The 224012-nt window shown below is 39.1% G+C and overlaps 9 protein-coding genes and 1 pseudogene across 19 annotated transcripts; 7 read left to right on the top strand and 3 right to left on the bottom strand.

Annotated features, from left to right (window-relative positions):
- Positions 1-13015: 13015 nt before the first annotated feature.
- Positions 13016-20870, top strand: CCNB1 (cyclin B1). Its single transcript, XM_045809860.2, has 9 exons — positions 13016-13189; positions 13810-13980; positions 14082-14228; positions 16487-16669; positions 17892-18050; positions 18471-18707; positions 18987-19127; positions 19682-19792; positions 20639-20870. The coding sequence occupies exons 1-9, from the start codon at positions 13169-13171 to the stop codon at positions 20744-20746; spliced, it is 1278 nt and encodes a 425-aa protein (XP_045665816.1). The 5' UTR covers positions 13016-13168; the 3' UTR covers positions 20747-20870.
- A 5251-nt stretch (positions 20871-26121) lies between these two features.
- Positions 26122-51020, top strand: CENPH (centromere protein H). Its single transcript, XM_045809847.2, has 9 exons — positions 26122-26367; positions 33703-33758; positions 40946-40994; positions 41385-41459; positions 43362-43418; positions 45635-45698; positions 46042-46093; positions 47771-47934; positions 50274-51020. The coding sequence occupies exons 1-9, from the start codon at positions 26234-26236 to the stop codon at positions 50364-50366; spliced, it is 744 nt and encodes a 247-aa protein (XP_045665803.1). The 5' UTR covers positions 26122-26233; the 3' UTR covers positions 50367-51020.
- Positions 51021-57822: 6802 nt separating this feature from the next.
- On the top strand, positions 57823-69821 carry KGD4 (alpha-ketoglutarate dehydrogenase subunit 4). The gene is made up of 4 exons (XM_045809843.2): positions 57823-57974; positions 67406-67469; positions 68839-69023; positions 69552-69821. Exons 1-4 carry the CDS (start codon positions 57933-57935, stop codon positions 69567-69569), a joined length of 309 nt encoding a protein of 102 aa, XP_045665799.1. The 5' UTR covers positions 57823-57932; the 3' UTR covers positions 69570-69821.
- A 4466-nt stretch (positions 69822-74287) lies between these two features.
- On the top strand, positions 74288-122583 carry CDK7 (cyclin dependent kinase 7). Of its 5 annotated transcripts, none has more exons than XM_045809812.2 (12): positions 74288-74472; positions 74825-74884; positions 80884-80917; positions 81800-81867; positions 83285-83353; positions 85501-85611; positions 86629-86747; positions 88017-88116; positions 92481-92567; positions 97020-97169; positions 99785-99932; positions 122440-122583. In XM_045809812.2, exons 1-12 carry the CDS (start codon positions 74407-74409, stop codon positions 122502-122504), a joined length of 1077 nt encoding a protein of 358 aa, XP_045665768.1. In that variant the 5' UTR covers positions 74288-74406; the 3' UTR covers positions 122505-122583. The 5 variants fall into 5 exon arrangements, with proteins under 5 accessions (XP_045665768.1, XP_045665771.1, XP_045665770.1 ...); XM_045809815.2 differs by lacking the exon at positions 122440-122583 and adding an exon at positions 120412-122276; XM_045809814.2 differs by lacking the exon at positions 122440-122583 and adding an exon at positions 104619-114720.
- On the top strand, positions 92577-96983 carry LOC148110073 (ATP synthase F(0) complex subunit g, mitochondrial pseudogene; annotated as a pseudogene).
- CCDC125 (coiled-coil domain containing 125) lies at positions 98309-122866 on the bottom strand. The gene is made up of 11 exons (XM_045809809.2): positions 122557-122866; positions 119985-120043; positions 118717-118803; positions 117842-117919; positions 117048-117133; positions 112039-112121; positions 110490-110605; positions 109650-109757; positions 108333-108507; positions 104862-104992; positions 98309-103765 (listed from the first exon to the last, which is right to left on the bottom strand). The coding sequence occupies exons 1-11, from the start codon at positions 122864-122866 to the stop codon at positions 103457-103459; spliced, it is 1542 nt and encodes a 513-aa protein (XP_045665765.2). The 3' UTR covers positions 98309-103456.
- Positions 122867-140791: 17925 nt separating this feature from the next.
- Positions 140792-153744, bottom strand: AK6 (adenylate kinase 6). The gene is made up of 5 exons (XM_045809806.2): positions 153613-153744; positions 152591-152683; positions 144460-144518; positions 144035-144180; positions 140792-141327 (listed from the first exon to the last, which is right to left on the bottom strand). Exons 1-5 carry the CDS (start codon positions 153638-153640, stop codon positions 141135-141137), a joined length of 519 nt encoding a protein of 172 aa, XP_045665762.1. The 5' UTR covers positions 153641-153744; the 3' UTR covers positions 140792-141134.
- Positions 150804-153659, bottom strand: TAF9 (TATA-box binding protein associated factor 9). The gene is made up of 3 exons (XM_087862099.1): positions 153613-153659; positions 152591-152683; positions 150804-151843 (listed from the first exon to the last, which is right to left on the bottom strand). The coding sequence occupies exon 3, from the start codon at positions 151824-151826 to the stop codon at positions 151029-151031; it is 798 nt and encodes a 265-aa protein (XP_087718225.1). The 5' UTR covers positions 151827-151843; positions 152591-152683; positions 153613-153659; the 3' UTR covers positions 150804-151028.
- RAD17 (RAD17 checkpoint clamp loader component) lies at positions 153504-184303 on the top strand. 3 transcript variants are annotated; one of them, XM_087862097.1, is made up of 18 exons: positions 153996-154090; positions 154405-154441; positions 155310-155413; positions 158725-158979; positions 159476-159559; positions 163446-163602; positions 164288-164424; positions 164908-164960; positions 165041-165166; positions 165266-165335; positions 169002-169113; positions 171620-171805; positions 173674-173759; positions 173879-174025; positions 178538-178687; positions 180100-180220; positions 181331-181388; positions 183518-184303. In XM_087862097.1, the coding sequence occupies exons 3-18, from the start codon at positions 155372-155374 to the stop codon at positions 183783-183785; spliced, it is 2052 nt and encodes a 683-aa protein (XP_087718223.1). In that variant the 5' UTR covers positions 153996-154090; positions 154405-154441; positions 155310-155371; the 3' UTR covers positions 183786-184303. The 3 variants fall into 3 exon arrangements, with proteins under 3 accessions (XP_087718224.1, XP_045665757.2, XP_087718223.1); XM_087862098.1 differs by lacking the exons at positions 153996-154090; positions 154405-154441 and adding an exon at positions 153504-153614; XM_045809801.2 differs by lacking the exon at positions 154405-154441 and having other exon boundaries at positions 153934-154090.
- Positions 184304-184580: 277 nt separating this feature from the next.
- MARVELD2 (MARVEL domain containing 2) lies at positions 184581-208627 on the top strand. Of its 5 annotated transcripts, none has more exons than XM_045809834.2 (8): positions 184581-184684; positions 187753-188070; positions 188491-189654; positions 191761-191796; positions 199959-200107; positions 200563-200734; positions 204004-204054; positions 204667-208627. In XM_045809834.2, exons 3-8 carry the CDS (start codon positions 188506-188508, stop codon positions 204787-204789), a joined length of 1680 nt encoding a protein of 559 aa, XP_045665790.1. In that variant the 5' UTR covers positions 184581-184684; positions 187753-188070; positions 188491-188505; the 3' UTR covers positions 204790-208627. The 5 variants fall into 5 exon arrangements, with proteins under 5 accessions (XP_045665790.1, XP_045665796.1, XP_045665797.1 ...); XM_045809837.2 differs by lacking the exon at positions 184581-184684 and adding an exon at positions 184750-184876; XM_045809840.2 differs by lacking the exon at positions 187753-188070 and having other exon boundaries at positions 184612-184684.
- The last annotated feature ends 15385 nt before the right edge of the window (positions 208628-224012 follow it).

Raw genomic sequence — 224012 nt, 5'->3', positions numbered from 1 at the left:
TTTTCTTCTCTGCTATTTTTGTTGAGGTACATTTAGGTGCACAATGAAATGAATTTTAAGCGCTCAGTTCAGTGAAGTGAGGATATGGAGCTACTGGAACTCAGTGCAAGTGGGAGAATGAAATGATACAACCACTTCGGAGAACTGTTTGCGTTTCTTTGAAAGTTTTAAACATACATCTACCCTGTGACCCAGCAATTCTCCTCCTAGGTATTTACCCAGGTTTACCCAAGAAATGGAAAGGTGTGTCCACGGGAAGACTTGTACAAGAATGTACATAATCATGATAACCAAAAACCAGAAACAACCCAAATATCCATTAAAAGAAGTAGTGCATTTATAATGGAACACTACTCAGCAGTTTAAAAAAAATTACTGTTTCAAAAATACAGGTAAATCTCAAAAACATTATGTCAAGTGAAAGCAGCCCGACTCAAAAGAGTTCATACGTTATGATTACATGTACATGAAATCCAAGAACAAAGACCATACTGATAAAACACAGAAAATGGTTGGTATTTTCTATTGCTGTCGTAACAAATTACCACAAACTTAGGTGCTTAACACTAATTGTCTCACAGTCTGTGCGTCAGCAGTCTAATATGGGTGTCACTGGGCTAAAATCAAGGTGCTGCAGGACTGTGTTTATTACTTTTTTTTTTAAGATTTTATTTATTTACTTGACAGAGAGACAGCCAGCGAGAGAGGGAACACAAGCAGGGGGAGTGGCTGAGGAAGAAGCAGGCTCCCAGCGGAGGAGCCCGATATAGGGCTTGATCCCAGAACTCTGGGATCACACCCTGAGCTGAAGGCAGATGCTTATCGACTGTGCTACCCGGGCACCCCAGAACTGTGTTTATTCCTGGAAGCTCTAGGGAAGAATCAATTTCCTTGCTCATTCAGGTGGTTGGCCCAATTCAGTGTTTGTGGTTGTAGGACTGAAGTCCCTGTTTCTTTGTTCATGTTCCCAGCTTCTAGAGGCCACCTATATTCCTTGGCTTCCTCCATCTTCACAGCCAGCAACAGTGGGTCATGTGCTCCTCACTCCTCAGATCTCTCCTGTTTCTTTCCCCACTGTTGCATCTTCTCCTGACCTACCTTTCTGACCTCCTCTTCTACTTTTAAGGATGCATGGAGTTACACCAGGCCCATCCAGGTAATCCAAAATAATCTATCTCAAGGTCTTCAAAGTCCCTTTGCCGTGTAACATATTCAAAGGTATGTTCATATGCTCAGGTTGTAGGCATTCTGGCAAGGACATCTTGAGGGGGAGTAGCTCATTATTCTGCCTACTAATGGGGAGACAGTTCCCCAAGGGACATCTTTTTGAAGTGATGGGAATGTTCTTTATCTACATCCAGCATAGGTGTATATAATTGTCAAAATCTTGTAGCTTATAATTTACTTCTATATTATTGCATTTTCTTTTTTAAGTGTTCTTATCATTTGTTAGTGATTATTTAGAAGCTACTATATGCTAGGCACCATATAAGCAGATTACATGATCATCTCATGCATTTTTTTCTCCTAGTACTCTGGCATTACGATGTACTAAGCTTGCACTAACTGCTGTAGTTCAATAATGCAGTATGATGGAGCAGATTTTTTCAGGTACATATTGTTCCACTTTATTGCTATTTTCCATTTGAATTTAAAGACCAAGGAGGTTTTTCCCTGCAACAAAGTATAATACATAGATCTGTCAATATTAATATTCACATATTTAGGGAAAACCTAATAAAGAAAATAATAAAATACAATTGTTTATGGTTTTTTAAGCATTCAATAAGTTCATTCATACTCAACAAGAATTTACTGAAATCCTTTATACCAAGACACTCCTATAGGGCTAAAGTCATCAATGAAACAAAGTCCTGCCCTAATGGAGGAGACAGACTAATATGTGAAAAACAGTTTGTGATAAATACTGAAGAAAAGCAAATTATTAACCCCTTACCATGTATCAGATGGGCAACGTCCTAAGCAATAAATATGTAATTATCCCATTTTATTAATGAGGAAACTAAGGCGGAAAAAGGTTAATTAGGGGTACCTAGGAGGTTCAGTCGGTTAAGCCTTCTGCTCGGGTCATGATCCTGGAATCCTGGGATCGAGTCCCGAGTCGGGCTCCCTGCTCAATAGGCAGCCTGCTTCTCCCTCTACTCTTCCCCGCCCCACCTCCATTTGTGTCCTTTCTCACTTGCTCACTCAAGTAAATAAATAAAAATCTTAAAAAAAAAGGAAAAGAAAAAATTAATTTGCCCCAAATCTTACGCCTGCTAAGTGGTCAATTTAACTTTCCAAACCAGGTACTCTGTTTTCAAGACTGACGCTCAACTGAAACAGAATACAAGGAGAGAGAGTAACAGGATGCTAGAGATTGGCCAGAGAGGATCTCTATGGAAGAAGACTTAAGAACCTGTTTTAAGTAAGGAGGTAAACAGTATCTAGTGTCCTAGACCGTCTTCTACCAGTATCCACTCTTATAGACAGAGCATCAAATGCAAAGGCATCTGAAGCAGGAGGTGCTTAACATGCTAGAAGAATAGCAAGAAAACCAGGGTGAGGGCAAAATCAGGCGGTGGTGTGAGGACATGGAAAACCTGGGGAGGGCTTTGAGGAAGGGACTGGAGCTGATAGCTTTCAAAAGGATCAAGGTAGCGGAGTGACAGTGCAATCTAGGTGAGAGTTAAAAGGCTTTTGCCAAAGTCCAAGTGAGTGAGAGAGGATGGTGACTTGGATGATGTAACGTGTTCATTGCTTCTTATTTATAAGTTTGCTGTTTAAGGGGAAAAAAATCAGACACAAACCCTTTCTTCAATACACTTATTACAGTGGAGAAGATAGGATGAAAAAAACTATCATTCAAGATTTGGAGAGATGTGGTGCCCTGAGGGAGTGGCAAGTTTCAGATTACAGAAGTTTCTTCTAGCTGAAGGGAAAAGGGTGTAGCTTCACGGAGGAGGTGGCATTGGACAGACTGATAGGACTGGTGGAAATAAGATGGCAAGGGCCTTAATTCCACCAGAGTGAACTGGGTAAACCCATTAGTAGTTTAGTTTTACATAATTGTGGCTTTTGAATATGGATTTAATTAAGAGCAGGGCGCTCGGGGTACTTGAATACCAGGTTACCATAGACCTATTATAGATCATCGTCTGGGGGTTAATTGTCCAGCCCTGTGAAAAACATTAGCTAAATTGCCCTGGCATACTTTTCAAGTGGGGTGTTCCATTTTGAAGTTGCTTAGATTTTCCATAGGAGCAAGATAGGAATGCCTAATCTGGAAGACTGCAGGTTGATACAGGGGCTAGACACTGGCCAAGGAACCAGGCTTTCCGCCATAGCTGTGATCTAAGGGCCAGGCACTTGTTCTCTGACATAAAATGACCGTGTTTGGATGCAGTGAATAGAAGATGATCCCTTTCAGGGGCGCCTGGGTGGCACAACGGTTAGGCGTCTGCCTTCGGCTCAGGGCGTGATCCCGGCGTTATGGGATCGAGCCCCACATCAGGCTCCTCCGCTATGAGCCTGCTTCTTCCTCTCCCACTCCCCCTGCTGTGTTCCCTCTCTCACTGGCTGTCTCTATCTCTGTCGAATAAATAAATAAAATCTTAAAAAAAAAAAAAAAAGAAGATGATCCCTTTCAGTCCTGTGAAATCAAGGCAGTAGTCCTAAATTAATGTATGGAAACTGTTCTGTTAAAGGCACCTACCTATTTAGACGAGAGGCCTTAATGGCCTAGTATGTAAAGCAGGGTGGATGACACAAGAAGGTCTGATACGGCCTCTGTCTTTACAGGAAAGCAATAGTCACTGAGCATATAAAAATGTAAAAGAGAATGAGGAGATACATACCGGGAGAAATGAATGAAATAATACTGTGGGTTCAGAAGAGGAAGAACACTCTCCCAGGAACATTAGGGAAACCGTTACAGAGGAGAGGGCACACATTGTTAATAATCAGGAGAAATCAGTGGAATTAGCTATGATTTTGAGCTTGACCTGTCCTCATCCCGACCACGTGACAAATAGGCTTACACTGAGCTTTAGCTTCCTCGGGAGCATCACAGAGTTTTTGGAGGACCCGTGACCTTTCACCTACTCCCACTTCTGACTCCACCAAACGGCTGATTGTCAGGTACAGCTGGGCACCATGCCAAGACAAATTGTGCTGTAAAGCTTCTGCTCCGTACCCCATGTTACTCAGGCTGCGCAGCCTTCTAGACAACTCACTCGGCAAAGACTGACTACTGTGTACCGTATGTCCGATACACAGGGAGTGGACTGCCGAAGAGAATCCTTACTTCACTTTCCAGGACGAGCAAGAGCCCGCTCACTCTCCATCGCCCCTCTTTTGCCCTTCCTCTTCTTCATTCCCTTTTATCTGCTTCGGTGTTCTTGTCATCACTTAGCACACAGGCTGTGTGTTATTACAATCCTTGTTACCACGATCCTCGTTACTACAAGGATTAAAGTTAGGCTTTCGGGCATCTGGCTGGCTCAGAGAAGGGAGTGACTCTCACCTCAGGGTCACAAGTTCGAGCCCCACAGTGGGTGTAGAGTTTACTAAAAAAATAATAATAAACCAAAAATAAAAGCTAGGGGTGCCTGGGTGGCTCAGTCAGTTAAGCGTCTTCTTTTGGCTCAGGTCATGATCTCAGGGTCCTGGGATCGAGCCCCGCATCCGGCTCCCTGCTCAGCAGAGAGCCTGCTTCTTCCTCTCCCACTCCCCCTGCTTGTGCTCTCTCTCTCTGTTAAATAAATAAATTTTTTAAATTAAAAATAAAAATTAACTAATAAAAAATAAATTAGGGTTTGTAACTGAAGATTTCTCAATGAGTGGGATAATTGTGAAATATTTCACCTCAGGGCATAGCTTATTCCCAGAGCAGCAGCTGAAACAAAACAAAAACCACCACCACTACAACAACAACCAAGTTCCCTTGAGGCGTCTGGGTGGCTCAGGAGGTTAAACATCTGCTTTTGGCTCAGGTCCTGATTCCAGGGTCCTGGGATCAAGACCCACATTGGGCTCCCAGCTCAGCAGTGAGTCTGTTTCTCCCTCTTACTCTGCCCCTCTGCTTGTTCTCTCACTCTCTCAAATAAGTAAAACCTTAAAAAAAACAAAAACAAAGTTCCCTTGGTGGACCACTACGGTTGATCTCTACAAAAAGAGCCTCAGTGCTGAGAAGTGTTTTACAAGAGAACCAGTTCAAGAAAAATTTAAATACGTTATAGCCACATTCTAAATACAACAAAAACAATTTATCACTACCTTCTCATGTACCAATTCTTTAATACTCTTACCTCTGTAAACAAATTCGCATGTTCCCCACACCCATCCACATACACACAGTAGGGTGGGAGCAGAAGCAGAGATATCTTGAAGCTTCTTGCTCTCACAATACAGCATTCTGTTATTTTTTTTTTTCTGTAAAGATTGAAAGATTCTTAAAGTTCAAAGAGAGAAAAGCACAAGATATAGATAGGCATCCTCCTTTGCTTGAGACCTGAAATCAGCCATGCCTGAAGCTAGGTACTCCCTGGATTTTCCACTTTAGAGAGCCAATAGCTTCCCTTTGTTATATAAGCCAGTTGCGGTTGGGTTCTTATCACCTGCAACAAAAAGTCCTTGTAATAGAATTTTGATGCAAATGCACTCTTGGTCTTTTAAACCAAAGTCCCCCATCCCTCCCCCCACCCCTGCCCATGACAGATGAAAAAGGGAAGAAAAGAGGCTAAAGAAAGAAATCTTATCCAGTACAATCATATTGTAATACTTTATCTTCATATCTGCAAGAACGTGTACCTTAACAGCAGATATCCCTAGAATCTAGCTCAGTGTATAAAACACAGTTAAAGCTAAAAAAAAAAAAGTATTTTTGGTTGAACAAACTCGATTTATTCATATTTTGAAAAAAAAGATTTAAAGATTCTTTTAAAATCCTTGTCCTCTTGGGGTGCCTGGGTGGCTCAATCAGTTAAGTGTCTGATTCTTGGTTTCACGTCAGGTCATGCTCAGCAGACAGTATGCTTCCCTCTCTTCCCCTGCTTGTGCTTGCGCTCTCTCTCTCTCTCTCTCTCTCTCTCTCTCTCTCGCTCTCTCAAATAAATAAATCTTTTTTTTTAAATAATAAAACTTTTTAAAAGTCTTTGTAGGGGCGCCTGGATGGCTCAGTCAGTTAAGCATCTGACTTTGGCTCAGGTCATGATCTCAGGGTCCTGGGATGGAGCCTGACATGGGGCTTCCTGCTCAGCGGGGAGCCTGCTTCTCCCTCTCCCTCTGTCCCTCCTCCCACTCCTGCTTTCTCTCTCTTTCTGTCTCTCAAATAAATAAACAGAATCTTAAAAAAAAAAATCTTTGTACTCTTATATATGCACACCATATTCTTAAAGGATACCCAAGAACCTTTTAATACATTCTCCTCCATGGAGTAGTACTTACTCTACTGTATAACCTCCTTAACTGTTGTCACATGTAGCATCTAAAACCTTAAAAAAAAAAAAAACTTAAAAAAAACAAAGGCAAAACTGCTATCAACAATTCAAGGGACAGTGGTGAAGTGTTAACATATACGCCAGCTCTAGGGCATCTGGCTGCCTCAGTCGGTGAAGCGTGGACTCTCCATCTCAGGGTGGTGAGTTCAAACCCCATGTTAGGCATGGAGCCTACTTAAAAAAAAAAAAAAAAAAGAGTATACCGTAGCTCTACTACTGGAACAATGTCCCACTGAAGAAGTTACTTCATGATGTTTCTACGTATCCTCAGTGTCTTTTTCACTCCTATTTCCAGCTCTATCTTGTTGTGAAGATCCCCCATTTTCAGTCAACACAACCACTCCTTGTCTTTAATTTAATCTTTCAGTTAGAAATGTGCATGTTTTTATTTATTTTTAAAGGAGATAGACTTTATTGAATACATCCCAAGGGAGCAGTGGGCAGGACCGCAGAGGAGAGGCTGTCTGCTATGCATGGTGGGTTTTTTTATTCTAAAATTATAATATTTAAAATTTCAGGGGCACCTGGGTGGCTCAGTCGGTTAAGTGTCTGCCTTCAGCTCACGTCATGATCTCGGGGTCCTAGGATCGAGCCTCACATCAGGTTCCCCGCTCATCGGGGAGTCTGCTTCTCCCTCTGCTCCTCCTCCCCCTACTCATGGTTGCTCTCTCTCTCTCAGATAGATAGATAGATCTTAAAAAAAAAAATTTCAAACACACACAAAATGGAAAGAACAGTATAATCATCCCCTCTATATCCTCTGTGCATTATCTAGATCTAACCATTATTAAAGCAAATATGGCAAATTTTAGCTGCATTTGTATATATATAAACACCCTAGAGTAAGCTTACATTTATAATCATATTACTATGATAGTAAATTTATTAATATTTATTATACCTGGGTAAATTAACAAGAATTCATTAATATCATTTTTATCTAATCAAGTTTCAAATTTTCCCAATCATTCCAAAATTCATCCCCAAATTTCTCTTTTATACTCTTTTGTCCCAATTAAGATTTAATCAAGATGTATGTTCTGTTATACATGGTTTTAAAAAGCTAACTTGTTCTTTAAAATTTAAAACAGGGGTGCCTGGGTGGCTCAGTCGTTAAGAGTCTGCCTTCGGCTCAGGTCATGATCCCAGGGTCCTGGGATCGAGCCCCGCATCGGGCTCCCTGCTTAGTGGAAAGGCTGCTTCTCTCTCTCCCACTCCCCCTGCTGATGTTCCCTCTCTCGCTGTGTCTCTCTCTGTCCAATAAATAAATAAAATCTTAAAAAAATAAAATAAAATAAAATAAAATTTAAAACAAAATCAGCACACCCTTGTCCCCCATTCCTACTCTCTAAAAGGAACCATGTTCTATTATTAACTGTGCAATTTTTCATTGACAATCATAATTTTGATAATGTCCTTATAATACCATTTTTGGGATATACGGTTTTGTTTTTTAAAGATTTATTTGAGAGAGAGAGAGAGAGAGCACAATGTGGGGGTGGGGCGAGCAGAGGGAAAAGCAGAGTCCCTGCTTAGCGGGGAACCTGAATCGGTTGGGCTCTATCTCAGGACCCCGAGATCATGACCTGAGCAGAAGGCAGCTGGTTAAGCCACCCAGGTGCCCCGAGATATAGTTTTAAAAATTGCCCACTAGCTCCTTGCAATGGAAGATGTGGGTTTAATACCACCACCGGCACACATGCGCACTCATAGACATCCCTCTCTCTCTTTCCCCACCTTTCCAATATAGTTGAATCATAGTTTCCGATTAAGTCAATATTCAGTGTTCCCATTCTTATGACTATGATTTACCACAGTGCCCTATGTACCGTATTATGACTACATTTCCATCTTTTAACAACTTCTAGCTTGCTCCAGAGTTAATATTACCTTGTTTATTTTTCATTTGCCTAGTTTTTTTCTGTACCTATCACTAATTTATCTCCTATCAGAAGTGTAAATCTCTGCTCAGTACATTAAAAAACATCAGGTAATATATCAGTTTCATTTTTTTGCTTGGAGATGTCCAAGTTAGAGCCCACTGTTCTTGTTGTTCAACTCCACCATGCCCTGATTGCTCTCTAGGCCTAATGGAAGATTTTGTTTATTTATTTTTTTTGAGAGAGAGAGAGAAAGAGACAGTGCACCTGCACTCAAGCGGGGGGAGGAGCAGAGGGGGAGAGCGAGAGGATCCTAAGCAGACTCCCAACTGAGCTTGGAGCCTGATGGGGGGCTCCATCCCACAGCCCCCAGATCATGACCTGAGTAGAAATAAAAAATCCAATGCTGAAGCGACAGAGCCATCCAGGCACCCCTAGGCCTACTGGGAAGAGCCAGCCTGGGATCCTATAAGTCTTGGGAATTTCTTTTTGCCTTTCTGCTGTGTTGGAACTACTGTATTTTAGATCCCACATCTAACTCTTTTTTTTTTTTTTTAAGATTTTATTTATTTATTTGACAGAGATATAGCCAGCCAGCGAGAGAGGGAACACAAGCAGGGGCAGTGGGAGAGGAAGAAGCAGGCTCATAGCGGAGGAGCCTGATGTGGGGCTCGATCCCATAACGCCGGGATCACGCCCCGAGCAGAAGGCAGACGCTTAACGACTGCACCACCCAGGCGCCCCACATCTAACTCTTTTTATTTTCATCCTTGTTTTGGAAGACTACACACCAATAATTTCTTAAAATATTGAATAGAAGTTCAGGGTCAGGGAATGCCTGGTTAGCTCAGTCCTTTAAGCGTCTCTCTCCCGCTCAGGTCATGATCCCAGGGTCCTGGGCTCCTTGCTCAGCAGGGAGCCTGCTTCTCCCTCAGCCTGCTGCTCCCCCTGCTTGTGTTCTCTCTCTCACAGATAAATAAATAAAACCTTAAAAAAATAGAAGTTTGGGGTCAGTGTGCAAGCATGTCAAGTAGTGAGCGTTGCTTTCCGGTGAACCAAACATTTCTTTGGATACCCTAACCATCAGTATTTTTGAGACTTTTCTCTGGGGCTGGTCCGTTCCCAGAGAAGCATGCCCTTATCTTATTTTGGAGGGTGTAAGTTAAGCTACCTGCTTTCAGGGGACCGCACTAGTGGAAGAAAGGAACTGAAGGACTCGCCATTTGGTATCGAAGAATTTTACTTCCTCCTCTCTCAGCTTCCCTGGTGTCTGAATCCAGAGTTCCTTTGGTTCGGCATCCCTGAACAGAAACCTCCAGTCATCAGCTGGGACCAGAAAGAGGCTGCACTCTCACTACACTCAGATGTGCAGGAGAGAAGAACAAATTCTGTTTTCAGCTCCACCTACACCACCAATTTTATAAGCTCCTGGCACCTCCAATTCCTGAAATGTGCTGGAGTCTAAAGCCAGAATCAGTTTGCTTCTTGGTTTTCCATTGCCAGTCTAGATTTCAACTTTCTTGGGCTGTCTGCTTCTTCTATCACCACTTTTTGATTGACTTTCCTGCTTCCAAAATGTTGTCTTTAGTGTCTCCTCACCTATCCTTGAGAGTTACAAATTTTTTAAAAATTCCTTTACTGTCTTTAGGGAGAAACAGAGACAATATGTATATTTAGTCTGTCATGGTAAACCACTGCTCCCTCAGTAAAACATCTCTTTTCTGAGACACCACTGTTTGATCTCCTACCTCTCTGATCTTATTGCCCAATTTTCTTAACTGGCTTCTCCCATTTAAATATGGAGAGCCCCAGGGCTTGCTCCTGGCATGTAGGCTTCTTTACATTCCTTCTCTAGATGATCTCCTCTGTGTCTGGATTTAAATACCATCAACAGCCATCTAGCTCCCACCCTGAGCCTGCCTCCCGGACCTCTCCTCCTGCCTATCTCTGAGCATTCCCAATATAGCAGAATTCTTAATCTCCTGCCCATAACCTGCTACCCACTAAAAGCTGCTCATCTCTAAGTCTTTCTGTTTCAGCTACTCAGGCCAAAGCCTGAGAGTTATCCTTGATTCCATTTTCTCTCGTTCCCAAGTATGCAAGCCATCAAGACCCAGTAAATCTACGTCCAGAATTTATCCAGAAGACTTTCCTTTCTGTCAAGCGCTACTAGTACCATCCAAGCCATCTTCTTTTGCCTAGCCAGCTATGATGGCCTCCTCACGGCTCCTCTTGCTGTTCTTCTCCTTCCTCCTTATTCCTCCTCCTCCTCCCCACCTTTGCACATTCTCTCCACAGTAACCAAGGTCATCTTTTTGAAAGATGGATAATGCCACGTCTTGGCTTGAAACCCTCCAAAGGCTTCCAACGCACTTACATAACCCAGACTCAAATCCCTTGAGTCCTTCATAAGGGCTTGTATAATTTTATTCTTTCCAATTTCTTCAATCTCACTTCTACTCTGTCCCCTAAACTCTAGCCATACTGGCTTTTCTGAACATGACAAACTCATTCTTATCACGGGGTTTTCACAGGCTATTTCCTCTATCGGGAATGTTCTCTTTCTTGTCATTTAAGCCTCAGCTTAACCTAGGAGTTACATCACCTTCTCAGACTGCCCCTAACCACCAAGTCTATGGTAGCTACCAAGTTATTCTCTACATCACTTCTTTTCATTCTCTGCCTAGACCTTAGTAGTAGCTGGCTTTTTTTTTTTTTTTTTTTACTTTACTTACTTGTTTACCTGTTTTGTTTCTCTTTTCTCTTACTGCAATGTAAGATTTGTGAAAGTGGGGATCTTCTCTGTTTTGTTCAGAACTATATTCCTAGCACTTAGAACATAGCCCGGTATCGAGTTAGCCCTATTAACTTGGCCAGAGGAGAGAACATTGAGTTCATTGACTTCACATTGAGTAGTTCACTGAGGAGAGAGTCACACAAGTTTTTGCTCTGTTATGTTTTTTTTAAGATTTTTTAATGTATTTATTTGACAGAGAGTGAGAACAAGCAGGGGGAGCAGCAGTGGGAGAGGGAAAAGCAGGCTCACCACTGAGCAGAGAGCCTGACGCGGGTCCTGGGATCATGACCCGAGCCAAAGGCAGATGCTTCACCAACTGGGCCACCCAGGCGCCCCAAGTTTTTAAGTATCATGAAGAAAGGAGGTGATCTGTGAAATGCTAATTAAGGGTCAAAAACTAGGATACTGAATAGAAACAAATTTATAGGTATGTACATAGTTGGCAAGATTTCTCAAGTTTGGCACATCCAGATTATTGACATTTTGGGCTGGATAACTAGTTGTGTGTACTTGGGAGGGTGGGAGCTATCCTATGCATTGTAGGAAAAGCTGTGGGAACTATTCCAGATTAAAGAAAGCTAAACGTAACATCTGGTCCTAGACTGCATCCCGTCCTGAAGGAGGGAAAATACTATAAGGAACCTTATTAGATCAACTGACAAAACTGGAATAGAAACTAGACTGCATGAAATATTGTAATAATGTAAACTTAAGAAGTTAATAACTATTGCAGTTATGTAGGGGAATAGACCTTTTTCTTAGGAAATATGCACCAAAGAATTAAGGGATCAAGGGCCATAAATATATATAACTTACCCTCCAATGTTTCAGGAAGAAAATTTTTACATACAGTTAGACATAGATCTATTTACAGAAAGAGAGAAGTAAATGATAAAGCAAATAAGGTAATATGTTAAGGATACTTGAATCTGGGCAAAAGGTATACATGTGTTCCTTGTAATATTTTTGTTTGCAATTTCCCTAAGTTTGAAATTATTTTCAAATAAAAAGCTAAAATAAAAGATTGGCTTTGGGAAGCAATTCGATTAAAGTACTCTGGCGGATTAAGAAGGAGACAATATTCTTTTTTTTTTTTTTTAAAGATTTTATTTTTATTTATTTGAAGAGAGAGAGACAGCCAGCAAGAGAGGGAACACAAGCAGGGGGAGTGGGAGAGGAAGAAGCAGGCTCCCAGCAGAAGAGCCTGATGTGGGGCTCGATCCCATAACGCCGGGATCACGCCCTGAGCCGAAGGCAGACGCTTAACGACTGCGCCACCTAGGCGCCCCAGGAGACAATATTCTTAAGAGACAATTAGTGGAAACATCAGGGATCCAAAAAATAACCGAAGTTTATTTCCCATGTTACTCATTTGTGACTCTGGGAAAGTCACTCAAAGCCTCTCTGAGCTTCGGTTCCTTCACCCAGAAGGCTGCGGGAATAATCAAATGAAAGAATGTATATTCAAGCCTTTCCTGCTACATGCCACAGCAAAGAGGAAAGTGTGTAACAATAAGCGGGGCTAGAGCCATAACTGCTTCTCAGGTTCCCAAACTCAGGCTGCTGCACTGTCACTCTTCGTTGGGACACCCGCCGTCCCCCAGGCTAGCTCCCGCGGCGCACAAGCTCTCCCCCGCAGGTGGGCCGCGCACCGCCGGCTCGCCTCTGCAGGTGGCAGCACAGCTGCCGCAGAGCCAAGGGCTGGCCCCGCCCGCTCTCGAAAGTCTCCGCGGGGTCGCCCAGGAAACGCATTCTCGGAGGAACGGGCAGCAGCCAATGGGAAGGGAGCGAGTGCCACGAACAGACCAATAAGGAGGGAGCAGTGCGGGGTTTAAACCTGAGGCCGGGCCCGGCTCCTCCCGGCGTGCTGCGGAGGAACGGAGGAACGGAGGAACGGCTGTTGATCTGTGGTGGGTCCAGGTCCCCGGCTCGTTGGTGGCTCCCGTGCTCCGCTTCTCCGCACTGAGCTGCTGCCTGGTGAAGAGGAAGCCATGGCGCTCCGGGTCACCAGGGTGAGCTGCTGCGGACGGTGAACAAACGCGGCCTTCCTCGCTCGCTGCGTGTCCTCTCGTCCTCTGTCCCCTGCCGGAGGCCCCCCCACCCCCGTGGACTGGGGCAGCGATGTGGGGAGGAAGATGGGGGGGGGAATCGGTGGGCCTCTGGCACGGTGGGGGCGTTTGGGGGCCCAACGGAGAAAGGAAGAGAACCGGGCAGTCCTTGGATGAATGTTTGGCGCGAGGGGGGAGGGCGGTGGAGGGTCGACAGGAAACCTCTTTTACAGTGGGGTGGAGGGCGCCTGAGTGAGCTCGCACCAAGTGCGGAACCCCCTTCCCGGAGAGAAGGTGCCTGCCCTTGGAGGCTTTTCCGATTTCCTTTCAAATGTAAATTAGGAATAGTTCAGAGGCGCCGGGGACGAAACGGGCAGGCCCTCGAGAGGTGAGTGAAGAGGTTCTGGGAAGAAATGGACTTGTCACAGCCGAAGCGTAGATCCTGGAACCCCGGTGTCCCTTGGGAACCCATTTTTTACAGCCGGCTTTTCTTCGGAGAGCCTATCTCTTGCCCCACTTTCACTGACCCTGGACTGACTCTAACCTGGGTGGGCCGGCTCTCAAAGTGGTCTTGTTTCCTTCAGAACACAAAAGTCAATGTGGAGAATAAGGCGAAGATCAGTATGGCAGGCGCGAAGCGCGTGCCTCTGGCCACTGCCACGGCCTCCAAGCCCGGGCTGAGGCCAAGAACAGCTCTCGGGGACATTGGTAACAAAGTCAGCGAACAACCACAGGCCAAACTGCCTCAGAAAAAGGTAACTACCTTCCTCACCCAACTGCTCTGTCTATAAGAGTGCACCCTACAGCTGTGACCCCCGACGCAGAAACCTCTCATTTTCGTCCTTTTCATCCACAGGAAGCAAAACCTTTGGTTCCTGGAAAAGTTCTTGCCAAAAAAATACCTAAACCTCTGGAAAAGGCACCCGAGCCTGTGCCTGAGCCAGAACCAGAGCCAGAACCTGAGCCCGTGAAAGAAGAAAAACTTTCGCCTGAGCCTATTTTGGTAAACTTACTGTGCCTTTCTCCATCCAGTCCCTTGGATGTTTCTTTCCCTCATTTTATAATACATGGAATAGCACTTGAACAAGTAGTGATACTAGTAACATTTATAGAGTACTTAGCAGGAGGTAGTCCCCGCTTCGCACTTTTAAGTGCTTTTAACTGGCATAATCCTCACATGGACTCTCTTACCTGTGTTATTACCTCTACCTTTTATACTTCTCTAATGGCTTAGTGAAGTATTAAGTAATTTTTCTAGAGTCACACATCTAATCAGTAGCACCTGTGGATGTAAACCCAGGCTTCAGAACCTGGGCTCTTCATCATTTTGTTACAGAATTTATTGACTGAAACAGATTATCTTGAATCCTTTTACTCCCTAGTGTGGCCACTGAATAATTAATAAGCCTGTAACATTGGAATAGATAAAGGTGTAAAGCAGAAAGAAAATGTAGCTTTTCAGAGAGTAGATGAGTTAACAGCCTCAAAAACTAAAACTAAGAACTTATTAAATATCAGTTATGTAAATGTATCCACTTCTGTGAAGGGGAAACAGGGCGCCTAGAAGGGGCTCCTTTGCTGAAATTAAAATGAACTGCATTTAATGAAGCTCTAAGTTTTAAATGACCTGACTTCAGCTCAGGTCATGATCTCAGGGTCCTGGGATTGAGTCCTGAGTCTCGCTCCCTGCTCAGCGAGGAGCCTGCTCCTTTCCCTCTGCTGCTCTCCCTCTGTGTGTGCTCTCTCACTCTTGCTCTTTCTCTCAAGTAAATAAATAAGGTCTTAAAAAAAATAGAGTAAAACGTAGTTAAGGAGCATCTCTACTTGCTAGATAGGATGATGCCCACTTCATTAATCACTTAAGGAAGACAATTACATCTTTAAATTAAGAAACAAATAAGAGTTAAAACCAGTTGAGAAAATGATCTGTAAAGTCATTCGGCCCAGCTCCTTCTACCTAAGAGTAGGAGATTTGAGGCTATTGCTTAAGTATTGACATTCTGGACAGAACACATGAAACCTGGAGCATGCACCATCTCTTAATTGGCCATACTGAACTACATGAGTTTTCCTTGAAAGTCCCATACTAATTCTTGACTTTGCTCTCCTTCCTACTAAAAAAAGGCCTTTCCTACTCTCTTGTTCTTTTAGATAGTAACCTTTTCTTTCTTTCTTTCTTTCTTTTTTTTAAGATTTTATTTATTTATTTGACAGAGAGAGACAGCCAGCGAGAGAGGGAACACAAGCAGGGGGAGTGGGAGAGGAAGAATCAGGCTCCTAGCAGAGGAGCCTGATGTGGGGCTCGATCCCAGAACGCTGGGATCACGCCCTGAGCCAAAGGCAGACGCTTAACGACTGAGCCACCCAGGCGCCCCAGATAGTAAACTTTCATCCTTCAAAGCAGCTCAAGTATCAACTCCTGAAACTTTGCCTAACTTACCCATACCCTTGTTCGTAGCATCAGTCTCATTTCATTTACTTCTCTCTTCTAAATTCGAAGCCCTTTGAGGACACTATAAAGGCAGTGTCTAGCACAGAGCTTGACTAGAAGAAAATGCCAATAAATGTTTGAACAAAGGGATAACTGGAGCTTGAAGGAAATGGCTAATAATAATAATGAACTAGGGATGCCTGGGTGGTTAAGTGTATGCTTTCAGCTCAGTAATGATCCTGGGGTCCTGGGATCGAGCCCCACGTCGGGCTCCTTGCTCAGCGGGAAGCCTGCTTCTCCCTCTGCCTGCCGCTACCCCTGCCTGTGCTCTCTTTCTCTCTCTCTCTGACAAAAATATCTTTAAAAATAATAATAATAACGAACTTTGTTAATCCTTAGTAGTCAGGACAGAACTTGTGTTTTCTGGGGCAGTGAGAAGCAGTCTATGTTTTGATATAAAGACTAAAGACTGTCATTTGTTTGGATTGACTTCACATGACTTGATAAACAGATTGTTTACTCATTTCCTTTGGAGGAAAGTCTAGAATGTGATTTTGTTTGCATTTTCTGTGTTTTACCCATTGGTGCTTAGATTCTGCTAACTTAAAATCTGCTCAGTCTGTTTTGGCTTTTCACTTTTTGTATTAATCACGTCCTAAGGAGAAATTGAATAAATTTGAAAAGAAGATACTTTTCCTTTAAGGAAATGAATTATGAATTATATGTCTATTTACCAGCTGGTTTATTGAGTTAGTACCAATTATTGGCCCTTCATTCCCAGATTGTATGCTCCTCGTTGCTATTATTTCAAAAGGTCTTTCTGTTTCAAGGTTGATACTCCCTCTCCAAGCCCAATGGAAACATCTGGATGTGCCCCTGCAGAAGAATATCTGTGTCAGGCATTCTCTGATGTAATTCTTGCAGTGAATGATGTGGATGCAGAAGATGGAGCTGATCCAAACCTTTGTAGTGAATATGTGAAAGATATTTATGCTTATCTGAGACAACTTGAGGTCTGTATACCTTTTAGAATCTTTGCTTTTTTTAAACTGCATTTAGCTTTATTAAAGACATTTTCCATTGACAGTTTACAATAATTCAAGCAGGATGTGAGCAGTATTTGTTAGCAGTAGATTGCACTTTCAAATTCTCATTCACGGAGTACTGAAGGTCAAAAGTCACTAACCAAACCAAGGACATCTACAGTTGCCATTTTGAACAGGTAAAGTTCAAAGTGACAGTGATGATACCATAACTCTAACGAATGTCCATAGGTTGTCCATCACAGTTAGGAGTTGGTAAGTCCCAGACTCTGAGTTTGAGGATTGGAGGCAGGAGATAGATGGTAATGGAGAATATGCTGTAAAATTATAACCACCAGCAACACAAGGCATTTTGGGTCATTGTGGCTGACGTGCATGTGATACCAGGGAGATTGTTCTTTGTGTCCAAGAGGAGTACACTCAAAAAAAAGGTTTTGGTTTTCTTTCATTTCATATCACTTCTGAAACTTTCTATTTAGTGGCATTTGTCCTCCCCCCCCCCAAAACAAGGAAGCGTTCTTTCTGCTAATAAGCTGTACACTACCAAATTTGCCCAATTGTTTGTTAATAAAGCATTCTCTTCTTTCGGGATCTTCTTTGGGCATCCATTTTCTATAGGATTGTCCTAGAGGAACTTCCTTGCCAGGACTAGCCTTCCACTTCAGGTTTTTTCTCCCTTCTTTTTAATAAAATTATAGCTTTGGCCGAGTGGGTTTAGCAAGCGTATGTGCTGGTCCTTGATGGTTCGTTCTTTTTCTCTATGGTATTTTGGGGGTTTAAATCCTAGAACAGGAGAGTGGGTAGCACACAGGTTCCAAATGATCTGGAAAGTGGCTGCTGCTAGTTTTCTCTACTTCATACAGCTTAGGTTCTGGGTTTAGAGTCTTAAGTGAAAAGATCTGAGATGATGGCATTTGTCTGGGATGAGGTAGGTACAGAGTATGGGCCAGTAGCAGTGATGGTAGGTTAAACATAATGAGATCTGTGCATAATGAAAAACCTGTCAAACTGTCCTATTGAATGTTTGCTTTCTTTCTCAGACAGAGCTATATGTAGTGACTGTATGAGTTATTAAGTTGAAGTCTGTTAGAGATTCTGAACTCTCCGTTACTATTCTGTGGTGACTAATACTTGTGGACAGAAATGTCACATGGAGTCTTGCTTCTAAAGGATAATCAGCATTCTTTTGCAGGAAGAGCAAGCAGTCAGACCAAAATACCTACTGGGTCGTGAAGTCACTGGAAACATGAGAGCCATCCTTATTGACTGGCTAGTACAGGTTCAAATGAAATTCAGGTTACTGCAGGAGACCATGTACATGACTGTTTCCATTATTGATCGGTTCATGCAGGTGAGCATAATTCAGTAATTGAGGGTTCTCGCTTCCAGGGTGCTAGCAGAGTCATAAGAAACAGACTTTTTCAGGGGCACCTGGGTGGCTCAGTCTATAAGGCATCTGCCTTTGGCTCAGGTCATGATCTCAGGGTTTTGGGATCAAGCCCCGCATCGGCTCCCTGCTCAGTGGGCAGTCTGCTTCTCCTTCTCCCTCTAACCCTCCCCCCTGCTCGTGCTTTCTCTTTCTTCTCTCAAATAAATAAAATCTTAAACGAAAAAAAGAAACAGACTTTTTCAGCTAACATCTGTCTTGGAGTAGTGTCATTAACTTAAGCTTTTGCTGTGAGAGTGTTTTTCCCATGTCCCCGTCATAGCTCTGTTGTCTCCTTTTTCAAGTACGTATTAGTTGTTCATCACGTTGAAATTCCCATTGCAGAACAACTGTGTGCCCAAGAAGATGCTGCAGCTGGTTGGTGTCACTGCCATGTTTATTGCAAGCAAATATGAAGAAATGTACCCCCCAGAAATTGGTGACTTTGCCTTTGTGACTGACAACACTTACACTAAGCACCAAATCAGACAGATGGAAATGAAGATTCTAAGATCTTTAAATTTTGGTCTGGGCCGCCCTCTACCCCTGCATTTCCTTCGGAGAGCATCTAAGATTGGAGAGGTACAGATCTCTTTGGTCACTTTTAGTATGGTACATGATGAAATACTGCTATAGTCAAGCAGATTTAATTCAGCTGACATAAATCCACATGAGGAAGACATAAAGATGTTCTTTATTTCCAATCAGACTGTATATTAATATTGTCATTAAGGCCTTCCATAGGCAGTTGCATTTGAGAGTTAATAGACAAACATTTGTAATTATAGTTACGGGCATACTGCTTATTGCCAATACAGAATTCTCTGACAGACGTTGAGAGACCTGTGGGTTTTGTTTCAGGTTGATGTAGAGCAACATACTTTGGCCAAATACCTGATGGAACTAACTATGTTGGACTATGATATGGTGCACTTTCCTCCTTCTCAGATTGCAGCAGGAGCTTTTTGCTTAGCACTGAAAATTCTCGATAATGGTGAATGGGTAAGCTCTGTCCCATAGACTTAGGTTACCCTAAGCTTTTAAATTGTAGGTGATGTTTGCATGAATACTGGACTTTTTACATTAAAGGACAATTCTAATGGTTTCTAAAAATATAGCGTCTGCTGAGAGAATGATTAAAAATGAGGTGTTTGCTATGTGTTCATAGGATAACTCCCACTTCATTCCCTGATTTCATCTTCTATGTAGATGAAGCCACTCAGATCAAGTGACATGCTAGAAGTTCATTCATACTCATTGATTCACCCAATATTTCTCCTATGTGCCATGTCCTAGCCTAGGCCCTAGGAGTAAAACTATGTGTGAGAATGTTGGTGTCAAAGAATTTGAGCACACGTGTATAATAGATTTAAGTACAGGATCCTAGAGAAGCATGAAAAAAGTGTCTGGGGAAGAAGGCATTTTAAGTCTGTCTTAAATTTTAGTTATAATCAGTCCTATGGAATCTCTCCCTACTCTACTCTTGGCTAACATACAAAAATGTTATGAAAACCATTGTTGGTGAACATTTCTAACATTAACTTTTGTTGCCACAGACACCAACTCTACAGCATTATCTCTCATACACTGAAGAATCCCTTCTAAATGTTATGCAACACCTGGCTAAGAATATAGTCATGGTGAATCGTGGGCTTACAAAACACATGGTAAGTCATGGGTACTGTAAGATGTTGCTGGGAATGTTGGGGGGTGGTGCAGAGTGAAAATAGTTAAGATTTCATGTCTGCAAATGCATGGCTTATTTTTCCTTTTTAAAAAAAATTTTTTTTTTAAGAGAGAGATGGGAGGAGGTGCGTACAGAAGGAGAGAAAAGTTGGGGTGCCTGGGTGGCTCAGTTGTTAAGTGTCTGCCTTCCGCTCAGGTCATGATCCCGGGGTCCTGGGATCGAGCCCCTCATCGGGCTCCCTGCTAGGCGGGAAGCCTGCTTCTCCCTCTCCCGCTCCCCCTGCTTGCGTTCCCTTTCTCGCTGTCTCTATCAAATAAATAAAATCTTTTTAAAAAAATTTTTTTAAAAAAATTTAAAAAGGAGAGAAAAGTTTTTTGTTTCTTTATTTAAATTCAATTAACATATATTGTATTATTAGTTTCAGAGTTCAGTGATTCATCAGTTGCATATAACACCCAGGGCTCATTACATCACGTGCCCTTCTTAATACCCACCTCCCCTCCAACAACCGTCAGTTTGTTTCCTAGAATTCAGAGTCTCTTAGAGTTTGTCTCCTTCTCTGATTTCGTCTATTTTATGTGGGAGAGAGAATCTTATGCAGGCTCCACGCCCAGTGTGTATCCTGGTGCAGGGCTTGATCTCACTATCCTAAGATCATAACCTGAACTGAAATCAAGAGTTACATGCTTAACCAACAGAGCCACCTAGGTACCCCAATGCATAGCTTATTTTTTAAGTATTTGATGTTTTAAGTGAATATCTGTACCGTTGGATCTTATAATGTTTTCTTCTTTGCCTCATTAACTCCCATGCTTTTCTCTTCCAGACTATCAAGAACAAGTATGCCACATCTAAGCATGCTAAGATCAGCACTCTGGCACAGCTAAATTCTGCACTAGTTCAAGATTTAGCCAAGGCTGTGGCAAAGGTGTGACTTGTAAACATGAGTTGGAGTACTATAATAACTGCAAATAACATTGGCACCATGTGCCATCTGTACATATTATATGTTACCTTTACTTACTTTTAATAAAGTTTGTGGTCCTTTTTACTTCTTATACCTTAACTCATTTGAATGTTGCTATTTTCCTACTGGGGATAACCTAAAAGTTGTGTTAAAGGTATGATGGGGAGTATAAAAAGTGCTTTCAGTTTATTGGGACCCATCTTACATATATAATCGTTACTTGTGTGGTTCTTGTTTTATGTATTTGGCTTTCGCTTTCTTAATATGGATTACTGTGGTCATGAAAGCAGTTAAAGCCCTCCTGTAGGGCATACTTCAGGTAAGCCCAATCGCCTTGGAGAATATGCAGCCTCTGCTTAGAAGTCTGCCACTTCACCCTTAGGACCACGCCCCTCCCCCCATTTTTGTTTCTGTTTCTTCTGGTGGTTGCTGCCATAACCATAATTCTAAGTAGTTTTTAATTCTACCACTATTTCTTAAATTATCGACTTTAGCTAGTATCATTTTTTTCGCTAGCAAAAATAAGAACTTTATATTTTAAACCTACTCTTTCATTGTTTATTGATCAAATAAAATTGGATCCTCAAACATACAAAAGTATCTAAAAATTTACTCATCCCCTTTCGTACAGCTCAATCCCATCCATCTGAAGGTACCAACAGTTTGGGATAGATCCTTTGATGTCTCTTCTATAAACAGACATGCATATAAATTGTTACAGGGATTTCTAAGAAATGGGATCATTCTGTAGATAAGCAATTCCTTTTAACATGTATAGGCCTTGCCTGTGTTTGGACATTGCATTTCATATTACGGATATACTAGAGTGTATTCAACCATTTTGCTATTGACCTTCACATTGCTTTTCCTCTTTGCTCCTACAGACAAATGTCTTTATTATCATTAAATAACATGCTTTCCTTTCTGTACACTGGGTTCTCCAGATTATGTATGTACTAAGTTTTGGCAGGTACTGCCAGATGACTTTCTCAGTGTCATCAGCAGTATACAAAAGTACTGGATTTCTCTGTGTCCTTGCCAGAATTGAAGGTAATGATTCTCCAATTCCTGTGAATTTGGCAAAAAATAGTCTTGTTTGCTGTTGTAATTTATAAGTTTGATGGCTAGTTGAATAAATTTTTGTTGACTACTTCTCAATATGTAAGGTTTACCGATTTTGTCATTTGCCTTTTGACCGTTTATGCTCTTTTGCATGCAGACACTGCTAAGTTTTTGTATTGTTGAATCTACTTTTTTTTTTCCTGTAGTTGCTTTTGGATTTTCAGTCCTAAGGTCAACTCCATCCCCAAACCATAAACATCTTCTAAAATTCTAAAATTTACCCATTATATTTATAGTCCCTCAAACTTTTTGTTTATGGGATAAAGTAGGACTCTGACAGATGGGTGCCCATTAATGCCCATACCACATGATCAAAATTATCCTTGTCAACCAGAATTGAAACATTAATGCCCATCTATCATTTCCTGATCTACTTATTTCTACTTGTTTTTTTCCTGTGATAAACACTATAACAACCATTACATTATCTAATAAGATGAAGCTAGACTACTTTTAAGATATTTGGGGGCAATTTCAAACATAACTTTTATAAAGTTATGTCCAGTTACAGAAAAGCTTCTTTGAGGTTTTGAGTAGACCTGTCTTCCCATCCAGAAGCATTTTTCTCCAAGACTTGTTGCATGCCCTCCAATAAAAAGAATCCTAATGAATAATGAATTTTAATTATATAATTGCTGCACTTTTCTTGTCAAGCTTATTGCTGAGTTTGTGGCTTTTTGTCACTATTGAGAATGGGATCGATTTCCCACCTATCTTTTTATTTTCTAGTTGTAGTTTTCTTATCCAGCTTACTAAATTTTTTTTACTCAGTTTGTTTTTAATGCCATAGAAAACCTTAAACCTAGGCCTTAAATCTAAAAATTTTATTTTTCAATGTTTATGGAATTTATTGTATTAGAATTTCAAACATAATCATAATAGACTAATCCCTGTCTTGTCTTTGGATTAGACATCTCAAGTATTTTTATCGTTTAATGTTTTTGTTGTTAGGCTTTAAGTAGTCTTTATATTTTAGGTATTTTTCTGTTTCTGTTTCGAGTTGTTAATTGACAAGGCTGTGGAAATTCATTTATATTTTCAGCTTATGATGTTATTATGGTTATTAATGTGGCATAATATTCCACATTAGAGGTTTATTAAAGTGGAATGAATTCTTGCTCATGTTACACAGATTTGTTTCTCCTAGAAAATTTAGATCTCATTTGGAAAATTGGCCCAGTTTTGTTGTTGGTGTGGTTTTCTAGTTTTTCTTGTATTTTACCAGCTTTAAGAGGGATTAAAGAGGTTTTCATTTTTATATCACATACTTTGAAATCCTTATTCATTTAAAACTAGCTTAATTAAATTTACAATCATTTGGCCTGGATCTGCTTAAAATGGTATGTTTTCCATTGTCGTTTGTGGTGTTTTTGAGGAATTATCCACCCCCTCTCTTAATAGGAAATAATCTATTCTCGGGGTGCCTGGGTGACTCGGTTAAGCATCTGCCTTCGGCTCAGGTCATGATCTCAGGGACCTGGGATCAAGCCCCATATTAGGCTCCCTGTTAAGCTGGGAGCCTGCTTCTCCCTCTCCCTCTGCCCCTCCCCTGCTTTGCTATCAAATAAAATCTTAAAAAAAAAAAAGGAAATAATCTATTCTAGATTTTTAAAATTATAGCTGTGTATATAGATGTATCTTGTTTCTTGTTCCTGATATTAAATATTTTTATTTTCTAACCAGGCTTGTGTGGAGGGTTTTTTTTTTTTTTAAGATTTTATATTTATTTGACAGAGATAGCCAGCAAGAGAGGGAACACAAGCAGGGGGAGTGGGAGAGGAAGAAGCAGGCTCCCAGCAGAGGAGCCCGATGTGGGACTCGATCCCACAAAGCCGGGATCATGCCCTGAGCCAAAGGCAGACGCCTAACGACTGTGCTACCCAGGCGCCCCTGTTTTTTGTTTTTGGTTGTTTTTTTGTTGTTGTTTTCTGGTATTTTGAAAGAATCCGTTTTGGTGTTACATTTCTACCACATTTATTTTGTAGTTTTAGCTTTTACATTATTCTCACCATCTTTTTCTTTTGTTATTTTCTAGTTTAAATTAAATACTCAATGTATTTTGGTGATAAAAGCATTTATACATTTTCTTTGAGATAGCTTGTTTCTGAAGCCCTCCTTTATATCTATTTCTGGTTGTTATAATTTCATTTGTGGTTCTTCTTGATCTGGAGATTATTTAACTGCTTATTTTCTAAGTAGTCGGTTTCTTTTTAAGTTTTTTGTCAAACATCTTCAAGTTGGTGATTTTTAATTTTGTTGAAAATGGGGGTCTTTAAAAAAGCCTTTTGGAAACTTAATGTTTTCTCTGTAGATAAGTATTTGAATGACTTCTTTAAATATTCCAAAGATATAAAAAAGGATTTTTTTCCTGTAGGGGACAAAGTTCTAGGTACTTTTGTAGGCAAATATTAAGTTACAGGTGTAAAGAAAGAAAAGTATGTGTGTCGGGAACGTATATACATGTGTATGCATCTATTTTTCTTTTTCAGTCATTTCAAAGTAAATTTTAGATTTCAAGATAATGTCACCTTACATATTTCATCACGCATCTCCTAAGAATTCATTTTCCTAAATAACCATAATCTTTATCACGTTAAGACAATTAACAACTCTGTATGTAATATGCGGTGCATATTCAAATTTCCTCAATTGCTTCAAAGATGTTTTACAAATTTTTTCCAATCCAGGTTCCAATAAAAATTAATTTGTTTCCCATATACAATAGTTGTCCTGCATCATTACCTCACTGGGAGTCACATGATGGTAGTTACCCAACTGTATTATCCCTTCTATATTATTGGACATTCTCTAAAGAATAGCTCCACATGTACATATTCCCTTTTTGTTTTACTCTGGAATTTTTTTTTTAATCAGTTATAATCCATTACCACAGTGGTTCTCAAAGTGTCATCCCCATCCAGCATCATGAACATCACCTGGGCATTTGTTAGAAATGAAAATCAGAATCAAAACTTGGGAGAGGCTCCTGGCAATTTAAAAAAATATATTTTAAATTCCAATAAAATTAACATACAGTGTTTCGGGTGTACAACATAGTGATCCAACGGTTCTCTACATTATTCTGTGCTCATTATATTAAGTGTGTTCTTAATCCCCTTCACCAATTTCACCCATCCTCCCACCCACCTAGCAGTCGGTTTTAATTAGTCCTTCCCATGATTCTGATTCCTGCTGAGATGAACTGCTGTATTGTCTTTGTCCCAGATTTGGTCTGGAACACCAAATAGGCAACTGCTTAAAAGGATGAGATTGATGTGAGATATTGGAAGACATCCAGGGTAAACTTAACAGTTAACATTGCGCTTTTGTGTAAAATAAAAAATAAAGGAAACCATGAGAGTATGAGGGTAGGAGTGGCGAACATCCGTGCGTTTTGAATCGAAATTATACCGGGAGCTGTTACGTTGATAATGAAGAAGAAAGGAGAGCGCGAACTGTGTGACCAAGTATAACTCAAGGGAAACGTTATTGTAGGGGAATGCTCTGCTCTCTTGTTCAAAGAGGTCTGCATTCCTGTGCTCTTGCTACAGAGCTGGAGCGACAGCCCTTAACGAAAGACTACAATCAGGGATTTATTTACATGTCCTGCAATTTCTCCATTACCCGCTCACGGCCCAACTGAAAAGCTTAACTGTAACCTAATAGGTCGACAAGCTAACACTTCGGGGCACAGAACTCTGTTATGAGTGCGAATCTTACTGATAGTGAAATTTCACGCTGCCAAGTCTGGACTTGCCTCGTAAGGGCTTCAGGTATCCCTGAACTTCGTCAAACGAGGGGTGTCTGGACGTTATAAGCTCTGACCCAAAGTCTACTTAAACAAAACAACGCTCCATTGTATTCCTTTCTTAGCCTGCCGGGCACACCCATTTTCCAAAGCTGCGAAGGTTAACGGAGTGCCGAGATGGGCCAAAAACACCGCTGTCCCAAAGATTCCCCGGTCCCAGTGCCAAGGATGAATGACCACATGTGTCGGGGTTTTCCCTTCCAGGGTTCCAGGCTGTTCCCGGGAGCCGGTGTGTGTCCGAAACGGCTGTAGCCGAACCCCTAACCCAGCACTCGACTAAGCTGACGCTTAAAGTTCAACTGTCTCCTACCAGCGGTCTCATACTCATCTCCAGGATAGGAGGGACCAGGAGTAACCACGGCAACCAGAGAACGGGACGGAAGGGGTGGGGCTGTAGGGCGGAAGGGGCGGGACGAAGCGCGGCCGTTCTCTGGCCCTTTCCCGGCGTCAGTTTAGTGGCGGGAAAGTCGGGTCCTGAGGCTGCATCTTTCGGTCACGGGAGATTCTTCTTCGCGGCAGTCTGAATGGAGAAGCAACCCGGAAAGCAAGCGGCCACCGAGCCTGCGGACTCCGGAGCGGGAGGCGGGGAAGGCGGGCCATCACAGGTCGCTGGCGCCCAGGAAGCGCCTCCAGAGGACCGCTTGACCCTGCTGCTCAGGTTGTTCCCTCCGGCCGGCGTAGCCGGATCCAAGCGGGCGTTGTGGCCGAGAGCCCCGCCCTTCGCTGTCAGGGTCCCGAAGCCTTCGAATTCTGGTTTGGTCGCTTAATGGCTGCGTAACTGCGTCATTCAGTTAAGCTTCTTAAGCCTCTTGCTTCATCTTCGAAAAAGAGGAGGGTTACACCCTAGTAGAGTTGCAGTGGGGGTTAAATGTGATACTTGGAGGCAGGTGTTCATAGCACAGTGCTTCGGGCCCTTCGGGCCTTCCGAGCTGTAATTTACCCCCCTTTTCTCATCCACTCATGCCCTGCGGCCCCGGTATTCAAACGGGTTGTGAGGTGCATCTACATAAAAAAAAGTCCTGCCTCTTTGTGTTATGGTTACGACCCTTTCAATCCAGAAGCTTCATTTGTTATATTTCCTACCAAGCGGGTGATGTTTATACTTTTCCACTGAGCCTGGTGTGGCTTTTGATATGGCCCCTCAGGCTAAGAATAGTTTTTCTGTCTTTAAGTGGTTGGGACAAAGCTAATTCGTGGAGGAATATTTAATAACACGTGAAAATTATACGAAGTTCAAATTTCAGGCCGTTAAGGAAAGGTTTATTGGAACACACTTTCCCGCTATCGGGTCTGAGTTGAGTAGCTACACTAGAGACCGTATGACTCAGAAAGCCTAAAATACTTGTTTGGTCCCTTTATAGGAGAAAAAATAACAACAAAAACTATCCTATAGGGGATTTTTTTCTCCCTCCCCAAAGAATTCTAACTATTGTAGCTTTACCATTACTTTGAAAGGTCTTGGCTAATAAGCCGCACAGTGTCACTCTAAAAATTCCCTCCTACCTACAACATAAACTTCTAAAATATTAAAGATATAGGATTACCTTTTTTATCTCAGCTAAAAGGGAACTGTTCTTACAGTGTGTGTGTGTGTTTTAAATATTTTATTTATTTATTTATTTGACAGAGAGACAGCCAGCGAGAGAGGGAATACAAGCAGGGGGAGTGGGAGAGGAAGAAGCAGGCTCCCAGCAGAGGAGCCTGATGTGGCGCTTGATCCCAGAATGCTGGGATCAAGCCCTGAGCCGAAGGCAGACGCTTAACGACTGCGTCACCTAGGCGATCCCTTACAGTGTGTTTTAAAACGCTAGCCCAACTTCTTAACCTGTAAGAAATTCTTTTCTTTTGGAATTTCAAGGAATTTTAAGAAACTTAAACCATGGAGGTTTAAAAATCTTTCTAATGTCACTTTAGCTACTGATATAGGTCTCAAAATCTCAGAGCAGTTTCAGAATTATGAAACTACCATGTAAATGTACAACATCTTGTAAGAATAACTTAATAATTAGGGGCACCTGGGTGGCACAGCGGTTAAGCGCCTGCCTTCGGCTCAGGGCGTGATCCCGGCGTTATGGGATCGAGCCCCACATCAGGCTCCTCCGCTATGAGCCTGCTTCTTCCTCTCCCACTTCCCCTGCTTGTGTTCCCTCTCTCGCTGGCTGTCTCTATCTCTGTCAAATAAATAAATAAAATCTTAAAAAAAAAAAAAAGAATAACTTAATAATTAGTGTTTTACCCATAGCTTTTCTACTTACGTATGATTTTCAGTTAAGTACAATCCTAGGACAACTAAGAAACTATGTGAATTATCTATCCAAGAATTAGTATATTTGTTATTTTTCTATCTATCCTAGGAATGTTACAAACTGTTCTTAAATTTGTTAACAATGTTTGCAGTTTTCACCATTTTGATGTGTTTCTTCTTTGTGTAGCCCATATTTCTTGAGTGTGGCATATTAAATTTAGAAATCAGAATTTTAACTTTTCCTCATAGTTGCTATTTTTCCACTGGAGTACATTTTGCATCTTCCTCTGAAGCTTCCCTTTATTTAAAAAGATTTTATTTTTAAGCAATTTCTACACCCAATGTGAGGCTCCAACTCAGAACCGGAACTGAGCTAGTCAGGGAACTGAGCTAGCCAGGCGCCCCATAAGATTTGAGCATAGTTGACACAATGTTACATTAGTTTCAGGTGTACAACTTAAAAAGTTTGGGGGCACCTGCGTGGCTCAGTCAGTTAAGCATCTGTCTTCGTCTGAGGTCATGATCCCAGGGTCCTGGTTTCGAACCCCACATCAGGCTCCCTGCTCAGTGAGGAGCCTGCTTTTTCCTCTCCCTCTGCTGCTCCTCCTGCTTGTGCACTCTCTCTCTCTCAAATAAGTAAATAAAAAATTTTTAATAAAATCCATATGTCTCTTTTTGTGCCAGTACCATACTGTTTTGATCTCTACAGCTTTGTAGTATATCTTGAAATATGGAAACGTGATAGTTCCAGGTTCATTCTTCATTCTCAGGATTGCTTTGGCTATTTGGGATCTTCTGTGGTTCCATAAAAATTTTATTTTATTTTATTTTATTTTATTTTATTTTATTTTATTTTATTTTATTTTATAAAATTGTATTTATTTATTAGAGCATGAGAGAGTACAAGTGAGGAGGGAGGTGGGAGACAGGGAGAGGGAGAAGCAGACTCTCCACTGAGTAGGGAGCCCAATGCAGGGCTCCATGCCAGGACCCTGGGATCATGATCTGAGCCAAAGGCAGATGCTTAACTAACTGAGCCACCCAGGCACCCACCCCCCCCAATTCAAATATTAGTATGATTGTTGTAGTTTAGTGGAAAATAGTGTTGGTATTTTGGTAGGAATTGTTTTGAAACTGTAAATTGCTTCGGGTAATATGGACATTTTGGCAATACTTTTTTAATACATGAACATGGAATATCTTTCCATTTGTTTGTGTCATCTTCAGTTTCTTTCATCAGTGTCTTACAGTTTTCAGAGTACAGATTTTTCAACTCTTTGGTCAAGTTTATTCCTAGGTATTTTATTCTTTTTGGTGCAGTTGTAAATGGTGTTGTTTTCAAAATTTCTCTTTCTGTGACTTTTTTGTTAGTATATGGAAATGTTACTGACTTCTGTGTATTAATTTTGTATACTGACACTGGTGAATTCAATTATTCCAGTACGTTTTTTGATTGAGTCTTCAGGATTTTCTCTGTATAGTATCATGCTGTCTGCAGATAGTGACAGTTTAACTTCCCTACCAATATGGATGCCTCTTATCTCTTTTTCTTGTCTGATTGCTGTGGAAAGGACTTTCAGTACTATATTGAATAAAAGTGGTGAGGGTGGGGGTGCTTGGGTGGCTCAGTTGGTTAAGCATCAAGCTCTTGCTTTAAGGCTCAGGTCATGATGTCAGGGTCATGATTTTGAGCCTTCTGTCAGGCTCCACACTGAGTGCCGAGTCGGCTTGAGATTCTCTCTCCCTCCATCTGCCCCTCCAGCTCGTGCTTGTTCTTTCTCTCTCTCTCTCTCTTTTTTTTTTTTTTTTTTTAAGATTTTATTTATTTATTTGACAGAGAGACAGCCAGCGAGAGAGGAACACAGGCAGGGAAGTGGGAGAGGAAGAAGCAGGTTCCCAGCAGAGGAGCCTGATGTGGGGCTCGATCCCAGGACCCTGGGATCACGTTCTGAGCCGAAGGCAGACACTTAATGAATGAGCCACCCAGGAGCCCCTCTCTTTCTCTCTCTCAATTAATTAAGAGAGTTTTTATTGTGAATGAATGTTGAATCTTGTTAAATGCTTTTTTTGCTGCTGTTGAGATGATTGCATGATTTTCGTCCTTTGTTTTATAGATGTGATGTATGATGTTGATTGATTAGCGAATATTGAACTACCCTTGCAGCCCCAGAATAAATCCCGTCCGATCATGGTGAATGATTTTTTTAATGTGTTGTTGTATGTGGTTTGCTGATATTTTGTTGAGGATTTTTGCATCTATGTTCACAAGGTATATATTGGCCTGTAATTTTCTTTTTTTGTTGTGTCTTTGTCTGGTTTTGGTATCTGGGTAATGCTGGCCTCATAGAATATTTGGAAGTTTTCCTTTCTCTTCTGTTTTTTTTTTTTTTAATTGGAATACTTTGAGAATAGGTATTAACTTTTCTTTAAATGTTTGGCAGAATTCATCTGTGAATCCAGTTAGTCCTGGCATTTTTGAGATTTATTTATTTATTTATTTATTTTTAAAGATTTATTTATTTGAGAACAAGAGAGAGCATGAGTGGGAGGGGCAGATGCACAGCGAGAGGGAGAGAGAATCTCATGCTGGCTCCACACTGAGCGCAGAGCCTGACATCGGGGTTGACCTCACAACCCTGAGATCCAAAATGTCCAGCTCCACTGGAGCTGGAACCAAGAGTTGGACACTTAACCAACTCACAACCCAGGCAGCTCTTTTTGGTAGTTTTTGGATCACCAATTCAATTTTCTTATCGTAATTGGTCTATTAAGACTTTTTTCTTTCTGGTTCAGTTTTGTAAGATTGTGTGTTTCAAGGAATTAGCTATTTCTTTTAGGCTGTCCAGTTTGTTGGCATATAATTTTTCATAGCATGCACCTATAATCCTTTGTATTTCTGTGGTGTCAGTTGTTACTCCTCTCACTTCTGATTTTATTTATTTGGGTCCTTTCTCTTTTTTTCTTGATGAGTCTGGCTCAGGGTTTATCAATTTTGTGTATCTTCTCAAAGAACCAGTTCTTGGTTTCATTGATATTTTTTCCTTTTTTTTCTTTCTTTTTTCAGTCCATATGTTATTTATTTCTACTCTGATCTGTATTATTTCCTTTCTTCTATTCACCTTGCATTTTGTTCTTCTTTTTGTAGTTCCTTTTAGGTGTAAGGTTAGATCTATTATGGAGTATGTTACACGTGCGCTTGAAAATGGATGTTTATTCTGTTGTTTTTGGTTGGAATGTTCTGTGTATGTTGTTATGTCCATCTAGTCCAATGTGTCATTCAAAAACATTGTTTCCTTGTTGATTATCTGTGTGGATGATCTATCCATCGATGTAAGTGTATTGTTAAAGTCCCCCTACTATTATTATATTGCCATCAGTTTCTCTTGTTTCGTCTGTTAACAGTGGCTTTATGTACTTAAGTGCTCCAGTATTGGGTGTGTAGATATTTACAATTGTTATATTCTCTTGTTGGATTGATTACTTTCTCATTATGTAATGCCCTTCTTTGTCTCTTGTTATGGTCTTTAAAGTCTCTTTTGTCTGATAAAATTATTGCTACCTAGGCTTTTTTTTGGGTGGGTGGGGGCTTCCATTTTCATGGTGGGACGTTTTTCCATCCCTTCACTTTCAGTCTGTGTGGGTCTTTATGTCTGAAATGAGTCTCTCATAGGCAGCATATAGATGGGTCTTGTTTTTTATCCATTCTGCTATTCTGTGTCTTTTGATAGGAGCATTTAGGCCATTTACATTTAAAGTAATTATTGATAAGTGTGTACTTACTGCCATTTTTAAAATTTATTTTCTGGTTGTGTTTGTAGTTCTTCTACAAAACACCTTTCTTGCTCTCTTCTTCTCTTGCTCTCTTTGTGATCGGTGAATATAGTGTTTTCTTTGACTTCGTTCTCTCTATTTTTTGCATATTTCTCATAGGTTTTCCGTTTGTGGTTACCATGAGGTTCATATATAACATCCAGATAAATAGCAGTCCATATTACTTCTTTGGTCACCTAAGTTCAAACACATTCTAAAAAAAGCAAAACAAAAACAGTAAAAGAAAAAAGTCTCTCTTTTTCCCCTTCTCTTCCCTTTTTACTGACTTCTCCATAGTTTATTTTTATGTTGTTATATTTTACAACTTTTTATTCATCATTTTCTTATGTCTTATTTGGTCATTTCTTTTCCACTTAAAGAAGTCCCTTTAGCATTTTTTATAACACTGGTTTAGTGGTGATAACTTCTTTATCTTTTGTTTGTCTAAGAAATTATCTCTCCTCAAATCTGAATACCTTGCAGGTACTTGGTTGTAGTTTTTTCCTTTCAGCACTTTGAATATATCATGCCACTTCTTTCTGGCCTGCAAATTTTCTCCTGAAAAATGAGCTGGTAGCTTCATGTTTTCCCTTGTAGGTACTTTTTGTTTTTCTCTTGCTGCTTTCAAAATTTATCTTTATTTTATTTTTAACATTTGACATTTTAATTTTTATGTGCCATGGCCCGGAACTCCTTGGGTTCATCTGGTTTGGAACTCTCTGTGATTCTTGGACTTGGATATCTGTTTTCTTCCCTAGTTTAGGAAAGTTTTCAGTTATTTCTTCACATAACTTTTCTACACTTTTCTGTTCTTCTCCTGGAATCCCAATAATGTAAATGTTTTCTTGATATTGTCCAAAAGATTTCTTAATCTATTTGTATTTTTGAACCATTTTTCTCTTTGTGCTCTTCTGCTTGTATGCTTTCCATTACCCTCTCTTCCAGATCACTGATATATTCTTCTGATCCTTTAATACACTCTTGGTTTCCTGCAGTATGGTTTTTTTTTTTTTCAGTTATTGCATTCTTCAACTCTGATTGGTTTCTTTTAATATTTTCTGTCTTGTTATTGAAGGTCTCACTGAGTTCTTCCGCTCTTTTCTCCAGCCCAGTGAGTATCTTTACGAGCATTACTTTAAATTCCTTTTCAGGCTTATTATTTATTTCTATTTCATTTAGTTCTTTTTCTTTTTTTTTTTTTTCCTTGTTCTTTCTTTTGGAGCATATTCCTCTGTCTCGCCCATTTTGCTTGAGTTTTTGTTTGTTTCTATAGAAGGTAAACATTGAGCTTCTCCTAAACTTGAAGGGGTGATCTTGGTATGGTGTCCCCTGTGCAGACTGTGTGTGGTTGGTGACTTTAGCTGGCTGACTGGAGCTGTGGCTGTAAATGCCAGTTAATCTTTTAAACTGTGGCATGTCTCCTCCCATCTCTCTTCCTGTTCTCTTTTTCTTCTATCTTTGTTTATTCAGTAGCTGTTCAGTCAGCCCTTAGTTTTTTAGGAGGAATTGTTCAATCAATAGATGTAATTTCGTGTGTTTGGTGGAGGAGGACATAGTTTTTCCTACAACCCCATCTTCAACTGGAAGTCTCTTTACACACACTTTAAATCATTCAGGCCAAACTAGAAGACTTATTGCTGAGTTTACTTACACTCGTTTTATTGCATAAACTTCTGAAAAATGTGAGTTGGTTTATAATGTAGTAATGAGTAAAACCTCTATAAATATATGACTTTCTGGGATACCTGGCTGGCTCAGTCAGTAGAGCATGCAACTCTTGATCTCAGGGTTTTGAGTTTGGGCCCCATGTTGTGGGTAGAGTTTACTTAATTTAAAAAAAAGTATATTTGTGTGTGTGTGTGTGTGTGTGTGTGTGTGTGTGTGTGTATATATATATATACATATATATATGACTTTCTCTTCTCTTTATGCTTTCAGGCTGAGAGCACAGACAAAACAACAACTCTTGGAATATAAATCAATGGTTGATGCAAGTAAGTATTTTTATTTTCAAATAAGATTTTGTGAGCTTGGTGATGAACAATATTCTAGAGAAAAGAAAATAGGGAATGGGAGTGTCAGCATAATGTGGTACTATACTATATAAAAAGGCAAAAAACACGATTGCCCTGTCCCTCAGGAACTTGTTAGGAATTCAGGAAATAGATTAAAACAAAACAAAACAAAAAAACAAACTAAGAATGCAAGACAGTTAAGTTCTGTTGATCAGAGAATTGGGAAATTTCTGTGGGAAGGAATCATAGGACTTGATCATAAACAGCTTGGAGATTAAATTAGTGGATCAGATGATTGTTAAGCAAGTGACCTAAAATCTATACTTCAAGAAACACTGGAAGATAGGAAGGAGAGGCAGAAGGGAGATTAGCTTACAGATATGAATGATAATTTCGATTTTAAACACTGAAAAAATTTACATTTTCTTAAAAGATTTTATTTTTTTGAGGGTCACCTGGGTGACTCAGTTGGTTAAAGGTCTGCCTTCGGCTCACGTCATGATCCCAGAATGCTGGGATTGAGCCCTGCATCAGGCTCCCTGATCAGTGGGAGTCTCCTTCTCCCTCTCCTCCCCACTTGTGCTATCTCTCACTATCTCTGTCTCTCTCTCTCAAATAAATAAATAAAATCTTAAAAAAAAAAAAAAGATTTGGGATGGCTGGGTGCCTCAGTCGGTTAAGCATCTGCCTTAAGCTTGGGTCATGATCCCAGACCTGGAATTGAGCCCCAAGTCGGGCTCCTTGCTCAGTGGGGAGTGTGCCTCTGCCTCTCCCTTTGCCACTCCCCCAGCTCATGCTCTCTCTCACTCCCTCTCTCTCTCAGATAAGTAAATAAAAAATCTTCAAAAAAAATTATTTGAGAGAGAGAGAGAGACAGAGAAAGCACAAGCAGGGGGAGGTGGAGGGATAGAGGGAGAGGGACAAGCAGACACCCCACTGATCAAGGAGCCCGATGCAGGGCTCAGTCCAGGACCCCGGGATCATAACCTGAGCCGAAAGCAGACGCTTAACAGACTTAGCCACCCAGTCTCCCCTGAAAAACTGTAAATATCTTTTTTTTTTTTTTAAGATTTTATTTATTTATTTGAGAGAGAGAGCATGAGAGGGGAGAGGGTCAGAGGGAGAAGCAGACTCCCCACGGAGCGGGGAGCCCGATGTGGGACTCAATCCTGGGACTCCGGGATCATGACCTGAGCCAAAGGCAGTTGCTTAACTAACTGAGCCACCCGGGCACCCCTGTAAATTTATCTTTTAAAATCTAGAAGTCTTCAGGAGCAAGAGAGTACTAAAATAATGGTTTAGCTCTCCTAAAGTAATAACCATTATTGCAACCTAATTTGTAAGTCTTTGGGTCTCAAAGATAGGTTTTGGTGAGTCTTTCTTTCTCTGTGAAATAGGCTTAAAGAATAAAACCAAGGAGCACCTGGGTGGCTCAGTCTTTAAGCATCTGCCTTTGGCCCAGGGCGTGATCCCAGGGTCCTGGGATCGAGCCCCGCATCAGGCTCCCTGCTCCACTGGAAGCCTGCTTCTTCCTCTCCCACTCCCCCTGCTTATGTTCCCTCTCTCGCTGGCTGTCTCTCTCTCTCTGTCAAATAAATAAATAAAATCTTTAAAAAAAAAAAAAAGAATAAAACCAAACAATACTTCACGTTGAATCAAGAATTGTGGAAAACCTGAGGGGCCACATAGATGACTTAGTCACTTCACCTGAATACATGTTTAACTTAGGAACTTTTCAGACTCTGCTCAGATTCTTTTATAAGGCTGTAGATCCAAAGGCAGTTCCCATGTGTTGCCCATCTGATATTCCAGGCTTTCTAAAGTCTTACGCAAAACAAGAACAACAAAAAAATAGGACTATGATATGAGCCGCCTGGCCTCTTTTCTGCTTAGTATAACTAGTAATTTGTGAAACTGGGATATGAACCAGGTCTTCTTGCCTCCAAAGCCATGACCGTCCATTATATCAATAACGCTTCCATCAAAAATGATCAGTATAGGGGCACCTGGGTGGCTCAGTCGGTTGAGCCTCTGCCTTCGGCTCAGGTCATGATCCCAGATTGCTAGGATCGAGCCCCACATCAGGCTCTCTGCTCAGCGGGGAGCCTGCTTCTCCTTCTCCCTTTGCCCCTCCTCCTGGTTGTGTTCTCTCTCTCTTCTCTCAAATAAATAAATTAAAATTTAAAAAAATGAATGGCAGGTCACCGTCCTTCTCCTGGTGGAATAAATGATCTCTTTGTTTCAAGCCCATGCTCCTTATATTAAACTAGTGATGTTTACCTCATAGATGGGACGTAGGATATGGCTAAATTCTTTTGCTGGCATGAGAGCCCACATAATAAAAAAGGATAATGTATCTTCTTAGAGGACAGGATGTTGGGGGAAAGCTATTCAGAATTTGGACCTTTGAGAAATTACCTCTACATTTTCCTGCATTCATTCAAATCATTTTTAAGTATTCAGTATGTCCCCACTAGGGACATGTAACTAGGCGTGGAGACATAGTGTTGAAGGAGGCGGAATTTGCCCTGGTGGAGCTTAATTTCTATGTAGCAAAACGGGTAAGGAAAGAAGCATTGCAAGATAACTGTGAAGTACGGGAAGTGTGATGAAGGAAATAATGGTGTGATAAGGAGGGGCTACTTCAGATACTGTGATCAAAGATGGTGTCTTTGAGAAGGTGACATGAGAGTAAAATCCAAGTGTTATGAAATAGTCCACCTTATAGAGTCCTTGTTTTCCGACTATATATAATTCCTCTTTTAAGGGATTGTGACATCTGAAAACTTGAGTAGGCTTAATAGTGCACGCTGTAGAGTTTCTACAACTAAAGGAGATTACTGCTTTAGGGCATGAAATGAGGTTGTAGTCTTTGAAAAAAGATATTTATCTAAAATCAATTATTTTACCATTAAAAGAATATGTTACTTTATTGCTTGATGGATTTTTTTTTAAATAGTAAGTGCATCCCTTTTCAGAGTACAATTTGTTGAGTTTTGACAAATGTATGTATCAGTGTAACAACCACCACAATCAAGACATAGAATACGTCTGTTATACCTCCCCTATTCTACTTCACAGTCCCTGCACTTACCCCAGCACGCACCATTGTAATCTGTTTTTACAGATTTGCCTTCTAGAGTTGGGCTGTCCAGTGTCGTAGCCATTAGCTACATGTGGCCTTAAAGTTAAATTAATTAAAATTAAATTTAAAATTCAGTTCTTTAGTTGCACTAGTTACATATCAAATGCTCAGTAGCCACATGTGTCTAGTGACTAGCCGTTTGGACAGCAGAGATATTGAAAATTTCTACCAAATTTCTCTTGGACAGCACTGTTCTAGAATTTGATGTAAACAGCATTATATATGTATTTGTGTGTATCTGACAACTTTCTTTTAATGGAGATTTAATTCATATAAAATTCATTTTAAAATGTACAGTTAAGTAGGTTTTAGTATATTCACAGTATTGTGTAATCATCACCAATTTCCAATTCCAGAACATTTCCATCACCCTAAAGAGAAACCTAGTACCTGTTAGTAGTCACTCCCAGTATGTCTGGCTGCTTTTGCACAGCATAATTTTATGATTCATCCATGTTGTTTGTTTGAGTAATTTTTTCTCTTTTATTGTAGAGTATATTTCACGATGGCTATACCACATTTTGTTTATCCATTCACCTGTTGATGGCCATTTGAATTGTTTGCAGTTTTTGCCCATTATGAATAAAGCTGCAATGGACATTTGTCATTTCTTTGTGTCTTTTTCTGTACACTTCTTTTCATTTCTCTTGGTTAAATACCTAAAAGTGAGATTGTGTGCTCATGTGGTAATGATACGTTTAACATTTTTTCTTTTTAATATGCCCAGTGTGGAGCCCAGAACAGGACTTGAACTCACGACCCTGAGATCAAGACCTGAGTTGAAATCAACAGTCGGACGCCCAACCGACTGAGCCATCCAGGTACCCCTATATGTTTAACTTTTTAAGAAACTGCCCAGACATCTAAAATGTTTACACTGGGGCGCCTGGGTGGCTCAGTTGGTTAAGCGTCTACCTTGGGCTCAGGTCATGATCTCAAAGTCCTGGGATCGAGGCCCACGTCGGGCTCCCTGCTCAGCAGGGCATCTGCTTCTGCCTCTCCCTCTGCTCCTCCCCCGTTTGTGCACATTCTTTCTCTGTCTCTCCCTCTCTCTCTCAAATAAATAAATGAATAAATAATCTTAAAAAAAAAGTAAAATGGTTACACCATTATGGTACGTTCTTCCTAGAAGCATGAGATTTCCATTTACTCGCCATGTTCTTTAAAATTTGATACTGTCACCCTTATTAAATTTTAGCTATTCTAGTAAGTATGTAGTGGTATCTCATGTGGTTTTTAGTTTACATTTCCCTGGTAACTAATGATGTTGAGTATCTTTTCATGTGCTTATTGGCAATTAATATATCTACATTTATGAAGGAGATCTGTAAATATACTTTAATGAAGTGTTAAAATCTTTGCCTATTTTTTAATTGGATTGTTAGTCTTAGAGAATTTGAGTTCTTTGTTTATATATATAGTTATTTTTTTCAGATATCTATATGTAGTTACAGATATATATAAATAAATAGATAGATAGATAGATAGATAGATAGATAGATAGATAGATAGATGTAGGTATCTATCTATGTATAGATATGTAGGTATCTGTGTATCTACTTATATGTTCAGCAGGTATTTTCTCCCAGTTTTTTGCTTGCCTTTTTTTTTTTTTTTTAAGATCTTTCTATTTTTAAGTAATCTCTACATGCAGCATGGGGCTCGAAGTCACCACCCTGATATCAAGAATCTCATGCTGCACTGACTGGGCCAGCCAGGTGCCCAACTTGCCTTTGTTTTTTAACTGTCTTTTGAGGAACCGAAGGCATTCATTTGATGAACTGATTTTTATCAATTTTTTTTTTCTTTTGTGGTATGTGATTTTAAGTCCTCTCTAAGAAATCTGTGACCGCTCCAAGGTCACAAAGATTTTCTCCTTTGTTTTGTTCTACAAGGTTTAGGGTTTTAGGTTTAACATTCATTTCTGTGATCCTTTTTGAGTTAGTTTTTGTGTATGGTGTGAGCTAAGGATCAAGGTTCATTTTTCCCCCTATGGAAATCTAATTTTTCTTGCACTCTGTATTCGTAACTTTCCTTTCTCCATTGTATATGTGTGGGTCTATTTCTGGGCTTTTTGCTCTCTTCCCTTGAGGTATTTGTCTATGCTTATAATAGTGCCACACTATCTTGATTACTGTAGCTTTATAGTAAATCTTCATATCAACTCCTGTAAGTCTTGCAGTTTTGTACTTTATCAGAATTGTTTTGACTGTTCTAGGTCCTTTGGGCTTTTATATGCATTTTAAAATCAGCCTGTTAATTTCTACAGAAAAAAAAAAGGGTCTGAGAATTTTGATTGGGATTCAGTTGGGATCTATAGATCAATATGGGGAAAATTGTTGTAATAGCCATATTGATTCTTGTAATACCTATACATGATAGATCTTTTCAGTATTTGAATGTATTCAGTGTAGAGGTCATATGCATATCTTGTTAAATTTATCCTGAAATATTTCATGTTTTTGAAAGAAATTGTATTTTGTAATTTTACTTTTTAATTTCCAATTGTTTTTTTCTTTTTTCTTTTTTTTTAATTTATTTTTGTGAGAGAGAGAGAGCTCGAGCGCATGAGTGGGGGAGCCCAGAGGGAGAAACAGACTCCTCACTGAGCAGGGAGCCCTATGTGGAACTTGATCCCAGGACCCTGGGATCATGATCTGAGCTGAAGACAGACGCTTAATGGACTGAGCCCCCGAGACACCCCTGATTGTTTTTTTCTAACATATAGGCATATGGGTGATCTTTTTGACATTGCTCTTGTTAATATTTTAATCCTTTTTTATTTTCCATTATTCTCAAGCTGTTCTGTCCAGTATGGTAGCAACTAGCTCCATATGACAATTGAACACTTGAAATGTGGTTAGTCCTTGAGAGGGACTATAAATGCAAAATACAGAAGAAAAGATTATAAAATATTTATTTAGTAATTTTAGATTAATTATATGTTGAAATGATAATATTTTAGACCTATTGGGTTAAAATAAGTTACACTGAAATATTTTCACTTGCTTTATAATATGAAAACTAAAAATTAAAAATTAAATTTTTGGTTTACATTTATTGCTTACATTATATTTCTGTTGGACTGCACTCTTCTTTTTTTTTTTTATCTTTTTTTTTTTTAATGATTTTTTTATTATATTATGTTAGTCACCATACAGTACATCCCCGGTTTCTGATGTAAGGCTCGATGATTCATTAGTTGTGTATAACACCCAGTGCAATACGTGCCCTCCTTACTACCCATCACCGGTCTATCCCATTCCTCCACCCCCCTCCCCTCTGAGGCCCTCAGTTTGTTTCTCATAGTCCATAGTCTCTCATGTTTCATTCCCCCTTCTGATTACCCCCCCTTTCTTTATCCCTTTCTTCCCCTACCGATCATTCTAGTTCTTATGTTCCATAGATGAGAGAAATCATATAATTGTCTTTCTCTGCTTGACTTATTTCACTTAGCATTATCTCCTCCAGTGCCGTCCATGTTGTAGCAAATGTTGAGACCTCGTTCTTTCTGATAGCTGAGTAATATTCCATTGTATATATGGACCACAACTTCTTTTTTTTTTTTTTTTTTTAAAGATTTTATTTATTTATTTGACAGAGATAGAGACAGCCAGCGAGAGAGGGAACACAAGCAGGGGAGTGGGAGAGGAAGAAGCAGGCTCATAGCGGAGGAGCCTGATGTGGGGCTCGATCCCGGAACGCCGGGATCACGCCCTGAGCCAAAGGCAGACACTTAACCGCTGTGCCACCCAGGCGCCCCTGGACCACAACTTCTTAATCCAGTCATCTGTTGAAGGGCATCTCGGCTCCTTCCACGATTTAGCTATTGTGGACATTGCTGCTATGAACATTGGGGTGCATATGGCCCTTCTCTTCACTACGTCTGTATCTTTGGGGTAAACACCCAGTAGTGCAATGGCTGGATCATAGGGTAGCTCAATTTTTAACTTTTTAAGGGACCTCCAAGGACCGCACTCTTCTAAACTGTTACTAACTTCAAAAAATTTTTTATTTGCAGATGAAGAAAAAACTCCAGAACAAATCATGCAAGATAAGCAAATTGAAGCGTATGTCATATTTTTAAATTTTGCGTTTTTTACTAAGATTTGATATTATTACACATCTTACACCACTATCTTGCTTTTTCCTTTTCTTTATTTTTCCAAGTAATTTTTCATGCGTGTACTAAGAATATTTGATATGGGAGATGGACTTAACATGTACCTGAGTGGTCACATTAGCACTTTTGGCATTCCCGTTCACGAGATAATTAGTTGAGTCTCTCAGAGGCATCTGTTTACCAAGTCTACAAATGCATCAGTGTGGGGAACCTGTAGAATAATTTTATCTACATAGGATCATTTTACTTTTTTCAAAGGTTTACTTTATATATTTTTTGATGTTCAATGAGTTTTTTTGATATAGCTGAAATTTTTTTGTTTATACTTCTTTGATAGTAAAATTGAAGACCTGGAAAATGAAATTGAAGAGGTGAAAATTGCTTTTGAAATGAAAAAGCTTGCATTAGACAGGTAATTATTACATTCTTTGTGAACTGAATGCAAAATGGGTGTGATTTGTGGTGGAGGGAATACTTTAATTAGTCTAATTGATTAATCACGTGATACCATTAGATAACGGTTACACAAATTTTGAGCCCTGAGAGAAAAGTTACATCATTCATTAATACCTTCATTTGAAGTAGTTACGTAAGATTGACTTAATAAGCAAATATCAAAGAAATAGAAGGGTGAGCTTAAATCCAGTGTTTCAAAGGATTACATGGATTCGATTACGACAGTAACTATTAATCAAGTAAAAGAATTGTCATCAAGTTTAAATATATATAGATATATTTTTTAAAGATTTTATTTTTAAGTAAAACACCAACATGGGGCTTGAACTCACAATCCCAAGATCAGGAGTTTCATGCTCTATTGACTGAGCCAGCCAGGTGCCCCTAAATATATTTTTATTTTTTCTTTTTTTTTTTTCTTTTTTTTTTTTTTTCTTTTTAAAGATTTTATTTATTTATTTGACAGAGATAGAGACAGCCAGTGAGAGAGGGAACATAAGCAGAGGGAGTGGGAGAGGAAGAAGCAGGCTCATAGTGGAGGAGCCTGATGTGGGGCTCGATCCCATAACGCCGGGATCACGCCCTGAGCCGAAGGCAGACGCTTAACCGCTGTGCCACCCAGGCGCCCCCCTAAATATATTTTTAATATAGGTTTTATATCCGTATTTTAAAATTCATTGAACAAATATTTGAATGGTTACTATGTCTTAAGCTTTGTAGGTGTTGGTATACAGTTGTTAATAAGACAAACGTGATCTCTTATAGACCTGTGATCTGAATTAGTAATCTCAATTAAGTGAATGACTTTTAAAATTATTTCCTTGCGTTTCTGGCCTTCCCAGATGAATTTCTTATACATTTAATTGAAAAGTAGTTAAAATCCTCTTAATTGCTTCTAATAGTGAACATTTTTCCATATTCTCATAAGCTGGCTTGGTACATAGATTATATGTACTTTTTATTAATTCATTTTAAGTAAGCTCTTTGCCCTACATGGGGTTTGAACTCATGACTCTGAGATCAATGTTGCATGCTACACGGACTGAGCCAGCCAAGTGCCCTAAATAATAGATATGTATATTTTTTAGATTTTATTTATTTATTCGACAGAGATAGAGACAGCCAGCGAGAGAGGGAACACAAGCAGGGGGAGTGGGAGAGGAAGAAGCAGGCTCATAGCGGAGGAGTCTGATGCGGGGCTCGATCCCATAACGCGGGGATCGATCCCATAACGCGGGGATCACGCCCTGAGCCGAAGGCAGACGCTTAACTGCTGTGCCACCCAGGCGCCCCCTTAAATATTTTTTAAGATGACTTGAGAGCTATTAAAATATCTCATTTTAATGAATTGAATTTTTTTGTGTGATGGAAAGGAAGAAATGACTTTAATATTGCTAAATTGATTGCCTTTTCATTATTACTTATTAGCTACTTGGATTTAAAAGTAATTTATGCAGTTTGTTTATATGTACGCGTATTTTAAGTGTACGTTCAGGTATGGCTTTGTATTCCCCAGCTCCATGTCAGGCCTTTGCTGATCTCTGTAGTGCCTTAATGCTTCATCCTGGCCCTGCACCAGAGTGGATGGCTTGGAGAGCAAAGCCCAGGCTGATTTCAGGTCTCATCGGTCCTTCAGCTGCAACCACGTGGAGCAGCCCTTTCTATCTTTTTATTTTCCATTTCTGTGACTTATTTATCAAAGTATTTCCCATACAATAGTGTTTATAAACCTACTTATGGTTTAGGTTACATTTAAAGAAAAATCAATCTTTAAGTTGTATATATACGTTTTTTCTTTTAAATGTGCCACAAATGTTATCCATGTTTTATAATGCCAGCTTTTTTCCTTGCGCCGTAGGATGCAACTTTCAACTGCACTGAAAAAAAACCTAGAGAAAACTAACCCCAAGACTAGGTATGTTTGTTTTTTTTCTATTTTCTTTTTTTCTGAATTCGTTAAGGCTGAGAGTAAGAAGGGAGATCTGCATAATGACTTTAGTTTTCTGAATTTTTGTTAATTAGCTGTCAGTGCCAAACCACCTTTATCTGGGAAATAAGGAAAGTGACAGAATTTTTGTGGGCATTATAATTTTTACAGTCCTACTGACATTTTGTCTGGATTGCAACAATGGAGATTTTTTAGCCAGACAGCCTGAAAACTTTGAAGGAAGATTTCGAAAGTTTACTTTTGTTCTGTATTTACTGAAAAACAGAGATAGAGCTATCTCATTTATCCAGTAACCCGGGAATTGGTTATTGAGATAGGAATGAGACAGGAAGTTTATGCCTCATTTTTCACCCTCAGAAATGAGCTTGTATATGTTAAGCTCTTTGCCAAGGAATATAAAATTAAAACTTTGGCGGTCAAGGTTTTCTATAATCTGGTCCTTTGTGTCTGGCCTCAGGGAACTTACCTATGCTCATATCTCTCAAAGCTCTAAAAAATCCTGTGATAAAATATCCCCTACCATTAGCACCAGAAATGTGTTAAGATGTATCTGGGCACTTCCCCTCTCTGGGTGTCTTAGTTCAGACTGATCATGTACTCTCCCCATATTCCATTTAACTCCAGGATTATATAAATCCTAAAGTACGAATTTGGGCCCTCTAACGATTGCTCCTCCATAAAAGGTGAGCCTTAAACATTCTTGAGTTAGAGAAGTACAGGACAAATTGACCCCCAGAGAGGACAGAAAGACCAAATGGGCTGAGGTAGTGCCTTTAGCAAGTTCTAAAGTTTACAAACCAGTATAGCTGTAACTAGTAGAAAATGAGTTTAGCTTTCCCAGATCTATGCAAAGATTCACATTTTCAGCCTCCTCAGCAAACTCCTTCTGCATGCAGTGTTTCTCATGCCTGGTTGATATCAGAATAATTAGTATTATCACAGTGATCACATTGTTGGTCCCTTCCCAAACCTATTGACTCAATCTCTGAGTCCAAATGGGCATGTAGGGGGTCATGTGATGATCCACATTAAACATCCTCCCAAAGGATTGTGGCACTTGGAAGTATAAGAACTAGGCTTATTTTATACTCTTTGGCTCTAGCTATTGCAAACTAGATAATCTAGGTAATTACTTCATGTCCTTTAAGATTCAAGAGTTTCCCTTGTTCTACTCTGTGCACAACTCTTTCATAACTGGTTGTAATGAAACCATACTATAGTTGTGGTTTCATTTTTCTCTTTCAGCAGATTCTTTCCTCTTGGTGTTTTACTTTGCTTTATATTCCTGGTGCCTGAACAGGTCTTAGCATGTAGTAGGTACTCAGAAATATTTGTTGAAGACATGAAGGTAAGAAGCAGCTTGAATATTCATTGAAACTATTCTCTATGATGCTATATAATGGTGAATACATGTCTATACATTTGTCAAACCCATAGAATGTACACCACCAGGAGTGAACCCTAATATAAATTATGGGCTTTGGATGATAATGATATGTTAAATGTAGATTCATCATTTTGATGAATGGACCTTTCTGATGGGGGATGTTGATAGTTGAGGAGGCCATGTGTGTGGGTTTACCTTCCATTCAATTTTGCTATGAACCTAAAACTGGTCTCAAAAATAAAGTTTATTTTTTTAAAAAGCAACTTATTAGCATGTTATTAGGGCTTTTTCTCCAAAATAGATTTTTAGAAATGTTCCTACATGCTTAAATTTCATATTTTTTATTGTCTATGATTACAAATTTTTCTAGGGAAATGCATCTCTAATTTTTTAAATTTATATTTTGCATCTAATTTAAAAATTTTTTTATTTATTTGAGAGAGAGAGAGCACAAGTGCAGTGGGGAGGCCCAGAGGGAGAGAGAATCTTAAGCAGACTCTGTGCTGAGTGCAGAGCACGGCATAGGGCTCAATCTCCCGACCCTGAGATCATACCTGAGCTGAAACCAAGTACAACACTTAACTGACTGCTCCACCCAGGTGCCCCTGCATCTTTAATTTTAAACAGAAATTTAGTTTACATCAAACGTTTCCAGTTTTATTTTGTTAAAAGATAACTTTCTATTGAAGTATAAGGAAATTTCATAAAAGGAAATACATAGTAATTGATTTATTCATTAATGATATTTATTATTTTTAATTCAAGGTTAATGAATCATTTTTTTATTCCTTTTCAGTGTCCTCATGGATAACATGAAACATGTATTAAAGCTAAACAAATTAATAATGAAATCACACCAGGTAACTGCACATTGGGCTGCTTATATATTCTCATGATTTCAGTAACTTTTTACTGGCAACTGTATTGTGTATGGTTATATGGGATTATCCAAAGGTTACTGGTATGAATGGAATTCACTGTTCTTAAGTTTTCTTTTTCTCATAACTCAGTTGTTTCTGACTATTGTGACTAATTATTTACTTAAAATTTAAGCTACTATCCTTTTTCTTTTTTGGTATGGAAATAAAGGGATTGAAAACTGGAGGTTTGGAAAACATGGGCTAATAGATAAAATTCAGTGGAGTAAGTGTTATTGGTTTGTTCTGAGGTAATATGCCTTAATCTTTTTATTTTTAATAACAGGAATCTTGGGATTTGGAGGAAAAACTGCTTGATGTTAGAAAGAAGAGGTTACGTACGTGGAACAGTTATTTTGTTTTTGTTTTTTGTAGAAAACATTTTCACTTACTGTGGATATTTATAAGACCAGTTATCTCAGCCATTGAGAAATTTATTAATTTTCAGATTTTCTTAAAATTTTGCACTTGGCATTTTTAAAAGTAGTATGTAAAATGTATTTCACTTGATTAATTTTTGTTGTTTTAGAACTTTAAATCACTAAATTAATACATTCTCAGGGAGAAAAAAATCAACTGACACAGAAAAGTACAATGTGAAAGCCATACCTCCTTCCTGTGTGACCACAGTTAGGCATATATCATTCAAGTAATTATTCCATATCCCTATAAACATATATACATGATTTTAAGTTATCATTTGATACATATTCTATAGCTTTTTAACTTAATGAACATGAAGTAGCTTTTTGCATTGAAATTATTGATTTTTTTTAAAGTAATACACATTTTTGGTAGAATTTGGAAACAGAAAAGTATACTTAGGGAAAGTAAAATTTTTAAATTTACTATTGCGATAATCACTCTTTGGTGCTTTTATTCTTTTAAGATTTTTGTTTTATTTATTTGAGAGAGAGTGCACGCGAGAGAGAGTACAAGGGTGTGAGGGGCAGAGGGAGAAACAGGCTCTTCACTGAGCAGGGAGCCCAATGTGGGGTTCGATCCCGGGACTCCAGGTTCATAACCTGAGCCAAAGGCAACTGTCTAACCGACTGAGCCACCCAGGCGCCTCCTTTTTTTTTTTTTTTAAAGATTTTATTTTATTTATTTGAGGGGAAGAAGGAGACAGCACAAGCAGGGGAAGGGGCAGAGGAAGAGGGTGGGAGAGAATCTCAAGCAGACTCCATGCTGAGTCCAGAGCCACGCATAGGGTTTGATCTCAGGACCCTGAGAAATTGAGTCAGAGCCTTACCTGACTGAGCCTCCCAGGGGCCCCTTCAGTGCTTATTTCTTATCTAATAAAATTGGCTTCATTTTATTCTATGTTGTAAACTGCCTTTTTCATTTAATAGTATAGGCATGATTTATTATTTTAACATACTACACAGATTTGCCTGTTTGTAAGTAATCTCAGGGTCAGAAGTAGTTCTGGTCATCTGATCTAATCACCCTTCGGATGTTTAATGTTTTTCCATCGCATTCCAACCTATTTTTGATCCATTAATATCAAGGAACCAAGCTCCTGGGACACACCCATTTATGTTTTCAAAGAGTTTAATTCTTAAAACATTTCAGGAACTATAGGAAATGGTTGATGATGTGTTTATCCCTGGAGAAGAGAATCTCTTCATTGAAAATTTATCTTGTTGATATGTCATTTTTGTAAATAAAGGAGGAAAAGGTATTTCCTTACATATATCTTCTACTTTTCTTTTAGCAACTCTGACTAAGTCCTCTTTAACATGATGTCACTTCAAACATAAGTAGACAGCTGTCATTATCATATGTACATACCCTGAACATTTCATGCAGGACATTGCTAAGGATAAAGTTAAAATACTGGTATTTTTCACAAAGAAAGTCATTTTCAGATCAAAATAGAACTGCAACTTAAAATGATGCTTATGAAATATTTTCTCTTAACTGATAGTCAGGAACTGTTCTGCTTCACAGTTTTTCCAGATTCTTGTTTGTAGGAGTTATTAAATATAGTATTTTTTTTTGTAACCTAATAGAATTAAAACAAGCTTCAGAGAGTAAGCTTTTAGAAATACAGACTGAAAAGAACAAACAGAAAGATGATTTGGTCGATATGGAGAATTCAGACAAGATAAAGTCCATACAACAAAACCTGCAGATGGAGATACAAATTACTACAGTTATTCAACATGTGTTCCAGGTAACATTTATATAAGGAAAGTATAGGTAAAGAACTTTTTAAAAAATGATTGGTTCTGTTACTTTCAGATTTGCTTTGTTAGTCTTTGATCCTGAAAAAAATCATGAATTCAATACTAAATATTAGTCTGTTTACATATATTTGGAATTTATGTCTGTTTAATGTTTAAGGCTTTGACTCTTCATTATGGTTAGATCTTAGGCATTTATAAGTGGACTGATTTTAGCAGCCTTGTGAAGACAGACAAGTATAATGGTGGAAAGCATTAGAACTTAAACTTGGGAGGTGGGGAAGAACATGGATGGGGGTGATGGGGATGTAGAATTACTATCCATACTGCAACTTAATACTTGCAAACCTTGAGGAAATTATTTAAGTTTTCTAAACGTCAATTTCCTTGTTTAGAAAGAGAGGTTATAAAACCTAAAGAAGATAATTCCTGTTAATCTGTTTAGCATAATGTCTGGTCCAAGTAGATTCTCAATAAATGTTGGTAGTTATTAGCATATTATCTCTTAAATTTTATATGTTCCTTTATTCTGGAGGGTTTTCATTACTCTTTTTTTTTTTTTCCTTTTTTTTTCTTTTCTTTACTCTTTTGAATTATAAAATGTCTCCAACTGTTGAGATGAAATACTTAAATTACCAGATTTCAATTAGGAAGATACACAGTTAAAACTGCCCACTATATGTAAAGCAAATATTTATTATATGTAAAGCTTATCCTTGTAGAATATGAGTTCTTATATCTGACCATAAGAAATTATTCCTCGGGTCTCTTTTTAAGATTGATTGATTGATTGATTGATTGAAGAGACAGAGAATGCAGGCAGCCGGGAGGGAGAAGTAGGGGGAAAGAATCTCAAGCAGACTCCACACTGAGCACAGAGCCATCATGGGCTCAATCTCATGATGCTGAGATCATGACCTGAGACAAAACCAAGAATCAGACGCTCAACCACCCAGGCGCCCCTCTTCATCAGGTCTTAATCCTACCTTTTAGTAGCAGCGGTTGTTACTCTGTTAGCAGTAAGGAAGTCCCTTAGACTAACCTCCAGTGGAGGATTGCATCATAAGTACAGGATCCTACTAATTTTCTTTGGCACACGTTCCTTCCTACTGCTTTGAGACTTCTATTATTTTGTCTTTCTTAGCTTTTATTCATATCCTCTTAGTGTTAATTTTGATTTAATGAAATCATTGCTTTGTTAAGCAGAACATAGCTTTGGCTGCATTAGAAGTTCCTGCCCCTAATGGGTTCAGTCATGTTTGAATGCTTACTTCCCTTTGCCTTTGTAAATTTTTAATTGGATTTATATGCACCAGCCCTATAGCAAGAATGTACCCTGTGTAGGCCAAATTTTTAAATATTTTTATACATAACAATATAACGCTTAAATTCTAAAATCTCTTTGAACAGAATTTGAATTAGTAACTTGGTATCATTGAGCCATAGTTTTTCTTTTTAAAAAAATAAGGGATCACAGTTTATGCTTAAACTGTTTTTCACTGTAGAAGTGCAAAATGACTGAACCACAGCTACAGTCTTTTTCCTTTAATCTAGAATACCATTGCAAACATCCCTAATAGGTAAAAGTGTCTCCAAAAACTGATGAAGCCAAAAAAATTGTTGTAAACATTGTAAATATTCCATAGCATTATGGGGATCAAAGCTGAACCCTAACTGAAAGTGGAAATGAGGATACAAGAATGTATTTTTTCTTTTTTGGGGGTAGATTTTATTTATTTATTTATTTATTTATTCATTCATTCATTTAAGAGAGAGAGAGTGAATGAGCATGCATAAGTAGGAGGAGGGGTAGAGGGGGAGGGGGAGAGAAGCAGCAAACTCTTCCCTGAGAAGGTGGAGCAGGGGAGGGCTTGATCTCAATACTGTGAGATCAGGACCTGAGCCAAAACGAAGAGTCCGACCCCTAACTGGCTGAGCCACCCAGGCATCCAAAGAATGTATTTTTTATAGAGTAGATGCCCATACCTAGTTTGGTAAATATTTGATAAGATTAGTGAAAGAGGGGGGCACCTGGGTGGCTCAGTCAGTTAAGCGTCTGCCTTTAGCTCAGGTCATGATCCTGGGGTCCTGGGATTGAGTCCACCCTACACAGGACTCCCTGCTCAGTGGGGAGCCTGCATCTCCCTCTCCCTCTGTTCCTCCCCCTTACTTGTACTTGCCCTCTCTCTCTCTCTCTTGCTTTCTTTCTCAAATAAATAAATAAAATCTTTTTTAAAAAAGCATTAATGAAAGGATTTTTAAAAATCTTGTTAAATTTTTAAACGTACTGTAACTTTAATGTAAAATTTTTTTCCTTTTTTTATTACAGAACCTCATTTTAGGAAGTAAAGCCAATTGGGCAGAGGATTCCGCCTTTAAGGAAACTGTTCTACAGCTTGAGAAGAATCTCACCATGATCTAATAAGAATTCTGTTCCGTTATTTTTTGTTTAAATCTATGATATATCAAGTAAAATTTTTATTTAGTGTTTTTGGAACTAATATTGCAACGTTTTTGTAGCTTAACACTGTAACATGGAATTTGTTCTTTCAAATATGTTAATTAAAGTGGCATTCTCTAAAAGAATCTGAAAGTCTTAACCTTGCAAGTGTCCCAAAAGACATCTAATCTCGATTTCCACTGAATGTGGACATTTTTTCTACAACATTCCTGGCAGTCCCAACTCTCATTTGGAATACCTCTTTTTTTCTTTTTCTTTTTCTCTTTTCTTTCTTTTTTCTTTTCTTTCTTTTGTCGCCTTTTTTTTCTTTTTTTTGGTAGTTTCAAGTTTTTATTTAAATTCCAGCTAGTTAACATACAGTGTAGTATTAATTTCAGGAGTAGAATTTAGTGATTCATCACTTACATCTGACACCCCAGTGCTAATCACAAGTGTCCTCCTTAATAACAGTCAACCATTTAACCCATCCCTCCACGCCCCATTATTTGGAATACTTTTGTACATTTGTCAGTCAACTAAAATATTAGAAAAATAGAAAAGGGTATCCACATATTGATGTTTTTTCAACCAGCAGTTGTATTTTATTGAAATAAATCTCATTTTAATTTTATCTCACCACAGATTTTTTTTTTTGCCTTTTTTTTTTTTATAATACAGAGATATAATTGACATGGTATTGTATAAGTTGAAGTTCTACAATGGGTTGATTTGACCACCATGGCATTAGCTCACATCTCCATCATGTCACATAATTATTTCTTTTTTGTGGTGAGAACCTTTAAGATCTTAGCAACTTTGAAGTATATAAAAGAGTATTGTTTTTTTTTTTTTATTTTTTGTTTTAAAGACTTTATTTATTTATTTGACAGAGAGAGAGAGAGAACAAGCAGAGGGAATGGCAAACAGAGGGAGAGGGAGAAGGAGAAGCAGGCTCCCTGCTGAGCAAGGAGCCCAATTTGGGGCTTGATCCCAGGACCCTGGGATCATGACCTGGGTTGAAGGCAGTCGATTAACCGACTGAGCCACCCAGGCACCCCTATAATAGAGTATTGTTAACTATAGTCGCAATGCTATGCATTCGATCTCCAAAAACTTACTCATCTTCTAACTGCATTTTTGTTCTCTGTGACCAACATCTCCCCAAGTCCCGCACACCCCATCCGCATCTTTATTTATTTTCCCATCCATATCCTTATTTTTTCTAAAACATTTTATTTATTTATTTGACAGAGCACAAGGAGGGGGAGTGGCAGGCAGAGGGAGAGGCAGGCTCCCTGTCGAGCAAGGACCCCAGTGTGGGACTCCATCCCACGACCCCAGGATCATGACCTAAGCCAAAAGCAGAAGCTTAACCGACTGAGCTACCCAAGCATCCCCCATCCACATCTTTAAACAGAAACCCAAATAACGCACCTCAACCTTGAAAACCAAAAAAGAGAAAGCATATCCGAAATGTTAATGCTTGTGGTTATTGTAGAGTAATTGTGACTTTTTTTATTTTGTATTTCTATATCACATATTACTTTTATAAGTTAAAACATAAAAAGAGTAAATGTTACTGTCTTATTAAAAAATAGAACTTGCTGGGGTGCCTGGCTGGCTCAGTTGGTAGAGCATAGGACTCTTGATCTCGGGATTGTGAGTTCAAGCCCCGTGGTGGATATACAGATTACTAAAAATATATAAACTTAAAAACCAGAACTATCTTTTATAGTGTCCCATCCCCTTTTAGAGAAAGCGCTAATTTGAGTTATTAGTTTGGAGCTATTGATCATTTTTATAGACGATGTGTTTTCAACATTCTTTTTCTAAAGATTTTATTGATTTATTTGAGAGAGAATGAGTGGGGGGAGGGGCAATGGGACAAGCAGACTCAGCAGGAGCTTGACAGGGGCTTGATCTCAGGACCCTGAGATCATAACCCAAGCTTAACTGACTGAGCCACCCAGGTGCCCCTCAACATTTTTTTAAGAAGTACTTTAAACTTGAAAAGATGCACTGCTGTGGATAATAGCATTTGAAATCTGTTCTTTATTTTATTTATTTATTTATTTTTAAAAGATTTTATTTATTCATTTGACAGAGAGACAGCCAAGCGAGAGAGGGAACACAAGCAGGGGGAGTGAGAAAGGAAGAGCAGGCTCCCAGCAGAGCATGGAGTGCGATGCGGAGCTCGATCCCTAGACCCTGGGATCACACCCTGAGCTGAAGGCAGATGGTTAATGACTGAGCCACCCAGGCGCCCCTGAGATCTGTTCTTTAGATCAGTAACAGAAATACAGAGATTAGTCTAAATTTGAATCCTAAATACTTTTCTTCGAAATATTTATAGTCTTCATTAGCTTTGATAAATTCTTTTGTGTAGTTTTATTCTTTGCCATAGTGTATTCTTAGAAATTATCTATACAAATTATTGTAAAACAAGTTATATATATATATATTGTTTTTTAAAAATATTTGTTCTATAGAGAGAGTGTGCGTGCAAGCAGGGGGAGGGGCAGAGGGAGAGAATCCCTCAAGCGGACTCCCTGCTGGGTACAGAGCTCAAAGCAAGACTCTATGCCCCCCGCACCCATGGGATCATGACCAGAGCCGAAACAGAGCTGGAAGTTAAGCTGAGCCACCCAGGCACCCCAACAAGTTATATTTTTCTTATAGAAAAGCATTATTCTAGAAAATACCTTGCTGATGTAAAGATTCAGCATCATCTAAAAATCTTTTTGCATTTTCCTGGGATTTTCTTATCCTTTCTATTTCCTTCTAAAGCCCAAATCTGAGACAGAAATTTCATTAGTTTTTCCTCCTGAATAACAACTCCCTGGCTTATAACATTTATATCTCTCTTGGATCCATAGTTTGGCTGATCATTGGAGGACCTGAGGAGCATCCATTGTCTGAAACATTCTCATGGTTTATGTGGTGAAGTCAAATTACACAAGCACATTTAAAGTTTCTACTTGGAAAAGGTGTACATTATTTCCACCAAGGCTCCATTCACCAAGCCAAACATCACTGGGACAGGAAAGTATACTTCTCCCACAGTACGGGAGTACTAGGTCTCAGAATGGGGGAAAGAAAATGGGTATCTACTGAATCGAATATCCCCTACAGTATGCAGTGTTGGTCTTAAATATTAACTTCCCTTTTATACATAAAAGATACACCCTTCCCCAAGGAAAGTAAGTTAACTGTCATCCAATCATTACAGTTCCAAAGTTCAGGATCTCATGGTAGTCTTTCACATCAGGTCCAGATGTGGCTCTTCATGATCAGGAGCTTAATGAGCTGAGAAGATGAAATTCTGTTGCTTCACATAGCCAGCATTCAATAGTGGACAAGGTTAGCAATTCTGAAATACTGCTTGGCAAATGACAGGAGGTGCCCCCCTTCCGAGGGAGAGGGAACACCTTTTGCTTATGTTCTTGTGCTGCTCACTGGAGGAGGTTCCTCAGTGATTAAGTTCCCTCTTTACATTAATAACCTTGGCCATATCTGAAGAGTATGTCCTGAGCAGCTTTCTCAACTGGGGTCACAAATACCACTTTGTATCTCAGTTGGTCTTAAATTCTGGGCTGTGGTGCTTTTGTTAGTATATATTTTAAATGCGGTTGGTGGTGGTGATCACAGTTGCTTTGGTTGGTTGGTTCATCTATATCAGAAGTCAGCAAACTATGGCTTATCAGCTGGCTGTTTTTGTAAAAGTTTTATGGGAACAAAGCCAATGCCCATAAATTTACGCATTATCTATGGCTGCTTTCCCTCTACACTAGCATATTTGAGTTGAACTGAGTAGCTGTAAGAGATTATATGCACTGGCACCCTATTTTTCTTACAGTCACTGACTTAAACCAGTTGACTTGTAGAAAGTTTTCTGTTATGATTTGTCTGATTGCTTCCTAGTAGCTTATATAGCTTGTTTCATGTCTGTATTCCTTTAAACTAGAAGTTAGATCTGCTTTAACTGTTTCAATTATTTTTGTAGTTTCAAATTAAAAAAAATTTTTTTTAAAGATTTTATTTATTTGACAGAGAGAGCAGAAGTGAGAGGAGTGGCAGGCAGAGTGAGAGGGAGAAGCAGGCTTCCCCTGTGCAAGGAGCGCGATGCAGAGCTCGAGTCCGTGGCCCTGAGATCATGACCTGAGCCGAAGACCACTGCATAACTGAGCCACCCAGGTGCCCCAGGAGTTTCAAATTTTTTATCAAGAAAATTCACAGGTTGTACTAGGTACTTTATTATTTATTTATTATTTATTTTTAAAGGTTTTATTTATTTATTTGTCAGAGAAAGCACAAGCAAGAGGAGTGGCAGGCACAGCGAGAGGGAGAAGCAGGCTCCCTGCTGAGCAAGGAGCCTGATGTGGGACTCGATCCCAGTACTCCAGGATCATAACCTGAACCAAAGGCAGATGCTTAACTGACTGAGCTGCCCGGGTGCCCCTTTCCTCGGTACTTTATATTGTATCACATCAGGAGGCTGTCATGAATGGGGAGTTTTGCCTAAAGGTCTACAGCCAATGTCAGAACAGGGAACATGGAACAAGAAAGGAGTCAAAGGCCAGGTAGATAGAGACATCTAAGAATATAGAATACAAGAAGTAGAATCACATGGTGTGCTCCAGGTCCATGAAAATTTAGCCAAATAATAGTATTGAGGATGTAGACAGAAATCACAGGACCTGAGTGGGGTCGGTAATCAAATGATCTGATGACATATCTGATGGTGACTGATAGAAACTGAGAGACAGTGGGAAAAGGATATGATTTGGCGGTTGAGACAATTTGCTGCTTCCCTATTAACTACTTTTATCATCTTCATCTTAGATAGAATTAATTTATAAGAGAGCTGGATGAGAATTCTGTGGAGTATGAATATCAGCACTTAGAAATGAATCCACAAGTAAAGAAAAGTCATATTTTCCTGGCTGACTCCCCCAAATAATCCATACCAATATGACCAGTAATTTGCACTGCATTTGACATTTTCTGAAATTTATCATCAGGTATTCCCAAGAAACTTTGTATTTGAGGACTTGGAAAGTTTGGTTTTTTTCTTTTCTTTTTTTTTTAAGATTTTACTTATTTTAGAGAGGGAGACCGTGCAAGCGGGAGTTGGTGGGGAGGGAGAGGGACAAGCAGACTCTGCACTGAGCATGGAGCCAGATGTGGGGCTTGATCTCACAATGCCAAGATCATGACCTGAGTGAAATCAAAAGTCCAAAGGTTAACTGAGTGAACCACCCAGGTTCCCCTAGAAAGTTTATTTTTTAATAAAAATCTCTAAATCATGGGACTTCTTTATCCATACTCACTTCTTAAAGATAGTCATAAAGGAAAATGAAAAACATCTATTTAGAAAAGTAACCAAGATACTCTATGTCTTTTAAATGACCTTAGAATGAGAATCTAGGGCATACCTGGGTGGCTCAGTCGGTTAGGCATCTGCCTTCAGCTCAGGTCCTGATCTAGGCTGAGCCCCACATAGGGCTCCCTGCTGATCAGGGAGCCTGCATCTCCCTCTTGCTCTTCCTGCCACTCCCTCTGCTTGTGCTCTCTCTCTGTCAAAGAAAAAAAAATCTTTTTAAAAAACAGAATGACAATCTAATATTGTAGATATTCACATAGAAACTTGCTGTTTCTCTGTGTGTAAATGAAAAATTTTTGTACTAGAAATCTAAGGTTCTGCTGCTTTTGAGCTTTTTTTTCCTAGCTGTATTGAGGTCATTGACAAATAAAATTGTAAGATATTTAAAGTGTACAACTTCATTTGGTGTAAGTATACATTGTGAAGAGATTCCCATGCTTGAGTTAACATATCACCTCACATATTTGCCTTTTGTGTGTGTGTGAGAATATTTAATTTCTCAGCCAATTTCAGTTATATGATACAGCGTTATCAACCATAGTCACCACTTTTGAGCTTTAAGAATACATTATCTGGTTTCAGCAATGGTGACTTAAAACAAATTTTTTTTTTTAAATTTCTTTCTTTTTTTTTTTTTTAAGATTTTATTTATTTATTTGATAGAGAGAGAGACAGCCAGTGAGAGAGGGAACACAGGCAGAGGGAGCAGGAGAGGAAGAAGCAGGCTCCCAGCGGATGAGCCTGATGTGGGGTTCGATCCCAGGACTCCGGGATCACGCCCTGAGCCAAAGGCAGACGCTTAACGGTTGAGCCACCAAGGCGCCCCTAAAACAATTTTTTTAATAGACTTTTTTTTTAGAGCAGTTTTAGGTTCACAGCAAAATTGCAGAAAATACAGAGTTCCCATATATTTACTGCTTCTACACATTCACAGCCTCCCCCACTAACACCATTCCCTCCTAACATGGTATATTTGTTACAATTGAACCTATATTAATATGTCATTATTACCCAAAGGTGGTACATTCTATGGATTTTGACATGTATAATGACACATATCTAACATTATAGTATCGTATAGAATAGTTGCACTGTCCTAAAAACCATTACGCTCTGCCTTTTTGTCCTGGCAATCACTGATCTTGTTACTGTCTCCATAATTTTGCCTTTTCCATAATGTTATATAGTTGGAGTCATTCAGTATGCAAGTTTTTCAAATACCATCCTTTACTCCTACCAATGATATGTTTGAGTGCCTCTGTCCCTACAACCTCCCCAGGATGTGTTATGCAAATTAGGTATGTTGACCAGTTGGGTGGGTGAAAATAGTGTTTCAGTGTAATTTAAATTTTATTAGAAGGGCCCCATTTGGGGGCACTGTAACATATTTCTAAGAAACTTCCCAGATTTAGAAGCCACCGATCTAGATCATCAAAATAAGTGTATCACTGAAAACAACTTATGGTTACATTACTTACAAAATTATGTTAAGCGGCTGCAACATATCGTGTATTAAAAATTATGACAACATAAACAATATTTGCCACAGAATTTAATATAATTTGGGGGGAAATGGAAGCATTATGGAAGCGTTATGTTTCAAAAAGAAAAACAAACTTGAGTTCTCTCATACTTGAAGCAGACAGCAGTTTAATATCAGGACTAATGGTAGACCCTATCAAGTGATGACAATAAGTTAGGGAATAAAAGGGACAATAAGACTGGAATTGACCACTCCGTGAGCCTGCCACTAACTCTCGTTTTAACGAGATCGTTCGTTTTAGGAAGCCACATGACTTTGTATTACTTACTTGGTTTCAGGTTGAATTTTGGACTCTACTTAAATTAGAAACTGGCTATGTGGAGAGGAAATGGCCCTAATCTACTCGTAGGCTGATGTACAAAACAAACCCAACACCACATACCTTCGTCTGCAAAACTGAACAATGGGAAGCACGTGGGGCAGTTCCTAGGCGGGAAGTGGGGCGGGGCGGGGCGGGGTCAGGCACAGAGGGTGGGTTAGCTCCGCAGTGGAGGAGGATCCGCCGGATCGCCCGCTCGTCCCTCCTCCGTGACGCTACAGGGAGGGCCCGCCCCCAGCTGCCCAGGAGTCCAGTTATCTCTGCGCCTAGCGAGCGCCCCGGAAGCTGCCCCAGCCAGGGGTCATGATGGGCAGCAAGATGGCGTCTGCCAGCAGGGTCGTTCAGGTAAGGAAATTCGGTCGTTTTTTCGGACCGGGGGCGGTAGGGATGTTGCTGATTATAGCAAAGGCGCTGGGGAGACAAGGCGGTGGCGGAGGCTGCGCGGTCACCGCGGCCTTGGATAGCGTCAGCGACGCGGCCCGGGGGTATGTGTGAGAATTGGACCTCGAGCCTATTGGGTCGGGCAGTGAGCCGGGATTATAGCTGAGGGTTCAAGCCAGCCTGCAGGACTGCACGTAGGCAGCTGCGCGGTCCCCGGACGGTACTCTGCCAGGATCTCCGTAGCCCTCTTAGGAGTCGGCGGGCTAGGCTGCCCTGGCAATAGTCTGGCCAATCGACGTTTAGCGTTGTCTGTGGTGTCCTGGATCAGCCAATCGTAAGGAAGGCGGTAACGGTGAGTGGAAGGAAGCGAACCTTGTATCTGACCCAGTGTCCCTTCAAGGTCTTGGGAATGGCCGTAGAACTGGCCCTGCGAGCTGCGTCCTCACCCCGGGCCTGTTCTCCCCCACCAGTCCAAGCGTCTAGTTACTGGCTGGATGGGGGGAATTGAAGGGGGAAAAAGATACTATTTAAGTTTATCTGTAATGTCTTATATTACAGATGTTCGTTTCCCAAGCCTTTTGTTGTTGGTTTCCCAAGCTTTTTTTCCTTTGAGTTTAGATTGGTAGCTAGAGGAACTTTGTTAATCCATTACACATCAATTACGAACTTCCGATAGCTTTTGTATTTGCTTCTCCAGCTGTGATCATTAAATAGGAGAGGTAAAGTTGGTATATAAAGGGACACAACCTCCACATTTGTGGTTGTTTTACACAATCTGTTTTCAACTCTCAAAGTATATTATTGTATGAATTTCGACTCTGGTATGAGAAGTGCATTTACCTTTACACAAATACACCTCTTGAAAAGACTTCCTAAGGTTGTTTCAGTTTGAAAGATAATCCTAGATCCCAGCCTTCGGTGCCATTGCAAGGAATGATCCCACTATTCATTCAGTGGGTACATATTGAGCATTAACTAATTAAAGATTCTGTGAGGACAAGGAGAACCTCTAACAAAGGACTGGTGTCCATATGTATAACCATACATATCCATAATATATAGCTCATCTTAAAAATGGCTTAACAAGTTGAAACTGCACAGAAGAACATACAGAAATGAGCGATAAGCATGTAAAAAGATGTTCTACTTCATTACTTGCCAGGAAAATACAAATTAAAGCCAGAAAGTACTACTGCATCTACCAAAGTTATAAAAATTTTAAAAACTGGCAATACTGAGAGATAACAGTGTGAAGCCCCTGAAACCCTCATTCGTTGCTGGTAGGAGTATAATTCGTATATCTACTTTGCAAATCTGTTTTGTCAGTCTCTACTAGTTAAACATACCTACCCTGTGACCTAGCAATTTTACTCATAGGTTTATGCCCAAGAGAAATGGGTGCACATTTCTACAAAAAGACATTTAAAAATGTCCAAATGCCAAGCATATATATATTGGATATATTTGGGCTGATGTAAGCAAAAAGATGATAATTTATCATTTACAAAATTATTTTGACTGCATGAGACATGGAAAGAAGGTGGGTAGTTGTATTAATTCAGGGTTTGAGATTTACAAGTGAGGTGAAGATACACCTCCAAGAAGAAAGTTGAGAGTGCTGGTAGTAGAATATTGAATGGTCCCTGGATTCTAGGCTAAATAAGAAAGGAGGTAAAGTCAGGGTGGAACCAGTTGACTGGAAAAAGGAATAATCAAGGAAATGAATGGTTTGGTGAAGCTTATAGTGGGAAGTAACAGAGAAGAGTTATACGTTAAAAGGTGTAGTTGAGGTTAGATTTTAGGTTAACATTTTAGGGACAATACAGCTTTGAACTCAGTGAAGAATTAAAAACTCTTCCGAAGTAAATACTGAAGTAGAAGGAATATCAACGTAAATAGGCAACTCAGAAGTTTTGTTAAAGGAAATAGTGCATGAAAAGAGGAAAATTTTTAAAAATCACAGAATAATGAAGGAAAAGATTAGAAGGATTCAGATAAAGTCATAGAAATAGATAAAAACAGGAAGATACAACTTTTGTATAATATAATAAGTAGTCTCTGAAAAAGTAAAAGCAAATAGAACAAGTCTCAAAACCTGTAAATTAATAAAACTTGCCTGATGTAAAAGAAGATTTAAACCTATACTTGAGAGAATTAACCAACTGTGGTTGACTAATGGGTATATTCTAGTAGAATCTTGATATTCCTTTTTTAAGATTTATTTATTTGAGAGAGAGAGTGCACATGCATGCAAGTATTCAGATGGAGGGAGGGGGGCAGAGAGAGAGGGAGACAAGCAGACTCACCACCGAGTGGGGAGCCTGTCGCAGGCAGGGCTGAATCCCAGGATCCTGAGGTCATGACTTGAGATGAAACCAAGAGTCGGATGCCCAACTGACAGCCACCCAGAGGCCCCTAGAATCTTTAGATTTTAAAGGAGAAAAAAAAATTTGGGTGATCCAGGCTACAAGACCAAGCACTTAAAAGAGAACGAAAGTTACCAGAGTTTCAACAATAATAGTTCATAACGGAGGACATATGGATAACATATTTAAGGTAGTTAAGGATGGAAAATGTGAACCAGAGATGTATCTAGCTACATTGACCTTCGAGTTTTAAAGTCCACAAATTCTTCTACACCTTCAATAACTCGGAATATGGTTCCCTGGAGCCCTTCCTACTAGATCTCTCAGAGAATGAAAGACAACTAAGGAATACTTAGTTGCACTTGGAGTTGTTTCCACATAGGAAATGGATATGAACATTGAATGTATGTGACTGTAAGAACTAAGACTAAATAATGGAGATACGGGTGAAAGACTTGTTGGTAATACTATTGTTCTGACAGTATAGCTCTAATTCAACTTTTAAAATGGAGAAATAAGGGGAAGAGTATACAAAAGGTAGAATACACTTGCTACTGCCCCTGGTTATTAACTGGTAGTAAAAGATGGGAAGAAAAGCAGAGAAGAGATCACTGTCACCTGCTTTCATTCTTTCTCATAATAATGAACCAATGGGTAATATCTCAGAAAGTGGCCATTAAAGGTATTATGTAAAGGTATAATGTAAATATAAATACAGAAAGGTATAATTTATAAATCTTTCCAAATTAAAAAAAAATCCCACAAATGAAAGCAAAGAAAAGGTAATATGACAAAGGAATTTATATTTAAATAATCACAAAATGATACAACAAAACATACCAAACTTGTGAGTTTTATCTGTAAATGTAAATGGTCTAAATCACCTTTAGAAAATCATTCTCAAATTGGCTAACAAATGCCTGTCCGGTGTTGTGCTATATATGAGGCATACCTAAAGCTAAGAGACTTAGAAAGGTAAAAATTAAAATTAAAAATTAAAAGCTATTTAATTGATATGTGACAAAGGAGCAAACACAATAAATGGAGAAAAGATAGTCTTTTCACTAAATGTTGTGGAACAACTGGATATCCACTTGGAAAAAAATGAATCTAGACACAGATCTTATACGCTTCACAAAAATTGACTCAAAATGGATCATAGAATTGTATGTAAAATGCAAAACTATAAAATTCCTAGAAAATAACATAAGAAAAAATCTAGATGAGCTTGGGTTTGGCTGTGACTTTATTTTTTATTTATTTTTTCTGAAGATTTTATTTATTTATTTTGACAGAGAGGGAGAATGTGAGCACAAACAGGGAGGGGCAGAGCCAGAGGGAGAAGCAGGTTCCCTCTGAGCAGGGATCCCGATGCAGGACTCGATCCCAGGACCCTGAGATCATGACCTGAGCCGAAGGCAGATGCCCAACCAACTGAGCCACCCAGGCATCCCTGGCTGTGACTTAGATACAACACCAAAGCCATGATACATGAAAGAAATAATTGATAAGCTGGATGTCATTCAAATTAAAAATCTTCTTGTCTGCAAAAGACAGTTAAGAGAATGAGATGACAGGCCACAGACTGGGAGAAAATATTTGCAAAAAACATCTAATAAAGGACCGTTATCCAAATTATACAAAGAACTCTTAAAACTTAGCAATAAGAAATCAACCTGATTTAAAAATGGGCAGAGTGCCTGGGTGGCTCATTCCCTTAAGTGTCTGGCTCTTGATCTCAGCTCAGTACTTGGATAGGGTCCTGAGTTTGAGTTTGGGGCCTGCACTGGGCTGTGGAGCCTACTTAAAAACAACAACAACAACAACAAAATAGCTAAGACCTGAACAGACTCGTCATCAAAAAAGACAGATCACAGGCATATGAAAAGATGTTCAATATCTTATGTCATCATGGATTTGCAAATTAAGACTACAATGAAATACCACTTCATACCTATTAGAGTGGCCGAAATCCAGAAGAACATTGATACCACCAAATGCTGGCAAAGACGTGGAGCATTAGGCACTCTCATTCACTCCTGGTGAGAATGCAATGGTACAGCCACTTTGAAAGGCAGTTTGGCAGTTTCTTTAAAAACTTGATATACTTTTACTTTATGATCGAACAGTTGCCCTTTGCTATTTACCCAAATGAGTTGAAAACTTACATCTACATAGAAACCTGCACATGGATATTTATAGAGGCTTTATTCATAATTGTCAAAATTTGGAAGCAACCAAGATATCCTTTAGTAGTAGGTGAATAGATATATAAACTGTGGTACATCTCGACAATGGAATATTATCCAACACTAGAAAGGAATTTGCTATCAAGCCATGAAAAGACATGGAGAAAACTTATATGCATGTTACTAAGTGAAAGAAACCGAACTGAAAAGACTACTTATTGTATGATTCCAAATATGTGACATTCTGGAAAAGACAGAACTGTGGAGACAGTAAAAAGATCAGTGGTTTCCAGGGGTTAGTGGGGGAGGAAGTGATAAATTGTAAATGGATCTGATATCTTAATGTAAAAAATGAAGCCAAAATTGCAAAGAATTATACATGCACAAATGAGTGCATATAAAACTGATAAAATCTAAATAAGCTATATGGACTGTATCAATGTCAGTTTCTGATTTTGATATTGTGCTATAGTTACATAAGATATTACTGTAGTAGGAAACTGAATGAAAGTACCTGGAATTTCCATGTACATTTTTTACAACTTCCTATGACTTCATAATTATTTCAAAATTGAAAATTAGGGGTGCCTGGGTGGCTCAGCTGTTAAGCATCAGCCTTCAGCTCAGGTCCTGGGATCGAGCCCTGCATCAGGCTCCCTGCTTGGTGGGAGGCCTGCTTCTCCCTCTCACACTCCCCTTGCTTGTGTTCCCTCTCTCGCTGTCTTTCTCTGTCAAATAAATAAATAAAATCTTTAAAAAAAATTGAAAATTAAAAGAAACAAAGCCATGCAATACCAAATGAAAATAAGACTTTCTTTATAACCTGGGAACAGTGAAAACTTTCCCAACTATGCTTTAAAATTAAAATACAGTAAGGGGAAAAAACTGATAATTTGGGCTGTACTAGAAAGAAAAACACCTTTACTCATCCAAAAAAGTAAAAAGCATTCGACTAAAAACACTAGGTGAAAAATTTGCAAAGGGTTAATAACCATACTATATAAAGAACTTGTAAGCATAGAAAAATAGGCAAGAACTGTGAACATACTCTTCACAGGTGAAGAAATGAAAATGGCTCTTAACCATATGAAAAGTTGGACAGCCTCACAATAAGTGAAAATTAAAACTACATGGAGATAACATTTTTCCTCATTTAAATTTTATTTAAAATGTACAAGTTAGAGAACATAAGTCTGTTGGGAAGGCTGTGTGTAAGCAGGTATTTATCGGTCGCTCTAGGAACCAATATGGGAATGTAAAACAGTATAACCTCTGTGAAAGAAAATCTAGCAATATCTCTCAAAATTAGTTTTTTATCTTTTGACCCAGCAATCCCTTTCCTAGGAATCTATCCCACAGATATACTGGCACAGATAAGAATAGTATGAGAATATTTACTGTATGCATTATTTATAATAAAGACGGGAAACAACCCGAATGTCCATTAATGGGACAGGCTGAATAAACTCATGGCATTTATCATGAATTTATACTGACCCCTTAGGTTCCAGTCTGAACACCACAGCATTCTTCCTTCTCTTCCCCCCATCCCACACTTGTATTTTCTTTCTCTCACAGGCAAATCCCTGGGTCCCCCAAACATCAGTATAAATGTATGTACTCATTTGCTCAGTCCTACAGTAGATACAAAATGGTGTCAAAATTGCTGTATTTATACAACTACAAACACCAAACTACTAAGTAAGAAGTTTGAAATTTCTTTGTATTTCTTATTATTGCCTTTAGACTGAAGTATAGTCTAAGCACTATGAAAGTTATTTGGATCAGCTCTTTTTTATTCCCTTAGTTATGTTACCCAACTAATATACAGTTAGAGTTGATTCTTTGTGTTTACATTTTGTTTAAAAAAATTTTTTTGAGAGAGGAAAATTTGAGCATAAGCTAAGTATTAGATGATATTAAAGAATTATTTTTTGCTTGTTAGTTGTGGTAAAACGTATCGGGATTGTGGTTTCACAAAAATCTTTTTCTGTTAGAGATACGTATGGAAGGTATTAACAGGTAAGAGGAGATGGTTGGGATTTGTTTAATGGGGGAAGGGGTGATGAAATAAGATTATATTACTGTTGAAATTGTATAATGTGTTTGTCAGGGTTTATTTTATTTTTTGCTTATTAGGGTTTATTATAGTACTCTCTTTACTCTTATGTATTTAGAAAAATTTGTTTTAAGGGGACATCAGGGGCACGTGGGTGGCTCAGTCAATTAAGCATCTGACTTTAGCTTAGGTCGTGATCTCAGGGTCCTGGATCAAGCCCTGCATCTGGCTCCCTGTTCAGCAGGGAGTCTGCTTGTCTCTCTCCCTCTCCCCCTGTTCATTCTCTTTCTCTCTCCCTCTCTCAAATAAATAAAATCTTTTAAAAGGGGGGTGGACATGAAACTGGAAATTTAATCTATAAGAGCATATTACATCATGTTTTTAAGTGTGCAAAAGTAATGTTGAAATGGATTCTGTGTACGTATGGTTGTCTGAGTGTGTGTATACATATTCACATGCCTGTATAGATAGTCCTAACTTAAAAATGGTCTCTATTCACTCACTTGGCAAATGTTTCCTGTGCATTTACTACGTACCAGGCACTACTGCAGCAGTGCTAATTCTCTGACACTGCCTTTTCAGGAGCTTAGCTGTCATATAATCATTGGCACATTGATCTGTCCTCTGCACAATATTCTTAAAATGTTCAGGATGCTGTGGAAACACAAAGGACGAGTTTTAGAATCAGACTTTGAAATCCAGAAAGCTTTTTAGAGGGGAGTGATACATGATTGTTTTAAAAGATAAACTGGGTAGCTCAGTCTGTTAGGTGTCTGCTTCCAGCTCAGGTCATGATACGAGGCTCTTGGGATCTAGCCCTGCTACGGGCATCTTGCTCAGTGGGGAGTCTGCTGCTTCCTTTCCCTCTGCCCCTCTCCATGCTCGAGGTCTCTCTCTCGCCCCCCTTTGCTCTCTGTCAAATAAATAAAATTAAAAAAAAAAAAAAGAAGAAGAAGATAAACAGTTGAAAGCAGAGGCATGGAAATGGGACGGGACTGAGGATAGATTTCCTGGCAGAGAACACAAGCTCTAGATGGAAAGGCATGAAAATGGCATGATGAATAGGGAGCAGGAAAGTACTTGAGAATACCTGGAATAATAGGTGTCTAAGGCAGTGGTGGAGAATGAGGCTTGAGAGGTAAGGAGATGCCAGGTCAGGATGGGCCTTGTGAATGACAAATGTGAGTTTGAAGTTTATCTTGAAAGCTGTTGAACATTTTTAAAACTTTTAAATGGGGTATTTAGAGTGGATGGATAGAACATTCTTTCAAGAAGCTTGGCTATGAAAAGGGAAAAACAATCACTAGAGGGAGAATTGGCTTTTTAAAAATCTTTATTTAAGTATAGTTGACACACAATGTTTAATTATTAGAGTTTTGTTTTTTAACATAAAGACGTGTGTGCCCTTATGCTGAGGGAGGCAACTCTATTCCAGCATTTTCTCACAGTAGCACAATTATTGTGGTGTTTTCAGGCCAGTCCCATCAAGCCTATTTACTTCTGTAACCCTATAAAATATATAATATATAGTACATATATACAAATATTTTGCCGATCAACACACATCTCAATATCATTAGTTACAGAGCAACTCAGAGATTACTTTAGATGCAAATAGTACTGTTCATTAGAGCTTTGCATTGTGTATTCAGAAAATTCATATTGAAAGGTCCATTTAAGTTCCTCTATAGCATTATCTGGAATTTTAGGGATAAAACATTAATACTCTGCAAATACCTGTTATAAAAACAATATCATAAAAGTAAATATTTCTGTGGGTATATCCCTCAGACCAAAAGTGCAAACAAATGTTTTAATCTGTTTTATGTGGGTTTGGGGATTATAGATGGTGTTTTCTTATTTGTGCTTTTTTCCATTTCTTCCAAATTTTTTACACAGAACATGTATTACTTTTATAGTCAGAAAAAATATTCTTTTTTTTTCTTTTAAAAATTTTATTTATTTGTCAGAGAGAGAGCCCACACAAGTATGGGGAGCAGGGGGCAGAGGAAGCAGCAGGCAAGGAACTGAGCAAGGATTCCGATTCAGAGCTTGATTCCTGGACCCTGGGACCATGACCTGAAGGCAGACACTTAACTGACTGAGCCACCTAGGTGTCCCAGAAAAAGTATTTTTTTTTTTTAAGATTTTATTTATTTGACAGAGATAGAGACAGCCAGCGAGAGAGGGAACACAAGCAGTGGGAGTGGGAGAGGAAGAAGCAGGCTCATAGCGGAGGAGCCCAATGTGGGGCTCGATCCCAGAACACCGGGATCACGCCCTGAGCCGAAGGCAGACGCCTAACGACTGCGCCACCCAGGCGCCCCAAGAAAAAGTATTTTCTTAATGACCTAATTTTCAGTATGCTTTTTACCCTGTTTTACACTGCTAGATATTGACCTAGTAGGAAAACAACACTCAATATAAGTCAGGAAACTTCGAATTCTTGCCAGGCAGCAGGGCAATATATGTCATGCAACATAAAATCTGTGTCATGTTTTTCATAGGGTTGTTTTTGAGGTCAGTTGGTAGTATACTAAAATGTCTTATAATGTGTAAAGTCCAAAGTTATTTTGAAGAGCAGAAAAGATAAACAAATTAATAATTCATAGACCAGCTTTCCTGGTTGGAGAATAGGAAAACAGTAAGATTTAAAGTTGCTGTCAAATACTAAGCTAGTTTATTTTAACAAAGGTATCTATGAAGCTCAGTAGGTTGTTTCTTTTATAGTTAATTTTAGTGCTTCATCTTTTTTTCCATGTTATTTTATTTTTCCTATAGGTAGTCAAGCCACATACTCCATTAATAAGGTTCCCTGACAGAAGAGACAATCCTAAACCTAATGGTAAGTTGTACTTCAGATTTTTTTAAAAGATGATATGTACAGGCATATTTATATAGGAATACTCTATTATAGGCATTGTTTCTCATTTTAAAATCAGCAGAACCATTGTAGCTCAGATCACAATGCTCTGCTAGGTTTCGTGCAAGTAGAAATTAACCTCTTATTACCTCCATTTAAGACGGTGGTGACTCAACAGCACATGTCTCTGAATTCTTAATGGTATTGAGTTTATATAGGGAAATTTTTGTTCTTTCCTTTCCTCTGTCCTTTAGAAGACTCTCCCATGCTTACATTGGAGAGATTATGAGGTACAGTAGCCATTCCTGTATTTTTCTCCCAGTTGACCTTCTTTTCTTTCATTCACTTATTTATTCATATTCACTCAATAGTTAAAGACTGCCTTAGCCCTGGGCAATCATTGCCTATAAAGTAACTGAAGATTCTGAACAAGTCCTGTTTTCCTCTTGCCCCTCCTTTTTACCAGATCCTTTGTCCCTGGTTTTTTTTTTTTTTTTTAATTCCAGTATAGTTAACTTACAGTGTCTAATACAGTGATTCAATATTTTTATATATCACTCAGTGATCATTATGATTGTCCCTGTTTTTATTATAAGATCTTTGATCTTTAATTTAGGGAGAAGTTTAACAAGTTTTATAGGGATATATATATATATATATATTAAGGTTTTATTTATTTATTTGACAGAGAGAGACAGCACAAGCAGGGGGGTGGGAGAGGGAGAAACAGACTCCCCACTGAGCAGAGAGCCCAATGCAGGGCTCCTTCCCAGGACCCTGGGATCATGACCTGAGCCAAAGGCAATTGCTTAACTGACAGCCATCCAGGTGCCCCTTATAGGGATATTTTTAACTGTCATTGCCACCATTTAACAAAACTTACGTCATGTAGATGATCCATATGGTTTGAACTCCACTATCTAGAAATTTTATTTTTTTAACTTTTTTTTTTTTTAAGATTTTATTTATTTATTTGAGAGAGTATGGGGGGGGAGGGCGAGGGAGAAGCAGAATCCCCACCGAGCAGGAAGACTGATGTGGGGCTCAATCCCAGGACCCTGAGATCATGACCTGATCTTAAGGTCCATGCTTAACCCACTGAGCCACCCAGGCGCCCTGAAATTTTATTATTTTACAAACTTGTTTGATTTAGTAAGTCATTCACTTAAAGCTACAATTAAAAAGAACCTTATGAAATTAACTATAGGTACCAAACTATGTTACTCAGTAACACTTCTTAGAATTATACTTAGCATTTGAATAATGACTTGCTTACTCGATAATAGATAACTCAAAGTAGTATTTTAAGATACCTGAACAATTTATTTCTCTAATTACATTTTTTTTTCAGTATCAGAAGTTTTGAGATCAGCAGGACTACCGTCTCACTCTTCAGTTTCACAGCATTCTAAGGGAAGTAAATCACCAGATTTGCTGATGCATCAGGGTCCACCAGACACTGCAGACATCATAAAAACATTACCTCAGAAATACAGAAGGAAACTTGTATCTCAAGAAGAAATTGAATTTATCCAAGTATGTCACTGTTCTTTATCTTAGCTCTGTGTAAAACACATGAACATTTTTGGCTTTTGGAATTTCATAGGCCGATATACTTGCTCTTTTCATCATCTTGTCATGGTGGGTCAATAGCTAAGACCAAGATAGTCAGGTAGGCCAGGACTATTAGAAATAAACCATATACAAGCCCTCAGTAAAAGTACATGAAGGAATATATGTGTGGAAGTATAAAATGGGAAGTAGCAATAGCTATAACTGCATGAAAAAAGCTCGGTAGAGTCCTTGGTAATTTTTCAGTGTGAAGGGCTGCTGAAACCAAGACATTTGAGGACCACCAATCAGGGTCAACCTTGAGTCCTTTCCAGATCAGAAATTGTTTATAACAATGATAGGAGTGCCTAAGAGGAATGAAAAACTGAGATAGTTTTTTTAAACAGCTAAGGATCATTTGCTTAAAATGGGGTAAGTTTGTATAGTGGCCATGAAAACATTTCTTCTGTAAATTTAACACCTAATCTTTTTGCTTTGTTTTTTCCTTTTCAGCGTGGAGGTCCGGAATAAACACTGACAGTGTGACTGCTGTTTGTCATCAGAAAAAGAATAGTCTTTACAATAAAGGACTTCCAAAATGGCACATGAGAAATTATATAGTAAACAACTTGAATAAATACTCTGCAAAAAAAAAAAAAAAAAGAAAAAAAAAGAAAATTTAGATGGACAATTATATCTCCTAATATATGTATCTTGGTCAGCTTCTCCACAAGCTTACCTAATTGTTTATATGCTTATTAAAGTATAAATTTTTAAATGTTAGCCTATTAATTTACTCTCAATTATCAAGTATTACGAGTGTTGAGCTATTAAAAGTACACAATATCTAGTAAACTGTCACAGGTTTCCCATTATATCACTTTTGTTTCAGTTTCTTTTTAGACATGGAAAGATTCATCAGACAGAACTGCTGCTTTTGAGAAGTGATTTTCCTGAAATTGGATGAGGATCAGTGAAAGAGTGACTCCATTATTTTTCTTAGTTTTCTTAACACTTCTTCATTCACAAAGTTACTGGAGTATAACTAGTTTAAAAAGCATATCCTACACTAAATGATAAAAATATAGTCAAGGTAAAACAGGTGACTTTGTGGTATTAAAACTGGGAGTTAGTACAAAAGATAATTTGTAACCTATATTCAGAAGCAAATGCCAGAGTTTAAAATGGAAAATAAGAGATCAAAATGAATATAACCTAGGAATAGATGTTTGATTAGAAATTGCAAGTTACTGTGTTATTAGGGGTATTAAGAAAGTCTTATTCTTTGATTTATTTTACTGTTTTGAGTGTCATCATGTGTGCAAATTCTGAAAACCACTAACTTTCTCAAACTTAATGTCTGAGGGTCTCATAAAATCAACCTAAATATTTACCTTATTAAGGCAATTTATGAAACTTTAATAGGGTCTTACAGTGCCAAGGGTATGTATTATTGTGAAAGGAAAGCCTCACAAATCTAAATAAATCATCTTCCATACCTTGAATGATTTCTAGAATATGCTTTAAAGAAGTCATCCCTAATAGTAAGAATAGCTCTTGGGCATTAGACAGAGTCAAATTGTTGTTAAGGATTGCTCATTGCCTGTGGACTAAGCTTTGCCTTTGTTGTTGTTGTTGTTGTTGTTGTTGTTGCTATTCCATAGTTGATTTGCTTCTCTTATAAATTCTCTGTTGTGGCCTAGTATAAATGTTGCCCAAGTAGGATATGAGATAGGTGTTTGGTACTAGCAATAAGCTGTTCTGGTGACTCAAAAACAATGTGATTCATGATTTTTGTTATCATTTTAAAAACTTACTTGGAAAATATTCTTAAAAGTTAGCACTAGTCTCTTTTTTTCTAATTTTTTCATTTCAGTAAAAGAAAGCCAAGGTCAATTTTTTTCTTTCCAAAACAGAGTGAGTTCAGGTAATGAAGGGTGACTAATGTGATACTGTGGGCCAGCAGTCAGAAGCCCCGTACTAGAATCGTCTGAAGGCCATCTTTACTACAGGTCCTACCATGAATGTCACAATGAAAAAATTGATCACTTTTACAGAATTTGTGAGCACAAGTATGGCAAAAAGGCATGTTCACTGGGAATTGGTGTCATAGGATAAGCTCCCAAAGAGGATGGTATAGAAGGAATTCTGGCTTAGTTTTATATAAACAGCCTGTATTTTCATGTAGGAGATAAGCACTTAAATATATATATAGCCATCCACAAATTGCTGAATATGTTCAAGTTTCAGTTTTCCTCCCTAATACTATGCAATATGATAAGCAGGATCCATTCGTGTATTGTGTATTACTTTGTAGCAAATCAAAACGTAATGACTGAAAACCCAAAATGTAGCTAAAAACAACAGTAACCACTTGATAGCTCATTGTTTCTCTGGATCTGGAATTCTGGAGCAGCTTGGCTGGGCAGTTCTGTTCCCTGTCTTTCAGGAGGTTGTAATCAGATGCCAGCTGGGGCTGCCATTAGTGAAGGCTTGCCTGGAGCTAGATGTGGCTCACTCCTGTGACTGGCAAGTTGATGCTGGCTGTCGGCAGGAGTCCCCATTTCCTTCCCCCAAGGCCTCTTCACAGGGCTACCTGATTGAATTCTTGACATGATGGCTGACTTCCCCCAGAGCAAATGATGTAAGCATACAAGGCAGAAGGAGCAATGCCTTTTATGATCTACTTAGAAGCTACATGTACTCAATTCTGCCATATTCTACAGGTCACCCAGAACAGTCTGTTTCACTGTGGGAATAGATTACACAAGTGCATTGATAATAGAAGGAAAGATTCATTGGGGTCATCTTGAAAGCTGGCTATTGCTAATATGTGCAAGTGCTTTGTAAACTGGACAGTGCAATACAGATGCTGAATGGCATTTTATACATACAGTGACCTAATGAACCCACGATATCACCTACATAACTGCCTTTTTTTTTTTTTACCATGCTTAAAATGTCCCCAAATAGGAATTTACGTCGCAGCATAGCATAATGCAGTGATTATCAATTCATATGCCATGATACACTTTGGAACCTCCAGCCTCACAAGTGCACCATCACATCTAGCTCACTACTTAGCTTATTTCTACTACAAGTGAGGTTAGATTACTGTTAAAGTGATGACTTTCAGAAAACTTTGACTTAAGTTCTATGGTGCCATGTATCATTAGGTATATTTTGATACAAGAGATAAATGGTAAAGATGGTGTTTTGGGTAATGTATGAGAATTTTATCTGTGAATGTATCAGAACTCAATAAAACCCTAAGTGACAGGGGCACCTGGGTGGCTCAGTCGTTAAGCATCTGCCTTCGGCTCAGGGCGTGATCCCAGAGTCCTGGGATGGAGCCCCACATCAGGCTCCTCCGCTGGGAGCCTGCTTCTTCCTCTCCCACTTCCCCTGCCTGTGTTCCCTCTGTTGCTGGCTGTCTCTCTCTCTGTCAAATAAATAAATAAAAATCTTTAAAAAATAAAAATAAAGTTTTAAGAAAAAAAAAAAAAAAACCCCAAGTGACAAAGAGCTGGAAGGTGACCAGTAATAGTTACGTGATAGCTAACTGAACACTGTCAGACACTTTTCTAAGGGTTTTGGAAATGCAAAACATTTAAGCCTTGCAGTAACCCAATGAGTAGTCCTATTACAAATGAGGTAACTAGGAACAAAAAGGTTAAATATTCTGCCCAAGTAATAAATATAGTGACTGAGCACTTGTGAGGCCAGTATTCAAATGCAAGTAGTCTAGACCCAGAGCAAGAGCTCAACCCTAACTCTGTATTACCTTGACTAAATTATGAACCTTAGTATTTTTTTTTAATTTTATTTATTTATTTGACAGAGACAGCCAGCGAAGAGAGGGAACACAAGCAGGGGGAGTGGGAGAGGAAGAAGCAGGCTCCCAGCAGAGGAGCCCGACATGGGGCTCGATCCCAGATCCCAGAACGTCGGGATCATGCCCTGAGCCAAAGGCAGACGCTTAACAACTGAGCCACTCAGGCGCCCCGAACCTTAGTATTTTGCTTCCTTCTTCAACACCTCTGAAAATGAATATTCTCAACTCTTAAAACATCAAATGCTTCAGCTCAAAACCTTGGAATTACCAGTTTTTTCCTCCACAACCCACAGTCTGTCAGCAAATCCAATGGCTAAAAGCCAAATTGATAAAATCTTAGCCATCTTAACTGCAATAATTCTTTCACCGGCCTTGCTTTTTTTTTTGTTGTTGTTGTTCTTTAAGTTCATATTGTGGTTTCTCAAAACAGCCATAGTGAACTTTCTGAAACATTAAGTCAGATCATACCACTTGCAGAAAATTGCAGTGGCTTTTTTTTTTTTTCCAGTGGCTTTTCACTGACGTCTTTTAACACCCTGTTTTAAACTGCAAGCCCTGCTATGTCCCTCTCCCTGCTTTATTATTTCTGTAGCACTTAACAGTATGAATCATAACATATTTTATCTCCTTCCATTGGAAAGCATGGATCTTTGTTTCCCTGCTGATTTCTCAGTCTGCAAAAGAGCTTGTCACATAGTAAGCGCTCAATACACATTCGGTGAATAAGTGAATTAATGTGTTTAACGTGTTGATTTGCATGAAAACTTAGAATCAAGATTGAGTACTGCTCACAATGAACACTTAATTGAGCACTTACTATGTGTAAACTTTCTGGGTGTTTCATTTAGTCTTCACAACCAGTTATGATGTAGCCTATTATTACCATTTTACAGAATAGAAAACTGATGACCAGAAGTCTGTTACACGGCCCGAAATCCTTCAGCTGACTTGGATTTTGTTTCCCCTGAGTACTTCACAAAGGACTGAATTCAGAAATTAGCCTCTCGACCAGCCCTTAAGAACTGGGCTCTCTTCTAAGTAACCTGAGCTTGCAACTCTAAGCGTCCATAGCAACCGTGGCGACGCACGCCCTTGAGCAAGAACCAGAAAGCGGGATCAGGGATAAGGTCAAGCCTTCCACACACATACACACCTATTAAATCCAGAACTCAGAACATCATATCAGAACGCTGATCTGTCCCCGGTAGTGAAGGGAATATCTAAGTTAAAACGGTAACAGGGCGACACAGTCACCTGCGAAAACACTCCGCTACCGGCACCAACAGGCTGCGGCGTGACAGGGCGGGGACCGCGCAGAAAAGGAACCAACCCTGTCTCGCGCAGCTTCCGTAGGGCGGGCTCTAGCCGGACTTATTTAGCAGCACCCCTGCCCAAACCGGAAGTGTGGGCGGAGCCAATAAAGCGTCGGCTCCCACTCAACGGAAGTGGCTGTTGGAGGCTTTAAGGTAGCTTTAAATTCCTGGTGTCTCGGAAACCTGCCCCTTTCAGTTGGAGTCGAGTTTCGTGCGACGGATGGCGGTGGACGTGAAGTCGCGAGCAAAGCGTTATGAAAAACTGGACTTCCTCGGGGAGGGACAGGTGAGGCTCTCGGGCGGGATTCGGAGGGCTCTGAGAAGGAGAACGCCCAGCCCCCTCACACCCTCACAGATTTTCTGGTGGAATTCAGAGGGCTGACCTGGCGACTCCTTTTTGGGCGAGGCTGCCCAAAAGCACCTGCTAACCCCTGTGTGTACCCCCGAGGGGAGCTTCTAAGCGGCCCCGTCCTTGAAGGATAGACTGGAACGGGAAGTGGCCTGCCTCACCACGTTCCACGCCGCCCCGAATCCGCTCCAAGAACCCCGGGGTCTTTGCTTCTCCAAATCTAAAAAAGTAAAAAGGCAAGCACAAACAAGTTCCCACGAACTTAGGTTATTTCTGTTTTCCTCTCTAGTTTGCCACGGTTTACAAGGCCAGAGACAAGAACACCAACCAAATTGTCGCCATTAAGAAAGTGAGTTACCGTCTGTTATTTTTCCTTGAGTCTCTGAAGATGTCTGTATGTATGAGCTGATGCGTGGGCTTTTTTACGACTCTTGACCGTGCTCTGCTAATGAGATGTTTCTGTCATTTTCGGAGAAAACAGATTTTATTAGTGTCTTGTGTTCCAGGATGGAACTCAGGTTGAGCTAGTTTTGTCGTTGTTGTTCCATTAATTGGAATTGAAATGAAGAGGAAGCTATGTGTTACGTTTACTTTATAAACTCAGACGTAGGCAAGGGGAACAAGTACCCATCTGTTGGGTCCTCAGAACTATTTAATGCGTGATCTTACCAGGTCACGGTTTCTGCCACATCTGCATCCGTCGTGTGTATCTCTATTTTCTGTGTACAGATTGTCCTTGAAAGGCTTTCGTGAGCATTAACATTGATGTGCGTTTTTAAAAAATGATTTTAGTAGCTTTTTTCCTTGGCATTCATTCAAGAAACTTGGGTCATATGTAGCTAATTTTCTACATGTCGGGCACTTTCACTTACATTCTTTTCATTTAGCCCTCAAAATAGCCATGTGAAGTAGGGAAAGTATCCCTATTTTATACTTGAGATGCCTAAGACTAAGAGAGATTGAGTAACTTGTCAAAATGACACGGATACTAGTTGCTAGCACTAGGATTTAAATCCAGGTGTTCTGCCGCCGGGTTGCTTGTTCTTTGCTATGCTACTGAAATGAGTAATCCTCTCAAAAAGAGGTTTTTGTCACATCTCAAGGTCTGATGGTGGGGTAGGTGACTTCCACCTCCTTATTTTATTTATGTATTTATTTATTACAGATTTTATTTATTTATCAGAAAGAGAGAGTAGGGGGAGTGGCAGGCAGAGGGAGAAGCAAGCTCCCCGCTGAGCAGGGAGGCCCACGTGGGGCTGGATCCCAGGACCCTGGGGTCATGACCTGAGCTGAAGGCAGATGCTTAACCAAGTGAGCCACCCAGGCGTCCTCACCTCCTTATTGTTCCTGTTGTTATTTGAATCTATTTCTCCTTCAAAATTCCTAACTCCTTTGAAGCCTAGTCCCCTGATTGATTTACTCCCGACTCCCTGTCACCCTCGCCACAATTATTCCTGCTGTTGTTATCTTTTTACTTTTTCTGATTTCTCTCATTTCCGACTTAAATTCTGTAATCCAGCACTGTAGCTACTCCTGTGTAAAAAGCCTTATCTCTTCTGACCCTTTCTAAAGTTATCTTTCTGATTCTACCCGTGGTTCAGTATATTCTAGCCGCACTGACTTTTCTGTCCCTTGAACACATTAAATTCAGTGCATTCCCAGGATCATTGAATTTGCCTGCTAGTATATTTTTCCTCTAAAACTTGTCAAGTTTTAGATCTCACTCGAATGTCTCCCCCACATAGAGGCCTTCACTGGTCACTCTAGTTAAAATAGGTGTTCCTCCCTATCTCCCTAGTGTTCCTTGCCATATTTCTCTTATTCAAATGTTATGAAAATAACATTTATCAAAATCTGAAATCCTTTTATCGATGAGCTTATTGTCCATTTACTTCCACTCAAATTATACTTAGGATGGTGTCCAGTACATTTGTAGACATTCATTAAAAATGTATTAACCTAAAAAAAGAAGTATTAACCTGATAACAATCGTTCATTGTTGGCATACTGAGTTATGTAGTTGTTTGAAAGTCCTAGTGGGGTTTGTTTTGTTTGGGGGTGGTTTTGCTTGTTTTTAACGTAAGTTAGGATTTAGAATCCATCCTCTTTCTCTCTCTCTCTCTCTCTCTTTTTTTTCCTTTTTAAGATTTTTATTTATTTATTTGAGAGTGGGGAGAGGGGTGAGGAAGCAGCAGATTCCCCGCTGATTAGGAAGCCCTACTCTGGCCCATTCCCACTACCCAGAGATCTTGACCTGAGCCCAAGGCAGACCCTTAACCGACTGAGCCACGCAGGTGTCCCTCCTGTTTCTCTTCGATAGACTTTTATCCCTTGAAGGTTACTCACAATGGAATCTTCTTTTACATTTAATTTTTATTTCAAATAATGCATCTTTGTGGTTTTAAAAATCAGTTAAAAGGCCCAGGCTTTTTAAGGTGCTTGGTTCCTCTAGCCCTGTTTTTCACTCCTTAGAGCAATCGCTTACAACTCTTATAGTTTTCCTCTGGCATTTACTTCTATTTCATTAAATAATGTGCTTGCTCCTACCTCGTTTTAGACATTATCTAGTCTTTCTGCTATAAAGTTTTACGCTTGTTCATTTACTAACATTTATGTTTAATTTTACAAAAAATGAATATTCTGTGTTCTTTCACCTATTGTATCTTGGACTTTTAAAGTATGTTTAGAGGTAAGTGGAATATTTTATTTCTTTTGAAATTTATAAAAAAATTAAATATCATTGATCTCTACCTCATCTTTTTAAAAAGATCATACTCAATTTATGTTTCTTCCATTTATTTAACCAATCCTCTATTGGGCCTTTTAGATTATTTCTCTTGCTGGCTGGCTGGCTGGCTGACTGCCAGCCCGCCTGCCAGCCCATCCCCCAGCCCACTCCCCCACCCCTCCATATGTAAATATTCTTTTTCAGTTTTTCAGAATCAACATTATTTCTGAAATCTTCTACATGGATACATGTAGATGTGGTTTATTTATGGTTATTGGTGATTAGATTCCATCATATAACTACACTAAAATTTGCACACTTAGTCTATTTTGTTATTTTTTATGTTTTCCTTTAATTTAGCCCTACAGCCATGACTATTCATGTGAGTTTCTTTAGAGAATATATCCATTTTTGAAACCAACTGTGAATTGTTGTTTTAGGAAATATACAGCATCAGCCTCACCACATATTGTCAGATTGCTCTTCAAAGTGGTTGGACTAATTTAACCTCCATCCACATTCTTACCATGTTTGTATTGTCAGATTTTACAACATTTGTCCCTTACCTGGATCAAAGTTGGTTTATGATTGTTTCAACTAATAGTTCTCTGAATACCAGTTAGATTGATCATCTTTTCTTAGATTTATTGGCTTTTAAGACTTTCTCCTACCAGTTTTTCTGTTAGGGTGCTTAAATTTTTTTCTTCCTATTGGTTAGTGGAATTCTTTATTATATTCTGGACATTGATCCTTTGTCAGAACTTTGCACGGCAGGTATCCTCTCCCCGTCTTTGGCTAGACTTTTAGTTTATATATGGTATCTTCTGGGGTGTAGAAATTTATAATTCTGTTCTGGTTTGGTTTATCCATTTTTTTCCTTTATGGGTTTCCTTTTTGTCTGCTTGCCTACCTCCAGTTTATTAAGGATTCTGTTTTCTAAAAATTTTGAATTATTGCTGTTCACATTTAGGTCTTTATTCCATCTGGAATTAATTTTTCTATTTTGTGTAATATGGAGATCCAGTATTTTTTTCCTTGCTGTCCCAGCATTATTGTTAGTCTGTCCTTTTCCTGGTGAGTTGTAATGCCAAGTTCTGCGTTTAGTTGTAATGCCAAGTTCCAGTATACACTTGGATCCATCGCTGGGCACACTGTTTTTGTCCATTGATTGATTTTTTTTTTCCATCTCTGCTCAGATACTATAGTGTATTTAATTACTACTGTCTTTCAAAAGCCTTGAAATCTGATAAGTTAAGCATACCTGTTTTTCTTCAAAATTATCTCAGCTACTTTATCTGCCAGTTGGGAAATTTCAAACAATCAGGGGAATTTGGTATGAACTAAGTTTTACATACTGCTATGGCATGATTATTAATTTTATTAAGTATGAAAATGGCATTTTGAATATGTAAGAAAATGTTCTTTTAGAGATGCCTACTTAAGTACATGGGGATGAAATGACATGAAATCTGAGGTTTGTTATAAAACATTTTAGCCAGCAGAAAAGGGAGGATGAATAATGAAGTTAAGTGTGGCAAAATATTGATAGTTGTTTAATCTGGGTGATGAAGTAGATGGCTTCGTGAAACTAATGTATTTTTATTGTGTTTACAAAATGTAAAAATTTTAAAAATTGTTCTTAGCACCTTACTTTTCCATGTGAAGTTTAGAATTGATTTGTCACTGTTCTTTAAAAAATGCTGTTGAGCTTTAGATTTGGTTGCATTGAACTTAAAGAAAATCGACATATTTATGATTACTGAGTCTTGCTATCCATGAATGTGTTGTTTATTCTCATTTTTAAGGATGTTTTAATATTGTTTTATTATTTAGTTTTGGAAAGCTTTGCACATCTTTTGTTAGATTTATTGCTGAATGCCTTATATTTTTTGGTGCTATACTAGTTTACCTTTAAGTAAAAAGTTGTGTTTATAGTATGTAGCTGGGGGATATGTATGTATTATATCTTTTAATCTATTTTTTTTATTTTACCTTTTATTTTACCTTTAAGTAAAAAGTTGTGTTTATAGTATGTAGCTGGGGGATATGTATGTATTATATCTTTTAATCTATTTTTTTTATTTTAATTCCAGCATAAAGTGTTACATCAATTTCAGGTGTACAGTACATTGATTCAGCAATTCTATACATAAGTCAGTGCTCATCATGATGTGTAGTCTTAATCCCCTTCACCTGTTTTCCCCATCCCCCCACCCACCTCCCCTCTGATAGCCATCTCTTCTCTATAGTTAACCGTTTCTTGGTTTGTCTCTTTTTTCTGTTAGTTTTGTTTCTTAAATTCCACATATGAATGAAATCATATGGTATTTGTCTTTCTCTTCACTTAGTGTTATACCCTCTAGATCCATCCATGTTGCAAATGTAAAGATTTTGTTCTTTTTTGTGGCTGAATAATATTCCTGTGTGTGTGTGTGTGTGTGTGTGTGTGTGTACATACACCACATACACCACATCTTTATCCATTTATCTACTGATGGACATTTGGTTGATTTCATAGTTTGGCTATTGTAAATAATGCTGCAATAAACATAGGTTGTATATATCTTTTTGAATTACTGTTTTTGTATTCTTTGGGTATATACCCAGTAGGGGAATTACTGGATCATATGGAAATTTTATTTTTAATTTTTTGAGGAACCTCCATACTGTTTCCCCCCTGGCTGCACCAGTTTGCATTTAGTTGGGAGATTTTATTTTTATTTATTTATTTTTTTAGAATTTATTTATTTATTTGACAGAGAGACAGCCAGTGAGAGAGGGAACACAAGCAGGGGGAGTGGGAGAGGAAGAAGCAGGCTTCCAGCGGAGCAGGGAGCCCGATGTGGGGCTCGATCCCAGGACCCTGGGATCATGCCCTGTGCCAAAGGCAGACACCTAATGACTGAGCTACCCAGGCGCCCAGAGCTGGGCGATATTTTTAAAGGTAGACTAGCTGTTTTTCCAGAAGTAATTGGTTTTTTGTTTTTTAGGGTTTTGTTTTGTTTTGTTTTTTGTATTTTTTATTACATGTAGTCATCGTATAAAGCAGTGAGTAAGAGACTGGTGTAAGCCTGAACCTATTAATGCAATTTGCTGGGCTTTTTTTGTTTTGTTTTGTTATGTGTATTAATAGTAACAACAGTTTAACCATATTTTGTACCCATCATAATCTGTAATTTTGCTTTTTGGATAATGTGTTCCCTAAGAACGTGTCATTGGGTATATTAAACATGTTATTTTATGTTTATGTCATATATTTCCTCCCAAGTAGGCTAACTTGAAGTGATTTTTTTTGTTGTTTATTAGTCAGTATGCCCTCAAGTTACTTTTCCACATTTAGTCTTGAAAAGGTAAAGAAGACATTTATTTTCTAAATTCCATTACTTGAATGTGATTCAAAAACTTAGGGGGCAAGGAATGATAGGTGCTTAGTCCTTTCTTATATTGTTAATTTTGTCTTTCAAATTCATGATTTCCACTCCCTTTTTGTTTACTGGCTACATATAAGTTGCTACGTGTTTTTGCTGTGTCTAAGTTTCTGAAGTGTTTATATGTTATGCAAAAAGTCTAAATAATTTAACACATTTTTAATGTGTTTGGGTTTTTTTCCCCCCTACCAGATAAAACTTGGACATAGATCAGAAGCTAAGGATGGTGAGTATTCAATATAATCTGACAGAACAGGAAAAGCTTTTATTCTCATTAAGGGAGTTAGCAAAGTATTAGAGTTATTGCAGGGTGCTAGAAAAGTAAACTCAGGATAGAGACAGGATATTTGTAGATTCACCATTCGGATGTTAAGAGTCCTATAATTCATCTAAGTCATCTGAGTAAATGTAAGGCAACAAGGTCATTAGTGGCTTGTCTTGCTGTCTTCATTACCCTTTAAGGTATTGTTGCAAACAGTTGTTTATTCTTTTTCTAAGATTCTAATTACTTTGAAAATTCAGGATACAACTTCATGGAAGTACAGAAAGCTCATACTGAAATAGATGAATGGAAGAAAACACGTTTTTACCCTTCCTCCATAGGTTTGTGCGTTAGTATCCTAAGTCTTGTTTAGTCATCAAGAACTAGTTTTTATAAAAAGGACCCATCTTCTATTTAACAGATAGTACCAGATCTTAATTTTAATTTTGAGTTCTATCCTTTGTATTGGGAAAGACATTGTATTAGCACTATTTTGCAATTAGCATCAAGAATCTGTTCCTAATATTCATAATGCAAGAAAGAGGAGGCTATTGACTTACTGCTTTAATGTTACACACTATTACATTGTTATTCCAGCAGTCTTCTCAAGTGATACAGTACGAAGTGAATACTTTTTTTCACCATTTATTATAGTCATTGTTAAGCCGTTTTAAAAATAAGGTAATATAAAAGAAAACCAGATGTCAAAAAAAATTGTCAAAATAACCCTTATTTTTCTGTAGAATATTCACTGCTATTTCTTGAAAGATTAACCTATGGCAAAAAATATGTTTGTAAGATTTGAGATGTCAGAATTTTCACATTTTGCTTTGCCTTTTCATATAGGTATAAATAGAACAGCCTTAAGAGAGATAAAATTATTACAGGAGCTAAGTCATCCAAATATAATTGGTGTGAGTATGATCTAAGTTGTTTTTGGGATTTGGGACCCTGTCATTTCTGAATGTGGTAGATGTTGATTGAAGGCTCAGCAAGATGAATTGTTTTAGGTGAACCTTGCAAAAAAGCTTTAAAGTTTATCAGGCTAATATGTATTTTCTATTCTAATTGATTCTTTAGGCAGTGTCTTTATTTTTGTTTTTATTATTTTTTATGATTTTGTTTATTTATTTTGACAGAGAGGGAGAGAGTGCACACAAGCAGGGGGAGGGGCAGAGGCAGAGGGAGAAGCAGAGTCACCGCTGAGCAGAAGGCCTGATGTGGGCCTCCATCCCGGGATCCTGCGGTCATGACCTGAGCCGAAGGCAGACGCTTAACCAACTGAGCCACCAAGATGTCCCTAGGCAGTGTCTTTAAAACTATTACAACTGATGAAATAAATTCAATATTGGCATATGGCCTCATTTTGTCAAAAATCATTTTGAAGCCCAGAGAGCCCTAGCATGCATAAGACCTTGAGTAAGCTCCCCTACAACTTGGTACCATAATTCCACTTCAAAGGGTTGTGGTAAGACTGCTTAATTGATTGAATGCATGTAAAGTACCTGGAAATAGAGCCTGGCACAGAGGGTGCATACAATGAATGATAGCTGCTACTGCTGTTTATAAGATTTTCTTAAATACAGAGCCTGGAATTGGAGACTGAGGTGAGGTTTTCATTAATTTATTTCTTATTTATAACTCTCAGATTTTTGGAGGTGAGCTTAAGTATTTAGTGACTTTTTATTTTTTTTATTTTTATTTTTTTAAAGATTTATTACAATTTGACAGAGAGAGACAGCCAGCGAGAGAGGGAGCACAAGCAGGGGGAGTGGGAGAGGAAGAAGCAGGCTCCCAGCGGAGGAGCCCGATGTGGGGCTCGATCCCATAACGCCAGGATCACGCCCTGAGCCAAAGGCAGACGCTTAACCGCTGTGCCACCCAGGCGCCCCTATTTAGTGACTTTTTAAATATAGTAAAGTTTAGGTGCACCTAGGTGGCTCAGTGCGTTAGGTGTCTGACTTTGGCTCAGGTCATGATCTTTTGAATCCTGGGATTGAGACCGCATTGGGCTCTCCGCTCAGCAGGGAGTCAGTTTCTCCCTCTCCCTCTGCCCCTCCCCCTGCTTGTGCCATTGTGTTCTCTGTCTGTCTCTCTCAAATAAATAAAATCTTTAAAAAAATAAAGTTTAGTATTTTAGGGCCTCAAATTACTAATTCCTAGCAAGAAAAAGGATAAATGTCAAATTTAATAAGATAATTCAAATTTAGCAGGGAATTATCGGCAGTCCACGTGCCTGTTTAAATTTTTAAAAATTACTTTAGTTGGTATAATATTTTCCAGTATTTTACAGAAAATCATATTTTTATTTATTTTTTAATTTTTTTGCAGCTCCTTGATGCTTTTGGACATAAATCTAATATTAGTCTTGTCTTTGATTTTATGGAAACTGATCTGGAGGTAAGATTAAGATTGCTAGAGGACTTTCTTTTCTCTTTTTATCAAAAGAGAACCCAAATCTTTATTTCCTACTTTTGAAGATGCTGTTAGTCAAAGGAATGTTTAATTTTGTTGAAATGTGAATGTACTCCTATGTGAAGGAGCTTCTGAATCATTTAGCCATATTCCCAGTGTTAGATACAGAGATTTGGATTTCAGAGCATTTCTATCTATCAAATTCCCTATACCTTATTGACATTATTTTTAGAGAAATTAGTATCAGGCCTTTGAGAATTTAGAGTTCGTTTTCCATGTTATCATAGAATATCCTCCATTTGAAAGCCAAGTTTTTAATTTTATTTTTGAGAAAATAAGATCTAATGCTTTTCCTTAATGTTAATCGAATCTCAGAAACTGACAATCCAAGGATATTGAACAATTGAAATTCTCAAACACTGCTGGTGAGAATACAAAATGGTGTAGCTAGTTTGGAAAATAGTTTGGCAGTTTCTTAAACAGTTAAATTCACAGCTAAAGAATGATCTGGCAATACCACTGCTAGGTATTTATCTAATAGAAACCAAAATATGTCTACACAGAAATCAGTTGGTAAACAGATATTCAGCTTTATTCATTATTACCTAAACTGGAAACAATCCAAATACCTTTCATTTACTGAATATATAAATAAACTGTGGTATAGCTGTAAAATGGAATACTGTTTGGGGATAAAAAGAAATGAACTGCTCATACATAAAACAGTATAGAGGAATCTCCAGTATATTGTGCTGAATGAAAGAACTCAGGCTCAAAAGGCTATATATTGTAAGATTCCATTTACATTATGTTCTGGAAAAGGCAAAACTAAAGAAACAGATCAGGTCAGTGGTGGCCAGGAGTGGGAGTGGAATGAAGTATTGTGTATAGAGGGGCCTGAGGCGATTGGGGTGGGGGTGGGAGTTAAAGAACTCTGTCTTGATTATGGTAGTGGTTACACAACTGGATGTCTTTGTTAAAACTCATGGTACTGTGCACTGAAAAGGGCATATTTTCCCTAAATCTGATTTCTTTCTTCCTTTCCTTCTTTCTTTCTTTCTTTCTTTCTTTCTTTCTTTCTTTCTTTCTTTCTTCCTTCCTTCCTTCCTTCCTTCCTTCCTTCCTTCCTTCCTTCCTTCCTTCTCTTTCTTTCTTTCTTTCTTTCTTTCTTTCTTTCTTTCTTTCTTTCTGTAAATGGGATTGTTCTCTTAATTTCTCTTACTGTTACTTCATTATTAGTATATAGAAATACAACAGATTTCTGTATATTGAGTTTGTATCTTGCATCCTTACTGAATTCATTGATGAGTTCTAGTAGTTTTTTGGTGGAGTCTTTAGGGTTTTCTATATATAATACCGCATTGTCCGCAGATAGTGAAAGTTCTTGCCAATTTGGATACCTTTTATCTAAATCTGATTTCTTAAAAAAAGAAAATGGGAACTTTTAGCTAATGTAACTTACAAGTTTAGGAATAAACTGGCTTTAAACACAGCTCTCAAATAATGCCATGAGAACTCAGTCTTGCACTTTAACTCAGCTCTAATTTCTTCTTTGTTGCCTTCGTTCATGGGCATAATTTCTCAGTATAGTGGCTCAGGCACCTCAGGTTATATCCTTTTAAGAGTATAATAATCTGTAAGGAAAGAAGGTGCTTTGTTCCCTTTGATTCTAGGAGAAGTACTTGCCTGTTTGATTAGCTTGGCTTGGATCACATGTCCATCCCTAAACCAATCTTCTGGACGGCAGGCTTCAGTGTGGTAGTTGGCTTGGCTATGCGTGGGTCATGTGTCTACCTCTAGAGCCCACAAGTAGTGGTCAGTCCTGTTTTAACCAGGTGGTTTCCCAAAGGAATGCTGAATGCTATTAACAGAAGGGGTTGTACATCCTGGGCAAGCAAAACAACAGATGTTCACTATGTTAATGCCTTTTAAACAAAGAAGTAGGAGAGAAAGCACGAGCAGAGATACTTTCCCTAACCACATAACTGGAAATTCTGACAGTGCTTCCTAAGGAGAGTTAGGCAGTGTTTCTTGAGATTTTCCTGTATGATGGATAAATTCATTTCATGTCCGTGTGTGATTTTATATGGTGTGAATTTGGAATAATTGTATATTATGTACTGGATTTACAGGTTATAATAAAGGATAATAGTCTTGTGCTGACACCATCACATATCAAAGCCTACATGTTGATGACTCTTCAAGGGTTAGAATATTTACATCAACATTGGATTCTACATAGGGTAAGGTTTTTAACCAAGTATGATTGAGTCTTTAAGTTTTAGTCAAGTTTTATATTGTCAGTTATTACATAAATGGTCTAAATATGTATATTGTTAAATTAAAAATAGAGCCGGGCCATTTTTTCCCACCTTCCTCTGGGTGTTCCCTTCAGTTGTTCCACCAGGTGGTGACATGAAGACTCTAAAATACTATGTGAAATTTAGAAATGGAAGAGACCCAGTTCTTCATTTTTTTCATAGGTGAAGAGCTAAGTTGTTACATCACCTGACCAAGGTTGTATATATTTTTTCAAGGTCAGTAGCTGGTAACTGACAGAGTATTAGAATCTATGTCTTTTAGCTTGAAGAATACTAAAATATTTTTAGAAAAACTATATTTCTAGTAACTCTAAAATTCTATGAAGTAATGAAATAAAGTTTTTCAAATGGTCGAGTCAGTGTTAGAAACATTCAACTATTGAAACAAGGCTGATAATCTCAATAGGTAGATGTTCTCTGTTTGGCACTCTATTTAGATAAATAGCTAAGAATATATAATTTATAGTCAGTAATTCTCATACCTTAAACTTGGAATCCCTTTTAGGTTATTGCTAATATCTTTTTAGTATAGATTTTGAGGAATATGTTCCTCATCCTCTCTAAATGCATAGTATTTTTATTTACTGAAGTTCATATGTATTACTGTTATTAAATAAATAGTGACTCTTTATTGAGTTCCTAATAATTACAGTAGGCTCTTTACAGAAGATGCTAAATTTAATCCTCACAGCAACCCTATGAAGTAGTAAATTGAAGCTCAGTGACCCAAGGTCCTAATCCAAGGTCTCACTAATTAATAAACCAATCTTATTTTGCTTTGGTAAGATTTTACATCAATGAAAAAAGTACTGATTATTGTTCAAATTTAGGGTTTTATCCTGTTTTTTACGAAGTTTAAAGTTAAGCCAACTGAATGTATCACTATGGTATTCTCTCCTACCTGCTTACTTGTTTATTTTTAAAACCTCCATGATACAGGATCTAAAACCAAACAACTTGTTGCTAGATGAAAATGGAGTTCTAAAATTGGCAGATTTTGGCCTGGCCAAATCATTTGGGAGCCCCAATAGAGCTTATACACATCAGGTTGTAACCAGGTAAGAATCACTTTAAAAACTGAAAGTTTATATTGTGCAGGTTTAGTTGGTTTTTAAATTTTTTTTAAGATTTTATTTGTTAGAGAGAGAGAGAGAGACAGAGCATGAGCAGGGGGGAGGAGGCAGAGGGAGAGGGAGATGCAGACTCCCTGCTGAGCAGGGAGCTCAATGTGGGGCTCGATCCCAAGACCTTGAGATCATGACCTGAGCTGAAGGCAGCCATTTAACTGATTGAGCCACCCAGGTATCCCTGTTTGTTTTTTTTAAAGTAAGCTCTATGTAGCCTAATGGGGGGCTTTAACTTAGGACCCTGAGATCAAGAGTCACATGCTGTACCAACTGAGCCAGCCAGACACCCCCTGAAAGGATTTAAAAGGAAGAAAATAGGAATTGGAGACAGTAAGAACAGACAGATTTCAAGATAACCGAGAATGTGCAGGTAGCTGTAAGAGGAAGTTGGGCCTGAAGAAGTTTTTCTTTTTTGTTACTTTGTTTTTTAGCTTATTTTTTAAGGCTGAAGAAATTATGGTATGTTTGAATGTTAGTGGGAAAAATCTAGTGAAGAAGAAAACATTGATGTAGGAGAAAGAAAATTTCAGTATCTTTGAAAATAGGCAAGAGAGCATGGTACTTGGTGCCCCAAGTTGACATATTGGCATTAAAACAGTCCAGAACAGTTCATCTGTAGTTACAGATTGGAAAGGCAGATTGTGTGAATACAAATAACTATAGGTGAGTCCATGGAAATTTTTTTTCTTTTTCCTTTCTTTCTTTCTTTCTTTTTTTTTTTTCTTTCATTACTTGAATTTTTTTCAGTGAAGTTGGAAGTAAGGTCATTGGCTTAGAGGAAGGATGGTGTTGAGAGTTTCAGGAGAGAGAAGATGTTAGTCGTCTAACACTGGGAGAGTAAATAGACCAAGCACGTGTATAATTTCCAGTATGGAACTGCTTGTTTTTTTAAGATTATTTATTTATTTAATCGTGAGAGAGAGAAGCAGAGGGGAAAGCAGGCTCCCCACTCAGCAGGGAGCCCGAAGCTGAACTCAATCCTAGGACCCTGGGATCATTACCCAAGCCAAAGGCAGATGCTTAACTGACTGAGCCACCCAGGCGTCCTGGAACTGCTTGGTTTTATAGCCAGTTTTTCTTGAGTTAATATATCTGTAAAAGTTAATTTCATCAGTGGGATGATGTTTGCTAAGGAGTTTTCTCCAAGAAATACTTCAGTAATTCCATTTTAAAATTTCATTATTTCTTTTTGTTCTTCAGGTGGTATCGGGCCCCCGAGTTACTCTTTGGAGCTAGAATGTATGGCGTAGGTGTGGACATGTGGGCTGTTGGCTGTATATTAGCAGAGCTGCTTCTAAGGGTAAGTCTAGGATTGATGTATACGCTGCAATATTGTAATAGCTGTTTGTTTGTATAACTTGTATAAGAATTATCTTCCCATAGATAATTCTCAGAGAGGAGCACCATTCTTCCAAAAAAAGCCAACAAACAGACCATTTAAAAAAAAAAAAAGCCACCTCATACAGTGCAACCTTTTTGTTAATGTTGATGTGAGATGAGAAGACTTCTCATTGAGGACAATAAAGATTTTATTACAGATCATTTCTATAATCTGAAATATAACTATAATAAAACTCATCAAGCTGTAATATTGTAACATCTCTGCTGCAACTAAAAGTGTTAGGATGCACTTTTGTAGTCCTGGGACTTTTTTTCTTTGGGGCTATTAAAAATTACACTTTAGGAGATGTGTAAAATGGGCCACTACAGCTGCACTCTCAGCAGAGTGTGTGTAAGATTGTTTTAGTTCTGTTCAAACTAAGCAGATGTGGTGGTCCTGTAGCATTTCTCTGGACTCAAACTATTTTAAAATAAAACATCGTCTTGCTACCCTCACTGGAGAGAAAGATGGTGCATTAGAAACTTTTCTTGAGCTATAAAGTTTAGTTTAGCCTTTCTTTTTTTTTTTTTTTTTTTAAGATTTTTTATTTATTTATTCGACAGAGATAGAGACAGCCTGCGAGAGAGGGAACACAGGGGGAGTGGGAGAGGAAGAAGCAGTCTCATGGCGGAGGAGCCTGATGTGAGGCTCGATCCCAGAACACTGGGATCACGCCCTGAGCCGAAGGCAGACGCTTAACCGCTGTGCCACCCAGGCGCCCCTAGTTTAGCCTTTCTGAATGATGAAGGCAAAGGAATATTGGGGAATCCTTCTGAAGCTGAGAGTTTTTTCCTCCCTACTTTCTGGTTTCCAACCCCTACTCTTTTCCTCATGTGATATGTATTTGAAGAAATGTGAACCCTGGACACAAAAATACAGCTTTTTAGTTCTTGAACCCAGAAACTAGCTTCTGTATGCCACAAAGAAAAATTACCTTCTCAAACACTTTTTTTAGTTTGGTGTGAGTTCTATGCATCATTTGGAGAAGCTCGCTCCTCTGGGTGCTTGCAAAAGAGACATTCACACATTTTAGATTTGAAGATGAATAGTAATCTGTGTGCTAGTGATGGGTCCTGTGGATCGGCTGGCATGACAGTTCCGCTACTCACAAAAACAGAGTTCGCATTTGAGAATCTGTCAGCTCCCCAAAACACAGTTCATTCATTACCAAGGTAAAACCATAGCCCCTAATGTTAAGATTTATCATTCCATAGATAAAGTAAGTGGAGAGAGACAGAAATTAAGAATGAGCAGGTTAGAGGGGCACCTTAGTGTCTCAGTCAGTTAAGTGTCTTGATTTTGGCTCAGGTCATTATCTCAAGGTTGTGTGGAGCTGCTTGGGATTCTCTCTCTCCCTCTACCCCTCCCCACCCTTACCCCACTGGTCGGTTGGTCTTTCTTTCTTTCTATGTTTTATTTGAGAGAGAGAGAGTACTCAAAGAGTAGGAGCAGGGGTGAGGGGCAGAGGGAGAGGGAGATGCAGACTCCCTGCTGAGCAGGAAGCCTGATGTGGGACTTGATCCCAGGACTCTAGGATCATGACCTGAGTTGAAGGCAGATGCTTAACCGACTGACCCATCCAGGCACCCAAGTAATAATTAAAGATTTTTGAAATGGCAGGGCAAAAACTCCCCCCCCCACGCTTATAAATTATCTCAAAAAAGATGTATAAATGCCATCTTTGAAACTAGGAGTTGTCCATAATACTATGCCAGAAAATATAAAACCAGAAATGAAGGCAGCTTAAATTTTACAGAAAAAGATGCCAACTAGAGGCAGTTTTGGGTTGGCAGACAGAATCCTAAAGTTGCTTAGTTATTGAGAAGCACCTGTGGTCATTGATGACAATGTTGAGGTATAGGACTAAAAACTGGGGTTGATTAAAAAAAAATTATATATGTGCGATTAATACCAGGGTCCCTCTACACAGCCAGCACTTCCCTTTGTCCGACTATACTTCCACCTAATTTATACCTCCACTAGAGACAGGTTCTGTAAAGAAATTGAAACATAAATTTCCAGACAGCCATCCTTAGACACAGGGGAGGATGTGGGTGAGTTGCTAGGGTGAAAACATGTAAGTTACATCAAAGTCCGTATACTGAAAGTAAAACCTTCAATTTAGTTCCCTGCTCACTTCCCAGAACCCTGGTAGCTTTTGTAATAAGCTGTAGTAACTCTTTAACCCAGGCAAAAGATTAGAGGACCCTTTACTGGAAGAACTGAATGACCCCAGAGAAGGGACCCACAGATAACTGGCATTAAACTCCCCACCCAATCTTTCTAGAGAAAGCCGATGAGTTCTAATCATTGTTTTTAGTACCTTACCCTTGAATATGAATGGTTAGTCAGTGATTACCATATAGTTATCACAGATTTCCAGATATTTAATGAAGGCTTGCAGCATGTGGGAATTATCAGGTAATTGGTAGGATCATTAGGTATTGGACACCTGGGTGGCTCAGTTGGTTAAGCGTCTGCCTTCGACTCAGGTCGTGATCCCAGGGTCCTGGGATCAATTTCTTCATGGGTTCCTTGTCATTTGGGAGCTTGCTTTTCCCTCTGCCTGCTGCTCCCCCTGCTTGTGCCCTCTCTCTCTCTCTTCCTCTCTCTGAAATAAATAAATCTTAAAAAAAAAAAAAGATATTTGATGAAAGCATTCATAGGAAAGACTGACTAAAAAAGAAACTTGGGTGGGGGGGGCCTGGGTGGGTCAGTTGATTAAGTGTCTGCCTTTGACTCAGGTTGTGATCCCAGGGTCCTGGGATCAAGTCCCGCTTGGGCTCCCTACTCAGCGGGCCATCTGCTTCTTCTTCTCCCTCTGCCCCTCTCCCTGCTTATGCTCTCTCTCTCACTTGCTCACTCTCAAATAAATAAAATCCTTTAAAAAATAATTAAGAAAAATAAAAAAGAAACGGGAAAAAGACAGGTAGCAGAAGAAGATTAACCCTCCACCTCCACCACACCTTCAGAGAACTAAGAGTGTACTGCATCTGTAAAGCAAGAATGTGATGCTCCATTACTAAAGGAACAGTCAAAGAATAAGGGGTACTTGAAAATTTTCACATAGGGCAACTGAAAGCAAATAGAAACAGTGGAAGGATTGGAAAAGTAAGCTAAAGAATTCTTTCATCAAGTAAGACCAAAAAATAAAACTAGCACATTGATCCAGGATCGATCCTAGAATGTAACAAAAAAGAAAAAAGAAAATGTAGGATAGGAAATTCACAAGAAAATAGCCTAACATTGGTGGATGTGAATTGACTTAAAGTGCCAAAAAGACTGCACAGTGGAATGAAAAAAGACCATGCCAAGGCATATTGTGAAATTTCAGAGTATCAGAGTATAAGAAAAATACTTTATGGGGCCCCTGGGTGGCACAGCGGTTAAGCGTCTGCCTTCGGCTCAGGGCTTGATCCCAGTGTTGTGGGATCGAGCCCCGCATCAGGCTCCTCCGCTATGAGCCTGCTTCTTCCTCTCCCACTCCCCCTGCTTGTGTTCCCTCTCTCACTGGCTGTCTCTATCTCTGTCAAATGAATAAATAAAATCTTAAAAAAAAAAAAAAAGAAAGAAAAATACTTTATTTTCACAGAGAGGAAAAACAGAGAGCGCTTACATAGGAGCCATAATGAAGGATTAGGGAAAAGAATGGCATCAGACTTCTCAACAGCAGCACTGAAATCTGGAATACAATAGAAAACATTGTGAGGGAAAATAATTTCCAACCTAGAGTTTTGTGCCCATTTGTTTTTTTTTTTTTTTAAAGATTTTATTTATGAAGATGAAAACATCTTCTGGCAGATGCCCCTTTAGTTGTACTACCAGCATTCCCCACGTCCACCCTAGGGGAGAGCAAGAACTGTCTTGTTCACTTCTTTTTTTTTTTTTTTTTTTAAAGTATGCTCCTCGCCCAGTGTGGAGCCCAATGGGTGCTTGAACTCTCAACCCTGAGATCAAGACCTGAGCTGAGATCAAGAGTTGGACACTCAGCTGACTGAGCCACCCAAGTATTCTTGTCCTGTTGCCTTCTTTAAATGCCTAGGGTTTAATTAATTAATGCAGTACCTATCACATGGTGTTTATTAAAGATCTGTGGAGTGAATTAAGTGGGAAGCATGGTGCTCTTTATTTGGTTAGCACTGATAGGGTCTAGTGCCACATCTAGTATACCTCAGACTATGTTTTGATTTTTGTTACAGTTCAGTTTTTTTAGTAAATTTATAGTATTGTATGTATAACTATTATGAACCACCTTGAAATATCCGCATCTCACTCTCTTTCAGGTTCCTTTTTTGCCAGGAGATTCAGACCTTGATCAACTAACAAGAATATTTGAAACTTTGGGCACACCAACTGAGGAACAGTGGCCTGTAAGCCTTCATACATGTTCTTTGAAATTTGATTAGGATTCTTTATGTTGCTGTAATGTAGGTATTACTTTAAGAAATGTATTCATTGTCTTAATTTACTAGTAGTATATACTCTGAAAAATTTATATGAAATAGAAAGTTAAAATTGTGGTATACTGTCCAGCCTCATTTGTACATGTTGCCCTTTCTCCATCCCAGTAATTCCCATCCCAGGGTTAATCACTGTCAGTTTGGTGGAAAGTCTTGCTATGAGGATATATAAACAAGCGCATAAACGTAGCGTTGCATTTTCTGTCTTTTCTTTAATAGAAATGGTATCATACCATGTAATTTTTTTGCAGCTAACTTGCTCTTTTTATTTAATATTTATTACTGATCTTTTTAACAGCTGCATGATACTTCATTCGATGGGTATTTCATGTTTATCAGCATCTTGGTGGATTTAGGGTGTACTTATAGAATTTTCACCAACAGTTAAGCTGTCTCAGTACCATGAATATTTTTAACCTGTGACATTGTCTGAAAAAAAGAAATTTTAAATCTTGGGTAAAATTTACACCAATTTAAGTTGCTAAATTTTATGTATTATAGTTCAGTAAGATGAACTCACTTGTTTGTTCTTAAAGATTTTATTTATTTGAGAGACAGAGCACAAGCAGGGGGTAGAGGGCTGGGGGTAGGGACAGAGAGAGAGGGAGAAGCAGATTCCTTGCTGTGCAGAGAGCCCTATGCGGGACTCAATCCCAGGATCCTGAGATCATGACCTGAGCCAAAGGCAGACACTTAACTGAGCCACCCACGCACACCTCACTTGTTTATTCTTAAATTAAAATAGTAAACTTTAGATTTTCCTTCCTAATACAACCCCATCTCCTGAGAATAAATACTGGAAAAGAGAAATTTTAATCAGACTCTACCTTCTGATTGAAACTGTGGTAAAATTATCTGAAGCTGAAATTAAGTGTAAGAAGTTTCTTTTGTGCTATTACTTCAACTTTCTAATTGAAAGTTTGCTATATATGCGAATTGTAAAACATGCCTTCATGGCTATCATTTATTAAATGCATTCTGTGCCATTAATGAGAGGCTTTTCATAAATCATATTTTATTCTCCCAGCAATCCTTTGAAGTAAATACTGTTAGTCCCAGTTTATACATGAGACAACTGAGATTTAGTGAGGTTAAGTAACTTACTTAAGGCCACACAGCATCAGAGCTAGGACTGCAGTGTGGATCTGCTGACTCCATAGGCATGTTTATGATATTATTCTGTACTTTTCTCTTGGACATGATTTTCTTTCTTTTTTTTTTTTTAAGATTTTATTTATTTATGTGACAGAGAGACAGCCAGCGAGAGAGGGAACACAGCAGGGGAGTGGGAGAGGAAGAAGCAGGCTCCCAGCGGAGGAGCCCGATGTGGGGCTCGATCCCAGGACCCTGGGATCACGCCCCGAGCGGAAGGCAGATGCTCAACAACTGCGCTACCCAGGCGCCCCGGACATGATTTTCTGAATAGCAATTGCTTAGTGATGTTTTCATGGATTTTTTAAAATTAAACTTCTTTTGAGATTATTGTAGGTTTATGTGCAGTTTTAAGAAATAATTGAGATATTCCTTGAAACTTTTACCCAGCTTCCTGCAAAGTTAGTACAGTATCACAACCAGCGTGCTAACGTTGACAGGATTAATACAGAGAGGGGCGCCTGTGTGGTTCAGTCGGTTAAGTGTCTGCCTTTGGCTCAGGTCATGACCCCAGGGTCCTGGGACCAAGTCAAGTGTCGGGCCCCCTCCTCTGTAGGGAGTCTGCTTCTCCCTCTGCAGCTCTCCCTGCTTGTGTGCTCACTCGCTCTCTTTCTCTCTGTCAAATAAGTAAATAAAAAATATATATAAAAAAAGGATTAGTACACAGGACATCACCAGAAAGATCTCTTATGTTGCCCTTGCCCTTTTATAGCCACACCTACTTTCCTTCCACTTCCTCTCCTTTCTGAATCCCTGGCAATTACGAATCTGTTCATTTCTGTAACTTTGTCATTTCAAGAATATTATAAATAGAATCACATACTATCTAACCTTGTGGGATTGACTTTTTCACACTCAGCATAATTCTCTGAAGATTCATCCAGGTTGTATATATCACTAATTTGTTCCTTTTTATTGCTGGGTGGTATGAATGTACCAGAGTGTGTTTAGCCATTCACTGATTGAAGGACATCTTCGTTGTTTCCATTTTGGGGCTTTTACAAATAAAGCTCCTATAAACTTTCATGTATAGTTTTTTTTGGGAAAAGAATAAGCCTTTATTTCGGTGGGAAAATGCCCAGAACAGTCCTGAGTCCTTTGGTAGTTGTGTAGTTAATTTAAGACACTGCCGGTCTGTTTTCCAGCTGGCTGTACCATTTTATATTCTTACCACCCATATATGAGTAATCCATTTTCTCTGCATCATCTCTAGCATTTTGTGTTGTCACTTTTTTATTTTTAAGCATTGTGATGGTTGTGTAGTGACAGTTCATTGTTAATTTTAATTTTCACTTCCCTAATAACTGATGGTATTGAATGCCTTTTCTTGTGCTTACTGGCCATCTATATATCTTTAGTTAAAATCTCTTCATGTCTTTTTCCCATTTTTTATAAATGCATTTTATTTTATTGTTTTTTTTAAGTAATCTCTATACCCAACATGGGGCTCGGACTTATCACCCTGAGATCAAGAGTCACATTGTCTACTGACTGAGCCAGCCAGGTGCCCTCCTCATTTTGTAATTGGATTTTTTGGATTTTAATTTTGATAAAGTCTATTTTATCAGCTTTTCCATAGGTCAGTTTTTCCAGGGTCTTTTTTTTTCTTTTTCTTTTTTTTTTTTTTTTGGCCTATGTCCAATTACTTTAGCACCATTTGTTGAAAAGACTGTCTTTCCATTGAACTGCTTTGCACTATTGTCAGATCATTTGGTCAGATTCAGTGGCCATCCAGGGCACTGGACTTTCCATCTTGAAACCATGGCCCGGTTTGTTCGTAATCTTGTGGAGAAGGCCTGGTACTGTGAACCCTGCTGTGACTCACTTCAAAACCTTGATTGGCCACATTTTGGCACTATGGCAAGGTTGAGCTGGTTCCTCTAACCCCTGCTGAGATTCTTATACCTATTCAGAGCTTGAAAAAAATAGTCAAGACTGCTCAAACTGGTAGTGTCAAATACCTCACAGTTAAGGAAGCTCTGCTGAATGTTTTAGTGGCCACTTAGGTGTGGATGTGGTTTTATGTCCATGAGATCATAGACAAGTGAAGCATCATTGGCTATAATGTTTGGAGACCAATCTCCCTCCCCCCCCAGACTTATTTATTTATTTATTTATTTATTTATTTATTTATTTATTTAAGAGAGAGATAAAAAGGGAACGGGGAGGGACAGAGGGAGGAGGAGAAAAGTAGGCTCCCTGCTGAGTGTGGAGCCCAACGAAGTAGGGCTTTGTCTCATGATCCTGAGATCATGACCTGAGTGGAAATCAAGAGTCAGATGCTTAACCTACTGAGCCATCCAGGCGCCCCACCGGTACCACAGTCTTAATTAAAGTAGCTACATATGAAGTCTTGAAATCAGGTAGACTGATTCTTCCACTTTTGTTGCTTTTCAAAGTTGTTTTAGCTGATGTAATTCCTTTGCCTTTCAGTATACATTTTAGAATAATCTGTATAATAATTTTGTCAGAATTTTGGTAAGAATTGCATTACAGAGTTGAATCTTCAAATCCTTGAACAAGACAGGTTTCACCCTTTATTTAGAGCTTTGATTTATTTCACATAGTTGTGTAGAATTTTTTTTTAAGATTTTATTTTTAAGTAATCTCTACACCCAATGTGGGGCTCACACTTAGAACCCTGAGATCAAGAGTTGCACACTCCACTGACTAAACCAGCCACGTGCCCTAGCTGTGTAGCTTTTAGGGTATGTGTCCTACACGTTTTATTAGATTTTCACTTTTTTTTTTTTTTTTTTTTAGAGAGAGGGAAGGAGAGAAAGAGCGTGTGTGTGTAGGGGAAGGGGCAGGGGGAGAGAGAGAAAGAGAGAATCGTAAATGGGCTCTACTCCCAGTGAGGAACCTGATGCAGGGCTTGAGCTCATGACCCTGAGATCATGACCTGAGCCAAAATAAATAGTTGGATGCTTAACCAACTGGACTACCCAGGTGCCCCTATTTTTTTTTCTTTTGAGTTATTCTGAATGGCATTTTTAATTTCAGTATCCACATGTTTGTTATAGTATATAGAACCACAGTTGATTTTTGTGTGTTTTTCCTATACCATGTAACCTTGTTCTGCTCAGTAGTTGTAGGAGTTTTAAAATAGATTTCTTGGAATTTTCTATATAGATCATTACATCCTCCATTTGACAATTTTAGTTCTTCATTCTTTCAATCCTTAAGTTTGAATTATAAATATTTTTACAGGACATGTGTAGTCTTCCGGATTTCGTGACATTTAAGAGTTTTCCTGGAATCCCGTTACAACACATCTTCATTGCAGCAGGAGACGACTTGCTAGATCTCATACAAGGCTTATTCTTATTTAACCCATGCACTCGAATTACAGCAACACAGGTATTTTAGCATATCTTTCTTATATTAGGAAATATGAGGATAATCTTAATTCCGGCATAGATAAAATAAAAGTAGAATTTCTTAAGATTTTCTGCCATTCTTTAACTACCGTAAAGATGTGTTTTTGTTTTAAGGAATAACAAATTTTATCTTGTCCCTAAGCTACAAGCTGTTCAGACTTGTATTAAATTACATCATGCACATAGAACAATAGGAGAATTTACTTTTGTTAACATATAAATACATATTTATTAGTTTACCTAGAGAAGAAAAAATAAGGGTTCTGTACGTGTTAAGATAATGATATTTCAATTAGGTTTGTGCTAAGCCTAATGCCAAAAGTGTTTTGGTTTTTTCCCCATGATATACTGCCCCAGTATGCATGCTGATCGTTGTCATAGTCAGTGATGAAGAAAATAATATAGTTCTTCTTTTCTTTTTTAAAGATTTTATTTTTAGGTAATCTCTACACCCAACATGGGGCTTGAACTCAAAACCCCAAGATCAGGGGCGCCTGGGTAGTGCAGTCGTTAGGCGGCTGCCTTTGGCTCAGGGCGTGATCCTGGCGTTCCGGGATCGAGTCCCACATCGGGCGCCTCCGCTGGGAGCCTGCTTCTTCCTCTCCCACTCCCCTGCTGTGTTCCCTCTCTCGCTGGCTGTCTCTCTGTCACATAAATAAATAAAATTAAAAAAAAAAAAAAAAAAAACCCAAGATCAAGAGCTGCATACTCTTCTGACTGAATGAGCCAGGCACCCCAAAAATAGTATAGTTTTGTTTTGTTTTTTTGTTTTAAGATTTTATTTATTTATTTGACAGAGAGAGGGCACAAGCAGGCAGAACCGTAGACAGAGGGAGAGGGAGAAGCAGGCTCCCTGCTGAGCAGAGAGCCCAACGTGCAGCCCGATCCCAGGACCTGAGCTGAAGGCAGACGTTCAACCAGACTGAGCAACCTAGCCGCCCCATGTAGTTCTTAATACAACTTATGCTTACAAGGGATTGAAAGATACTCTAAATAGAACAAACATTGATACTGACCCTTGTTTAAGGGAAATAAGAATCAAACAAAAAAACTAGGAAGACCAAGAATATCTGCTCTTAGAAGGGAGAAATGTTACCAAACAAAAAAATAAAATCCCTGTAGACTGGGGGGGAAAGTTTATTTTCTTTGTTTTAAAAGCAAGCACAAAACAAAGAGTGGCACAAACAGGGAAATGCAGGAATGTATCACAGTACAATGATTTGGCTTCATAAAGTAAGACCCTGATTAAAATGAAATGTCACAAGTCTTCATATCTAACAAACCGTGTTAATGTACAATATACCAAGGATACAAAGTGGATTTTTTTCACTTATTACAGACTACCAAGTCATTGTCTGATGCATTTATTTCTATAGGCCATATCTTTTTAGCAGTACATGATGCTACATTAATACATACATGCTAGATTACTTTACCATTAGAATTACTTTTCTAATTCAAACAAGTACCTCAGTGTTACCTTTCCACCCATACACATATACTTACTACCTCCATTATAAGAAGCTTGAGATGTCAGATTATCTAGAAAGTTGTTTTCATTTTTTTTTTCATTTTTTCATTTTTTTCATTTTTTTTCATTAATAGTGAAACTCAAAATTTGTAGAAAAATACTAGTTGTGACAACTTATGTGGGTTGTATTTTGATAGAATGCATTTTCTTAAAATGTGTTCTAGCTCATGGATATCTGTCTTAAAGTTGGAATGAGATCATCTTTCTTAGATCTCTGATGGCTCAGAATTAGCTTAATTTACTTATGGAACTGCTTTATTCAGAAGAAATACTGTAAAAATTCAACTCTTTTGAAGTGAGGAATCTCTAAATCATTACTGCAAATAATAGAATGTGGGAGGAAATGCTTGAAAAGTTTATATGGACTTCTTTATATTCCTGAAAGCATTATCCAAAAGGAATATTGTGGCTATTGAACAGTACTGTGATGCAAATAAATTATGAATTTGACAAGTTTGTCATTTTTTGGCGTTTGGAACCAAAGTAAAGGAAATATCATATCATAGAACATTGAGCAGGTAGTATATAGAAATAACCTTGTGCAATTCCTTCCAAGTAAAATTTTTAATAATTTGCAGTGGATTGTTGGATTTTAACACATTGTTTCCAACCATTTGCATCTTTTAAAAAACTCTAAAGAATTTATATTTACATAGTTTGGAATTTGAATACGTACAGATGTCGTGACAAACTTTGAAGTTCTTTTTAAGCATGTTTCTCTCTTTACGGGTTGAACTATAGAGTCCCTAACGTATAGAGAGCCAAATTATACAGTATCTTAATAAGGATATTTCATATTTAGTATAGACTGTTTAACTGTAGAAAAGTTAGAAGGTAGTGTCTTTTTCTTATGGTAGTGGAATTATCAGCCAATATTAAGCTGTTAACATATTTATTTGTAGTAATTTGCTCATCTGAGTTTTTGAAATTAATTTCATTTTGGAAGTGGGGTATTCACATAGTGTGTTTAATATTCCCAACAATTCTGGAGATTAGATTTTCTTAAACACAGTTCAGATACTCACTTAAAACTCTACTTTCCTTGGTATCTTTCCTTTTTCAAGGCTTTGAAAACTAAGTATTTCAGTAATCGGCCAGGGCCAACACCTGGATGTCAGCTGCCAAGACCAAACTGTCCATTGGAAACTTTAAAGGAGCAGTCAAATCCAGCTGTAGCAACAAAACGGAAGAGAACACAGGCCTTGGAACAAGGTAAAACTTTCATTTTCATAAAAAATGAAATGAATTCAGAAAACTCCAAGTACTTAATATATAGCTAGTGACTGAGGGGCAGCTAAGAAATACTTATTGTGAGCTGTTCCGGAACTGTGGTAGAGAATGTGGTATTTTAGCAATCTTTATTTCCATTGAAAATAATTAAATGAAGCTTTTTAAAAGGATATGGGCACTTTTGAGTATACTTCAGAGTTGCGAGAACTTACCAATAAGTACCTTATGTGCTTCATAAATTTTTACTGCTAGACTGTATGCTGAATGTTTAATAAGTTTTATTAGCAAATCAAAGCAAGTGAAATGAATGTAGTTGGAATGCAATGACTGGTTAGAATTGCCATAAGATTAAATGTGAACAACCTCATTTTTTTTTCACCTAGGAGGATTACCCAAGAAGCTAATTTTTTAGTTACAGAGATCACTGGACAGTATTTTACTACTGAAGGAAATAGTCAAAAAGGCAAATAATGGAAAAATAGTAAACGTTAAGTAAATGCTGTAGAAGGAATTTGTAAATATTCCACACATGTAAAATATGTAAAACTGGATTATTTTTATTAAATGTGTTTTAAAACAAACTTAATTCTGATTTTTCTGATGAGAGTGCAAAAGTAAGATTAAGTTCAATTCTCTGAAATGTAGAATTGAAAATGCATTAAGGAAACCTTAATAAAAATAATCATCAGTTACTTGAGTGATCTGGCCCACATAGCATCACAGATTTGTAGTAGCAGGGATAGTATTCAAAAATAGAAGCAGTAGTAGTAATGTAGCACATACCTACTACCTAGAGTTAACAAATGTTAATATACTAAATAGGAAAAGAAAAAGAAAAAATTACAAATGATATTGAGGTCCCTTTAATATGCCATTCCATTCTTTTCCTTTTCACTTTCCTGAAAGGAGAGTGACTCTCAGGAAATGAGTATGTCCTTCCATGATTTTATACTGCTATTTTATAAAAATACATGCAGTAAAACACTGTATTATTTTGGGTCTCAGTATTTTATGAGTGATAGACAGTACATCTCATATTATAATTCTTTATACTCAAAACTTTTAAAATTCTTTCCATGTTAATACATATAAATCTAGTTTATTTAACATCCATTTAATATATAAAAATATATATTATGTATATAACACTACATACTCATGCTTTATGGACTATTTTTCTTGTGCTGCATAAAAATTACCATAAATATAGAAGCTTAAAGTAATACACATTTATTAGCTCACAGTTCTGTAAGCCAGATGTCTGACCTGGCCCAGCTGTGGTTTTTGCACAGGTCAGAATCAAGGTGTCAGTTGAACTGGGCTCTTATCTGAGTTTCTAGGGAAGAATTGGCTTCTAAGCTCACTTATTTCATGTAATTTTAATGCACATGCTTCCTGTCCTTGTTAGCTGTCAGCCAGGGGCCTTTCCCAGCTTCTTAAGACAGTCCACATGCCTTGTCACATGGTATTCTCTACCTATAAGCCAACAGCTGTGCTTAGAATCTGTTTGGTTTCCTTGTCTGCTACCAAGAGAGAAAACTCTGCTTTCTTTAAAAAGACAAAATAGACTATATCAAGATTCAAAACTTGCATGTATCAAGGAATGATAAGCACAGAGTGAAAAGAATGGGAGAAATTATTTGCAACAATAAAAAAATTCTGTTAAACAATGGGCAAAGGACTTGAATAGACATTTCACCAAAGATGATGTAGAAACGGCCAATAAGCACATTTGAAAAGATGTTCAGCGTCACTTATCATTAGGGAAATGCAAGTCAAAACCACAATGGGATATCACTTCATACCTGTTAGGATTTCTGCTATAAAAAACAAAAACAAAAATAAAACAAAACAAAAAACCAGAAAATAACAAGTGTTGGTGAGGATGTGGAGAAATTGGGACCCTTATTATTGGTTGGAATGTAAAATGGTGTCACTGCTATGGAAAACTGTGGACTTTCCTTAAAAATTTCAAAAGAGCATTTCCATATGATCTAGCAGTTTCACTTCTGAGTATATACTCCCCAGGATTGAATGCAGGGTCTCAGATATACACAGTCATCAACACTGTATGAAAGGATCTATTTCATGTCATCATTTCTAGCACTCACATAATCTTTGTGATCTTGGCTAATTTGACATCTCATTCTAATTACATTTTTAAAATTTCTACTGTGGTTGAATAGTTCCTCACATTTACTAACCATATATAATCCCTCTTGCCTACTGTTGATTTAGATTGTCAGTTGGAGTGTTTCAGATTTTATCAATTTATATGAATTTGCGTTTTATATATATACACATGTATTATACACACACACATTGAAAAGAACCTTTTTTTTTTTTTTTTCACTTCCAGTTTTGGTATTGTTGAACATTACCAAATCTTTCCCTTTCTTACCTTTTATTTCATATTAAATCATTACATGTATTAAATCTGTGTATGGTCTTTATCCTGTTCCATTGACCTACTGGTACCACATTGTTTTAAATAATGTAGCTTTATGTTACTATCATGATAATGCATTTTTAATATCTGGTAACAGGAGTTCCTCATCGTTACTCCTTTTTTCAAAATTTGCCAAGTTTCCATCTTTTATTAATATTTATTAATTCCAACTAAATGGTGTTGCTTTAACACAACAATAAATGGTTTATACTTTTTGTTGTTACCTCATCTGTTTAAGTAGTATTTAACATAGTCAAGCCATGTATGTATCTTTTTTACTAGAGATCATAACTAGGTAAAAGTTTTACTAAAATTTCTGATAATTCATTTCCTTTGACATAACTGTGATATAAGTAATATAGCAACATTCCCAGAAGGTATTAAAGATCTTTACTATGTAACATCTATAGAAAGAAAGAAAAAATTAAATGGCTTAAAATTCAGCATCAAAACCAGGAAGTTAAATCAGAATGGTGTGAGTGCTAGAATTCTGTGTAGGTCTGGCTACAAAGTGTCACCACACCACCAACAAAAGAAGCTATAAAGGTAACTAACTGTTTTGAATATACTTCTGCCAAAACCCCACCGTAATAACTTTCTAATTGAAGTTAAGGAAATTATTAAACTTTTTGTGGCAAATGAAAAATCCTGAAAAATACAATAAAACAAGATATATGTATTCAAAAAATTCAGTCACTCTGAGACATTGTTACTTCTTAGAGCGTTAATATAAATTGTTACTTAAGCCAGTTAAAGATCCCTTTAGTCAATCTAGTAGTTAAATAACTTTTTTTTTTCCTCAAAAAACACTTTTTTGTTGTTTTAAAGATGTTGGCAAATACTGAAAATTTCACAAGGCATTATAATGTAATTTATGAAATATGTCAACACAATACTAACACATTTCTTATAGAAAATGTTTGAGTATTTAAGCTGCTTTCTAAAACTTAGACCCAGAAAATATACAACTTCTGAAGATGCAGCAACATTTGTAGAGTCCTTTTTTAAAGTCTCTTGATAGAAACAGCTCTTGGTTCTGATTTCAGCTGGTTTATTTTCAAAACATGGTATTTGATGGCAAAGAACAGGATCTTCTGAGAGCTCTTGTGCAGCTTTGATCTCTGTGAAGGTGCTGGATTGAACAAACGCAGCCCGCAGAATTTAAAATTTGAACACTTGAATATACAGAATCATGCAGTTCAGGGAATTCTGAAGATTTCCCCCAGAGATTTTTTGATGGAAAATTGTCTTTCATGGGACTTTTTCCCTTGTTCTCATTTGAGGTGGTGTCTTTCTCTTCCAGTGCCCGAGCAAGCATGTAACTAACTTTTCTTTGATGAGCCAGAGCTTCTTCCTTATCATTCAACTGGACATATAAAAATTAAAATTATACCAGTTAGTGGTACCTGGGTGGCTCATTTAAGCATCTGAGTCTTGGTTTCAGCTTGGGTCCTGATCTCAGGGTCATGAGATCAAGCCAAGCCCACACTCAGGGTTCATCAGGGAGTCTGCTGGAGATTCTCTTTCCCTCTGCCCCTCCCCCAACTTGTGCATGTGCTCTCTGTCTCAAATAAATAAATACTTTTTTTTAAGATTAAATAGAAATTCAAGATTAAATAGAAATTTAAGATTAAATAGAAATATACCAGTTAGTCAATAAATCACAGACTATAGAGCTATAGTCAGAAGAATTTTTCTCAAAATGTTCTATCTTCAGTCTGGCAAGTCAGTCAATGTAAATAATTAGGTTACCAGTGATTCCCAAATAATACGCTACACATTACTGAGGATTTTTTTTTAAAAGGACGAACAGATAGCATTCCTTCTGCTGAAACTCTTGTAGGTCATTTGAAAAAAGAAAGGGGAAAAACATATACATGGTGTGTGTGTATATATGTGTATATATTAACATGTACTTACCTCTGCAAGAGAATGTTGAAGTTACTTCTATGTGAAATTGTTTTTATATATTTATATGAGAATAAATAACTTGAACACTTCTATAGATAAGTGTATTCATATAGCATGAGTCTTTTAGTTGTATATGAAATGGAGATAATAGGACTGATTTTCAGGGTTGTAGCGATGATTAAAGGATATAATTTGTGAGAAAGTTGCCTTGTACACCTTAAAAATTCCTGAATGGCATGGAATTGTATGCATACGTGCAGATAACAGAGGTGCCTGCAGTTAATTACAGGGGAGCCCCCTCTTTTCAGAGGTGAAGCTTTAAACTTGTACAGGAAGAACATGGATGGGAGAAGTGGGAAGAGCATGCAGGGAATTTAAGGAGATGAAGATCAAAACTGGAGGATGGTACCACAGCTGGGAAAAGGGCATAAAAAGGCAAGTATAGAGTGCTAAAGAATTAAATTAAAAAAGAAAAAAAGAGTTGAATTAATAGGAAGCAGAAAGATTAACTTAACCACAACCTCTAACAAAAGGAAAGCAAAGATACTAACCAACTCTGTTAGCATCTTAAAGACTTCCTGAGGGTTATTCTGGTCATCAGTCTTCTTAGAACTGTTTTCTGAAGGGAGCATCCCCAGCAGTTTCTGCCCTAAGGTCTTCTTATTTCCGTGTGATGGTAATCCTAAAATTGAACATGCAAATCCACCTGAGACATAAAAAGACACTCACTAATGGAGTTCCAGGAATAGAGGTAAGTATGAGCCAGGATAATTCATTCATAAGTCAGTCAGAAGGTGGTTCTCTTCAGGAGACCTCTAGTGAGTCAGGCACCACAGTGTAGTGGGAGGAGAACACAGACTGTAGAGCCAGGATGGCAAACGGAGGTTGAGAGGGCCACAGTGTAAGGACCCGGAGCAATGCCCTGCCTGCCGCTCTATCTCACTGTACAGCTGCTGCTCAGGACAGCATGCAGCCCACATTATCAGCAGCCTTCCAGAGGAGGCAGCAATCCAGTTTTGTATGTGAAATCTCCCAGTGTTAAATGTCAGCCACTTACCCCTGTTATTTGAGGATACTGTACACACCCAACAAAACATGGCTTCTGTTTTAGAGCAGAAGGACCTGGACTTGAATCCTCCTTTAACCACTTACTAAATGACCTTGGACAAGGTCTCTGAGTTTTATTTCCTTACCTCTAGAATAAGAATAATAGTACTTGTGCCTCAGGATTGCTGTGCCATTAAATAATAGAGCAGAGGGGGATGCTGGGAGAAGGGAGTGGGCAGTTAGTGTTTGATGGGTAAAATTTCTGTTGGGGAAGATGAAAAAGTCGTAGAGATGAGTGGTTGTGATCGTTAAAAAGCAATGTGAATGTAGTTAGTTAATATTTAAAAATGGTTAAAGTGGTAAATTTTATGTATATGTTTTATCACAATTAAAAAATAACATAGCATAGTTGTGAAAACTAGCCCAGGTACTGACATAATGTTTAAGAGTCCACATCCTGAAATGTGTACACTGATGATGTTCTTCATAGAAAGAATGCAGTTTTATAGCAGAAGGTACAAAAATTGCGGATTTATACAAAGAAAACATCAAGAATGCCTTTGGAATGCTCTGCAAATGGTCTAATGGAAAACAGAACATATAAGAGACATTTTCCTTTACACACTCAATCCTGATAAACCACAGTGACTGGAGCTCACTCATGACCTCTTCCTCCAGCAACTGTGGCAAAAGGAGAAAGCCAGACAAGTTGATGTGCTCATCAGCTGTGATGAGTGGATGAATGTCTATTTGCAGTCTAAAAAAAAGAAATATGCTTATAACCTATCTCAGAACTCGTCTAAGCTGCATATCAATGACAAAAGTTGATGCCTTCTTAACGTGTTAACCACATATAAGAAAATGACGTGTGACAGTCATCCTGTACCTCTTCAGATTATTGAAATACATGAGTAAAATCAATCAGTCTCGTCACTAAAAAACACAAAAAGCTTCTGACACTTGCATGGACTTGTAAAGACCTTTCCGAGATGAATCAGTTATTTTAAATTCTGCTTCCAGTCTTAATGGAAAACAGATCAGGAGCTATGCCTATCAAATCATATTTTTTATGGAAAAATTCTTGAGATTCCTCATTAGCCAAGAAAGGCAGGAGTTCTGGAATATGAAGTGAATACATACTCAAGTGCTGCATGTATATGAATCTACCTCTTAGGGAAAACCCAGCTTTTTCTACTTACCACTACCCTTGTGGCCAACTTCCATGCATACTCGGGGGGTCTTCTATGCCAGGTGGCAGAATGTGGCAGGCTTTCATAAGATGAACCATGCCTTTCCCTTCCTTTTCTTTCTCCCCTAACTCTTCTCCTTACCTTCCATCAAAACAAGCAGTTAAGATCAGATTTCCAAAGGGATCTGCCTTCAGTTTACATCACAGAACACCAAGGCTGTCCTCAAATACAGTATCTTTGAAAATTCAGCAATCCAGCTCCTATCAGGGACTAATTTAGAAGAGGTGCCTGAAGATCACCTACACATTTGCTGTCCTTGGTAGATACTCTTAAGATTTTTCATCGATGCCTAAAAGCCGAAGTATATGGACTGTGTTTGCTTATTTCCCTGGCAGATTCATCTACCTTGAGCTGGACATTAAGGTTATACCTTCAGGTTTTACCAAGGGATTATTACAAATAATAGCCATATAAATATTGATTTTGCATTTATCATAAATGATTGTTAAGGACATATTAGTCAGCTCAGTGATTTCTTTTGTAAGTCTCATGTCCGAAAACTCTTTTAGAAATTAATTTCAGGACAGTGTGGAATGCCTCTTTAAGAATGAATGTTGAGAAATAGGTTTTTCTGTGTTGCCCTTACTTCTCCCTGATGAAAAGTCTAAATACGTAACTCTTATGATCTGCTTCTGTTTACTTTCATACTTCTTGTTTACTGCTTCTATTTTTATTTCTGTAAGCTTAGCACTTTTTACCATTTCAGCAAAGAGATAGGTAAAGTTTAATGAAGCTAAAATTTCACAACGCTTAACCTGTATGCTATTAGGAATATGTACTATTGAAAAAAAATATTTAAAACAAAATAGGTATCTATTATTAAAAGTTTCCTTTTTAATATAAGATTCTTATTACCCAAATTCATCTGAAAATGAGAGATACTGGAATTAGGATTATGGATTTTGACATATTAAAAATATTTAGAAATAGAGTCATCTCAGAATTATAATATAAAAACATTTAACCTTATAAACTTCACTGTAATCTTTCTTGACTAATAAAAGATGTCAGATTGGAGTTTACTTGGAATTTTAAATTGAAGCACTAGGAGCTGCACTGAATAATACTGCTAAATAAAAACTGATACCATTTAGAGAAACTAACGTTTCTAAAAAATACCAGCTACTTTGACTATATTGGATTATCTACTTCAACTATAATTTTATTCTTTGATGCCATTTTTATATATTTTGTTTTCACTAGTACAACAGTACTAAAAAATGGCGATGAACTTTGATAGGTTTGTGAACCAAAACCTAAACCTTAACTTGTTTCATTTTTATGAGTATTAATATTTCCAACTTAAGATTTTTCCTCTAGCCCTCAATATGTCTTCAGAATCACACATTTCAACAAAGTTTAATTAGATACATTTAATGTTGGGTTTCACTATTTTCATTACTACTTCCCAGGCAGTTTCCCTTTAATCATCTGGCAGTCTTACAAAGTTTTCCCATGAAACATGGTCTTGTTTAAATGAGGTAGATGAGGAGTAAAAAAGAGATTCTGTTATTTTAAGGTTTTGGTGATCCTGTTACCTCATCTGCATAGGTAACATCCAGTGACCCCATTCTTCCACACAGTTACTAAATTCTGTAATAAATCACAACTATCTTGCGATATTTCACTTATATTCTCCATTGCATTAACTGCTTAATCAACTTTGACTATAACCAAAAACAACTAAAATTATACCTGATTATTGCCATTATAATTCATATTTACCATCCTCTTTAAGGTGCTTCCAATTTATCCATTTTGTTGCTTTTTTATACATTTTATCCATTTGTGTCAATCTTAGTGCCTGTTCATTTTTCCTCATTAATTGTTGCTCAAATGCAATTCTGAATGCATCTGCCATTATGTAAGCTTCTTCTTTACTCTTCTGCAAAAGTCCCAACTAGTTTTGAAAGAAAGTTTGAGAGGTGTCAGAGGCAAAACATAACAATTCTTGCTTGAATGCTGAATTAGATTAGCAGATGTAGTCTCCCTGCCTGCATGGGTCTAGTGTCCTTCTGATCTATTCCATCTGCTTAAACTAATTAGTACTTGTAATTCCCCTCTATAGTAGCTGCCTGCTCTGAACTAAATTACCAAAAGTTTCCCCCGAGGTGCCTGACCATTCCTTGTTAATCTATTTCTTGGACCTCACCACATTACCCTAGACAGGCCCTGGTGTGTCCTGCCCAAAGAGTAAGAAAGGAGGATGCCAGAGGCTGCATTTCAATTCTGCCTTGGTCCGTTCCAGACAATATCACTGAAAATAATTACGAGTATCATCTTTTACATACCCACCATAGCTGACCCTGACTCTGATCTGTGTAATCTTATGCTTTTCTTAATGAATTGCTAATGTTTAACTGTTATTTTTCCTATATCTGAAGGTTTAAAATTCCATATTTCAATAAAGGTAAAATATTTTAAAAATTATGGTCCATGTTCTGTATTTGTTATTAAAACTAATGATAATGGCAAAAGTCGTTTGATTAAATGCTAGGCACCTGCATGGCACTGTGCTAAACATTGTCTGCTTCCTCTATATCGTCACAACAACCCAATAACTAGTTCTTACTCTCTGATATACGTGTCTAAACCCACACAGCTAGAAAATAATAGAGCTAAAATCAAACTTAGGTCTGGCTGGTACAAAGGTTTCTTCTACTGTACCTTGCTGTTTTTCTAATAAGCTTCATGTTTATCTCCCCATTTATCAGAGTTGTGGAACCTATTGATTTTAAGCATGAGTGTGTAATATAGTAATTTTTAGGGCCATTTATAGAGAAAAGAAATACAAATTTAGGAAATATTAACTACAGACTTGGGCAAACAACTGCATGTTGCCACCATATCGTGCCAAGTACTATTTATATTTTGGAACCATGTAAATAAAATCCAGTTTATAAGTTAATTCTGTCACATAAAACTAAGAATAAGTTCCATAGCCAGTGACTACTAGAATGAAGCTAATTATTGCAGATATTTTCCTTTATTCTATCACTAGAGAAACCAAACCAACGCTTTAGTGTTTCGATAATACAATACCTCCTGTTTGAGCTTAAGAAGCATTTTGCGAGCAGATGCCGCCATTTTGGCACAGGCACAGGGACTCCCTCCAGGGCCATGGCAAAGGCAAGCTCCAAGGACAGCAAGCTTTAAATCCAAAAGTATTATTCCCATTACTAAGTGTCATACTGCCTAACTGCACACAAACATACACATTTCTATTCAAGCATCTAATTCAAAGAAACTGGAAAGGAAAACAAAAACAGTAGAAAGCTGAGACGATTTCAGGATCCAAGTGGAAATTACAAATGAAGAAACAATGTTATTACTTGGAACAAAACCTTAAAGGAATTCTACCTTACTTCTTTTCCTTCTCCAAAACCTGTAAGTGGGCACCCCTGGCAACACCTTGACCTAATGAAGTAAATATTAACACCCATCGTGTGTTATTTCTTGTGACTGAGCTTGGTCCTGCTGCCCAGCATTTACTCCTACCACTTCCCACCAGGGAGGGGTGCATGCTCAGAGATGATGAATGACTTAGACTACGTCAGGAGAATAATCATCCTTCCACTTCTAAAAAATACCTGTCATGTAACGTGAGGCACAGCTAACACAGCTTCTGCTAAAACTGTAAAATTAAGAAAGAAAAGGGGCAGGAGGTAGCCAGCGCATCTTCTAGTGTCCAAGAATGTAACGCATGGAATGGTATGGTGCCAGTAAGGCTGAAGAACTGCCCTGAGGAAACCGATGGGCCTCTCTTACCCTCACTCTCAAACTGCTAAATACAGTGCTATTCTAGAACATGGAACAGATGGTGATGGGGAAAAGGAAAGTAGAAAATATCCTCTTGTTCAACTTCCATACTTGCTTACCTACCTCAAGACCTGAAACCTCTGTAAAACCACTTTTATCGTGGCGCACGTTTTCCAGAGCCACCATCTGCTGTTTGACATCAAGCATGGCAAGGGCCTCCAAATACTGTTGATTTAAAACTAGGAAGGGCCAAAGAAGAGAATGTTAGTTATGAAATTTAACTCTGGCCTCACCTAATCGAGTTACACCAACATCATACACTCACTTCTTATAAGCAATGCATATACACAGACATTGCCTACTACATCTGGCCGCATCCAGAAAATCTGATAGAAGGGTAGGTATCAAGTGAGATAATTCATATGTAACACTAGATTAAATATTACTATTTTTAACGTTGAAGTATCTTAATTTTGCAACCAAAGTCTGGTCTTCACTTGCTCAAGGAAAATTTCCAGGATTTTCAAAGAACATACAACTGCAAATTATTTGCACTTGCTGGATAGTAAGACAAACAGATGATGAGATCTCATATATTAACGTCAAATGTACCAGTTCTACAAACTCAGACTCATGTAAAGAGTTTTCACAAGAGGCTCTCAACCAAACGTTTAGAACAAGAAGGGTCCTGCTATCTACCGAGCAGAAAATAGTAACTTACCCTCTCGTTGCAGGGTGAGGTGGTAGAGGGGTAGGAGATGTGGCTATAGGTAGCTTCTGTCCTGAACTAACCTAACACAGGAGAAATCTCCCATCTGCTTGAATCACTGGTATTGAGAAACACCATTTTCTGTGTGTACTTCTCACCCAGGGACTCTGCCACAGTTCACCTACTAAACTCAAGAAGGTGCCCCTCTCACGCCCATGACCTGATTTAGAACTTTGTCCCCTTCAAGCCACTACTTTAAAACCGTTTATGCTAAGAAGGAAGAACAACATCTCTTAAAATTTTATAAAAAGTTGATGCCATTTTAATATTCTTAAAACACCTTACCATTTTATTAAATTTTGTCATAAGGTGGCTCATTACTTATGGGTATATGTATACATATATGTAAATTTCAAGTTTTTAATGAGTCATTGTCTTGAAAAATTAAGAATATTAATCCTAGCAACAAAGTCACAGAAGATATTTTTGAGAGAAAATAATGTTGAATAATTACACAGTTACATACTTTTCCTACTAGTGTTCCAATAAAACATATACCTACTAAGGTTCCTCAACACCAGGTGCTCTACAATTTTGTTTTACACTGAGTATAAAAACTAAAGGATAAAGGGAGAATGGGGAGAGATACTTTATGGGTATAGGGTTTTATTTTGGAGTGATGAAAATCTTTTGGAACTAGATAGTTGCACACATTGTGGGTGTTAATGAATTATTTACTTGTGAATGGTTAGGTTAATTTTGTTAATTGAATTTCACCTAAAATTTTTTTAAATTGCAAAAACCTTAAAAGATGCAAATCTTCTATTATCCTTAAAGTATATTACTTCGAAATTATAGCACTTTGTCTATCAATATGTATGTTCTTAACGTAGGACACTGTTTAAAAATGATCTTGTAACATAATATTTTTAAAGAATTGTCAAAATACCACTTTTCACTTACGTGCATTTTCCGACTTGAGCATTTTAATTTCTTCTGTTTTTACATTCAAAGTTTCTTGGAGGACTGCATTTTCACAGTTTAGCCTGGAAAAAAGTACCCTCCAAATAACTAAAACATTAACACTTCATGGTTGAATGAGAATATTTTTATCCCATAATTAGAACACAAAATGCCAAATAAAATATTTCCTACTTCAAAACAGTCTAGAACATGTATGTGACACAAAACAAAAACAATTTAAAAGAATGTGGTAAGGTTTTGAACATACTCAATTCTTCTGCATATTTAGCTGAGAAAGGAGCAGAAGTATCTCAAATTAAAAAATAAAACATAAAATAATAAAAAGTAGGAGGGGTGCCTGGCTGGCTCAGTGGGTACAGCATGTGACTCTTGATCTCAGGGTCATGAGTTCAAGCCCAATATTGGTGTGGAGCCTACTTAAAATAAATAATAGAGGTGCCTAGGTGGTTCAGTGGGTTAAGCATCCGTCTGGCTCTTCATTTCAGCTCAGGTCAGGATCCTCAGGGTTGTGAGATCAAACCCCATGTCAGGCTCCACACTGGGTATGGAGCCTGCTTAAGATTCTCTGTCTCTCTCTCCCTTTAATTCATTAATTAAAATTAAAATATAAAAGAATCAGGGGCACCTGGGTGGCTCAGTCAGTTAAGCATCTGACTTCATTCAGGTCGTGATCTCAGGGTCCTGGGACGGAGCCCTGAGTTGGGCTCTGCACTTAGTGGGGACTCTGCTTTTCCCTCTATCCCTCCCCCTGCTTGTGCACACACACACACACTCTCTCTCTCTCTCAAATCAAATCTTAAAAAAATAATAAAATATGGGGCACCTGGGTGGCTCAGTCGGTTGAGTGCCTGCCTTTGGCTCAGGTCATGATCTTAGAGTCCTGGGATTGAGCCCTGCATCGGGCTCCCTGCTCAGCGGGGAGCCTGCTTCTCCCTCTCCCTCTGCCCCTGCTCATCATGCTCTCTCTTGGTCTCAAATAAATGTTTTTAAAAAATAAAAATTAAAAAAAAAATGAGAATGAGAAATATCTTGAAGGCATCCAAATATTCATTCTCCTTACTAAAGTTTTAATCATCTTAAACACCACCTATAAGCTTAGGCCACCTTCAAAAACTTGCATAAAAAGATACATAGTTTATAATTGCAAAATACTGGAAACAATCTGAGTGCCTATCTAGGAGAACGGTTGAGTACACTATGGCACATCCACACAACCAGTGGGTTCCAGGATATATTGTTAATAGAAAAACAGTTCAAAAGACTGTCTGCAGTCAACTGTTCTTTGGTGTAAGAAAGAAGGAGAAATAAGAGAACAGACATATATGCCCATTTGTGCAAAAGGAAACAAAGGATAAATCAGAAAATAGACTGGTTATGGGGTAGGTACACGGGGAGAATGACATTTCTGAGTATACCTCTCAGAATAGGTCTGACTTTTGGAAGCATGTCAATGTTTTACAAAGTCAAAAATAAACAAGATGAGTAAGTAAATCAACAAGGATAGTGGAAAAAACCTAAGGTAGACTATAGATAGACACAGATGAACTGAAATGAACAGTATAACCATACTGAAAAGAAAAACAAGTTTTAATTTTTTAAAAAGATTTATTTATTTGAAAGAGAGCAAGTAAGCACAGGGGTGGATCGGGGCAGAGGGAGAGGGAGAGAAAAACTCAAGCAGACTCCTTGGTGAGCACGGAGCCTGATGCAGGGCTTGCTCTCAGCACCCTGAGATCGTGACCTGAGCCGAAACCAAGAGTCAGATGCTCAACTGACTGTGTCACCCAGGCGCCCCAAGAAACTAAACAAGTTTTGAACACAGTGTATTGACTGGATCCCCTCAGGCTAGAAACAAAACTATAAACAAATATTGAACTCTAGTTTAGTGGGTTTGATTTTGCAGTGGTGTATATTAGCAATTCTAAAGCTACTTTCTGCATATTGTATGGCAGAATGAATAAGTAAACACTGGGTAAAAGGAGCCAGGTTTCTCCCTGTGGAAGTTACAGATGTGGAAAGGGGCAAGGCTAAAATTAACCCTGTGGTAATGGTCTGCAACTGGAGACGGGTATGAACTCAAGAGTTTTGAAAAGAGAGAAAGAGGTTTATGTATGTGTCAGTGTGTGTGTGTGTATTTCCAGCTCTGTCCTCAGAGAAGACCTTGTAGCAATGACTTCCAGTAGCACTGGGCACACCTAGCACTAAGATCTTGATTTCTAAACACCATTCCCCACTAAAAGGAACCAGGGATCCCTGAAGAAATGCTTAATATTTTAAGCATAATGGCCTAGAGTACCTTGTACCAGAAAGCAAGAAGTGCTCAAACAATAATAGGGAGGTGTCAGAAAGCCACAGGAGCCAGCTTAAAGGGGCTCCCATTGACCAAAGTTGGAAATTTTTTAAAAAGATTTATTTATTTTTCTTTTAGAGGGAGAGTGAGCGAAAGCACATGCACACCCTGGGGAGGAGGAAGGGGCAGAAGGAGAGGGAGAGAGAGAATCTCAAGCAGACTGGCCACTGAGTGCAGAGCCTGATGCAGGACTCAATCTGACAACCCTGAGATCATGACCTGAGCCGAAACCAAGAGTCAGACGCTCAACCAACTGTACCACCCAGGTACCCCCCCCTTTTCTGAGGGAGAGTCTTTTTTTTTTTTTTTAAGATTTTATTTATTTATTTGACAGAGAGAGTAGAAGCAGGGGGAGCGGCAGAGGGATAGGGAGGAGGAGACTTCACACCGAGCAGAGAGCCTGGCGCAAGGCTTGACCTCAGGACCCAGGGATCATGACCCGAGCCAAAGGCAGACACTTAACTGAGCCACCCAGGCGCCCCGAGGGAGAGAGTCTTAAGCCCACTCTGCACTGAGCACGGAGCTGGACACAGGGCTCAATCTCATGATCCTGAGATCATGACCTGAGCCAAAACTAAATGAGTCAGATGTTTAAACCACCAGGCGCTCCCAAAATTGGAAAATTTTAAGCAACAGAAGAAATTATGATAGTAATGGCTTTTAACCAGTTGAATAATGCAAGAATTCATGAATCCATTTTGGTATAAACAAATAAGGTAGAAAAAAACCTCTTTATTACAGTAAAATGCCAGCAAATAAATGCAGAAAGAGTAACAGAATTAGCAAATTACCATTTGGCAACCATCACAGTAATGACTGCTTAAGGCAGATAATCTATGGATGTAAAAACTAGTGGGTGAAAATCGGATAAATCACATAATCTCAAAACATCTCCCCAGAAGATGCTTATTAATCACAAGGGGAAAAAATAGTGACTATGTTGACTTTATAGTGGAGAGTGAGGGCACACACCCCACCTTAACCAAGTCGTCAAGCTTCACAGGCTAGTAATGGGACAAATCAATATAGGCCTCCTCATATGAGGCGCTAAGAACACAACATTGCTTCAGTGGTAATACTGCCAAATTGCATAACCCGAATTAAATTCAGAAACATGAGACGTGGCCAATGTGGGATACTACACGACTGGCCTGTCCTCAAAAAATGTTAAGGACGAAAAAACACTGAATAACTGTTTCAGATTTTTTTCCCCCTGCCCCTCACTTCAGCCTCCTTCCCTCCTAAGTGTTTTGGATTAAAGGGGACTAAAGTTTAGATGGGACAAGCAAACTCAATGCATGATTCTGAACTGGCTCCCAAAACACAGGAATTTTTTTCTTCTCTTTTGCTAAAGGGATATTATTACTAGAATAATTAGCAAATCTAAATAAAAGAGTATTAGATTAATGTCTTAATTTTGATAATTTTACTATGGTTATAAAAGTCCCTTTTTATAAACACAGAGTGAAATATTTAGAGTAATGAGGCCTTATATGCAATTTAGTCTTAAATGGCTCAGATATCTATATATATTTAACTACAAAGAAAGAGACAGAATGATAAAGCAAATGTGGTAAAGAGTTCTACTTTGGAGAATCTTGGAGAAAGATATACAGGAATTCTTTGTATTCTCACAAGTTTTCTATATGTGTTCAGTTATATTAAAAGTTGGTAATAAATTAGAAGTTAAGTACTAAAGCCATCTATAACACCCGATATCAAATCCGTTCTCGATTGACTTTATAAGATGTGTTATAATTTAAAGTTACTAAGTAAATTCACATTAGTAAAAATTGCCCAAAAGATTTTGTTTGAAAAACGAATGCCAGTGGTAAAATAACTTGGAAAACATGGCTCTTACACTACTTTTTGTTTAAAAAAAAATTTTTTTTTTTTTAGGGATGCCTGGGTGGCTCAGTCGGTTAAGCATCTGCTTTTGGCTCAGGTCATGATACCGGGGTCCTAGGATCAAACCCCACATCAGGCTCCTTGCTCAGCAGGGAGCTTGCTTCTCCCTCTGCCTGCCACTCCCCCTGCTTGTGCGCTCTCTCTCTTTCTGACAAATAAATAAATAAAATATTCTTAAAAAAATTATTTGACAGAAAGAGAGCACAAGCACGGGGAGCGGGAGAAGGAGAAGCAGGCTCCCCATTGAGCAGGAGATCAGGACCCCGGCATCATGACCTGAGCTGAAGGCAGATGATTAACTGACAGAGCCACCCAAGCACCCTCTTACGCTGCTTTTAAAATATAGTTTATAGGGGCTCCTGGCTGGCTCATTTGGTAATGCATGCGACTCTTGATCTTGGGGTTGTGCATTCAAACCCCATTGTGGGCATAAAGCCTACTTAAAAAATAAATAAAATATGAAACTGGTGTAAGTGGATAAGCAGTAAGAATTTCATAATATTCACAGCCCACAGAATGCCTAAGCTATATTTGAATTATATACACTTATGGGGCACCTGGCTGGCTCAGTTGGAAGAGCATCTGACTCTTGATCTCAGGGTCATGAGTTCAAATCCCATGTTGGGAGTAGAGATTACTCAAATAAATATTAAAAATAATAAAAATACAGATAAATTATACACACATTAAAGATTTCCAAAGAAAAACCACAGAATAAGAATATACAAACCTGTCATATTTTTGGGTCCATGATTCCTCTATATTTTTAAATCTATTCTGATCAAACTCTATTTCCCACTGCAAGGCATTTATTTCCTATAGAAAGAAAATAGCACTTTTCATGGAAAATTACTACAAATAAATCACTTCAGGACATTGTGGGTAGCTGAAATAAATTTTTAATCACTTAAAAGGAATAGGTTAAAGAGAAACTAATTATTATTCAAAAAGAGTCTGTGACACTTGTAAACACATATAACATGCCTTTTTAGCACTCAAAAGCTTTCCCACAGCTTCCTTACTATAAGAAACAGCATCACATTTTGCTGCTCAGAACCTAGATTTCTCATTGCCCCCACCCCCAAACCATACAGACCCACAAGCCTGGGAGTTTGAGGCCAGGACACTGCCACCAAGGAATGCTACAACAGGCACAGGAACAAGACCTTCCGAGGTGATTCCTAACTACTGTTTTAGTGATGAAGAGATGGTCAGAAAGAGGCAGGCTCTGCCAGGCAAGCAGAGAAAGAAAAAGGAAAAAGAAGAAAACTAGAAAGTGTCAACTTGGCAAGTGTCAACTTTACTACCTTAAAATGAGGAAATAAAGGAAATCTTAATTCTTTGCCTGTGTAACAATATGTTTTGGATTGTAAGTTCCAAAAGGGAAGAGTCTGTATTAAATAGAAGCACAACTAAAAGAGGGTGTGCACAAATGACATACCCATCAGTATGGTGACTCTTAAAGGAAATTCTATTTGAAAGCTTAGTGGACTGAACAAGTCTACACTAAAAAGTGGCAAATACCTTCTCCAAGGATCTCTTTTGTTCCATAGTCTTTTGAAGCATCATTTGGGTGTGACTTGTGGCTTTGCCAAATATTGCCTAAGAAAAACAAGAATCATAGGAGTATGAATTAAATTTCTCATTACTCCTATATGCATAGTAAGGTTCACATTTTTATTTTAAGACAACAGAAAACCAGAGAATTTCCATAGAGACTGCCTTTTATGGAGAATTTGATAGTTCACATGTCAAAAGATCTTGGTTTGACTCTCCTGGTGAATATGAGAATGAAGGAATGAACTTTCCACACAAAGACTGGTACATGAACAAATAAAGCATTCATAAGAGCCCAAAAGAGGAAACAGTGTAAGTGCCCATCAAATGGTGAATGGATAAACAAAATATGGTATATCCATACAGTAGAAGATTAGGCAATAAAAAGGAAGAAAGTACTGACACATGCCACACCATGCATGAGCCTTAAAAACATGTTAATTAAAGGAATCCAGACACATATTATATCTTTCCATTTACATGAAATAGAAAAGACAAATCCAAAAGACAGTAAGGAAATTAATGGTTGTCCAGGGTTGGGGATGGGAATGAGGAATGACTGCTGATGGGTTAGAGCTTCATTTTGGGGAATATTGAGAATATTCTAAAATTAGATCGTGGTCATGGTGATGCAACTCTAATGTTAGCAAAAATAAATTGTGTACTGAAAACAAGTGAAAGCCATGGCATATAAGTTTTACCTCAATAAAACTGTTCTAAAAATCTGCACCTCAAAAAAAAAAAAACTATATTAAGCACTGATGCTTTTGTTTTAAAAGATAAAACCATACTACCAGAGATTGGAATGTGTAAGTGACCATAGTTTAAAAATAGCTTCTTACCATGCTTTGAAGAATTTTCAGTGCTTCCTCTTTACCTTCAAGTTGTCTTTGAGATGCCTCCAGTTCAGTTTTTAAAATTTCTACCTCCTGAGGGGAGAAGTAACATTAGTCTACATATCTGTAAGATATGCAGCCCCCAAAATGATCAGCTTCCTAAGTGGCCCAGGCGGCCTTTAGATTGAAACTCTTACTGTCAGGTACCCATTGTTACTAAAAGCCCAGATCTTTTGCTTTTACCCTTCTAGACCACACGGCTAATAATCTGAAAATAATCTTTAGAGCACCTAAAATAAGCACGTGATCATCCACAGAGCTACAGCAGCTATTATCAGTTGAATTATGTCCTTCCCACCAAGTAAAGATATGTCCAAATCCTAACTCCTGGTAGTAAGAATGTGACCTTACTTGGAGACAGGGTCTTTGCAGATGATAATCAGATTAAGGTGACGTCATACTGGATTAGGGTAGGCCTCAATTCAGTGACCACTGTCCTAAGACAAGGGAAATGTGGGCACAGACACAAAGGGGAGAAGGCCATGTGACAACAGAGGCAGAGACTAGAGTGATGCCGCTGTAAGCCAAGGAAAGCCAAGACTGTCAGGGGCAAACTCCAGAAGCTAGGAAGAGGCAAAGAAGGATTCTCCTCGACCTTCCAGAGGGAACATGGCCAACTGACATCTTGATTTCAGATTTCTAGCCTCCAGAACTGGGAGAGAATAAATCTCTATAGTTTTAAGCCACCTGTTAGTGGTGCTTGGCGACAGCAGCCCTAGAAAACGAATACGGTAGCTTGGTGGCTTTTACCAAAAGAGTTAGAAATACACATTATGATGGGCTTCCTGTTTCCCAAAAGGTAGGGACCCTGCATGGATACTCCTACTCCCAGCAGGCTGGACTCAGAGCACCTGGGAAACCTGCTGGTCTTCTGACTTCAAAGATGTTTAATTAAGTCAGTTTATTTCAAGCCACACACAGGAAAGACAGATGGAGGGAAGTTTGTAACTCTTTTCTCCAGGAGCAGATCAGAGAAGTTGTGAAAGATTCTGGGTGAAAGGCGAGCTGGAGGGCGTGTTTGCATACATAGCTTTCTTGAGAGATGAGAAAGATAAGAAACAGAGGAGGCCAGTTTTGAAAGTTATGAGCTTTACACTGTGGCTCACTGAGAGTATCTGGAAAGCCAGTATTGCCTTCCACACAATTTTAGTATTACTTAAAATACCAGTGGGCTGTGTTCACATGAGAATTTTTATATTAGCCAGAGTACTTACCTCTAAAGTATCATGAAGACGTTGCTTTAATTCTACATTTGACAATTCTGAATTAGAATCTATTAGGGGAAAAAAAAAACAAAACAAATATGTTTTTTTTTTAACTAGTTGAATTTAGGACATCTATTTACAAAATATCAAATACAATTTTTTGTCAAGAGGAAAGAACTGTAATAAACCAAAAAATGATAAAAATAAGTAGCTTAAAACATTGCACAAATGAAAAGACACATACTTTTGAATAAAAAATACTCTTTACAAAAGGACTCTAATAAAACTGTTAATAAATTGGTTAATTACTACATGCAAAACAGTATTTAAAAACATGAATGTTGGTGAGTGAAATAAATTTTGGTGTTTGGCTTAAGTTTGATCAATATAGTATATGAATACCTAAGAAATAACCTGAATTTAATTTCTTTCCAAGGAGAATGACTAGAAGTCTCCTGTAACTTCAATTATTCTCTCCTTAATGTGATCATTTGAGACATTAAACTGAGCTTCCCAGGAGCTTCATTTTCATTGTGGTCTCACTGGCAATAGAAAAACATGAAAGTGGTAAATCACAAGCAAGAAGATTAAGAAGAAGTAAAAGGAAGAAAAGATTTTTAGAAAGAGTATTTTGAGGGACATTAAAAAACTTCTCAAAGCAATTTTTTCGTTGCTGTTCTGAACTTTCAGTATGACAGTATCCAAGGCAAAAACTCAATCTTGTTTTTACTCTGATGGCATAAGGCTCCAAGGAGAGACAAGTGACATTGGGTTGGCAATGACGAGTTCTGTTGTAGTAATACTTGTGGTAGGCAGAATAATGGCCCTAAAGATGATCCCATCTTAATCCCCAGAACCTGTGAATATATGGCAAAAGGGACTCTGTTGGTGTGATGAAATTAAGGACTAGGAGATTATCCTAGATTATCCAGGTGACCTCATTGTACTCACAAAGGGTCCTTATAAATGAAAAAGGGAGGCAGGAAAGTCAGAGTCAGGGTGAAACAGCATGAGAAAGACTTGACCAGCCATTGCTGGCTTTGAAGATGGAGGAAGGTGGCCATGAGCCAAGGACTGCAGGTGGGCTCTAGAAGCTGGAAAAGGCACAGGAATGGATTCTCCTAGGGTCTCCAAAGGAACACAGCCCTGCCGACACCTTGATTTTAGCCCAGTAAAACCTGTTTTGGATTTCTGACCTGCAGAACTGTAAGATAATAAATTTGTGTTATCTTAAGGTATTAAATTTATGGTAATTTGGAAATTATCTATTAGTGACAAGAGACCAAGACAATATCCTTATGTAGGATCAGGCTAACTTGAGATGAAAGTCCATAACCCAACAAGACAGGAGCTCATACTTTTCCTGTTACATCTTGTTAATATCTCAGTGGTTTCCTCATGTTCTTATAAAGGCGTTTTAGCATCATGTGCGGTTTTCAACATCTTGCTTGCAAAACAGAACCCAACCTCTATGTGTGATAAGGAACTGAAAGAAAAATATATAAATAATCCCATCCTAATTTCAAGAAGGATTTTGAAAGATGGGGGATAAGATCCTCATCTGCAGCATGTTTTTTGTAAATCTAAAAACCATGTTTCTTAAATTATTCTCATGTTGTTCTAATTTGTGTTAGTTCCATGTGGGTGGGGAAGTTTTACCACATAGATTATAAAAGATTCAGCCAGACAAAAGCTGTGCCACTGAGTAGGCATGGAGTCACCCCTGGGTTCGCAACCATTTTGGAGTTGTAACATTCTATCACAACGTGATTCTGAATTTTATTCTTTCCTTAATATATGGCATAATTTATGTTTTTGTTCTGATAAGATGAATTTTTTGAGGGGCACCTGGTTGGCTCAGTTGGTGGAGCGTGCAACTGTTGATCTCCAGGTTGCGCTACCCACATCCGGTGAATTTTTAGGGGGAAGATTTCATGACCGGAAATCTTAGAGTAACCGGAAGCATACATGTTTTGTGTGGAACACACCTTCCCTAGATAAGTCCCAGGCTTGGACGTCGTTTCATTCTGGTGCTCAAAAGCCACCTCCTTAGATGGGTACCCCGACCCTTGCCCAAAAGCGCATGCGCCAACCCCTCCAAATACTCACTGTCGCTGCACTTACTACTGCCTGATGTTACACAGCTGTTGGCTGGTCGATTAATTTTTTCTCTCCTCTACTAGAATGTGAACTGCATGACATGGAGACTATTTTGTTCACTAATGTTCCCAGAGCCTAAAACAGCCCCTGGCACCTAATAGGTACCCAATAAATACTTGAATTAAAAAAAAAAAAAAAAAAGATGAAGCATACTGCTAAGTCACACACACACAAAAGCGAGGTAGGTAGTCACTGATATCACTAACATATCTGCATTAATGCAGAATAACTACTACATTCCACCATTTGTACAATACCTGGAAATAGAAAAACGGGTTACTTCTGTTCTGTCACCAATCCCTAGAGCTGAATAAAGATGAATTTCCAAAATCAACTCTTGTGACCTGTTGTCTGGTGTTGGAAGAGTGAAAACATTGATGAAATTCATAGGAGAGAAGGAGAGAGCCCTCGGCATTCTTACCACTGCTACTTTGTCGTCCATAGTGGGAAGTTCTGGACTCTTCAGGGTGGGTATCTTGCAAGCTCTTATGCCTGGAGTACTGACAAATGGCAGCACTTCTTTCTTCCCCCTTTCCTGGAAATGGGGGAGGGCTAAAGTTCTTGCCATCAGATCTTTTCCTCGACGTCGATAGGTGTGAAACTTGCGCTTCATAAATACCGCCGGGCCTTCTTCCGAGGCCATACCCTAAGTCTCCTTCTGCCATGTCATCGTCCTCCGTTTCCCAGGTCTGCACCTCTGCCTCACTCGGCGGCCTCACCACCCTGCTCATCAGCCAGATGCTTATTTAACATAAGGAAAAACAGGTTATCTGTGATTAAGAGAAACAGGAGTTTAAAAACCATCAGTATAATAAAGTTGGGTTTTGCGGGGAGAAAAGTTTCTTTCTCTATTATACAGGCGCGACTATGCCAGCAAGGCCTCAGCACACAAACAGCCCTTGCAATCCAATTCAAGTTATTTAGCATTTAAGGACTTTAGGTAGGAAAAGATCCAACCTCATTTCAAAGATTGCAGTGAATTGTAAGGAAGCAGGAAAACCTTTTTACTGAATCTAATCTCCTCATGAGGATAAAGCAGATCAGCTTTTTCTAGGGAAAAGAGAAGGGTATGGTTTTCACAAGCCGAGGAGCTATACAGAATTCAGGAAGTCTCTGAAAACCGGGACTCGCAGTCACCGCGGAGACCACCCTGCATCGTGGCCCTTCATGCACTTCGGGGGCTCGGCGCTCTTACAGCCTGTCCTCCAGCTCTACTTGGTTCATCTTCTGTTTCTACGGAGACACAGTTCGCCTGGGAAGCTCTTCCCCAGACAGTTGCTCAACTGGTTCTTCACCTCCTTTGGGTCTTTCCTTCAGTGGCACCTCCGTGATTGACACCGGGTCTAAAATTATTGCCAACTCCTCCTCCTCCCACTTCCCTGTTTTATTTTTGCCCCTTCGCACTTACGACCTTCTAACATACCCCTCCCGATTTTACTGATTTTCCAATCACGTCCCTGAAAGGGGGAGGGCAGTACAAGAGTGGGAGCCTAGGAAGGTAGGAGTTGGCTCTGACCTGCCTGTGATGCCTCTCACAAGTAGGGCAACCTGAAACTTTCCCTCTGCTGGAGCCCAGATCTGCTCCCGATGGCCCTAAGTGGAAAGTCAGCTCTGTAAGAATAGAGAAGTCCGTCTGTTCGGATCATCGCTGCATTCCCAAGGCCTAAGACAGTATCTGGGACATCACCGGTGCCCAAGAAATACTCCTTAAATAAGTGCATGGAGGAAGGAATGAACAAATCGAAATACTCGCTTGTCCGGCAGAAAAACAGTCACCTCAGCAAGGCTCCACCCTGCATACTGTGGAGCTACGTGCCTGCCCTTCTTCCCAGAAGAAAGCATTCCAGATAGAAACGCCTGACAGTGCCCATCGCTGAGTCCTCCCCACGGGCAGACCACTGAGCACGGCAGGCACCTACCTGGTGGCTGGAGAGCACTTTCACTGCTCGGCCTTGTTCCCCTTGCACACAGTACAGCAGAGAAGGACTTGCACCACTACGCATTTCAAAACCGCTGTCAGGATGTAGTTGTGTAGAAACATCTCATCCTTTTCTCAAGACTCAGTTAAAAAAAAAAAATACATCTGACACCTTTTCTAAATATCCCGTTTAAATAATGGCTTACCAGGACTTTAAAAAATAATTAAATCTAAGTCTTGCATTTCTTCGTGAGATGTTTCTCTTATTCTTCCACTACTAAAACCACACATGAGGCGCCTGAGTGGCTCTGTCGGTTAAGCGTCTGCCTTGTGGTCATGGTCCTGTGGTCCTGGGACTGAGCCCCGCATTGGGCTCCCTGCTTAGTGGGGAGTCTGCTTCTCCCTCTCTCTCTCTCTCTGTGTTCTCTCTCAAATAAATAAAATCTTTAAAAAAGAAAAAAAGAAACCCACACATAAATGCCAGATAAATCTGATCATGTTTGAAGGGGTTTCTGTTGTTTTTAGGATCAAAGTACTATATATATATATTTTTTTTTTTTTTAAGATTTTATTTTATTTGAGAGACAGAGAGTGAGCTCACAAGCAGGGGGAGCAGCAGGCAGAGGGAAAAGCAGACTCCCCACCGAGCAGGGAGCCCGACCCAGGACCCCAAGATCATGACCTGAGCCAAAGGCAGACGCCTAGGGGACTGAGCCACCCAGGCGCCCCAGTACCATATATTTTCAATATTTGAAAGCAAAGGCCCTTAAAGATTTGAAAAGATAACATCATAAGAGAAGGTACATGGATGGAAAGACGCTCAACATCATTAGTTGTCAGGGAATTGTAGATTTAAACTACAATGAGATTCTGTTACATACCACTGTCAATTCTCAGTGTTGCTGCACGTGTAGACATACACAGTTGGTAGGGGTATGAAATGGTACAAACACTGTGGAAAAGTTTGACAGTTTCTTTTAAGCAGATGACCAGCAATTGCATTTTTGATATTTACCCAAGGGAAATGAAAACGTTCATACAAAGATGTGTGCATGAATGGTCATAGCATTTACTCAGATTGGCCCCAAACTGGAAACAACCCAGATGTCCATCAGCAGAAAAACAAACTGTGGTAAGTCCATATGACAGAATATATTCAGCAATAAATAATGTATTTCTAATATATGTAACAATGTGGATGAATCTTAGAGACATTAGGCAAACAGAGGAAGCACATACTATGTGAAATCCTGGCCAAACTAAGACACGTGACAGACAAGCAATCTGGTTGCCTAGGGTGAAGGCTGCCTTCAGAGAGCATGAAGGAACTGTCTGGTGGGGACAGAAAAGTCTTCTATCTTGACACACAAAATCTAGAGTGACTAGATTTTGACAAAACTCATCATCCTTACAATGGTGCATTTTATTGTATGTAAAATATCTTAATCATGTCCAAAAAAATTTTTTTTAACAAACAAAAAAGGGACCTTTAACTGGATTAGGAGACAAGAGGAGAAATGTGTTAATCAGCTGTGCCCTCCTACATAAGCATATTAAACTAGAAGCTTTAAATCAGCACCAGTTGTTTTTCAGTGATGTAGCTGCTTATCTTCTGTGGGCTAGGCACTATTTAAGTGTTTACTTAGATTAGTCTATTTAATCCTCACTTTGCAAGACAATACTGTTATTGTTTAAGACTAGACAACTGGACTTAATTAAGCGCAGAGAGGTTAAGTAACATAGCTAAGGAGATAGAACCGGATTCTGAAATCTGATCCCTAATGTCAGAGACACTGTGACACTCTTAGCCACCGCTTTCTGTCATTTGAAGAATGTGAATGAAATTAACATCAGAATAAACCACGTGTCTGTTATTTATAACATCAAGCAGAACTGAAAGTAAGTCATTTTTTACCCAAATTTTTACAAAATCATCTTGGCTCCTTTACAAGTTGATTTCCGAAATAAGTAAGTTTGTCTATTTTTACTTGTCAAGATAGACAGGAAATTATTTACTGAATCAAAGAATAATCCCTAAGAAGCTCTTTTACCTCTACCACAAATTCCTGCCTATAAATGCAGTCTCACACCTCTGTTAAGGAGGGTGTGATCAAGACTAGGCAGCCGGCAGTGGAGAAAATGGAATTGGTCAACACAAAAGAAAAAAGTAGCAAGAGGAAAGAGTAAGCAATCGCGGAATTAGCTAAGACTATTTTTTTAATGTGCGACATAAATGCAGGTATCATGGTTCTGTCTTTCCGGTGTTCACAGTTGAACATAATAAACTTTCCCATGATCCAGTACTCTACCGTTTTTAAAAATGTAACTTTGGGAACTGCTGGTTGTGTACTGTCCCACTTCTTATATACTAATATTCATGTATAATACAGTCAAACTAAACGACTTTTAGAACACATGCCTTCTAAGAAAGGGAAAATGTTTGAAGTTACTAATGTTCCAGTCAGACAGTTTTAAATGTATTCAGTGTTGAAAACCAGGGAGGCAGCAGGATGTGTGACAGAGAAGGCCCTGACTCAGGAGGTCTGAGTTCAAATTTCACTCCACCACTTGCTGCTCTGTGATCTTGGGCAAGTCCTTTAACTTCTCAGAGCATGTTTTCCAATCTCCAAAATGGGTTTAAGCATTACTACTTTATAGGGTTATTTTGGGTACCATCTATGTATTTGAAATCAATGTTTATTGAATTACAATTTGAGTATCAGTTTCTTTGTTAAATGGAGGATTGGAGAAGATGATTTTTTGATTTTGTTTTGTTGTTTTTTCCCCTAAGATTATTTATTTGACAGAGAGAGAGAGAGAGACAGCGAGAGAGGGAACACAAGCAGGGGGAGTGGGAGAGGGAAAAGCAGGCTTCCCGCTGAGCAGGGAGCCGGATGCGGGACTCGATCCCAGGACCGTGGGACCATGACCTGAGCTGAAGGCAGAAACTTAATGACTGAGCCACCCAGGCGCTCCAGATTTTTTGGTTCTTTAAGGCTCTAAAATTCTGGTTCTATATCAGTGTTTCCCAAAGTGTGCCCCGTGGAACACTAGTTCTATGGACCATTAGGTATTACTGGGAATAAAAGCGTTCTTCCCTTCTTTATTTTTCTGTGCTAGTACAAGCTATACATGACTTCCCCAAAATTACACAGGTAGTAGCAGAACCAGAAGCCATATCTCTGGCTCCTGGCCCAGTGTTCTGGTCACTTGAGAAAGGCCATAGGATGAGCAGATTACAATGAGCAATCTTCCTACCTCTGCACTAAAGCAACTCTCTGAAAAGTGACCACTGGTTTCCTAATTGCTAAATCCAAGATCTGTCTTGCTCCTCAGCCTCTTCCACCTGTGCAGAAGCTGTGACACTACTGCTTTGCCATGCGCAAGCCCCCAGTTGACCTTAGCCCCTCAAGCCCACAGGAATGACTGACTGCCTCACGTCTGCCTGCTCAGGCTCCTTTTCCTCTTTCCGTCCCTGCTGCGTACATTTGGCTTCCACTGTTAAACACAATTACATACACACTTCCAGCTGGATATCCTGCCAGCAATTCAGACACAGCTGTTTAAAAAAGAAATCAATGCCGTCCCGCCCTACCCTAGATCTATCTCATCCTGAGCCCTCTATTTCTGCATATGTATCATTCATGCTCCAAAACACCCAGATCCAAAACTTTGGAAGTTCTCTTTTCCTTGATCCCTTCAGTTACCAGGTCCTCTAGGCCCATAAAATCTCCCCAAACCGTATCCTTCTTTGAATATTAACTTTGCAGCCCTGGCTGAATTTATTACCTCTCCTGGGCTAAACCACTAGTTCCCTAGTTGTTCTAGTCCAAGCCATCCTATACAATGCTGCTCCAAGCACAGATCCAGTGATGACCCTCCCTTACCCTAAGATGTTCTATGGCTCCCACGGCATGTATAATTAAAGGAAGTGTCACCCTGTTATCTACAATGAGACTCCAGTTTTTACTTCCCATTTCGGCTGTCACTGCTTCCTGGACAGGCTCTGTGCTTCCATTAAGAAGGGCTGCACCTGCACCCAGGCCTCCTCTGTGCAGTCACCTTCAAGCCTCTGCTGCTGCTCTTCTCCAGCCCAGGAATGCTCTCTTCCCTCAAGTCCCCATCAGCTCGTGACAGCCACTCCCTCCAGTAGCCCTCCTGACAATCCTGAGTCAGACGGGATTTCTCCTGCCTCTGAGCTTCCTAGCTCTGTACTGTACATTTTTATTTTATTTAAGATTTATTTAGAGAGCGAGCGACTGGGAGGAGGGGCAGAGGGAGAGAATCTTCAAGCAGACTCCCGCTGAGTGTGGAGCCCAATGCAGGGCTCGATCTCATGATCCATGAGATCATGACCTGAACAGAAACCAAGAGTCTGATGCTTAGCCGACTGAGCCACCAGGCACCCCATTTAAAAAAAAAATTTTTTTTTTAAGTTTTTATTTAAGTAAACTCTGTACCCAACCTGGGGCTTGAACTCACGACCCCAAGATGCATAGTCTCATGTTCCGACCGAGCGAGCCAGGCATCGCTGCGCCTTTTTAATGGTCCTTCCTGACATTTTTACTGCACATGCCCCTTATGCAAGCAGTATCCAAAGACGTGTGATAGAACTGAAAGAAAAAAGACTCCTGCCCAGAAAACTTGGACTAGAAGCATCCACACCCACTAGCCTGACAACTCTTGCCGTAGCAAACAGTTTGGTCAAACAGACACCTAATTCCTGTCAGGCTCGGCGAAGAGGAACTAACGTGGGCCCTCCCTGGTGAACAGTGGCCTGCTACACCACGATCTGGCATTGTTTTTCAACTTTTTGTGAAAATAATTTTAGGTTTACATTATGTTGCAAAGATCGTGCAGAGAGTTCCCGTATACCCTTTGATGAGACTCCTCTGTTAATTTAGGGTACATTTATCAAAATTAAGTTAATATTGATACATGCCATTAACTAAATCACAAACTTTATTAGGATTTCCCAGTTTTTCTACCGATGTCCTTTTTCTGTTGCAGGACACTACACCGCATTTAATGCGCCGTAGTTTTAAGGCTCAACACTAACAGGAAAATAAAGGGGGAGGGAGGAAGCAGAAACAGAATCTTTCAATCTATTCCTCATTATTTCAACATGAGGCGGCCATTAAACTAGCATTTAGGGGGAAAGCAGCCGGTGTGCCGGCTTGTCCACAACCTGCCGAGTTTCCACGAATCCGCGCAGCCCCGGCCCGGGGTCCTCCCCCCTGGCCGTTCCTACCAGCCGGGACTGGCCCCGCACCCCCGGGGCGTCTGTTGCGGGGACCGGATCCCAGACTCCGATCCCGCGCGCAGGACCCCCACCGCCCTCGCGTCCCACCCAGCGCGCTCACCTGGCGCCGAGCCTCCGCACCGCGCGCGCCGCCGCCCTCCAACCACGTGACCATGCGCACCGCCCAGACCGGAAGGAGGGGAGAGGCCGCCCTCGCCCCCAGCGCCGCGTGGGACGGCTCTGCCGCCGGTCTGATCCCGCCCGCCAGCTCTGTCCGGCTGTAGAGCCCACGATTTGCCCACTACGAGTGACCGAATTAGACATGGTAGCGCGAGGCTTAGAAACAGAACAAGGCCGTGTTTGCATCAATAAAGGTAAAATGAGATGGTTGAAGCATGAAGTGTCTAGGGGTCCCGTGAGGGGAGGCTGGATCCGAGGTGCAGGTCCGTGATGCCGGTGGAGCGGGAAAACAGGCTTTCCGTGCTAAGAGATGAGGAGGGCTTTGCAGGCGAGACGAACTGCCGGGGCAAAGGCTTGGGAAGGAGCAGGAGGGGGCAGAGCGCTGCTGCTGGGAGTTATTGCCGTGGATTTCCGGAGACGGGCCCTAGCTCCCTGTAGCCCCACCAGGACGTGCCAAGTCAGTAGCGTCATTACCTGGGTGAAATGGTTTTGATAATATTTCCTAATATCCGACGTCCTTGAAGTAACTGAAGGGACTTCATGGTGGTCCAGCAACTTGGCGGGATCTGAAGATTACTCTGGATTAGAAACAAGCTAATGAACCCTTTCTTCACAGTAACAGACTTCTTTTATTCTTCCTCTTCTCCAGATCCAGCCCACATTTCCCTTAACCACCCAGTTCCCCAAGGAAACATAACCTGTACATATGGAAAACCAGACTTAGAACAAGATCAATTATAGAACAAGATCAATGCTGTCTGCATGTTAAATGCTCAGGGGATTTAAGATTATCATAAGAGATTAATATTTTATAACTTTAAAGTCGGTTTGCCTGCTATCTAGCATATTCAATGGCTTTGCAAACCCAAAATAGTTTTTCTTGAAACTTTGACCTATTTAAAATAGCCTTCTTTACCCTAAAAGTATTTCAAAACTTTACCCTTAGAAAAACTTTACCTTTGTTTTCTTTGTAGACTTCTCCAGAAAGCAGAACTTTGAATGCATGCATATAAAACTTTTACTTAAAAAAGACAGGAGTCCGGATGCCTGGGTGGCTCAGTCGATTAAGAATCTGCCTTCAGCTCAGGTCACGATCCCAGGGTCCTGGGATGGAGCCCCACCTCAGGCTCCCTGCTCAGTGGGGAGCCTTCTTCTCCCTCTCCCGCTCCCACTGCTTGTGCTCACTCTTTCTCTGTCAAATAAATAAAATCTTTAAAATAACTAAATAAAAAGACATGAGTCTAAAGTTGGTTTTCATCACTGTGTGCAATCCTGCTAAACTATTGCATAACAAATGTGTGCTGAATGCCTTTAAAAACTTGTATCTACCAATTTGAGTACATTTCAGATCTGATGTGTATTATTTAACAGCTTTATTTAGCTGTTATCCACATAGCCTACAATTTAAAGTATACAACTCAATGATTTTTAGTAATTTAGAGTTGTGTAATCATCAGCACAACCAATTATTTTTATTTTTATTTTTTTTAAGATTTAATTTATTTATTTGTCAGAGAGAGCACAAGCCGGGGGAGCAGCAGGCAGAGGGAGAATCAGGCTGAGCAAGGAGCCCGATGTGGGGCTCAATCCTAGGACCCCGGGACCATGACCAGAGCTCGAGGCAGATACTTCACTGACTGAGCCACCCGGGCGTCCCAATTTATTTTATTTCTTTATTTAAGATTTTGTGTATTTGAGAGAGCTCCAGCAGGGAAGAGGGAGGAGGGACAAGCAGACTCCCCGCTGAGCAGGAAGCCTGTCTGGGGCCTTGATCTCATAACCCTGAGATCATGACCCAAGCTGAAGTCAGATGCTTAACTGATAGCCACCCAGGTACAACCAATTTTAGAATATTTTCAACACTCCAGAAAGAAACCCCTTATCCATTAGTAATCACTTGTCATTTTCCTTCAACTGCCCTAGCCCTGGAAAAACCACTATTCTACTATCTGTCTCTAAGTATTTGCCTGTTCTGGACATTTCTTATAAATGGAATCATACAATATAGTCTTTTGTGACTGGCTTCTTTCACTTAGCATTACGTTTTCAAGGTTAACCTTGAAACTGTAGCATGTATCAGTACTTCATTTTTTTTATGGCCAAATGATACTCAGTTTTATGGATGTTTTACTTTTATTTACCTAGTCATCTGTTGATGGACATTGGGTTTTTTCCAGTTTAGGGCTATTATGAATCATGCTGCTGTGAACATTCATCAGTAAGTTTTTGTGTGGACAGATGGGTGTTTTTATTTCCCTTGGGTATATTCCTAGGAGTGGAATTGCTGGGCTATGTAATACTTTATGATGAACATTTTGAGGAACTACCAAAAGGTTTTTGAAGGCAGTTGCACCATTTCACGTGAACACTAGCTATTTGTGAGGGTTCCAATTTCTCCACATCCTCACCCACACTTGTTATTTTCTTCTTTTTTTTTTTAATTAGTTTTTTTTTTTTAAAAGATTTTATTTATTTATTCGACAGAGATAGAGACAGCCAGCAAGAGAGGGAACACAAGCAGGGGGAGTGGGAGAGGAAGAAGCAGGCTCATAGCAGAAGAGCCTGATGTGGGGCTCGATCCCAGATCGCCGGGATCACGCCCTGAGCCGAAGGCAGACGCTTAACCGCTCTGCCACCCGGGCGCCCCCACACTTGTTATTTTCTGGGGGTTTTTTGTTTGTTTTTAATAATTGCTATCTTAATGGGTGTGAAGTGGTATCTCATGGTGGTTTTAATTTGCATTTCCCTAATGACTAATGATGTTGTGCCTCTATTCATGTGTTTACTGGCCATTTATATATTTTCTTTGAAGAAATGTCTGTTTAAATCTGTCCATGTTTCAGTTGGGTTATATATCTTTTTAAGATTGAATTGTGAGAATTATTTATATGTTTTGGATGCTGGACCCTTATCAGATTTATGATTTTGCAAATATTTTCTACCATTCTGTGAAATATCTTTTCACTTTCTTGATGGTGTCTTTTTTTTTTTTTTTAAACATAAACTTTATGCCCAACATGGGGCTTGAACTCATGACTCTGAGATCAGGAGTCACATGCTCTACGGACTAAGCCAGCCAGATGTCCCTGATGGTGTAATTTTTTTTTTTAAAGACTTTATTTTTTAGGGGCGCCTGGGTGGCACAGCGGTTAAGCGTCTGCCTTCGGCTCAGGGCGTGATCCCGGCGATCTGGGATCGAGCCCCACATCAGGCTTTTCCGCTATGAGCCTGTTTCTTCCTCTCCCACTCCCCCTGCTTGTGTTCCCTCTCTCGCTGGCTGTCTCTGTCGAATAACTAAATAAAATCTTTAAAAAAAAAAAAAAGACTTTATTTTTTAGAGCAGTTTTTCATTCACAGTACAATAGAGGAAGGTACAAAGATTCCCTATATGCTTCCTGCACACACATGGACAGCCTCCCCCATTATCAACATCTCTTACAAAAGTGGTAAGTTAGTTGTAATTGATGAAGCTACACAGAGATTTGAGGGTGCTTTTTGAAGCACACAATTTTAAAAATTTTGATGAAGTCCCATTTGTTTTTTCTTTTGTTACTTCTTCTTTCGTTATTTTATCTAATTGTATAGCCCAAGGTCAAAGGTTTACTCCTGTTTTCTTTTTATTGTTTTAGCTGTTACATTTAGGTCTATGATTCTTAAGAGTTAATTTTCATGTATGTGGAAGAAAGGGATCCATCTTCATTCTTTTGTGTGTAGTTTTCCAGGTGTGCCAGCACCATTTGTGAAGAGGATTGTTCTTTCTGCCTTCAGTTGTCTTAGCAACCATGTAGAAGAAAATCAACTGGCCATAAATGTGAGGATTTATTTCTGGTCTTTCAGTTATACTCTATTGATCCTTCAGATCTCAGGCTACACTGTGTGGCGTGTATATATATGTTGCAGATCTTGATTAGACTCTCTTGATTACTGTCACTTTGTAGTAAGTTTGAAAATCAGCAAATGTCACTCCTCCAACTTTGTTTTGACAGTTCTGAGTCCCTTGAATTTCTGTACGATTTTGAGGATCAGCTTATCAATTTCTGCAAAGAAACCAGCAAGGATTGTGATATAGATTGGGTTAAATCTGTAGGTCAACGGGAAAGTATTACTATCTTAACAGTAAGTCTTCTGATCCATGAACATGGGCTGTCTTTCCATTTACTTATGTCTTCTTAATTTCTTAATTTTTGTTTTTTTAAGATTTTATTTATTTATTTTTAAAGATTTTATTTATTTATTTGACAGAGAGCACAAGCAGTGGGGAGTGGTAGGCAGAGGGAGAGGGTGAAGTAGGCTTCCTGAGGAACAGAGAGCCCCATGCAGGGCTCAATCACAGGACCCTGGGATCATGACCTGAGTGAAGGCAGACACTTAACCAACTGAGCCATCCAGATGCCCCTGTCATTTCTCTTAAATAGACATAGTTAGTTTTTATGTATTAATCTTGAATCTTGCTGATTTGTTTAGTACTGTAATAGTTTTTTAAAATGTAGATTCCAGGGGTGCCTGGGTGGCACAATCAGTTAAGTGTCCACCTCTTGATTTCAGCTCAGGTCATGATCTCAGGGTCATGAGATGGAGCCCTGAGTTGAGCGCTGTGCTCAGTGTGGGGTCTGCTTGAGAGTCTCTCTACCTCTCCCTCTGCCCTTCCCACTCTTGCTCGTGTGCTCTCTCTCTCTCTAAAATAAAGAAATAAATCTTTTAAAATAAATAAATAATAAAAAGTAGTTTTCTTGGTATTTTCTATATATAAAATTACATCATCTGCAAATAAAGATAGTTTACCTTCTTTCCCAATTCACATGCTATTTATTTCATTTTCTTGCCTAATTTATTTGGCTAGAATCTCCATTACAATGTTTAATTTTAATGGAAGTGGCAAGAGTGGACATCCTTGTCTTATTCCTGATCTTAGAAGGAACACATTCAGTCTTTCACCATTTAGTAGGGTGTTAGCTGTGGGTTTTTTATAGATTTCCTTCATCAAGTTAAAAAAGTTCCCTTCAGTTTAGCTGTTATATCAAGAAAGGATGTTGGATATTTTTTCTGTCCAAGTTTTTTATTTAAATTCCAGTTAACATTCAGTGTAATACTAGTTTCAGGGATGTTGGATTTTATGAAATCCTTTTTCTGCATCTACTTTTGTGATCATGTAGTTTTGTCCTTTATTCTGTTGACATGTGTTATATTAATAGGATTTTTTGCATCTGCTTTTATGAAAAGTATTGGTCAGTAGTTTTCTATGCTTGTGATTCTTTTTTTTTTAAATTTTTTATTATGTTAGTCACCATACAGTACGTCATTAGTTTTGAATGTAATGTTCCATGATTCATTGTTTGCATATAACACCCAGTGCTCCATGCAATATGTGCCCTCCCTAATACCCATTACCGTATGCTTGTGATTCTTTGGTTGTGTATCAGGGTAATACTGGCCTCATACCCTCCTCTTCTACTTATTAAAAAAGTCTGTGAAGAATTGCTATTAACTCTTGTTTAAATATTTAATAAAATTCACCAATGAGGCCTTTCTGGGCCTGGGCTTTTGTATGGGGAAAATTAGAAAACTACTAATTCATTTTCTTTACTTGTTAAAGGTGTGTTCATATTTTCTGTTTCTTATTGAGTAAGTTTCAGTACTTGCAAAGTTCTAGGAATTTGCTCATTTCATCCGATTTATTTTGTTGGCATATAGCTGTTCATAGTAGTCTTTTATAATCTGATTTGTTAGATCAGTAGTAATATTGCCTCTTTCATTCTTGATTGTAGTAATTTGAGTCTTCTCTTTTTTTCTTGGTCAATCTAGATAAAGGTATGCTAATTTTGTTGATATTTTATATCAAGTTTTTTGTTTTCTTATTGTTTTGAGAGTACCTTGTATATTTTTGAAACACATCTGTTTCATATATTTGTTTTACATTTCTCCCAATCTGTGGCTTCTGCTTTTCTTAACAGTGTCTTTTTTTTAAGTAGGCTCCACACCTAGTGTGGGGCTCGAACTCATGCCCCTGAAATCAAGAGTCGCATGCTCTACAAACTGAGCCAACCATGCGTCCCTTAATAGTGTCTTTTGAAGAGAGGAAGAGCTTTAAATTTTGATGAAGTCAAATTTATTGATTCTTTTTTCTTTGGCTTATGTTTTTTTGTGTTCTGTCAGAGAAATCTTTGCCTAATCAAAGAGCACTAAAATTTTCTACTTCGTTTTCATCTAGAAGTTTTATATATTTTAGGTTTTACACTTAGGTCTCTAAGTTTGAGGTTCACTTTTTTTAAAAATTTATTTTTTAAGACTTTATGTGTGTGTGAGAGAGAGAGAGAAAGGAAGGGAGATCACGAGTGAGGGGGAAGGGGCAGGGGGAGAGGAAGAAGCAGACTCCCACTGATCAGGGAGCCTGATGTGGGGCTCGATGCAGGCGACTATCCCATGGCCCCAGGATCATAACCTGAGCCAAAGAGAGACACTTAACCAACTGAGCTGCCCAGGTGCCCCTTAAAGTTTATTTTAAGTAATCTCTACATCCAGTGTGGGGCTGGAACTCACAACCTCAAGATCAAGAGTCTCATGCTCCATCAACTGAGCCAGCCATTGCTCTGAGGTTCACTTTTTTTTTTTTAAGATTTTATTTATATGAGAGAGAGAGAGAATGAGCAATAGGGAGGGGCAGAGGGAGAGAGAGAGAGAGAGAGAAGCAGGCTCCCCGCTGATCAGGAAACCTGATGCTGGACTCGATCCCGGATCCCAGACCCGGAGATCCTGACCTGAGCCGAAGGCAGATGCTTAACCGACCGACCCACCCAGGCTCCCCTGAGGTTTACTTTTTGATATGTGTGTCCATCATTTGTTAAAAAATTATTTTCCCCATTGATTTGCCTTTTGCACCTCCATAAAAATTGCCTGTATTGGCATGGGTTTCTTTCTCGACTCTTTGTTCTGTTCCATTGATCTGTGTCCATCCTTTCAGTATGCCACATTGTCTTTAGTCTTTAATAGCAAACCTTGAAATCAGGTACAGTAGGGGTTTTTTTACTTTGTTCTTCTGTTTCAGCATTGTTTGGCTACTCCAGTTCCTGTATGTCTCCATATACATTCTAGAATCAGCTTTTGTGTGGATTCTCTTTGGAATTTCTACATAATCTTGCTAACTGAGAATAATTTATTTTTTTCTTTCAGCTCAGTATGTCTTTATTTTCTTGCTTAATGCACTGGTGAGGACCCCCAGATGACCAAAGGACCAATTGGCTTTTTATTCACTAACCTTGTAATTTTATGAATCCTCCCTTCCATAAAAATAAACCCCTTAGACAGTAAACCTCTGAATGGATTTCAGGGGTCTGTGAGTCTTTGAAAAACATAAAAAACATTTTATAGTAATATATATATCTGTCTTCCTTGGAGGAAGTGTGTTCATAGCTTATATCAGACTGTCAAAGGGATTTATGTCATCAAAAGGGTTGAGGAACTAAATTTTAAATAAAAGCCTAGGTATATATAAATAATTTTCACGACATCGTTTTTCACACATATAGCATTTGAAGTTACTAAGCACCGTAATTTATTTATTTATTTATTTGTTTATTTTTCCCTTGAACTCTCCCCACTCCATAGGAAATGATAAATGCTTCTTGGCAGTTTTGACCCCTATCACTTTTTGTTAAAAACCAATAAATTTAAATGTTGGTCAGGGATTGGTGGTAAGACATGCAGAAGAAATATAGATGAAGTATAGATAAAGCCAAACCCCTTTCTCAAAGCCCGCACAGGAATATGTATACCAATGAGGGCGGGCAAAAGGGAAACAGTCAGTGGTTATGCATACATCTAAGCTTATTAAGGCACTCATAAGGAACTGAATAAATCTTATTAAGAAGTCTCATTTATAGAAATACAAAATGATTAAACATTTGGTACACTTTTCATCTCCTTAGGTTTTGTTTTTTTTTAAGTTTTTATTTATTTATCTCTGAGAGAGGGATTGAGGGCACATAAGTGGAAGGGAGGGGCAGAGGCAGAGGGAGAAGCAGACTCGCCACTGGGCAGGGAGCCTGATGTGGGCCTCCATCACAGGACCCTGAGATCATGACCTGAGCTGAAGGTAGGAACTTAACTGACTGAGCCACCCAGGCGCCCCTCTCCTTAAGTTTTTCTTAAATTAGTCTATTTAATCAAAAAGTTAATTAGGTTTGAACAAAACCAAAACAGTAAATGGGGCTATTTCTAAGACCTTCTTCAAATAACTGTAAGATGTTAAAGAATTGTCAGTAGTTTCACATGAAAACCTAGGACTGAAATTAGTGAGTATATTTACAAAAATTCCCAAAAGGTGTATAGCTCCATATTAGACTCCCTATTAGATCACAGTCTCCCTTCTGTTGAAGGAAAACCTCTATGATGAGTAAATTTTAGTGTTAAGATAGTTAGCAATCATTTGATAATTTAGTGAATCCCAGTAATGAAAAGAATACTTTTTTTTTTTTAAGATTTTATTTATTCGTCAGAGAGAGAGAGCACAAGCAGCTGCAGGTAGAGGGAGAAGCAGGCTCCCTGCTGAGCAAGGAGTCCAATGTGGGACTGGATCCCAGGACCCTGGGATCACGGACCTGAGCTGAAGGCAGACTCTCAACGGACTGAGCCAGCCAGGCTTCTGGATACTGTCTTTTCAAAACAGCCAATTGTATTATTAAAAATAGTAACAAACACATATATGGTGCCTAGTATGTGTCAAACACCATTCAATCCTTACAATAGCCCTATGAATTATCCTCATTTTATATGATTTGACCCCAGGTAATACTGGATAGCACCTTTGTAATATTATCTTAGTCTAAGTAATCTTCTCTGCCTCCATACCCATTCTTCAAACCCCTGCATCCTACATCATTTTCTGATATTCGTCCTTTTCTGCTATTCTGTCCTTTAATGATATTCATAGTAGGAAAAGAGTTTTCTCTTTTATTCTCTGATTATGTTAAGATTTCCAGTAGGGCACCTGCCACAATCTACCTGATGTGTCTAAAGGGTCCATTTGTGTGTATATCTTCCTTGTATAGTAGGTTACGATCGTCTGGAGGTCAAGAACTTACCTTGGGGGGGCACCTGGGTGGCTCAGACGGTTAAGCGTCTGCCTTCGGCTCAGTCATGATCCCAGGGTCCTGGGACCAAGCCCCACATTGGGCTCCCTACACGGCGGGGAGCCTGCTTCTCCCTCGCCTGTGCCCCCCCCTTCTCTCTGACAATAAATAAATCTTTTTAAAAAAAGAACTTAACTTGGGAGGCATTCCCCACGTTATTTTGTGGAGTCTTGCACATATATAATAATCTATGGTTATTAAAATGAATCTACTAAATGTTATGGTTGCATACAGTTTATCCAAGAATTTACTTTACAGGTAAACTTGCTCATGTGCAAAGTTCCACCTACGTTAAGCAGCATAACTTAATGGGTTAGAGCTTGCTAAATAGAATCCTGACTCTTGATACTTCCTAGCTGTGATCTTCGCTAAGTCAATTAATTCTGTGCCCTGGTTCCATCACCTGTAACGGAAATAATTGTAATACCTACCTCCGATGGTATCATGTGGATTGAGAAAGTTCATTTTTGAAATATGTTTAAAAGAGTGCTTGGCATATAGTAATATACATGTTATTCTTTCTTACCATTCTTGGCAACATTGTAATAGTAAAAAGCTGGAAACCACCTAAATGTCCATCAGTAAGAGGCTGATTAAATCAATCACAGCACCTCCTAAATGGACTTCTGTTCAAATGTTAAAAACATAGGGATCCAGGGGCACCTGGCTGGCTCAGTTGGAAGAGCGTGGGACTCTTAATCTCAGGGTCGTGAGTCTGAGCCCTACACTGGGTGTAGAGATTACTTAAATAAATAAAACTTAAAAAAAAAATTAGAGACCAAAAGAAGATGTAGGAATGACTAATAGGCATATGAAAAGAAGCCCAGGGTACATGGGTGGTTCAGTCAGTTAAGCTTCTAACTTTTCAGATTTTGCCTCAGGTCATGATCTCAGGGTTGTGAGATCCAGCTCAGCATTGGGCTTTGCTGGGCACGGAGCCTGCTTGGGATTCTCTCTCCCCCTCTCCCTCTGCCCTTGCACCCCCCCCCATACCCCAAAATGAACCAAAATGAAGACTACTGAAGACCAAAATGAAATATGACTATTTCACCCACAGGATGGCTATTAGATAAACAGTAGCCAGTGTTGGCAAGGATGTGGAGAAATTAGATCCCTATTACATAGATGGTGGGAATGTAAAGTAACGCAACCACTTTGCAAAAAGAGTTTGGTATTTCCTCAAAAAGTTAAACTCAGTGCAAAATGACCCAGCAATTTCCCTGTATACCCAAGAGAATTGAAAACCTACATTCACAGAAAAACCTGTACACAAATGTTCATGGCATAATTCATAATACCCAGAATGGATACAACCCAATTGTGCAACTGATGGAATGCATAAACAAAACACGGTACCTACAGCGGAATATTATTTGATTTTAAAAAGGAGTGAGGTGCTGGTACCGGCTACAACATGGATAACCTTTAAAATAAGAGAAGCCGGACAAAAAAGACCATATATTATATGATTCCATTTATATGAAATGCCCAGAATATGCAAATCCATATGGACAAAGTAAATGAGTGATTCCAAGGAGCTGGGAGAAGGGAAAAATGAGAAGTGACTGCTAATAGTACAGGACTTCTTTTGGGTGGGGTGATACAAATGTTACGTGTGGAATTAGTGACAGTTGATGTGTGATGGTTGCACATTCTTGTATAAGAAAAGCCAGTCAATTGTGCACTTTTAAATGGTGAATTTTATCTTTTTTTATAATAATTTTTTATTATGTTATGTTAGTCACCATACAGTATATCCTTAGTTTTTGATGTAGTGTTCCATGATTCATTATTTGCGTGTAACACCCAGTGTAAATGGTGAATTTTATCTTAATTTGAAAGAATAGGGAGGTCTGTATGTTCTGAGATGATACACTCTCCAAAATATATTAAATGAAAAAAAAAAATACAGAATAGCATACATGGCATGCTACCACATGCTTAAAGAAACTAACGTACACACACACTTCGAAGGCATAAAATCTCTTGAAAAGAGAAAGAGGAAGCCAGTAACATTACTTCTTAAAGGGAGGGATCTGGGTGGCTGAAGAATGGGGGCAGCCTGGAAGGGAAACCTACCTTTCCAGGATACTACTCTTTTGTACCTTTTGATTTTTATACAGAGTATAAGTATTACCACTTAGTCATGTGTTTTTTTTAATTTAAGGAAAGAAATAAAAATGAAAAACTCTGATGTTTTATCCTTAGTCTTAAGTTTTATTTTCAGGGATCATCTTCATTTTCTTTTGTAATCAGCTTAGAAGATAGCCACCCATTTGGTCAGATTTATTCTTTAGCAGTTGAAGCATTTAAGATGACAATTTTTACTCTAAATCCTTAATGATTTTATATACACTGTACTTGAGAATGTTTTGCTTTCTCATGGAGAAAAAAAGCCCAAACATAAACGTTTAGCCTATCCATCTACTAGTCCTGCAGCACAATCTTAATAAAAAAAGTTTTACTGATAACTGGACAATTTATCATTATGGCAGGAATATAACGAGTGGTTGTAAAGTGGCCAGTCTTGTAAGTCAGGAGCTATGATCCTTGATCCACTGCTCAATCCACTTCAGTATCTGATTGATATTATCCTCTAGATCTTCTGGTTTATTGCTGGGCAGTTGATGTACTATTTCTTCCTTGTAGGATGCTAATGCTTCTTCATAAAGAACTTGAAAAATTTCACACTGAATATTGTCTTTTAGTTTCTTTTCATTATAACCCCTGGAAGGCAATGAAAAGATAAGAAAACAAAAAGCAAACTGAATGACAGTAACTGGAATTTTAGAAACATACTAGAAACTGGACACTTTTAAATACGTGAAAAATCACGCAAAAATACTTCTTGTAGTCTGTTTACCTCGAGAAAATAATCCTGGCACCTGTAAATATGAGAGACTTTTTTGACAAGAGGGTTAAACTAAGGTCCAGTGTTTAGGTTTATCTTAACTCCCCACAATTTGTCACCCGCTCAATTAGCAAACATAGCTACCTACCTCAAGCCAGATATTGAGCTATGAGATAAATAAGTCTATAGCTGTGGTCCTAGATTTCAAAAGAATTAGAGGAACTAAGATATAGATAAAATAACTAGGTGGCATATAAAAATGAAATACTCATGGGGGGTGCCTGCCTGGCTCAGTCGGGGGAGTACGTGACTCTTGATCTTGGGGTTGTAAATTCGAGCCCCACATTGGATGCAGCAATTACTTAAAAGCAAGATCTTTAAAAAAAAAAATGGAATACTTACGATAGGAATACTATATAGTAATTGGGTACTTGATCATACAGATCTATCTATGCTTTCCCAATTCCAAAGACATTTAAACAAATTAACATAATCTTTAGGCAGATATGTAAATTAGCCAACTAATTAGCTAATGAAAAAGATAAAGAAAATATTCAAATTCAAATTAGTTCAACCTTGTAACAAGATTAAATTGAACTACTTAAAGGTGATTAGCTTTATTAAAACATAACCAACAAAATGGGAGAAAATTTTTGCACAGCATGTATCGGATAAGAGATATCCATCTGAAATACACAACTCCTATAACTTAATTAAAAAGAAAGAACCCAATAAAAAATTGGGCAAAGGATCTGAAGAGCTCTTTCTCCCAAGAAGACATACAAATGGACAGTAAGCACATGAAAAAATACTAAACGTCATTAGTGATCAAGGAAATGCAAATCAAAATGAGATACTACTTCATATCCACTGGGATGGCTACGATCAAAAAGACAGATAAACCATTGTCTGCAAGGATGTGGAAATACTAGAGCCTTCGTACTTTGCTCTTGGGAAAGTAAATTGGTGCAACCACTTTTGGAAAACAGTCCAAGTTCCTCAAAAGGCTAAACATGTGTTACCATATCACCCAGCAGTCCCATTCTTAAATTCCATATCCGAGATAAATGAACACATCATGTCCACACAAAACCACAGGCACGGATGTTCACAGCAGTATTATTTACAATTGTCCAAAATGGAAACAACCCAAACATCTATAATCTGATAAATGGATAAATATGGTATATCCACAACACAGACGAACCCTGAAACGTTATGCTAAATAAAAGGAGCCGCAAAAGACCCTATACTGTAAGATTTCATTTATATAAAACATCCAGAATAGCCAGATCCACAGAGACAGAAGGTAAATTACCAGTTGCTGGGGACTGGGGGACTGGGGGTGTATGGGGAGTGCTGCTAATGGGTATGGGTTTTTTGGGAGGAGGGGGACAATAAGCATTTTCTAAAATTGCTTTTAGTAATGGATGCGTAATTCTGTGAATATACTAAAAACCATTGAATTGTATACTTTAAATGGATGAACTATATGTATATGAACTTATCTCAATAAAGCTGTTTTTTAAAACAAAAAAAAGACTAGCTGTCTCATAGTTTTTCAGACCTTAGTCAGTCTTTGGCTATTTACATAAAACAGTAATTTTTTTTAAGATTTTATTTTTAAGTAATCTCTACACCCAAACTGGGTGCTTGAACTTACAACCCCAAGATCAAGAATCACATGCTCTACTGACTGAGCCAGCCAGGGGCCCCAAAACAGTAATTTTTAATAAAAAATTTAAATTGCCTTGTTTGAGAAAAGGAATGTGTACCATATGGTCTCTCTTACTTCTCATTTAAAATACTTTTAATGGCTTTTCACTGCCAAAAGAAAGATAATTAAAGTTTTAGGTCCAGCTCCAACTTTCCCTGTATGTTTGCTACTATACTCGTTGGTGCAAGGATTTTGCAAGTATCCCATGCAGTGATGGTTAGGCAGCTGACTACTGACAGACCTTCAAATTCTAAACCTGAACTTAGGGACAAACTTTTGGAGCTTTCCTTCTGAGATTGCCTTGTATATCCCTCTAGAACTTCCATCTTTCCCAACTTGAACCAAAAGACAGTGGAAAAATGTTTCCCATAAAAATTTCTCTTTTTTGATCATTCTGGATTAAGTCTGATACTCTCTTGGAGGGACCAACTCAGATATATTTTAAATGTGGTGAAATGTTGATTTATCATGTCCGTTTTTCATAAACTCTCCCATTCATGTTGTGGGGATAATGTGAGAGGGTATGTTCATTCAGTAGTCAGAGGATGTTACTGGCTTGACTGTTTCCCGGCAGGGTTTTACATTAAGGAAAGAGCATGACTAAACAGGGTTGCTGTATAGTATATTTTACTGGATCAAACTCTAAGTTGCAGTATTCATTTACTCAGTTATAAACTACTGTGTTTTACACATGCGTCTTTTTCTCTTGGATTCAGAACGTTGGTACCATACAGACTTGGTGTATAACGAGAGACCAAGATCACATTTTCAAACAGAATCCTTATCATGGTAGTACTGGCCAATTTCAAGAATCTGAATAAAGGTTTATATCATACCTTAAGAACTCAGTGTTTTTCCTTTCTTACCTTGTTTCAAGTCTTTTGTACAATACACTGTTATCTGCTTGCAGCACAAAAACTATATGAAACCAGCGTTCAGGGAAGAAATCACAACCATGGTAATCAACAATAACTCCGCCTTCGCTCATTTGGTTTTCTAATTCATCAACTACCTGTGAGAAAGGGAAAAAAAGAATGCTCCTTAAAAAAAAAAAACGAGGTCAACTTTCCTACTAAATTTTAAGAAGTATACTTTATAAGGGCACATGGGTGTCTCGGTTAAGTGTCCAATTTTTGATTTTGGCTCAGGTCGTGATCTCAGGGTTGTGAGATCAAGCCCCATTGTCAGGATCCATGCTGGACATGGATTCTCTCTCCCTCTCCCTCCGCTTGTGGTCTCTCTCTCTCTCTTTAAAAACAAAGTATACTTTATAAAAAAAAATTGTACTTACTCTGTCTTCATCTAAAATGGGGCAGTCATACTCTTCATCATAGCCATCATATAACTGCCCTAAAAGAGATTTACGTTGGCTTATTAAAGTAGTATTTTCTAGGTAACTTTCAGTAGTCTTCAATTAATTTTAGACTTTAGGAAAGGAAATATATCATCAATTACTCTTAGAGATCAAAGAGGGCACTAACAGTGAATATCACATGGACACCAAATGTAAAGAGCAATACCGATAAATTAGAATTTTATCTAGGGGGAAGCTTGGATAGCAATCTATCTGATACCAATTTTAGCGATCGAAATTGAAACCAGCTAAAAAGAATGAATAATTTCAGAATTTGTGGGGCTGTTAGAAAAGGGCTGTTACTTTATTTTTGTTGAGCTACTGCTTGGTGGGAAGAGGGGAAACACGGATACAAACACACACATTAACAGCAGATTAAGTATCACATTTATAAGGCGAAGGAGGTGGAACTTAGTAAAGGCAACAACAGATTCTCTTTTCTAAAAACGAGCCCTCGGTCACAGAGGTGACATCTTCATGGGCACTGGGGAAGAAGAGTCAGAACCCAAGTGTTCCTGAACAGTATTGTTACTTCTAGATTTCCAGTATCCCCCAAAACCCACAGGTTAAATAAACATCTTACTTCAGGAAGCAAAACAAGAACGATGGGCAGTAGAAGGCAGATTTAAACCTCACATTAGAATTTTCCAACAAATCAAAACTGGCTTTCAAAGGAATTCTTGCTTTAGAAGGTGAGACACGGGAGCACCTGGGTGACTTGGTCAGTTAAGCATCTGCCTTCAGCTCAGATCATGATCCCAGGGTCCTGGGATCCACCCCGCCTCAAGCTCCCTGAGCTCCCAGGCTCCCTGTTCGTTCCTCTCCTTCTGTCCCTCCCCTCCACCCCTACGCATGCTCATGCTCTCTCTCTCAAATAAATTAATTAAAGAAAAAAAAAGGTGAGACATAATACCACCCTCCCTTGAATCTCTAAGAGATATGTAATAAGGCAGGATTAGACCGTCCTTTTAGCCATCTCTAAGAGCATGCTATAGTCTTCGCACATCTTTCCCTTGGATATTTTGGCAGAGGTTAGGGACTCCTGGGTGGCTCAGTTGGTTAAGTGTCCGACTTTTGATCTCTGCTCAGGTCATGATCTCAGGGTTGTGAGCCCCAAGACGATGGGCTCCATGCTCAGCAGGGAGTCAGCTCGAGAGTCTCCTCTTTGCTCCTACCCCCTGCTCACACATGCATGCAGGCTTTCTCTAAAATAAATAAAATCTTAAATATTTTGGCAAAGATTGAAATTAGGTTAAAATGATCATGAGTTCTGGGGCGCCTGGGTGGCACAGCTGTTAAGCGTCTGCCTTCGGCTCAGGGCGTGATCCCGGTGTTATGGGATCGAGCCCCACATCAGGCTCTTCTGCTATGAGCCTGCTTCTTCCTCTCCCACTCCCCCTGCTTGTGTTCCCTCTCTCGCTGGCTGTCTCTATCTCTGTCAAATAAATAAATAAAATCTTAAAAAAAAAAATGAGCATGAGTTCTTAAGTAACAAAAGGTTAGTCGATGAGGGAGGCACAGAGCAGTTGCAACTCTGTCCTGTCTGGAGGTATATGGCCTGATGCTGGGCACAAGAGCCACCTCTCAAGCACCTTAGTGTGGCCTTTGCTTCTCTGGATTACTGCTCAACCAGCAGAAACTCTAGCTAAAAAAATTAAACTGTCTTGATAGTGGGAAAACTGGTTAACAATTTAGAAAATAATCTAAATCCTTTATACCACAAACTAGGTAGATTAAAGAGCTAATTTTTTAATTCTAAAGAAAACTAGTGGAAGATTTAATCTATAAAGGAATGATTCATTTGAGTTTGTGAAGGAATACAATGACTAAAACACATAAAATGTTAAATCTCAAAAAAAAAGTTAAATCTCTGTTCAATGAAAAATAATGTACCCAGAAAAATAACAGACTGGGAGAAATTCTTGTAGTAGGACAGAGGACTGAAATGTAGATTATATAATGACCTTCAAAATAAAGATAAAAATAAGTAGCTTAACAAATAAGAGTTCAGACAAGATGGAAAGATAGTAAACATACCATGAACAAATGGACTTTCCCAGCTATTAAAGAGATGCAAAGTAAAATGAGCCTTTTTATGCCTGATGCATTAATTATATACACATAGTACATTGAAAATTATCTAAAAAATAATTTTAAAAAGAAAATGTGCCAATTCACAGATTTCCTCTACCATTTACTTCTAACCTGAAAAAATTTGAAGTGAAAATGATTTAAAAAGTTTAACAATAGGGAAATACTTAAATCTCAGTTTCCTAATTTGATGAAATATAATTAAAGGAAATATTAAGGTAGTATTATGTAGTGTAGACTAGGTTGCACATGATAACTGCTTACAAAACACAAAGGGTAAAACATAAAAAGCAGAATTCAAAGTTGTCTGCAACAGGGCTGAAGATTTAGGAGAAAAACAAAACATGGAAATAGGATTTGGAGTACTTTTTCTGTGTGTTATTTTTACAATGCAACAAAATCTAATACCTACTGCTGATTCTGTACTGTGTTGGAATCTGAAGTAGATACATACTGATGTTCCTTCATATTTTAAACCCTTGACTCTTGAGACTAGTGAAATCATTAAAAATATATGCTGTCAAAAATAAAGACAACTACTGTAATATTAGAATTAAAGTATACTGCAATGCTGAAATGCAGGATTTCTTAAATCATGTTAATGTGGTTGAATAGTGTAATCCAAGCTTTCAAACGTTCATTTAAAAAAAAATTTATCAAATACCATGTACAGGTGTCTGTAGGAATAATAAGGATTTAATAGTGAGAAAAATGACCGGGAAGGCAAACATAGTCTTTCCCTCAAAGAGTTTACAATAAAATGAGAGAGGACGGACAAGTAACCTGGAAATTATACTAAGACTTTGTTATGATTCATGGTGTTATAAGAACAAAAGTATGGACACCGTTTATGTTAGGGACATAAACGTGGGATATTAGGGGAGGCTTCCTGGAGGAAGTGACTTTTAAGGGGAGATTTTTTTTTTTTTTTAAAGATTTTATTTATTTATTTGACAGAGACAGCCAGCGAGAGAGGGAACACAAGCAGGGGGAGTGGGAGAGGAAGAAGCAGGCTCATAACGGAGGAGCCTGATGTGGGACTCGATCCCAGAACGCTGGGATCACGCCCTGAGCTGAAGGCAGACGCTTAACCGCTGTGCCACCCAGGTGCCCCTAAGGGGAGATTTAAAGCAGTAACTGGAGGGAAAAAGGTAGGGAAGCCTATTTTCAACAGAGAAAAAAGATATTCAAAGACAGAATTAGGAGAGGAGGACTCAAGGGAGGGAAAGTCTCTTAGACTAGTTGGAAAATAGATGATAAAGGGTCAGGTAAATTGAGGCCAGATCAAAAAGTAAAGGTTGCAGAATCAGACTTTATCCCAAGGCAAAGTAAAATCATGAAAGCATTTTAATCATGAAATGACATGATTACAAATATTTAAAAATAATTTTGGTTTCTCTGTAGAGAATGAGTTGAAAGGAAGCAAATCTAGAAACAAGGACACCAGATCAAGGTTACTGCAGAATTTTAGATCACTATTATAACCTGTACCATAGGGAATGGAGAAATGGATTCTAAACTTCATTTCAAATTTCCCAAAAAAGGGAGAAACGTATGCTACTTTAGAAAGTTTCAGTTGTAAGTCAAATTTAGAGTTGTATACGTATAGGGTCCTAATCCAGAAGAGAAGAAAAGGCTTGAATAAACTACCAAACCCTTAGAAAATTAATTTTCTCAACAACGTTTTATGATTTAAAGATAGGTTAGTTGGAGAAGAAAAATTGATTGTGGGGCCAGTTTAATGCTAAGTTCTTACCTCAAAAGATCTTTCCAGCTGTTAACTACAAAATCATTACGTTTTCTTTAACTGCCATCCTAGAATTTATACACTCACATGAAAGCTGTTATTTAATAATATTGGGATGCTATCTATTTTGATGCTGTTGCCAATACTTAAAACATTTCAGATTTCTTACTTTATAAAAATTTTTAAAAGATTTTATTTTTTTGAGAGAGAGCAAGAGTGAGAGCCCATGAGCGGGGAGGGGAGAGGGGCAGGAGAGGGAGAAGCAGACTCTCCGCTGAGCAGGGAGCCCAATAAGGGGCTCAATCCCAGGACCCTCAGCTGGAACTGTGATCCTGGCTTCTCCCTCTGCCCCTCCTCTCCCCATGCACTCTCCCTCTTAAATAAATAAAATCTTTTAAAAAAGTATATGGTGGGAGGGAGAGAATCACAGGCAGACTGTGACAGCAGTGCTGGAGGGGCCAATGGAGAGGTTAGTTTCAAAGCCTTCCAGTGGAGGGAACAAACGGGATCAAGAGGTTAGAGCCAGGATTGCAAACTTTTTCTGTAAAAGGCCAGACAGTAAATACTTAAGGCTTTGTGGGCTAGTCTTAAGCTGGAGTGGTTCCTATAAAAAACAGCAGCAGCTTGCCAACTCCTAGGTTAGAAAAAGATCAAGATTTTAAGTGTTGAGGGCTCAGCTGTGCTTTACAAGTTTCCAATGGATCCTATGTTAATATAATACTTTGTCTAGACCTGTGGGAATCCTGGGGTTTATGAACAGAGGCTGAAGACTGATAAACTTGTGGCAGGAAAATTAAGGGTGCTGGTAAGTGTAAGTAAGTGATTGCATATGGGAAAGGATATCAAGTGAGGAAGAATCGGGAGACTGGAAATAAGAGTAAGAAAAGCATTCTTAGCCACACCATATTTAGGACTCCCAATAATTTTATTAAACTTAATTCCCCACCTAATTTTTCCTGCCTTGGTTCCAAATGGCCTAAGAATGATCTCTTACATTCAACAGGATTACTAGAATAGCAATAAACTCCATTTAGACATATTTATTTAAAACCAGGGTGGCTTTTTTTGTTGTTTCTTTATACCAGGGTTTCTCTATCTCAAATACTACTGACATTTTGAGCTTGGTAATTCTTTTATAGGAGTGGAGGGCTATTCTGTGATTTGTGGGATGTTCAATAGAATCCCTGGCCTCCACCCCACTCTTGACTATCAAGTCTCCAGAAATTCCCAAATGTCCCCTGAAGGGCAAAATCACACTTGAGAACCACTGCTTTATAGATGGTTACATGGTTTCCCTTAAAATATATCACTATTCAAGAAAAATTAGGACAGGTGTCTCAGTTTATCTTCTAGTTAAGATTTTCAGATATATTCAAATGGCATCTGGGAAAAAAAACCAATCTGGTACAGTATGAAAAACCTTATAAAGAACCTCATCTGGGGCCCCCGAGTGGCTCAGTCGGTTAAGCATCTGCCTTTGGCTCAGGTGACAAGCCCAGGGTCCTGCAATCTAGCCCCGCCCCATTCAGCTCCCTGCTCAGCAGGGGGCCTGCTTCTCCCAGTCCCTCTGCCCCTCCCCCAGCTTTGTGTGTGCACTCGCTCTCAAATGGATAATCTTTAAAAAAAATACAGAGGATGTTTGGGAGTATACACGGTGAGGTGTACATACGCTGGCTAAGATAATTGAGTACAAGTATGAAAGGAACCAAATGTCTAGTGTTACTGTTCCTCGCAGTACTCTCCATGATAGATTATATAGCAACTGCATTAAGTTTAGAAATGTTAAATTCATTGGGTAAGATAAAATGGAAGATTGAAATTGACAACTGTATGTGACTCTGAAATCACTCATCAGAGACTGTAAAGTTCAACAGGAAAAAGAAGAAAATCAGATTTTATATAGGTGTAAAATGGGAGACTGACAAGCCGTGTAAAACAGCAACAAATACCCAAGTTTTATTAACTATATTTAAATACCAGACCTGGATTAAAAATATGAGCATGATACTGACTTATAGTATCAAAAATATGACAAGGCTAAGATGTGCAAAATTGACCTGCAAAAAGGGATAATGGAAAAAAAAATTTTTTTTAAGTTTTATGTGGGGACATACTGGGAGACACACCAAGGGTCCTTAAACATAACCAAAGAGATAGAAAAATAGGACCCAGGAAGAAGCTGAGTAACTGAAGAAGAGAAATCCAAACAGTTGAAGTGGACTCTCCAAAAGAGACATGGTTATACTTGAACAATCTTAGAAAATGGGACCGTAAGAGTGACTTATACACCACAGATCATACTGTAATCTAAACATCTGAAGACACTAGAAGTACTACTCTAGTGTTTATGAACAGACCACAACTTCAAGTTGTCATCACTGCTATTCCTGTTGGTGAGAAAACTGCTTCTAAAAACATAACTGCCAAAGTACCAACGATCAAATCGATGAACAACAATTTTATTTTTTACACTTAAAGGCTGATGAATAACCATTACTAACCCTATGAAAGAAAACCCAACATCTCAATCGGAAAGGATAACCATATTTACTTATTAAATACCATTTAAGTTTTCTACAACACAACGTGAAAATACCCAGCATGCATGTTTAATCTCAGTACAATGGATTCAAGACCAAGTATACATGTTACAAGCATCAAGGCTAGGTTACAAATTATCATAGTCATCATCGTCATCATCATCGTCATCATCATCATCTTCTCGTTTTCTTTTCAACGCATTTGATGATTCATTGGCAGTATTTTGTGATGACACCATGTTAGTGGTAATAAGAATGTTTTTGGACCCAATTAATGATGGATTAATCAGAACATTCTGAACTGTGGATGTTGCAGGAATTGATGCTTTTACAGTTGGGGACTGTGAAGTGGGCATCTGTACTGTAAACCTTTGCCCTGTGAGAGACATTGGAGTCCCTACTTTAGTTGACACAGACATGGTTTGTGGGGTTGGTGTACCAAGTGTGGGAGTACTTGGTCTGCTAGTAACTGAACCAACACTTAACCGTGGAACTGTTATTCTTCCCGCAGAAGTAGATGCCTTTTTTTGTAAAGACTTAAGTCTATAGTTTGGAGCAGTCAAGCAGTATCTATCAGGTGGCAACCTGGGGCCTGAATATGGCTTGATTAATGGCAAAGGCGTTTGATTTCTTTGCCTTGCAATATCTAATAAAAAATCTCTTGGGGGAGGAGAGGTAAAAGACTGATCAGCACGACACTGGATGGCCAATCGCACATCATCTGCATCAACAGTAGCTTTCTTAGCATGGCTGGAATAAATTTTTGCATCATCTAGAATTGTGGTCACATATCGGAAGGCAAACTCCAACATCTGATTTATAACTCTTGGTTCATATTCTGTAATCCCCATATCCTTCAGGATTTGTGCCATCATCTGTGCATCTTTCGGCATGCTCTTGGGAGAAGCCATCTTGCCAGACTCCATGATATCCGATGATCAGACTTTAGATCATTTGAAAAAAATACGTACATTAGATCAAATCTGAAATAGTTACTTTAGTAGCAACTGTCAGGAACTTCAAAAGTTTTAAATACTGTTAAATTTTTGAAAATATATTTAGAACTCTTAAATGTTAAATCTTTTTAATTTTAGTGAGGCACACTTAAAAGTTCCCTTTAAATTTATTCAATTTCTATCCTGTACAAATCATTATAGAATATAAAAAAATGAAGACACAAATAAGGGAGTGATAAAAGACTGGGAGAGAACAAGGTAAAATAAAAACATCACTTTAGAATAACGTGCAGTTGTGAGCAGGCATGCAACTATCAAACGAAGCTAAGAAGAAACCATAGAACAATCATGTCCTACTGACTGAGATCAAAATAATCTGTCCTTCCAATGAGATCTATACTCACCATCTCCACAGATATGCTTAGTACCATCCAAACCTTTGTGTTGGCCCATCTCAAAAATATTCTCCCTAAGTCCCATCTCTTCATGGAAGCCTTCCCAATTATTACCATTCAGAAGAACTGGCCAACAAAGTGGGGCAGGATGGAGTAGACTGGTCAAAACAACCAAGACATCGTACTACACCCGTATTACTTTCTCTTTCTACGGGTTACCAACAGAGCATAAATTCCTTAATAGCACTCTGTCTCTCCTTTTTGTACCCTCTCACAAGTATAGTACTAACATTCCATTATCTATTTTTTTTTTTAAACCAACGCCAATGTATCCCTTACCTTCTCGAGCTAAATCACCCACATTAATGTATTTCAGTCCTGATCTTGATGCAAGTTCTTTGCCTAGCGTGGTTTTTCCAACCCCTGGTGTACCTGTAAGACAAGCCACAGATACTTGTTAAGACTTTAGCCACCTATCTACCCCTCTTAAAGTTTTTAACAACTGAAATATGTCCTAATTAGCAATTCTCTGTGAATTCATATACACTATAACCTGATCAAAACTACTCAAAGCCTGTTGCATAACAGAATCTCAGCAAGTGTATCTGATCCATCAGGAGTGGGGCTTGGGGGATTCTGATACCAATTCGCAGACTGCCTGCCACCATAAAAGATACTCCCAGAATAACACTAGCTATCTCAAATTGCCATCATTTATTTGCTTTAATTTTTAAAAAATTAAGAAATTATTTGTGGAAAAAATTTAACCAGTGTGAAAGACCGCTATCACCCCGGGAACTGTACTATACAATAAAAAAGCTTCTGATGCTAATTCAACAAACGTACACAGCAAGTTAATCACCCTAAGCCATAAATATTCGAACCCTTTTACCCAAATGTGATCGTCAGATACAAAGGAAAATGAAATACGGCTCAGGAAGGCCTAAGGACAAGACGTCCAGCATTAAAAGATTACTAAGGGTCAGATAGTGACTCACATTATCTGGCCAAAACTCCAAAGACTACCCTGCCAAATAAAACATCAACAGAATTTTACAAACAAAAACCAGACTCCAAAAGATTAGGCAGTTTGCCAGAAAGGGGATTTGAACCGGTGTCCCTCTCTCCACCTCACCGAGCAGCCTCGGGCCAACAGAATCAACATTCCCCGCCCCCCACCCCGCCTCCCGCAACGGTCGGAGGAACCGATCTCGAGGCCCCGACAACTGCCACTTCGCAGGGCCCTCCACTAGCCTCGAAACAGAACACCGAACGGCACCCCTTCGGGTGCCCGACGCCCCACGGCACTCGACGGCCTTGGCCTGCCCCGCCGCCCAGAGCCTCCCCGCCGCGCGCCTGACCGGTGAGCAGGATGTTCGGAAGCAACATGGTCCTCAGCGCGCTGGCTCCGCGTTTAGGCCCACGCGCTGCACGCACAACAGGGAGGAGCCGGAAGGGGCGAGCTGCGGCTAGCGCCAGTGGCCCCGGGGGCTTGGAGGCCTTGCACGGCGCTCGCGGCCCGTCTCCACCGGTAGTCACCGAGCACGGGTTACCTGACCTTCTATGGCACGCTTTCAGGCCGAGTCGAAAGCAGGGGCATAGGTCGGGTCGCGCTTCGGGTCAGGCAATGCGGTAGATGCCTAAGCCACTGGCGCCGTTGGCGGTCGCCCTTCTGCCTGTGTCGCGGAAGCGCCGACCGGTCTAGAAGGTCCCCGAGAGGCGGGACCTCCGAGAGGCTCGGCGCTGAGCCCGGGTCGGGCCGGTTGCTTGCCCTTCTGCTGGAGCAGAGCCTGGCTCCTCCGCTCCTCTCCGCCCACGAGGGGATGCAGCTCCCGGAAAGTAAGGCCGCCGCGGCTGCGGCTTTGCTCTCTGTATGTTCTAGAGACGCGAACCCATCTTTGCCTTCACGTCTCCCCAAGCTCTCTTCGCTCCTCCTCCCGACCTGCCCATCCCATTTGGGGATGGAGGGTGGGGGTGCAAAATTCTGGCCTGGAGTCGGGACGTGAGAGCTTCTCTCGGCCCTCCGCTGATGAGTAGCATTACGTTGGACGAATGTCTGGGCTTGCGATCCCCAGTGCGGTGTGTGAGGGCGGGTGGTGGGTAGGCTAGAAATATTCTTGAAGGTCTGTTTTACCTCTGACGTCTCATTTCAGGAACGGGACATCATCTGGGACAGTTACCTTTTTTAAAGTAGGTGATTGTCAGTCTCGTTTTTAAAGAGCGACTCGAGTCCCGACCTTAAAAACAGTCTGCGTCTTTTATTTCGACCTGCCAACTGTATTTACTCAATAAGTGCTTTTTCCACTCATGTATCTCTTTGAATCTCCAAAGCAAAAACCTCCTTAATCGTGAACAATTTGTGTATGTACAATTTATTTTTTCGCGTATGGAAGCGTTTACACGTTGTATGCCGTAGGTGCGTCCAAACCTTAAAGTCCATTACACCTTCCAATTTATAAGTTTGCAGACCTTAAAAAACTTTGCTTCGAGCTCACTTCAAACTGGTGAATTCACTAGATTATGTAAACATTGAAGAATTATTAAAGTCGGAAAACTGTTGCCCCCAAATTTCCTAATATGTTCAGGTACAGAAAACAGTTACAAAGAATACATACAGTTAGATTTAAAGTGTTTTTCCAAAGTAAGTGAAAGTCTGAATTTGTTACATGGTGAGTTTTTTTGAAATTTTGTGGGGGGAAAAAAAACCCCTGGAACTGTGATTTAAAATGAGGGAAATTTTAACTTTCAGCATAAAAGCTGCACAAATAGAATTGTCTGATTTTCTTACTGACAAAATGTCGAATATGTGTTTTTTTCCTGTTTTCTCTAGTACGTTATTGAGTTCATATGAAAGACTGTTTATACCACCATGTGGATTATTTGACACAGTTATAGTAAAAGTAAACTTTATTTTAGCATTTTGACTTCACCTATGTTTACTATGTCCTCTCATTAGTTCTTGAGCCTTTATCATACTGTGGATTATATCGGTTTATATTACTATACTTACATTTTATAGTTTCTCCTAATTTGAGATTTTTTCCTTTTGTTTCCTTAGGTGAATTATACTTTAATGTACTACAGGTTGTATACTACGGATGGGAACTATTAAAGTTTATAATGTCAAAAACTTCTCTTAGACCAAAGGTATCTTCCACAAAGGTATGATACACTAAAATGGCCATGTAATAATTGCCCAAAAAAGAAAGATTATTTTTTGTTTGTTCTTAATGACTTGTTATTGCCATCAAAGTAACAATGTCCAGGATCTGTTGTAATTGGTGGTCTAAAAACTGTAAAGATTTGAGTGAAATGACTAAAAGCACAACCTTAATTTTTAAAAAAATGTTTGCAATTCCAGTCAGAAAGAAAGGCTGAAAACTCTTGAATGAAAGATCAATGGAAGAGGGGCGCCTGGGTGGCACAGCAGTTAAGCGTCTGCCTTCGGCTCAGGGCATGATCCCGGCGTTATGGGATCGAGCCCCACATCAGGCTCCTCCGCTGTGAGCCTGCTTCTTCCTCTCCCACTCCCCCTGCTTGTGTTCCCTCTCTCGCTGGCTGTCTCTATCTCTGTCGAATAAATTAAAAAAAAAAAAAAAAAGAAAAGAAAGATCAATGGAAGAAAGAGACATATAGGAATCGTAGTTAGTGTTAACGCATAACAACAAGGGACACCAGTCGTTCAGTTGGTTGAGCATCTGACTCTTGGTTTCGGCTCAGGTCATGATCTCAGGGTTATGGGATCAGCTCCGTGGCAGACTCCGCACTCAGTGCGGGGTCTGTTTGGGATTCTTTCCCTTTCTCTCCCTCCTCCTCTGCCCCTCTCCTTGCTATGTCTCTCTCTCTCAAACAAATAAATAAAAGCTTAAAAAAACAGATAAATAAAAATAAAGCTTAACCACAAGCGCTGCCTCTTAAAAATCATACGTTTTCGTGTGCCGCTTCTCAGCAAGGCTAGTGGTAGAGTAGGATGGGGGTCAGTCAGTATCATGCTCATTCACTGGGTAGTTATTTTCTTACTGGTGGGTCTTACTTTTCTCTGATCTTAAGTAAATTATTAAACTTTGCTGTTTCTCTCTTTTTTTCTTAGTAAATCGGAGTCCACATTTATGTAAGAAATAAAATTATAGAATGTGTAAGTAACTTGCAGATCAGAATTGCAAGATCAGATTTGCTATCAAAAGGTTTACTATAACATGATATTTTTACATACTCTTTTTTTTAAGATTTATTTATTTATTTTGAGAGAGAGAGCCTGTGTGAGCTGGGGGGAGGGGCAGAAGGAGAGGGAGTCTTTTTTTTTTTTTTTTTTTAAGATTTTATTTATTTATTTGACAGAGATAACGACAGCCAGCGAGAGAGGGAACACAAGCAGGAGGAGTGGGAGAGGAAGAAGCAGGCTCATAGCAGAGGAGCCCGATGTGGGGCTCGATCCCACAATGCCAGGATCACACCCTGAGCCGAAGGCAGACGCTTAACCGCTGTGCCACCCAGGTGCCCCCAGGAGAGGGAGTCTTAAACAGACTCTGTGCTGAGTGTGGAGCCCAACTCGGGGCTCAATCTCATGACCCTGAGATCACAACCTGAGCCGAAAGCGAGAGTCAGAGCTCAACTGACAGAGGCACCCAGGTGCCCCTACATACTCTTGTTTGTTTTTTAGATTTTATTTATTTAGTTGAGAGAGACGATGAGTGAGGGGAGAGGCAGACTTCCCTGCTGAGCAGGGAGCCTTATGTGGGGCTCAATCCCAGGACCCTGGGATCATGACCTGAGCCTAAGGCAGATGTTTAACTGACTGAGCCACCCAGGTGCCCCTAAACTCTTAAAAAAAGAAGAGAAGAGCCAAAATTGTAATAACTATTGACAGTCTTTTGAAGAAAGGGAAATGAATTTTTTGGCTATGACAAATTTTTTCCTATAGGTCTTCATTTCTTTACTCATTGAAGATAATATTCCTAACCTTCTGTCCTGAAAGGGGGAGCGAAGGGTGGCTTTCATTCCTGAAATAGTTCTTTTTTTTTTTTTTTAAAGATTTTATTTATTTATTTGACAGATATAGAGACAGCCAGCGAGAGAGGGAACACAAGCAGGGGGGAGTGGGAGAGGAAGAAGCAGGCTCACAGCGGAGGAGCCTGATGTGGGGCTCGATCCCATAACGCCGGGATCACGCCCTGAGCCGAAGGCAGACGCTTAACCGCTGTGCCACCCAGGCGCCCTCCTGAAATAGTTCTAAATCCCAACTTGCTTTTCCTTAGCATTGTCTAATAAATGGTTCACAACTATGGCTGAGTATATTCTTCAAGGAAAATACAATCTTGGTTCCCCCGAATTAGCCAGCCAAGGAATTTCAAAAGCCACATACTAAGTTTGGTTTTTCTAGATTTATACTGTAGGAATGTTAAGAAAATTCATCTTAAAAATTTTAGTTACTAAAAAAACCTTTTTAATACTCATAAGTATTTTTGGATTTAAATTGCTTAATTCATCATCTTTATCTGTGTATACTTACAAAGTATTCTAAAGAAAGGGTAATGATGGAGGGAAATGTAAAGAGATCAGCAGTTTCTATAGACCAGAAGAACATGAAGTAGAACTCACTGATTTTGCTGCTCTATTATCCCAGTTCTGTTTTCTTAGACAAATCTGAGAAACAGATCATCCTCCCTGGAAAGCCTGCCTCCCTTTTATGAAAATACTATTTGCTTTATGGGATGAAGAGAAATAAAATCGAGCCATAATTACAAATTATTCATAGCATCAGGATTCTTAGGCTGTATCATCTCAAAGTCTTAAAGCTGATAGGGATTATGTGGATGCTTGCAATGGTTCTTAGTTGTGAATGAATTCAAGGCAGAAGTTTTACTCTTTTTACGGTTATATATGGTTAAAATAATATTTTATTTCTTTATTTTGCTTTTTTGGTACATAATTTTAATATTCGTGTTTCAGTCCTACAAATGAGCTTAAGAAAAATCAGACTGTTCTGTACTAGGAAGATTTTAATTAGTGAAAAGAATTAAATTTGTATTCTATATTCCTTTATATGGCATTTGTCATTACCCTGGTCAAGTGGACAAGTATGCATATGTACCTACCATGAAGTAAAAAAGTAACTAATACGTACAGTGCCAGTTTTATTTAAAGAACTAATTTGTGAGGTTTTGATTTAAAATGTTGCAGATAGGGACGCCTGGGTGGCTCAGTCGGTTTAGCATCTGCCTTCGGCTCAGGTCATGATCTCAGGGTCCTGGGATGGAGTCCCACATCCAGCTCCTTGCTCGCCAGGGAGCCTGCTTCTCTCTCTGCCTGCCGCTTCCCCTGCTTGTGCTCTCTCTCTCTCTAAAAAATAAATAAAATCTTTAAAAAGATAAAAATAAAATGTTAAAGATAGGTGAATATTTTGTAGAATAGTGCACTTATATAGGGTATAGATGTAGATAATGTAATATTTGTATGATTTCCTTTTTTTTCAGGTAACAGACTGGGTAGACCCATCGTTTGATGATTTTTCAGAGAATACAGGCATCTCTGTTACTGCCACATCATTAGGTGTGAATAACTCAAGTCACAGAAGGAAAAATGTGCCTTCCAGATTAGAAAGTAGCAGATTTCCAGCTAGAAAAAGAGAAAAGCCATCTTCCTTAGAAAAGATTTATGGTCTAGAAAATTCAAAAGAGTATCTGTCTGAAAATGAACCATGGGTGGATAAATACAAGCCAGAAACTCAGGTACTAAAAAGGATGCAAACAAGTGTACATAATTTAATTTAAGGAAGGAGTGGAATGTATATTTTCAGATTATTACTCATATGAATCTTTCTGAATTAGAAAAAAACAGTAATTCCTAGTTTTTTTATGTTCATGGCTCAGCATTTCTCATGTTATTCTGAAATTGTACCATTGGTTATTTGTCATAGATTTAATTTAATCCCAACATAGAATTGCTCTGTTTTATTTTTTTCTTAAATGTAATATCCCTTCCCAAAATGTATTTCAGGATTTAAAAAAATTATGTAATTATGTAATCCCAAATTCTCATACAGTGGTGTCAGCGTTAAGAACAGAATTTTTCAATACAAGAAATGAAGTGTAATAGCAATTTTTAATTCTCATATCATGTTGTTTGCTAGTTTTTTCATTAAAAATGCTTAATTTAGATTAATGTGTGCTGCTGTACCAAAAATCCTTGAGTTAAAATGTTTTATTTTAAACTTGACATTTTTAGCATGAACTTGCTGTGCATAAAAAGAAAATTGAAGAAGTCGAAACCTGGTTAAAAGCTAAAACCTTAGAAAGGCAACCAAAACAGGTAATTCAATTAGAAATGTGTTTTAAAATATATAACATCTAATGTTTCTCTGATTTATAGTTGATTGTAAGAAGTTAAACTTTTTTTTAAGATTATATATTTATTTGACAGAGAGAGAGAGAGCAAGCCCTCACACAAGCAGGGAGAGCAGCAGACAGAGGGAGGGGGGAGAGGGAGAAGCAGGCTCCCCACGGAGCAGGCAGCCTGATGTGGGGCTAGATCCCAGGACCCTGGGGTCATGACCTGAGCCAAAGGCAGACATTTAACCAACTGAGCCACCCAGGCTCCCAGAAGTTAAACTTTTATGATGATTTTGTTAAGTCCAGATCACCTACAATAAAAAAGTCTCTGATTTACTACTACAGACTTCACTAAAAGATTCAGAGATTTTGAGTTTTCTCCTTTACTTGTACTTCTTTCCCCACTTACATCTTATCATTGTCATAAAGTATAATAAATCAGTTAGGGTGCTAGTATATTTAGCACATCAGATTATCTCCTGCTGAAGCAAGCAGGCAAATTACGTATTAGTTTTTGTACTAAATAAAGCCTAAAACAGTCGTCATTCATTTTAAGGCTGATGTTTTTTGTTTCACTTCCTACTTCTGTAATTACTTTTAGCCTCCAAACTAGAATATTCTTTCTCTCTCTTTTTAAACTTTATTTTGAGATTCTTCAAACATAAAGGAAAGTAGAATAATAAATGAATACTCTTATGTCTATTATATACCCATCATTTTCCCTCTTAAGTATTTTAAAGTATATGAAGTATTTTCAATTATGAATATGTGACATTTCGGTCAGACTTCTGGAAATATCAGTATCCCTCTTTTTTTTTTTTAATAAAGCACTTTCCTAATTAACTATATATACCATTATGCTGTATAACAAAATTAATTCCATAATGTTATCTAATGCTCGTTTCATATTCACATTTCTCTATTTGTCTACAAAGTGTCATTTATAGTGGATTTGTTATATCCAGGATCTAATCAAGGACTACACATTGCATTTGATTGTTACACCTCTTAGGTCTTTTAAAATCTAGAACGGTCCTCTTTTACCCTCTCTTTTTCTCTAAGACATTGACTTACTGAAGAGGCCAGGCCAGGTGACTTGTAGAACTCTCACATTCTAGATTTGTCAGGTTGTTTCCTCGTCATGATGACTAACTTATTCTTCTATCTTGCATTTCCTATGGCCTGGAAGTGTGAGTCAGGGGTTTGATAGATTCAAGTTGAACATTTTTGAAGAATACTTTTTAGGTCATGGTATATGTTTTATATTGCACCATATCAGAAAATGTTTGATTCTCCTGCTGTCTTTCATGTTAAGTTTGATCACTTAATGAAGGAAATAATAGTCAAAAATCTTTTTTTTTTAATTTTATTCATTTATTTGAGAGAGTTAATGAGAGAGAGCCTGAGCCGGGCGGGAAGAGGGAGAAGCAAACTCCCTGCTGAAAAGGGAGCCCGACTAGGGGCTCAATCCCAGGACCCTGGAATCATGACCTCAGCCAAAGGCAGACACTTAACCGATTGAATAGATTTAATAGAAATCTTCATTATGAAGTAGATTTCCCTTGCAACTGCCACATAATCTCTGGGGAGATAATTTCACAATGTTAAATGTCTAGTTCCCCAGCAGTCTTTCACGTAAGTGCTTTAGTGTCCATTTTCAGTCTTTGTCTGAATCAGTTATTATGTTAAGATTTTGAAATGGTGATTTTTTTTTTCAAGATTTTATTTATTGGGACACCTGGGTGGCTCAGTTGGTTAGGGGTCTTGGGATCGAGTCCTGCATCAGGCTCCTTGCTCAGCGGGGAATCTCCTTCTCCCTCTGCCTGCCTCTCCCCCTGCTTGTGTGCTCTCTCTCTCTCCGTCTGACAAATAAATAAAATCTTTTAAAAAATAAAAATAAAAGCTTCTTCCAAGAAGTTGGACTCTCACCAATCATATACTCTTTATTATATAAAAGTTCAGTGATGTTAGTAATTATAAGACATTTTTATTCAAAACAATTTTTGATAACTTGTAGATTTTTCTGTGGGCAAGCCAAAATTATTTTTTCTCAAATTTACTGTAAGTACTTAAAATACATGCTGAATTTAATTTTTCACGGCAATATCTTCAAAATATGGTAAAACTGTTACAGTATGATGGAAATGTAATGTACAGCATAGGAGATATAGTCAATAATATTGCAGTAACTTTATATGGTGACAGATGAGATAGCTAGACTTATAATCATTTTGTAAGATAAAAATATTAAATCACTATGATGTACATTTGAAACTATTAGGATGCTATATGCCATTTATACTTCAATTCAAAAAAACTATTATAATGTAGACAATGGGAACATTAACAAAAGTCTTCATGTTTTAGTGTTCTGATAGACTATCTCCCACTTCTCTTATGGGAAGCAAAACTTTTGCTATGTGGCTCTACTCACTGTGTCCAAAAACAAGACACTTAACTCATATTAGAACTGTACGTGGGTGCCCATGCTTCATCTTCCTCTTCTTTTTTTTTAAAAGTAATCTGCTTGGAAGTAGTCAGTTCTTGTTATTTACATTAGGTATGTCCTGTAAAGTTACTGGAAACAATAAGCAAATAGTGAAATCATAGTTCCTAAGAGAAATAAGGAGTTAGGTTGCTACAAAACAGTCTTCCCCTGGTCATATTTACATCACCTCATCAATATACAACCTTGTTTTCTATTTGTTTTTGTTCAAAGATACCATATTTAATATATATTATTGAATCATTAAATTCATGGCTGATATCACCATAACTCATATACTCATACATTTTAAAAAGTAGGACTGCTTATCTTCTGGAGCCACGTACAAGGGCCCTTATTTATATTAGTTAATAAAGATAAAACAGTTGAGCAGGATTATAGCCCACCAGGGAATGTAGGAAATCATCTTCCCCTGATATTTTTTTTTTAGCTTTAACTTCTTTTTTTTTTTTTTTAAGATTTTATTTATTTATGTGACAGAGAGACAGCCAGCGAGAGAGGGAACACAGCAGGGGGAGAGGGAGAGGAAGAAGCAGGCTCCCAGCCGAGGAGCCCGATGTGGGACTCGATTCCGGAACGCCAGGATCACGCCCTGAGCCGAAGGCAGACGCTTAACGACTGCGCTACCCAGGCGCCCCTAGCTTTAACTTCTTTATCAGATTTATTATATAAGGAGATATTATTGTGACCTACAACCTATCGTCTCTCTTTGAAGTTCTGTCTCTGGAAAATATGTTTCTTAATATACATTTCTTAAAGATTCTGATATCCTAACTAACATCTTCTCATGAGAATATTATACTTGTTTATTACTAAAGCATTTTTGAATTCAGGTAACCTCTAAAAATACTTGTTTCAGACATTACCTCCTTAATCTAGCTGAAGTTTAGTTGTTTTAAGTTGGCTACTGAGTATGGGCGCCTGGGTGGCTCAGTTGGTTAAGCGTCTGCCTTCGGCTCAGGTCATGATCCTGGGGTCCAGGGATTGAGCCCGGCAATGGGCTCCCTGCTCAGCGGGGAGCCTGCTTCTCCCTCTCCTCCCCTGCTTGTGCTCTCTCTTTCTATGTCAGGTGAATAAAATCTTAAAAAAAAAAAAAAATTTGGCTACTAAGTCCTTAAGAGGGACATAATGCAAGAATTGAAGAACTATCAGAAGTTATGCTAAAGTTTAGGAAATATGATTATCCTCTTTTATCTAAAGCTGGTATAATCCAGCTAACATCAGTATAAAATTTGGTCAGCTTTACTAGATATTTAGTAAATATTTATAGAAGTAATTACTATTTGGAAGAAAATTCAAACATAATATTCTAGCAATCCAGTGATTTTGATTTTTGATTAATGTTTGTGTTTGGTTTTAGGGTGGATCTATTTTATTAATAACAGGTCCTCCTGGATGTGGGAAAACAACAACTATAAAAATACTATCAAAGGAGCATGGTATTCAAGTACAAGAGTGGATTAATCCAATTTTACCAGATTTCCAAAAAGATGATTTCAAGGAGATACTTAATCCTGGTAAGGTTTGCTATGAAGGTAGTGGAAATAGTGGGAAAAGTCTATGTTTAAAGGAGGTTTAAAATGAACTCCCCATCTATATTCTTGAGATTCCTAAGATTCTTTTGGGTGTATGTTTTTGTGAGAAAATCTATGTTGTGACGCCTATGCTAGATTGGTATCTGCCCACTATCAGTAGCTTCACAAAATGAGAGTAGCAATCAGAGGAAACCATCTGAGACCATTTTCTTTCATACTTCCCAGTTTCAGACAGAAGTACTTTCAGGAGAAAAGGGGATGCTTGCTTCTAGTAGAGGAGAATGAGATTCTTTGAGGATTAAGTCTGACTAATTGATTCATCGTCAACATACTCATTTGGCGTATTTTCGCTGTATAGGGAAAGATACAAATGTTTTTACCAGTTGTGTGGCTATTATATTGACAGCTGTGTTCTACAGTCAGTTCATTCCATATTACATTCATTGTTATAGAAAATCCATTGTGGTCCATGATGACTCTTGTCTTGAATATTGTATTTTAAATTTGTACAGTTTTGCCTAAGTAGAAAAAAATCTACAATGTCGTAAGCTCCTTCATGTATGTGCGAATGTATTCAGTAATGTATATGTGTGTGTTACATACATATGTGTAATTTCGATGTATACATAATTTGTTTAAAGTAAAAATGTTAAATGTTTTCTTTCAGAAGCCAGCTTCCATGTATTTCCCTACCAGTCTCAGATAGCAGTTTTTAAAGAGTTTCTACTAAGAGCAACGAAGTATAACAAACTACAAATGCTTGGAGATGATCTAAGAACTGATAAGAGGATAATTCTGGTTGAAGTACGGACAAATTTTGAGATCCTGCTGTAACTATTCAGTAAACAATTGCAAGATATATCTTATTAATAGCGGCATTAACTCTCTGCATAGTATTAATAGTGATAAAATGTAACGTAAAAGCTCGGTGATAGCTGAAGTCTCAGGTCTTTTTCAGTAAACTTGAATAGAGTAGCTATAGGTTAATGAACTTTAAAATTTTAATGGCTTTGGTTTAGAAAAGCAAAAGAAATAATTTGGAAAATGATGTCTTAGTGAAAATACTGTAACTAGTAGCAATCCTAAGAAATTTGATTGAAAATTGGGTTTCCCATTGATGCATTTATTGTTTAGGACGTCCGCTTTTTCATGTTTTCCTTAATTTCTGTGAAAGTTTTAGTTACAATACATTGAATAGGTAACATTTTTTCCCAAATTTGGTTAATATGAATCTTGTATAAATTTACACATTAATGAAACTGAGTAATATTTATCATTTTTCAATAGGATTTACCTAACCAGTTTTATCGAGATTCTCATACTTTACATGAAATTCTCAGGTGAGTTTCGGTGAAGTTTTCTCAAACTTTGAATCAAATGACAATACCTTATGTTTCAACATTGCTATACTTTATTCTAGGAAATATGTGCACAGTGGTCGATGTCCTCTAATCTTTATAATTTCTGACAGTCTCAGTGGAGATAATAATCAAAGGTTACTGTTTCCCAAAGAAATTCAGGAAGAGTGTGCTATAGCAAACATTAGGTAAGAATGAAATTTCTGCTTGTAATGCTCACATACATGTTATATTTTTAAATTGATCATCTAACCAGTATCTTTTTTTTATAAAACTTTTTAAAACAGTTTTAACCCTGTGGCACCAACAATTATGATGAAATTTCTTAATCGAATAGTGACAATGGAAGCTAACAAGGTAAGTCTCTTAAGAACTAATTATTTTGAATCTTACATTGTAGTTTTAGAAAGCCATACTTGTGTTGTTATAAACACATATTATTTCTCTTTTTAGAATTAAAATATTTGTTTACATTCGTCAGGCCTCTCATTCTAGAAAAGGCAGGAAATACTGATTTTAAAAATCCCTAACCTTTCGCTATTATTAAACCTAGCTTTCTCTTTCACATTGAGGTAAATTTCCCTTTGCTTGGCTTAGTGCTATAAATTGTGTCTCCTATCAAGAAACTGTTTCCTGGCATCTAGGTACATTAGTCATCAACAGTCCAACTCTACTTTTGTCCTGTTGTCACAATTTTTTTTTAATTTAATAGTGTGTTTATTGTGGTAAAAAGCATAAAATTTACCATCTTAACCATTTATTTTCTGACGTTATGGAGATGCACTTGACACATAATATTGTACCAGTTTAAGGTGTACAGCACATTGATTTGATACGTACTGCAGAATGATTACCGCTGTGGCATTACCCACAACACCTCCATCACTTCGTGTAGTTACCATTTCTTTTTTGTGGTGAGAACATTTAAGATCTACTCACTTAGCAGCTTTCAAGTAGTTATACAGTATTATCAGCAATACCATCTTAACCATTTTTAAATGGACAGTTCAGTAGTGTTATATATATTAACATTGTAAAACAGCTGTTGTCATTTTTAATAGATCACTTTTTTCTATCTTTCAAATCAACATGATGTTAAAATAAACTGATGGAACTTCTCCCAGCAGCATGGTTCTAGGGGACCCTACTGCTACAGATCAACCAAATCTTACATGAAACCTAAGGTTTTTTTGCAGCACTCGGATCATAGTAACTGATGGCAATCTCCAAGGGAGAGTTTGCTTTGAGGATTAAACAAAATAATGTATGTATGTAGAGCACTTAGTGGAATAAATAAAAACTATTAATAGTGAAAAATCAGAAACAAACGGAGTCCAGTAATAGAGGGAGCAGTTATTATGGTGAGGTATCATGTGATTGATGGGTGTTTTGAGAATATTTAGTGACATGAGAAAATACGGTTTAATGTCAAGTTAAAAATAACAACATGCAGGGGCGCCTGGCTGGCTTATTCGGAAGGGCATGCAACTCTTGACCACGGGGTCGTGAGCTGGAGCCACCTTGTTGGCTGTAGAGATTATAAATAAATAAATAAGTGAGTGAGTGAGTGAAGTTACAGTGCTAACAATAGAAATTGTATCTTCAACCCTTGCTATGTGTCAGGCACTACGCAAAGTATTTTCACATACCTGATCTTATTAAATCTCACCACAACCATACAAAATTGGTACATAATCCCTATTTTACAGATAAGGAAACAGCTTTTGGGGAGAAATAACTTGCATAATATCCCACAACTATTAAGTATCAGATAGGGGGCCCCTGGGTGGCGCAGTTGTTAAGCGTCTGCCTTCGGCTCAGGGCGTGATCCCGGTGTTCTGGGATCGAGCCCCACATCAGGCTCCTCGGTTGGGAGCCTCCTTCTTCCTCTCCCACTCCCCCTGCTTGTGTTCCCTCTCTCGCTGGCTGTCTCTCTCTGTTAAATAAATAAAATCTTAAAAAAAAAAAAAAAAAGTATCAGATAGGTTTGAAGTTTCGTTCTGACTCCATTTCACTGTGCTGAAACAAAACAGTTTTCAATAACAGCAGAATGCACATATATACTTGGACCTGTACATATTAGAAAACAGTACATAAAAATGCTGAGAGTGATTAGATCTGGATGGTAGGATTATTTGTGATTTTTTAAAAAATATCTTTGTGATTTTTTATAAAGATTAAAAATTCAGTACCAGGGATTAAGAAGTTGTGGTCCATATATACAATGGAATATTACTCAGCTATCAGAAAGAACGAGTTCTCAACATTTGCTACAACATGGATGGCACTGGAGGAGATAATGCTAAGTGAAATAAGTCAAGCAGAGAAAGACAACTATCATATGATTTCTCTCATCTATGGAACATAAGAACTAGAATGATCAGTAGGGGAAGAAAGGGATAAAGAAAGGGGGGGTAATCAGAAGGGGGAATGAAACATGAGAGACTATGGACTATGAGAAACAAACTGAGGGCTACAGAGGGGAGAGGGGTGGGGGAATGGGATAGGCCGGTGATGGGTAGTAAGGAGGGCACATATTGCATGGTGCACTGGGTGTTATACACAACTAATGAATCATCGAGCCTTACATCGAAAACCAGGGATGTACTGTATGTTGACTAACATAATATAATAAAAAATCATTATAAAAAAAAGAAAATTCAGTACCAGGAGCATAACTACAAATTACAGCTTTTAAATATTTATTAAACAAACATTGAGAATTAATAAAAATAATCAACATCATAGCACCTTATCACATTAACTCAAATTTTTTTTAAGACTAAGTTGTTAAATTGCAAGCGACATTCACTTCAGCAAGTTGCGTTGAAATAGTAAAGAGATACCATGACTTTTTTGTTATGTAGTTAACATGCTGTACCTTAAATAGTGGACCTGCAAGAATGTTAGAACTAGTATACCTTTTTTTTTTTAGGATTTTTAAATTTTTAAGTAACCTCAACACCCACTGTGGGGCTCAACCTTAAAACCTCAAGATCAAGAGTCGCATGCTCTACTGACTGAGCCAGTCACGTGCCCCTAGAACTAGTATACTTTTGATATTATTGTTGATACTGTTACATCACAGGAGCAACAACCAGCACACTATTCAAGTCTTTCAAGCTTTTATAAAATCAAATGTTAAGATACTGTCTGGGGTCTCCAAGGATGATAATGATGGTAGAAGCAGATCAAAAGAACATTTTAATCTCTGGCATTCTGTAGCTCAGTTAATTATATTAAAAAAGAGTATTGACTTTTTTAAAGATTTTATTTATTTATTTATTGGCAGGGAGCGGGGGAGAGAGAGAGCACAAGCAGAGGGGAGCAGCAGGCAGAGGAAGAAGCAAGCTGCCTGCTGAGCAAGGAGCCTGATGGGGGACTTGATCCCAGGACCCTGAGATCATGACCTGAGCTGAAGGCAGACACTGAACCGACTGAGCCACCCAGGTGTCCCAGGAAATGTAACTTGAAATCGTGATCCTTGGTAGCTGAAGGAAATACCATGGATCTTAATCACTTTGAACACACAGATGTGGTCGAAATGTGTGATCACACTTTACATAATGATATCAAAAAGACTAAAGATCTTTTTTTCTTTTAAAAACAGAGAAACATAGGGGCGCCTGGATGGCGCAGCCGTTAAGTGTCTGCCTTCGGCTCAGGGCGTGATGCTGGAGTCCTAGGATCGAGCCCCACATCAGGCTTCTCTGCTGGGAGCCTGCTTCTTCCTCTCCCACTCCCCCTGCTGTGTTCCCTCTCTTGCTGGCTGTCTCTCTCTGTCAAATAAATAAAATCTTTAAAAAAATAAAAACAGAGAAACATCTATTTAAACTAAACGCCAATTTACCTTAAGCTATGATAAGTCATTGACTTTCCTAAGCAGACTGGCATTTAACATGGAAGCTTTTTAGCATCTAACTTTAAAAGATTCTAATGTACTTTTTCATTTAGTTTTGAGAATGGGGCAGTGTTTTTTTGGTTTTAGAAACAAGTTTTAAACTTTAATTTTTTTCATTTTAGAATGGAGGAAATATTATTGTCCCTGATAAAAGTTCTCTAGAGTTGCTCTGTCAAGGATGTTCTGGTGATATCAGAAGTGCAATAAACAGCCTCCAGTTTTCTTCTTCAAAAGGTAACTGTGAAAGATAAACTCCTACTGCGTTGTATAGGTGACTAACTTTCTCTTAATGGTTCATGAATCGAAATCAAACAGAATGGATTTTAACTTAGAGTTGATATATATCTCCATCTACTGTTTTTTTTTGAGACTGTTCTATAAAATCACGTGTGTACATGTGCATACACACACTCCTGTAAACATGTCATTGTATGTATCTGTAAACCTGAGACAAAACCCGATTCATTTATGTGGTTTGGTACTTTACTTTTTAAACTTAATTTGGATGAGACTTCCTGGGTGAAAATCCTGGCTCTGCCATTTACCAGTGAATAATCTTGCAAATGACAGTCATTTTGTGCCTGCATAGTCTCACCTTTTATATGAGAAGCTCTCTTACAGAGTTGCGTGAAAAGTAAGTGAGTTAATACTTGTAGGGTGTTTATTCCAGTGCTTGGTATATATTAAGGAGTCAATAAATGGTCAACTGTTAATGGGCTGAGGGGCACCTGGATGGCTCAGTCGGTTTAGTGTTTGACTCTTGATTTCAGCTCAGGTCATGATCTCAGGGTCATAAGATAGATCCCCTCCTGGGGGGTCCATACTGGGCACGGAGCCTGCTTGAGGTTCTCTCTCTCCCTCTCCCCTGAGTGCATGTGGGTGTGCTCTCTCCAAAATAAATAAATCTTTAAAAAATATATAGTATTGTGCTTACGTAGTTTTACTTTTGTATTTATTTTTTATTTATGTATGATACATTTAATAAATTGATTTACTTTTATTGTAAAAAAGGTGCAGTGTCGTGCTATATTAAACGGGAGGGGCACCTTAGTGGTTCAGTCGGTTAAGCATCTGACTCTTGATATCAGCTCAGGTCTTAGTCTCAGGGTCCTGAGTTCAAGCCCTATGTTGGGCTTCACGTTGGGCATGGAGCCTACTTAAAAGAAAAACAAAGGGGGAGGTGGTGCCTGGGTGGCTCAGTAGGTTGAGCAACTGACTCCTGATTTTGGGTCAGGTCATGATCTCCTGTGTCATGGATGGAGCCCCAAGTGGGGCTTGGCGCTCAGCAGAGAGTTTGCTTGAAGTTTCTGTCCCTCTGCCCCTCCCCCTATTCATGTGCTCACGTGGTCTCTCTCTTTCTCTCAAATAAATAAATAAATCTTTAAAAAAATAGAGAGAGAGAGATAGCACATGGTTTCTTGTATATGGTCCTCGTCAGAAAACATTTAACAAGCACCCTACTTGATGTTTCACATTGAGGAATTGACCTTGAAAAATTAAAAACCATCTTTGGAGCTCTCAAAATCCACCTGAAATCCTGGTGTCTACCTGCAAGTATAACCTGTTCGTTTAGTTTACATCTTTGTTTTTCAAAATAACTAGAGAAAAGTAAATAGCAGCGTAATTCAACTGAAACCAGAATTCTGTTTTTCCTGTAGAAACATAAATGTAAACGGTGCTTAGGTTCACTGCTGGAATTATGGGTTGGGAAGGCTGAAGTAGGCCAGTTTGCAATCCTGTCATTTATAACATTATTACTCTGACCTCAGAAATTTTAAAAGGGAAGAAAATAATATTTTTTGAGTGGGTCAGGAACTGTATTCGCAATCATACATTGTTTCATTTAATTCTTTTTTTTTTTTTAAAGATTTTATTTATTTGACAGAGAGAGACAGCCAGCGGGAGAGGGAACACAAGCGGGGGGAGTGGGAGAGGAAGAAGCAGGCTCCGAGCAGAGAATCCTGATGTGGGGCTCGATCCCAGAATGCCGGGATCACGCCCTGAGCCAAAGGCAGGCGCTCAACGACTGCGGCACCGAGGAGCCCCTATTTCATTTAATTCTTGACCAGCTTAATGAGATAGACAATAATAAGAATCAAACCCAGATCCTATGTTCTTTCTGTCTTCCAGGCTACTTTTCTTAAGTGATGCATTCTGAGTTTTGAACAGTAGATTTATCAATGAAATTTCAACACGGGCATATTCATAAATTGAAGACTGCCCAAATCAGTAGAGAGGTGATACGGAATAGTTGTTGAACATGCACCACTACAGAACTGTCCTGCCTGGATTCAGGTCACTTAGTAGCTGATGACTTTGAGGCAGTTACTTAATCTCTTTCTATCTCCTATCTTTAATGTGTATAATAATAGTTCTCCGCTAATCAAGTTATTTTGAGGATTTAATTGGCTAATACCTATCATGCACCAAGAATAGTACCTTGCACAAGCAGTACTGTGAGAAATCAAAATGATAGGCCTATATTAGGAGAATGTGTCATTTCTATGGGTGAAAATTTGAATTCTGCGTCATGAGGTACTTTTAGGTGACATTGTATTCCATTTTAATAGCGTAGCAACCCGAAGACGACTGTTAACTCAGTTCACATATTTTATAATTACAGTTATCAGAAAAAATATATTTTGATTAGATTATTTAGTGTAACTATATAAAATGTCTGTCTTATTTTTCGTATTTTAATTTTATTTTCAATATCGTTTCTCGGGTGTATATTATTTAGGAGGAAACCGTTTATGGCCAAGGAAGAAAGGAATGTCTTCAATAAAATCAGATGCCGCGCTGTCAAAATCAAAACAAAGGAAAAAAACTGATAAGATTTTTGAAAACCAAGAGGTCCAAGCTATTGGTGGCAAAGATGTTTCTCTTTTTCTCTTCAGAGCTCTGGGGAAAATTCTGTATTGTAAAAGTAAGAAAATCTTATATATATATTTTTTTAATCTGTTAGATATTAGTTTTACAACTGAAATTAAATACCAGTTTTTTAAAATGTCACGTATCTGGCAGCTAGAGCTAGGTCTGATAGTCTTTGGCAAGGCCTAAGACATAGCAGATAAATGTATTTAGATAGAGTATTTTTGGACTATGGACAGGACTAAATGTAAAAACTACTATAGACTATATCCATGTCTATAAATCTTTTAAAGTATAGCTTGCTGCAGGTAAGACATCAGTTTCTCTAGAATTTTAGTGGCAGGTGTTGGTATCCCAAAGCCCTCTTAGGCCTGAACTCTGGACACCAGGACCCTAGACAAATTGCCGGGTAGCTTCAGGCTTCTTTGGATCTCCTTGCATTTCTCCTCACTGCCTGCTCTCTCCCCAACCAGAGATGTTCTGTTTCCCTCTTCCTTCTTTAATGCCTGCTTCCCTGCAGTCCCTCCACTCGGATCACTGATCTCTAAGCTCCCTGATTGTTTTTCCTTTCAGTAAAATCCCAAACTGCTTTTCGTGTAGAAAATATCAGTTCTCAGTCCGCTGATCCTGAAGGAAGAGAATTAGGATTGGGGCTGGGGTGGGGGTGGTGGTGGTGGAATCTAGCATGCCTTTATATAGATTGAAACAATTCAAGCAAAATTTTGAAGGAAACTGTTGCCGTAGTTTAGAATCCTTTTATCTGTTATAGCACAAAATAAATAATCAAAATGGACCATTGAGAAATCGTGTCCTTAATTTTCTCTCAGATAGTTTTTCAAACTTCTTGTAAAATAGCTGCTTTGGTGGGTCACAAATAGTATGTGAACAGACATTCATTGAAGTTTCATGCTTAATCACACCTTTTATTATCTGAGACTATTTTCTGATTGCCAAAAACCCAACTGTTTTAAACAACTGTTTTTATCCTCCTATGAAACTCTTGAGTGCCTCCTGTACCTGTTTTCCATCTTCTTATCTTCCTTGTCTCTTTGCCTTCTGTTGTCCCTCTGTGTTTCTTCTTTGCAGATGGTCAAAAATTTGGGGTTTCTAAATGGAAACCTTCATGCCACCCGCAGAAAATGAAACAGGCACACTTAGTGGAAGTGAAGACGCCACTCTGTCCTTGGGTCTCTTACCTCTGAACCTCAGTGACTATTCCCACTGATTCTTTTCCTTCCACTCTTTGGTTTCCTTCTCAACATTCATTTATAACTTCCTGCATCAGGAAACAGGATTCCTGTTCTCATGCAGAAAGCAGCCTCATCCTAAGTGGTAAAGAAAACAGTAAAGATCTTTTATTGAGAATGAGGATCAAAAGAAGAAAGCAACACAGAGCTGAAAAGGTGAAATGCTGCAGAGTGCTTTGAGAGTTGGAATATTTTATTTCTAGAAAAGCCATAATCCAGGCATCAGAATTCTTTTTTTTTTTTTTAAGATTTTATTTATTTATGTGACAGAGAGACAGCCAGCGAGAGAAGGGAACACAGCAGGGGAGAGGGAGAGGAAGAAGCAGGCTCCCAGCTGAGGAACCCTATGTGGGACTCAATCCCGGGACGCTGGGATCATGCCCTGAGCCGAAGGCAGACGCTTAACGACTGCACCACCCAGGCGCCCCAGGCATCAGAATTCTAATTTGAGTTCTTAAGAATAGTGATAATGAGACAACTCACTATATATATAGCAGGAAGGTACTGGAACAGTGAGGCAACTCACATAAGCCTCCAGTTACTTTGTTTTTTTATTTTTCACATCTTGCTTAGTATGTTTGGTATTATGTGCCTAAAGTGCTGAAAAAGCTTCGAATGAGTGGTTCTTCAACTGTAGATGGTGGTATTTTTAATAATTCCAGAAATTTTTTTATAGGAGCATCTTTATCAGAAGTAGATTCCCCTCGGTTGCCTTTGCATTTATCAGAGTATGATCGGGATACCTTACTTGTTCATCCTGAGGTAAAGTCTTTAATAACATTTAGTGCTTTTTACAGGTTATATATTATTTACATTTATGCATATGTGCATTTAACCACTGCATTTTTACCTAAATTATATGTGTATGCTTCTTTTTATAGGAAGTAGTAGAAATGTCACACATGCCAGGAGAGTTATTTAATTTATATCTTCACCAAAACTACATAGATTTCTTCGTGGAAGTAGATGATCTTGTGAGAGCCAGTGACTTTCTGAGTTTTGCAGATATCCTCAGTGGTGACTGGAATGTAAGACCATTTGACTTAACTGTTTTTGTTTATGCATGTTTCCTCAGAATTGGGAAAGTTTACTTTTATTCCTCATTATTTGACATGTAACTTCTTTTTTTTTTTTTTTTTAAGATTTTATTTATTTTTGAGAGAGAGCGTGGGCAGGGGAGAGGGGCAAGGGGAGAAGCAGACTCCCTGCTGAGTGGAAAACCCAATGCAGGACTCAATCTTAGGACCCTGGGATCATGACCTGAGCCGAAGGTAGACGCTTAACCGACTGAGCCACCCAAGGGCCCCTTATGTGACTTTTTAAAAAATTATTAACATATAATGTATTATTTGTTTCAGGGGTACAGGTCTGTGATTCACCAGTCTTACACAATACACATGTGCTCTCTGTAGCACATATCCTCCCCAATGTCCACCACTCAGTTACCCCATTCCTCCCACCCCCTTCACTCCAGCAACCCTCAGTTTGTTTCCTGAGATTAAGAGTCTCTTATGGTTTGTCTCCCTCTCTGGTTTCATCTTGTTTCATTTTTTCCTCTCTTCCCCTATGATCCTCTGCCTTGTTTCTTAAATTCCACATATCAGTGAGAGCATATGATACTTGTCTTTCTCTGATGGACTTATTTCACTTAGCATAATACCCTCTGGTTCCATCCACGTCGTTGAAAATGGCAAGATTTCATTTTTTTTGATGGCTTCATAATATTCCATTGTATATACACATCTTTATCCATTCATCTGTCAGTGGACATCTGGACTCTTTCCATAGTTCGGCTATTGTGGACATTTCTGCATTAAACATTGGGGTATAGGTGCCCCTTTGGATCACTACATTTGTATCTCTGGGGTAAATACCCAGTAGTGCAATTGCTGGTTTGTAGGGTAGCTCTATTTTCAACTTCTTGAGGACCCTCCATACTGTTTTCCAGAGTGGCTGCACCAGCTTGCATTCCCACCAACAGTGTAGGAGGGTTCCCCTTTCTCCTCATCCTCGCCAACATCTTCCGTTTCCTAACTTGCTAATTTTAGCTATTCTGACTGGTGTGAGGTGGTATCTCATTGTGGTTTTGATTTGTATTTTCCTAACGCCGAGTGATAATTGATAACTTTTTCATGTGTCTTTTGGCCATTTGGATGTCTTCTTTGCAGAAATGTCTGTTCGTGTCTTCTGCCTGTTTCTTGATTAGATTATTTGTTCTGTCGGGTGTTGCGTTTGATAAGTTCTTTATAGATTTTGGATACTAGCCCTTTATCTGATATGTCATTTGCAAATATCTTCTCCCATGTTGTATTTTGGTTTTGTTGACTGTTTCCTTTGCTGTGCAAAAGCTTTTTATCTTGTTGAAGTCCCAGTAGTTCATTTTTCCCCTTGCTTCCCTTGCCTTTGGTGATGTGTCCAGGAAGAAGTTGCTGCGGCTGAGGTTGAAGAGGTTGCGGCCTGTGTTCTCCTCAAGGATTTTGATGGATTCCTGTCTCATATTTAGGTCTTTCATCCATTTGGAGTCTATTTTTGTGTATAGTGTAAGGAAATGGTCCAGTTTCATTCTTCTGCGTGTGGCTGTCCATTTTTTCCCAACACCATTTGTTGAAGAGTCTGTCTTTTTTCCATTGGATATTCTTTCCTGCTGTGTCGAAGATTAGTTGACCATAGAGTAAGGGTCCATTTCTGAGTTCTCTTCTTTTTTTTTTTTTTTAAGATTTTATTTATTTATTTGACAGAGATAGAGACAGCCAGCGAGAGAGGGAACACAAGCAGGGGGAGTGGGAGAGGAAGAAGCAGGCTCATAGCGGAGGAGCCTGATGTGGGGCTCGATCCCATAACGGCAGGATCACGCCCTGAGCTGAAGGCAGACCCTTAACGACTGTGCCACCCAGGCGCCGCATGAGTTCTCTATTCTGTTCCATTGATCTCTGTATCTGGTTTTGTGCCAGTACCATACCGTCTTGATGATTATAGCTATGTAATAGAGCTTAAAGTCCGGAATTGTGATGCCACCAGCTTTGGTTTTCTTTTTCAGCATTCCTTTGGCTATTTGGGGTCTTTTCTGGTTCCATACAAATTTTAGGATTATTCTATTTCTGTGAAAAAAGTTGATGGTATTTTGATAGGGATTGCATTAAATGTCTAGATTGCTCTAGGTAGCATAGACATTTTAACAAGATTTGTTCTTCCAGTTCCAGAGCATGGAACGGTTTTCCATTTCTTTGTGTGTTCCTCAATTTCTTTCATGAGCGTTCTATAGTTTTCTGAGTAAGGTTCTTTGCTTCGTTGGTTAGATTTATTCCTAGGTATCATATGGTTGTGGGTGCAGTTGTAAATGGGATCGATTCCTTAATTTCTCTTCCTTCTGTCTTGTTAGTGTATAGAAATGCAGCTGATTTCTCTGCATTGATTTTATATCCTGCCACTTTACTGAATTCCTGTATCAGTTCTGGCAGTTTTAGTGTGGAGTCTTTAAGGTTTCCACGTGAAGTATCATGTCATCTGTGAAGAGTGAGAGTTTGATGACTTCTTTGCCGATTCTGATGCCTTTTACATTTTTTTGTTGTCTGATTGCTGAGGCTGGGACTTCCAGGACTATGTTGAACAGCAGTAGGACTGTGTTGAGGAGCAGTGGTGATAGTGGACATCCCTGCCATGTTCCTGACCTTAGGGAAAAAGCTCTCAGTTTTTCCCCATTGAGAATGATAGTCTCTCTGGGTTTTTCCTAGATGGCTTTTATGATACTGAGGTATGTTCTCTCTATCCCTACACTGTGAAGAGTTTTAATCAAGAAAAGATGCTATACTTTGTCAAATGTTTTTTCTGCATCTGTTGAGAGGATCATATAGTTCTTGTTCTTTTTTTTATTAATATAGTGTATCACATTGATTTGTGGATATTGAACCAACCTTACAGCCCAGGAATAAATCCCACTTGGTCATGGTGAATAATCCTTTTAATGTACTGTTGGATCCTATTGGCTAGTATTTTGGTGAAATCTTATGTAACATCTTAATAACAATAATAAAACTAATTCATCCAATCCAGTGTTTGTAATGATAGTGGTTCATCTGACTTTTTTGATGATAACACTAATTTTTTCTTAAGTCATTTTCTGATTATAAAACTAATATATATATTCAGAAGTTTTGACAATCATTGAAAAGTAGATAGAAGGGGAAGAAATGTGCTTTTTATACTTTCTTTTACTTTTTAAATAAAAATTTTTTTATAAATTTGAAATTATTCACTATTAAATTTGTATTTTTCCATAACATTTTAACACTGCTCTGATCAATGTAATAGCAACTAGCCACATGACTAGATTATATTAGATTACATTAAATTAAATTAAACTTAATTTAATTTAAAATTCAGTTCCTCAGTCACACTAGCCACATTTCCAGCATTTGATAGCTACCCGTGGCTAGTAACTACTCTGTTGAACAGCTACCGTGTTGAACAATTTGTTAAATAACAGAATATTTCTGTTACAGAAAGTTCTTTTGCACAACACTGTTTTGATATGTTAATGTTTCTGTATTACAAATATTGAAATAGCATTAATAATTAAAATTAGGAAAGCTATAATAAAAAACATATATGATATGGTTTCTGTGTTATATTTAAAATTTCACTATCAGCAGTTGCGTTTGCTTAATTTTTTTATATTCCTTTTTATTTTGAAATTTTCTAACCTATAGACAAATTGAAAGAATAGTATGATGAATGCCTATATACCCTTAGCTTTCATTCACCAGTTTTTCACATTTTCCCACGTTTGCTTAACCTCTGTGTTTACACACTTGTTTTGGCCCAATAATTGGAAAGTAATTGCAGGTATCATGTCACTTAATACTTAAGCACGTGTAAAGACATTGCCCTATTACAACCACATATCACTTAAGGAATCTAGCATTAATTTACTAACATCCTTATTCTGATTTCCTCAGTTGTCTCAAAATGTATTTTAAGGGGAACCTGGCTGGCTCAGTCAGTAAAGCATGCATCTCTTGGTCTAGGGGTTGTAAGTTGGAGCCCCACATTGGGTGTAGAGATTACTTAAACATAAAATCTTAACTTGATCTTAGCCAAAAGGCTAAGAAGCAATAAAAAATAAAATCTTTAAAAAAAAATGTATTTTAAGTTGTTTTCATGACCTGCTTCCAAGATCCATTCAGAGTTCATGCATACCGGTTGATTGTTGTGTCTCATTGGAATTTGATTTAGGTAATTTTGTAACATATTATTTTCAGGGCTTGGTTTCAGCTAGGGGTGTGATCTCATGGTTCATGGGATAGAGCCCTGCGTCCACCCCGCACTTGGCAGAGTGTCTGCTTGAAGATTCTCTCCCTCTGCCCCTCCCCACACTCACATATGTGCATGCCCTCTCTCTCTCTAAAATAAATCAGTAAACCTTAAAAAAAAAAGTGAACATACATTAAGTATATAGGATTAATGGTTTTTTGGCATCAGCAGTACCAATAGCTCTGCGTTGTAAATTTCTTACTTTATTTTACATTTTGTCTCCTTTTTAGACGCGCTCTTTACTCAGGCAATATAGTACATCCATAGCTACGAGAGGTGTGATACATTCCAACAAAGCCCGAGGATTTGCTCATTGCCAAGGAGGAGGATCGAGTTTTCGACCCTTGCACAAACCCCAGTGGTTTCTCATAAATAAAAAGGTAAAAAAAAGAATTGTATATTTTTAAAGGTAAACTTTATGGTATGTGAATTATATCTCAATAAAGCTGGTTTTTTTTTTGTAAGTTTTAAAAAAGTATTTTATTAGTAGTAAGAAATAGTTGCTAACACCCACAATTTTTTTAGAATTATAGTAAGACATAAAAAAGACGCTCTTCTTAAATCCCTCATTATTTTTTAGGAAAAAAACTCAAAATTTGAAAGCACATATTTTATTTATTAGTTGACTATTACTGAATTCACAGTATCGTTATAATGATCTTTTAGTTTTAATTAAAATAGGGGCACCTGGCTGGCTCAGTCGGAAGAGCATGTGACTCTTGATCTCAGGGTTGTGAGTTCAAGCCCCGCAGTGGGTGTGGAGATTACTTAAAAAAAAAGGAAAAAAATCCTTGCTTTGCCTCTAACCATCTGGATGGGTTATTTTACCTAATGTGCACTTACTTTCCACAGATTTAAATGTGGAGGATTGGATTAGAAATCAAAAATAAGTGGCCCCCTACATTGAATACTGCACTCAAAAAGATTTTATTCATGAATTTCTAGTCTTTTAAAAAAAAAAAAAAGAGTATAATAATTAAAATTTATATATGGATTTCTGGCTCAGAATTCCTGGACTCTCCTGAAAAGAATGCAAAGTAAGGCAGCACTGGCCTATATTTTTACATGGCAGCAGTCTGATCACACCAAGTAGCATCTGCCCCTTGAAGATGGGAGTGGTGGGTCCCGCTTTCCCCAGCTGTCTCACTGCACTGATTTACGTACCCGCCTATCTCCTACGGCGTCTGGACTACGTCATCTCTAAGATGTCTTCTAGTTCCTAAGTCATATGGCTAAATATGAGCCTGTAATTCATGACCTAAGGCATTTTTCAAACAGATTTCTTGGAGAATTTCATGACTTTTAACCAATTGATGTCCCTTATTGACTTGTTTTGCTCTTTACAGCATGAATATTAATTTTGTCTTATAGTTACATACAGATTATCTCTGTAAAAGTGTAAGCTCCTCAAAGGCAGATTGTGCTCTCCTCCTCAGCCTAGCATTGTACCCATGTTAACTGAAGAAAATTAATTTTTTTACTGAGAAATAGTATCCTCACATAATTTGTGATGCTCATAAACCAAATTCCTTTCATTTTTTAAGGTTTTTTTTTCTTTCTACCTTAAGTCTCTTAAAAAATTCTTATTGCTGTTTTGTCAAATATGAAATAGTTCTATAGGTAAAATGCTTTATTAGGTAAGGCTAGGACAGTTATAAACTAATTAGATAAACTCTTAAAAGTATGTGGCATATAAACAATTTTTGTGATATAGTAAACTCAATTTGTCTAAGGATACATCTCCATATTTTTTTATTTTACTCTTCATTTCATCTTTTTTTTTTCCATACAGTATCGGGAAAATTGCTTGGCAGCAAAAGCACTTTTTTCTGACTTCTCCTTACCAGCTTTATGCCTCCAAACTCAGCTGTTGCCATACCTTGCCTTGCTAACCATTCCAATGAGAAATCCAGGTAATAACATGGGTTTTTATTTGTCCCAAGAAGTAGTGTTTTATAACTTTATCTTTCTGTAGGTCAGCTCATTGCTATATTCTAGTGAGCAAAGTTTTTTCTTGGTCCAGAATTAATACATGCTTTTGATTTAAAAAGGAAGAAAGCAATACCGAAGTATATAAAGTAAAAATTAAAAGTTCCCTATAACCACAGGTAATTCCTTTTGAAAGATTGGTATAAATTCTTCCAGACTTTTTTCTGTGTATATACAAATAATAGGCATATGCTTTAATTAGCATATGACACTTGTCATGGATAGCACTCCATATTTTATAAATATGTACTGAATCAGCTTCAGAGGTTGGGAAGTCCAAAATCAAGATACAAGCATATTCAGTATTTGGTGAAGGCCTCCTTCCTACCTTGTAGATGGCTGCCATCTTATATTCTCACATGGCAAAGAGCAGAGCAAAGAAAGAGCTCTCTCTGATGTCTCTTTTATAAATATCAGAAATCCAGGATCATTTTATACTTCTCTGTCCTAGTACTGGAATCAGGAATTTCAGGAGCCCTGGTTCCTTATAGTGGAAATGGTATTTAGAATTAGGATCTGGGGGCACCTAGCTGGTTCAGTCAATAGAACATGTGACTCTGGATCTAGGGGTTGTGAGTTCACTCTCCATTTTGGGCCTAGAGGTTACTTAAAAAAAAAAAAGAAATTAGGATCTGGACACTAGGTATGGTCCTTGCTACTGGCGTATCATTGTGTCTAGGTTGTTTCAGTGGAACAAACCTAGGTTGTGTGTGTGTGTGTGTGTGTGTGTGTGTGTAAACCATGAGTTCACACCAATATATTGTTTCAGCCTAACACCACAGAGTTTATTCTAACCTTTCCCAGTTTAGTATCTAGTAGTGGTTTAGACTACTTACATTGGAATTATCTAGAGAATCATTTATCTACTAGTTAGAAATTCAGATTATAGGATCACAAACTCAGTTTTCCATATCAAAAAGCTGTTTCTTAAAAAAAAATCCTAATTCTCTTCTATTCCCCTTTCATTTGCTTGTTGTCCATTTGTTTATCTTCAGAGAATTGTCTGTTTAAAGCTTTTTAAAAATCTGTTTCAGCTCAAATTTCTTTTATCCAAGATATCGGAAGACTTCCTCTAAAACGACACTTTGGAAGGTAAACTCATTGTTTTAACTTTCAAAACCTGTTTCAAGACCTGTTATTGAAATCTTCACTGAGTGTTATCTCTTTATTCAGTATATAGCCAGTAAAATTAATCTGTAAAATCCAAGAAATACATATTATTCCCAGTGATTAATGACCATATGATTGCATTGTAGATCCATCATTTTATTACATAAAGCAGTGTATTTTCACTGGCTCACATGTGGAATCCTAAAAGCAAGGGCATTTTTTTTTTTTAAGATTTTATTTATTTATTTGACAGAGACAGCGAGAAGGGGAGCGGGAGAGGGAGAAGCAGGCTTCCTGCTGAGCAGGGAGCCCGATGTGGGGCTTGATCCCAGGACCCTGGGATCATGACCTGAGCCAAAGGCAGATGCTTAATGGCTGAGTCCCCCAGGTGCCCCGAGCAAGGGGATTTTTAAAATCCTCCATTTAACAAATCTTGCATATGTGGAAACCCCTTTTCACCTTTCCTGCCCAGAGGTGTACTTAGCCTGTGTTTAAAGCCTGCAGCGACCAGGAACTATCACAAAAGCACTGTCTTTTTTAAATTAATTAATTAATTAAATTTATTTATTTGTTTATTTCTCTTAGAAGATTCAGACAAATTTTTTAAAAAACATAGATATAGAGAGGTAAATCTTTATCTGTGCTGTTCTTTTTATTGAAAAATCACTTCTGGGCAAATATCGGTGATTAACAACACCTAGATTTCATTTCTACTTAGCTTATTTGTAAGGTCAAGTTATGTACTCAGGGATTTTAAAAAGGTTTAAAAGGGCTTTTTAACTATTATTGGTTCAACTACTTGATCCAGCTTGGGAGACAGGATTTGTCAGTGCTACTTATCGCAGTCATTCGTGATGACCATATTTAGGGACACCTGGCCGGCACAGTTGAGATAGAGCATGAGACTCTTGATCTCCAGGTCTTGAGTTTGAGCCCCACGTGGGTGTAGAGATTACTTAAATGAAAAAATAAACAATCATGATGACCATTTTTCACATTTTCGTTGATTCATGTTGACAATATTAAATATTAATATTTAGCTTTATAGTTAATATTTAATAGTTCTCTAGTTTCCTGTAATACAACCTACACCTTATTTTTGTACATTTAGCTTATTTCTAACTTTATCACAGTTTTCCTTGTAGCTTTAATCATTGTGGACATCAAATGCTATTTACATAGGATATATTCCTAAAAATAAACTTGCTGGATCAATGGATGTACACTTTTCTGAAGCCTTTGCTCTATATTGCCAGATTATTTCCAGGAATTTTTTGCCAGTTTTATGTCCACTTATAGTATATCAATATACTCGTTTCTCCTAGCTCTTGGCAGCTCTGGGTTTTATTACAATCTTTTAAAAGGTCTTGGGGCACCTGACTCAGTCAGAAGAGCATGAGACTCTTGATCTCGGGGTTGTGTGTTTGAGCCCCACATTGGGTGTAGAGTTTATTTAAATAAATAAAACTTTAATAACTAAGTAAATAAATAAAAGGTCTTTGCCAATCTTAAAGATGATGGTAGTTGTTCATTATTTTAATTTCAGTTTTTAAAGTTACTAGTTAAGTTGAAATTTTAGTTACCATTTGTATTTTTTATGTAAATGGTCCCATGTTTTATACCCATTTTTCTTTTCCTTTTTTTTAAGAGAGAGAGAGTGCGTGCATGTGCCCTCACAAAGTGGGGGAGGGTCAGGGGGATAGGGAGAGAGAAAATATTAAGCAGGTTCCACTCTCAGTTTGGAGCCTGATCTCACGACCCTGAGATCATGACCTGACCCAAAATCAGGAATCTGATGCTTAACCAGCTGAGCCACCCAGGTGCCCCTACCCATTTTTCTATTCTATTTATTTTTTTCTTTTTAATTTATAAGAACTCTTTAGCAAAGACATTAATGAAGTCATTTGTATTGTAAGTTGTAATGATTTTTCACATTGTCATTTACCTTCTTGTACTTTTGTTTATATCGTTAAATAAACTAAAGGGGTTGGCTAAACGGCGAGCGTAGTCAAGGTAAATGAGACTAAAGATGGCTTCATAATTCTCACCCACATGGTATAATTTAAAAAGATCTTTGGTTATTATTGCTGCCTGCATTATGAATCTGGCAGGTTGAAAATGGAAGCCCTAACAGACAGGGAACCTGGCTTGATAGACCCGGACAGTGGCGATGAAGCCCAGCTTAATGGAGGGCAGCCTGCAGAGGAAGCTCTGGGAGAACCCACTCAAACTGCTGAACCTGAAACGTGCTGTCTACCTTTGAGTCAAAATAGTGGGAGTGAACTGCCTGCCAGCCAGCCTCAGCCCTTTTCTGCGCAAGGGGACGTGGAAGAAGAAGAAGAGCTGATAATAGAAGACTATGAGAGTGATGGGACATAGAAACGCCCTTGCCGGTCATGTTGCTACTTGGCGGACTCGTGTGCATTTTATTCAGTGGTATCTTAGTAGAGAGAATATACTTTTCAAGTGAATGACAGTTTAATTCTTCACTCTTGTAGTATTTCAGCACAAGAAACTGACTTCTCTGTCATTTTGAAGTAAACAGAAGATCAAGCTTCAAATAATATCTTAATTTTTTTTCTCTAGTATTTATTTCGTCTTGTGAGTGATGTTGGGAGAGGTCAGTGTGAATGAAGTGTGTTTGAACATTATGCCAAATATCAAAGAATGTGAAGGAATAATTCAGAATACTAAAACTTTATGGGGTTGTAAATACGAATTATGAAACAGTTTAGTATGCAATTATGAGTGTAAATAAACTTTGTGCCTTATCCACAGTTTCTTTATGGTCTCTAACTTCTCGAATACCATTTTCATATGCTGTACAGTGGACTATTTTAGATGCTTTTTGAAAAAGTATTTACTTAATTTATATCAAAATTAAAATGTTGAATTTCTTTTCGTTTCTTCTTTTACTATTTCCAAACATTTATTGTCGGCCAGGTATCATTGCGCGTGGTACATGAATCTCCCTTTATCCGCTGTTAACTTTTCAAAAATAGGGAAGAGAATGACAACCTTGCCCTGACAACTCTCTGGCGGGACTAATCACCTTTTACTATCTTTCCAAGCTGTGCGCGAGCGCCGTGGCGCGGGCGGAGCTGGGCTTGTAACCTCCGCTCGGAGGTGCGGGGCGGGCCCCGACCCTCCCGGGCCCCAGAGCGGGAGTCCGGCCTGACAAAGCCGGGCGGGGCAAACTTGGCCCGGCCCCGCCCCGGGAGCGGAGCCGGGTTTCAGTCCCGTGGGCGGCGTGCGCGCTCTCCCCGGCGGCCGCGCAGGTGAGTGGGTCCCGGGGGGTGGGGCCCACGTGAGGCGGCGGCGGACGGGGAGGGGCCCGGCAGCCCCCCGGCAGGTGCGCGGGGTGGGGCAGCAGAGGCCCTGGGCCGCTGAGCGCGCGGCCGGGCCCGCGGCGCTGGCCGCTCAGCCCCGCCATAACCTGCGGCCGAGGCCGGACCGAGGCGCGGAATGAGGTGAGGGCCCCGGGGAGAGCGGGGCCTGCGCGTCAGGAGGGCCCCTCAGCAGCCCGCTTTCATTCAGGAGACAGGTGCGCGGCGAGGCGCGCCCGGCCCGCCGCGAAGGCGCCGCCCTTCCCGGGCGCGGGGATCCTCGGATCCCGACCTGCGCACGGACTTAGTTCCGGCCGCTTTGGGGCGTCATCTCGACGGACCGAGAATGGGTTTTCTGTCAGACGCGCAGTCCGAGCGCTGCCTGGGGTCGGCAGACCCGAAAACAGATTGGTGGGAGCGGACGCCGAGCGGTGTCCCTTGTCACTCACGCGTGGGTTAGGTTAAAACCCTCGGGGTTTTCCCGACTCCAGGAAGCCCCGAAACGTGTCGTGGGCCCAGCAAAACTTTAAAGCTCGCTAAAGCGATGCCTCTGGTTTTGTAAAGACGACCAAGTTCGGTTCCGGTGTCACTTTCTTGGGGAAACCATTTGTCCTCCCAGCGCTATGGCTTTCGGAGCTGTGTGTTCCAACAGCATGGAGCCCGAGTCCCGGGGCTCGTCCAGAACAAAGACTGGATCTGCGGGGGCTCTCAGTGACCCCCTGAAAGATTCGTGAGGGGTAGCCAGGTAACCACCGTGTGGTCGAGGACCGCGGACCACTGCCTTCCAAAATCACGTATTTTGTTATTCCGTGATTCTCCGCATTTACTTTTTGCTTTTTATTTAAAAATTATTTTTATGAGGTAAACATTGATAAGGTGTTCTAATAATTCAAATGAGCCACTTTACACAGGTGAAGATGAAGTAAATCCGCTACAGTGAAGCACACTTTTTCACCTGGGTGTTAAATTAAGCAATGGGATAGCCTTTAAATGCATATATATCAAAGATACAGAATTATGTAAAACTTGCTGAAGTTATTTCTGTGCTTTTGCTTCTACTTTTCTTAGGAAAATGTATTTCAGAACTCTAGTAGTACCGTGCATTTCTAGAATTTAAATGTTTTTAGACACAGGAGCGCCTGCGTGACTGTCGGTTAAGCGTCTGCCTTCGGTTCGGGTCATGATCCCAGGATCCTGGGATTGAGGGAACCTGCTTCTGCCTCTCCCTCTGCCTTCGTCTTCCCCTGTGTGTGTGCTGTGTGTGTCTCTCCCTGGCAAGTAAATAAATAAAATCTCTTTAAAAATGAGATAAATGTTTTTAGACACATGAGATAAATGGCAGAGACAAAAATAACTGCGAATTGCTGTCATTTATAGAGCTCCTGCTTTGCATTGGGCACCATGCTGGAACTAGCACAGTTAATTCTCTAAAATTGGAGTACCCCATTAGAAGACCCAGAAATTTAGAACTCTTTCCATTTTCACCCATTCCGTGGGTGACAGGATCTAGTCTATGGTAGTACTTACCCTTCTGTGTGTACACTGCCTACTGGACATCTCCACCGGGATTTCTGATGGGTATCTCAAACTCTTCAGGCTGCTTGTCCCCAGGGCTGTCTCCAGTTTGGAGGGGTGGAGAAATGTTGCATACGAAATGATCTGATGTCTGAGATTTGCTTCATAGTAATCTGTTGGCTGAAGGAATAAACAGGAGGGATAGATGAAACAGGGTTGGTCATAAAATGATCATTATTGAGTTGATTGATGGATACATAGGGTTCATGATACTATTTTCACTTTTTATTATGTTTGAAATTTTCTGTAATACAAAAATTTTAATGCCCTGTATTAAAAAATCTGACTTCTTTGTATCTCCATTGCTACCAACATGGTCCATTGGATTCAGTCACTGGCCTCTTAGCCATTCTCCCTGTTTTCTCCCTTGTCTCCTGGAGTGTACTCTGGACAAACCATCCAGAGTGATCCTATTAAAGCACATCAGATCCAGTCACTGCTCTACTCAGAATGCTCCCTTGTCTTCCCATCTCACTCCCAGTAAAAGCCCAAATCCTTTCCAATAGTTCCCAAGGCCCTAGCGATTCAGACAGACTTAATTCTGCTGCTTACCCTCTCACTCACTCTGCTGCTGCCCCACTGGCCTCCACGACTTAATAGTTCCTGAATTTGCCAGGCACTCCTGCCTCAAGGCTTTTGCACTAGCTGTTCCATCTGCCTGGACCTCTTCCCCTGATACCTGTCTGGCTTCCTCCTTCACCTCCTTCATTTCTATATTCAGATGTCACATTCTCAATGAAAACTTCCCAGCTCATTCTATTTAAAATTGTAACACCTTGCCGGCAAAGTGCTCCTTATCACCATTCTTAACTTTGTTCTTTAGCATCTGATATATTTTACTTCCCTTATCTATCATCTGTAATCGCCCCCCGTGGAGACTTAAGTTCCATGAATGCAGGGATTTCAGTTGGTTTTGTTCACTGATACACTTTTAGCATGCCTGGTGCATAGCAGATGTTTGGTGAGTATTTGTTGAACAATAGGTCTCCATTTTACAAAATGAAATAAAACATAGCCTTCGGGGGGCACCTGGGTGGTTCAGTCAGTTACGCATCTGACTCAGGTCATGATCTCAGGGTCAGAAGATCGAGCCCCACATCAGGCTCTGCACTGGTCATGGATCCTGCTCAAGATTCTCTCTCTCCCTCTGTTCTCTCTCTCAATTCAAAACAAAACAAAAACCAAAGCCTGAGGAATTTCTAAGTGGTTCAACACCACAAAGGTGAGATTCTCCCTTCATAGTGCCAAGTACAGTGCTCTATGCCCAGTGAGTTTTCGGTAAGTACTTGCTCATGAGCAGTGTTGAGGGAGAAATTCATTGTGCCTCAAACCTAGTAGTTACATTAGCAAATAGTGTCCTTCTTAGTGTATACAAGTCCAGGTCACTGATTTCATGAAGGAAATCAGTTCTAGTAAAAGTGCTTTTTCTCTGCTTCATTTTTTAGGTGGATCAAACACCCTCTGCAATACTGTCTGAGTGTTGTTATGGCAACAGCAGATCGCCTTTAGGTGGCCACCCTGGAAAGAGTGCTACACATGATATTCGTTGTGGTTCTGTGTTGTACTTTTGGGGGAATCTTAACCTTCAGTGATTTTTTTTTCTCTGAGAATTCAATTTTTAAATCGAGTATCAAGTATTAATATTTTAGAGTGGAAGAAGCAACTCCCCTAAACTGACTTCCCTGATTTGAGAAAAAAAGGGGCTCCTCAGTCCCTGTATTTAACAGACCGCTTCTCCCGGGCCATTCCAAAGCGGATTTGAGGTAATGAAAATGAGGAGTATTTGCTGACGCATCAAACTTTGGTATGCTCAGCTATTAAATATCTTGACTTAGGTGTTGGAGGAAAGGATTCTACTTGAGATGTGTTAGTATCCTGTACTATTAAAATTTAGCTTTGTTGTTTATCGGGCTCATAAATAAATTAGACTTACAAGTGTTTTAATTCAGAACTAAGATTTTAACCTTAATTGCCCTTAAAATCATATAGAATGATGATGCTATCCCTGGCTAATATGCTGTATATGTTTAAAATATTTATATTATCATTTTTACATACCATGATAATTAGGCACGATCATATTGGTTTCCTAAATATGATTATCTGCCATTAAGTGAATAAGATCGGCATTAGTGAAAGAATCAATAACTAGGCATAAGCAATAACTTTGATCTTGGCCACAGGTGTAAAAGTCACAAATGTCGTCAAATGATGGAAGATCCAGGAATCGGGACAGGCACTATGATGAAGTCCCGAGGGACTCACCCTATCAAGATGGCACCATAGGAACCCTCCAGACTCTTCGCAGCAGTGAGCTGGCTGTGAGTGCTGATCCCTTGCCACCACCCCCTCTCCCGTTACAGCCACCATTCGGCCCAGACTTCTACTCAAGTGACACAGAGGAACCGGCCATAGCACCAGATCTCAAACCCATAAGGCGCTTTGTTCCTGAGTCCTGGAAGAACTTCTTCAGAGGGAAGAAAAAGGACCCGGAATGGGATAAGCCGGTGTCTGACATCAGATACATCTCGGATGGAGTGGAATGTTCACCTCCAGCCTCTCCAGCAAGACCAAACCACCATTCGCCCCCCAACTCTTACAAAGATCCTTGCGGAGGGTCCGAAGGAACGTTTAATTCCCCGAAAGAGTCTGAGGCAATGTTTCCCCAGGATCCCTATGGTTCAGTAGGCCGACACACGCAGACAGCCCGAACGTATAGCGAGAAGGTGGAAGAGTATAACCTGAGGTATTCCTACATGAAGTCGTGGGCAGGCCTGCTGCGGATTCTGGGCGTGGTGGAGCTGCTTTTGGGAGCTGGCGTCTTTGCTTGTGTCACAGCTTACATTTACAAGGACAGCGAGTGGTACAACCTGTTTGGATATTCACAGCCCTATGGCATGGGGGGCATCGGTGGCCTGGGCAGCACGTATGGGGGCTATTACTACAGTGGCCCCAAAACCCCTTTCATACTCGTGGTTGCTGGATTAGCTTGGATCGCCACCGTCATTATTCTGGTTCTCGGCATGTCCATGTATTATCGGACCATTCTCTTGGATTCTAATTGGTGGCCTCTAACTGAATTTGGAATTAACGTTGCCTTGTTTATTTTGTACATGGCTGCCGCCATAGTCTACGTGAATGATACCAACCGAGGTGGACTCTGCTACTACCCGTTATTTAATACACCGATGAATGCACTGTTCTGCCGCGTGGAAGGAGGACAGATAGCGGCAATGATCTTCCTGTTTGTCACCATGATTGTTTATCTCATTAGTGCCTTGGTGTGCCTAAAGCTGTGGAGGCACGAGGCAGCTCGGAGACATAGGGAGTACATGGAACAACAGGAGGTAAGGAATTTCACTGTCCTTCATTCATTCTTTAATTTTTCCTCCTGTTATTTTCTCCCTTGTTAAATATGTATGTTTGTCAAAACAAAGATTTTTATAAAAGCCATTTTTTTTTTTAATGATCTGAAACTCGAAAGTCCGAGCTCAGTATCCGACCTGCTTTTGGTGGCATAACCCACTGTGGTGTGTCACCGACGTGTAACACAGTGTGTAGTTCGTTGGCTGCACTATGTCTGTGATGCTTAAGGCGAAAACACAGCTACTAAATTTTTGCAATTTTTGCAACAAAGAATAATGCCATTTTCAGTACAATAAATGTCTCCTCATTAAAGTAAGTTTGAGAATGGGGTTGATTCTTTAGTGTGGTAAAGCTTAATAAAAAACATTTGTTGGCTATAGGAGGAAAGTGCTCATTTATATGTTACGATCAGTGGCGCTTTCTTCCAGTAACTTAAATAAAATCAAATAAGAGCACAGTGAACCACGTTTGGTTTTTTTTTTTAAGTATTGAGGAGCTGAGTTGTAATGAACATACTCTGAAAACTTGCCCAGGCATTTTGATGTTTCATTCTTATTTTGGGGAGATGAATGTTCCCAAATTAGAATAGGAGCCTGGCACTTGTTCTTATTTCTAGGATTTAACTAACTAAATATAAGAAGAAGGAGAAGAAGGAAAATTATTAATAATAATAATGATACCTGGAGGATAAGATTATATAAAAGCCATATTTAAAATTATTTTACTTGAACAGTAGCAAAAATGTTAGACTATGTTCCTTTATCTTCATTATACCCTGAAATAAGTTAATGTTTTGTTTTCTTCTAAGGAGGAGTGTGTAGTAGAATTTCCTATGCTGCCAACGTCTTAATTTTTTCTTAATTTTGAGTCAACTTATTATGCATTTTTCTTTTCCCACTTTCCAAAGGTTTCCTAGATACTATATAATTGCAAATACTATGTATGTGGGCAAAACTGTAGATAAAAATGAAATCCTGCCCTATTTACTCAGTAACCTATTTACTCACCTGTATATTTCGTGTTTAATCTTTCGCAGGAATCTTATACATAACAAAAAAAAAAAAAACCCACTAATTTTGTAACAGGTACCGTATGTGTTATACAAAGGACTTTAACATGTTTCACTGTGATCCATACTCTCTCATCACAAAATACATTAATCTTACTAGAACTCCACATAGATTCAAGTTATTTCTAAAAATCTATCTCAGCACATTAAGCATATGTCTCCAATTTAAGCATCTGTGTGTACAAAATAATTTCAAATTCTAAACAGTGTGAAGTACAGAGAGTGAAACACACACTTCATCATGATTTTATGTAAGTCTAGTAACAACAGACTTCTTAATGTCATTTCAAAATTCTACATGAGAATGACTATCATTATCAACATAATACATTAATTTCTTTCTCCTTTCTCAGAACTTGTTCCTTTAAGACTTTTCCCCCTAAAGGTTTTATTTATTTATTTATTTGAGAGAGAGAGAGTGCATGAGCGGGGAGGATAGGGAGAAGCAGTCTCCCCATGAGCGGGGAGCCTGACTCAGGGATCCCAGAACCCTGGGATCATGACCTGAGCCGAAGACAGAAGCTTAACAGACTGAGCCACTCGCGCGCCCTCCATAAGACTTTTTATAATGCTTGATTAGGCTTGAATTAGCTCTCATGTCGGAGGTTGTGCCCGTTTTTTATGTCACTGTAACTTCTTAAACGTTAGAGGCTATGATGGCCTTTGGTTTTTTTTCTATTTCTTTTACAACTATAACTGTTCTAAATTACTTAATTGCAAAGGTAATGGGAGCCAAGAATAAATAAAATCTCTAGGTAATTCAAAGCCATCTACCTAATAGTCTCTCTCATGTCTGTACCTCCAACTCTGCTGTGTGCTCCTGACTGGCAGGAGTTAGGGTTAACCCAGCTCCTCCGCCAGCCCACGGAAAGTCCCCAGATGAGAAGGAGGGACATCTGTCAAGTAGAGAATCAACATCTGTGAAACCAGATTGGGCTATAAATGCATATGGATGAAAATATTCACAAAGTAGCCTCGTACCCCTCTGAAAAATCATTTTAACTCTTTTTCGTTCTAGATAAGTGAGCCATCATTGCCATCCAAAAGGAAAATGGTGAGAATAAAATTCACATTGTATTTTATGTCTAGATTGTTACTTTCTCTTCTCTCTGTTTACCTACAGAGTAGATCATCTGTCTGTGAAAGTGTATCTATTACATTGAGTTCCTAACTGAACATCCAGTTCAACTTTCAGCTTTTTTCTCATAATGAAAAGATCAGATTAGACGTGCACATGGTGTATGTTGGGCAAAACTATAAGTTCTGTAGTTTATAGCTTCTTTTCATTTTGTTAGTTAAAAGATTATGCAAGTGAACAGCTGGTTCTCCTTATGTTTAAAATTAAATTTAAAAATTTAATTTAACTAAAAAAATAAAAATGTTTTAAGTCAAGGGGATTCTCTCAAACTTTCCTTAGTCTTTTTAAAGTTCTTTGCTGTTCTTTTCTGTCCTTCTGACCTTGCTTTCAGATGCTAAATTTTGTTGTGGCAGGAAGAAAATTCCTATTCCAGAATTGATTAACATCATGGCAGTAGTCAAGGTATTTACCTTTCCATGCCTTGATTTCTTTGTCTGTAAAATTGGACTGATAATAATTGATTCCTAAAAAAAATAAAAATGAAAATAAATTTTAAAAAATCTTAAAAATAATTGATTCCTACCTCATGTATTTGACAAGAGGATTAAATGAGATGCTGTTATTATAATTATTTACATATATGTAAAAACCTAATATATTTTAATAATCATAATTTTACCACATTGAAAAGTCCTTTTTTAAAGATATTGGTCGTTATTTCTAAGCAAGAAGTTGAGAATCCAACTTTTGGATTTGTTTCTTTGAAAAGGGGGTGTATTTATTTGGTTCAAAATTCAAAGGGTCTCTAATACAAAGTTTTCTCTCACACCTCATGCCTCAGCTTCCTAGCTCTCCCACTTGGAAGGAACCATTGTTATCAGTACCTTGTGTTTCCTTTCAGATGTGTGTTTATATTATCAGTATATGTAATGTATATGTATACATACACACACACACACCCCCTTTCACACAAATGCTGGCATACCATGCACACCGTTACGTCCCTTATTTTTTTCTCTTAACAATACATTTCTAAGGTATTTACTTATTAGTACGTAAAGAACTTCTGCGTTCTCTTTTTATAGCTATATAGTATTGCATTGTATGAATGTACGTGTTTATTTTGATTGCCAAATTGCTGGATAGGAGTTTTACCAACTTCCACTGCCAGGAGCACCATAGGCTTCCTCACACCTTGACCAACACAGTGTTAGGAAAATTGTTGACATCTGTCAATCTGATAGGTGAAAAATGATATCTAAGGTAGTTATAATTTGCATTTTTCTTATAAAGAGTGAAATTGAGCATTTTCACGGATTATGTTTGCTTTTCCTTCCCTTTTAACTGTTTGTATCCTGTCTACTTTTTAATTGAGTTGCTAATTTATACAAGTCCTTTAAGTGCATGCATTTTGAAAATACCTTTTATAGGTTTTTTTTCTGAACTTTATTCTCTATAACACAAATACAATATGAAAATTTTTTGTTCACGGTAAAGTAAGGGATTTATGAAGTGGACAAATGATACTTTGTCCAAGGGATTATGATTAATACATCAGTGTCTTCATTCATTCATTGAACAAACATGTCCCAGTAAGATTGTGGGCTAGTGATAGGACTACTACGAGGTACACCATCTCCATTTCCCAGGGGCTTACAAATCCAGTGAAAAAGAAAACACCAAAATGTTAATAGAGTGTGTGTATGTGTGAAAGAGAGAGTAAGCAAGAACTATAAAACTGAACTTGCTTAAAGATTTGTGTTTCTCAAAAAAAAAAAGAGAGAGAGGGAGAGTGAGATTTGTGTTCTCTGCTATCTCCTGGGGAAATCAATTTATTTACGATAATGTCTCAAATTCAGCATTGTTAATTGGTCAAAGCAATTGAGATCTGTAATTAGCCACAGTTTTTAATGGGTCAGTTGCCTTAAATTACTTCTGACATGTCTGTTAAGTCATCTGAATTGCGGTTTGCAGTTGAGCCTTGCCAGGATCCATAAATCTTTAGAAATCATGAGATACTTGAGCAGCCCTGACCAACCAGGCATGGGATAAATGAGGCTGGGATCGTTGGTCTACAGATTATCGAAGTTCCTCGCTCACAAGGCAGCACGGACCTAGTGCTACAAACCTATGCACTTGAAACGTTGTTCATAGAACTAGCGTGGTATGACTGTGTGCCTGTGGCTTTTTATTTGCTTTTATTGTACTTTGTTTTAACTTCCTAATTCCCTTGTGCTTTGGTTTTAAATATTTATTTATTATTGCTTTCAGGATGTGCATTTCAGTTAGACTTGTTAACTCAGTGGTACTTAACGTCAGAGTGAGTGAAATGAACGTTCCCTTTTAAACTGTTCTATAGATAGATGGATAGATAGATAGTAGTTGCCTTCAGGAGGGCCACTGCCTAACTGTGGGAAGACAGGGGTAGAGGGAGACTTACTTGTTATCATATACCCTATTAGACTTTTGAATCATGTGTATATATTACCTATTCAAAATTTTTAAAGTTTTTAACAAATTAAATTAATAAATAATTACTTCGAATAAATTTGACATAAGCAATGTAGAGCTGATATTTAAATAATTAATAACACTGGCCCTTTGTCTGAGATTTAAGTGCAGCTTCCCTAACTTAACCTATGGTCTGCCTTTCAGTGTTAGTGACCTTGACCAGATAAAGGGAGTACTCTTCCCAGTTAGGAGTCATGAGAGTGGTTTGGCCAGATCATTGTTAATACTCTCATTCCAGATTGCCAGTATTGCCTTAACCCTTTCGTAAATCCTACTCCCTCAGAGGGACTGACTGGGAAGCTCGTGAACCCCACCCTGGCCAGGGATGACCATCATGAGTGCATTGCAGCCCGGTGAGAGTCCTAAAATAACACTCACTGCGTGGAAAATATCAAGTTTAAAAGGATTTTAGGAGATGGATCAGGATTACACAGCCTATGTATAATGGAAAAGGGGTCTAGAAATTATATTATATATATTACATTTAAGGAAATTCACTTTCTAAAAGTTGACAGTCTTGTGAACAAGTGATAGCATAATCTGATTTCAGGGTTAGCAAGTCAGAGTGCTAGCATTAGGAAGTATGTTTCAGATCATCCTCAGGGCCTTAAGAATCTATTTGCTTTGTGGGGGTTAATGGTGGTGTGCACTTTGCAGATGTTGATTGTTCAGCAACAAGCTGGACAGGACTATCTCTCAGGCCTGTAGTGTGGCAGTGAAGTGGCAATGGTGGTCATTCTTTTCCACTGTGCAATTTATGGGTTTCCTCATCAGTCCCTTTGAAGTAATGGGATTTGCCAATGGGGTTAAGTGCAGAGTAGAGTCAACCCAAAAGGCCTGGCTGAATTGGGGAAGTTGTCCCAAATGCTAGGGTGGTCAGCGTCATTGGTGAGAATGTGGCTGAAGCAGACTCCACAGATAGGACAGGATTTGGGAAATCAGCCAGCAAGTGCTAGGGTACCTCTTTCAGGCTGCCCTGGAAGGCTGGTACAGGCATGTCCAGGGTGTGTTGCAGGGTCCTGGCTCCTGAGAGGTCCTGGAATAGTCAGGAATAATCTTAGTGGAGTTAGAACCCCATTCCTAGGGCTCCTTTGAAAATCATACCAGTCCTGTTAACTTAACACTCTTTGAAGATACAGGACCTGAATGCAAAGGGAACCCTTTCACAGGGCTCTTTCCCTGGGAAGTGAATCACAGTGGATCAACATTTAGGTATATTCTAGAGGCAGACCTCTGGGAGGGAATCTCGTGACTTAATTGGGGAATTTCTATTGGACTTACCTACTAGGAACCTTGTAGAAAAGGTTGGATCTCCAATTTCTCATGGATTTTTCACCTGCTTCCTTCCTGGTTCTTAGTAGGGAAGAACTGGCAGGCTACACAGGAGAGGCAGTGTAGTATGATGAAGACAAAGTAAAATTTGGAATCAGGCAGATCTGAATTTGATTACTACTAGCTCTGTGATTCTGAGGAAGTTACTTACCCTCTCTGAACTAAAGTTCCTGTCCCTCATTTGGAACTGTTTACTGGCCTGTAACTTATTTTGTATCTTAACAAATACACTTTTTGAAGAGCAAATAAGATCATTTTTAAAAAGAAATATACAGACATAAAGTAAGATCAAACAGAGACAGAAACAAATTCTAATTAATCCCTAAGTGCTGGACATATTTTTTTCCAAGTAGAAAAGTCAGCATCTAATCTGAGCATTGAAGGTGGTGGTGTGGGTTTGGGATCGGGGCCCCTGCATTAGTGCATGGTGTGCTCAGAGGGAGAGAGACTCAGCATTTGGACAAATGCACACTGTTTCTAACTTGGCAACATATTCAGTCCCTTTTCATCTAGGGCATTTTCTTAATTGAAATTAGTTGGCACACAGTGTTACATTAGTTTCAGGTGTACAACATAGTGATTCGACTTCTTTATATGTCATGTTGTGCTCACCACAAGTGTAGATGCCATCTGTCACCAAACAACACTATTACATTGACTGTATTCCTTATGCTGTGCCTTTCATCCCCTTAATTTGAATAAGTTAACTGGAAGGGGCCTCCCATTCCCCTTCACCCAATATGTCTATCCTCCACCCTCCTCATCAGTGCATTGTTTAATTTGAAAAGCTTAGTAATTATAACCATAGCATTACTTACCCCCGTTGCTTAATTACTTTCTCTTGCCTTGCAGTAAAGCTTTTCTGATATTTGCTGATGGGACTCGTTTTTTGCTAGAAGGAAAGAAAGTTCCTATGAAATCTGGGGCCGTGTGTTTGTAGTCAGGAATACTGTTTGAGAGTGGTGTGTCCCAGGGCTGGAGCCCTACGCATCCTTCTAATAAGAGCCTAAAGAGGTTTTGATTCTTTGTCTTATGCGTACTTTCAGGTTTTTTTTTTTTTTTTCTCAATAAGGTTTTCTGAATTGATGATCAGTGAGGTTCACCCAAGTACAGCGGAAGAAAATGTTAAGAGCATAAAAACAGAAAAATTTAAAGCAGATGAAATAGGCTCTGTGAAAATATTCTGACTTCTTAAAGCTCCTTTTTAAATTAAAAAGTGAATCTTGGAATGAGGGATGGGCAAGTAAGGGAAATGAACAGTTCCTGCTTGAAAAACTGTACCTAGGGAAACAAATTCTCCCTGGGCAGAATTTATGATTATGACCCGGAAACCTGAACTGGACACCATGGGCTGCTGCTAAGCTCTGAAGGGTCAGCATACTCCATCGCAGGTCCCCAGCCAGCTGCGTGGCAAATAGATTGTTAAATATTTAGAAGCTAAGGAGGGATGCCATGAAATAGAAAGCCTTTTATCAAGGCCAAAAAAGGTTTCCCTCATTTTATTTTATTTTAAGATTTTATTTATTTATTTGAAGAGAGAGAGCATGAGCGGGGGTGGGGGGGGTTGAGGTGGGGGGCAGGGGAGAGAGAAGCAGGCTCCCCACTGAGCGGCGATCTATACCAGGACCCAGAGACCATGACCTGAGCCAAAGGCAGACACTTAACTGACTGGCCCGCCCAGGCGTCCCTGTTCCCCTCTTTTTAATCCCGTAATTCATTATCAAGATCAAACAGGTAAGAATTCATTAGTTTGAAGAAATGGCATCTTAAAAAGTAGAGACAAAGAAGAAGAATACTGGGGCGCCTGGGTGGCACTGCGGTTAAGCGTCTGCCTTCGGCTCAGGGCGTGATCCCGGCGTTCTGGGATGGAGCCCCACATCAGGCTCCTCCGCTATGAGCCTGCTTCTTCCTCTCCCACTCCCCCTGCTTGTGTTCCCTCTCTCGCTGGCTGTCTCTATCTCTGTTGAATAAATAAATAAAATCTTTAAAAAAAAAAAAAAAAGAAGAAGAAGAAGAATACTAACCTTGGAAGGTGTTCCCTGAAGTACTCCTGTGTAATCTCCTTTCCTCGGGATTTCCTGCACCTCACTTGCATTCTTGCTGTCTGGGACCCAGTGGCCTGGTGTGCCTCCTGCACTGAGTCTATCTGGTACCCCCGTGGGCGCGCGTCTCCTCTGCATAACCCTGTCCCAGGGCTGGTTAGCTGACCTCGCCGCCGTCTAATGTGTGGGCTGTGCTGTTTGGGGAGTTAAAAGCTGGTGGTTTTTAGGATGAGCTCATCTGAAGCCAAACGTCAGAGGCAGCCTCGGAGGTAGGGAAATCAGGAAACAAAAGGATTTTAAAGCCATGCCTGGCAAGGTAGAGAGCAAAGTTTTAAAATGTGTTGTAGTTTGTTTTCAGCCAAGTGGGAACCCTCCCAAGCTGCTCTCTGTTTAGTTCAGGAAGTTTAATTCAACAAGCGAGTGCTGAAGTCCCAAGGGGCCAGTGGAGGGGGGCTTACTGCTAGGGAGCTCCCAGAATTGCAGGGCACTTTAGGATTGAACAGTATGCATTTAAGTAAACCTTCCTCATGTTATTCATTTAAAGCATCGATAAGCTGAAAAGTTCTGTTGTTTTTTGGTTTGTTTGTTTTTTGAGAGAGAGCACAAGCAGGGGAGATGGGCAGAGGCAGAGGGAGAAGCAGACTCTCCGCTGAGCAGGGAGCCTGATGTGGGGCTTGATCCCAGGACCCTGGGATCATGACCTGAGCCAAAGACAGATGCTTAACCGACTGAGCCACACAGGCACCCCCTATTTGTTTAAGTAGGCTCCATGCCCAGCGTGGAGCCCAAGCCAGGACTCAAAGTCATAACCCCTGAGATCAAGACCTGAGCTGTGATCAGGAGTCAGACATTTAATGGACTGAGCCACCCAGATGCCCCCAAAAGTTCCGGGTTTTAATTGTGGCTTTTCCACTTCCCAGCTGTGAGGCCCTAGAAAATTTACTTAACCTCTCTGAACCTTGCTGCCGTGTAAAACAGAAACCCCTCTCCTGGCATCCGCCAGCCTCACCAGTGTGGTCGGTGTTCTGGACACTGCCTGTTGGGGCTCCTGAACAGTCTTCCCCCAAAGCTGCACATCCATGTGAGCCTGCCCATTCCAGAGTGGGTTCCTCTGGGCATTGACACTCCTGCTTCCTGTGTGTCAGTATTTTAGAGCTTAGAGGCCTGTGCCCCACTACTGCCCCTCTGGGCCATTTCATCTTGTGGTACTTCTCCTCTTTTGAATGTACCGTTTTTTGCTGAAAAGACCTCTAAGAACTTTCCAGTTGAGAAACCAGGGTGACTTAAACAAGGAAACCACAGGTTCAGGACTCTTGGACAATGGAAAGGCCTCCACCGCCTTTCCTCTGGGTTTGCTTGCTTTCCTTTTCAGGTAATGAAAACAATGTAACTTGTCTCCTTTTCTGACCTACTCCCTACTTGGGGTTGATTCATCTCAAGGTCCCTGTGACATTTTTTTCTCTTTCCATTTAAGTAGCCTTGTTCCGAGGGTGCCTGGGTGGCTCAGTTGTTAAGCATCTGCCTTCAGCCCAGGGCCTGATCCCAGGGTCCTGGGATCGAGCCCCACATCAGGCTCCTCCGCTGGGAGCCTGCTTCTCCCTCCCCCACTCCCCCTGCTTGTGTTCCCTCTCTCGCTGGATGTCTTTCTCTCTGTCAAATAAATAAATAAAATCTTAAAAAATAAATAAATAAGTAGCCTTGTTCCATTTTTTCCCCGAATTTCTTATTTTGAACTACATTTTATGTTCTTTTTTTTTTTTTTAAGATTTTATTTATTTATTTATTTATTTGAGAGAGAGAGCGATCACAGCTGGGGAAGGGGCAGAGGGAGAAGATATGGGACTCGATTCCAGGACCCTGGGATCATGACCTGAGCCTAAGGCAGATGCTTAACTGACTGAGCCACCAGGTGCCCTACATCTTGTATTCTTTTATAGCTAGTTAGGGTATATAAATCCTAAATAAAGTACTCGAGACCCCACATTTAACATTTCGTCATCCACGCTTGACGTACACATGATTGTGTTACCTGGCATGTAGTCCTGTACCTCAGTGTGGTTCCCCTTAGCTATTACAAAGTCATTCAGAACAACTTTGTGAGTATTAAACCCGTAATTCTCAAGTGAAATGTTAATGGCTGCTCTACTTTTCTTCCTCCTGCTTCTCCCCGTTTTCTTCTAAGATAAATTCATGGGTTTTTTTCCCCCTCTGCCTCTGTTTACAAACAAATCCTCTTTTTCTCCCAAACTGTAGTGTGATGTGGCCACCGGTGGTGACAGACTGAGAGAACAAGAAGTTAATTTCAAAGAATTGAGACCAACAAAAATGAAACCTGAACTTCTGAGTGGACACATCCCCGCAGGCCACATCCCTAAGCCTATCGTGATGCCCGACTATGTAGCGTGAGTGTCAGTTTAAATCCTTCTTCGAAGTAGAAACGGAGAGATCCCGTTTGGGCATTTCATTTTCCTATTTGTCTCCAAGTTCATGCTCTCTGCTTAAAAAATTTATATTTAAACAGTTGTTTGTTCTCAGAGAGGTAGTACATTAAATTGAAGATATGGCATGGTCAGTGAGGAATAAGCTAAGCTGATTTCCCATTCAGCCTGTTTACCTTTCTTTTCTTTTTTTTAAGATTTTTTTAATTTATCTGACAGGGAGAGAGAGAGAACACAAGTAGGCAGAGCAGAAGACAGAGGGAGAGGGAGAAGCAGACTCCCCACTGAGTAGGGAGCTTGACGTGGGGCTCTATCCCACGAGCTGAAGGCAGACACTTAACCGATTGAGCCACCCAGGCGCCCCCCATTCAGCCTGTTTTCATTGAAAAAGTTACAACGTTGGTTAATTTTTCCCTCAGAAAATACCCTGTGATTCAGACAGAAGATGAACGAGAGCGCTATAAAGCTGTGTTCCAAGACCAGTTTTCAGAGTACAAAGAGCTCTCTGCAGAAGTCCAGGCCGTCTTGCGGAAGTTTGATGAGCTGGATGCAGTGATGAGCAGATTGCCACGTTGTTCGGAAAACCAACAGGTCAGTGCCTGCAGCTGCCCAGGAGGAGCCCCGAGAAAGGGAGGATGAAATCCGACCTTCACGTACGTGCGGGCAAGCCGTAATCACCATGTGCATTTGCTGTCTGCGTCTGAGAAAGTCATTTGAGGTCTGCAAGGGCACTAGTCAGGATTACAGTTCACATTATACAGTTTAGTGTGTTTTGCCATCAATTATGAAACCATTATTAACAGTTATAAAACAATCATTTTATTTTCTTATTTAAGTAAAAAACAAATTTGCCTAAGATACATATTGAGTCCCTCAAGGTCCCAAAGGAGACTGATGTCACACTCAAACTAAGATGATCTGAAAAAGATTTATTCACAAAGGGTGGGCAGGGTGTAGGGGAGCAACTGGGGGTCATGCATTCTCCAGATTCTCCAGGGGTAAGTAACGGGCAAGCGGTTAGCACCCCAGGTCCAAAGAGCACAGTGTGTAAGGACAGAGAGTAGATCTGAGCTTCTGGGCACACAGCAGATAGATAACTGTGATGGTGACGGAGGGAGCTTACAGCAGTCACCTGGGACTCAGTCACTTTCTGTAATGTTCTGGAGTTTGTAGTGGTTATCGCATTTTAATATTTCTGAAATCAGGTTGCCTTGATAATCCGTGAAATTTTTAATCAGATGTACATTTTTTATTGAGACACAATTCACATACCATAAAATTCACCTTTTTAAATTGAACAATTCACAGGGTTTTAGTACATTCACAAAGGTGTATAACCATTACTACCCCCTAATTCCAGAACATTTCCATCACTCCAGAAAGAAACCCCATACCCATCAGCACGTATTCCCCATCCCTGCCCCTCCAACCACTGACAACTACTAATGTACTTTTGTCTCTGGATTTGCTTATTTTGAACATTTTACATAAATGGAATGATATAACACGTGGCCTTTCGTGTCTGGCTTTTCATAACATTTTTAAGGTTCCTTTATATTGTAGGTAGATTCAGTATTTCATTTCTTTTTGTGGTATTTATTCCTTTGTATGTATATACCACATCTTGTTTATCCATTTATCAACTGATGGACATTTCAGTTGTTTCCACTTTTTGGCTGTTATGAATAATGGGATGAACATTTGTCTGTGATATGCTAATGTTTTAAAAGACGATATATTCATCTAAGCTATTGTTTGTATAATTCAAATTTTTTTTAATAAAAATTTTTATTTATTTGACACACACACACACAGAGCACAAGCAGGGAGAACAGCAGGCAGAGGGAGAGGGAGAAGCAGGCTTTCCGCCAAGCGGGGTGCCTGATGCAGGGCTCAATTTCATGACCCTTGGATCATGACCTGAGCCAAAGGCAGATGCTTAACCAACTGAGCCACCCAGGCACCCCTGTAATTCAAATTTTTAAAACTCACGGCATTTTTAACAAATGTCAAGCAAGTTAATGTATGTATATAACATATATATATATTTATATGTGTATGTTACATATATGTATTCTTCTGAGAGCCATATTGACTGAGCATCTTTGTTTTGACTGCAGACTTATAAGTGTACATTTAAATCAGTTATAATTTTGAGCTCTCTAAGCCAAAATATCTAGAGTAGTATCATTTTCACACTCCTGGAGCAAAGGAATGGTGTTTTCTATGAGATGCCAGTACCAGGAAGCAGGAAAAATCCAGCAAATATTGCAGGTCAAGGGTCACTTAGTACCATTTGAAAGACAGGGTCCACGGGTCAAGAAGGATGCCCAAATTTATAGGCCCTTGAAGGAGTGCAGGAAGGATTGAGCAGGCCCCAGGAGACTGCGTTGGCACAGGCTGGGAAGAGCAAGCTGGTTCCAATCGTGCTGTGTAGTCTTTGAGCCTGGACCCAGAGGGCTTGGTTTATGGGCTTTGTGTGAATGGACAAGGGCTCGGCCATGTGGGTCTGCAGTTGAGGGTTGGGAGGGGCCTGTTATATAGGGCTGAGACTGGGTCCTCCCGTGATATTTCTGTACAGTATCAACAATAGTCATTTCCTGTGGTTTGTACACAGCATGGTAAGGAAGTAGCCAGGTGACAAGGCCACAGTTAGTCTCGGTGTCTCCTCAAGTCCCTCTCTAAAGTAAAAATATTCATTGTATCACAAAAGTGAACCTCTCATCGGCCACTGCTGAGCTTTGCTGTGGGCGGGAGCCTGAGGGAAGCCCATTCATTCCCTCACAGGTCCCCAGGGAGGTTTCCAAAGCCCAGTGGGCTGGTTTGGAGGGAGAGGTTCTCTCGCAGACCTGATTGTGTGCCCTTGAAAAATTAATCGCATGACTTTTTCTAAGTCTATAAAATAAGAATATTGCTCGAAATAATCTGTCCGGTCCTCACAGTCTTAAATTCCATTTCTCTGGCAGCCCCTAGGATAGTTTTTGCCGTTCTTATCTCTGCCCACATCTCCGTCACAGCACTGCTGGCCCCGGGCAGCTGGTTGACTCCCAGCCCAGGACCTCTTCAGACAGGTGACAACTGAATTAGCAGCGTCACCTCGATGCTGGCAAACAATCAAAGCACAGATGAAACTCATGCAAAAGGCACAAAAGAATTAAAATATGTTGCAAAAAGAATGTGGGTGGGTGATGAGAAATGTTCTCAGGGGAGGCTTTTAGAACTACAAACATTATTATCTTTTCTATTTTATTTATTAGGTCTTCAGTGTCTGACCACTCTAAAGCACAGGTTTTACATGGGTAAATTGCCCTGGTAATCCGTTCCCTTCGGATAGACTGTTGAGTCCATTAACAAATTTCATATTTATTGTAAATGTGTCTTAGAAGAAACCTCTTTAGTTATTTTTTCAAAGTCGAATAGTCTCAACCTCTTAATCCCAGTGTGTAATGTAGTTATTACGTACCAAGCCCTTTACAAGGATCATTTCAAATACGTGAAACTTCTCACGACTTTATGAGGTACCTGGGGTTACTGGTAAGAGAATGGAGTCCTGGGATAAACGGTTTGCCCAGGGCCAGACAGCTGGCATGCAGTGGCCCTGGGACTTGGTGATGGTTTCATGCAGGTGAGGGTGGGGGGGGGGGGCTTTCTCTCTTGTTCACCCCTAGATCCCAATGTGGCAGATAGTAAGCCCTCTAATCTTTGTCCAGTGAATCAAATTTTAGTGTGTGAATACTTTCATTATAGTCTTAGATAAAAATTATTTTCTGTTCTGATTCCCAGTGTACTTAGATATTCTTGAGATATGATTTGAGTAAATGCGGGTGTTTTAATTCAAGTATACAATATATTATTTTTAGGAACATGAGAGAATTGCAAGAATCCATGAAGAGTTTAAGAAAAAAAAGAATGTGAGTAAACCATTTTCTTCTTCAAAGTATATTCTTATGCAGGTACAGTGGTGACAGCTGACAGACCTTAGATTCTTTCAGCTAAAGTAGTTCTTTTTTAATATTTCTTCAGATGCTACTTACTAGAGAACAGGAGTGGCTCCTGAATGCCTTTTCTTCTCCTCTTTGTCCTGAACACATTCTGTTACATCCTGGTTTTTAGCAACCTAGAGAAATGAGCACCAATATAGAATTTTTCAATGACATTTCCTTCAAAAAAGTTATTTTACATTTTTCACTCCATCCTTCATTGCACAGATCAGTAGAGGCTGGAGAGAGCTTTTATTAATCTTTTCTGTCCTTACTATTTGCTCTTTGATATATTTTAAACTACCAAAGTTAAAGTTGTCTCAGTTCTCTGTATTTCCCACTCAATTTTGCTGTGAAACTGAAAGTATTCTAAAAAATAAAATCTACTTTAAAAGTGTAAAGAGCTGTTATTCTTTTTAGAAAGATTTTAAAATCTGTTGCAGGAGATCTGCTATGCAGCATCACTTTCTGGGTGATAATACGTTTCTGTGTTCTTCACTGAGGAAACTAGAGGTTAAAATATTGGTTGTGTTTCTTTTCCAGGATCCCACATTTCTGGAAAAAAAAGAACGCTGTGATTATCTGAAGAATAAACTTTCTCACATAAAGCAAAGAATTCAAGAATATGATAAAGTAATGAGTTGGAATGTACAAGGTCATTCTTAAACCTTATTTGAAACTACTTTTTTTATATTAAACTTAATATTTATTTACTGCCTTTTCCATGCTAGTCTGTGATAGAGAAGCACCTGCTTTCTGGATCGGCCTCTAGGTGGTTTAGCTGGTATGCCATGCTACGATAGTATGATTTCACTTCAAACATTTCAAGACAAATTGAAATTTACCAAGGACCTTTACTCAGAACGGAAGAAATGCTGTGTTCATCTGCGTACATTTTACATGTATCCTGCTAGAGGTGGAAGTAGCGTAGAATCGTATCCTCAGTGTGATGAGCACACAGGGTATCATTCTGGTGCTGCTTTTTCCTTTTTAACTCAGGCCGGCTCCTGGGGTTTCTCTAGGACACATTTCTCTTCCTAGCCGAGGTGTCCTGCCTTCTCGTGAAAGGGCTTTGACTCCAAAATCAACATTTTCAAGTCTTATGATCTCAGGCAAGTTGCTCAATCTCTCTGTGCCTGTTTTCTCATCCGTAAAAATGGAGCTAGCGATAGTGCCTGCCTCGTAGGGTTGTTATGAAGATGAAGTGACTGATGTTGGTGAAGCACTTGGAAGAGACCCTGGCACGTTATACGCAGTCCGTTAGCACATGCAATCCGTAGACGTGGTTATGACATGAACAAACTGCGAAGGAAAGGTTCTTAATGAGCACGCTCAACCAGTTGACCAGAAGGCCCACGTGTCTCATGGATTTCTTTTTTTGCGGTTAATAACTCTTACCACATGTAGCTTTAAGCAGATACTTCCCTGTGGTTCTGTGCCCGTTGGGGTCCACCGCACCCCTCCTATCGTGAATCGCTGTCACTGTGCACAGAGGTCCACCCCCCACAGCCCAGCCCTTCCCATACACATCCAGTGCAAGGATTGTGTGACCACTGTTGCCTCTTCTGCCCTCTTGGGTAAGGCCCCACGATCCTACATTTACTTAGAATCTCCTTTTGATTTATTGTGATGCTTCATCTTCCCAACCATTATCTTGGCTGTGGGGCCTTACCCAAGGAGATGTGATTTATTTTTATTAGTATGAGCAATGGGCCACCTAAAAGAATGTCTTTAAAAAATCATTGCTCTTGGATGCCATTCAGCAGCGTCTATCTTGTGGCAATTTTCCTAGGTGCGGAAGTACACCAGAGCTGCCATTCGAACAATTAATGTTGAGAGAATTTTCTAAAGCAATGAAACCAAAGAAAAGCATGTCGAAAAGCAGAGGCTAAAAAAGCACTGGATACTGAACAGACTTCCTAGTTTTTCTTTATCTTCGAAATCTTATTTAGTGTTTATTGTTAATATTTTAATGTTGTGGCTCCCAGAGTATGCTTAACACCCTAAGTGTCTTAAGAGGTGACACCTAGGGAAATCTGAGGCTCCTCTCGAAGTCCCCTTAACTGGAATAGCTTCACTTTCTGTTTTACATATTAGGGCCCCATGTTAACATTTTACTTAAGAAGCATACCAATGCTTTAAAAAAAAAGAGGAAAAAAAAACCATGAAATAATGCCATTTTGATAGATTGTAAGGAGTTAGATTCATAGTGAAATGCAGTGTTAAATTTAACTTTGTGAAACTTAATTTTCCTATAATTGTAAATGTTAATCTTTGAAAAGCAATGTTGTAACGCTAACTTTTTAAATTTTTTATGTCAATACCTAGACATATTAAAATTTCAACTACTTGTTTTTTTTTCTGTGTGCCCTTCGTTGTTTGTTTTTCCAGCATTCCTGTGTGGACTGGGCATGTTCTTGAAAATATTTTCCATTATCAGAAAACAAACTGGAAAGTCATTGAAAACCTGTAGGTCATGATGTTCAGGTGACAGTTTCCTCCTCCCCCGTTATTTGCAAAAATTCAAAGCCAAGGCCACTGTGTACCACAAGCCAAGTGGCTTACTACAACAGAAATCTATTGTTTCACGGTTCTGCAGGCAGAAGTCCGAAACCAAGGTGTCAGCAGAGCCAAGCTCTCTCTGAAACCAGTGGGGAATCCTTCCTAGCTTTTGGTGGTTTGCTGGCAACCTTTGACGTTCCTTGGCTTGTGTGTTTATCACCCCAAACCTCTCCTTCACATTGCCTTCTCCCTGTGTCTCAGGCTTCACTTGGCTGTCCTCTTATGACACCAGTCATATTGGATTATGGACCCACCCTCTCATCTATGACCTCATCTTAACTAATCACCCCTGCAAAGACCCTATTTCCAAATTACATCACATTCTTGATGTACCAGAGGTTAGATCTTTTTTTTGTCGGGGGGGGATACAATTCAACCCGTAACAGTCACTTCTAGCAAGTTGAGAGATCCAGAAGCAAAGATATTTCCCTGTACATGTTCCTTCTTCCAGATGACTTTAACATGTATCCTAATTCGAAACTTAATAGAATATGTCAATATATTTAAAACTTAGAAAGAAGAAAGTACATATTCTTCAGGCATGCATTTGCCCGTTATGTGCCGAATGCTTTCGTTAGCCAGATCCTGTTCTGGCATTGATACGGTAGTCCATGAAGCAGAGAACCTGAGGCTATTGTCCAAGGGGAGATCTGAGTAACAAGGCCAGGGTGTGGTGATGAAGTACACGTTTTGTTGTGTGCATTTCTAGAAATGGTTTGTGTATGGAACTTGATACTGAGATGCGTCAATGTTCAAAAGATAGGCAATATAGGAAAAATCTATAATTTTTTTCTGATTCTCATCTTTAAAAAATAAGAACTATTGTAGAAACATTTTTAAGAAAAAAAAAAAAACTAGTGAATATAAAAGCTTAGAAAATAAAAGTCCCACCCAACTGGCTCAGTCCGTAGAGCATGTGACTCTTCATCTTGGGATCGTGAGTTCAAGTCCCTCCCATGTTGGAGGTGGAGTACTTTAAAAATAAGTAAATAAGTAAATAAAAGTCCCACCACTATCAATTCCACTCCCTGGTGATATATAGTGTTTGGAACATATCCTTCCAATCTTTCTATGATACATATAATCATTTTTAAATTGTCTACTTTAATACTTTAAATGTGTTTTTAAAGAAGAGGATCTGAGAGGCCACACGAGCCTGTGACAGAGCAACTCTCCCGTACTAGAGAAGCTGGGAGTGGTCAGAAGGCAGGACGGATGGTGCAGCCCAGCAGACGGAGAAGGTGGACTTTTGAGCTCGCCACAACCAAGACTCCATTATTGGGTGATCTTGACCATTGAACCTCTCTGTAAGCATCAGCCTCCTTATCTGTGACATGATACTGCTACTCCCAGATGATCTGTTGTAAAATTTACAATGGAATGATGTGTGTAACATACCAGGGAGACGCTTGCTCAGTAAGTGGTGACTGGATATTCCAACTACACTTTTCGTTGAGTTAGATAATGAGTTGGCTATTTTAAAGGTACAATATCAAAATGACTATTTAGTAATAACAGTAGTAAAAGGCTTTTTCAGAAAGTATATAGGTGGTGCATTTATTGTAGAAAATTTAGAAAATGAAGGTAAGCTCATGCTTTTCCTCCCAAACACACACAAATAAAATTGCCCATAATTCTACCCCCCCCCCAACCCCAGAGATAGTCCCTGGAAGCATTTTGGAGCATATCCCTCCGTCCTCATCTTACTCAGGCATGTACTTCTAATACATAGATAAAGAAGAGCTTTGGTATTCACAAAATGTTTTTTTATTATATATATGTTGTGTTGGTTTTTTTTTAAGATTTTATTTATTTGACACAGAGGGAGAGAACACAAGCAGGGGGAAGGGCAGAGGGAGAGGGAGAAGCAGGCTCCCCGCTGAGCAGGGAGCTGGAATGGGGCTCCATCTCAGGACCCTGGGATCATGACCCGAGCCGAAGGCAGATGCTCAACCAACTGAGCCCCAGGTGTCCCTAGTTGTTCTAACTAAAACTAGATCATTTAATTTTTCTGAATTTAGAGTTTTTATGTTCTCTGTTTCATTTTAATGCAATTCAGTTACATAATTGTTTTAAAGTTATTTCCTTTTAAAGATTTTATTTATTTGAGAGAGAGAGAATGCGCACAGCAGGGGGCTGGAGGGCTGGGGAGGAAATGCAGAGGGAGAGGGAGAAGCAGGCTCCCCACTGAGCAGGGAGCCTGAGAAGGGACTCTCAATCCCAGGACCCCCGGATCATGACCTGAGCTTAAGGCAGATGCTTAACTGACTGAGCCACCCAGGCGCCCCTGTTTTAAAGTTATTGGTGTTCACATTATAAAAAGCAAGGAATGGGAGTTAAATCTAGGTCCAAGATATGTGGTCTTAGGCAAGTCTCTTAAATCTTCTGAGCAATGAGAGCATATGAGATTTAGAAAAATACCTGAAATCATATTGTAAACAAATTCTATATGAAAATGCTTACATTTAATTTTACATTTTTGGGGTGCCTGGATGGCTCGGTTGAGTGTCTGTCTTTGGCTCAGGTCATGATCTTGGGATCTGGGATCAAGCCCCATGTTGGGCTCCCTGTTCAATGGGGAGTCTACTCCTTCTCCCTCTGCTCCTCCCCCCACTTGTGCTCTGTCTCTCAAATAAATAAAATCTTTAAAAAAATAATAGAATAATTTTACATTATTGGTTCTGATAATGTAATCAATAAGAACTTTTCGTTAGCGGAAGTACAGTTCATTATTAATAACTTGACCTATTAATGAGTACATTTATCATATAATCAGGGTTTCTTTGAAAGTCTGTGTATTCTGGTGCAGCCTACTGTCTCCGCAATGGCTTTTGACACAGTCAAATAACATTTTCATTTCAACCAATGGACTTGACAAAGCCACAAGGTCAGCTGCAATGCAAAAGGAGGAAAGAGAAGAGAAGGCTGGAGAACAGGAGAGACTGTTTCCAACTAACAAGATGCAGATTTGGCACCTTATCTTTCTTCTTTATAAGGAGGAGGGGAAAGGCCACCAGACGGGAGAAGGTTATCATGCACCTCACCTCCAGGTATGTATTTAAAGACGTAATTCTGTTTGCTCTGGAATTTGTTTCATGGGTCCCTACCATTTAATTGCTTTGAAGAACCTATAGTTATTGCAAGATGTTGTACCCCTCCTAGGCATTCGCCAGGACAGTTTGAATTATAAGTAGCATACAAGGTTTCTCTTTTTACACCAAAGACCATTTTGTGCTACCAGTTAAAATTTTATATATATATATACACACACACACACACATAATATAATTATATGTAGTTATTTATTTATTTATTTATTTATTTATTTATTTATTTTAATATTTAAACATATAACGATGTTACATTAGTTTCAGGTATACAACATAGTGATTCAACAATTATAAACATTGTGGAAAGCTCTCCATGATCAGTGTAGTCACCACACAAAGTTATTACAATATTATTGACCACATTCCCTATGCTGTACTCTTAATCCCGGTGACTTATTTGTTTTATAATGAAGTGTGCATCTCTTAATCCCCTTCACTTACTTTGCCTATCTCCTCACCCCCCTCCCCTCAGGCAACCATGAGTTTATTTTCTATATTTATTAGTTTTTGTTGTTTGTTTGTTTTGTTTTTAGATTCCACATATGAGTGAAATTGTATGGTATTTGTCTTTTTCTCACCTAGTACACTTAACATCATACATTCTAGGTCCATCCAGGTTGTTGCAAGTAGCAAGATTTCATTCTCCTTTTTTATGGCTGAGTTCTATTTCATTGTCTATGTACCCCACATCTTATTTATCCATTCATCTATCCAAGGAGCCAGGTTGCTTCCATATCTTGACTGTTTTAAATGATGTTGGCAATACACGTAGGGGTGCGTATACATTTTCAAATTAGGGTGTTCGCTTTCTTTGGATAAATACCCAGAAATAGAATTCCTAGATCATATGGTACTTTTAGATTTTTTGAGGAACCTCCATACTGTTTTCCATGGTGGCTGCACCAATTTACATTCCCACCAACAGTGCACGAGGGCTCCCTTTTCTCCGCAACCTCACCAGTGCTTGTTATTTCTTGTCTTTTTGAGTCTAGCCCTTCTGACAGGTGTAACGTGATATCTCATTGTGGTTTTGATTTGCATTTCCCTAATGAATAGTGATATTAAGCATCTTTTCATGTGTCTCTTGGCCATCTGTGTGTCTTCTTTGGAAAATGTCTGTTCTTGGAGCAACTGGGTGGCTCAGTCGTTAAGCGTCTGCCTTCGGCTCAGGGCGTGATCCCAGAGTCCTGGGATCGAGCTCCATATTGGGCTCCTCCTCTGGGAGCCTGCTTCTTCCTCTCCCACTCCCCCTTCTTGTGTTCCCTCTCTCACTGGCTGTCTCTCTCTCTGTCAAATAAATAAATAAAATCTTTCAAAAAAAAAAAAAAAAAGGAAAATGTCTATTCAGGGGCTCCTGGCTGGCTCAGTCACTAGAGCACGCGACACTTGGTCTCAGCATTGTGAGTTTGAACTTACTTAAAAATAAAAAAATCTTTAAAAAAATCTCTGTTCAGGTTCTCTGCCCATTTTTCATCAGGTGATTTGTAGTTTTGGTGTTGTATGAGTTCTTTATGTATTTCGGATATTCACTCCTTATCAGATATATCATTAATAAGTATCTTCTCCCATTCGGTGAGTTGCCTTCTCACTTTGTTTACAGTTTCCTTCACTGTGCAAAAGTTTTTTAGTTCAGTATAGCCCCAATTATTTGTTTTTGCTTTTGTGTCCCTTGCCTGGGAAACATTTCCTGAGACATATCCAGGAAAATATTGCTAAGGTTAATGTCCGTGAGTATACTGCCTATGTTTTCTTTGAGGAGTTTTATGGTTTCTGGTCTCACATTTAAGCCTTTAACCCATTTTGTGTTTATTTTATGTATGGTGTAAGGCAATGGTCCAGTGTCATTCTTTGCATGTAAACTTCCAGTTTTTCCGGCACCACTTGTGAAGAGACTGTCTTTACTCCCATTGTATATTCTTGCCTCTTTTGTTGTAGATTAATTGACCATATAAGGGTGGGTTTATTTCTGGGCTCTGCATCCTGTTCCATTGATCTATGTGTCTGTGTTTTTGTGGCAGTTTTGATCATTATAACTTCGTAGTATGGCTTGAAATCTGGTATTGTGATAACTCCAGTTTGGTGGTTCTTTTTTTTTAAGATTTTATTTATTTATTTGGAAGAGAAAGAGAGAGAGAGTGAGAGAGAGAACACAAGCAGGGGATGGCAGAGGCAGAGGGAGAAGCAGACTCCCTGCTGAGCAGGGAGCCTGATGTGGGGCTCGATCCCAGCACCCTGGGATCATGACCTGAGCTGAAGGCGGACGCTTAACCGACTGAGCCACTGAGGTGCCCCCAGCTTGGTGGTTCTTTCTCAAGATTGCTTTGGCTATTCAAAGTCTTTTGTGGCTTCATATAATCTTCAGGGGCTTTTTGTTTTAGGTCTGTAAAAACAATAAATATTTGTAATCATCATTTATGGGAGAATTTGATCAGGAGGATTTAGCAGTAGGGGTTCTTAGTTATAAGCCACAGAAACCAAAGCTGGTTGATTTAAGGACAAGAGGAATGTATTAGCATCTACTGTCTAGCTTACAGGATGGCTGGGGTGGCTGAGGAACTGAGCTGGAGGCTATGTGACAGGAGCAATGTCCAGAATGACCGCTACAGTTCCATCTCTGGGAACTGCCCTCTGTGTGCCAAATGCTCCGCCAACTCTGCCATCCTTGGAGGCTGGAAGCACTCATGACTCAGACTCTGGTGATTCAGAGTGGCAGGTGGATTTGTGCAAGTGGCAGGTGGATTTGCCTTGCTCTGGTTACAAAGGAGGCTGGGATAGCAAGGGCCTTTTAAGCTTCAGTACGTGGGCTGGGCCTTCCAACAGAGTCATCACTTGGGGAATTCCCCAAGGGTACGAAGGGATTTGTATGCTGACAGCAAAAGGAAAACAAATATCACCTACAGAACAGTAGTTGTCCTAAGTGTGAGTGTAGTCAGGGATTTATCTTACTCATTTGTGAATAGTCCAGATATATAAGTGACAGCCGGTGCCAAAACATCTTTAAACTTAGCACTTCCAGAACAGAGAGAAAAGGCAGGAAGGGTCCCCAGCTAAGTTCCACATGGGACATGTGTTCCTGACCTCCAGGTTTGAGATTCAGAAAACATTATCACCCAAAAAGCATTTTAGTGCAATAATTTCCTGGCTTTACCAGAATAGGTTCAGTTTTCCTATTATATGCTGTAATACACCTGTACCTCTTATTGAAACGAGTATAAATGTTTACCAAAAGACATGTACAAGAATGTTCTTAGCAGCGTTACACGAAATAGCCCAAAATAGGCAATAACCCAGATGTCCATCAACAGTAGAATTGTAGAGGGGCACCTGGGTGGCTCAGTCAGTTAAACGTCCAACTCTTGCTTTCTTTCTTTTTTTTTTTTTTTTTATTTTATTTATTTATTTGACAGAGAGAGAGGGAACACAGGCAGGGGGAGTGGGAGAGGAAGAAGCAGGCTCCCAGCAGAGGAGCCTGATGCGGGGCTGGATCCCAGAATGCCGGGATCACGCCCTGAGCCGAGGGCAGACGCTTATCGACTGCGCCACCCAGGCGCCGGCCAACTCTTGCTTTCAACTCAGGGTCGTGAGATGGAGCCCTGCCTTGGGCTCCTGGCTCGTCGGGGAGTCTGCTTGGGATCCTCTCCCTTTGCTGCTTCCCCTGCTTGCACTCGCTTTCTCTATTTCTCCCTAAAATAAATAAATAAATAAAATCTTTATTAAAAAAAAAGTGGAGTGAAAAAAAAAGTAGATTAGTAGAAATAAGAATAAATTATGATATAGTCATAGAATATAACAAAGCAATAAAAAAAAGGACAAATTGCTGTTATATGTAAATCATGACATAGTGTTGAACAAAAGCCAGACAAGAATGCATACTGCACGATTTGATTTATCTAAAGCCCCCAAACATGCAAAATTAAACGAGGGTGACCTACAAATAGGGATAACTTCAGGAGAGCCAGTTATTTTATTTATTTATTTATTTATTTATTTATTTATTTATTTATTTATTTATTTATTTTTAAGTAGGCCCCACACCCACCATGGGGCTTGAATTCATAACCATGAGATCAAGAGTCGCATGCTCTCCTCCTAAAGCCAATGGGGAGCCCCTTGGGCTTTCTGAATGGGACAGTACCATCATCAGAAGGTTAAGTATGCAATGGTATAAGCTACCCAGAGAGAGATTTTTGGGGGGATAGAAATGAGAGTCAAGAAAGTCAGGACCATCCTTTCCTGATCTGCCTTTTCTGATTTGCTGCCTCCTTAAGAACTTCTTTAGGCAGGGGCACCTGGGTGGCTCAGTCGTTAGGCGTCTGCCTTCGGCTCAGGGCATGATCCCAGAGTCCTGGGATAGAGCCCCGCATTGGGCTCCCTGCTCCGCTGGGAAGCCTGCTTCTTCCTCTCCCACTCCCTCTGCTTGTGTTCCCTCTCTCACTGGCTGTCTCTCTCTGTTAAATAAATAAATAAAATCTAAAACAAAACAAAACAAAAAAGAGTCACATGCTCTACTGACTGAGCCAGCCAGGCTCCCGTTATTTATTTATTTATTTATTTATTTATTTATTTATTTATTTATTTATTCATTCATTCATTCATTCATTCATTCATTCATTCAGGAGAGCCAGTTATTAAGTAGGAAGGGGTATGAGGGAGCATCCTGGCGTATGAGAATGTTCTGTTACTGTTCTTGATGGTAGTCCCACAGGCATATATATATTTAAATATTTGTTTCACTCTACCCTTGAGATTCACTCACTTTTTGCACCTAACATACGTCTGTTCTATATCAACAAAAATAATTGTTTAAATAATTTAATCTCTGCTGGTGGAATTCAGAATAGAGGTTACCTCTAAGAGATGGTTGTGGCTGAGAAGGTGCATGAAGGAGTCTCCTGGCTTCTGGGGGTTATACCGTGACCCTGGTTGGTTAACCTGGGTATATACAGAGAAAACAGTTCATCAAGCTGAACACTTAAAACAAGTTCTTTTTAACTGTACATTTGTGATCCCTCAATTTTTAGCAATCATATATGTTTGCAGAAAAGTATGTTCCCAGTATAAAGCATCAGTATAAGTTTAGGAACACGGTCCTTCCATAAATTGAAAACTGCTTAGTGTTCTAGCAGTCTGTGGAGAATATTTATAGCTACAGCAACACAAGAGTCCTAAAACCGTTGGCTTAGTGAGTCCTGCTTGAAATCCAAGATTGTGTTTGTGACTTTGAACCAGATCTCACATCTGAGATGGCAGATTCTAACCATTTTCTTCACCTCTTCCTCTGTGAGCAGCTCAAAAACAGAAAGTTTGTGAATGAATGAACCTGAAAATTATTTTTACCTGTTGACATGCTTTCCCTCTAACATTGTTGTATCTGTGCCTATGAACCGTCCTTGTGCATAGGGCAAGAGGCTGCAGCATGTATGACTGGTGAGGAAAATACTGTTTTTTAGTAATGTGTGAAAAGCAGCAGCCCTTCCCTATTTAACTCTCGTTCGTGACCAGGAAGCCTGCCAGTGTTGTTAATATTCAAGCGTGCTCTGAGGATTGTTCTTGCCGAAGGGCAGGCCCAAGTTAAGCAGTGGGACAAAGCTATGCAGAACTGCTTTCAAAAGTGTTTGGAAGGTGCCCGCTGTGGGATTCAGCCACCCAGATGCAACAGTGTGGGGAAACGGTCTGCGGCTGTTCGTACAATTAATGATGATATCTAGGATTTTCTTAGAAACGCTGGGAATTAAGGGTTTGAAAGCAGAGAGTATGAGGAGATCACATACTGCAAGAGGGTTCTTGGTGTCTGCGGTCGACATGCCAGTGTGAGTGAGTAATTCTGCAGGAGTCACTTGCATAGCACCATGATTTCCCTACAGGGCGCTCCTTGATTTTCCCCTCTTCTCATGATGAGAAATTGGTACTGCACGATTGGACCATAGAAAATCCTCTTCATCTTTGCTACACTCACATCCTCATCCGCTCACATCTAGACTGGAATAGTTTCACCTTTGCCAAGTGACTTCACCTCTCCATGCCTCAGGTTTCTTATGGTATAATGAGAATAATATCATTTGCCCCCTAAGGCCTTTGTAAAGATTAATTGAACCAAAACATGGAAAGTACACTTAGGACGGTGTCTTAGCACACAGTAGCAGAGCAAACATTTGCAAATTATTAGCAGATTTTCACAAAATACGTTTTTTTCTAACACTGTTGTATTTATGCCAGTGAATTCTCTTTGTGATAGGGTATTTGCTTATTCATTCATCTGTTGATGGATATGGATTGTTTCCATCTTTTGGCTATTGTAAATAATGCTGCTATGAATACCGGTATGTTTGAATCCCCACTTTCAGTTTGGTTTATATACATAGGAGTGAAATTGCTGGTTCGTGTGGCAATTCTCTGTTTAATTTCTTTTTTTTTTTTTTTAAGATTTTATTTATTCATTCAACAGAGAGAGAGAGACAGTCAGTGAGAGAGGGAACACAAGCAGGGGGAGTGGGAGAGGAAGAAGCAGGCTCCCAGCAGAACAGCCTGACGTGAGGCTCCATCCCAGAACGCCGGGATCACGCCCTGAGCCGAAGGCAGACGCTTAACGAGGGAGCCACCCAGGCGCCCCCTCTGTTTAATTTCTTAAGGGACCACTAAGCTATTTTCCACGTGGTTGCACCATTTTATATTCCCACCAGCATCCAATGAGAGTTCCAATTTCTCTACATTCTCACCAACACTTGTTACTTTCTCTCTCTCTTCTTAAAATGGCCATCCTAGGGGGTGTGAAGCAATATCTCATTATGGTTTTAATGTATATTTCCCTAAGATTAGTCACAAGGACCATCTTTTCATGTGTTTGTTGGCCACATGTATATTTTCTGTGGAGAAATGTCTACGTTAGGCCTTTGCTCCCTTTTTTATTGGGTTTTTTCACTGATGAGTTGTTAAAGTTCTTTATATATTCTGGACTTGATATAGTTTTGAATTTGACTAAATCCATGTTTGTTCATCAGAAAATCTGTAAGTATAGACTCCAGAAAATAATCTTAGCTAGATTATCTTCAGAAGCATAATATAAAATAATAGAATCTGATAGGAACTTAATGTTGGGGGTGTGTGTGTACTTCAGTCAACAGGCATGACAGACTGCTGGCTGCCCTGGCCAGATTAGGTAAGGACAGAGGTCACATACACAAAAATGGCAAGCAGCAAAAGTCAGGGCTTTTCAGACCTGTGTTTTTTGGGTACCGTGGTACCCAAGCCTGCTGCTGGCCTCTGTACTCTAAGCGTGAGTGTCCATGAACCGGTGGGAAACGAAGGGAGGAATTTCAGTGTTGTAGTGGGGGAAGGAGTGTTCCAGTGTATCAGTCAAGGATCTTCTGGGTCAAATGAGTCTGAGGCAGGTAGAGAATACACTTGGTGAGCGTACTGTAAGACGTAAGAATGAAATTAGTAGTACACTGTGGCGGAGCACTTTCAGAGACATTGAGGAATGGACGTTAAGATGTATAAATATGGACTCAGAGAATATGAAAGTAATTGTTCAGAAGTATGGGGTGCCTGGGTGGCACAGCGGTTAAGCGTCTGCCTTCGGCTCAGGGCGTGATCCTGGCGCTGCGGGATCGAGCCCCACGTCAGGCTCCTCTGCTATGAGCCTGCTTCTTCCTCTCCCACTCCCCCTGCTTGTGTTCCTCTCTCACTGGCCGTCTCTATCTCTGTTGAATAAATAAAATCTTTAAAAAAAAAAAAAAAAGAAGTAAACATTTGGGGATAGAATCTAGAAAATTTAAAAAATACCCAGTTATGCTTTTCACCCTTGGAGCTGGTTTCAGAAACACTGTTTTATGGGAATATTGCAGTCGGCAGAATTATTTTCAGAGGCAATGCAGTGTTTACTTTCATGCTGTAACCTTTGCCTTGTTTGTAGTCTAGTTTAACCCTTTAGACTGAAGACAAGATGCAAGCATTTAAGTGTTGAGACAGTTGCGTGAATGTTACAAATAACCGAAGAACCATGCTGACAAAAATGGACCTTTTCTTTTGTTTTCTTTTTTTTTAAGATTTATTTATTTATTTGACACAGAGAGAGACAGCCAGCGAGAGAGGGAACACAAGCAGGGGGAGTGGGAGAGGAAGAAGCAGGCTCCCAGTGGAGCAGGGAGCCCGATATGGGGCTCCATCCCAGGACCCTGGGATCACACCCTGAGCTGAAGGCAGATGCTTAACGACTGAGCCACCCAGGCGCCCCCCCCCCCCGAAATGGACCTTTTCAAAATAGCAACACAAAAATTGGTTATATCTAATTTTTATAGAAAACAATTTTTATCTAGCCATTTCATTATAATTATTCAACATATGTTCCAAACAAGAGGAGGGAAAATTCTACCAAGGGACACCCGGGTGGCTCAGTCAGTTAAGCATCTGCCTTTGGCTCAGGTTGTGATCCCAGGGTCCTGGGATCGAGCCCCACATCGGGCTCCTTGCTCAGTGGGGAGTCTGCTTCCCCCTCTCCTGCTGCTCCGCCTGCTTGTGTTCTCTCTCTCTCTCTTTCAAAAAAAAAAAAAAAAATCTACCAAAATCACTTAATAAAACCTTTACATAACATGAATAAATAAATAATTTTTAAATTTCTGGGCTTTACTAATCTATAAAATAACTATTAAGAAGGGACAAATCATATATATTTGAATATCACATATGCACTTAATTTAACATATTAAATTATAAAGAGAAAAATGGTGTGGGTTTTTTTGAGAGGACAGAAGGCAAATATTTACTTATTAAGCCTTTGCCTGGAGGAGGCTGAGAAGTGGAAAAAGGTTTGTCAATGTTTGTTTTTGTTTCCATTTAAAACACCAAACTTTGTTATTTTGCCAGCTTTGAAAGTCTGCCTTTTCTTCTCTGAGGGGCTGGGGTGCTGGAAATCAGAAGGTACAGCCTGCCGGTTCAAAAGCCCCGGAGGGGTGTTATTTCCTTTGCTTCACAAGTTTTAAAATCTGTGGACAGCTCACACCAGTTCCCAAGGCTGAAGAGAGGATGTGGCGTCACTACTTGAATCTCCCCAACATCCAGTTCAGTACCAGCTTTTACATTCTAAATATTTCTCAAAACCCCCGCCTCCAGAGGCCTTCTATTCACTTACTCAGTAAATTTATCGACCACCTACTATGTGTCAGGCCACAGTAGCCATGGGGCATACAACAGTAAATCAGAGTCTGATGGGGAACCCAGTCTGGTTGATTGTTCCCCAATGAAACCAAACCAAAAAAACACCACCACTCCCCATAATACCCACCATTCCCCCCAACCTGCAGCATGGACCCTTCTCCCCATTTTACAGATGAAGACACAGAGAGCTGGAACAGCTCCAGAACATGCTTTAGGTCACAGAGTCAGTGATGGGCTAGAATTCTTTACGATTTTTATTCATTCATTGTCCAAAGAGTATTGATTATCCACCTTCTTTTCTTTTTTATTTAAAGATTTTATTTCTTTATTTGACAGAGGGAGACAGCCAGCGAGAGAGGGAACACAAGCAGGGGGAGTGGGAGAGGAAGAAGTAGGCTCCCAGTGGAGCAGGGAGCCCGATGTGGGGCTCGATCCCAGGACCCTGGGATCACACCCTGAGCTGAAGGCAGACGCTTAATGACTGAGCCACCCAGGCCCCCCAGATTATCTACCCTCTATTAGGCATCTTCTCAGGACATAGTGGTGAATGGAAAGGAAAAGTCTCCTGCTGTCATGCAGTTTGGATTCTAGTGAAGCAGACAAAGATAAATAAGAATAGTTTCAGAGAGGAATTGTGATGTCAAAGAGAGGAGCTGCATGGCTCCTTAAAACTGGGGGGTTAGGGGAGGCCACTTTAAAAAACTTTTATTTACTTTTTTAATTGCAGTATAATTGACATACAATGTTATATTCGTTTCAGGTGTTCGATACGGTGATTCAACAATTCTATACATTGCTCAGAGCTCATCACGTGATAAGTATACGTCTAAGCAAGGCCACTTGGAACCTCTGGAGCCTCTGTAAACGTACCTTGTGCTTTATACGTCCGTGCATTTTCCCAGAGTGATCGAGAGCAAAACCTTTCGTAGGATCAGACTAGTTGTGCGAACGGCCGGAGAGGAAGCTGGGTCTCTTAGTTTCCTAGGGCTACCGTCACAAAGTACCACAAGCCGGGTGCCTTCGAGCAGCAGAAATGTACTGTGGCACAGTTCTGGTGACAGCAGGGCGGTGTTCCCTCTGCAGCCGGAGGGGAGAGTCTGTCTTTGTCTCTCTCCTAACTTCTGGTGGTTTGTGACACCCCTTGGCAGTCTGGGCTTCCTGCCACAGCACATGGATCTCTGTCTCTGTTGTCAAGTGGTGTCTTGACCCGCGTCTCTATCTCTGAGTCTCTTCTCTTCTCATAAGGACACCAGTCTTGGTGGCTTCAGGACCCACCTTACTCCAGTACAACATCATTTTATCGTAACTATATCTGCATGGTCTCTGTTCCCAAATAAGGTTACATTCTAAGCTACTGGGTGTTAGTCCATCAGATGTTGCCATGAAGATGTATTTTATTCATAGTCAAATTTATTGGTCTTTGGGGAGTTTTCATTCATCCTTAGAAAGGCCCTCCCTACTTTGAGACTAAAAGAAAGTTCTTCCATGGCTTCCTGTTTATGTTGGCATTCTTTTACGAGGAATTCTGTGATCCATCTGAAATTTATTTGAGTGTACAGTATCTCAACATATGTTTTCATGGCAATGCCCCATGCCCCCCACAAAACAAACACCAAAAAGCAAAAGAAAAGTGACAAATGACACACTGGGGAAAAAATCGGTTACTCGTCATGCAAAGGGCTAATTTCATTAATAAATAGAGTCCCTATACATCAATAAAGATGATGATTGATATAGTGATGAATAATACAATAGAAAATTTGCCAAGGACTGGGATAGTTCCTGAAAAATAATACAAATGGCTCCTAATCACATGCAACGATGCTCAGCTCACCTCACTGGTATTAGATAATGCAAATTAAAATTAAGCCAAAATGCTATTTTGTCATTTATCAGAGCGCTGAAGATTTGATAACCAGAGTTGACCAGAGTCTGGGTCATTTACATTTTTAGCAAAAGGAGTGTGAATTTTGCATCCTCTTATAGGTGGCAATTTGGCAATATCTGTGAAAATTAAAAATGCCCATATTCTCTGGGTGAGTACTCTCACTTCTAGAAGATACCCTTTCAGTACCAGGAAGGAGAGCAAGCACATTCTCATCGGTGAAGATAGGAAGTTGACGCCGATGAGTCTGCAGAAGCAAATCTTACCGTAATCACCCTTATCTTCCCTATTTCGAAACCGCATGTAGTTCCTAGGTACTATCCCACAATTTACCACCCCTAGAACCCCAAACCCCTTTCTTTTGTCTAGTCACTACTCTACAATTTATCACCCTTTTAAAAAATTATATAATAAGCCCCCGATTCCAACCACTTCTTTGGGGTTTTCACTTCTTTTCTGGGAAGTGCCGCCACGCCCCTCACCATGTAAAGTATTAACGTCAAATAAAATTTGTATGCTTTTCTCCTGTTGATCTGTCTCTTGTGAGTGTAATTCACAGACGCCAGGAACAGGATAGAGGAAAACCTCTGCGACACAGGATCATATGGTAATTCTATGTTTACTTTTTTTCGGAATCGTTATACTCTTCTCCACAGTGGCTGCACCTTTTACATTCCCACCAACAGTGCACGAGGGTCCGGTTACCACATCCTCACCCACACCTTGAATGTTCTGGGTTTTTCTGACAGTGGCCATGCTAACAGGTATCTCGCTGTCGGTTTGACTTGCATTTCCCCAAGGATGAGTGATACTGAGCATCTTTTCATGTGCTTATCAGCCATTTGTGTATCCTCTTTGGAGAAATGTCCAGTTAACTCCTTTGCCCATTTTTTATTTGGGTTGTTTGTTTTTCTGTTGTTGAGTTTTAGGACTTGTTTCTATATTCTGGCTATCAATCCCTTATCAGATGTACAATTTGCAGATATTTTCTCCCATTCCGTGGGCTGCCTTTTTACCCTATTGCTCGTGACTTTTGACTAACAAAAGGTTTTAATTTTGATCAAGTCCAACTTACCTGTTTTTTCTTTTGTTGCCTATGCCTCTGGTGTCATATCTAAAAAACCATTGCCATATCCAATGTTGTGAAACTTTTCTTCTGTTTTCTTCTAAATGTTTTATAGTTTTAGCTCTTATTTTAAGTCTTTGATCCATTTTGAGTTAATTTTTTTTTAATTTTATTTATTTATTTGACAGAAAGAGAGCACATGCAGGGGGAGCAGGAGAGGGAGAAACAGACTCCCCACTGAGCAGGGAGCCCGATGTGGGGCTCAATCCCAGGACCCTGGGATCATGACCTGAGCCAAAGGCAGTCACTTAACCGAGTCAGCCACCCAGATGCCCTGAGTTAATTTTTTTATGTAGTCTAAAGTAGGCATACAACTTCATTTCCTTGCCTATGGATATCCGGTTCTCCCAACAATTGTTGAAAAGACTGTCCTTTCCCCACTGAATAGTCTTGGCACCCTTGTCTAAAATAGCATTATATTTTAAACAAAACAATAAATGTCAATATTACATCACAACATGATACCACACTATAGACTAGGGATATCATGAATATGCTTTTCCTTATACACAAATTAAGGTAGATGTTTGCTGGGTACATAACATAAAATCACTTAGCATTTACTTAAAAAACTATATGGTTAGCAAAGCAACACACCAAAGGACAATGATAAAGCTAGACTAACAATAATTGACATTTCAAGGAAAGACTAAGCCAAACTAATACTTAAAGACCAACCTGAGTCAACATTGATAATGCACCTTAGCAAAGCCTTGTAGCTGGAAAACTAAGGAATTCCAACTATCCGGGTAATTGCATAGTGGGAGCTTTGCAAAGTTGCCGGCCACTCAACTTCTCAGCACAATGCTGAATCCAATTCTGTGTAAACTTGAGTGAAGGGCCAATACTCTGGTTTGTGAATAGTAAAGACAAGTTACCTTTAATAACTTTAATGACTTGGTGTTCTACAAAAATTTACTCTAAAAAGAAAAAACGAACTCCTGCATTTTTGAGCACAGGAACCAAGGAAAGGACTTCCAACTTGGGATTAGTGGACAGCCCCGTAGGAGGTGACTTGGAGAGGAAAAGCTAACTCTGAAAGGGTGTGTAATGTGGGGAGAGGGGGAGGGAGTGGAGAACAGAAGAAAAGGGTTGACTCTAGAGACCCTTCAAGAAGGATGAAGTGGCCTAGATGTTCTCAGTAATAACAGAGCTTGGTTGAGGCAAGCTTGAAAGAATGTGAAGGCTAGACAGGGTTTGAGAAGGATGAAGTGCGCTGGTATTAGCAAGTGGAGTACTCATTGGAATTTAAAGCAGTTTGAAGGCATTTTTAGTTCTACTGAGCTGAGAATGAGGGAGTACGTTTAAAATTCAACAGATACCATTTTTACTTTTACTTTACTTTTACAAGAGATACTTTTATGTAATCCTTCTTCTTTCTTAAGCACTTTTATAGAGCTTATTTGGGGATTAACAGACCCCAGTCGATCCAGGAATTCTGGGGGAGGGGGAGGGGAATTCTAGAGAGGCTACAGTAGGCTGGAAGGGCTGGAGAGTATTTGGATAAAGAGGTAAGGTTGGAGTTGAGCCCTGAGCTGCGTTTATAAAGCAGGTGAGAAGGTGAGACTGACTGAATGTACTGACTTAGAGAACGGAACAGTCCAGAAATTGACTTGGCTTCAGCGCTCCCTGTCAGCCCATCCTTCTGTCTTCTCTGCTTCCCACAGCATATTAGTCTCATCTTCCTCTATTTATCCTTCTGTGTAACTGAGGAAGATGGCTCAGCGCCCATAGGCACCATGGTTCCGTCCAGGGATTACAGGAGATTCTCTTCCAGCAATCCTCTACCACGTCTCTGGGAAGCCTCTGATAGGCCTTGATTGTCTTATGTCCATCCTTGAACCAATCGCCACATTTCATTAGCATACCCACCACCGTGGGGACACAGCATCGGGACTGACAGCTCTGTCAGACCTCCTGAAGTGGGGCGAAGGGACAAGTCTTCAAAGGAAGAGCTGTGTGTGCTTTTTTGTGTGTGTGTTTTTTAAAGATTTTATTATTTGAGAGAGAGAGTGAGTGAGAGAGAGAGAGAGAGAACACGAGTGGGAGGGAG

Source organism: Ursus americanus, chromosome 5 (assembly GCF_024610735.1).
Source record: "Ursus americanus isolate L20-20 chromosome 5, mUrsAme1.1.p, whole genome shotgun sequence".
In the NCBI taxonomy this organism is placed as follows: domain Eukaryota; kingdom Metazoa; phylum Chordata; class Mammalia; order Carnivora; family Ursidae; genus Ursus; species Ursus americanus.
Note: the sequence above shows the minus strand (reverse complement) of the source record. Positions and strands in the feature narration are given on the sequence as shown.

What these genes read in the sequence shown, in the direction of transcription:
- CCNB1 (XM_045809860.2), top strand. Translation starts at nt 13,169, where the DNA reads ATGGCGCTCCGGGTCACCAGG. An exon ending in TGGCGCTCCGGGTCACCAGG is followed by an intron (nt 13,190 to 13,809) that starts GTGAGCTGCTGC and finishes TGTTTCCTTCAG; the next exon opens with AACACAAAAGTCAATGTGGA. An exon ending in GTGGGCTTACAAAACACATG is followed by an intron (nt 19,793 to 20,638) that starts GTAAGTCATGGG and finishes TTTCTCTTCCAG; the next exon opens with ACTATCAAGAACAAGTATGC.
- CENPH (XM_045809847.2), top strand. Translation starts at nt 26,234, where the DNA reads ATGGAGAAGCAACCCGGAAAGCAAGCGGCCACCGAGCCTGCGGACTCC. An exon ending in TAAATCAATGGTTGATGCAA is followed by an intron (nt 33,759 to 40,945) that starts GTAAGTATTTTT and finishes TTTTATTTGCAG; the next exon opens with ATGAAGAAAAAACTCCAGAA. An exon ending in CAAGATAAGCAAATTGAAGC is followed by an intron (nt 40,995 to 41,384) that starts GTATGTCATATT and finishes CTTCTTTGATAG; the next exon opens with TAAAATTGAAGACCTGGAAA.
- KGD4 (XM_045809843.2), top strand. Translation starts at nt 57,933, where the DNA reads ATGATGGGCAGCAAGATGGCGTCTGCCAGCAGGGTCGTTCAG. An exon ending in CTGCCAGCAGGGTCGTTCAG is followed by an intron (nt 57,975 to 67,405) that starts GTAAGGAAATTC and finishes TTTTTCCTATAG; the next exon opens with GTAGTCAAGCCACATACTCC. An exon ending in AGACAATCCTAAACCTAATG is followed by an intron (nt 67,470 to 68,838) that starts GTAAGTTGTACT and finishes TTTTTTTTTCAG; the next exon opens with TATCAGAAGTTTTGAGATCA.
- CDK7 (XM_045809812.2), top strand. Translation starts at nt 74,407, where the DNA reads ATGGCGGTGGACGTGAAGTCGCGAGCAAAGCGTTATGAAAAACTGGAC. An exon ending in ACTTCCTCGGGGAGGGACAG is followed by an intron (nt 74,473 to 74,824) that starts GTGAGGCTCTCG and finishes TTTCCTCTCTAG; the next exon opens with TTTGCCACGGTTTACAAGGC. An exon ending in CAACTGAGGAACAGTGGCCT is followed by an intron (nt 92,568 to 97,019) that starts GTAAGCCTTCAT and finishes ATATTTTTACAG; the next exon opens with GACATGTGTAGTCTTCCGGA.
- CCDC125 (XM_045809809.2), bottom strand. Translation starts at nt 122,866, where the DNA reads ATGAGCAGGGTGGTGAGGCCGCCGAGTGAGGCAGAGGTGCAGACCTGG. An exon ending in GTCTTCATGATACTTTAGAG is followed by an intron (nt 118,804 to 119,984) that starts GTAAGTACTCTG and finishes TTCTCCCCTCAG; the next exon opens with GAGGTAGAAATTTTAAAAAC. An exon ending in CAGAGGTTTCAGGTCTTGAG is followed by an intron (nt 109,758 to 110,489) that starts GTAGGTAAGCAA and finishes TTGGATTTAAAG; the next exon opens with CTTGCTGTCCTTGGAGCTTG.
- TAF9 (XM_087862099.1), bottom strand. Translation starts at nt 151,826, where the DNA reads ATGGAGTCTGGCAAGATGGCTTCTCCCAAGAGCATGCCGAAAGATGCA.
- AK6 (XM_045809806.2), bottom strand. Translation starts at nt 153,640, where the DNA reads ATGTTGCTTCCGAACATCCTGCTCACCG. An exon ending in CCATTTTAGATGAAGACAGA is followed by an intron (nt 144,181 to 144,459) that starts GTAAGTACAATT and finishes CCTTTCTCACAG; the next exon opens with GTAGTTGATGAATTAGAAAA. An exon ending in TACAAAAGACTTGAAACAAG is followed by an intron (nt 141,328 to 144,034) that starts GTAAGAAAGGAA and finishes ATTGCCTTCCAG; the next exon opens with GGGTTATAATGAAAAGAAAC.
- RAD17 (XM_045809801.2), top strand. An exon ending in CAAGGAGATACTTAATCCTG is followed by an intron (nt 163,603 to 164,287) that starts GTAAGGTTTGCT and finishes GTTTTCTTTCAG; the next exon opens with AAGCCAGCTTCCATGTATTT. An exon ending in CCAGTTTTCTTCTTCAAAAG is followed by an intron (nt 169,114 to 171,619) that starts GTAACTGTGAAA and finishes TATATTATTTAG; the next exon opens with GAGGAAACCGTTTATGGCCA.
- MARVELD2 (XM_045809834.2), top strand. Translation starts at nt 188,506, where the DNA reads ATGTCGTCAAATGATGGAAGATCCAGGAATCGGGACAGGCACTATGAT. An exon ending in GTGATGCCCGACTATGTAGC is followed by an intron (nt 200,108 to 200,562) that starts GTGAGTGTCAGT and finishes TTTTTCCCTCAG; the next exon opens with AAAATACCCTGTGATTCAGA. An exon ending in GTTGTTCGGAAAACCAACAG is followed by an intron (nt 200,735 to 204,003) that starts GTCAGTGCCTGC and finishes TATTATTTTTAG; the next exon opens with GAACATGAGAGAATTGCAAG.